At 43.1% G+C, this 279,136-nt stretch overlaps 4 protein-coding genes and 1 long non-coding RNA gene across 9 annotated transcripts; 4 read left to right on the top strand and 1 right to left on the bottom strand.

The window, feature by feature from the left end:
- Positions 1 to 61,220: 61,220 nt before the first annotated feature.
- On the top strand, positions 61,221 to 91,574 carry FOXN2 (forkhead box N2). Of its 4 annotated transcripts, none has more exons than XM_059840840.1 (6): positions 61,221 to 61,334; positions 72,823 to 73,373; positions 80,095 to 80,219; positions 83,734 to 83,798; positions 86,740 to 86,808; positions 87,727 to 91,574. In XM_059840840.1, the coding sequence occupies exons 2-6, from the start codon at positions 72,837 to 72,839 to the stop codon at positions 88,269 to 88,271; spliced, it is 1,341 nt and encodes a 446-aa protein (XP_059696823.1). In that variant the 5' UTR covers positions 61,221 to 61,334; positions 72,823 to 72,836; the 3' UTR covers positions 88,272 to 91,574. The 4 variants fall into 4 exon arrangements, with proteins under 4 accessions (XP_059696823.1, XP_059696825.1, XP_059696822.1 ...); XM_059840842.1 differs by having other exon boundaries at positions 61,292 to 61,437; positions 83,737 to 83,798; XM_059840839.1 differs by having other exon boundaries at positions 61,293 to 61,437.
- Positions 91,575 to 101,647: 10,073 nt separating this feature from the next.
- Positions 101,648 to 133,746, top strand: PPP1R21 (protein phosphatase 1 regulatory subunit 21). Of its 2 annotated transcripts, XM_059840836.1 has the most exons (23): positions 101,693 to 101,801; positions 103,632 to 103,717; positions 104,411 to 104,479; positions 104,894 to 105,040; positions 107,048 to 107,149; positions 107,812 to 107,976; positions 108,077 to 108,135; positions 110,489 to 110,583; positions 112,846 to 112,898; positions 114,891 to 115,040; positions 118,076 to 118,177; positions 118,254 to 118,342; positions 119,243 to 119,379; positions 120,036 to 120,128; positions 121,435 to 121,562; positions 121,925 to 122,077; positions 122,825 to 122,917; positions 124,022 to 124,255; positions 125,614 to 125,649; positions 127,359 to 127,475; positions 128,380 to 128,478; positions 130,506 to 130,634; positions 132,411 to 133,746. In XM_059840836.1, exons 2-23 carry the CDS (start codon positions 103,655 to 103,657, stop codon positions 132,438 to 132,440), a joined length of 2,343 nt encoding a protein of 780 aa, XP_059696819.1. In that variant the 5' UTR covers positions 101,693 to 101,801; positions 103,632 to 103,654; the 3' UTR covers positions 132,441 to 133,746. The 2 variants fall into 2 exon arrangements, with proteins under 2 accessions (XP_059696820.1, XP_059696819.1); XM_059840837.1 differs by lacking the exon at positions 103,632 to 103,717 and having other exon boundaries at positions 101,648 to 101,801.
- Positions 133,747 to 140,527: 6,781 nt separating this feature from the next.
- Positions 140,528 to 183,444, top strand: STON1 (stonin 1). Its single transcript, XM_059843450.1, has 13 exons — positions 140,528 to 140,789; positions 150,639 to 152,618; positions 159,235 to 159,437; positions 159,818 to 159,885; positions 171,714 to 171,768; positions 173,643 to 173,744; positions 174,045 to 174,168; positions 175,547 to 175,602; positions 176,594 to 176,687; positions 177,908 to 178,505; positions 179,989 to 180,277; positions 181,089 to 181,178; positions 183,045 to 183,444. Exons 2-13 carry the CDS (start codon positions 150,653 to 150,655, stop codon positions 183,150 to 183,152), a joined length of 3,753 nt encoding a protein of 1,250 aa, XP_059699433.1. The 5' UTR covers positions 140,528 to 140,789; positions 150,639 to 150,652; the 3' UTR covers positions 183,153 to 183,444.
- Positions 152,625 to 157,692, top strand: LOC132324583 (uncharacterized). Its single transcript, XR_009485673.1, has 2 exons — positions 152,625 to 156,433; positions 156,594 to 157,692. It is a non-coding gene; the product is annotated as an uncharacterized LOC132324583 (long non-coding RNA).
- A 3,969-nt stretch (positions 183,445 to 187,413) lies between the features above and the next one.
- On the bottom strand, positions 187,414 to 205,556 carry LHCGR (luteinizing hormone/choriogonadotropin receptor). Its single transcript, XM_059843449.1, has 10 exons — positions 205,459 to 205,556; positions 200,785 to 200,859; positions 199,071 to 199,145; positions 198,460 to 198,534; positions 198,296 to 198,373; positions 195,640 to 195,708; positions 194,935 to 195,009; positions 193,604 to 193,789; positions 191,039 to 191,119; positions 187,414 to 188,772 (listed from the first exon to the last, which is right to left on the bottom strand). Exons 1-10 carry the CDS (start codon positions 205,554 to 205,556, stop codon positions 187,491 to 187,493), a joined length of 2,094 nt encoding a protein of 697 aa, XP_059699432.1. The 3' UTR covers positions 187,414 to 187,490.
- Between the last annotated feature and the right edge of the window lie 73,580 nt (positions 205,557 to 279,136).

Below are 279,136 nucleotides of genomic sequence, written 5' to 3'. Positions count from 1 at the left end.
TGGAGTTAATATGACTTGCAAATTATTTTAACTGATTTGTTTATTGGGTAGCCCAGACTTAGTTCATTCTCCTTGACAAAATGCAATCAGTTGCTTTGCATCATTCCTCATAAGCTACAGTTAGAATCTTCTTTTGTTTTTCCAGAGAAGGATCTGAACCCTGACCCCAGCAGCGCTTTGAAGTCTTCCCTGACAGACAAAGATGAAGCTTGAGGTATCAAAATGTCCTGGGAGGGACGTGACCCTTCAGTGAGCAGGGACCTGATGGGGAGGGCTTGTTGCACAGGGCTGGAGATGGGGAGGAGGGTGACTCTGCGTGGAAGTGTGGCTGCCCTGGAGCCCCTGTAAGTGCAAATTGCAGCTGAAAACAGGGGAGAAGCCAGGAAGATGTAAGGAGCAGAGTATAATTTCCTAGTGTCATTGCAGAAGATTAAGAAATATGCTTTAATGGGGAAAGGGGTTTTATCTTTGGATAAATACATGTGTTTGCCCATGTGCTTCTTGAATCTAAAGAAAAGGAGTTGAAGATTTCCACTATGGTATTTTGATTCCAAGAGAGACAGTGGCCTTGATAAGAAGTAAAGAAACAAGGCTTACTGTGATTCTTGCTTCCTGTGAAACTCTCAGCAGAAGAAATAGAAAGCATGGAAAGGCAAATTAGAGGTTGTGATATAGGAGAAGATTAATTCAGATCACATAGCGCATAAGGGCGTTCCCAAAGTTCAGGACACTCTTTTAGGAACATCCCCACATAAAAAGGAAGCTTCAAATACCTTAACCAAATGAAATCAATCTTCATGACATGGCACGTCTGCGGGCATTTAACATCCTTGCTGCTGCAGCATTGTAACTGCACTCTCCTGTTGCATGGATGTGTCCCAGATAAACATTTAATCTTTATTGAAGGGCAGGCTGTAAGAAAGATGTTAAAAAAAGACCCTGGGATTTTTTTTTCTCAGAAAGCCAGTATACATGAGATAATGTCAGGTGTAAAGGAAAATTCTTATATTTGCAGTGAGAATATTTCAAGTGAAATGTTTCTATCTGAGCCCAGGAAAAAGACAGAGGAATGATAACAGCAGATTTCTTGTCAGAGATCAGCTGTCAGAATGAACAGATAATACTTACTTAATGGCATCCAAAATAGAAATCCTCCAGATCAATCTGCACAGTCCCTTTAAAAATAACAAAACCAGAAAAAAAATGAGTAATTAAATACTTGAGAGGTTTACAGTGACAAAATGCAAGATGAAATAAGGCTCTGAGAGATTAACTAACACAGAACAGTTATTTTGCCTTTTCTCTCTTTATTTTCCTTCCGCTCTTCTGCTTCTTCTTTTCATTTTTTTCCTAAGGCAAATGCTTAGAATGTTTCCAGTGAGTCACTTCTTACAGGTTAAGCAGATATCTAAGGAAGCAGCCTCTGGTAAATCAAGTGGGATCACACAGGTAGAACTGGAATTCAGTGGCCTGGGCTGAACATCCCTTTGTAACTGAAAGGCTTTGCTTGTTCAGTCCCACAGAGGCAGCATGGCAACAGGGATGTGACATATTGCTTATTTAGGGGCATGTGCCAGAAACTGTGAAGGGCACATCAAGCCTTCTGAAAGAAAATCAAACCAATTAGAATCTTGTCTCATGTTTAATTAACTTAAAACTCAGTCTCTTATTTCTCGGAAGGAGTGCTTGTGGGAATGGAAGTACTTGAATACCAAATCATCTTCCAAACCATTTGGAATTCACTCTGATAAGAGTGGTTTTTGACTGAGCTTTATTTTCAGCTAAATTCTAATGCAAGGTGCCAAACAACACAAACCTGTACGAGCTCAAAAGAAAGAGGAAAACCCTACTGTTTTTTTGATATTGAGCCAGTCAGTCCAGCTACTACAATATCTGAATGTCTTAATATTTAATGTGTGTCACTTCTAAACTTCTATATAACTAAAATTTCTTTTAAAGGTCAAAAATCACTTCTTAGAAGCCACTCAGAATGTGAGAATCCATTTCTAAGAAGATTTTGCATGCCTATAACAGGTGAAGCTATATTGCAATAGCTAAGTTTTTTTCTGATTTTTTTAATTTATAAAATGTGTTTTTCCCAGGCTTACAACCAGCACACAATCAAATATAATAAGCTGATAAAAAGCAGAACATCTTCCATGACACTTCAGTCTGCCAGTTCTTATATTTTTCACCCACTTACGCTGTTCTCAAGACATCTTTTTGCCTAGGGAAAAACACAAGATTTATAATATACCAGGAAAGAAAAAGTCTGGTTCTTACCACACTAAGGTGAAAGCTCCAAGTAAAAGGATCATCTCCCAACATATCCTTGTCCATGTTTATTTTAGTCTAATCTAAACCAGATTAGATTTTGTATATTTTTAGAGCATCTTCATCATCACAGTATTTGATCATTACCTCCTACAGACCACATATAAAAAGAAATACTCTGGTATATGGCTGGTAGATATTCAGGAACAAATGGGAGTCCAGGAGGAATAAGCCTGGGTGGCTAATGGCATCTTTAGTACTTACAAGTAACTATTAAGTTCTGATCTTGCTTCAGGAAGCCTGGGTGCTGCTGGATGATAAATGAGGAGCAGAATGCACCCACATTTTTTAGTTGCTCTAAAGCTGTAGTGGAAACTTGTAGCTTATCTTCTGAGCTGTCATGGGATGGGTGAGTAGGGCAGAGCCACAGAGGGCCATGGGTAGCTCAGGTGACACAAATCTCTCTGCTTTATGTGTTTAATAGAGGGAGCACAAGGAGCATCTGTACCTTGGCTGGGGGAGGGCCTGTGAAGCAGCTCTGAGAAGCTCAGTCCCACTGACAGAATGAGCTGCATGGAGCACTTGTGTCCAGTTAGGACAGGGAGAGAGAGGTGCAATGCAAATCCATAGGAACATCATGGAATAATTTTAGGCCTTGCACATTGTTGGCATGCAACTGCTGAGTGAATGTATCCTGCCTTTTCCATAGCTCTGAAGGTCTGGGAAAGAAACAGCCCTATCTAGTAATTTCCTTAATGAAACCTGAAAAAAGGATGAAGTTGGACTCTGTAATGCCATGCTGACAAGTGATATAATATTCTTATTCATCTTTTAATCCTGTTCTTTCAGGTGTCTAATTTGGTGCTTCCCCTATTAACTTTCTCATTTCTTCCTGTGCAGTACATCAGAGGTCACTGTGCCTCTTGTCATAATATTTCCAGTTTATAAGAGGGCAGAGGGAGCAGAAAGTAACTACAAGGTAGTTCTGAATCTTTCATCTTCATTTCTAAATCCTGTAATTTCTTTAAAGTACATACTCTTCTTCTTTCTTACCACCAGAAACAAGAACTTATTTGAATGTCAAACAGGGCTTTAATGAATCTCATAAGATAATCATAACAGCAGCTGTCCAAGTTAGTTTCTTTAAAAAATTCTGTATGATTTCACTTATGTTTTTAAGTGCTAACTCGAGAGCTTGCCTTTTTCTTCCTCTCACACATCCCTTTGAAAACAGGGATGTTAATTTACTAGTTAATGCCTTTTTAAGTGCTTCTTCACCCAAGATACTGAACACAGCTCCTCAAACGTGCCAGCTGAAATGGAGCACATACCATTGAGGAGAGAGGCACTCAAGTAGCTCATATTGCAGTCATGACATTGTTGATATAAATATTTAGAAATGTCTTGAAATAATGTTACCATTCAGCAAAGGTTGGCACCCCTAGGATGGTGATTACTAAATATTTTTATGCTTTTTTGGTTCAACAAGGCCTAAAGGGTTCATTTACCCTCCTCTGAGGGAGCACTGAACACATGCAGGGGTTTTTCCTGTGCTCTACCCTTTAAAATTCTCTCCTACAAAGAAGGGCAGGTGACAGTAAGCTGAAGTTTTCTTCTAACATCTGGGTGCCTTGTGCATCACTAGCAGATGCTTATGCCTTCCTTTGGGCATAGAAGAAGTCTGAGTGAGTTCTAAATTTGAGTCACTTAACTCGTACATACATCCCAGTCCTGAATTGAGGATGTACAGCCAACATCTGAGGCAGTTCCTTCATGTAGGAGTCCTAGCCCAACATCTCTGTCTGGTTCCCAAGTGACAGCTCCTAACAGCAGAATTACTTCAGTGAGAAGCAAGGCAGACAGCCAGGTTCCAGGCTGTTCACATTGCCTCCTCTTCTCCTGAGCCTGCCAAGGTACAAAGTCCTTGCATAACCCAAACACTGAGCAGCAACAGAGCAGGTTTGCAGGTTTCTCTGAGAGATGGAGACCTGCTTGCACACTTTAAAGGTAACATTAGAAGGCTTTGTAGTGGTGCTGCATGGGGATGCTTCCCATGGCAATGTCACTGCTTATCTGTTAACAGAAAATCTAATGGCAAAGCCTTAGCACTTCACTTCTGGCCAGCATTTCTGCAGGTGAGCTCTTATCCTATTTTTTTGTTTCTACAAAACAAGTAGGAATCAGTTTTTTCATAGTGCACTGATACTGTTATAATTTTTCTTTTAATTTCTTTCAATATATTTAGTGACAGGTTTGTTCTCAGAATTTTCACTCCCAGTGTGATCAGTTACACAAATGGGGACATTTTTACTTCATGGGGACATTTTGTACTTCAATTTGCTTCCATCAGTTACTGAGGCTTCATCCTGATGTCTTGTGGGGCATCCTTCAAGACTGCTGTGTTTCACACATGCTTTTCTCAGAGGACAAGAAGAATTTAGGGTTTTTGTAGTATCTCAAAGCTGGCTGTCTCTAGTGCTACTTCACCTTTTCCTTTCAATTGTTTCAGATTTGCAAGTAAGATGCCACTAGTAACATGGGAGGGCTGCAGTCACTTCCAGCCTGTTCTCAGCACTGCCTACAGACTGATGCAAATTGGCACATTTAAAGCCCAGGCAGACAGCAGCTGTGTAATCCAGTGGCATTTCCTTCTAAAATTTTCTGCACAGAAGAGGAGCTTGAAAGGAAGTAACAGTTTGGGGAGAAATCCAATTCCAGCCCCAGAGGCAATGCTACACTAAGCACTAAATCTTCTTGCCTGTGTCTACAGAGCAAATAAGGAGCTCCTGGCTTGCTGGCTCTGTCTCTGCAGCCAGGGAGGAGCCTGCAGACTTGCTGCCCCTCTCTTCTGTAGCAGAAACCTATTTGACCATGCTGCAATTCCCTGTCAGTGCACGCTCCAGGTTTTCCTTTCCACAGAAACTGGGATGCTGCCAGTGAAGGAGGATGGGAGAGATGCTGTGTACCTTATTTCAACCTGACATGGCTTTAGGACATGAGCAGAAAACAATACCAGAGCCAGACACTGCTATTTTTTTTTTATTTTTTATTTTTTCCCTTTCCCCAGCTTGCTAGGTATCCAATAGTTTCAGGCAATCAGACACTGTCGGATGTGAAAAACAAGCTTAAAAAATCTGGAAGCATCTAATTCATGCAGAAAAGTACCTACTAAACTGGGGGGAAATAGAGTTTTAAAGCTAGTCAGTGCTGTAAAGTCACAGACACACAGCTCCAAGGTAGCAATGCCTCCCATCTAATTCCAGCACAATCTGTCACTGGGCTTGGAAAAAGGCAGCAGGAGCAACAGTCATTCAGAAGAAGAAAACACCAGCATCTATTGTGCCTGCACATCAGTATTGGAAGGATGATTTCTGCATGATTTAATTCCTGAGATCCCACTGGGTTTTTTTGCTATTCCTTTTTTAGTAAGAATAGATCTGCTTCTAAATTTCCCATTAAAACCATGTTTTGGATCAAAAATGCAGTTTCTGCTACGTGAACAACTCTAAGGCACTTACAACTCTTTCATCAGGCCATGTAAAAAAAAGTCTTGTGTTTAGGGCTGCCCAACCTGAGTTTACCATCCTTCAGCCTGTTCAGCTAGAAGGTTAAAGGCTGAATTGCTCCCCTGCCATCCTTCAGTCTCCCCATTCCCAATGGCTGCTCCAACAGCAAAACATGCTGTTCTGCCTTGGCTGAGTCAAGGAGATTGCTGTAGGTGGTGTGTGGCAGTGACATTTTGGGAGAAGGAGTCCAATGTGGGAGGCCAGACCAGAGAGGAGACATAGAAACCCAGGCTACAGCTCTCAGGAGATGTGGTTTCCCTGTGCAGCAAGATGTAATTTAACTTTGAGCTGACTCAAAATAAAAGGCTGAAGGATTTTTCTCTCCCACCTCGCTTTTCCATCACATGGGTATTTTTCTCTTTAGCAGTATCTTCAGGCTTTCAGTTCCTCTACCCAGCTACAGCCTGTTCTGCTTCTGGGAAAATTTGGGGAAAGGAGCTGCAAATAGAAAATACGTCTCCTTGTTTCTATCCACCTCTTCCCTCACATGCTTTGGTAAAAGAAAAAAGTGTAGCTCTTATATATCTTTTTTCTAAAAAGTCCAGATTGCTTCCCTTAATGCTTTCTCTAGTGGTTTCAGCTAGACTTTTTTCTTCAAGAGGAAATAAACCACTTCACATTTAAAAGTCACAAATTGTGGCTTCCATTTTGTCAAAAAGGCTGAGCTCCTTCCAGGTTTAGAAATACACTTAAATCTGCCAAGTTTTGTCAAACATTACCTTTCTTCAACAAGAGATAGTCATACTTTTTGGATTAAAGAGAAAGAGGAGAAGCAGCCATTCAAGTGCCTTTTATAAGAGGGAACGTTCTGTATTTTCTTGGGTGCAGACATGGGGGAGGAGGAATATGGAAAGAAAAAAATAAAAAAGAAAAGAGCAGACAGAAATACCCAGCTGAGGGCCAATCTGAGTTTATAATTGGTATCAGACTCTGCCAGTCTTACTCATGTAGTGCAATTCCTATTGATTTCTGGAGGTTCCTCACAGGGTAAGCTAATGTTTAACATAAATAAGGGTTACTGAATCTTGCCCTTGAGAAGGAGGGGTCAGGAAGCTCTTATCAATTGAACTGCTCTATTCCTGACTGGCAAGCCTGTTCAATTCAGGGTTAATTAACTGATTCCTTAAAGTGGAAGTGTTGTGGAGGAGCATGATCATTACCATTTATATTCATTCTAATATGATGTACTCCAACTCCCTCTCCATCAGGTCTTACTGAGAGGGATCTGGTGAAGGAGATTGAAAAGTCTTTGCAAAATGATCTTGAATTCTGCTAGGTACTCTTAGTTTAAGTTGTCTGGTAGTGCAAGATCAGATAAAGTGTAAAAGGCAATAATACACACATTTTTTGTTCTAGCTTATTATTAAGCTTGTGTGATACAAACCCACATCATTGCTGCTTGTTCACTTTTTTACATCATCCTTTGCTACCTATCCCACTCCAATGTGCAGGAAATAAGCTTTGATTGGAATTGCACCAAGATGCCATGCATCTTAGTAATGCTCTGGAGTGATTGGCATGGAGTCTGGATTCCAGGGCTGGATGCAGGAATGCTGCCAGGAGGCACCACAGCCACTGCTGTGGTCTCTGAAGGGACCCAGCCACTCTGTCCATGTGTCCTTTCCCTGTGTCATGCAGTGCTTGAAGGTACTAGTTTGTTCACATTTTCCTCTGTTCATTAATTCATTCTGTCCTTAGAAACTGGGTTTTTTAAGACAGTCATGTGCACTGTCTAGTTGAAAGACTAATCACAAGGAGGTGCCTGAGGTGGGAAGGCTTTACTGGAGAGGTGCTACATGTAGCCAGCTAGTCACTCTTAATGGCAGTTTCCAGTAGGTCCCCTAGCTTTTGGAAGTGACATTCAGCCAGACATGTGCCAGCCATGCAATATTCCAAACCCTGCAAAGTGCAAATATCAACATAAGTGGATGTTAAGTTGCTGTGTGTTAGCTCTTAACTGAAACAGAGAGTGGGGCTTCCAGCAGAGGCAGACAAATAGCATTGATTTACACTGGCTTGAGGATTTGGCCCATCACCACCTCCTTATTCCCTTCTTGGAGGAGCTGCAAACTAGATAAAGGCTTTTCCTGTAACATGGCAAGTAACTGTCTGTTTAGGCTGACTGGTAGTAAAGCTGGGAAATCTTTCTCAAAAATCATTCTGCTGGATAGCTGATTCCTCAGGTAAGAGCTACTTATTTAGTTAAATCTCCATCCTAGTCCTGCCTCTCAGGTACATCTTCCTTCTCAGCAATCCCTTTGAAATGCAAGTGGATTTTGAAGAACATCTTTGATGATCCAGGATATCTGTGTGTCTGATCAGTCTCTCTTTTGGAGGAGCTCCTGGGCCAGCTGCACCCTCGCTGTGCTGAGCAGAGCTAGGGCCCTGGCAGCACCTCCCTCCCAGCCTGCCTCTATGGAGAAGGGGCAAAAGCCACTCCCAGCACTTTTTTCTGAAAAGCTCTAGTGTTACTGCACAAGTGCAAAACAAAGCAAAGCATGTGAAATAACATGGATGCTTCCAGAATATGTCACCCTTCCTGCTCAAAGGGGGTGTACCTGCTCTGTGCCCACAGTGTGCTGGGGTAGGGGCCATGTGCTGAGCCCCCTGCGTGCTATGGCCACCCCAGCAGCTCCCAAGTGTCTCCTGAAGTACTGCTGGTGGTTTTATCTGCTTTAAAAGCTGATTTTGTTTGTAGCATAATTTGATGGCAGTTTTCTTGGGCGTTTTTGCTGCTCTAATAAGTATGCTGTGAGTACATCTGCAAGCATTCATATGTTAAGATAAAATTACTGGTGGTGCTCATCTCCCCCTGTGCTACTGCTTCTACCTCCAGTAAATGCTCGTGTGCTTGCATGCCCATGTACAGCATGTGCACAGCACCTGATCCTGCTTCTTAATTATTTTTAGCCCAATTCCCAGAGTTGTTCTGCTTCCTGCTGATGAATGGGAAATTCTAGTAGTGCTGTTTCATTTCACCAGCCTCTCAAGTGTAGAAATTATGGTAAATTTGAGAACAAGTGAGATTAGATTGATAGTTACACCTCCTTCTTTAATTAGCCAACCATGTGATCTGTGGAGATAAGGGAGGGGAGCAAGAATTTACCATGGTGAGAGAGCTGGAGGTTCTTTCTTCTCTTGTCCTTCTGTTCTCACTGACTGTAGCCCCTTTTCTGATGTGGGGTTTATTTACAACTGCCCTGCCTGTGCTACATCAATGGTTTCCCTGACCTTGGCTCAATGATTATGCAACAGAGCGTTGTAAATTATCTTGTCACCAGAATCTCTATTTAGGCAAGCATAATCACTTCCTTGTAAGATCCCAGGCCTGGTGTACAGAGAAACAAAAAAATCTACTGCATAATAATGAGTGCAGCGCCCTGTTAGGGATGAAAAAGCCCCTCTGCCATCTGGAAAACTACCACACACTGGCTCTGGGAACCTGCACGTCAGGAATCGGTGCGGAGTGCTCAGCAATCTTTGGCAAAAAGGTGTAAATTAGTAAATTTACAAGGTGTCTGCGATGAATGCAGCGTGCCCGTCCTTCCTTTGGTGCAGCGCTGAGCCCCGGTGCGCGCCTGGCTGCAGTGACACCGGGCAGCGCCGCGGTCCCTCCCTGCAGTGCCGCCTTGGAAAAGCCAAGCCTTTCCCAAGGTCTCAGATCAAATCCTGTGTTTAATTGCTCCACATTGCAGGGTGCCTTCCTCGCCTTCTCTGAGCGATGGCATTGCAGCCTGGCTTTTCCCCAGCCATGGCACTGAGGAAGCACACAGGGGGTGCTGGCTCTCGCCGATGCGGCGGAGGGGCGGAGCGGAGCGCTCGGCTCGCTCCCTGCAAATGCCATTATGGAGATGAGGTATCGGTATCGAGTGGCCGCAGGTGGGAACGGGCACACGTGTGCACGCTGATTCCTGCGAGGATGTGTATCCTCGCTTGGCTTTGCCGGCTGGGCTGCAGGAGATGTCGGAGGGATGGGTTCTGAGAGAGTCGGCTGTGTCCGGCGAGCTCGAAGCAATCTCAGATGCAGCGTAGGTTTGTGATGCAAACCTGTTTGTGATGCATTTTTTTCAGATGCTCATGGCAGACCTGTTCCTCTGTCTGTTTCCCTTCAGCTGAGGATTACACCTTCCCTTCTTGTACCCCGGAGTGATGGAAAATGTCCCTCCCATGAAACATCCCTTCGGAAGATCTCTAGACCAACTCAGCAGCAGCTCCCTCCAAACCCTTGGATGTAAAACCTTGGGCTGCTGAATTATTATTACTGTATCTGAGGGAACCACATTGTCTTGTTCTTACTCCAAAGATTTTACAATTAGTCCTCCAGCACAATACCTTCTCCTCTCCCTCTCCATAGTAACAGGGGAACTGATATTTTTGTATATTTGTTAGGAATGTAGTTAGCATTCACTGAATAAACTCAGAAAGCAATATTTCACATAGAATAATTATGAATATGTATTTACTTGAATAAGCTGTTGATTTTGCATGAATTCTGAACACTGTTTCTTGGGCAAATATGCTAATGATTGATGTGTGAAAATTTACTTTATTTTGGGCTTGTCAGACTAACTAACACAGTGATCCAAATCCAGAAAATTGTTTCCTCACGCCTAAGGAACCATAACAATTACAGGAATATTCCAGAGCAGTTGATTACTAATGCATCAAACCCTTCTCTATGGATATGATGATTTTGCAGCAATATTTCCAAACAAAATTTACTTTGCTGCTTTCTCTTGGCATTGGTATTCAATCAAGTCCTCGTGGCTGTATCAGCTGTACCAGGAGACCAATGGCATTAGAATCCTTTCACATGGTCTCTGTGACAAAACCTGAGGACAACACCATGGGCAGAGATGCCAATGGGCACTGAAAGGGGCAGTGCCAGAGGGCCATGGCCATCTCAGCAGGCACGGGGGAGCAGTGGGTGTTGTTTACCTGAACTTCAACAAGGCTTTTGGCAGCTCCTGCAGTGTCCTGGGTGCTGAGCTGGAGACTCAGTGTGAGGATTTGTGAAGGAATTTTGGATGAGTTAGAGATGGGACCTCTGAGTTGCTTTAGATGATGTGATTTATTTTTATTATCTTCTACATATGCAGGAAGGGCAAGTTTGGCTCACAACTTCACCACATGGCTTAGAAGGCCACAAGACATCTAGTTACAAGATTTTTTAAAGATTTATTAATCAATAAAACACTGCCAACAAGGATATTGATGGTTTTGACCCAGTCCTTAAATTTTTTCTCTTATGGACTCATGCTACAGTGTAAACTTTCTTATCCAGTCATGTTATGACACACAAACCTACAGTACTGTACTCTAAAACTCTAAACTTTCTTCTACTTTGCTTAACATATCTGCTTTAAACTATAAATCCACATTCCTGCTTCTAGCACCTAAGTTTGGAAACCTTTTCCAAGGTCTCAGATCAAATCCTGTGTTTAATTCTAAGCTTTGGCTTACAGGCCCAAAGTTCTGGGAGTTCCCTGCATTTTGGATTCCAACACTGATCAGGAGGGTAAGATGAATGGAAAATTGATTGGACCACAGGGCTCCAGGTACTCCATGCAGCAGATCAGAGCTGAATAGTGACTGGTTACTGGTGGTGCTCCTCAGGGTTCACTGCAGGATCTGATGTTATTTAATGTCTTCATTAAAGCTGGACAATGGAGTGGGATGGAACCTCTCCAAGTTCACTGATGACCCAAAACTGGTGGAAGAGTCAATGCACTGATGGCCAGGACATTGAAGAGGGATGACAGCTGGCTGGGGAAATGGTTTGAGGGAAACTTCACAAAGTCCAATAAAGGCAAAGTCCTGCACCCAGTAAGGAATAATGTCCTGCAAGAACACAGGCAGGGCTTGCTAGAAAGCAGCTTTCAGGGCAAGACCCAGGGGTCCTGGTAGACAGCAAGTTTGGTGGTGAGGCACTGGCACAGGTTGCCCAGAGCCATTGTGGCTGCCCCATCCCTGAAAGTGTTCTAGGCCAGGTTGGGTGATGCTCTGAGCAGCCTGGTCTAATGGAAGATGTCCCTGCCCATGGTGGGGGGTTGGAATGATGTGATCTTTAAGGTCCCTTCCAACCCAAACCATTGTATGATTCTGTGCTGGGTCAAGCTCAGCAAAAACCACCAAGATGCTCAGGTTGCTGGGGTGTATGGAATGCAAGGGCAGGCTGAGAATGTTGGTTGTTCATCTGGAGAAGAGATGGCTCAGGGAGTATCTAATTTCTCCCTGTAACTACCTCATAAATGATTATAGACAAGATGGAGCCAGACTCCTCTTGGGGGTGCACCAGGAAAGGCAAGGGGCAGTGAACCCTTGCTGCAGCAAGGTGGATCCCAGTTAGATATGAGGAGAAAAACTTCATGGTAAAGAAGATTAGTGCTAGAATAAGTGCTCAGTGAGGTTGTAAGCTCTCCGTTCTTGGGTATACTCAAAACCTATCTGGATAAGGCCCTGAGTACCCCCATCTCACTTCAAAGCTGACCCTGATTTGAGCAGGAGTATGGACCAGACATGAAAGCTGCCTTCCAGCTTATTTTATGGGGAGTTTATAGCAAACACTTCTAGTGGATTTTGCACTTGGAAAACTACTCCTTTTATCTGTATTTTGGATATCTTTCATGTCACAGTAAATTTCACCAGAAAGGCATCCAGAGAATGGGAGTTTTGCCAAAGAAAATGAGTGCTGAGACTAATTTGTATCATGACAGTCTGGCTATGAATTTATAATTGTATCTCTCTAAGCCCTGACTGGTTCCATACCTACGGTTCTCTGTAGCCGAACATTAATCACCAGCTTCTAGGGATGAAAACCTTCCAGAGCTTTCATCCCCAGCTTGTGGGGGATGCAAGCTGTGCCCTTCAGTGGGCAGCCACAGTGCCTGGCTCTGTGTTTGCAGCCTGCCTGCCTGCACTGAGCAGCCCCCACGGAGGTCTGGAGATCTGTGACCACTCTTCAGAGCAAGTGTTGAGAGCCAAACGCGCAGCCCGAGTGTCTCCCACATCAGCTGCATGTGGAGAACTGTGCAGAGAACTTCCCAGCTGTCCTGAGTGTTAGTCATCAGGAATTTGTGCTGCTGACATAAATGACACCAAGATTTCACAGTTCCCTTCCCTTCAACATGCGCATTCTAATCCCAGAGGCAATGTTTAACGCAAAAACAGGTTAAATAAGCAGGTTTGCACAAAACCACTGGTTTTTTGTGGGGTTTTTTTGGTGCTTTTCTCTTTGAAATGTGAATGGGACTTTGCTTGCAAACTGAATTTAATTTTTCAGTCCTGATGATAAACCAGAAATAACTGTCTTGATGTGAGTTTGTATCTGGAGGAGCATGCTTTGCACTTTGGCCAGCCATTTCAGTGGCAGAGCACCTATTCTTCCAGTTCTCTGGCTGATGTGCTCAATGAAGCATACACAGAGAAGTGCTCCAAATTGTTTAAGAAGCTTTCTTAAGCCCACAAAAATCATTCTAATCTGTTTGTATGGCAAACAAATATGTAAGAGGGATTAAACTAGTGGGTAGCTGCATGTTACAAGATTTTTAGCAGTGCTCTATTAATGTGACTGATTGAGTACAAGATGTGTTGCTTGCCATTTCCTGGAATAAAAAAATGAGCTGTTGAGTCTTAACGTGCTATTCCAATTATGGTTATAAAATACTGAATCAAGTCTTTCTTAAAAAAAAAAAAAAAAGAGAGAGAACCATTTGGAATTAAACAGTTCAACAGAATTAATAATGATTCCAGATGGGCCTGTATTTGGCACTAAGAAGTGTGTGAAAGGAAACATTTTCAACCAGAAGCTTGAATGATTTATAAGAGTTCTTGAGAGATTTTTCACTAGTAAAGATGCCCTTTCAGCCTCTGCACATTTGGAGCTAACAAAGGAAGTGACACTCAGTGAGTGAAAACCTTGGCATTGGTGAAAAACACACATATGTTCACAAGCAGAAGTGCCTGAAATAGCACAATTAGCAAAGCCAGGTTCTTGACACACTTTCAGCTCCTTGTTTCCCTATGAGCAAAAGAGGAAGAGTAGCAGTTCCTCACCTTGAAAAGGTACTGAAAATAAGAAATCTTTTGTGACTGTGGGGTAAATAGATACCATGATACCGATACCTGTAGCAATATGGTGAGGATAAAAGCAACTTCTGCAAGTTAAACCTTTTCTTAGGTCTGGGAGAGACAAGACACTGGGCCAAAAAGAGAGAGCTCTGTGTTTGACAACAGTTATTTTAGTATCTAATGTTGAGCAGACTTGGGACTACTGAAAGCAGCACAAGGCAGAGTTACAAGATCTTACCCAAAAATGAACACTATCTAATGAACCGTCTCCCTCTTCCATAGCATTCCTGTAATAACCACAAAGTATTTAGCAGCCATTTAACTTTCTTAAATGCAAGTCAATAGTTGGAATTAGCAAAAAAACTTTGCATTGAGTGGTCAATCAGCCTCTTTACTGGTGACCACGATTCATGGATTATATTAAACAGAGAAACAAGGAAACAGATTACTCACACTTCATGAATTACATTAAATCAATTATTAATAGACAGCTGGGTATCTGACTGCCTTTTACTCTGTTGTGGACACGTGGGAATGATGAGCAGCAAAGTAGAAGTTAATAGACTGCCCCAAACCACTTTTTTACCAATTACAGTGTTAGCCTGGTGTCAGTTAATGGAAATTACTGAACTTTGCATCCTGCCTCTTCTGTGATTTACAGCCCATTCCTTGATCAAGACTTTAGGGAGGATGTCTTTTGCAGGGGGAGTGGAAATGACAACATATGGCTTCTCATATTACATCCATTTGTAACCTGCAGATTTAACTTCTTTTCTTCCTATACAGGAGACATCCCCTCCTCCCTCTGCCTTGTTGCAGCCAGATCCCAATGCCACAGAATCTGTCCTTGCCAAATTCCTCCCTTTTATTCCAATGTCCTTTTCCTTTATTTCACCACTTTAACACTTTCTGTCTGCTAATGCCAGTCTTTCTTTGCACATAAGACTGCCCAATTATTCACAATTTCTGGGCCCAGGTTCCACAAGTCTGTTTGAAGATGATAGTTGCTCTACACACACAACTTCCCTTCACATTGGTGGTCCTGAGGCTTGTATCAGGCACCTGAAAGTTTATCTTTTTTAATGAATAAATGACATTTTTCTTTACCTGGTTTGAAATGTTAAAAAAAATATTCCACACACAAGTGATTGGATTCCATCTCTTCCCAGAGCCATCATGTGCTGATAGTCCCATGGCTTTATCCTATGGGTGTCATGATCCTTGTTAAAATTTAAAGGCAGATGCGTTGTGATCAGCAATTTCACTCACTAATTTCAGTTGTTAAAAATAACCAAGAATTAACCTTTAATGTTTCCTTTTTAATTGCATCTTAGTGGTTAAGGAGTGTATCTCTACCTTCTATTAATTCTAAACTTAAGAAATATTGAAACTGGTGCTTTCACTTCCTGAATTTTCCAGGCCTTCAGTTCTTTCCCCTTTACAGCTGCATGGTCTTGGGAAAAAAAAACCCCAAAATAAACCCAAACCTTGCAGGCTGCATGTTGGATGTAGGAGACTTTCCATGTTCTCCATGTACTCTGTGCTCTGCAGGTTGTGCTCCCTTCTTTCTTCTGCTTCAGGTGCTGTGAGCACAGGCACAGCTTCTCCTTCACCCTTACCATGAATTTATCCTTCTAAAGGGGTTCACAAGGTTGCTGAGCTCCTTCTTGTTCTTGCTTGTTTTGTGCTTTTGCTAAAAAGACTGGTAGAGTATCTGATCATGTGCTTTTCCTTCTCTCTGCCTTATTCATCAGCCCCTGTGGAGTGAAATGTATCGTGTTGTCCCCAGCTCTGTAACTTTTCCAGTCATCCAGTATGTTCAGATGAATCTGACTTTCTAGTGTTTAAACCCAAACTCATCCAAGCAGATGGAAAAATTTCTAATTCCCTCAGTTTCTGGGCCTCATAAACTTGGCTTCTCTCTGCAAGTCCTTGCACCTTTTGTATAATTATTTATAACTTTGCAAAGTCATTAGAAAGTTTTCCAAATGTTGCCCAAATGAAATATCAGGGCTTCACACCCTCTCTGTGGAGCTGTAGATGAGCTAGAAAACTCAGATTATTTTTTTTTTCCTGCTGAATAAAATAATACTAAAGATTTGCAGTTAATGTTGGGCTTAGGCAGGCAGAGCAAAGCACCAGCAACTGCCTAGGAAATATAGGGAAAAAAGCCAAACCTCATAAACATTTCCTTTCAGTAAAAATAGGTTTAGAAATAATGTAAATAAAGACATTACCAAGACCATGTTTTTCTTCTAGGATAACACCATCCAGAAAGGATTTTTTTTCATTTAGGAAATAAAGAAATTGTGAAAAACTATCAAAATCAGTCAGAAACAAAGCAATCTGGACAAGAATAGGAACAATCAGATTAAAATTAACCTTTTGTTTTTTAGGATTGTAGGAGCTGTCTGTGGGGTTTTGTTTTGTTGGTTTTTTGGGGGTTTTTTGTTGTTTTTTTTTTTTCTTTGAAGGCCTTATTTTCTGCCAAAAGATCAACTTCAACAGAATTTTCAACCTATGCTTTTGAACACGTTTCCATAAAATAGCAGATGCTAATGCTAGCATTTATTCACAAAAACAACTTCAGATTTGAAGGAGCCACTAGGAAAAATCTAACCTTGCTCCTTGCTAAGAGCCTTCCTGCCTTTTTCCTGCCCCAGCCCACAATAAAGGTACAAGCTGGGACTTGAATCCTGCAAGACCCTGTGACAGGCTGGGTTATTCACCTACTGATTACTGTGTTGCAGCAGTGTGACACAAGCTTCAGGTCTGCACCTGCATAGCATTACTTCATTTTTGGGATATGTCCTCCTAGCCTTAACAACCCCTTTCAAAGCATGAGAGGCTTTTATCCATTCCCTGCTGATTGGGAAAGGAGAGGGCAGTTCCCAGCCCACTCCTTGGTCTCTAACATATCCTTGCTGCCCCAGTGGGAGGATCCCAGGGAGGAGAAATTAAAATGAGGGAAAAGGCTGTGCTTCTAATGTAGATCCTGGGTCATTAAATAACTACCTGGGCTTGCAGGCACACTACACCTGTTGGAAAGGAAAAGCTACAAACCCAAAGTGATTGTTTGTAGGTACGATTTTTCTTCTAAAACCGGAATTTTGCAGCAGAACCACCCGTGTTTCTGCTGTGCCGGAAAAAGGCGTTTGAATGAACTGGCAGATTCCAAAGCCCTCTAGAAAGGGAAGCTCACTTCTGCTTTCCCAGTTGCCTAGGTGATTAACATGAGACAAACACAGTTCTTCCTATGGCTCGTCTTAAATCCATAAGACAAAGAGCTTTTCGCCTTTGTGTTGCAAGATGTGAAGGTGTTTCAACAGCAGGATTTCGCAAGAGCTGTGCCCTGCTCCTGCCCCTTTGCTTGGATGGCATTTCTGCTGTGAAGGTCACCTTCGAGTCACCAGCTGAGCTCCCTCCAAGCTGTCTTGGGGCCAGGAGGGGACACTGTCCCTGGGGGCAACCAAGTTCAGGGGTATGTAAAGCTCCCGGTAGTTAAAAATACCGAGCTGCCCGCAATTATCTTTGGTGCCATTGACGCCCTGTGAGCGCCAGCGCGGCCAAGGCTGCTGGCCGTGAGCAAGAGCAGATTGCTGGGCTGGAAATCAGAACCCCAGGCTTCTGTCTCTCACCAAACCCTGCAGCTCTGGGCTCTTACTTCAGCTGATTCCTAATCCTCCTGCTATTCTTCCCCGGCCGCGTCTGTTTGAAGAGCAGGTCCTTTGTGGCAGGGGCGGCTCTCCCCGGGGGTTTGCTCAGTGTTTGCACAGTCGGCCCCGCTGCCCATGGATGGCTCCCAGGCACAGAGCCTCCCGAGCAGGCTGCTGGGGCACAAACCATCCTGAAAAGCCAGTTCACAGAATTTGTGATGGTTCAGAAAAACAGGGTTTCCTTCTCCTCTCCAAGGATTTCAGGCTGCTCCTAAAGCAGCATCGCCAGGAGACACGGAAATGCTGCTGCCTATCTGTGACAGATCAGGAAAGAGAACCCCAAAAATGTGGAACGAGCTTCTCCACCTTATGTAGCAAACAGGCTTTTTCTGCCCCTTTCTCCTCCCCCAGTTCAGCATCACAAAGAGACAAAACCTTTTGTAAGACAAAAAAATTCCCTACATGTCTTCAAGATTTTGCCTCCTGCTTCCTCTCCCTCTTGCTGGGCTGGCAGAAGCTGCCACATCTGCAGATCTGCGCTTCCTTTAACGTCTTCACTTTCTTCCATGATTGTCTGCTGACCTCTGGAAGCTCTCCAGGGATTACTGGAGCAAATTTTACCAGGGGAAAAATGGTTTCTTCTTTGCAGAGGCAGCCACTGCACGTGTGTTATGCCTTATCCATGTTGAGGTTATAAACACCTGCATCCACCTAGCCCTATTTACCCACAAATTAAAAATTTTTTGGTCAGACTTGAATATCCACACATTGATAGTAATCGGATTTTTTAAATTTTTTTTTTTTTTAATTGGGAAGCAAAAGAACATTATCACCCTTCATTTAACCTCTCAGCTCTAAGGTGGAAGAGACAAAATGGCACAGGATCTATGCTAAAAATGGGCAAATAGAGATGAGGGATTACAGTACAATTTGTCTGGCTCCTGGGGAAGTCAGACTTGAGGCTGGAGGCATTAAGCTGGTGATGCTTGGGCTAAAGTAGCCCATCACCTGCTCAGTATCCAGGAGGGAAAACCATTCTCCTTCGGGCCAAAAACTTTCTATTACACTGCAGAGCAAAATGGAGAGCTGCCTTTTCCATCCTCTGCGTTGTGCATGAATTTGAAGCTGCTTCAAAAAAGGAGGTTTAAAAAAAATAAAAGAAAAAAAAAGAAAGAAGACAGGAGAAGAAGTTATTTCAGACATGTTTCCTGGGTTGTTGTTTGTGTTTGATGTTTTCAGCTGACGCCAAGTGGAACGAAGCAAATACAGCCCTGGCTGTGGCGCTCTGTTTCCCTGGCTGGCAGGGACACCTAGTGGGTAGGACAACGCGTTCTGCTGAAGGCAGGGGAAAACACGCGGTCTTGACTTCCCACCAAGGGCAATATTTCATTTTCTGAGTCACGGTAGTGCCTAATTGATGCTCATGTTACCCTTCGGAATTAGCGTGGAGTCGGGAGGAGCTTACAGCCAAACCTCCTTCAAGGAACAGAGTGTAATGTGAGAAGGTGATGTGAGCAGTGTTACCCAAACTGCTGCTGACAGGAACCACTGCCAGCCTGGAATTTGTGCAATTGCCTCTTTTGAAGGCTGCCACAGGCACAATAACACCTACACGGGCTCTGCGTGAGAGCTGACTCGGGGCTGGCGTGATTCATCTCTGTCTGCACTCACGCCTTCCATGGGCTGTTGCACTGGGGCCACTTTTATTCTCTTGCAGACACCTACAAAATGACATTTACTGCTGCTCTCAGTGGGACAGCTCCAGCAGGGAAAACCAGCAGGAAGCTTAAAAAGAAGAGGAAGGCAGTGTGACCATCTGCCTCCCCCAAACCATCAGGGCTGTTCGCAGGCAGCGCCCAAATCCCTCCTGCCTCCTGCAGCACAGGTCAGGCTTTGCTGGCCCTGTCCCTCAAGCTGTTTACCAGATTGGATCCTTGATTGCATTCCCTTAACACTTGTTTTTATGGGAAGAGGTTGTTGAGTAATTTTTTTGTTTCCATTGTGGGGCTGTTTTTCCTGGCATCTTCCCAAGCACCTGTCTGAGAGGGGCTGGCATGCGGATGCTGCGTTCCAGATCAGTGGCATCCCTAAAATCCACCAGCCTGTGCCAGAAACAGAGACATTACATGTGAGAGATTTCTTGCAGGGAAAAAAACAAACCCCTTTATAAACCTTTATAAACCTTTACAGACATGGTAATTTTTCATTTGGTTGGTTTAGATACTTTTCCTCTGCAGAGGCTGGGAAGAAGCAGCCTCCTGCCCTGCCACCACTCTGGGGACATAGGGCCCCAAAAAATTCTTACACTTAAAAATAAAAGATGAACTGCAGCTTTTTATTCAGAAACAGATCATCTAAATAGCAAGAAGCAGTTATGCTCTGGACATTTTGAAATCATCTCCTTCTGATCTAATTATGTGCTAGCAGTAAAACTGACACAGTTATGGTTATTAAGCACTTTTCCTTTTTTCCTCCTTTTACCAGGAATCCTATCTTAGGATTAATAGGCACTTGCATCATTTCAGTCCTATGTGCTGTATTAAGTAGTATCTACATCACCAGCAAATATTTTTATTGTGCTGACACTGCACACAAAGTGAAATGCGAAGGTACAGAGCTTTATGATTTTTTTTTCCTCTGGACTCTCAACATAATTTGAATAGCTTATGCCTCATATGTTCCTTCATTAAAGAAGGAAACTTAATTCTCATTTAATGAAATTATTAACTTTGAAGGAAGGGGTAAAAATTACTTCTTTCCAACATAGCTGCACAGTTTTGCAGCAGGACCTGAATATTTGTATTCTAAATACTGATGATGGGGAGAAACAGTAGGAAATATATTTAATAAGACACTAATAACCTGAATTCATGCCTATAAGCAAGCAAAATGCAGTTTATATGAAATCATGATTATCAGTGTGTATACAAATAGATGAAAAAACTCTCAAAGCATTATTGCCAATGACTCAATGTCAAACTGGAAGGAAATTTCAAGAGAGCATTCCAAGCAGATGTGCAGAGATCTTCAGAACTGATTTTAGTCAATATTTTTATTAGTGATTTTCAGGATAAATATAGAGTACACTTATAAAATTTGCTCAGTCTGGCAGGCAGGATCAGAATGCCAAATGCTAAATTGAAGAGATGGTCTCAGATCAACAAGATGAAGTTCACTAATGACAAGTATGAAGTGCTACACTGCAGAGGGAGATATCAAATGCATAAATATGAATTGGAAAATAATCAGCTCAGCGTCAATATGAGAAAATTATACTCTGTGTATAGTGGTTCATAAATTAAATATGACTCAACAATGTGATTATGCTGCAAAATTTGCTAATACCACCTGGAGTTCTGTTAATGGAAGTGTTGTATGTGGAAGAGGAGAGATTATGTAGGCATCCTGCAGCTCCTTAATTACAATCTGGTCACCCAAGTCACCCGTGCTACCTGTCACCTCCCAGGCTCTCCCTGTGCTCCCTCTCCAGGCCCTGTCCTCAGCCACAGCCATTCTCTGCTGCCTTGCTCTGTGAAGGATCCTTGACCTCCTCTTCTCTTTGCAAACCTGCCCATACTCCTGCTGCCTCACGCTGCTTCTCCTTATGAAAATGAGTTACAGGTGATGCCAGGGGTGGTCTCCATGTGAATCCTGTAGGCACATCCTGTATGGATGCCAGATGGGGAATGTGTGCTGCTCAGAGGAAGCTCGCAGGGACTCTGGCAGGGAGGGCACAGGCTGCTCCTGCAGAGGGGCTGGCTCCTGGCAGCTCTGCTCAGGCACACGGGAGCATCCCCCAAAGCAGGGCAAGGCTGTCGCTTCCAGGTGCAGCTCCTCCAACGGGAAACACAACGCTTGAAGGAGACAAAGGAGACTGTCCCCTGAGAGTTAGCCCGGTCCAAGGCAAGAGAGGAACACGGAGGGAATTGGTTGCGTTTCAGTGCATCGTTTTTTCATCCCAGAGAAATTTTTTGGAGGTGTTTGGTCGTGGGAGTTTTTTTAAACTGCTCAGGGTTTAAAGCTACCCGGAGCCATCCCCCTTGCACGGCGTGATGACCGAGGGCGCTGCCCCAGTGCTGTGGCACTGTGTGACACTGTCACAGCAGCAGCGACAGCGCTCCGAGCTCCTTCCCTCGCTTCTGCAGGCACACCGGGATGGCGGGCAGGCTCAGACCGAGCTAGAAATCCTGTCTGGGTCAGAAACCATCAACAGATCGCCCTAAAACCTGCAGGGGCGTGCGCGGCTGCTCCCAGAAGACCGAGGCTGCCGCTAGATGGCAAACTTTAATTTTGGAATCCTGGAGCTGCCGGGGCTCCGGCTGGGGCCGTGTGCGGCCAGGGATGGAGATGTGGGATGGGGATGTGGGATGGGGATGGGGATGGAAGCCTTGTCCCAGCCCCGCACACACCCAGGTCTACCCAGGCTTTCCGACTGCCCCACTCCTTCTGGGCACCCTGCTCAAAGCTTTCCCTGGGAGCTTGTGCACAGCAAAGAGCCAGGAGATGCTTTGCCAGGTGTCTCTCCCTCCAAAGCAGGGAACCAGGGCTGTCTTGCACTGCTGTGTGGAGACTCCTGGTGATGCTCTGAGCAAGGCCACAGGGGTCAGAGGTCCAGGAGGTGGCTCAGTCAGGCTCGGGGCTCTGCAGGACAGGTCCCACCAGCAGCAGGACACTCTCCAAAGAGCCACTGCCCCTTCTCCTCCAGCTCCAGCTCTTCTCCTTCTCTTGGCCCCAGCTGGCACTGGGTGTTCTGTAGAACAGAGATGTTTTTCAAGGCTCAGGACATTGTATAGGATGGGAAAAAGCCTTTTCTGCACTTCCCTCCCTGATGGTTATCTCGGAAAGCATTACAAGGTAAGCTAAGAAAGCAGCTCTGCTGAACCTGGTCTTCTCCAGATCTTTATCAATCCCTGAGGAAATGGGCACAAACTGAAAATCAGAGTGGTGCCAGCATTGCAGCAACCTCAGGTCTTGCCCTATTGTGAGATGTACACAGAGCACATAAAGTCTTAGATATATTTTAGGAAAGCCTAAAAATTGTCTGAATCAACCTTAATTTTCCTATGAACTTAATGAAAATATTCATCTTCCCCATCAGCCACGTGAGTTGCCTTATTTTAATCAGTTAATTTATCTCAGTGTGAAGATCCTGGGAAGCTCCAACCCAAGTGTGAGACATGTGCTCCCCTGTACAGAAATAAACTGATTGTGTTTCTCGTAGCACAGATTTTAGACCAAGAGCTGACCTTATAAACAACAATGCTTAAAACATGGAAATGCCAAGATCCTTCCAGGGCATAAATCACATTTCCTCCACAAATACAGCTCACTATTCCCTGTCACACTGCCAGGAAAACCATTTCCTCACCACAGCAGATAGAGTTTTTGTGGCAAAGCACAGTGGTTAACAGGGCAGCTTCTGTGATCCTGAGGGCTGTGTAGGGCTCCACATGGTTTTCCTTGCATCTGCCACTGGTGGCAGTCCTTTTATATCTTTTAAAATGTTACTTACTAAGTCATTCAGTAGCCATCAGTTGTTCTCTACACGCTACAACTCTTGCAGACTTTTGCAATGTGTTATGAAAAATAGGGCTCACTTTTACTGACTCTTTTAAATTGCATGGCATGAGTGCCATTGAGCTGCATTCTTCATCATCTGTATTCTAATTATTTTTCAGTTGTCTGGCCCTACATCCAGTGTCATTAGCTGAAAGCAAAACCAGAGCCATTCCAGAGCCAACTGACGAGGAGCTGTCTCTTCCCCCTGGCATTCAGAGTCTCCATTTTGGTGCCCAAACTTCCCAAAGTGGGGAAGGATCTTCCCTGACTCCACGCAGCAGGGTTAATCACCTGATTTCAAAAGTGATGTCCTGACAAACCACAGGTTTTTTTTACCAATAAAAGCAAAATCTTCTGTCTACAATTTAGATATTGCAACCAAGTGAGGAGTTCAAAATACCCTTGGGCTGGATAAAGGATTTCTGCCTCCAGGCCTCTTGGTGGATCCTTTCCACTAAGGCATGGGCTGGTGCTCAGAAGGCAGCCCCTGCCTCCTATTTGCTTTCTCTGGGTTTGGGATATGTGGTTCCTTATCTTTTTCTGCAAATGCCCAAACTCATGTTTTCCAGATCACAAATTATGAGGTCAAACTGAGCCCAGGTACCTCCTTCTCCTTTTCCTTCTCCCTCCTCCCATCTTGGGAACCATAAACTTCTTCCTGAGTTTTTTCTTTCCTCTGCTGACATCTTGTCAGGACTGGGCAGCGATGTGATACCAATGATACTTATTAATGTTGAAGTTCAGTTTTAGCTAACACAGAGCTAAGGCAAATAATAAAGCATTTTTCAAAGTCTGGTTTCCCTGATGGATTCTTGCCTCAGTACCTTTCAGTAACAGGAATCACAGGCAGGTGAAAAGATCAATTTAGGGTCAAATAACAAATTAGTAATATATTGTTAGTTATTATTTCCTACAGGTGTAGGCTGAAAACTGTAAAGAAAGTTTTGTTATTAAAATGTGTGCTCATTTTTAACAGAGAAGAGCTAGCTCAGGGAAGGCTGAGGCTGTATATCCTTCGTTTTCTGAGTGGAGAAAACACCAGGCAGTTAAAAAAGGGCAGGGATTTGGTTTAATTTCCTTTATTAAGGTCTCATTCCATGCTCTTGCCTGTAGTCAGAATGGACACAAAGGAGTCACCACCTGCCTGCAGTAGCCCAGGACCTGCAGTAAACTGGGACATCAGGGGAAAAAATTGTATTGGGATGCTGTTAACACTCCTCTGGCATCAAAGAAGCATTCCCTGATCTCACCAACACGAGGGACATGCCCTGTGGCTCTGAGCAGTCAGAAATGCCAAAGGGGGGGAAACATTTCAGGCTGTCCTCTTACACTTGAGGAAGGAAAGCAGAGCACAAGCCAGTTTTCAAAACAACTCTCCTTTTCAAAGTTAGCTATGCTCCCCTCCTGTGAGAGGAGAAGGCAGCTGAAATGCAGTCTGGCCATGGGGAAGGGCAGCCTTGAAGAGAGCAGCTTGGACAGTGAAAAAGTGCCCAGGAAGGACTGGAGCAGTGGTGCCAGCAGCTGGATATCTGACAGCTCACTCATTACTGCTGAGAGCTGTCACTTGTGAGGGACAGGGAGCCTCACTGGGGCTCTGGAGGAGTTTCCAGGAATTCCAGAGCTTCTGTGCAGGGTGCTGGTTACAAACTGCTTCCCACTGGACAAACATGTGGGAGGCAGAATCTGCCACCAATGGCACCAAGAGGTGAGTTAGCCAAGGGCTCGGTCAGTCAGTAGTGCTCAATGGAACACTTGCATTCATAGCTTTGCAGAATTTTTTGAGTTCAGAATTCCATTGTTTACTCTTTTTTCTTGAGTTTCTGAAAAATAACTGTTGTCTTGTGTGCTGTGGTACTGCCTGGTTGCCTGTTGCCCTACATATTATGCAAAGAAGTACCTAGGGTGATATAAACCCAGACATATTAAAAAAAATAATTAATGAGTACTGGATGGAGAAAAGGGGAATAATTCTTTAAATTTTTCAAGTTTTTATTGTCCTTACTCAGAATAAAGCAATGTTTAAAGCCTGTAAAATTTGTTGTGAAAGGGATTTAATTTTTCCTTGTGTTTTTCCTGATGCATCTTAGACATGTTTTGATTTTCATTAACTATTTGATAGCAGATTCCTAAGGTAGTGGGGAAAATCAAGAAAACAAAAGAGTAATATTGGTAATTGCTTTTCAAAGGGTTCTATTAGCATTCCAACTGTTCCCTTTATGCAGCAGGGTAAATAAATAAAATGAATGAATGAAGAACTGGCTTTATTTAAAAGCATTAACTGCTGATGCAAAAGGTGGATAGAATTTAGTCTTAGCTGGGAAGGCAATAAAAATCCTTTATTGTTAATTTTTAACTTTCTATTTCCTCATCATGAGTCTGTAAAAATGCAACATCCTAATTTATTATTTTTCGTGTCCTAATACAATGGATTGCATTGAAGAAAATACAAAGGCTTTCTCTTTTTTCAGTAATATTGTCTAATTCTCCCTCTACCCCCAGGTAATAATTAAATATAGAGCATGCAACAGGGAAGGTCTGTTCATAGTCCCAGACTGGTATGAACTGGGAGCTAATCCGTGGTTGTGTGACAATGTGAGAAAATGGTTGGGAGATCAGAGTAAAGGCTACTGTTTCTAGGAAGACTCATTGAAAAGCATGTAGCTCTTTTCCTGGAGAGATGCTCTGGAGCCTTTCACATGCTTATTTTAATCATTTATGAAACATACACTGAATAGAAAAAAAAAAAAAAGTTGAAAAAAAAGAGATGTTTCTAATTCTAGTAATTCCAAGCGGTGTCTCAAGGTTGAGCACAAAACAAACCATACATAAATAGTAGAAAACAGTCTGCATCTTGTTGCCATGACAATGCCCTACTTATAGCACATTAAGCTGATTCATGTCTTTTCTCACCTCACTGTTAATAAATTATGGTGGCTGATGAGAATTAAGCCAGCTGGAAGAGCCAGTGAATGTAAGCAGCAAATTAATTTGCCACTTAAACGTGGTGTCCTTCAGGGGAATTGCCCTCTACATAGCAAATACTATCTTACTGTATATGTAAAGCAGTAGGAATAAGTTGAAACAGCTGATCTTTGCTTTGTGATATTGATGTCTCACAGCTTATTGCTGGACCAGCAAGAGCTGGTGCAGCCCCACTCCTGCCGCAGGCAGCAGCACCAACTGCATGTGGTGGCAGACGAGGCTCCTGCACTCCATCAGTGAAGATTACAGGAATAAATGTTTAAACCTTGATTCCCCAGGTCTGAGTCATGTTTTCTCACAGAAAGTGTGGGACATTTGGCCAGCAGCTGCTGAAGGATGTCACCTGCAGTGCAGCACCTTTGTGCTAAACTGGTGCAGGGTGCCTGCACGTGCAGGGTTACAATGGGGACAGTCATTACCCAGCTGATGTGCCAGTGGGGTTTATATGCAGGTCACAGTGCAAGAATGCAGCTGAGAGCAGGCATTCATCAGCTGTGAGCAGAATTTAGGCTTCTTGATTAACGTATATTCACACTGAAAAAGATTTTCTTCCTTTTCTTTAGGGAAAGGTTCAACAATGGTTATGGTAGAAGGGAATAATTTCTGTATAGCTCATAATGGCAGCCACACTTCATTCAAACCTTTGTCTCTACACTCACTTCAAGTCAAACTCTAACAGCTGGAGCTGGAGAACTGTATTGGAGGACTTTCCAAGTCACAAGTATAAATCCCCTTGAAAAATAGCAAATGCTTGCTCTTGGGGCCTGAAATCTGTGAAACGCTAACTGAATTCTAATAAATATTCTGCTAATAAATATTCTGTGATCTTCAAGCATTTGCTCAAGTGCAGGAGCACTTCCCTATATTTTCTCTTCACTGACTTTCTTCTTGAATGGTTTCACTTCTCTCTCAGCTGTAAATCAAATGCAAATTTCCTTTGGCATTGTGCTTCAGTTCGAGTTAACCAAAGAAACCTGATCAGATTCACCTGAGGAAGCCAAATTAAACAGTTGTTCTGTGTAGCTTGGCTAAGCTAAGCCCTCCTCCTTTTGATTCTTAATTTCAGCTGCGCCTTTCAATGAAAAATCACTGGAGGCTGGCACCTGCTCTCTTATCAAAAATGCCACAACGGTGTATTCCACTTTTGCTGCTCCTTGTCAGCCCCTTCTGCTTCTTCAGCCTCCCTTAGCAAGGCTCAGCCAAGAGGATGCCAAGCACTCCTACCCCTGCTCCTCCCCCACGACATTAATTCAGACTGGGAGTTAGGAACACCCCAGATCTTCTCAGCAAAATGATGTTTGGGAGCACTCTGTTTCTTTCCCCCACAGTGCCCAGAAGCAGAATCTCCCCTGCTCCATAAGCTCCTACACACAATCACAGAATCACAGAATAATGAGGTTGGAAGGGACCTCTAAGATCATTGAGTCCAACCTATGCCCTAGCACCTCAACTAAACCATAGCACCAAGGGCCATGTCCAGGGTTTTTTTAAACATATCCAGAGATGGTGATTCCACCACCTCCCTGGGAAGAGCATTCCAGTACTTTATTATTCTTTCAGTAAAAAACTTTTTCCTAATATCCAACTTGTACCTTCCCTGATGTAGCTTCAGGCTGTGTCCTCTGGTTCTGTCAGTGCTGCCCGGTGGAAGACACCAACCCCACCTGTTCACAACCGCCTGTCCTAGGGTGACGTTGTGATGCTTGTATCCCCATTCGTGTGTGCTATTTATGCTGGATATTATGGTCTGTGCCTTCAAGACTGGCTCTGCAGAGTGAAAGTTTGGTTTTGTTATCAGCCTGCTCCCCCACGGCTGGCGGGACACAGAGACGGGGCAGTAACTAGTCTGCTTTTGCTTTTGCCCTGCTTTTTGCTTTGCTCTTGCTCCTGCTTCTGCTTTGCTCTTGCTTTTTGCTTCTGCTCATTAGTTAATTTAGCTAAGCAGTCTGAATTTTTCCCTGGACTGTTTTTCCTTTCCCTTTTTCAGAACTACCTGAACCTGCTCCGGACTGGGACCTGGGAAACACCGAGAGAGAGTTTGCACCCCGTGGCTGCAGCAGCTGCCCCAGCGCCGGAGGGACTGATAACAGAGCAACCACCCCAGGAGAGACTTTCTGAATTTGTCATCTTTTTCAGAGTGGTGAAAGAGTGGTGTCATCTGGTATTGTTCATTGTGTGTGCTGGGGGGTGCTGTGCCTGTTAAATAAACAGGTTCTTTCCACTTCTCCCTGAGGAATCCTTCCTGAACTGGTTGGGAGGAGGGGCCATGTGGGTTTGCTTTCTGGAGGGGCCCCCTTTTGGAGGTTTTCTCCCAAATTTGCCTTAAACCAGGACACCTCCCTTCAGGAAGGTATATAGAGCAGTAAGGTCATCTCTAAGCCTCCTCTTCTCCAGGCTAAACAGCCCCAGCTCCTTCAAATGTCCCTCACAGGGTTTGTGTTCCAAGCCCCTCACCAGCCTTGCTGCCTCCTCTGGACGCGCCCAAGCATCTCATTCAAGGGGAACGATGTGTTTCCCACACATTTCCGAATATACTCCCCGGGAGGCTTTTGGAGAAGATCCGCTGCGTTGTGCTGGGGACCTGAAGAGGCGATTCCGCTCCGAAGAAGCTGAGTTCTCACCGCGATCTGCCAGCCCTGCTGAGTTTGGGCCAGCAGCAGCGCTGCCAGCGCAGCACAGCTGGAGAGCCGAGCCTGCAGCGGTGCAGCACAGCTGGAGAGCCGAGCCTGCAGCGGTGCAGCACAGCTGGAGAGCCGAGCCTGCAGCTGGATGGACCCGCTGGCAGCAGCAGCATCGGCCTCACAATGTCCCTACACTCCTGTCCATCCTTTCAGAGCCGAAGTGATTCCATGGATTTTGCACTTCAAAATTGGGTCTGTGCACCTCATCCAATGGGTTTCAAGCCATAAGACGCAGGCACACGTTGGGACTTGGTGCTTTATATTGCACGCAGCCCTAAAATCTCATTTCCTCCCATTCCTCTAGTGCTCATCAGCTCCATAGCAGTGTTGAGGTTTCTTTCTTTTTGTTTCCACACCAGCAGATTTGGATCTTGGTGAAGAAGATGGACTGTTCTCATGTCGCCACATTTCTCTTCACAAAGAAAAGCAAGGCACAATTCTTCCCAAGAATATTTCTGGGTTTCGCATTCTCTGAACCTCAGAGAAAGAAAACACAATTCTTATTTCATTTGCAGTGCCTGTGTTTGTGCAAAAGGAGAATGCAATCTGGAGATTGTTTACCCAGAGTGATGATGTTTTGTTTCCTTGGCCTATCAGGGCCAAGTGTGTGTGTGTGTCTGTGTGTGTGAGGACTGTTGGGTGACAGTCACGAGATTCTGTGCAGTGTGAGCAGAGCTGAGTGGTTGGCAGATTCAGTGCAATATAGTGTAATATAGTATAGAATAATATAGAGTAATAAAGTAATTAATTAGTTTTCTGATAAGATGGAGTCCTCCTCATCACTCTCTCCCCTTCGTTGGGGTTGCCTGCAAATACTATATTCTAAAATGCCTTTTTTTTTTTTTTGGTCTTTATAAGACAAGATGTGAGCACAGCTGTGAGAGATTTTCCTGCATGGATTCGCAAGTATCAGCAGCTTTAAATCCACAAAACTAAAATTCCTAGACTTCTTGTAATTTCAAGGCGCAACAAAAACTTTTATTTTACATGAGATGAATTTATTACCAATTAATTAAGATCCCTACTCTGAATTATGGAAAAATTATCCACATATTTGCTAAATTGGAAAAATTAGCTAATATGGAAAAATGAGCACATTTTAGAAAAATTAGCTGCAGGAATTGCGCATTGAAATCTGCTTAAACTTTCTGAAAATTGCAGCAACTGATGTGAAGCTGACTTCCAGCCTCTCAAACAATGATCCTTTGGGAAGCCATGAGTTAATCTGCACCCTACTTTGACTCTTCCCTCTCCTCTTTTCCCTTATGACCAAAGTATTAATGATCCAAAGTGGCATCACACATGAAACCAAACCCCAAATCACGGAAGACAATGAACATCACCTCCTCTCCTCACCTGCCATCACCCACCCTGTCCTGCCAGAACATCAGCTGCTGCACAATGGCTGGAAACCTCTCCCCTCCAGGGCAGCTGAGCAGATTTAAATCAGCTGACTGACCCTCTTTTGTAACTTGCTGTGTGTGGAGGCCTCTGGATTTCAGGGGCTGGAGCTACAGAAGGGTGACAAGCCATTCCCATGTTTCCTTTTGATTGTTTTCCCTACTGGAAAAAGTGAGAGAGAGGAGATTTGGTTACTTCTAAAGCAGGTACTGGGCAGCCATGGAGAAAGAGGATGTGCTTTTAGAGGATGTGCTTTTAGAGGATGTCCCTGCAGCTTCTGCTGGAGCCTTGTCATGGCTGGGTGCAAAAAGCAGTGGCAGAGAGGGCTTTGTAAAGAGAACAGTTGTGTTTCCTTCTGCATGTACTGAAAATACCAAAATCTCAAATCAGCCCTTGCATGTGAAGGATCACAGCCTCCAAAATCTGCCATTATCTCCCTGCCCTCACCAAGAATGTTGTTGATTTGAATTAAGATATGTCCCACTTAATGCATCTTGGATGCCTGGGAAGTTTTTCCTATTTTTCCTGCTTGTGCCTCTGAAAGAGGGAGACATGGGGTGGAGAGCCTTTATAGACCAGCTTGCAATCTTCTCCATCTGTTCCAGTAAATAGTAGAGAGAAATCATGAAAGGAAAGCAAAAAATCAATGCATTCCTTTGCATGACACTTAGCACAAGGATGTCTGACTTATAGAGCCTCATCCTAAAAACCACTTTATAGATGAAAGATTTTCTTTTTTTCTCTTCTCCCTGGGTTATTCTGGTTCATCTTCCTCATAACGATTCTCTCCTTCAGTTTCCATTGTGTGGCACATGATGAGATTCTTGGGGCTGCCCTGTGCAGGGCCGGGAGTTTTACTGTGATTCTGTGATTTTATGCATTGCTATTTTAAATTAAAGTGAAACAATTTTGTACAGTAAGATCACAGAAACAGATTTACAGCTGCTATATTTTGCCTTTTCCTCATTTCCTCCAGGACAGCTATGTACAGTGATAGCTTGGGGTCTGACTTCTTGTGTGGTTTTCTTAAAGCATGTTACATTTAAAAAAATAAAAAAATCCATCAATTGTAAGTCTAAACACAGCAGCAAATTGTTCATTGGGGGGTTTGGAGATAGGTAGCCTTCAACAAGCTATGCTATTAATACAACTTAGAATCACCTTTGAGTAGTTGTGTTGTCAATAAAATGCAGAAGGAAAACCAGCTTCCAGGCAACTTTTCATATGCAGAAACATCTGAGCTCAAAATTATGAAACTGTGTGATTCCATATATATAAATGCCAGTGGTTTTATCTGAAAGTGCCAATATTGCATGCTAATATCAGGATATAAATGATACTCTTACTTGCTAGCTTTGAAAGTATTAATGCTCCTGATAACTTTTTGTTTTCTGAGATACAGAATTGAGGGAGCTCAGCAGCAATTTCTCAGACATGAGCACTCTGGTTGAAGTTGATTAGTTCAGCACTTAGAACAAAAGGTCTTGACATTGCCCTAATTTTGTGTGCACCTTGTGTCAGAGGCAGATGTTGCTGATCAGCAAGTGATAATGCAGGCACCATATCAACGTGGCTGATCTTGCTTCCCCAGAAAATAAGTGGACATTTTTTTTTCAGTGGCTAGAAGCAGCCCAAATCTCCTGGCTTCCTACACTTCAATATCTTGTTCTGTGTGGTGGGGGAGAGAGGGGGAGAACCTCTTACCAGTGTGACTTTTATGCTCTGTATAGAGTGTCTGAGCCTTTGGTTTCTCTTATTTAGAGCCACATCTTGTATATGTGGCAATTACAGCCATGACTTATTCTGCAGAAAGCATGCTGGGGAAGTGTGTAATTTCTGACACTATAAATATGGGGAGAGCCATTACCAGATGATGATCAGCTCCTCGAGGGTTATGAGCCACCACAGGGTTCAACAATTTTGGATCCATGTCACTTTGCAATGCTTTTGCCTGGGGACTGTATGAAAGCCTTTCTTCATCTTCAAAGATTTTTTACTTTGAAGTTAGTTGCATTAAGATAGCCAATGTCAAAAGCTGTGCACAGTGAGCTGTGCCTTCACTTATTCCCTTCTTTTTTTTTGAGGGGGGTGGTGTCTTTCCCCCTGCAGAACAGGGGAGACTCAACAGGAGGCAGAACCCGGGGAGAAAGGCATGGCCAGAACAGCTGTAACTAATACCAAGCTTAGCATTTGGCCTCTGCTGAACAACCCCTCTCTCTCTCAGGCTTCCTAACCAGACCTTGCCTGTTGCTGAACCAGCAGCAGGGTTTGGACCCCTTGGACCCAAAGGAGAGTTTGAAGAGCAGTGGTACAGGGGGTGACAGCAGCAGGTGACAGCCCCATGTCCCAGCAGCTCCTTGCCTCTGTTGATTTCTGCTCCTCTGGCCAGCTCCCAAATGGGTCAACCCCAGCCCTGGGGTGGATTTCAATAGCACTGTTACCTAGAAACTGGGTCTGTCTCTTCCTTCCACTGCTCACTGACTGGAGGCTCGAGGGTGAAAGCTTTGCATGTATTAAAAAACCTCAAAAAAAAAAAAAAAAAAAAAGAGAGAGAGGAAGGGATCCAGCTTGGTTAGCATTTCTAGACTGCTGATAGTGCTGTCAACTGGTCTACAACCTGCAAGGGGCCCCAAAATCTCCACAGAGCAAACATGGGCTCTGCAAGACTCTGATAGCTAGTGTTTGAGTCAGCACTTCCCAGTGTGTCCTGCTTGTCCTCTCTTCCAATGAAACACATACTGAAATATGAGCCCTAAATGTCTCCCTCCCTGATCTGAAGCAGTGGCAGGATACTGTCATTGACTTGCTTCTGTGACAAAATCTGCGCGGTGGCTGACAGCCACGACACCAAATGCTATTTGCCTTTTTGTTGTTATCAGCAGTGTTAACTCTTAATGAGCAGAAAACAGACAAAAGTCTGTGTTCCTTCCAGTCCACACATCCCTCTGCCTCACTGCTGTGGGGTGAGCCGTGGTACCTATTGCTATGAGCAATCCTGGCTCTGCTCCAGCTGTTTTTCAGCAGCAAAACCTTTAACAGGAGGTTTTCTTTCAGGCTTAAGGTGTTTGCTGCACTTCTTTCATCTTGAAGGTAGATTAGGAGCAGTAGTGCCTGTGGTTACTTTAAACAGTGCCATTTATAGGTCAGGTCTGAGGTAGCATTGGTCACAGGCTGTCCTTTGGCAGCAATCTGATTTTGAAAAGTGGGATAGGGTCACACAAATATTTTTAAATGGCTGTTTACTAAACCCTGTGGTCCAAGGTGTGTGTGTGCATGTGTGTGTGTGTGTGTAAGAACTTTATTTCTAATAACCATGTCAGTTTATCTGTGCTTTCTGAACAGCTTGGTATGCTTGGCACAGTTTAACATGGCTTAAGTCTGTCTACAGCTGGCCTGTTGCTCAGTTTTTCCTTACATTAGAAAATACAAGGAAATTCTTTTCCTCTCTGTGGCAGTGCATGTCCTTAATTATCCAGAAATCATCTGAGAAATCTGAACTCAGAGAAACACAGTTTGATACCTGTGTGCTTGAAACAACAGAGCTTCTGCAGAGACACTTAGCATTTATGGAAAATCCATTATGGTCAATACATATCCTTCTAATGATATGATCAGGAGCCTGTGCAAAGGGAAAGTTCCCCATCTGGTTCAGTCAGAGATGCTTCTTCTATTTTTTTTTTTTTTTTTTAACCTTGCTGCTATTTAATTTTCTGTTGATTTTCTCCCCACTGGACTCCTGTTTCCCTCTGCTGTTCTGTTCCATGTCAGCTTGCTTCCCATCTTTTATTCCTTCCACAGTTACAAGAGGCTCTGTGCAGCAGGTCTTACTCTGGGTTCTGCCACGTGCTGACACCCATGTCTCTGTTCCAGGAGCTCTCCCTTTCCTGACCTTTTCCTGTGCCCATGCCCTCAGCTGGCCTGCCTTAAAAATTGCATATTGTTTTCCTGGGTTCATTTTTCCTTTTTTTTTTTGTTTTTTTGGGTTTTTTGTTTGTTTGTTTGTTTGTTTTTTGGTTTTTTTTTTTTTTTTTTTTTTTTTTTTTTTTTTTTTTTTTTTTTTGTTGACTCAGTGGTGATGGAGTAATGAGCAAAGCTAAAGGATGCAGCTCCAGAAGATGTTTCTTGATTTCTTAATTCTTGCGGGTTTTAAATTATTTTTTTCCCCATCCTTTGGATTTTATGCCTGACAACAGAATTGAAACAAATGGAGTGTTATAAATTTTGCTAAGCCCTCACAGCATTTTGAGAGTAGCTCAGGAATCATGAGACTGTTTTTAAGAGATTAGAGCTCTTTTTATTTTGTCTGGGTTTTTAAGAAGTCCTTTGGCTATATTTGGGTCACATTTTCAAGCTTTGCTCTGCAACCATGAAGGCTAAAACTTTATATTTTATAATAAAATTGGAATTAAAGGGGGCATCACTTCAGACAACCAAATACTGCAAGACACATAATTTGAGAGATTCCAGGTCTTCTGATCTCCCAAAATGTGTTTTTACAGTGACCCCTTCACCTCATTGGAGGTTTCTGGGTTTTTATTTATTCAAGCCATTGTTTTCTTCTTTGTTTTCATCCGTTGCTTTTGAACACAGCACATATGTGCAACCTGGGACAACTGTAAATTTCGTGATGAAATGGGAATAAATATTTCCATACTTAGCAAGAGCTGTTTCTTGCATTGACACTTCACCTCCCTTCTCTGGGGCTATAGGATCATTCCCAAATCCTCTCTGTGTGCAGCTGATCCAAACAGTACCCAACCCTTTTGATGCAGTTGGGTTCACTCTGAATCAGCAGAGAATTTTGTGTGCTCTTAACCTCCACACTGCAGCCACACCTGTAGGGGGGCTGCTAATCTAATTTTGATTCACGGTGGTGGCAACAAACAGGTCACTTAGGGAGTTAATGTCAGCTGCTCCTCTAATTACTGCAGGAAAGTGATCCCATCATCCCAGATGGAAATGTCCAACTCCAGCCTACAAAGCACTTTCAGGGCACTAATTCTCTTAATGCTCCATTACTGCTTCACTGGAGCTGTGTAGTCCATCTCCCAAAGTGAGGTAGGAAATCCCCAACCAATTCCAGAGCTGGGAAAATGTACAGACTGAAACATCATTGACATTATTGGGCATTGTTTTCTGTTGGGCTTGCTCTGTTTCTTGAAGTTTATCTGGACAGATCTTCCCTGCTAACTCCTAGCTTTAGTAGTTCTCATCCTCCACTTCACCTTGAAGGGAGTGGGATGCCAAAAAATACCCTGTGGATGTGGATCTGATATCTCTGCTCCTTAGATACTGAAACATAAAATGAGAATATAAAGCTACATAATTGCAATACCTGAAAGACTATCAGGGTCTCAGAAAACCTGACAGTGGCACGTTTAGATATACATCTATAAACCAGGTTTTATATATATATTATATATATATATATATATATATATATATATAGCAACCCCCTTAAACACAGAAGTCAAGAATGCCTTGAAACATCTGGGTGGGTATCCTTGGGCTTGAGATCTTGCTTCTCTTGGCATGAAAAGCTCCACAGCAGTCTCAGTCCATGAGAAATAACCTGGGCATTGCACAACAGCAATGTTATAAGAATAACAGAGACAGGATTCTATGCTGCCCTTCACCCGAAATCCCCACTAAAGACATAGCTATGTACAAAGGGTCTTATCTTCCTAAGTTTGGAAGGCTTTAATTTTCTTTTTTTTTTAAGTAAGTGGGGATCTTCACACTGGCATCTTTAGAGATTCCTTAGATCTCTTCCAATCATCCTCACTGTCATTCCTCCTGAAGCCCACTTGTATGTCTCCTTTGAGATGTACAAATTGCTTTGGAATTCGTTGTCAAGCAAAGTGCTCTTGAAGAGCAGAAGAAAACGTGTTGTGCTGGGAGCTGCTGGCTGGCTTGGTTTTGAAAGGAGCTCTAAATGAGGTGTGTTCACTGTGACAGATCAATAAATATGCCCAGATGCCTGAGCTGCCTCAAGGCATTCCCTGCTCGCTTCTCAGCTGAACTGCAAAGACTCTTGAAAACTTTCCTGGAAGTTGTAAGTGGAAGGCAAAGTGAAGCTGCTGAGCTCCTTGTAGCTCCTGGGATAGCAAGGGCTAGGTGATGGTGGCTCCTGCAGGCACTGCTTGTCTGATACTCCCTGCATGCCCCATGCCTGGGATCTCCGTTAGTCAAAATTCCCTTGCACTGAGTCTTATGGAGTTCATGCCTCAAAAGTAACTCCAAGCTGCTTTTATATTTCTGTTCCTCTTGTTTTAAATGTATGAGCTGCATAAAAGTGTTATAAATTGTGATATCATGACTTAACTGCGTTGCATGTCCTGCAGTGAGCAGAACCTAATGCTCAGAGCTCACTAATTCTGCCTATAGAAGGAAATGTTTCTTCAGCCCCTTTCAAGTTAAAACAAAAAAACCCTTATGGTTCTAAATAGAAGTCTAATGTTAAAAATTGCTGTCTGAGAGGAACTTTTCTGTCAATGTTTAGGAACCAGTGAAGTGAATGGTTATAGATGAGGCTGGAATGTAGCCGTAATGACCGGACATGCTGACGCTGTACATTATCCTGCTGTGAAGTGGCTTCATTTGTACAGACACAGCTGAAGCCCCTCACGTGAGAAGGTGAGGGAGTGTCAGAGTAAATCCTGGGATTTGGTCTGAGGGTGTGACTGCATCTGGTTGGGCAGTGCCTGATTATCCATAACACAAGGTGTTCACTGTCTCCCGGGACTCGGACTGCGATTAACGCCCCCTTGGAAAACTGCATCTGTTTCCCACAGGGAAGGACCACCCTGACACAGGGAAGCACCAGCCCAGCAGATGACACACACCTCCAAGGAGCCAAGGTTGGCACAGAGAGCGTGGCATGAAACTGTGCCCCCTCCTGCTGGACAAGGGCTTGTGCCTTTATTCCCCACTGCTTCCCAGGGCTCCTTGGCTCTGCTCTGCTGGCCAGGCTGCCAGCTCTGCCTTGGGAGATGGCTGATTTCCATAAGGAGGGGCTGATTTCCATAAGGAGGGGCTGGCTGCTGTGGCCCCCGTGTGACCACCCTGGAACCAGGCACAGGCAGCTGGAGCGGAGCAGGTGAGAGCCGCATTCGTCTTCCCACTGATGCCGGGTCTGACCTTTCCTGAGGAAAACTGGTGGTGTCACTTGGAGCAGATGGTCACAGGAGCTTGGTGAAACATCTGTGGTGTCATTTTTAAAGAGTCCTGTCAGGCTGTTCAAGGGCTGGGGCTGTGCAACCAGGAGATGGCTGCTTCTCCTCATTCCAGAGGTGAGCTGCTGCTGAGGGCAGCGTGCAGCTGATATGGGATGGAAAATGTGACTGTGCTTCCATGAAAGAAATTGCCAGCGTTCCTTTGTGACATCCTGAGCTAGGTGAAATATAGACTCTCATCTTCCACAGTGTTGGACCTGGCCAAATTATCCAGCAAAACATGTTCAAAGCCCAGTGGTCATGAGGGGTCTGTTGGACGCACTCAGGCAAGAGGCTGCACGTGTGGATTGCTCGCTGGCCATGGGACAGCTGCAGATGGAATTCTGACAAACCCACCCTTGTCAGCACTGCAGCCATTCTCAGGAGAGAAAATTAAAATCCTTTAAAATCCATTGTGTTGTATTCAACTGGATATTTAGCAAATTCAGCCTGACTGAAGAATCAGTGTTGGCTTTTCTGTTTCATCTCCCAGAGGCAGGAGGTGAGAATGTCTAAAGAGAAAATGGGCACCACTCTGTGATGGGCTGGGGAATTTGGGAATCACAGCTGATGGGGTATGACCCATTGCTGTGAAAACTGCTGTGTTAACCACTGTGTCACCCATACCTGTGCAAGAACATTTCTGTGCACATCTGAGGTGGGTCCTGGCTGTATCAAGGCTCACAAAAGTAATGGTGGCAAAGGCTGACCCAGGCAGGTAACGGGACCTTTCTCTGCTCCAAAGGGAAGGGGATGGGAGAGATCATTGCCTAGAGGAGCTGATGATGCCCTGTCTCTGGAGGTGTTCAAGGCAAGGATGGAGCTCTGAGCAATCTGGGCTAGTGAAAGGAGATCCTGCCCATCACAGGGGGGTTCAAATGAGATGTTCTTTAAGATTCCTTCCAATCCAAACCATTCTATGAAACTTTGAGCAGCAGGAGTGAGTGACTGAGGGGAATGTTTAGAAGGGTTATGGGGGAAGGCTGAAAGCAATGGGAAGTTTCCATCAGTGCAGAGTGCCTCATGTTGCTGGGATAACTGGGCAAGGTGAGAGAAAACAATCTCTGTGCTCAGCATCCCTAGACACTGTGAATTACCAGGGCCCACATGGACTTAGATTTAGGGTGTTTGTGCTTCTGCTAGTGCTTTCTGAGCCTGCACTGATTTCCCAGCTGTGTGGTCTGGTTTGTGTGCTGTTTGCACCTGACATACAGCTCCTGATGTGTCAAGCCTCTTTCAGGCAGCTCAGATGCTTTGGGTTATCACTTCTACCAATAATCTTATATCCTCCAATATTTCCTGGTAACCTGACGGATTCCTGGAAATCTTGGCTTCCAAAACAAGAGTGCCTCTTCATTTTGTGTGTGGTGAACCTGGCATGCTGAGGGTACAGGAGATGGGCAATGCCTCATAGATGTAGGAGGTTTCTGTGCACATCCAGTGGGCGCTGCTTTTTTGTGTGCAGATTTTAAGAGTTGTGCCATAGGTGGCTGCCTGGAAGAGACCCCATTTCAGCTGCAGAGAATACTTTGGGACTGAACTATGTCTGAGGGAAGTGGTGACAGGCTTGTCACTAGCAAGTGTCCTGACAGGGACAGTTTTGGCAAGGGAAGGTGCTCCTCCCAGCAAACCATGTGAACCATGTGAGAGGCTGAGGAGGAGCCAACAAAAAGCATGAGGTAGTTGCTATTCCTGTTAGCTGGTTTATTTCTCAGTGTAATCACCCCATGTTTGCCTGTGATATCTACACAGCATCTCTGTGTGTTTCATTGTGGCAACAAAAAAATGACACAGGGATGTGCCCCTTTTTCCCTTCCCCTGGGCATAAAGGGAAATCAAAGCTGGCAAACAGATCCCTAAGAGTATTCCTTCCCTTCAGTGGCTCCCTGGGACTAGCCCAGGTCGAATATACGCGTGGCTGTACAAATATGAATGAAAAGAAGTGAAACATGGTGACAGCAACTCAAACTTTGTGAAGAGTAGGATAAAGGATGACTGGCTGGTTTGTGTGCAGTGGCAGCTGTCTGCAGCAGTGGGAATGGGATTGTAATGCAGTTGGTTCACTGAATGAATCACACCTCCCCAGAGCCCTGGGTGGATCCCCCCAATGGATAGTGTGAGCATCCACCACAGTTTATTCTCTTTGGAATCACAGCAAAAGCTCCTTTCTCACACATTGGTGGTGCTTTGGCTGCCTTCCTCAGTGGGGACTGGTTTGGGTTCACCCAGAAACAGCAACATGTGCCAAGGGCTTTGCCCATGCCCGAGTTCACACATCGCAAAACCTGCACCCAAACTGCCGTGTTCCCTTTGCAGTGTCTGTCTGCCCCACATGTGCTTCTCTCTTCTCTGTCTGGTGCCTCTTGACTCCTCCACACTCAGGGGATGTCTGCCCCTTAAACACTGAGCCCTAAAAACCTGCTGGAACAGTTAAAATAAACACTAGAACACCATGCTCAGCAGACTCCCTGCTTTTGCCTGTTTTGTTCCTCATCACCGGTTCTGCTGTGTGCCTTCAGGACAGAGCTGTTTGTGCCCCCAGCACCAACTGTGGCTGTGCAACACCATCCCCACACTACTCAAATGACAAATTCTTGTCCTGAAGATGAGTTGGCCATAGCAGGGTCTGCCAGAGCCCAAACCCACCAGCAACAGGCACTGCTGGGAGCTGCTGCTGCTGCTCCGGGTGCTGCAGGTACTGGACTCCGCGGGCGACGCTTGGAAGCGATCACTTTTGTTATCAAATACGAGGCGTCCAGGCTGACTGTTAGGTTTCATCTGATCACAAGGCAGGCTTTTATTAATCCCTTATCAATGTAGTGCTTTTGATTGAAATCTGTCTCTCTCTTTCAGTCTCCTCCCCCCTTTTCCTTGCAGGACATAACAGACAATGGAAGGGATAGGGCCAAACTGCTCTTCTGCAGACAAGAAGCCAATTGTCTAAAAACAACACTTCATTCAAGACCACGGGAGACTGAGGACAGTGGCAGGAGCATGAATATACAAAAGTGCCTACTGTTAAGGCCACAGCTCTAAGTGTTTAAATTCAAATCACATTTCCATTTGAGGTTTGAATTTATGGCAAGAACGTACACACAAGGGTTTCAGTGTTCTAAATAAATCTCCTCTGACTTCTCAGGGTACTCCTCATGGCAACACATCAGAGCTGAGTGCAAGGGGGACTCGCTTTCCTTGCTCTAGGAAGGAAAAATATTGAAGTAGGTTATTTTGGTTTGGTTTGGGTTTGTGTGCTCTGTGTTAGTAAATAACACAGCCTGTCATATCTAGGCTCTGGTTTTCTGATTGTGAGGTTAGTCCTTTGCTTGGAACGCTGTTGTTCTTGGACCTTTGCCTTGAGCTGTAGGGCTTATATGTGTGGAGGAAGAGGAGGAACCAAGCTAAAAATAAAGTGGAACAAAACCCTGCTTATTGCCATGGAGTAGATAATGTTTTCCTAGATGTCTCAGCAGCCCTGTCCTTGCAGGCAGTGAGGACTGGCACAGTCTGCTTTCATCACATGCGAGGTGTGATTATCTGTGTCCCATATCGCCTTCCTCATATTTTGCTCTGCGCTCTATCTAATATTTTGCTCATGCTGGTCACAGCAACAGCAAGAGAAACAGGCTCCACTTTCCATTACACATCGAGCACGGAGCATTTGTATTGCAGATGTAAGAGGCAGGTCAGGTTCCTTTGCTCCTTGGCTCCTTCGTGTCCCTCAGCGTGACCCTGTGGTGTCTGCTCCTGCCACAGCCCTGAACTGATGGCAGATGCTGAGAGCTGCAGGGACTGCAGCACAAAAATACCTGTGTGTTCACAGAGCCTGGACCAAAAGCACCCTCTGTCTCTCTTTGTGGAGAAGCACTGAAGGCAGGGAAGGAGGGACTTCTTGCACGGCACACTCTGGGACAGGACTTGGTACACACAGGAGCTGAGCAGATGTTAGATTGCTTGTGGGAGCAATGAGAATATCCCCAATTACATCAGATCAGCTGCAAACTAGATGTGAGACAACTGCCCTTAGTCAGGATTTAGAAGAAAGCTTCTGTTGGACTGGACATTCCCTCCTAGCCTGTTTTCATGCTTTGAATGCATGACCCAAAACCTTCACCTGTGAAACCCTGTTGGTGCTGGGTGTTTGGCTAAAAGCACAGGATTGACTCAGTGCACAAATGGCCCTGTTAAGTATAGATGTCAGAGAGGCAGGTAAAATATTCAGATGTTCAAATATTTTCCATTAAAATCTCCCAGCTGAGGTTATCTTTGACCAGTATATCAACATCCACCATCACACAGATAAACAGTGACCAAGGAAAGATCACAGAGGCCACATCCTCTGCCTGCCCAGCCATGCTCCTCTTGCACTGATAAAACATTCCTGCAGCCTTACAAGTTCAAAGAAATGGAAAAAGGGCTTCTATCAGCAATGTGGTTTTAGTCAGATTGTTGTGAATAGTTTATGCACAGTGTCACAAGGTGCTCAGTTTCTGAAATATTGGTACAAGCAGAATATCATTTAGAGTTTGGGTTTAGTGTCTCAGTACTGAGGCAAGGTGTATTTTTAGATGTTTTAGAAACCAGACCATAATAATATTTCTCTGTGTGAGTAGAGCACAGAGCACTGCTGATGCCTCTGCTGTCCTTTCCCAACAGGTACTGCCTGTGCTCCCAGGGCCAGTGGCTATCTCCCTAGGATCAAACCAGGGTATCCTCACAGAAAATTCCCAGGTCTGGCAATCAAGTTTGGTTATATTATTAGCACACCCTGTTTCTTCTTTTAGGGCAGCTAATTGAGAAGCTGCAGCAGAGCTGTCTTTTCCTGAATCCCCAAAACCACAGAGGTCCCTTTTCCTTTGCAGTAGTAATTGAGAACATGTAGTCAGACTGCCTCTGGGAGTGGTGAGTTATTAAAAATCAAGCACTTTAGTACTAATTTTGTGAGCTGGAGTGATGGTAAAGGGCAGACAGGAAAATCCCTTGTGCAGAAATCTCAGGCAGGCCACGACCTCTTGCCAAATGCAGCTGTATGGTGCTTCAAGTGTCTTATACTAAAGTCCTCTTCATGCCTAGGAAAGGGGCTTGTGCACCCAAAGGGGTGAATAATTTTCTCCCTGTGTGGGCAGTTGCTTTAGTAAAAGATGTAATCTCTTCTTACAAACTTTGTGTCATTTAGTGGGGAACAGTAATTTTAGTGTCATGTGGGTTGTGAAGTGCAGGAATTGTCCATCTGCATCCCAGCCCTGTGTCTGTGCCTTACCTCTCTAGGAAATGGGTGGTGAAAAAGAGACCCTGAAGCACCTTCTACCATCATGTTTTTCAACAATTGAGGCATTGTCTTTTTTCTCTTCCTAGTGCCTTTAGTGCCTCACAGATTACTAACCCAGTAAATCACTTCCCTCCCCTTGGCTGCTGTGCATTTCATCTGTGCTGGCTGCAGTAGGAGTGGGGTGTCCAGGTGGAGTTCCCATGTCAGCTCCATCCCTGCCGCCACTGGAAATTCAGGTTGTGTAGACAGTGTCATAATAGAATTATGGAATGTCCTGAGCTGGAAGTGACCCACAAGGACCATTGACTCCAACTCTGGCCCTGCCCAGAACAAACCCCAAGGGTCACACACCGTGTGCCTGAGATTGTTGTCCAAATGCTTCTTCAACTCTGTCAGGCTTGGTGATGTGACCACTGCCCTGGGGAGCTGTTCCAGTGCCCAGCCACCCTCTGGGTGAAAAACTTTTCCCTGATATCCAAACTAAACCTTCCCTGACACAGCTTCAGGCCATTCTTGCTCACCAGAGAGAAGAGATCAGTGCCTGCCCCTCTGCTTCCCCTCATGAGGAGGTTGTGTTGTTCACACATGAGCTGGGACAACTCTCCAAAGACTCCTCTGGATGCAGGACAAGGATGAGGCTTGTGCCCGAGCCTTGCTCCCCACTGCAATGATGTTGAAGTGACTCACTCTTCCAACCCACCACTACAACAGAGCTGGGTTTTGGTTAGTCTTCACCTTGTCATTTGAGGGTTTTGGAATAAAAAAAGAGTACGAAAACAGCAGCAAGGCAGCCTGGCAGTGCCATCTGTGCTGAACACTTGCCACCCCTCACCAGCTGGGATCTGCACTACGATCTGCAGCCAGCATCTGCTGGGGAAGCTGGTGAGCTCCAGCTTCAGTATAAGGGGAGAAAATTACTATTGGAAGGGAAAAATCCTATACCAAAGCAACCTCAAAACCAAAACAGAAGGCAGGGTGCCACCTGGAAGCACATCCTGAGCCTGACTGGGCTGGACGTGAACCATCCAAGGGGAATGGGTGGAAGCTGGCAATGCTGCCTTTTGTGTGCCAGCTGAGGGTCTCGCCTTGCCTCCTGAAAATCCAAATACAGATCCCCCCAACTCAAAGTCTCCAAGATGTGACTCTTGAAAAATAAAGGCAGCAGGGTTTGTTCGTTCCATGAAGTAGCTCAGTGTCTTCATGGCACCTCGGGAGGTACAGCATGGGTGAAGTTGGCTCTTTTGTTTGAAGTCTTCACCTTGCCATTAAGATTGTTCTAAATCTCAGTGCTAAATTGTGTTGTGCTGCTCTTATTCTGATTTGGTCTCCTCCAATGGCTGCTTGTGAAAAAAAAAAGAAAAGGAAATGTGTTATAATTCTCCTTGCTCACCATTCTCACATGAAATCAAATCCAGCTCTTTCCTCTGGTTTATTACTGAGCACCACTACAGGAGGTGGTTAAGGGTTTCTTAACTGGCTGCTACAGAAGTATCACTTTAATTGCACAAAATGTGTGGTGGATATTGAGAACACTTTCAACCAGTTGTTTGCCTTGTTTGATTTGTGTGGCACCACTAATGTAATACCATCTTTACAAATTAGCTTAATTATGACTTCCCCTGTGTTATGGAAACAGAATGGAGAGCTTTTTCAAAATTTAGCAACCACACATTCTCATGTCCCATAATTTGCAATATTCAAACCAATTATCACATCAGTAAAAACATGAAAAACAGTTTCACTGTTACAGTCATTATTGAGAATACGCGCTTGTAGTTGTTGAAAATGTGCGATCTACATCTACATACATCTTAGTGAGTGCCAAAAGACTTTACTTAAAAGAATCTTGTATTTTTCAAGCAACCACAGTGGTGATAAACAAGTGCACTTGCTTCTGTGGTCGTGGCTCAAATTGTGCTTTCAAGATGAATGTCTAATATTATCAGATTGATACAGATTTTAAATCTCTGTTGTCATAAGTGTGAATAAGGTTTGCTTTAGCAGCTGGGAAAACATATTTAAAGCTGGGAATAAATGAATATGAATAAGAGGATGTGTGGGGAGCTGTTTAATACTGCTGGGAGCAGAAAGACCAGATTTTTTCAGTTAATACAAACAGAATATTTGCATCCACATCTCAAGATGTGCACCCAGGAGTGACTGAAGGCTGCTGTATAGATGTTTTTGTTGGTGGGATTTTGTCAGCAAAGACTGCAGTAGAGACAGCACTTGCAATGATAAAACTTACCTTCTTCCTAGAGAGATAAAAATCCCCCAATCAATGTGATTAATAAAGTAAAAAGACTCTACTGCTGCTGTTGGTTCTGCATGTGCTGGTGGCTTATCTTGCCACTGCTGCTTTGTCAGTGGGAGAGCATTTTTCTTGTCCTTGTGGTTCCACATTTGGTTTCAAAGTGACCATGGGTGGAAGCCTTCACCTGAGCAGCCTGGAGGTGGCTGTGTGGAGAGCATGTATGGTCACATAACTGGGAGGAAAATATCTCTTCCCTGAGTCTGCAATGTTATTTCAAATGCAATAAAGCATTAAGCCTTGATTTAGTTATAAAACTTAATGAAACACTGCTACAGAGGTGTTTCAGGAGCCCTGCTGGCTTCCCTTGCTCTTCAAAAAGTTGCTTAACAACCTTCTGCTGTGTTTTGATTTAATTCTCACGGGAAAAGTTTACCCTTTTGTTTCTTTGTAGCTCACTAGATGCTGACTGCCAGCACAACATTGTGCAAGACATAGGAAAAGGGAAAAAAAGGCAGAGAAAACTCAGAAGAAACACAAAAGAGGATGTACCCAGAAAAGGTAGCCAGACAGCAGCTCTAAGCAGCAAAACTGGGGGCCTTGCATCAGCCTGATGATCTGTGGATAAATAAAATGAAGCTGATTTACACTGATGACTCCATTGCATTTCTGCGGAGCCCAACTGCAAAGTTCCCATTTGCCATCGAGTTCAGCACCTTGGATTTGCCCATGTGGCACCCCCTGAAGAGAGAGACTCTCAGGGGTGAGGCACAGCAAGGTCAGCTCTGTGAGCTGCCAGCCTTTTGTTTCCCTCGCATTCCCAGCGCTGCTGCTGAGGCTGCGGTGGCTCGGGGGAGCTGAAAGCAGACCTGACACACGTCGATAGTGTCCATGTTATGCCTGCTTTGTCACACACAAGTGACTCTGCCTCAAAACAGTCACTTAGAGCAACACTCCAGGGCTCTTTTTCAGACCCCTTCATCCATGGAAGGAGTAAGCAAAGGAAGCTGGGAGACAGATGTTCAGCTGGTGCAAACACATATCCTCCTAAGGAGCTCAGGGGAGCTGAACCAGTTCCATCAGAAGAAGAAATTCCCCTCTTTTCCCTGGCCCACCCATGCCCAGCCTAAGCACTCTCACTTGCTCCCAGAAAGTTTCCTGTATTTTCAGGAAGGGATGGTGATGGCCCAAGGGAGGAGCTGAGGGCACAGAGCTGGAGCACCAGAGAAGTGTTGTTGGTTCACCACCTCGGTGGCTGCTGGGTTTCTTCTTGGGTGGCTCAGTTTGGCAGAGTGTGAGGCACTGAGCTGGTGTCCTTCTGTATGGCAAGGATGCGTTGTATCAGCCAGCAAAAGCCTGGATGTGTGTAATCCTTTACAGCTCATCCACCCTCTCCTTAACAGACTCTTTGCTTTTTTGTTATAGGGGGTAATAAATAAATAAATGTATATTTTTACATAATCAGCAACAACAAAGCTCTAGGGACTTCCTGAGAATCTGAAAATCTGATTGCAAAACCAAGCAAAAAGACTTTTCAAGAGTTAAAACTCGGGGCTATGCTTTGAACTTTCACCACGTTTTTTAAACAAAGTCATCAGCAGTGATTGTATCCAGTTTGGGATCATTGCCATAATTAATTTTAATTAAAGTATACTGAACTTAAACCTTGTGAAGGTTTCTTTTGTGTCCTTGTGTAGCACCGATTGTCAAGTATGATAGGACATCACTCACATGCAATTTTGCAGTTCAATGTTGACTCACACAGCACCTGCCAGCTTAGCCATGCTTTGAAAATTCAAAATATGCTCCTGAAAGCAGGTTGTCGTGAATGCCAATACAATGATTACATAAACAGAGGAATCTACAGTCATGTGTAAATGCAATTTTGTAAATACCACATCACACGTGTCCTTGCACGTGCCCATAGGTTTTTATAGCATTCAGGGGATTGATTTTGCTGTGTCCTCATCAATCTATTCCATGTGATGGTCTCAGTTTGAGGTGATGATGCACCGTGGACAGGGATCTGATCCACGCCTTCCAAATCTCTCTAACTCTGGCTGTTTGACGGACAAATTAATCTCCAGCTCCCCCAAACTGGAGCCAGCCCCAGCTGCTGTGTCGTTCACTTTTGGGAAGCTGTGAAAAACAAAGAGTGCAGCTACAACTGACTTGAGGGTGAGAAACATTTGGTATGGATGTAAAAGTGCTCCTGGCAGAGCAGGAGAGGCCATCTTAATACCTAATTGGCTTTATTCTCACTATACATTCCTTTGGCAACTGCCTGCAGGGTTGAAGCAAGTGATATTATTCCCTTCGGACCTCATATGAAGAGATTCTGACACAGAAATCAGAAAACCAGCAAGTATCTAAAGGTGTGATACTATTCATTTGCTTATGAGAATATAATTTGTATTTAGTAGAAAATTGAAGAGAAGTACTTCTTTCCTATATTTGAAACAAATGTGTGGAAAAAGTAAGTTATTTACCATACAAATCTCCATATAAGCAGGTCCCCATGTTAAGGTAAGGCTGGAAATAGTATTAATTGAAAAAATGTTGGTGGAAAAATGCTTGTCTTCCTGAAATTTACTGCCACCTTGAATTAGTATTCCTCATGGTAAGTACTTGTCAACTACATGGCCAGTAAATAACAAGGGTGGTGTAAACAAGAACTATGTGATCAGGAAGTTTAAAAAGGTTTGCTAATGCCTTTTGGGGGGTCTTCCTGTTTCCCAGATGAAGAGTTTTCCTGCCCAGAACACTCTCAGATATCTGTATGAGCCTATGTTGGCTCAGCCAACAGTTCACCTCTGTTCTGCAGATTTTAGCCACAGGATTTGTTTCCAGTTCCGCTTCCGTATTGCCTCCCATTCTCAAAGGGGAGCAGGCAATCAGGAGTGCCCAGTGTCACCATTGCCACTGCCAAACCAAATGAGAATAAAGTTGGAAAAGCTCTTGAATGGCCTCCTGGAAGCCAGTGTTTAACTCCTGGTGTTGGGATGAAAAACACAGGTTTTTCTCTGCCCTGGGAAGTGTCCAACACGAGTCTGCATCAGAATTGCTGAACAGACTGGACTTTGAGATTGAGCCAGGAGATTAATTCCTACTTTCCTGTCACAGCCTCCTTCCTCTTGAAGGAGGAAAACAAGCCAAAAACCCCTAGAGCAGTGTGTCTGGCCTTTGCTGTTGGCTGCCAGGGCCCTGAGAGCACCCGTTGCCTGGCTCCTGGGATCCCCAAACACCCCATTCCCACCCCTGGCTGCTCCTCGGGTGCCTGCTGGATGCCCCCATCTGGTCATGGACCCAGTGCTAGGTCACCTCACTGGCCACCAAGCTGCTCCCTGGCATGGCCACTTGCCTTCACCTCTTGGGCAGTTCATCCATCTATCCTAGCTCCCCTTTGTTAAAGGGCAAAAATTTGCTCTGGACCAAAATGCTTTACTGTCAGTATGCTTGGGGAGCTGGGCAGCCTTTGTCACACAGAGCTGGTCTTTACAAAGAGAAATGTTGGAATTTCCTACAGGGAACGGGGGCGACCTCTCCTTGACTGCTACAAAATTATAGGGAGGCAAAATAAGTAAACCAGGGCCAGGACAAAAGGAGGTGGTGCTCCATGGCAGCAGTGGTGGAGCTTCGGAGCTCAGGAAGTATTTTCCAAAGGGTGGTGTTTGGATGGTGTTTCATGAGTTCAAAGGCAAGATGGCAAAGTGCCAGGAGGAGAGGCCCTTTGATTACTGAATGACAAAGTGCAGCAGGGTCTGGGGGCCCCTGGGCTGAACATAAGGAGAGGCTGGGAGAATATTAGGGATAGAAGGATCATGTTACACTCGTGTTGCTCCTGCCCTCCCCTCGCTGTCCACCTCTGGCCATGGCTGGGCACAGAATGATGGGCCAGAAGGGTCCTTGTCTGGAGTGACCACCTTGTCACCTCGTCAGTGGCTTTCAGAAGCAAAACACAGCCTCTTGCTGTGGTCGTGCCTCTACACAATTAATGATTCAGTCTTCAGAACAGGAGGGTTTGGGGTAACCCTGCTGCCTTCTCGTGTGGATCCTTGGCAACATGTAGTGATTTTTTTGGTGATCAATTTGGATGGATTGCCCTATTGGTGTCTCAAACCTGTGGGCACAGGAACAGTGAATAACACCAAAAATAAGTTTTAACATTATTTGACTGACTTTTTTTCTTAAACATTAAGTAAATTCATCATCTTAATCAAGCAGATGTGATCTTTCAAAGTTAACAGAGTTAAGTTGCTTATTGCTGGAGGATTTAGTTATAGGCCTGTGACCAAAGTTCTACATGAAAGCCTAGCCCTACATTAATTTTAATTGTACTCGTGCAATGTTTCTCTAGGTTAGAAGTTATACAATATCAGCTTGGTTTGTCTAACTCACCTTTCATGAGTTCCTACAATAATCAAATGAGCCCTCAAATAAGGAGAAGCATTTTCTATGCTTCATTCTGATCCATTGAAGCTCCAAAATCCAAGCTGCAGTAAAGAGGAAAAACAACAGCATGGTTTCATACCACCTCAGACATACCAGTGGAATAATTAATTTGGTCTTCTTGATGGTCTTCTTCCATGTTTCCAAGTCAAAACTGATTTGAGCAAGATATCAGTTCGAAGAGAATTAAATGCAGTTTTTGTTCATTGTGATAATTTAAAAAATCTTGTTTTTTTCTCTCAGTCCCCTGAGTTTGTCTGATGTTTTTTTCTCAGACAAAGGGGTCAGTGCCAGAACGGATGTCAAATAACGTAACATGAAACGTTAATGATGATTTGCATTTTATTTTGTTTCTCATCAAGTTTCTCATCAGGTTCCCATCTCCCCACTGACTCTCTCAGGATGAGTGTGTGCTTTCCACGTGGGTTGGAGGCTTTCCTCCACCCCCAGGTTTTGGCCAAGGCACCTGCAATGTCTGGAGGCCTTGGGCTCTCTCAAGAAAGGCAAACAATGCAATTTTGTTAACACAAGATCCTTTGTGTAGATTAAACAGAAATAGATGGATCCTCAGCTATGGCAGAACCTATCCCCACGCAGATGCCAGAATGTAAGAGTCCACTGGACAGCTGTAATCAGGTCCAGGCAGTAATCCCTGCCAGCTGTTGCACAGATGTGCATGTCAGAAGCATTTCTATTTCAGGAAGGCTAACAGGCACCATCTAAGTCCTCCTCTCTTTGCCCACAGCACAGCCTCTCCAGTGGGATGTAGTATCAAAGTCTGTTGGTTTCTAAGTAACCCTCCAAATCATTTGAATCTAGAGATTTCTGGTGATAAAGTGTAATGGTCTATGGCAGTGAATAGCTGGTGCACTCCTTGGAGCCTAATTTTGATCTAAGTTACCCTGTCCAAGTCAGGCTGCTGTAAATCAGAAGTGGCTTTCAGAAGAGAGATACAACAGAGAAATGAGGCAGGAAACAATGCTTTGAGGAGGCAGAGCTTGCAGGTTTGCCAGCAGGATTGCCAGGAAGTGCAGGTGCTCTGCAGAGAGGGGTCACAGTGGCTGCTGCTTCTCTGCAGATGAGTTACAATGGGTTTCATAGCAACTGCTCCAGTCCCAGGGGAGAAAGTCCTCTAAAAGGTTCTCCAGTAACCATCCTGGGACCACAGGCTTAGGCTGACTGGGAGAAAAGGTGCTGTACCCTGAACTCTGGTCTCTTCTGCCTCCTTGGAAGGGGGCAGGGAAAGCCCCTCATGATGCATTGGCAGAGGCAGTCCCTATCAAACCTGGCAAATAGGTGTGCAGAAGGTGCTTTTGACTTTGTGCACTCAACTGGAGAGGTTCTCACAGACTCCAGAAAGGAAAGAAATTGCTCTGAGGCAGATTCTGTCATCCTAAACCAAGCAAGATGCCCAGGAAAATCCCAGGAAATTTACTGAAATGAGGATTACTGTGCTTGAGCCCAGCCTTTTGTCACTACTCTTCTTCACCTTGCTGTGACCTCAGATATTCCACCTTGAACATATTCCATTCTTTTGTTGAACTCACATGCACACCTATAACAAAGTGAATTTATATTGAATATTTAGTATAATCTTACAGTTCAATTATACATACAAAGTTAAATAATGTACATACAAAATACACATATATTCACACATATAAAGAAAAAACATATATACACACACATATATACAATAATCTCAGCTTCAAAAGACAAAGAAAATGTAGAGGTAGAATACAACCTGTAACTCATAGTGTTTCTGAAAGCCTTTTATGAGGGTAACCCTGAATAAGTGAAACAGTCCAGTTCAGGAACACCAGCTTGGAAATTTTCAGGGGCATATGGAGAAAATTCCTTGCAATGATTACAGAGCTGTAAACTGCTGCTGAGTGGTAACCAATGCTACATGCAAATGTGGAAATTGCTTGTTAAGTGTAATGCTCAGTGATAAGTGTTTTGATTACAGTCGCTTTAGGGAAATCTGATATATGGCAGCAGCGAGAGTGAAGGAATATTAATTCCACCTTGGATCATCTCAAGCCTTGGGACTGGCAGAAGACAGAGAAAACTTTTCTCTCCTGGATAGCTTTAAGTTATAGACAGTTCTGGATTATTTGGGATTTTACAGGTGAAAGAAAGAGCAGGACATCAAGGCTGTTACAGCCTGTCAAAGTCAGAATGCAGAACCCCCACCCCACCGGCATCCCCAGGTACAGAACACACACCACCAGCTCTCCAAAACTCAGCAGGCAGCTTCACTGGCCAAAACCTAATCTTGCACTGGAAAAAGAAAAGGAAATCTTGGTCATAAAACCACAACTTTTTCCCAAGGATGTAGGAACAATATTTGTCATGAAACTATTTTTTCCTGAAGACATTGGAAATAAGATGTGGAGAGATGCCTTCTGCTGAGGGGCTCCATAGCTCAGAGACCGAGCTCACTGAGACGTGGTGTTGGGTCTTCCTCCCCAGCACCAGCTCTGTGCAAAGTGGCCTCTTAAAACTGGCTCTGCTTACAGATTATGTTCTGGAGGACAGTACATGTATCTTCCCACCCTGTTCCCTCTTTCACCTTGAATTTGGGAGCCCCTCATCAGGCATATCTAAGTTATCAGATGCATTTGCATCTGAGCTCTAATTTTTTTATTTGCCTCTGATCTCTGATTCAATCCTCTTATTTTTTTCCCTGATGGATTCATACGAGGGCAAAACACTTCGTTTTTGAAAACTACAAATGAAAAGTAAGTAACAGAATGTGGGGAATATACACTGCTAATTCCTGACATTTTAATGAACTCTGTGGTCTCATTCTGGCACCGAGCACGTCTGGTCAAAGCAGACCCCTTAGGGCAATGACAGGCTCATAAATGAATCTCAGACAACATTTTTGTGGATTTTCCCCGTTGCATATTCAACACAGACTTGTGCTTGTTGAATAAAACAAAGGGTTTAAGGACTATCTTTAACTGGACACCAAAATTTTGTTTGTCCCAAAAGAGAGCCAACAACAATAATCTGGGGAAGGAGAAGGAAGATGACTGTCCTTTGGTTCCTGACTAAAACCAGGCTCAGATGGGGATCAGGACATTTTCTAGACATACATGTGCAGACACATGATTTTGCACAGAATTGCTTTTTGTCCTTCCAGCATTCAGTCCATCCCTTATTTTATCTGTTTTTTATCAGTTTGTAAATTCCCATTCACAAACGGAAACATCCCTGGGGAGCTTCCATCATCTGCTTGCAGCTGGATGCCATGGTGATATGAGTCTGAGAAGTGCTGTGCTGCACGTTCCTGGGCTGAGAGGGACCTGCCAGCCCTGCTTGGGCTATGGCAGCTGCCAAAGCCACCAGCTGAAGGGCTGGAGATGCCACTCGAGCATCTCAAGGGCCATTCCCCAGCAGGATGTGTCAGCTTGTGTAGAGGTCTACACCCCCAGTCATTATTGGCACAACTACCTCAGATAGCTGGCAGATCCATGATCCACAGGCTTAACACTGGCAAGCCAGATGTCGGCACTTTGATAGTGAAGTGGATTAAAACCTTGATAATCTGTGAGTGATGGGTATTGTGAAGGTGCCTAAAAGGACTGGCTCACAGAGAAAAGGCTTCCAACTCTCAGCCAGGACCATTAGTGGCATACGGTTTGCTGGCTGCAGTAAGCACATGAATATGTCAACCAAAAAAAATGCTGCATGATCATTATGCTGCCCTTAATCAACTGGAAGGCACCTTCCTGAATGCCACAGAGAAATGCACCAGCTGCTGTTGAATAGGCTTTCTTCCCTCCAAATATGACCACAACCAACAGGACATCTGAGTCCAGATTGTTTTCCATCACCTCATCCATCTCCTGCTCTGACTCATGAGATTGCACCCAGTATCAGCGCACTGAAGAGGACAAATCTTATTCCATAGCCAGTAGCTCCAACACAGTTGATCCTTCTGCCCAGCACATCCTGCCCAGACAATGAGAGAAGAAATACTATTTTTTGTCTCCAGAATAAAGAAGCTGTTTCAATCACCCTTCTCTCCCGTGCCTTTTATGTTCTGAGTGATGGCAATGTCACAGGTCAATATCCTTATCTACTTTGTATGCCTTCATTCCATTTCTCCAAGTCAGCCCCTCAGAAACAGCCAGCAGGAGCCATACCAGCCCCCAGCATGTGGGGATAAGGGATTCAGTGTTCATCCCCTGAAAAAAGAATGTTTAACAAAAGTGTAGTTTTGACTGTCAAAGACCGTGCAGCAACCAGGCTCAAGGTCCTTGACCATTATCTTTCTAACATTTCCAGACAGGGAGCCTGTCTGAAATCATTGACTGGAACAGGCTGTGACTTTTCACTTCATGATGGAATATCATCCATGTGAGAATGAATTTCTTAGCTTGCTTGAAAAATTCATTGGGAATTGGTTTGTACCAAACCAGCCATTGTTATTTGCCTCACACAAGGACCACATTTCCTGAGTTTCTCTTTTATGGAGAAATTATCGAGCAACTTCAGGAATGGAGGGAGATTCAGACAAAGGGTAAATTCCCTGCTGAACCAGGCTGCAAACCCACAACTTTCAATGTACCTGGAGTCTGAAACCATGTTGGCCATAGACAGGAAGGACCAGAACTCCACACTACTCTTCTTAGGAGCTCATATCACATCCTGAAGTCACTGGAACTGGTAGCTTGTACTGCCTGAGTCAACACTTAGATACCAGTGATGGCATAACTCTATAGTGATCTCTTGACATAAAAGCTTTGGTTGTGGATTAAGCCCAGCTGGACATTAAGCCACTCTCACACAGCTGCTCTCTCAACCCCCTTCTCTCCCCGCTTCCCACCCCGCTGGAATGGGAAGGAGAATCAAAGTAAACCTCATAGGTTAGAGAGCTAGAGAACAGTTTAATAGGTAGGAACAGTTTAATAATGGAAAATAAAGTAAAATTCAGTTATTATGGTGAATAATAATGATAATTAAGAGGGAAAAAACAAATGATGTGCTCAACACAATTGCTTCCCACCTGCTGACAGATGCCAGACCCTCCCCTTCCTGAGCCCAGATTGTCCCCTCTTCCAGGTAACTCCCCCCAGTTCATATACTGGGAATAATGTTCCCTGGTGTGGAATATCCCTTTGGTCAGTTCAGGTCACCTGTCCCAGCTGTGCTCCCTCTCAGGTTTTTTGGGTACCTCCTCACTGACAGAATGTGAGACAAGGAAAAAGTCCTTGCCTTAGGATGAAGGCGGCTTTGCAAAACCCAAAACATCAGTGTGCTATCAACACAATTCTTATTCCAAATCCAAAACACAGCGCTGCAACAGCTACTGAGAAGAAATTAACTCTGTCCTAGCTGAAACCATTGCACAAAGTACCCAGGAAGACAGAAGGAGTTGGTTAGGCTGATCATTGCCTTGCTCTGTCCTGTGCCAGGTGCTCCTTGGTTTGTAAGTGCCATGTGCAAAGGGGGCATTCAGAGAGCATGTCCCAAAACTGTCCTCCAAGCCCTGGAAAGCTTGTGCATTCCTCTTGCTGAACATGAGGATGGCATCACCTGGAACATGAGCCCAAAAACATCCAACAGCAGAGTGCTGTCCTAATTCAGCCAAAACACATCCTGATGGCAGGATGAAAGCAAATCTCTTTGGGGATTATTTCAGAGATGCTGAACCCCAGCCCACCATTGTAGAATGATGAGATGCTGTTCCCCCCCCCCAGACCCCCCTGCATGAACTCATCTGTTTTAGAGGAGATTATAATAACCAGCTGCCTCTGTTGGTGTTTTGAAGCTAAGCGCTTGTAAATGCTTGAAGATATTTGTATTAAAGATAGGCTAAGCAAAAGCTGGCATGAGAAGTAAAGCTTATAATGTGCAGAAAGACTGGGGGTAGCTTTCAGGTTTTTCATTGGGCTTTAAATCATAGTTTTTCTTTTGAATAATAATGTAAAACCATAAAACTTTGTCACTGAGAGGCACCATAATGAGTATTTTGCATTGAAATCAAAATAGTTTCTTTTAAAAGTACTCAAGCTCTCTTCAAGCTACCAAGTCCTTAGTCAGATATTTAACCTCAAATCAGAATTTGAACTACTGCCATTTGTCTTAAAATTTAAAGCATCAGCATAATAAAGAACCACAAGTAAATTCGTTTCAAGTACTGCCCGAATACTAGTTGAAAGCCAATTGTTAAACAAGCAACTACTCTCCTAATCACAACAAAAAGAGAGTGCCATAACACAAGGTGAAAATAAGCAGAAAGCAAACAGAACACACCATTGATTGAGTCCTTTATTATCTAGGATAGCTTTTAATGGAGGAACCTGCCTGTGTGTCACTGCTCTTATCTCTCCAAAGGCAGTATGCACACACTGTAAAAATCAGTCTCTTCATTTTCTGCTTGAAAAGATCATTGTGAAAAAAAGGTGTCAGGGACTGTAGGTCATGCTGATTTATTGGCAATTAAACCTGCAGGATTTCTGCACTCTTTTCAAAACAAAGTATCTCTGGGTAATTCAGCCTGGCACATTACATAGTGGGTTAGATACTAAAAGGCATGAATCTTTTTGTTTGTGCACAACAAAAACAATTGACTTGGTCTTATTTAGGAAATTGCTACTGTTTTCTGTCAGGTATTTGTATTACCCATAAAGAGAGGGAGGTAAGTTACCTCTCAACAGTGCATGATTCTTTCCAATAATAAAGATGCTGATTTTATTCCTCATCTTTTGTTGAGGATAGCAAGTCTACAGACAAACTCCTCCTGCTTAAGAGTAAATAGATGACAGTGCTAAATATATGATGTCTTGCTAGGGTAGACCCCATTGCTTTGCTCTATGATTAATTTGTCCATTCTTCAATGAGTTCTACTGCACAAGCTCTCAAACAAGACTGCATCTTGTCTGGTCTCCTTGTGTGTATTTTCCAGCTGTATTATTTAGAAGATAAAAACAACAAAAAAAAAAAGTCACCCTCAAGTTACACAGCTAAACTGGAAAAAAATTTCACTATTCTGTTTTTGCAAAACCATCTCATGCAGGTTTAGGCTTACATAATTTACTGAGCTAGCATAAGCTATACCACAAAATCAGATGCAATCAGGATTGATATTCCCAAAGTGTTTCCCAGAGTAGAAATATTCTCAGATTCTTTCTGATAAAGGTAACTTCTTAGCTCTGCAAACATTTTTGAAGATTTGATATTGAAAAGTCCTAATATTTTGATGGTAATTCAATAAATTTAATTCACTTCTTGGACATATGACATACTGCAACCAACACTGCACATTTTTCCAATCAGTGGTTGTATGGTTAAAAAAATCACCTAAATATTAGTTTTTACAGGTAACATTCCCCCTACAGCTTCTTTTATAGTTTTACCTGCTTGTCTGAGGTCTGGATTTACACTAGTGAGATGTTCATAGAAAGGTGGGTCTCAGTAGATGTTAACAGACCCTCAGTCCTAGGAGGAGCTGCTAAGGGGAAAAGGAAAAAGCTGAGGGCATATTCAGTCCCTAAAATGAGTGACTGTGGACCTGTCTGTATATAGCTACGACAAGAACAACAACCTCAGCACTGACTCCCATTCAGGACATAGAGTTGAGAGAGAGCAAACGTGGCAGGCAGCAGGGTGGTGGAAGAAGAAATGCTGTGAACCACAAACTGCGCAATGTCCCTTGTGGCTTTGCCTTGGGCCAGGGAAGAGATCAAATGCTAAACTAGGCTGGTGGTAGGAGACAGCAAAGCAGGAGCCCGATAGAAACCACATGCAGAAAGTTCCGGTGTGGGAGCTGAATAGGCAGACACACCAACCTGGAGTCACAGGAAGTCCCTTTGAAGTTATTTCTTCAAACAGGGCTGTCAATGCAAATCAGAGATGCCACTTGCAACAAGAATTCCTGGAAGAAGTAGGTGTCCAACCAGTGCTGGGCCAGCATTTCTCTCACAGCATCCCTGGGCAGAAAGAAAAGCTAGCCAGGGCTATGAACAGCAGCCTGGTTTGCTCCCGTGGAAGAGACAATGCTGCTCTCAGATGGATCAACCTGTTAACTCTTCTGCCAGCTTTTTACAGGGTGATACACCAGGTGTAGGTCACCAGGATCAAAGGGCTTGTGCTTTCATGAGGAGAAGTGCTGAGACGCTATGAAGCCTGGCTGACTGTTCACACGCGTGGCAGAAATCCCAGCACAGTAGCAGGGGCTCGCTGGCTCTCGGAGCACACACCCATGGCATTGCACCTCCAGCACTGCCCCTCTGCTTTGCAGCAGTCCCCTTCTTGCCCTTCCCCGCTCTCCACACTCTTGGGTGCAGCCTGGGAGCACTGAACATGCACTGAGCTTTAGATGACAGCTGGGGTGAGGAGGCGCTTCCATGGCGCTGGGTGGCACAGGTCAGCTAATGCATCCTTTGGATCCCTTGTATCCCCCTGCTGTGCCCTCTCCTCTCAGGAGAAGGAAATTGCAACTGCCAGGTTGGTGTTATCCTCTCAGTGGGCTTGTCCTCCACATGACAGTTTTGGATGGCTGTGCCCTGTGAAGGCTCAGAGAGCCTTCTCCCAGGACGCCCTTCTCCATCCATCTTGCATTGAAATGAGAGTGGAAATCTGAGAATATTGACCCTGACATGGGAGAGGTGTATGGCCCGACTTTCTGCCCATAGCAGAAAACAGCCCAAACAACGAAAACACTTCATGTTTTTCTCAGTTTCTTCCTGCATTCAATCACCTATGGTGATGGCAAATCACCCAGAACCATGGCTGTGCCCTGAAGGGGAGAGGACAGCCAGCCTCTGGTAGAAACCTGGCAGGAGGCAGGAAGGAGGGCTGCAGTGATGACAGCTGCCTTGGCAAAGCAGGCACGGCTGTCCTTCAGTGGGCAGGACATTCAAGGACAGCCTGGAGCTGGGCCAGGAGGCACCAGCAGCCTCTGTGAGTCTGTCTCGGCTCAGAGCAGGAGGTGACAAGGGCAGGGTGGAGGGCACCTCCTGCCACCTCCTCAGCACCTGCCCTGGCCTCTGCAGCCCATCTTCCCCACACCTCCTCCTTCGGGGGGGCTGCAGGAGGTGCTGCACGGACATCCTGGGGAACTGTGCAGGGACAAACACGGAGCACCATGACTAATGTCTGTCCCACCTATTTCGAAGGTCTGTGCTGGAAAATAGCACCACGTCCTCATCATATTTATTGGATGAGTTTTGCTTTGTGTGGTTGCTGCTCCCCTGCAGGTTTCCCTCTGTAGCTCTGAGTAGAAAACTAAGATGCTGCAAGAGGGAGACCAAGGTGGTGTGTGGACTCAGACTGCCAGCAGCCACCGGCCTCCATTCTGGGACAGGGGACACTGCAGGAAAAAATGAGTTAATGCCTTCAGGCTGAAATGTGGGAGCAAGCAGCTTTCAGCTTCTTGGAGGTGATCTAATGCACGGCAGGACAACACTGTGGCCTTGGCTCTGTACGATGCCCTCCATCCCCGGCTCCCTCCTGCTCTCACTAATCACATGCAGAATTCAGCAGGGAAAATGGTTCCTGGAGAGGAAGCAGGGATCAAATGTGGTGCAGACACTGAGCAGAGACAAACACACCTCCCTTGATCATCTGCCTGCTGCTTGGGCACTAACTGAGGCATCCTGATGCTGACTGAGGTTGCCAGTCAGCAAATCAGTACAGGCAGGGACAAATATCAGGAGAGGTGTGAGTGTAGCCCTGATGACCCAAAAATTCTCTGCACCCCACTAGGCCAGGCCAGCTACAGTTCCTCTAACCCTGCACAGACAGGCTGTTGCAGCACTGCAACTGTCCATGCATGGCTGGGAGGCTTAGCTCTGCCTGCTGAGCCTTATAGGGATGAGTAGGACATGATGCAGAAAATTTAAGCTTCTCTAAGAGGCTGGACTTTGTTTTGTCCCATATCAGATGCACTGCTGCAGCTACCAGTGAGTTCACAGGCTGCCAAAGAGTACAGGTGAATGTGGTTGGACCTGGAGATGAGGGGGAGATGCAGAAGGTGCTCCAGAAAACCTCAAATCTTGGCTACTGTCTTTACTGAGGAAAAACTGGTAGATTTGGAAAAATGTAGTACGGCTTAAAGCCAAAAAGACCTATCACGGGTATGTTGAGGAATAGAGAGGACTGAGGAAGATAAAGGTGACACTGTTTTTCAGGAGGTGTAGAAAAACTTTCTTTTATTTGAAGTGTTGTGCTCCAAGCTGGTTCCAATAAAATGCTGGTTCAGAGGCCAAGTTCCATTTTTGCTTCTTTGAGGGGGTGTCGACTTCAGGGCACTTACAGCTTTTATCTTTTTAATTCTTGTTTGGTTTTGTGGTGTTTTTTCCCACTAAATTCTAAAGGGGGAGAGAGCGTGCATTCCTACTGAACTGAGATTGCATTTTTAAGGGGTAAGTGGAAAGAACCTGTGAGCAGACCCACTTTAAAGCCCAGGGTGTAAATGCAATCAAAGGCTGAGAACAGACACCACCTTCGGTGGCCCAAACTCGACTTTCCCCATAATAAACAGAAGCTAGATGGATCCTGGAGTCAAACGTCTCTCTTTCAGGCTGCCGCCTAGCAGGGCAAAAGTCAGAGCAACACACCCTGATCCCAACAGGCAAACAGTGCTGGGCCCTGCTCCTGCCTCTGCCAAGGCAGCTGAGGTGTGCGGGGCACACAAGGCACGCTGATGTGCACCTTCAGAGGGACGGGAATTCAGGCAAAAGAGCCTCTTAGAAGCAAAGCATTGCTGGTATCAGCAGTGCTAGGTCTATTTTTTATGATTTGGGAATGGAGGATGCTTTCAGCAATACATAATTAATACAAGTGCACTTCTGTTGTCTGCTGAGAGGGTAGGAAAGCCCTGGTTACCTTCTGAGGCTGTGAAAGGAAAAAGGATAAAAGAATCATAATGCAATCAATCAGTGGAAATTAGGCAGGAGCTAAATGAAAGTTGCTGAGAATAATTTATTCTGATCAGAACTCTGTGGCTGGGCGCTGTTTCTGAAGGTGGCCATGCTTCACGGTGCTGTGGAAGGAGCCTCCCTGTCACTGTATTCGATCCTCTGCCCTTGGGAGAAGATTCTGCCTGCTATAACCCTGAGCCTGACATATCCTTACTCTTAAAAAAATCTAAGAGGTTGCTGTCTGAAACTGTTTCAAATAAAAAAAAGAAACAACCCTCCCTTAGGAGGAGTGGTTCCTCCTAAGGTGGAGTGGAGGAGTTTCCTTGAAATGCATTCCCATCCTTCCTTAGAAATAAAATTACCACAAGTCATCACGAGGCAAGCTTCAGAAGGTGAGGAAACCTTGGGAAAGTAATTAATTTTTTTTTTTTTTTTTGTAGTGGAATATCAGCTCTGAAACAAGACAAGGAACTTCCCAGGGTCCTTCCTCTTTATGATGTTGTAAAACTGCAAGTGCGTGCAGGGCTGTCCAAGCCCGGGGAGCAAACAGCAGAGCTGTTTGCCCTGGAAAGCCAAAACCGCAAGCGGTCGGCAATGCGCTGCGAGGCAGGGCAAACACGGCGGCGGCGGCTTAATTTTTGTCAAAATGATAAAAAAAAAAAAAAAGTATATATATGTATAAATAAAGAAGGTGAGAGAAGGGAAGTGAAACTAAAAGGAGGGTTTCTGCACTTCTGCACAAATTTCTATTTTGAAATTTTTAAAATTTAGAAAGTGCGCTATTTGTGGGGGTAAAAGGGAACTTTTCCGAGGCGGGACGCGGATCCCCTCAGCCGCTCGCAGCCCTCACGGCCCCGGCGGCGGCGGCGGTGCCAGAGGCGGTGCCGGCGGCGGGAGTGGGCGGGAGCGAGGGAAGGCGGCCGGGAAGGAGGAGGCGGCGGCGGCGGGGGGCCGTGCTTGCTCGCGGTTGCCATGGGGAGCGGGAGGGCGGTGCCGCCGCCGCTGCGCAGGGAGCAGCTGCTCCCTGACACATCCCCCCGCTGCCATATTGTGTCCGCCGCCGGCCGCGCGGCTTCATGACCGCGGTGAGTGCCGCCCGCGCCCGCCGCCCCCGCGGCCCCACGCCTGCCCGGGCTGCCCCCGCGCCTCCCTCGGGTTTAGCTCTCGGCTTTTCCCTGGGTTTGGGGGGTGAGTTTTTTTTGTTTCCGACCCTCCGCGAGGGTTTCGTGGGGGAAGGGGGAAAGCGCGGGGAGTGTGGCAGCGGGTCCCGCTGGTGCCGGGGGAGGGGGGGGGCGGTGTGGCCGGTGTCCCCTCATTCCCCGCGTGGGGACAGGGCGCGGAGGCGGCGCTTCCCCTCCAGCCGCTGCCGGTGGCGGTGCGTGGGAACGGGGGGGTCCCCGCGCACCCCCGCCCCGCGGGGCCGTGCACCCGCAGCTCCTCCTCCCGGCGCGGCCCCGCGGAGCTTCCGCCCGCCCGCCCGCGGGCTGTACGCGGGTGACCCCCCCCCTCCTTCACCGCTCCCCCGGCGGGGCGAGCCCGCGCTCCCTGCGCGCTTCCAGCTGCGGGCATGGAAAACGCGGCCGGCACCTGAGAGCGCGGCCCCGGCGTGCCCCTCGCCGCCGGGTCACCCCCGTCAGACTCAGGCGCTTCCTTCGGTGAAATAAGGACGCTTTCGGCCTCGTTCCGCCGCGCCCCGTTGTCCCCGGAGCGGTGGGAAGCCCCCAGGGATGTGCAGAGCTTGCAGAGCTGGGGGCACTGTGGGAGAGGCGCTCCGGGGTTCCCGCGTTTTGGGGTAAAATCCAGGAAACTGCTGGCGGTGGGCTCGAGGTCAGGTTGGGATCTGCACGTGGCCCTTCGGAGTTTTCCATCCTTTTCGGGATTTTTTGGTGAAGTTGGGCGATGAGTTGGTGGCGGCAGCGGAGCAGCATCCCGCTGCCTTCCTGCCTTGCTCCTGCTTGGACACGCCGGCGTGCTTGTGCTCAGGTTCTGTGGGAGCTGAAACTGGCTTTTGTTGGTAAGGGTTTGGATTATGACAAGGTCCAAACAAAGAGTAAAAGGAACAAAGAAATGAAATAAACCTTGAAGAGGTCCTGATAAACTCGTGTTCCCGCCGAGGTGCCTGCCTGTGGATGGATGCTGTGTTCTAAATGTGGAGTTGAACATGCTGAATTATGGTAGACTTAAATGCTGAGAAAGCAATTTGATTAGCTTTGTGCCTAATCTGTGAAATCAAGATAACTTTATGTATAATTTACCATGTGTACATATGCACACAGACACTCTCCAGATCTTGTTATTGGTGGGCTTACATTTAGACAAATTTAGTAATAGGTGGGTTGTAATATATTGACATATGAATCATTTAACTTCAGTTGTCTTTCTTGGATTGGGGTCTTTTTTCCCCTCCTTAAAGTCTGGCGTGATGCTATATCTATGCAAGAAAAATTCAGCTGGCATTATTTTATGTCAGGAAACTTGAAGTAGTTTGAAGGTTGCTGGTTTTTTGTTGTTTTTTTTTTTTTTTCCCTTGGCAGGTGCCTGCTCACATTTCCCAAGCTCTGCAGAAGGTAGTTGGACACGAGTCTGAACTGAAAGCTCTGTAGTAGCAATTAGTGCAGCACAGGGCTCAAGCTGATGAACTTAGCCGGGTGCCAGGGTGTGTTATGTCTGAGCTCAGCCATGCTGCTGCAGCAGATCAGCTACTCCTGGGGGCTCACTTGTGTCTAGCTGTGCCACTTAACTTTTGTAGAAATAGAGAGGCCGTGGTGATTCTCACTTCGTGTGTTTGAGTTGCCTGAAATACGTATAGGACTTTTCTGTGCTTTTGGTATTTTTTGTTTGTTATCAGATATGCCCATGAACTGAGCAGTGCTGCTGTGCACGGTGTCTACACTTGCAGACTGTGGTGGAGATGCTATGTTGGCTGACCTGCAGACCCTGAAGGGAGCTGGAGGCACTGGCCCTGTATCAATCCATGTGGCCCTGAGCGCTCTCAGGGACCTTGCTGGAATAAAACTTGGTTGATGTCTTTGTTGGGAGTGTCTAGACCAGAGGATGAAGTTGTGACCTGCTTTGGGTACTGCTGCTGGGGCTGTGCTGAAGGACCTCTTCAGGGATTTTTCAGCCCAGAAGTAAGATATTTTTTGTCTAAAAGGGGCACCAGTTAAGGAGTGTGCTGCCTCAACAGCTCCAGCCCCCACAGAATTTCTGCTTGAGGAGCCTTTCAATGTTCTCTAGAGAGCTCGGAATTGAAGGCACCATCATTGCCAGCAACTCTCTGTGTCAGGACGTGCCAGTCCAGTAAGTGATAGAGCAGATAGAGGTGTGTGTAATGGTCCTGCTGAAGGAGATGTACTGCCTAGCAAGTGAGTGGAGTGCCTTGGAAACAAGACAGAGGCTTAGGGGACATGTCAGGCGGATTTTTGCCATCTTTATTTACCACAGGCTCTGTTCCACTCAGTGCAATAGACTTGAAAACCTGACACATTGAGCAAAAGCAAATTCTCTTGGTGGATGAGATAGTTTTGAATCTGAAGATGATCCACACAGGTATGGTTCAAACTGGGAGAAAGCCATGGGGTTCTCATGCAGAGTTGTTGCTTCCCATAACAGCAGCAGAAGTTTTCATGTTGGTTTCACTGGGGTTGTAATTCCACCTTCCTGCTCTGTCATCTCTCCCTGCCTACTCATTGTTGGGGTTAAAAGGAGCTGGTATTTAGGAGAGGAAGTACCCCAGGCTCTCAGAAGACTTTTTCCATGTGCAGGTTTGTGATACCTTATCAGAAAGAGCTGCATAGAGGGATTATAGCCAGCAAGATGGCAGAAAGGATGGGCGTTGGGAGGAGTGATAGTGTGCCCACAGCGACTGCTGCCATGCATTCTTGATGCTGTTCCCTGCTCTGGGATAGTCCTGCTGCACTGCTGTGATGTAAAACAAGCTGTGTGAAACACAGCTTTCCTTGCCTGGATGGATGGAAATGGATGGAAAGCAGCCTCTACTTCCCATAAGTAAATGGCTGTCAGCAGTATCAATGAATGCTCACGACCTTTTAGCAAGAAGTGCAGCTTCTGGGTTATTCCCTTTCGCTCCTTGAGCATTTGCCGTTCCTCCTCTCCTGGTAAACAAGTGCATTTTGTGTAAGCTCATCTGTAGGATGAGCTACAGACATCCTACATCTGTAGGATGTCACTGCACTGATGGTAACTTTTCCTGAGGGAAGTGGACGGAGGCAGCCAGTGCCTCATCCCGGTGTGCATGTGCTGCTGCTCCACCACTGAAACAGTGTTGGGCAACTTCCTGCAGCTTGGGTGACTCACGGTGGAGCCCAGCTCTGCTCTTGACAAGTGCTTGCTTGCAAACCCTGTCCACATGGGGAGGCTCCCTGTGGCTGCATCTGGGGTGTCTCTTTCCTGATCCAATGGCTGCCTTGTCTTGCAGAGAGGACACAAGAGACCCCTGGGATGCTGCTTCACTTTTTTCCTGGCCCAATCTTTATGTGTCATAGATGTGTGTTTGTTCACTGTCACATTGTACCTGCTGATTTGGGGATTGTGCTGGGTGATGGTGAGCTCTCCATCTCATCCTCAGCACGCTGGGTAAAGCCACGCAGTGATGTTCCGTGGTGCTTCCAAAATATAATTTAGGTCAGCAAGAAGAGACAGCTCACAGTGCTTGGGTAATAAATTACATGGAATGGAAGAAGTACTGCCTGATGCCAGCCAGCATCTTTATGACCCCTGGTACTCTGCCTGCTCCCTGTAAAACATTATGGCTGTGGGAGCACGAGGGTTGGGTCACTCCAGTCACTCCAGGCTGGGAGGGTGCTGTTGAGTGCTCAGTGCTGGCCTGTATGGTCAGCAGCTGGGAAACATGACAGCTGTGTCTGGGGCAGGAATACCCATTTTATTGAGTGGTTGCTCAGGGGCACCAGGACCATTTTAAAAGAAGCCTGTAATTTGTGAAGATAGGAATACTTATACTGAAAATCAATGATGTGGATTTTGACTTTTTTTTTTTTTTTGCTGAGTGCGTTGAAAATGTTTTCCCATTATGTTCAGACTGGACTTAGTGCTCCCTACTTTTTCCTCAAGGGTTGGAGAATGTTAGGGACTCCATTAAATTGACTACTGCAAGCATCATCACCCACCCCTACTCTTCTGCACACTCGGTCTTTGGGTCTTCTCTCAGGTTATTTTCAGTGCATTCCTATCTTGCAGTTTGCCACTACTTTTAGTTTCCCAGTTTAAGTGTGGTCCAGTGCTTGCTTTCTTTTCATCAGTGTCACTGGGTTTTGTTGTGCTTAGATTTGGGGCAAGTACATGGTTGCCTAAAAGCTGAGTACTGGATATGAAGAGAGCTCAGCACCTGGAAAAGTTTCATGAAGTAGAGCTGAAGGAATGGCAGCTGGGAAGATGCCTGGAGAAGCTTCATGAAATAGAGCTGGAGGAGTGGGAACTGGGAAGCTTCCTGCTAAGCAGCATCCACTCATTATCCCTTGTCCTCTGGTGTGTGGGGATCGTCCCCAGACCAGTTATCAGCCAGTTTGGTTTGGTTTAGGGATGTTGAGTAGTCAAAAGTAGGAGGGTTTTTTGTTTGCTTTCTTCTTCATTTAAACAGAAAGCCAAATTCCACACTGATGGAATAAAATTAAAAGCAAGTTGGCCGGGGAAGTCAGCACAGTGAAGAGCATTGCTTTGCCTTCCCTGGGTTCTGGAGGAAGTCTTGCACTTTAGGAGCAGGAGCTGGGAAGCAGCAAGTGGGGACAGCTTTGCAGTCACCAAGTTGTACTGGTAGTGTGGTTTTGTGATACAGCTCCCGTGGTGTTTTCCAGTTAAATCTTGCAGAAGGGTCAATTGGGGTGAAGCTTCAAGTTGTTGGTTTTCCACTGGAAATCGGGAGTTTTGGTACTTTAAAGGCAGAAAAGCTGTGTGGAAAAGATAGCTTCATGTTTTCTAGCATTGGTAATTTGGTACTGACACCAGCTGAAATGTAGCTATGTTCACTTCTGTTTCAAGAGGATGGTAGAGAAACACACAGAAAGGTTACCCTGGAAAGGGAGTTAGCATCAGAATTATTTTGCAAGTCATTTGCTCAAATGGCTCACTTGTGAACATATCAGTGGTTTACATTTTTCTTTCATTTTAGTCCACTTAGCAAGCACAGTATTGAATTTGAGGAGAATGACCCATAAGCATCTCTTGAAAAGCTATTGCCTGTAAAGCATTTTTCTTGAAAGCACTTATTTCCCTCCCCTCCCCTTTTTGTGTCTTACCAAAGGTTTTTCTTAATAGTTAAATTTCACTGCTTGTTTGGGTTTCTTTTTTTTTTTTAATATTATTTTCCTGTCCCAATTTCTCTGTTAGATTGTCATTATGTGCATGTTTTAAATCTGAGGCACAGGGAGCCAGGTCCAACAGTGACTGCAGCCTTTGGAAAAGCTTCACATTTGCAAAGTCTCTGAAGGCAGCAGTGGAATAAATGTCCCAGAGGCTCTGGGTCGTGTACAGGGTATGGATTGGGGTCAGGGCAAGTCTGAGCTCACATATAATTTTCCTTTCAGATATTTGTTTCAAACACAAACCACTTATGTCTGTGCATATGTATGTATTTAATAAAAAAAATACAAACTTTTATGAAAAAAAGTTAGAAATCTTCCTCTTGCTCCCTGCCCTTTCCTGGACTATGATAATGGTTTGTTTAATCCCTTCCCTATTGCAGGACTTCTGAACTTTTCTTAATATTGGACCTCTGAGTTGGTTTTTGTTACTTTTTTTCCCCACCCTGACTTTAATTATATTACAGGGTGTGGGAGAACATTGACATGAGAGACTTGGAAATATTTCTGCAAATCCCTGGAAAACCTCTCTTGCCCTTTGAGCCCACCAATGCCAAGGCTCAAATGAAGCCCCTGAACTTCTGGCTTGTCCAGTTCTTTGGTTGATTTGTTTTATTTTCAGGCTGGATTTGAGAAGGTGATAAGTGCCTTTTTAATGTTTTTTAAACCCGTTATTTTTAATTTTCCTCAGCTTTGCAAGCCAAGAGGAGCAGGAAGGGCTCTGCCTGCTGCAGGTGCTGCCCCTGGGAGCATCTCTGTGTGTCCTTTGTCACCCAGGGGTTCATCTCTTCCACAGACACTGGGTCCCAGCTTGCTGAAATCTGTGGCTGAGAGGAGGTTTTATCCTCAGAAGACTGTAATGCCTTTAGTTGTCTTGGATACGTGACATCATATAGTGTTATAATCAAATATAGGCCTTTCTCAGGGCTGGGGGAGGGTCTCAGCTGACCTCCAGCAGGGCTGGGAGGTGTGCAGGGCATGGGCAGCCCCAGACAAGGGAGATGAGTGGGGGGGGAAAGGTTGAATTAGTAGGGGGGCAAAGTGGTTTGGTGTCATCCTTTTAATGCTTCTGGTCAGGCAGATTGGTGCTTTTTATTGATGGGTTTGCATTAGCCGTGCCAGGGGTTTTTTATTTGTTTGTTGGGGTTTGTTTGTTTTATTGGGTTTTTTGTTGCTCTTCCCTCCAACACGCAGAGACTTGTAGCTGGTCCTGTGCTATGTGCCTGATGACTTGGAAGTTTATCCTCAGCTTGGGTAGGTGAGCAATGCCAGTCATTTATTTGTCTAATTCTTGGGCTGTTTTGACAATACATATTGATGTATTTGAGTCAGGACAAGCCCTTACGCTTCTTGTAGATGCCAGGGAATATGAGAAATCAATAGAGGAGTTTGCTGTTGGTGTAGTTGTTTGCATGCAAAAGCAGGTACCAATTGTACAAATACTCTCACAGAGCCCTTTTGTGTCAGGACAGAAGTTGTGTGTAAAGCACAACCGTCTGGCTCTGTAACTAAGGGTGCACACCCTGAGCTTGGTGTGCAAAGAGTGGGTGCAGAGCTGCTGTCATGAAGTGTGATGTGGCTGAAAATCCTTTTTCCTGGATTAAAATTATGTTCCACTCCTCAGACTTAGGCAATGCATGGTAAGATTTTATTTTATTTTTATTTTTAAACCTGGAGGGAAATCACTGTCCTGTTGGCAGGCTCCAGGTCTTCCCGCTATTAGCTGAGGTGACCTAGTTGCTTGGCTGGTCCTGCAGAAACAAAAAGGTGCATTTAGTTGTGGAGAAGGTTGTCCTAACCTGGGGCACTGATGCTGTGCAGGTGCCAAAAGGGCACCTTTCATCTGATGCCACTGTAAAGGATCAAGCAGCAAGAGCAGCTCTGTTTTCATGCTAATTTGGTGTGGACAGGGCTGTGGCACCTTCTGACAAAAAAGCTGAATTCTTTCCTGCCAGTTCAGTGAGTCCAAGCGTGGTGGCCACTGAAATGATACCTGTAGTACACTTACACCTGCAATGCTGCTGAGTTTGAAGGAGGTCACCTTTGGTGGGATGGTGGCATCTGACAGCTTTGTCCTTTTGGTCTGGATTCTGCTGGAGCTGAGACTTCTTCCAAGAAGGGCTGCTGCAAAGTAAATGTGCTTTCCTGCTTTCCTGAGGATTTGCTCAAGTGGACTTCCAGTTTCATTAAATGGTTGGCCTTTTAATAAAGCAACTTTGTCTTCATTGAATGCTCACATATCAAAGCATTTGCTGCTGTGGCAGAACATAGCAGTGCTGAAGGTCTTCCATCAAAATTCACTCGTAGCTAGGGGACTTCGAGGGAGCGCACAAACCTGGTTTAAGCCAGGTGTGCTCTGCTAGGCTGAAGACCTTTCAGTGCTCATAACCTTCCCCAAACTTAGCTGTCCAGTGACTTTGAGAGAAAGCTGCAAAAATTATTACCTTGTCTTGAGGTATGGAGTCTCCTCTGATCTGTGTGTGCTTCTCTGGACTGCTGCCTTGGTACACTTGCAGCCTTAGTCAGCCCCTTCAGACCTGGGCTCTGCTGCTTGGGTTGTGAGTGCTCTGGAAGAGCAGGTCTTCACTGGGCTCTGGGTGCTGGACTGGCATGGATTAGCAAGGAGGTCTGCTCCTGGCTTTTATGAGATGCCAAAAATCAGACTGCTGAAAGAAGGTTGCATCTCTCACCTCTTTTCTGATGCATCGTAACTTTTATTTGAGCAGCCTCAGTTGACTTGGCAGCCTTTTAATCTTCTTACCCTGGAATCATAGTCCTCTGTCTGTAATTAGCAATACAAGATGATGTGCACCTCCATTGTGAGGAGCATTTGAGGGGGCAAATGTTTTGTTTGGCCTTTCTTTTGAAGGTACCAACAGGAGATGGTTCCTTGAGTTCCTTAGGGTTTGGATGCATGAGGCTCTGCTTCCAGCTGGAAGTGTTAACAGCAGTGGAGAGCAGCGTGCTGTGTCACTCTGTACTCATTGGTAGGGTAAAGCACATGGGCAGAGCACAAACTCTTCTATGTTTTTCAGAGGTGTGCTTAAATCATATTAATTTTGCATTTGCCTGGCTGAAGATTGCCTTCTTGGCTCTGCTTACAGGGCTGGGGCTGTCCCCATGGGAATTATCAAAACATCTGCACTGGAGAGCTGCTGCTGTGCTCTTTCCTTCTCACACTTTGCTCTCCATGCTCTTACTGTGGTTTTTCTGCTGGGTCATCCCTGAGCACAAAACCCTGCAACCCTGCCAGCTTACAGCAGAGATGGCTTTGGTGAATTCCATGACCCTTATCTAAAACATTAAACCCCAAATATTGGAAGTGGTAGTCTTGAAAATGGCATCTTGGTAGCTGTGTTCTCACAGTTGTGTCTGCTTATAGGCAATCAGAACACACATGGAGAAAAAAACTTGTGGATTTTGGATGTCTTTAAGAGTCTGTGTGAATGAAGAGGGGTTCTGGAGAACACACAAACTGGCCATTTGTGTGCCTTCAGATATGCTCCAATGGCACTTCTGTTGCTCCTGTGATTTTATTTTTTCTTATTTATTAGTTGATAATAGTCTAATATGGCCTTTATACCTTTCTAGAAAAAAATAAGTTAATTTCTGGTATGTTCTTGTAGAAGGTGTGTGAGGTGGTGAACTCGGAAAAAAAGATAATGAGATGTGGATTTTTTGTAATGCATCTAAGAAATGTGACATTAACCTATATTATTTACTTTTAATAATATTTATAACTTTATAATATTTAATAATGTTATTTATATTATTTATGTTACCTGCAAATAATTTTTATTTTCCTGTAGGGCATTAATATGCTAATGATTCTCTTTTGTAATGCAGTAGCATACAAACAAATAGTGCATTGACACCACAAAGTCTGCCTGATTATAAGTGCCAGCTTAATAAGTTGTTCTATTTTTTCCCTTATATTTTTGAGAAGACTTGAGTGTGCCCAGCACATTTTTGTGTTGAAAATTGCCTCCTTTCCCCTAAGAAAAGAATACAGTGACCTCAGACTTGCATGTGTGTGTCAGCATGTGCATGTTCTTGATCTGCCATGCTGACGGAAGAGTTGTAAAGGGAGATTTCGTGCAACATGAACCGGGAGCTAAAATTACCAAACACGGCTCTGAGGTGTAAGCTCCTGTGTAGCTGCCTAAAGAGGTGCTCAACCAGGGAGCAAAGTTAATCATTAGAAAGAGAACAGAGCAGCTCACATTGCAGCAGAGTTGGGGTTTGTCTCACTGTGTGAATTTTATCACTAGCTCTTTGTTTGTTTTTTTTTTTTTCCTTAATTTAAGAAAGGATTGAAGAAGTGACATGAGCATATGTATATATGGCTGTGTTTAAAGGCAGCCATTGCTGACTGCCAATATGAATCTGCTCTGGTGCCTTGGGGGAGAAGTAAATTGTAGGGAGAGCAAAGCTATTTTTGACCAGCTATTTGAGCAGCTCACTTTGCTTTAATTTTTTTTCTTTTTTTAATACTGACTGAGCTGGTAGCTAATCATACCCATCCCTGCACTTTATAGAAATAAGAAACAGAAGGTAAAAAATTTATGAATGTTTTCCAGCACTGCTGCTGGTAAGCATAAGTTCAGGTGCTGTTGTCACCACAGCTTTGCAATAGCTGGTGCAAGAGCATATGAGCAGATGAAGAGAGGAACAAAAACTGCTGGTGGGAAACACTGTGTGTTTCCTGGGGGAGGCACAAATTCTGCACCTCATGGCTGCCTGGCACCAGGCAGGGTCTGGCAGGGCTGGGGAGCATAGCATGGATTATCCTGTTGCCTTTCTGTGACACTCCTCCATTGCACCTATCGCTCCCTTTCTCCAAAATAAGGAGGCTGGGCCGTGTTCTGCCAGGGACACGGTGAGGCTGCCAGGCTAGAGCTGGCTGGGTCTGGGGGTTGCACAGCCAGGCAGTGGACCCTTGGTAGGAGGAGATGCAAGAGCAAGGAGACAAGTGTTTATTGCAAACTGGTGTAAGAAAACGTGCAGTAACTGTGTAGAGCTGTCTGGTGAGATGTGATATGGAAACTGTCCTCATCTTGAGCTCTGGCACTGGGACCAGGAGCATGAAACCAGAATGATAGTGCTTACTGGGACAGGAAACTGGAATGGGGTTTGGGGTTTTCTTTGGTTGTTTTGTTGGATCTTTTTACAGTTAATATGAACCTCAGCTTTGCTGTGTGCTATTTACAACTATGAGCTGCATCCATAGTTGGAGTGTCTTATGTCTGTAGGGTACATGTGTGTGTACAAGTACACCCCCTACATCTGTACAATGCTCACATCAGCAGGAAAAAACCAGCTGTTTACATAACACAGTTTGCTAGAAGACTCCTTTTGAAACTCTACAAGCAAGGTGGTGTCTGTTGGTGTAATGCCTCTAAAGCATGGGTAGCCTGTTAGACCTTGCATTGAGTGGCAGTGTTTTATAGATAATGATGTTATGATTAGGGTTTTAGTGTTTTGTTCTTTTGGGATTTTTTTATCTAAGTGGTGGGCCATTGTTCCTGCAGCTCTGAGCTGCCACCCCAGTGGTTGGTCCCTTCCTGTTGAGAACTGGTCCCAGCACTCTCTGCTCTGCAGGGAAGCCCAGGTTAGGGCAGCAAGCCCTTGCAGGAGGGGAAAAAGATCTTGTGGACCCAGGCAGCTCTGTGGGACACAGGTGATGAACAGATAGGCTGGCCAGATCTTCCCCTGGTAGAAACAGGCAGCAGCACTTGGGAATGACTGTGACTTGTAGGGGTTATAAGGATTTCATTTGCATTGAGACCACAAATAGGCTTCATGCTGATTTAAGTTTTGCAATTCCTTTTTCACTCTTTGGACACCAAAGGCAAACACTTCTAAACAGGGTCAATTTACAATATGAGTAACTTAAGAGTTAGTGTGAGATCTGAATGGATTAGATCCTACCTGTTAAGGTTTTCTCCAGGTTTCGGGTGTTGACATGAAAATAGCTATTATTTCTGTGTCTGAATTGGTGTTTCTAGATAGATACAGCAATTTCCAAGTGCTACCCATAAGCTCTGCTTATAAACCAAGGGGAGTTAATGCTCCTGAGTTTACTGGGAGGCTCCTATTGGACCCTGGCTCTCACCAGTGGCTTCAGTGTTAATGCACAGCATGGGGATGGTGCAGCCCTGTGCTCGGGTTTGGTGGGCTCCTGCTGAACATGACTGTGGTAGTTTGCAATGATTTCTGACCATGTCCTTTGTTGCAGACCAGTCAAGCTAAATGGGTCCAGTCACTGGGATGACTCCGGATAAGAAAGCTGAAACGCCGGGAGCAGAAAAAGCTGCGGGACTACGGCAGTGCCATGGCGTGGGCAGCCTGCCCGACGCGGGCCACGCCGGCAAGCCAAAGGCCACCGTGGTGGACAGGGATTCAGCGGATGATGAGCTCACAAATTTGAACTGGCTGCATGAAAGTACTAACCTGCTAACAAACTTCAGCCTCGGCAGCGAGGGCCTTCCCATTGTTAGCCCCTTGTATGACATCGAGGGTGACAGCGTGCCATCCTTCTCACCATCCTGCTACCAGAACCCTGAGAAAAAATCCTCCACTTCCAAACCCCCTTACTCTTTCAGCCTTCTCATTTACATGGCAATTGAGCAGTCCCCCAACAAGAGCTTGCCAGTCAAAGAAATCTACAGCTGGATCCTGGAGCGCTTCCCCTACTTCGCCACAGCCCCCACCGGCTGGAAGAACTCTGTCCGACACAACCTCTCCTTGAACAAGTGTTTCCGAAAGGTGGAGAAAAGCCATGGCAAGGTGAGACCTGGCAGGAGGGAGGTGGAGCAGGTCGGAAATTCAGGGAGAAATGGAGCAGGTTCTGTTGTTCTTAGGCATGTTTTGTTTGGGTCGTTTTCACCCCACCATGTCCTCCTAACACTTTATTTGCAAATGGAGGTGGTTTGGAAATGCTGCTTCTGTGAAATCACAGGATGACAAAAGTCACTGCGTTTTGTTATTTATTGTTGACCTAGGTACACCCAGCTGTGGTGCAACCTTTTAAAATCTGGCACACATGCAATTGCAAAGGACTTTTGTTTCCATTTACTTACAATTTTGTTAGCCTGCAATAACCAGCCTTAAATTTCAGATAACTCTCTGAGGATTTCTTCTTGATGAAGCCTCTTGAAAGTAGTGCTTTCTCTGTTTTCCAGTGTTGAAATTCTGGGGTATGTTCCTCCTTCCCTGCTTTTCCAGCATGGCAATAGCTGCAGTTGCACTGGCAAGCAGAGGAGATTATGGGATGCCAACCAGCTTCCCTGCTTGGCTAGCAGGGATGTTGCCCCTCTGGGTGCAGATGCGGGTCCCCTGCAAGGGGGGCACAGTGGGATGTGCGTGGTTGAGTGTTCCTCAGTCCAACAGCTTTCTCAGATATTAAACTGACTCTTCCATTTGTGATCTCCTGTTACTCTTAGCACAGCTCTAGCTTTCCAATAACTGTATGAATTCCTGCATTTAATGGACTGTAATGCTTTAACATCTGTCATAAGAGAAGATGTGCGTCTCTGTGTGGTGCAAACACACTTCCTAAAGTCAAGGATACTCTTTCTGTACAAGTTCTTTTTTCTGATTTATGTGATTTTACTAGTGACTTTTTTCCTTCCTCTCTCATTCCCCATCATGTTCCTCAAAGAGCTGGCTGTGACTTAAATAAACTAACAAACCACATACTGAAAGTCAACAAACAAGTCCTGTGCTTGGAGGTCAGACTCAGTGGTAGCAGGCTTGTTATCAGAAATGCCTGCAATGCTTGGAGTGCTTGACAGCTTCTCACTGTAGAAAGGGGTCCTGGAGCTGAGTGGCCATTGGGGAGGACTGCCTTGTACTGATAGGGCTGAACACCACTGCTTCTCAATATTCCTGCTTCTGCACTAAATTGTTAGGGTGTTGTCACAAGCAGCAGCTTCACTCTGAAGGAAAAAAAAAAAAAAGACTTTTTATTGCAGTGTGGCAAGTCCATTACCTACTCCATTGCTGAATCCTGCTGAGTGTTAGGATGGGCTCTTAACGTGGCTCTGGGTGCTGTGATGGGGTAGCTGAGATGCTCAAGTGTCCCTGTGTGTAGGACTGGATCTGAGCAGGGACCACACACTGCTTTAGCTGCCAGAAGTGTTGTTAAAGGCCTGGGTGGCTCTGTCCAAGGAAGGTGGCATGAGTTTCAGAAAAATTAGGGCAGGAAAGGGAAATCTAAACTGGTATGAGTTCCTTCTGTCTGTGGATCTGCCCTTAAATGCTCTGATGTTTTCCAGCCTCATGGGTTAGGAGCTACCAGTCAGACTTGTTGTCTTGGCACTTGGGTGACAGGAGCTTGACACTGCCTGGTCCCCTGCTTACCCTGGCATCTCCATGGGTACTGCTGGGCTCAGAGGATGGCTTGCTGCTCAATGTGACATCTCTAGTAGGAAGAGCAAAATGCAGAATATCTCCCACTGCTGCCAGCAAGGTGATGCTGTTGTGCTCTGTCAGTGGTTTCCCAGGGCTCCAGAAACTGCACAGCTCTGTAATTCTAAAGAACAGAAACTGTACTTACCAAAAAATACCACCCCAAAAAAGCCCCTCCTGAAACTTTGCTGAAGCTTCCTCATTTCCAACAAACAGCAGTTCAGTCTTTACCCTCTGCCCCCCTAGAAAAGGACCAGAGGAGGGTACTGCTCCAAATTCTTCCTGCAAAATAAGTCTGTGGCACACAGCAGCATGCCTGGACCCTGTGGGAGTTGATCTGGCAGATGATGGAAATGCTTCAGACCCCTTTGGATGAGCTCCTCAGGTGTCACTTCTTGGAGCAAGCAGCAGCTGCTCACAAGCTCATTTTGCTGATCCTGTTGCATGTAACCATGTGCTAGCCATGCCTGTGGGTGCTTCCCTGAAAGGGCAAGATAATTTTGTATTTTTCTTCCTTTTTTTTCTTTGTTGATCACATTTTGTACGTCAAAGGGAGCACGCAATCAGTTTTCTTCTATGCCAAGTGCCTGTGGAAGCGGAAAGGTCCATGGCATGTAGTATCAGAGGAGCCTGGTTTATTTGCTAACAACAGGGTATGAAGGGTTTTACCGCCTTTCAAATGAATCTGAGCTCTTGTGTTGGAAGAGTCTAAGATGTCTGACAGTAGGGGATGGATGGTCTGTGCCCCTGCATGCCAGGACAGGCTCTGCTCTCTGACACCTCCCTGGCTATTGCTGCTGGCTGTCAGCTGTGAAATCATCTCTTTGAGGTCAGGCAGCAAAAGAAGGAAGAGCCCATCCTCATCTTTGCCATAGTACTGATATTTTGTTTTGGATTGGAAGTGCGTGTTGAAAGAAAGCTGATTTTTCCCCACTTCCCCCCCTGAGCTGGCACTGCAGGGCAGTTTCAGGACTCTTGCACTGGACTCATTTTGGCTGGTGCTTAGCTGGAAGAGTTGCTGCAGGAGCATGCCTACTGTGCCCTGATGGCTCTGGGCATTGTCCACATGGCTGTGCTGGAGCAGATCTGAGCAGAACATCCAAGACTCAAAGAGGTGACCCCTCAGCACCAATTCCCTTATTCTGCAGAGCTGCTTCCACCAGACTGTGCCCCATCATGTTGCAGCTGTAGCTCTGGATGGTCGTAGCTGTGGCTGATTGTTCTGTGTGGATATTTGCATCAGCCAGCTAAATACCTGCAGGGGTTCAGGGGTCTAGGACAGCATCCAGCAGAGATTGGGGGAAGACTGTCCTTGCTTTTACCACTGGAAAAAAATTACATGTTGTGGTTTTCTTTTAATGAGTGGTGCTGAAGGGAAAGTAAGTGCCTTGAGATGCCTCACGAGCCAGCATTGCAGTCAAGAGGAGGAACTTCTTGTGCCATGGGATCAGGATGTATGGACATCATCACCCTGCTAAAATACCATTGCCTGCTCTGTGTACACATAGCACACTGCTGCTGTACCTAAGTGGTGTGTCAAGGTTTACCCCACAAGCTGAAACACCTTTTCTTTTAGAGCTGCGGTAGAGAACATGTGTGCAGTCAGCCAGGCAGATGAAATTCCCAGTGGGTCCTCTGGTAATGGTGGTGGTTAACATCAAGGGGATGATGCTGGAGCAGTCCCAGGGACACCTGCTTGCCTTCCAGTGTTCGTGCTGTGGCCCTGGTGCCCCTGAAGATGTGGAGGTGTGCTTGTGAGTCAGTGATCCTCAGAAGATACAGCTAAAGCTCCTTGCATCTTAAGCGCTGTCGTGCTGCCTTGGGCTTGGGGGGAGAGGTGCCTACGCTGTGACGTTGCTTTTTTTGAGGGAGCAACATCTGATCTACAGCACAGGAGGACCTCAAGTGAAAAGGGCTTTGGGGCTGAAAGCATAAAGAGTCTCCCTGCTCTTTGTTTAGATTTGTTTTTATGATTATGTCATTGGGAGTTATTAATTAATTGATGCTGAGGAGAAAAAGTTTGAGGAGGCAGGATCAGCATCCACATCAAACATTAATTTGGCAGGCCCCTGCTTGCATGGATGTGGCCCTGCCACTGTTTTCTTTAGAGGCTGGGGGTTACAAGGCTTGAATATCTTCAACAAATGTCCTTTTCTTGGTAGATATCTGGTTTAGGTGTTAGTGGCAGGTTATTTTTTTGTCAAGAGATGGTGATAAACAACGTGTAGCTTTTCAAGTATTTGGGCAAAGAGCAGGGCAAGTGCCATCCATAAGCCTGTGGAGATAGGAGAAAGATGCCTTTTCTGTGGTAAACCTTTTGGTGGATATATTTTAAACCTCCTTGCACACAGGAGGTTTTCCAGTGGTTCACCTTGCTCAGGTGGATGCAGCTGGTGAAGACTGTCTGTCCCTGATGGAGCCAGGACTGCTCCCAGATGTGAAGCTGATGGACAGCTCTCTGCAGCACAGGGACATGGGCCTGCAGGGAGCCCGAGCCACCAGCACCAGCTCAGCTGCTCTGCTTTGGTTGCTCCTCAGACTGGTGGGGGACTGTGGTGGGGTGGTGGTAAAGGATCAGGCTGGATCATGGGAGGCATGTTGTTTCCAGCCCACATTTCTGTAATCCAGCCCTGAAATGCTGGGGGCTGGAAACTTACTGTCCTTACAAAATAGCCCTTGTACATCAAAATGCAGGAATTCTTTTCTTTCCTTTATTTTTGCATAGATAAAATCCTGCAAGTCAAATTAGAAACATTAGAAAGATGCAGAAAAGGTGATAGACCAAAAACTAATCTCAGAATTATATGATTACCCCTGTTTTGAGTTGCAGAGTAAGAAGAGCCTGGTGTCCTCTTTTCACTGACTCTGAGGGATTTTTCTCTAGATCTTAAGTACAAGTTACACCTACATTTCATTCCAACACTTGCCTCACTGTTGAAGTGAAATACTAACCTCCAAAGGCAGTTTAGCATTTTAGAGTGTCCTAAATTAGTCCTTGCTAGGAGAAATGGCACAGTCTGTTCTGGCTTGTTTTAAAGCTGGATATTGGTTCTGTGGCATTTCCAGCTCCAGCTGTGGCAGGCTGTCCCCTGACACATGACACTTTATTTCAGACCTGGGCTGGACTTCTGCCCCTGTCTTTCCTAAGCAGAGGGTGCAAGCAAAGCACAGGAGCACCTCCATCATCTCTTCAGCCCCATGTCTACTTTTAGCATCTCCAAAGGTGGGTGGGAGTGTGGTTTCACATTACACATGACCCAAAGAAGAAGTCACCCTGTTTACTGCCTGTTGCATTGGATCTGTCAGTATCTGGATGGCTTCAGGGTGTGCCCAAGTTCAGCTTGCTGTTGCAATACCCACCCAAAATCCTTGTGTTATGTTGTCAGGGCAGCAAACTGGAGGAGTACCTTGCTGGGAAGATCAAAGAGGGAAACTAACCCCCAGCAGCTGAACTGAATGAGGCATGAAGCAAAAGTGCTCACCTAAAGTAGCAGATAAGGTAGCAGATAAACAATGTAGAGACGTGGTTTGCTGATCAGGGGACTTCCTGCTGCTCCCTGGGCGCCATAGCCTCCAAACTGTGAAAGGGAGAGGTAAAAAAAAAAAGCCAGTTGGGCATGGTTGGGGTACTGGGGAAAGGGGTCTGGGAGAAGTAAAGGATCAGGATGTAAGTCTGTCAGTGAGATGATGGATAGAGCCAGCTGGGAGGATGCCTCCTTTTAGTATCTAGGTGGTTAAATCATCCTGCCAGCCACCATGGCTATTTATTAATTAAAAGTAAGCTTCTTGATAAGCTGTGCTCAGCTTTAGCATGAAAAGGTAAGTATAAGGAAGATTCAGGTTAAAAAAAAATAACTTGGAGAGATGCAGCAGCTCAGAGATCTTTGTTAAAGGCAGTGGCTTTAGCTGCAATTGCAGCTGCATCTCTTTCTCAGCTGGGGCTCTCCCTGGCTTGATTTTTCTCTCATAGCAAGGTACTTTCTCTTAGAAAACCCCTGTGACTTAAATAGAACCACAGACTTGCATGCTTTTTAAGTCCTTTTTAGTCTGGGGTAAATCATGGGGCATCCATCCATAAATTGGAATTAATGCCCCCTGATATCCTTGCAGGAGGAAGCCAGCTGGCCACTGTGGGCTCACAGGAGCTTCCCCATGAAGTTTGGGTTTCTGCTCTGATATTTAGCCCCCAAAAATCCTTTAGAAGGATCTTACTGTTTAGGTGTACAGCTTCCCCGTCCTTCAGCCATGTACATTTCCATTTCTGTAGCATCTGTTTTCCCCTAAAAATCTGGTGTGGCAACGTGCAGAGCTTTTAGCTGATCTGTCAGGTGTTTCTAGAATTGCTGATATAGAATTAGAGAATTTCTGTTATAGAATAGAACTATTTAATTAAGTTGCAAGAAGTAGCAGGCTCAAAAAAAATTAGGTTCTTTATTTAGTAAATTCATGAAGAAAGCTTTGAGACAGGCAAGAGGTGCTTTATCTTCCTTAAGTTTCAATATACCAAATTTCATATCGAGAATGACTAGCACAGGGGTGCTTACATTGTGCATCAAAAATACATTCATTAGGTTTTCGGATTCTGAGAAAGTGGGAATAATCCATTTTGTAGCTGGACATTGAGCAAGATCCTTTTCCAGGGTGGTGTAAAGTTTAATGAATATGTGTCTATATCTAAACCAAGGGGAAGCTGCTTTGGTTTCTTACCTAGAACCCTGTTAAAGAAAAGATTTCCTATCAGTTTACTGATGCCTGGACAGGTCCCTAAAGTCACAGCTGTGTTTATTAATTGTCAAAATAAAGTTTACAGCATTTAGGGGACAAATGGGAATGGGGCTTTAGAGAAGGGGTTTTGGAGATGCCATCATGACCTGCAAGATGGGTGCTTCCATAGTGTATAATGAGGGTCTCAGGGCCATTTTCTCAATTTTGGGACCACCCAGGATGGAACTGCCTGTGGATGTTGTGTGTCAGCTGTGCAGTGGTGTGTGCCTTCATGCAGTCTTTGCACTGTGCCGCAGCTTGGGGATATTAAATCAGAAAGGACTGTACCAGCCTGGTCCTGGATTTTCTAATTTGCTGTGTTTCTTCATTGCAGGTGAATGGAAAAGGGTCCTTGTGGTGTGTTGACCCAAAATACAAACCTAATCTTGTCCAAGCACTGAAAAAGCAGCCTTTTTCCTCAGCACTTGCATTTTATACTCCACCAGCGTCGCCACCCAGGTAGGTGGAGCTCTCATCCAAGCAGGACACGTGTGGTGCCAGGTGGCACAGGGTGTTGAAGTGCTGTCATCTGCTGCCACCCGAGAGCAGAATTTGAGTGGGCCTTAGGTGGGACCAGCTGGGTGAGGTGGGGAGATGCAGTGAGCCCAGGCTTCCCAGCAGCACATCTGGGGTGTGGTTAAGTCTCTTATTAACTGTGGGAGAGTTTAAAAGAAGAAGGTCAGGGGTGTGCTGGCTGCTTTCTGGAGAGCCCAATTACTGCAAAGAGGGCAGGCAGTCCTGGGAACTGGAGCAAAATCCTCTTTCAAGCACAGTCCATCAGGACTCCTGTTGTGGAGACGGTGGGTGTCGTCTCCTGTAAGTCACTTGTCTGGACATAAAATGTATCTGTTCTGTGCTTTGGTGGAAAACAGTCAACTTTTCCACAGTCTGAAGGGCTGAGATGCTGCCCTGAGAGAGTTGTTTTTCTCTGAGGCTGTTTAGAAGCATTTTGCAGCAGGGATGGAAAAGACACCCTTTGCCATAAACAGTTTGAGGTGGGGCATACATGACTTCTGAAACCAGGACTTCCTAACCAACACAGTTTAAGATTAGGCACTAGATTTTGAAGAATTTGAAGTCACATTCAACTCATGTAGAGTTTGACTCAGAGTTCTGAGCGGAGGAAGAGGAGCAGCAGCTGGGTCAGCCTGTGGAGGCAGGAGGACGGAACGCAGCGCAGCACGTTGGGTGAGCTCAGTTCTGAGGAAGGCATGTGGCTGGTTTGTCAAGTGCAGGAAAGAATTTGGGTGAGATAAGAGGTCATTAAGGTGTTTGTACATTGCCTTATGCCTTAACCTTACTGCAAGGAGTTTCCTTAACAAGCAGGAGGAACTGGGATTCCTGGAGCAGGATGTAAGACTGATAGCACTGGGCAGATGTTTCTCAGGGTCTAACAGGACACTGACCCTGGGAGCTGGCACTCCTGTGCAAGCCTTAGGGGCTCAGGATTTTTGTGTGCCATGGGCTTGTCCAGTGGGGTTTGTAACCCACAAGATAGAACCAGTTGTCTCTAGTCTCTCTCCCACCCAGGGCCATCCTTGGCTGGAACAAGCCAGGCAGAAGTACCCTGTTTTCCAGCTTTCTCTTGGAATTGGGAGCACTACTAAAATAACCCTGAAACATTGAAGTATTAAGAAATAGATTAGAAGCAGTGAGATGACTGGTGGTATTGCTTGGGGTTTATGGGAATAAAGATTATTGAAATGTCTGTAATTGGGCTCTAGAGGAGAATGCTTTTACAGGCTGTAATGTTTCTGTGTAAGGGTACGGACCTCTGGTTTTGGGTACAACTCAAGTGAAGGTTTGGTCCTTGAAAGCTTGAATGTCTTTGTTAGTACAGTTTTAAAGTCTGTGTTAGTACAGCCAGACTTTAAAATGTAGACAATAATACAGATGGGAAGTTGTCTGTCCTGCCAGAGGTGCAGAGGATTGACAGACTCAGCCTGGGCAGGGTGTTTAGTGCCTTGTCCAGTTAAGCTTTTAAAATCTCCAGAGTCTCCAAGATCAGTGCAGCTAAAGTTGTGTTAAGTGTGGTTTACTTAGCTTGGATAAATGCAACATACCAAAATTAGGTGTGAGGAAGGAGACATTTCATCTGCCTGCTTAAGTACTTGGAAGAGCAGAACTTTAATTCGAAGCTGTTTTTGGTAAATTTTTTTTCCCCTTTATTGAAGAGCTAGTCACACTTGCCAACAATTACAAGGAAATCCTGGATCTAATGAAGGCACATGGCAAAATTCCCACTGACTTCAACACGGGAAGGGTTTTGCAGTGCTTGTATTTATGAGTACAAGAAAATAAGAAACAACATACTAAGATACCAAACTGCTCCCTGGTTTATTTTCCTTCAATAATAAAAAACATTTATGTGACTTTCTATCACACCCAAAAAAACAGATTTATTTTTTCCCCTTCCATGCTTAGATTTGATTTAAATTTTGGCCTAATTTTGGGGAAGGGCCCCCAAGGATCTGCCTTGTTGTAGAGAGGGAGGAAGCCCAGAGGTTCAGCTGGAGTGAGGCTGAAATACTGTCCAAATTTATCTTCACAGTGATCCTAAAATTCAGCTGTGGCAGTCTCTGAATTTTCCAGTGGGAAGACTGGAATTCATGATTATTTTACAATGTGTTTGTGGGGAGTCTGCCTATCATTCAGCACGATTTTAAAATAAAATTTAGGCTGTTGCTTTGAGCAGAAGCTTTCCAAAACTGTAATCTGTGTCTAGTGACACTGAAATTTGTATTATCATAGATGATTGGCATGCCTGATGCATTTTATTTCTGCACAGCTTGTTCAACAAGTCCTCGTGAAGCCCCTGGCTGCATTCTGGTTCTAGTGCTACATGAATGACAGCCCTGGGGACAGCCAAAGTCCTCATCTTGCTCATACCTTATGCATGGCTTGTCTTAATCAATACCAGGCATTAATTTACTTTGGGGAGCTCTATGTGGACATGATTTTTGAAGGGTCTGAGCTTAGACAAAGGGATGATGATGTTTAGCATCTCTTTGTACAATGGGTCTGAGGGCTGCAAAGCCAGCCTTTTTGGGTCAGACCATTGCTTTCCTTTATTTTTAATTTTCCCCCCCCCCCACCCATTTTTGGATCTGTTCCCTTTGTACTCTGTGCCTGCTACAAGAAAAGATACCAGACAGTGAACCCTATTTTTGCACATTTTTCCCATTCAGCTGAGGTTTCTCTTGAACGTTGGGCTTGAAAATTCTGTCATCAGCCTTCAGATGGTTCTAGCAGCACTATAAAAGATGCACATTGCTCCATTTCATGCAATTTTAATAGTGTGTACTATTTTTGTTGTAGTTTCTTCTAACTGCTCACTTATATATTTATAATAAACTGAATAATTAGGGCTTGGTGTGTAGCAGAAAAAAAAAACCCCATGTGAAAGCTTTAACTTACCCTTTATTTTGTGAGGGATTTGGGGCAAAGCTGGTCTGATGATGAAAAACCATCCTGGATGGCATCAGCTTTAAAATCAGCAGTTGTCTTGATTTGGTTTTTAATTTAGTATTACTTTTTGTTTTTGTTAATTTCCCACCACTGTTTGGAGAAGCAAATGATCACAACTGGTCCTTACCTGTCCCCTGAGCATCCCTGTATGAGCTAATGTTTTGTTCACGTGTAGGTTTTATGTACTAAAAAATCCATATCTTTGTTTAAAATCCAGCCTTTAGGCAGGTATAGAAGATCTGTAGAAGTCAGTGACTGTTGCCAACAGTATTTTTGCTTAGTGTGTGTATTTGGAGGTGTTCTCCACATGCTGGTGATGGCTTAAATCACTACGAACCAGTGCAGAGCTATCTACTGAGGGCAGCAGAATCGCTTGCCTTCCTGTGGTGAATAGGGTTGGTTTTGTTTTTAGCCTTCTGTGATCATCATATTGTGTCTGTTATACTTTGTACACATCATTTGCCTGATCAAGACTTGGCTTTGAGCTGTTGAATTTCTTTTTCAGTAGGTCGTCATCCCCTCACTACCTGACTTCAGTCCTTCAGCAGAATCACGGCCGAGCTCTCAAAGGTAAACTTGGAATTTCCTTTCACTCTCCACCCCTGGTTTTGGTGACAAGCATGGACTGCAGCCCAGCTGATGTTGTCTCTGTCTCTGCTCTGAAGGGTTTGCTAGATGACAAAAGAACCCAGATGTACTACAATGCATGTGTGTTATATTAGCTACTTGTGTGTTAATTTTAAATCCATGAGGTGAAGTTCAAGGTGTAATTGGGGCCGTCTTGTTCTGACAGCAAAATATTCAGCACATGCATCACTCCCAAGTATGACCTACTTAATGAATAGTTCAGTAGAAAATGAATCTGAAGAACTGAGAACCAAAGGTAGCAAATGTTAGTGTATAAAACCTGTGGTACCAAGAGGGAGCTAGAAAGTGTGCTGGGGCTTGCAGCATTTCTTATGAAGAAGCCAGTTGAGCACAGCTCTTGCACCTTGCTAATAAAGCTTAATTAGGCTTGTCCTAGACAAAAAAAAAATAATAATAATTTCAGTTTTTAAGTGCTGAAAAGTGAACAGTACTCAATTTTTAAAGGGTTGAGTCTAGCAAAATGTGTTGCAGACGAGTGTTGTTACAGCTCTTCCAGCAGGATAGTGCAAGGCACTGCCCAGGTGGGACATGAGCAGACACCCAGCTCCCTGATTTGCTGGCTCAGTAGGCTTAGAGGTGAGAAGGTTGCTTTTAGGTTTTGGCCACAAACCAGGAGCTTTGGTTAGGGAGCAAAGCCAAGGGTTTTTGGAGACCAAGCAGCTGCCTGGCCCACAGGTGATGATGGCCATGCACCCCAGAGGTGGCATCTGGGTGGCAAGGAAACATTCCTTGGCTGCTGCAGGGCTGTGGGATCTGGGGTTCTCAGGGCTTGTTGGAGAACACAAGAAATCCCTCTCCTCCTAAGGATTTTGCTGATGTGTCCTGTGACAGGTTTGGAGGTTGCCAGTCTGCTGTTGCCTCTTCCATTTAGCTACACCAGAGGTGCCAAAATAATGACGCTATCTGGTTATCTTAGTTTCTGCTTGTGGGGGAGCCTGTTCAGCATTTCTCTGGCATTAGAGGCAAGCCATTCATGTTCCTGGGGTCCCACAGGGCAGCTCTTGTGCAGATGAACAGAATTCCTTGTAATAAAGTGCTTCCTCAGCCATTCTGCTGGAGAAGTGTAAATTTCAGTGGGAAATACTGATTTTTGAGAAGAGCATTCACAAATGAAGCCAAAGCACATTATCAGTGACACGGAGCACTGCTAAGGAGCCACTGCAAAAGTGTCTCTCCTCATTCTTTGGGAGTGTTAAGGTGCAGAAATACTCTTTGTAGGTAGTAATCCTGCGTTGCATTAATGCCTCTGATTGCTTGTCATTTTAATAAGGTGGTGCTTATATACCAACATCAGATGATCAAATAAAATGTCTGGGACAGCAAGTAAGGAGTGGAAATATTTCACTTCCTGATTACACTAGTGGAACAAAGTAATTTTTCATGCTTTATTTTTCTACTTTTTTTTGTCAGTTGAATTCATATAACCTATGAATTCAGGGGCTCTGTTTCTGCCAAAGACAGCCAAAGCAGAAGGAAAAAAAAAATTTCTGTGAGTGCATTGGGGTAGAGCCTAAAGTATGCTGGATTTAAAATGAAGGGCATGGAAAACAAGGGGGGAAAATGTGTATGTTCTATAAACTTTGTTGGAAACAGCAGCTCAGTCCCCTTGCCATGTTGGTACAACATTTCCAAGATGTCATGTTCTTCAAATTTCTCCTTGACCAGGGGTGAAGTTAGGGAGAATTATCAAGATAAGGAAGCCACGCTGACAACTGCAGTCCCCCTCCCAGTACTACCTTCCCCTTAAATTCAGTAATACAGTTAATGCCTGTAAGGTGGGGAAGAAAGCAAATGCTATCAGAAATGACACTGCTGATGTTTTGCTTTAACAGTTCCCCCCACAGTTCCAGTTCAGCAGAACTGAGAGCCTGTTCTGCTTGCTGCTGGTCCCTTCCAGCCCTGTTCTCCACTTGCTGCTCATGCATATGTACATACCTACCTACACCTCAGATGTGATCTGCTCTCAGGCACCCAGGCTCTTGTGAGAGCTCACTGTCTCTGTGCTCCTGTTTTGCCTGGTTAGTCCCCCATACCTGTTTCTGTTCTGTATGAGGAGAATTCCTCCTCCATTGCAGAAGTGAGCCAAAGAATGGATTGGATTTCCTTTTCTTTAAAGGGCGTGAGCGTGTCCTGAAGTGAGTGGGAAAGGTGTGCTTGTTTCTTTTCCCTTTCACCTTGTTCTGGTTAGAAATGTCACTCTCTGCCCTGTTACCCTCGAGGTGCCTATCAGAAATGTAAGCAATCTACTCTGCAAAGGATGGCATTTTGCAGCAGTGCTTCTCACTGCAGCTGACAGTGCCACAATTCACCTCAACCTTTCCTACGTGCCCATTTATTATTTAGATCTCCCTGCTTTCTAGATTGAGCAGTTCAGTGGCCTTTCCCCCCATGTAGTCTCAATTTCTTCCGTTTGACTTATTAGTGTGGAAAATTCTGCTAGAGGAAGGAGGTGTGCTGAATTAGTGCTGCATTAATGGGCCCTGCACATTCACACAGCCAGGCTATGGAGCTGCCGAGGTGCTTTGCTGTGCCATGGGTCTAATCTTTCTCTCCCAACTGGTACAAACAAAAGGCACTTGTTAAGTATAGCAACAGCATTGTCACATGAAAGTCTAATTGTGTCACTGATTCTTGGCTTCAGTGAGTGCAACGTGAGAGCTCGGCCTTTGAATGTCATAGTTAAGGTATGAGGCTGATCTGGAACAGTATTGAGCTGTACAAGAGTTGTGCTTTGTCTGAGTTTGTACATTCCCCCACCCTTGCTCTTTGGTGTAGGCCAGTACAGGCAAAAATATATATATATATATTCTCTTTCTTGTCAGGCTTACCTGAGTTCTAACATTTTGCTGCTTCTGCTTTACAGAATCTGATATTGATGCTGCTACTGCAATGATGCTGTTAAATACTTCCATTCAGCAAGGGATGCTGGACTGTAAGCATAAGCCATTTTACCCTTGTTTTTCTTCTCTACTCACTACTAAATGCTTTCTCTATAAAACTTCAGGAAACAAGTATGGTCTAGTTTCCAAACAGTAAGAGTAGTCAAGATGCAATTTTGGTTTAATTATTCTTTCAGCTAGCATTGCAAGAGTTTTATTAGAAGCAGCCTTTTTTTTCTTTTCCCCATTAATTTTGATTTTTTTCTGCAAAGTTCTATCCCTGCCCTCTCTGTGCCAGATAGTAAGAAGAGTTTCTTGGCTACTTTAATGCCTTGTGAAGGCTGACCTAGAACAGAGGCTAGATGGAGTTAAATAATAAAGTATTTATTAGAAGGCCTCAATGGATACACCTTAGGCAGTACAAGAGTCCAGCCAGGGCAACCCCCCAGATGAACCCAAAATGGTCACAGAAATGGACAACCGGTCACGGGGTCTCACACTTCTATAAGTTTTGGTCCATTAACATATTGGAGTTAATTGTCCAATTACAGCTTTAGCCCATGAAGTCCCATCCTTCTTGTTTTCTCTCTTCAGTCCACCGTTGTTTATGCTCTTGGGCCTGAAATTTGGATCATTTGTCCTTGGTTCCCAGCTAGAGAAGGAATTGTTTTGTCTAAATACTTTGTGAAGAGAGCTTACTATCCCTTAATATAAGGCTCAGAACTACATACTAAAACAGCAGAGAATCTGAAAAGTATAAAAGCTAAGACCAGAGGTATCATTTCCCCCTCTGCTGCTCTAGCTCTTAGCTGAGATTAGGTGGTGACTGATGTCCTCTGTGGGTGACAGTAAATGGGCACGTTGTGACTTTAAGTGCTGGAATTCAGTTTCCCTTGCAGCCAGCCAGGCACAGCGTGCTCGTGGTGCAGGTGATCTCACCGGGGCCTACTGACACATCTCGTTTCTCACAGGTGAGAAACCTCAGCCGCTGAAGACACCCAAGAAGAGGAGCTACGGCAGCGCCTTCGACCCCCCCAGCTCCATAAACCTGCCCGAGAGCGATTCCGCGGCCGCCAACATCGACCCGAGCGAGGACCACAACTACAGCGCCAGCTCCGTGGGCTCCATGGGCTCCGTGGGCTCCATGGGCTCGCAGCGCTGCGCCTCCCGCTCCAGCGTGTCCTCCCTGTCCTCCCTGGACGAGGTCTACGAGTTCATCTCCAAGGCCAGCCACGAGGGCAGCGACGGCAGCGAGGGCTTCCACAGCGAGGTGGACACGGACGGCGACTACGAGGACGATCCCCTCGGGGACAGTGGCTATGCATCCCAGCCCTGTGGGGACAGCTCTAAGGAGAGCCAGCCCAGCCAGAAAGTACTCGAGGAGCTGTGTCAGGAGATCGATGAGGAGCTGAAGGAAGCAGCAGGGTCTCTGCTCCACCTTGCTGGCATCCAAACGTGCTTGAGTTCCTTAATAAGTACTGCAAAGACCCACTGTCACAAGCAGAGGAAAAAATAATATGTTTGTCATTGTTGAATATATACATATATTTTTTTTAATTGTGGCAATACTCTTCTACTTTTGCCCTTCACAAGGGAGATCAAAGCCATAAGAGGACTCACTGCTTTTTTTTTTTTTTTGGTGCAAACTATAATTTAGCCATTTATTTTTAAATCTCCACCTAAAAAGAAAATATTTAATCTTCTCAAATTAGAAGATATGCATGACTTGTGAAAACCCAAAAGCATACTTCTTAATGATCACTTCTTTTTTTTTTTTTTTTTTTCAATAGTTGACTTTATTTTCTTTCAGAGATGTGTTTGTTCAGATGCACACTGTGGATCATATTTACACCTCTTCTGGCCCCATCTGCAGAGGTGAATTTTGTTCTAAGGGCTCTGACTTCCATGTAAAGGATTCAAATTCATTTTGCAATAAGAGAATCTCTTTATAGTTCCTAGACATCCTTCAGCCAAAAAATGTTTTTTTTTGTGGTATGTTTAACTTTATCCCTATTTTTCTTTTAAAATCAGTGGTGATTACTTACATCTTCCTGTAGATTATACCTTTTTATTATTATTATTTTCTGTTCAAAAATGGGTAAGCAGTTCTGTTGGAGTGGGTTTTAACAGTACTGTACATACAAGGATGCCTTAAGTATGTTGCAGAATTGTATACAGCTATCCAAGGTCATCTTTCCTGTTGCTGAAAGGTAGCATAATGTGCCATAAATGTTCTCACCAACGTGAAGCTACTGCTTCCACCAGGTGTTGGGCAAGCTGGGTGAAAATTAGGAGCAGAGCCACTTAGAAAACCAATGTCCACTGTTGAAAACAGTGCTGGATTCAGCCAAAAGTTAACCTTTCCCTAAGGGAGTATTTTCCTGGCTATTTGAATGCCTTTCTTAGATTAGTGTGGGTTTTTTGCCCCTTTTTTCTTTCTTTATTTTTTTCTTATTTGTCAGTCTCTTCATGAATCCTGTCCTGAGCTGTCTACTTCCAATGCAAACACAGCCATGCTGCTGAAGGTCTGTTGCTCTGAGGGCCCATTCCAGTGCCTCTTGAAGACAACGGTGGTGCTCCTGCTGACTCAATGGCTGTTGGATCAAGCCTGAAATATTTGAGGTTCTTGGTGCTTTGGAATTTAAAGCACAAACACTAGGAGAGAAAAAAAGGTTTTTGCGGGTTTTTTTGGTTTTTTTTTTTTTTTCAATTCAGTTTTAAGAATGATTTGTTTTATTTCTTGAAAGGGAAGGAAAAACTCTGCTTCATTCCTGTTAGCCTACACCTGTAACAGGGCAATGTGTGTGCAGATGTGTGTGTGTGCTGGCTATCACAAGTGCTGCATTAGCCAATTAGATCTGATATTGGATGTAATACTGATGGGTAGTAGGGGTAAAACTCGCCATTTAAAGGAAAATTAAGTACCAATAGCAGTGGTTCTTATGATTTCAGGAGATGAAGATGTGAATGCTTGGTGGAACTGCTTCTTCTTGCTCATGGGTTGCTTTTGAACTCTCATGGAATACTGCAAAGGGCAGAGCTTGTGTCAATGTGAAAAGGAGGATTCAGATACACAGAAATACTGTGAGCAGCCTGAGGTTTTGCTCGGTGCCATGATTTCAGTGTCACGCTGTTGAAGAGGGGTGCTGCTGCCTGGCTCCTGCTGAAGTGGTTGCAGCTTTCTGTAGTTTCCAGTGAAAGCTGGACCAAGGTCCAGGTATTCTGGAAGCTGTGTTCATAGTCAGCTCCATGGTTTGATTTGGTTCTCAATTATTTTTTGCCTCAGATAAACTTGGAGGATGTTAGTACTTATTGGGAGTGTGGCTGTGCTGCTGTTAACCCTGAAGTTGGTGACAATGACTTCAGCATATCTGAAGGATTGGGATGCTAGATTTAATCACCATATGCAATGACCGGTGAGAACCAGTTCCTGATCAGCAGTTAGCAGCAGAAGCTGCGTCCTGTCCATCCTTACAGCTGGGAGAACTGGAATGGTGGAAAGGGGAAGCAGTGGCAGCCTTTCCCTGGGACACAGAGCTGTGCGGCGGGGCCGTGCTCTTCCTGCCCTTCCTGCTTTGCTGTCTTCCCTCTCTGCTTCCAAAGGGGAAGGCAGATGAGCTGTGCCCCTGCCCTGTCCCATGCCTTGTCCCAGGCCTCTGCCTGCACATTTGGCAGCAAAGGCCAACAGCTCAGCTGTGGATCACCTCTCTTGGCACTGGGAGAAGAGCTGCCCTTCCTTTCTCTTACATATCTGTTGGGTTCGGGTTTGTTTGCCACCTCAGTTAAAGACCCTGGTGTATATAGTATAAATGGAGTATAATTAAAAGTTATTTTGATTGTTGGGCTTTGGGTTTTTTTAGTGACATATGTAAAATGTTGATGCCAATGGTTGACTTGGATACATTTTGGCAAGAAAAGTATTAATGAGCCACATTCAGTTCTTTAAATGCAGTGAAGAAGTGTATGAGACCTGTGTTCGTGGGAGGTTGCTCTGTTCAGGGTAAATCTGATGTGATTACTGTACAAACCTATACTGGCTTTTTCAGACTCCAATCCTAAATTACTGATTTGCAGAAGTCACATCAAACGTTTTTAAATCCAACTGCAAAATGGAAGTTGTGTGGTTTGCAACTTTTCAACAACCTGAAAAGTACAAGCTTTAATTAAAGCAAAGTATACTCATACACGTTAATAATGGTGTGGTCAAAATATTTATTGAAAAGAAAAGGTAAAATATTTTAAATGTTGCACCTGCTATTTTATCTTAAAGCACATTCTTCACACCTAACTGCCAGTGCCATTATCAAGTCAGTTTTATAAATGTACATTTCTTCAAACTAAAAAGTGCATAATTAAAAGTATTATGTTACTGCCATATAGTGATATAAAACATTTTATAATTGCCAATTCATTGTAACTATTATTTATTTAAAAGTGAATTGTAAGAATGCTTTCTGATCAAATGAACCAGAGTTGTTTTAAAACCATTCCCGTTAGCTTGTTTCTAATGTAGCATAAGCAGTGTCCTTGGGTTTGTTTAGAATAATTTTGCCAGTAGGTGACCAATTCTAACCCTTTTTCCTCTGGTTTAGTCCTTTACCCGTTTTAAAAGACAATTTACAAAAGTTTAGTTTTTGTATGCTAATCTCTGTTAATTAAAATGTTTATAAATTTTATTTTTACCAAAGAGATGCAATTCATTATGACAAAATATTGCAGAATAAACTTTGTTTTATAACATTTGTGACTTTTCTGCCCACATTTTTCATTCAGATGATCAAAGGGGCTTTTCTAAAATAAACAGCATTGTAAACAGAAAGGCTGTGTTCTCTCTTTGTCTGCAGACCCTGCCTCTGGTCTCAGATGGTGCTGGACATTGCACCTTCCCATTTAAACTTCTTCCACGAGACTGGACTAGTGTGAAAAGCCCAATGTGTGATTCACTGTGGGTTGGTTAAGATGTTTGCATGTGTCTGGAAGTCGTCTGTGAAATACCTGTCAGTCCATAGCAGGACTTGCTTACAGCCACATTCATCCATAGCTGGCCCCTTACGTTTGAAGAGCATCTCATTAAGGTTTCACCCTTTAACCTGGAACCTAAGGAATGTTTTGACATCTTGGAAATTGCTGAAAGTACTACTGCCTAGCTTCTGCCCTCCTGTGCAAAGCACTGGTTAAAGCAGAAATAGCTTGAATCTTTTGCTGATGAACCATCTGTGATTATTTGCTGTTCTGTGCCTGTATTGCTGTGGCCAAGTTGCTTGGATGAGACTCAAACATCAACAGGTAATTTAAAAAATGAGTCCCTGGATAAAGCAGCATAGGTCTTGCTTGTTTTTTTTTTTTTTTCCAGTGTTTACTTTCTCTAGATAATGATTTATGATGTCTGTTGGTTCTTTATATAGAAGGCCTTATGGAAAGCACACAGGTGGGAAACACCCCTCTTACTAGCAGAAATAATATTCCCCATCCCATTTTATACCTCAGCTTGCTGCTCCTGGGCCAGCTTTTCTCTCAAATGCACACACATGGTGTGTGCCCTTCCAGTGCCCGAGAGGAAGGCTTCCACCAGAGGAGGAAAATGAGATGTGACACAATGTTTATCTCTGTTAAAAGCAGACAACGGTCCATCTCTTGTATTTTTATTTGTTTAACCCACTGGTATTGCTGACTTAAGCTTGCTCTCTAGGATCTGATGACAATAGAACCTTCTCAGTACTTCAGGTGATAACAGTAGATGATAACAGAGACTTGTTTTATTGCTGTATCTAACAAAATTTAAATCACACATTACAGAGTATATGTGCACTATTAATATATTTGATCTAGTGTTCATTTTAATAGACTAATAAGAGAACAACTGCACTAATTAGTTTGGACAAAATCACAGCAATGTATCATATGTTAATGATACCTTTCTAATTGTTATTTCACTATATTATTCTGAGAACCTTGAGCTTGTTAAATTTCCCAGGAGTGCTTTCCTCTGTTATGACTTCACTGGAGATTATCCTCTGTATGGAGCCACAACTCTCAAAATAAAGCATTAACTGCAGCAATTATGCACTTACACCATCTGTATTTTAAGGACAGTTGTTGAAGAAATACCTAATAGACTAGATATATTTGGAAAAAATTGGTTGTCTAAATTTGACACAGATTATGGTTATTCTTTCACATGTGTTGAGGTTACAGGTAGCTGTAAATATCCTTATTTTGAGTAGTCTGAGTGAATACATGTAGCTTAGAGGTAATTACATATTAGTCCAGCAGTGGTGTTGCTGTGAACTTTCCCAGCATATTTAGCCTTAAAAATCTTCCCTGTTTTTACCCATGAGGGTGGTTCTCCCATCTGGGAAGGTGAAGCAATATCACCTCTGCTTGAATTTTCAGTCTTCAGAACTGAAGTCTGTGGTTGGTGTTTTTTTCTCCCCTTTCCTCCAGAAGGCTCCACTGAAAGCTGCCTGCTCTTACTGTTGTAAACTCCTTAAAGCTGACATAAAATTACCACCTACCCTCTGCCAGGGTTCGTTTAAACAGCTCTTCGTTAAACAGTGGCTGTTTATTTTCCTATTGCATCAGTACAAAAGCAATCATTTCCCTCCTTAGACTCTTGACTTGTTAAACAAACCAGAATTATTTGTTTTCCCTTTGGAAGACATGATCTTCATTCCTCTTAACCACTTTTCTGTACCTCATTTCCAGACTGAAGTCAGCCTGCTGGCATGTGCATGAGAAGAAGAGTGAAAACCACTGTTCTAGAGTGCTTTTTTTCTGAAACCTGGCCTAAATATTTCCCTGCTTTTGCAGCACTCTTGCCTGCATGGCCTTCACCTGCTCACATGCAGTTGACTAATCCTATTATCAGCTAGTATGTCCCTATCTTTGTTCTCCTCCATCACTGCCAAATGGTGAGGCCCCAGTCAGCAGGAAATTTGGTAGTTCATGACCTGCAAGTTGATATCTGTCATGATCTTTGTGATCCCTCCTGGTGCCAGTCCTGCTCACCAGGAGCAACTTTTTGGCACAGCTTGCCCAAAAATAAAGAAAGAAGGATCTGTCTGTGCTCTTTCAATGTTCAGAGAAGGACATCCAGTGTCCTAAATCTAGGTATGTCTGCCTGTGTTGCTTTTATGCTGGTTTCCATAATCTCCATTTCTTTGAAATCTTGACTCTCCAGGCCCTAATGGGCAGTGTACTAGGTTGGACTGAATACCCAATTTCTGTATCCATTCCAGAGGTGCTGATAACAGTTCAGAATCTGGGTATTTTCATACTTAAAAATGCAAGATGGGTCCTATCAGACTAACCTCAGACGCTCTGATGTGCTTCTGTGCTTTAGAGTTGCCAGGCAGATGTTCAGAAAAATCTCTGTAGGTGCCTATACTGACCTTAACAAAGTATTGCTTTGAAAAACAGATTTTGTGACTCAAGGGCTTTTTTTAATTATTTAATTAACTCGGTATCTTGATTCCTCACTAAAATCCAGTAGGTTCCCAGTTGTTAGAAGTGCTAAAATTAGCTCAGCAAACTGAATTTTTGGTTATTTTCAGTAAGGGTACATTTTATTCTCTCTCACTGGCTTTGGAGGTTTCCATGCTCTGAACACAGACATCCACAAAGAGCAGGCATTTTGCTTTTCTTTTGGCTCTGAGTAATTTAAAAGATGAAAACTCCACCTCTTGGGTTTGGTTGTGATGTGCTGGCCGACACATCCCACTGTTCTGTGCAGGCTCTTCCTGGGGTCAGGTGAGGTGTGGGGAGAGCTGAGCCATTCCAAAAGACATGTTTCCTTAAATCTCTGGGTATTAACTCGAGTGCAATCGTGTTGGCTGCTGCCTTAAAATATGATGTCACCTTGCCCCAATCACAGCCCATTTTCTGTGAGCGTGATGTGAACTCCCCAGAGAAGCATCCTCTGAGTGACAGCAGCATCCCGTGCGGCCGTTGCTAAGCGACAAGATTCGGCTTTCAGCAGGATCTAATTTTAAAGTATTTAACCCTAGATCTGTCAAGGTTCATTATTTCCAGTGCGCTGGTTAATCCCTACTTGTTGGTGCCCAACTTCACCAATGTGCTGCTCCTCGTAGTGGTGCTGTTTTATTTGTCACAGATAATGTCTCAGAATGAGGAGAAGCAAAAACACCCTGGGTAGAGCTCGATACCAAATTTCATTTTAGCTCTGATCTATACACAGAAATATGGGACACAATTAGAGGTGAAAATCCTGCATTGCTGTTCTGGGAATCTTCTGTTCTTTGCTGGCTTGTGCAAGTGGCTCACCCCTGCTTTCCTTCTAAGGAATGCTGGATTTCAAGTGAATGAGGGCTGGTGGCAATAACAATTAATCTTCAATTTTTAGTAATATTATATGTACTCTTGTTTCTTGCTGTATTTCATCTAGGTTAAGAAGCTTGTCATCTTACCTAAAGGCATTTGAAAAAAAGGATGAAATTTTGAAATTTGAGGGGGTTTTAATACAGGAGAACTTTAGTTCTTTTAAATCATTACAGATAATTATGAAGATAATTAGAGATAATTCTACAGAGAATTTTTGTTGGTGTTTTTTGTGGGGGTTGTTTGGTGTGGCTTTTTTTTTTTTTATAGTTATCTTCATTTTAATTCTTTCTATAGTGTAGAGTCCTGGAATGCTACTCAGGTATTTTGCAAAAAAAAAAAAAAAAAAAAAAAAAAAAAAAAAAAAATTCTGACCAGCTGTGTCACTCTGATTGATTACTACACATCCGTGTAAGTGCACTCAAGTCCACTGCTACCTTCTTAATGTGGTATCTCATTCAGCTGAGATAATGCTGCTGTAACTGGTCAGTATCATAACAACAACAAAAGAAAAAACACTGAGACCTGCACAAGCCCTTCCTCCCCCCAAATGCAGTAAAATACAAAAAAATTTCTATTATTCATATTTTAAATGCTAATATAGCTAATATCAGCCTCATAATTCCACCTAGGCTTCTTCCTCCTCCTGTTGTTAGGGTTTGAAACCGACCCAACCTTGCTCCTTGTGCTGTATCTCCTTCCCAGTTCACACTAATGCACAAAGGCAAACCTGTCCCTGCCAAGGCACTTTTTCAGCAGTTGATTTGATCAGGATACTTTCTCCTGCTGCCTTTTAATCCTCCCTTGCACTGCTCCAAGTTCCCATTCCCATCTCTGGGCTCATGCTGCCCAAAAAACTGTTTGTGGCTTTCTCCTCCTGCGTGCTGCGTTGTGCCTTCTCCCTGTGCTGTCAGTGAGGAGCCCTGCCCCACATCTCCTCCATCCCCCTCTTCTTTTGCATCCTGGTCTTTACACATCAAAGACCTGGCTTGTTTCATTCCAAAAGTCCAAATTATTCCCAGAGGCACCACAGTCCTTTAAAAAATAATCACAAAAAATTCCTGATCAAAATGTTCCCTAAACTCCTGCTAGACCTCCCAGCTCTCTCCTTTCTCTGCTCATGTGTCTGTCTCTGGAGAGAAGACAAAGCCACGACATCCTTGCTGTGGTAACAGCTCCAGGTTTGTGGAAGTTCCTTGCCTGGGCAATACAGGACTTCTTCCCCAGGCTGCAGATCTATGTCACAACTGGGGTACACGAGAGAGCGTCCACTTCTCACTCCATTATCTTCACAATGCTCCTCCTCCATTATTTATATCTCTACGAAATCAGCAATTTCTCCCCTGGGATTCAATGTATATTGCTTTTATTTTTCTTTCACCAGCAAACGTGCAAGACTCTGGAATTTCAGCGTGGGCAGTTCTAGCCAGGCTGAGGTTTCTCAGCTATGGCCCCTGCAAGTGTGAAGAAAAGCAAAAAATGAGGCTGTAGAAGATGTACAGACCTTCAGCAAAAGATGGCAGAGCTAGGGAAGAGGTTTCACTTCCCTGGAGAGGGGGAATTCCACATTCAAACCCCAAACTTTTTTAGCTGTTACTAAGTTCTGCTGGTTTCTGGAGTGAGTATCAGTAAGGATTTGCTGTGGAGGGACAGCAGTTCCTGCTGTTGCACGCAGGGCTGGTATGTATTGTACCCACGTGGAATGTGAGATGCAAAGTTCAGCTCTGACTTATCACAGGCAGCTGCCTGCTCAGTTTTTCCATCTCCTCGTCCTCAGCAATTTCTTTCTGTACAAAGGCACCGCTCCCCTGGCCATGCACACACCCTATAGATGACTCAAGCTATTTAACCTATGGGCTGGGAAGGGACATGGGAGGGAGAGAGAGAGAGAGAGAGACTTGTTCTCATTTCTATTTTTAAATGCTGTGGAAACACTGAAATCACGATAATGAATAATAATTTAATAATTAAACTGGTCTGTGAGGTGCACTATCTGTACATACATATACCTTTTTTTAATTTTTTTTTTTTTACTACTTGCCTTTTTTATCAGAGCAATCAGGTTTTGACGAGGTGAAAGGTTATTCTTAACGAGCAGTCTGTTACAGTCACCATGAGAAATAACGAGCGTGCATTGTGAGCACACATCCTGCTGTTCAGACTTGCCGTTGCTACGATAACAGAAACAAAACACCAGTTTCGGGTGCTCGCAGCTTCCGAGGATGTGGTTTATTTGCTGCTTGTGATAGTCTGATGACTGAAGATGGCTCTCTTCCAATCATTTTTGAATTTTTCCTGTCTCTTAGAAACTCTTTTGTTGTGAGTACTTTTGAGGACATAAGTAATGACAATGAAGTTTATTTTCCCAAAGCACAGAAAACATCCTGGATAAGCTGAAATATGTTCTTCGTTTATTTCTTTACCTGCACCTATTCCCAGGGTCTGTGAGTAAAAGCTCTGACAAATAAGACAGAGGGGAAGACACGGTTTGAGCAGGGAGGAGAAATGAGCCTGCAAATAAGATAATTTTGAAACAATCACTGTAATTCTTAAATAAATTAGTTGTCTTGAGACAGCACCTAGAATTCAACACCCATTGTAGCAGCTGCGGAGCACAGGCACAAGGGAAGGACAGCCTCTGTTACACTGTCTATCCTTTGCTGTCTGTTCTCCCCATGGAAACAAAAATGCCATGAGTGTTGGGAGGGATTCCTTTGCTCCCCACGTCACCTTTGAGCTTGCATTAAGCCCTGCTGCCATAACCTGTATTTATTGCAGTGGGTGTGGCACAGAAGGCTGTATTTTGGGGGTCCTGTGCCAACCACCCCATGCCGCTCGGTATTCCACTCCCATGAGCTCTCTCACTCCAAACTTCTGCCAAGAGGAGCAGTCCCCTGCAATCACTGAGTCAGTGCTGTGGGAGCCTCAGGACACCGCGCTGCGCTGACACGTCCCTGGGCTGCAGTGCTGGGACAGCCTTGCTCTCCAGGGAGAGGTGAGAATTGAGGATGTGCTTGAGAGGAAACAGAACAAGGAAGACATTTTTTGCACAGCTGACTTTTGGGGAAGTAGCACTTGCAGATGCCACAGCGAATCAAATGGATGAATCTGAGAATTTCCTGCGAGAGAGGGAAAAAACCTCTCAACCAACAAACCAGCTAACTTTTGTCACCTGTGCTTTCAGGGAAATTTGCTGAAGCTGTTTGCCAAGAGCCACCGTGAGATAATTGATAAATTACAACGTTGTATGTTCCTGACATTATAGGGACTCTGGGATCTGTGAGAAACTGGGCAAGAGACAGTACCACTTTAAAACACAGGAGGCTGGCCTGATTCTTAAATACACTGCAGTAGGGCTGTTCTGATAAGCCTAAAAATCCTGCAGCCAGCTCTTAGCCTTAAAGCAGTAAAAGCACCCAGCTTTCATTTGCTCCTTTCACTTGTTCCAAGCAACTGGCATTGCCGCCTATGACGAATGCCCTATATGAAGTACACTTGGGTCTTGTTGCTCTGGGTGGATGCAGGAGAATAAATTCTGTGCTCTTCCACTCTGAGTGGTCTCTGCCCAGTCAGGAACAAGGCTGTTGTCAGTGGGGAAGCAATTCATTCTGCCACAACTAGGCACTGCAATTCCCTGAGCTCCTCTCCCAGCTTTCAGCTGTGAAACCTCTCTGCCAGCATTCACTGCACCAGAGACAGGGGAGAACTGCATCAGTTCAGAAAAGCAGCTCTGGAGGCAGCACAACCTCGGGAGTGCTTGCAAAGTGTGTTCAAAGTATTTCAGTGTAACATTTCAAAGAAGGACACATCCTAGAAAATGCAAACTTGGTTGGAGTCAAATGTAAAGGCTTTAAATAATTTTCCTATACAAAATTTACTGCACTGACACATAAGGATATACCATGGAAGGCATGCTGCTCTTAACCCCGATCTGTTTGCAGCAGTTGCTATTCCCATTTGCTTTGCTAGAAAACTTCTGTAGGGGATGCAAAATGGAGTGGAAAGAGAAGTGTATCTGCTGTAATAGTTCAAACTTAGAGCTTCCTTATTTCTTATTCCAGGATTGCTGTTTAAGCTCTTCTAGTCAAACAGAACAGCAGCAAGATGATTTGGATGAATGATGACAGTGTGTATTTTGCCTATCTCCCCTTTTACACTTCCTAAAAATGCACAGTGATGTTGTTGGCAATAGGGATCAGCAACGTGTCCTCCAACACTAAGGCTTCCTGTGGAGACACAAACATATTTACTAATCTGGCCTCTGTCTCATGTTTAGGGCTTGCCAACTTCACTACTGTGATAAGCAAAACAACAGCACACACCATCAAAGCCTCAAGACTAAGGAAAAAATTAGCTTCCATTATGGGCACCTTCTATCCACTCCTACTTCAGGGGAACAAAGACAAAAGGAGGTAACAAAACGATGAATTATCACCTCTAGCACTACCCACTACTGAGGAACAGCTATGAAGACACCGTGCTGAAATCAAGTGGAAAAAAATGATACCATGGAAACGGAACAAAAATAATAATTTGCTGCTACATCTCTGTCCTAGACCAGGAAGCCCTTAACCTGCAAATCACCAGAGGCTCAGCAAATACTGGTGAAGTCTCATCACATTTTTGCTTATTACTCTTTTTCTTACACATCTGTTTCCAGTCATGTTCAGAAACAAAATTCTGCATTGCCTGAGTACCGGGCAGTACCAAATATACCTTTTATGATGTTTTCAGTTTCTGCTTGAAGTGTGTTGATGGTGTACACACGTTTAAATGTTTGGCAGTCTGGGGATAAAGAAGCAAATGTGAGGAAAGTAGCAGAGCCTCAGCAGTCTCAGAAGGATGGCTGAGTGCTGGAGAAGCTCAAAGGTGGCTCTGAAACAGAGACCAACACACTGGAGAGAAGGGAGCAGAGAAGGGCCCCTCCAGGACAGCACTGGGTGCAGAAAGCCAGATTGGAAAGGATCTCAGGAGAACTTCCATTCCAACCCCTGCCAGGGCAGCGTCACCTGGAGCAGGTGACACAGGAGCGCGTCCAGGTGGGGTCTGAGTGTCTCCAGGGAGGGAGACTCCACAGCCCCCCTGGGCAGCTGTGCCAGTGCTCTGACACCCCCCGTGTAAAGAAATTCCTCCTCACGCTGAGGTGGAACTTCTCGTGTTTCAGTTTACAGACATTGCTCCTCGTCCTGCCACTGGGCACCACTGAAAAGAGCCTGGCACCATCCCCTTGGCACCTTGAGATATTTACATGCATTGATGAGATCCCCTCTCAGTGATGCCCAGACTGTGGAATTCGGGTTTCTGCGTTGCGAGGGCATTGCACAGCCCAGGATCTACCCGTGCTCTCCTTCACTGGAATATAAGGGATACGCTCACTATCTCCTTGTGAAAAATGCGTATTGTATGATTGGCTTTTCGCAAATATTAAAATGAATATTATATGTGTTATGTTAGAAAGTTAGGCTGTGTTAATTTTTTTAGTAGTGTGTTATATATAGTTTTAAGTCATAACATAATGTTATAATAGAAACTATGCTGTGTAAGATACTTTTTAAAGAAAGGAGTTGCACCAAGATAGCAGCAACAGGACAACTAAATCTTTCAGACAAAGAGACTTTATTGCCCCATTATTAGAAGAAATAACTTCTTCCTGCCTTGCTCAGCCATAAAGACGCCGTTAGGATTTAGAGGAAGAAGTTGACGAGGCCAGACAGAATCCTGTGTTTGAATGGAATTTATGCATCATCTATGAGGTGTATGAATATGCAACAGGCTATTGCTTTTAAGGGTCACTCCTCTGTTAATGTGTGTCTTTTTTCGGGCTTATTTTGCCCAGACAAAGGTACCCGGACGTCCATAACTCTTTGTTTTTATTGTCTCATATTGTCCTAATCCAAATTGTCCAAATTATTATTACCCTAACGATATTGCTATTTTTATAACCACTTTATTATCATTAAACTTTTAAAAGTATAAAAACAACTGACTGGCGTTTTTCACATCCTTCAGAGAGGGCTGGAGGCTGTGGGTAGGGCCAGGCCCGGGCACGGACACGCACGGGGCGCTGAGGGAAATGCCGGACCCGCCTTTTGTTCCACCGAGTCCGCCATGGGCCCGCCAGCACCCGCGGCTGCCTCAGCGGCTGTGCGAGTCTCGGGGCTCCCCCTGCCGACAGCGCTGCCCGGCCGGGGAGCCGCGGGACCGGCGGGGGCACGGTGCCAGGCAGGGATGGCGCCGGGGCACCGGAGCATCGCTCTCCGTCCCCCCTCCATCGCGATTGTCGCGACATTAACCTCCAGCCCCGTTCACGGGCGAACCTTTTTGGGCGGGGCGGCGCCCCGTAGCCGTCGCACGGCCCCACAGCTGTTGCCGAGGCAACGTTGCGAGAGCCCCGCCGGTATCACGTGACCAGGCCCGCCCCCGAAACCAGTCCCCCCTCCGGCCGCCATCTTGGAAGTTGCGTCAAGATGGCGGCGCCGCCGGCTTAAAGCTCCGCCCCCGCCGCCTCACGCACGGCGCGGTTGCGTCACCGCGTTCCCGCCGCCCTGAACCCGGAAGTGCGTCTTGCCATTCGCGGGCGTGCGGGGCCGGCGGGAGCGCCCGAGCCCGGCCGAACCCAGCCGAGTCCGGCCGAGCCGGCGGGGCAGAGATGGCGGCGGCGGCGGAGCTGCAGGGGAAGTACCAGAAGCTGGCCCAGGAGTACTCCAAGGTACCGGGCGCCGGCTCCCGTCCCCACGGGGCCCTCAGCCCCGGCGCCGCTCGGGGCTGCAGCGCTGCTTTCCGCGGTAGCGCGGAGTGCCGGGGGTGAGGCGGGAGGTGCGGGTTTGCAGGTGCCGAGGGAGCGCGGCAGAATGGCCTCGTGTGCAGGACGTGCTGGCATGCCCGCACCGGGCTCGGCTGTGCCGGGCGAGTGACGCTGGCAGTGTTCTCTCTCGCTCTCCGCTTCCAGGTGGGCGCGGGCCTTGGTTTTGCCCGCTTGGCGGTGAACATTTGCCCGGTGTCGGTCGTGCTCCCACCCGTGTGAACTCTCGGGTGCGGGAGCTGGGTGCTGGCAGTGTCTTGGAAGTGAGCAGGACACTTGCTTCCACGTTTGCCTCCTGTCTGTCCCCCTTCTTCTGCCCTAGCTACCTTTGCATCCCGTTTCTGGTGCTGCTTGGCACAGGGTTTGCAGAGATGGGTAGCCCGTAGTGGAGAATGCCTTTCCAAGGTGCCTGAGATGCCTTGTGAAATAGCGGAGCCTTGCTTAGCGCAGAGCCCTTTAGTCTTTCTTCTTCACTAAAAGGAAGAGGAGACTCTCAGTCTTGAGTGGCAGAGTCCTTCAACAGCCTTGGGAAGAAAGGCAGAGCTTTTTGTGCAGCCCCACATCAGCAACTGGCACAAAGCACTTGTCTGTGTTTGACACTTCTCCCAGCTTACAGAACCATGTCTCTAAATACTCTTCTTGGAACTGTTATAAAAACACCATGTGTAGCATGTAAATAGTTTACAGATAGATAGCCTTTTAATGCTGCCACAAAATAGCTTTAAGGACATTTAATTTGCTTTGCAGCTTTGTAGGTCATAGAATTCACATGCCTTGTTTTATACAGAGGCTCTGTTATTCCTTGGAGATCAGTAGTGGCTGAGGATGAGGTAATGGAGGGATTTTGCTGCTTGATTCCTGAATGAGCATTGGAAATGTGGACTTCTGACTCCAGCTTCCAAAAGTTCCTGCTGCTGGATCCTTTTTTTTAGTATCATGGTGCCCAGAAGCTTTCTTTGAGCTTCACCATGCACTTTTTAACTTGTGCCATTTCTCCTTTGCTGGAACTATTTTTTTCATCTCATCCCATTTCTCATGCAGCGCAGCATTGTTCGACTCCCCTTTGCAGAGCCCTCTTCTCTTTGTTGTTGGCTGCTTGTTGTGTGCAGGTGGAAATGGAGAGTAGCCCTGGAGTAGGCTGCTCACTTAAACATGCTTTGAAAGCCAAGGAGAGAGGTGGACAAGAGTCTGACAGACTCAAGCAGTGCTGGGGGAAGTCCCTGCCAAAGGATTGCCTTTCCTCTTGGTTCACAGACCAGTCCAGAAGAAGGATAAGGAGAAGAAGAGACTCTGAAAACACACAAGTTGCAGCTGCTGTCTCCTGAAGGAATATTCAAAGCAGCTTTGTAGCAGCCTGTGTGGGTCCCACTTCAGCTGGGGTCTGTGGGTGCAGCAGGACTGAGCTGCTTCATTCCCTGCTCCTGACATGTTACTGCAGTAGTAGCTGTGGCACAGAGTGGAAAACTTCTGCACTGCTCCTTCTTGCTAGGGAAACCCTGTGCTTGGAAGTTTTTCTGTGGTGCACTGGGAGGTTTGTTGTCTTGCCTTTGTGATGCCTGAGCAGCACACTGGGAATACTGCAGGGGAAACAGCTGTGCTTAGCAGTGACTTCTGACCTTTCAAACACACTCAGTCATCACACTGAAACAATGAGCCACTGCTGCTTTACACTGAATCTTGCCTTTTATGCACCTGCCAGATATCTGTACAAACCCTTCTAATTTGTATCTGCAACAGCTGGACTCACACATGTCAAATGAATGCAAACTGCCTTTGAAGAAACCAGGATTCAAGCAATTTTCAAGGAATGGGAAGATGGAACTGTCAGTATCCTCTTTGCTGCAGGGTAGAGGTACTCTGTGGAGTGACTGGGAAATAGATTTCTTGAGTATCACTTTTCACTGCAGTGACTTCAGCTCAGATTTTGGGTACTGTATAAGTAAGACTTATAGAGGGCTTTTCCTTGTATAGTTTTTATGCCTTTTTGTGTCAGTCTGTTCTCTCTGGATCATCTGCTGCCACTGGTAAGAAGTAATTTTGCATTAAACTCCTCTTGAATTGATACAGATATTGACTTTGAGTCCTGCTTGTGTTCCAGAATTGGTTATAAACAGTTTTGGGAAGAAGAGGGGAGAGATAACAATAGCCCTGAATATGACCAAGAACTTCATTAGTCAAGGAAGAGGTTGCAACTTTTCCATATTTGTTCCTAGTTCTTCAAATCTTAACTACATTTAAGTAACTGGTCTCCAAGGGTATTTATTGAGTAAGAATTCTGTTCTATTTGACCAAAATGTTCAGGTGGTAAAGTTACTTCTTGTTCTTTGGCAAGCCAGGATATGAATTGGATGCCTTTTCAACCTGATACCACTGCTATCTACCTGAAGAGAGTACTTGAAAAAGCATTCACTCCTGGCACTCTCCTGAGAGAATGTGATGCTTTCTGCATTTTCTCATGGATGGCTTTTGTTCATTCTGCTGCCTTGCATGGTTACTGGCATCTCTTTGTTTTTCAGCTTCGTGCTCAGAACCAAGTCCTGAAAAAAGGAGTTGTAGATGAGCAAGCAAACTCTGCCTCACTGAAGGTAATCTCTAAAAACTGCTCATGTCAGGTGTACTAAGCTGTGACAAAATAAATGTATAGGGGTACTTTTTACTAAAAAGTAATGTCAATAAAACAATGAAGAGGGAACTTGATTTTAGTACAAGAATTTCTGCTTTGCAGCTAGCCTGTTGTTCTCTGTAAGTGCTGAGTTTGTAAAAGGGGAAGGTTGATTCTTGATAATTATAGAATTAAATAGCTACTTGTGTAGGATCTGTGACCAGCTCAAGGAAGTGAAATACATTTTTTTTAGTTTAGAAATGATACTTTGTCTCTTCAGTGTTTCAAAAGTGTAGCAATTGTCTAACTTGTTCTTGTTTTTAATGCGTAAAAATAAATGTGAAGATTTAAATTTTTTTTTTTTTTTTTTTTTTTTTTTTTTTTTTTTGTCGTTCAGGAACAACTGAAGATGAAGGATCAGTCCCTGAGGAAACTGCAACAAGAAATGGACAGCTTGACCTTTCGAAATCAGCAACTTGCCAAGCGGGTGGAGCTACTTCAAGATGAACTTGCATTAAGTGAAGCTCGGGGCAAAAAGAACAAGGTAGGTGCTGAAGGCAAAGAAACTTGCTTAGCAGATGTCTGCTCCTCACCTGTCAAAGCCTTATCCTGAGTGTTAGCAGTAGGTATTTTGTGGCAAGGGTTGAGCTGTCTTGTCAGAACTTGTGTTATTTTACCTGATGTGAGTGAAAATACCCATAAAACACATATTGATATATATATATATATATATATATATATCTCTCTCTCTATATATATATATATATATATCTCAATATATATATATATTAAAAAAAATATAAATATATATATCAATATATATATATCTATATATATATATATATCTATATATATATATATAAAAAATATAATGCATGCTGTGTAGTTCTCTGCTCTTCTAGTCTGTCAGCTGACTGATGCTGAATTGCTTTCTTCTTTTATGGATGTTTATTAATATTAAAATGGTCAATATTGATATTAATATGAAATATTAATATTTAGTATTAGATATTAAACATTAATATTTATTAATATTTAAAAAACTGGGAAATATTTTTGAGCTCTGTGATTAGTCAGCTGCTATGCAGAAAGCTGATCACTCCTCTTTTCCCATCCCCACAACTTTATAATTTTGATGTTGGTAGTTAACTCTTCAGCCTGTGTTCATTGCTTTTCTATATGAACCTTGCCAAATGCTTTGAAATCTAAATTTTTAGCTCTTATTCTTTGTTATTTCAAAATGGCATAATGGTTTCATGTGTGATCTTTTTCTGCCAGAATACTTGCTGATTCAACCTAGTGATGTCATATTCTAAGACCAACTGTGCCTTCTGTAGGTAGCATCACAATACCAGGGGTGGTGTGCTTGGACTTCAGTAAATCTCAAGCATCTCTTGCTTTTTTCCTCATGATGAACCCCTTTTAATTACTGCTGTCTTTTCTTTTTGGTGCTGTCTTTTCTCAATGTGCTGTAGTTATCAAGACTGGCTTTAAATAAATCATTCAATTGATTAGTAATATGATCATCTTCCTTACTCTTCCCATAAACTCTTGCTCATTTTTCTGCTGTCCCATTCCTTGACAAGAACAGTGCTTCTGACTACATTATTCATGCACCACAATAGATTGTTCTTTCAAATGCAGTTTGACCCTTCTGTTCTTTTGTTTCAAACTGTGTAAGTTATTGTTTTGCTAGCTGTGTTTCCAAATTATCAAGGACATCAGCCTGTCTTTAGGAGCTTTGCAAACAATTGCCACTGGGTTTCTCTCCTGTTAAAATGCACAGCTGTAGTTCCCTGATCTGTGTTAGAGTGCAGTCCTTTTAGGAGGAGCAGAACATGTACCCATATCTCAGGTGGAGTTCATAGGTTGGCATCAAATACAGAGGTGACTTATCTGCCCTACATATCCCTAGTTCTTGAGGTTTGGTGTTGAGTTCAAATGCATAGAGTCTCCCCTGGGTTTGGTGATAATACCTTTCTTCAGCAGTGTGGTGTGTGGGATTCAGTGGTGCTCTGAGTCTTTGGGATTAAATGAGTAGAAAATGACGAGACAGGCCGAGGGATGTGTGTGGTTGATGGGCAGGGAAGACCTTGTGCTTCCATGGCACCTTGTGCAACAGCCTGCTGAGAGCAGCCTGCCTTACACCTGGCCCCTTGCTGGGCACAGATGTGCCTTACACACAGCTAGCAAACCAGCTGAGCCTGGGTATGGAGGGTTTTGGATTCCTGACTGCATGGGATCATGCAGGATTCCAGTGAATTCAGGTGGGCTGCTGCCCATCCAAGTGATTGATTCCCTGTGAGTGTGAATGGGACCCCTGAGTGGAGGCTTTGCTAGGCAGTGCTCTACCACTGCAGGGTCACAGGGGTGTGAAGGAAAGGAAAGTGTGCTGCCTTGGGGCTGGTGCTGGGTGCAATATTCACACCTTTGGATGTATCAGTCAGTGTCAGCAGGACTTGTGCTGGTGTGCCCCTTCTGGGAGTTACCTGTGGAGCTGTTTTCACAACCCTGGAACTTGGAGATAATGAGTGCATTTTGACTCTTGTAGAAAAGTGTAGAATCCTCATCTCAGCTGAGTCAAGAACAGAAAAGTGTCTTCAATGAAGATCTTCAGAAGAAAATAGAAGAAAATGAACGACTGCATATACTTGTGAGTGAAATTTTGTTTTGCCTTTATTGTTGGTTCAGAGAACTGGTGTTACAACCAAAGATATGGAAAGTAAAGTGCTGTCTGAAAACTGGTGGGTTTAGAAGCTTAGTTGTATGCAAAGCAGGAGATTAAATCAGATTATTTATAAGCATGTTCACTAGGCAAATAAAGTATTTTGACTTTGGATTCTTGAGACAGTGTGTGGAATCACATAATATGTGTTTTCTCATTTAGGTTTTTAACTTTTGGTGACAGCTGCCCTACTGAAAATAGCCTGGTACTGATAGGAAATTTCTTATTAGCTCATTTACTGTTTCAGAATTGCTTTAAAGTTTAAAATATTTTCTGCAAGTTGCCTTAACGAGGAGCTACTTCACCAAAGTGGAATGCATTTGACTTTAGAAAACTTGAGAAAAACCTTTTGGCTCAAGTTCAGTTTTTCGTGTGCCTGCTGTTAATCAGCAGTATATTTGAAGAATGATTACTACTGCAAAACTTTCCTGAATGTTTTATCTGTAAACAAAATAAATTTTCTCTTTGTCTGAGAACTGGTAATTGCTGTTAACCTGATCTGCCTGATGAAATTGGAGTAACTTAAAGGACTGGATTCAGTAGTAAAATGAAGCTTCTTGAAAGAGCTTTTCTTTTCTCTTTTCCTGTAGTTCTTTGAAGCAGATGAGCAGCACAAACGTTTAGAAGCAGAGCTGAGGAGCAGACTGGAGGTTTTGGAAACAGATGCTGCCCAGCACCAAGCTGTGGTGGACAGCTTAACAAAGAAATACACAGAGACCATAGAAAAGCTGCAGAGTGATAAAGCCAAACTAGAAGTAAGGAGTTTTTCCTCTTGCTTGCAAGTTTGAAAAGTTTTGAAATGTAATGTCTTGCTGTGTCAGCACTTACATTGTGAGATTATCTTCTTGCATAAAGATCAAGTCTCAGACACTAGAAAGAGAAGCTAAGGACTGTAGGCTTCGAACTGAAGAATGGTAAGTGGCTTTATTTCATTGATGTAAAGAAATTATTGCTGTGAAACATTAACTGGATTGTTTTTTAAGAATAATACTGTTTTAGAAAGGGATTTAATTGAAAGACTTTGATAAAACTCAGTTTGTATTATCATGAGGACAAATGTTGAGCAGTGCAGGTCAAGCCCCTCTTTCCTTTGCTGTGTTTGGAACCAGACAATTCCACTAGACAATTTCTGCTTTCAGTAAGAGCAGTTTTGTCTCCAAGCTTTTTCAATACCAGTGATGTTGATGAAAGTTTGAAGAATTTATTTATAATGCAAGACCATAGGAAGTAAAATTTTGTATGAAACAAAAATATGTGAGTTTGTAAAAACTGCTTCTAAGAACAAAGTTTGAGTAACATATGCTGAGACAACTGACTGAACAGAGTATCAGAAATCCCCCTTCACTGCAAAAGCTTCTTGAACAATTGTTTTTCTTCAGGTATAGTGTTCTCAGCTAGAATATTTGAAAGTTTTTATCAGAGAGTTACATTGTTAGTTTTGGAAAACTTTCATTGTCTTGAAGACAAGTTGTAGAAGTTGAGGACTGTGGCCCAAATCAAATTAGGGTGCATTTCTGTGAAGTTCATTAAGCTGCATTTTTTTAGAAGTTACATGTGCAGTATAGAGCTTTAATGTAATGAATAAGATGTATAGTAAATGATCAGATGCAGAGTTCCTTCTTTCACGTGGTTACCCTCAAGTGTGTATTTTAAGTATGTTGATAGATGTGAACATACTTGAATCCAATAACTCCATTGATACAAGTCATGCTTTCACTAAAAATGACTTACGAAAGAGGAGGAAAGCTGTGTTTGGCTGCTGCTTGCTTTTTTGAGGTGTTTGAAAAACTGTAGTTTTAATCTGCTGCTAGGCAGTTCAGGCTTTGTCTATCATGTTCTGTGGTAATTGGTGTCATTGTAACAAGTTATCCCTGCTATTTTAATTTATACTGTATTAAGTTTTTAAAAGTAATAAAGCCTGACACTTCATTTTAAACACTGAAATCACTGTCTGTTGAACACATGGCAGGATGTGTCCCTGAGAATACTGCCCTTGTTTCCCTGCTTTGTCAGGGGAAGGGGTCCATTTGCCTCTGACACCCACACTTTACTCAGGAAAGCCAGAGGATATGGAACTTGACAGCCTGCATGCTTTAAAAATTAAAGGGCAGAATGTAAGGCAAAACATGTCAAACTACTTGTTTGTCATTCCTGTAAGTCTGAAAAGGAAATATCAGTACATTTGCAGTTTTTCTTGGAATTAATTTTCTATCATGTTTAGTGCTACTGCAGTACCTGCTGTACAGTTTCTGTGCAATTATGGAGCTGCTCTCCAAGAAAAATATTTATTAATGTGCATGAACTACCTATTGGCCAGTTTCTTCATATCTTCCTTGTCTATTTTGGATTATTTTGCTTTGTTAGAGTTGCTAAGTTTCTGTGTATCAAATAGTGTAAGAAAAGAAAAAAAACCTGTCACTTTGACACTTTCCCCCCACCCTCCACTATATGTGCAGGAGTTCTAGATGTCAAATGGGAAGCAAAACATTGAAGAATTTGGGGGCCTAAGTTGGGTAAGGTGTGGAATTGGTCTGAATCAATAATGGAGTGTTCTTTGTAGATATATGTATATAGTGCTGGAATATGTTACTGTTCATCTCAGCAATCTATTCTCATTATATTAGTAATCCTAATTACTTAGGTTCACACAGTCAAATGCAAGTGAAGAAAATTTAGAGAAAAATCACTTGAGAATGCATCAGGAACATAATTGTCAAGTCTTGTCAGAACAGGCAGTATCATAGCAGTGTTTAAATATGAGTTTTGAAAAGCCTTTGTGGTATCTCAAGTAGATATGTGACATAGTTAATTGAATTATTGACAACTCATTACCTGCTTATTGGCATACTGCATTGGATGCATAGTAACTAATTTGGAGTAACTAACTTCTACCTTCCCATCCAAATTCTAGTAGAAAAAAATGCCTTCATATAGCTTATATAATAGTTGCACTATTGGAAAATAAGGTGAATTTTAACTCTGAAGTAAATGGAGCTTCTCAGGAATGAAATTTAGGATTTACAAGTTTATGGTAACTTTCACTGCTTTTGTTAGGGATTAGGATTCAATGAGGATTAAATGTGAGATAAAGGAGGACAAATGACTCCCACTGTATTTACTGTATTTATTCTATCTAACTTCTAGAAGGAGACAGATACCTATATACTCAGGGGATGCCTATAGTGAGATACGGTGATACAGATGAAATTTTAAAGGTTTACAATGTGTGTGTGTGTGTGGTTTTTTGTTTGTCTCTTTGTTATTTAGCCAGCAACAGCTAAAGAATCTTCAAGCAGCTTTGGGCAGTAGACTGGAAGAATCTCTATGCATAATTAATGAAAAAGTACCTTTTAATGACACAAGTACGTATTGCCTTGGTCCGGGTATCTTGTTTGATTTTTTTTTTTTTTTTGGGGGGGGGGGTATCCATCTGGAGGGAGTACTCCTTATGAATTAAAATGTATTAGCTGTAAGAAATGTTGGACATCTGAACAGACACTTGGAGGTAACTGTAGTAAGTATTCCTGATACTTGTCATGCTCTTCTTCAGTAATTCTAAAATTCCAAGTTTTTATATGTATAATGAAAATTGAAACTTTTGAAGGCTTTGAGTGATTAGCCACTTGTCTTATTTAGTGTTGACAGAATACTGTAAATGATGAAGGAATGCTGTCAATTTAATGGCTGCTCCATAAAGATTGGTTACTAATCTCAAGAGTATTATTTTTGGCAGGGTATATTCCAGAGGTGCAGTAAGTTAAGGTGGAAGAGAACTGGTGGCTGCAGAGATATTGCATCAGTAATGGTCTGCACTTATTACTCGTGGGGAATTTGTCAGGGTGTCTCATTGATCAGAAAACACACAGAGTAGTTCTTACCTGAAGGCTGTCTTAGACTTGTTTGTCCCTTCATGGGGAAAAAAGCCCTTTGGACCTGGGGACTTTTACCTGAAGCAGTGTTCTTCTGCTTCCTTTCCAACTGCTGCTAGATCAGCTGAAGTGCAGAGGATCCCCTGGAGTTAGGAGTGCTCAGCCTTTGCATGGCTTTGGTGCAAGCATGGGTTAGTATGTGCTGGTGTGCACTGTGTGCTTTCCTAAACAGCTGAACGCAAGGGTGGGCAGGCACTGCCTGGACTCTTCTGGACCCTTCTAGACCAGGAGGACCTGGAATAGTGAAGAAGGAGCAGAGAAGTGGAAACAGGCTTTTGAATTTCTTGCATATTTAATTAGTAGCTTTAGCATTTTTTATTCAGTTTAAAACCTGCTGACAATGTTTTAAGTAGCCTTAGGTTCTCTAAAAGTGTTGCAGGGGTGAGTGTGCCAAGCTCTCCACTGGTTTGGCAATGCAGTGAGTCTTGGCTTAGGAGCACCAGATCATCATCTCTTCAGGAAATGTTGACTCCATACAGCACATCATACTGAGGTGTTGGTGCCTGGAGTTGGTATCCTTTTCACTTCTCTCACTTTGCCTGGTATCTGCTGCCTATTTCTGCTTCTCTGGTTTCTTTAGCTTGCGTTTTTTAGGTGCTTATCATTGTAGCAAGAACTTTGATAAAGTAATTGATCTGCTCACTCAGCTGCCATAGCATAGTGCCTTTGCTTGTGTAGTAGAAAACACTGCAAATGGAGAACATCTCTTTAGTGATAGATCAGTGGAAGTCAGGAGATGTTTGTTTGCTGTGGATTCCTGCTGTCTTTCTATAGACCCTGTAGTTGGCTTCAAGTGTAACTAGCAGCTAATTTCAGTAACAATCTAATGACTGCTAAGCATGATTTACAGAGCAGGAAAAGGTTTTTAAAGCATTTCGTTAGAAGTAGGATTCAATAATTTTTCGACAAATTTATTTTCCTCTAAGTGTAACTATCTCTTCTCATGTGTTAATAGCCAAATGTGAATGGCACAAAAGGAATAAAAAACTATAATTTTCCGTTGTGAGCAAATTTTTAGCTAAGCTGGTTTTTGTTCAACTAAATTGAGAATGGATGTGACCCCTTTTAAATCTCTAAGACTTTGTAAGCTGTTCTCTAGGTACAAATAGCCCTCTGCCCCTCTAATTGTGGCTGCTTGTAACTGAATAATCATTCTAGTTACTTCATGACTAGAGAAGAATGCTGAAATACATGGAAAGTACATCTTAGTCTAAATTATCAACATATTAAATGTATACAGGAGCTTTAAAAAACATGGAAACCAATCAAAAATAATATTAGTCCTACTTGGCCCCTCCTTGGCATGTAATTGAAATTTGAAGATAATCTTAAATTCTTTAAGTGTGTTTTCTTTTGAAAGATTTTTTTCACTCTTGTTTATGATGAATATTGTTCTTTGGGCAAGAGGAGTCTGCTTTTATTTTTCAAATTCAGGGTCTTCAGATGATTAAATTTGACTTACAGTCTGAGGCAAGTATTGAACTGCTTTCCTTTCCACTTAATCACAGAAACCCTAAAGTGAGGATATTTAGGCCTGCTTTACTGGAGTCAGTTGTTTGTGTCTCTTTAGTTAATATTGCTTACATAACCTGTAATATCCCTGCAATGAATTTTCTTTTATTAATCAGTATTTACCAAAAAATATCTCTCCCCCACAATTTAACAAGTGCTTATAACTCAATTTTTGTCCTGTAGGATCTGCTCGATACAATGCTCTGAATGTACCATTGCACAACAGAAGGAATCAGGTAAGTTCTTGTTGTACTTTCATGTGACTCTGCACGACTTTCTACACAGATGCTGGAGTAAAACCAGTCATTTTAGTACCTCAAATGGCAGGAGATAGAATATTATGACAACAGTAAGACAGGCTGAGAGCATTTCTGCCCACAGAGCCTCTGCACTTTTCAAGAGCTTGTGTATATTGCTTTTACATCCAGGAGTCTTATTAAAGTTATATAAAATATTCTTTTATTGTGTCAACCTTCAGTAAGCTAGAAGGTGGAACATTTCATTTTTAAAGCTGATTAAAACTACAGTAGTTCAGAGGTCTTTTTTTGGAAAAAGGTAGGTTTGGTATCCTGAATTCCTTTTCCCTCAAACTGAGCTTCTTTCAGTCACATCACTTGAGCTTTAGGGAATGTATGCATTTGTAAACTGCACACTGGTGTGTGCACTAAAATGCTGTATTAGGTAACATTACTTGTCACCAGTCACAGCCCTTTCAAGGAATAAACCATGTCACTTTGAGATCTCTGCATGGTTCATTTACATTCTGTGGATACTTCTTGCCAAAGCACCTCTTTCTTGCAGCAGAATAACTCTTATATATTGAAATGGTTTTAGAAAACAGTTTCTATTCACTGCTGTAATTTAATGAGATTCCTTGTGAGTGTTGTTTATTCAGTATTCAAAAATGAGCATTGGCTTTTTGTGAGTGGCTGAATATTTTAAGGGTTTTTACAATAGCAAATCAGAAACCTTTATGCAGTCAAAATTTTCCTGTGTTGTTACCACTGAGGATGGACTCTACAGCACTGTGGGGTTTTTCTGTTTCCTTGTGTGTCTCAAGTCTTCAAGTTAGTGCATTCAGATGCTACAGCAGGAAGATTTAAAATAGTTGCTTTCTCCATTCTTCAGAAGAGCCTATAAAGAGACCTTTTTCCCAGTAATGTCTGCTGTAAGAACAGGTGACTTGCTGTTCAGTTTTGTGTTGGAAATAACCTTAAATTTCAGGTTGTTGCTGCTGAGTTCCAAGAAAAATCTGAATAATTGCATGGAAACTCTCTCCTTTTGTTGTTTTCTGCCAGCACTATGTCAGGCAGCCTCATGCTTCAAGATCTGCAGTCTTAAATACTCCAGGGCAGATTTTTATGACTGGCTTTGCCAGTGGAGGCAAAATGTTGTTGTATTTGCATAGGCTGTGGTGTAAAAGACAGGAAAACAGCAATATGTGTGTGTGTTTCCCTTCCTTGCATAGCTAATTAACATACACAAGCTGAGTATAATCACTGCTTTAATTACTTGCCACCATCCCAGATCCATAATCAAGACTGACCTGATTTAACAGTCCACTGAAGCATTAAGAGTACATCTCTGAAGGATAAGTTATTCTTGGCTGAAATGTCACTATAACATTATTTTCTTCTCATAAATCCCAACAGAGAATACTTTTCTTTTCTCTTGAATTTATGTTCCATTCTAGATTAATTTCTTTGATACCTTCCTGCTGTACTAAACCCACAGAACAGCCTTACTCATGAGCAGCATCTCAGCTCTGCCCAGGAGAATAAGAATTGAGTGTTCTTGGTTAGAGAAGCAGACACCTTTAATTCTGGGAGCAAACATCATTGTTTTTTACTAATTAAATTGAGGTTTCCTTGCAACCTGGTGTTGAGCTGTTGTCAGCAATTAGTCTGTTGTTCTTTGGAAATTTCAGACATGGTTTCTGTAATTGTGCTGACCTCTCAGTGTTTTTGTGGCTTGCAAGTTTGAAAAATGCAGCAGAGGCAAACCATCACCAGTTGTGTGAAATAAAAAGATACTTTGTTGTCAGAGAACAATGTGCCCTTCTGTAGTTTATGAATAAAAATTGTTAAAAATAATTGCTGTTATGTATTTTAGGCTGAAATAACAGGAAAGAAATTGCTGATAATGATTTTTTGTATCCAAACAGGGTTTTTTTCTCATATTTAAATAGATCCATGTCAAACACAATCATTTTATAACTGTCTTTACAGCTGAAGCTGCGAGACCTTGCTGGCCAGGCCCTGGCTTTTGTCCAAGAACTTGTAACAGCTCTCCTGAACTTCCACACATACACTGAGCAGAAGGTACAGATCTTCCCCATTGATTCTGCAACAGACACAATATCACCCTTGAATCAGAAGGTAAAGTTTGCACACTTGAGCTACAAATATATTCTGTTAGTTAGACTTTAGTGAGTGATTGATCTTAGTCAGGGAAAATTGCACCACCTTTACTGGAATGTTGTGTGTTCCTGAGAGCCAGCCCCTCCTGCATGAGGCATCTTTTCTGCTCCATGAATTCTCTGAATGTGGATGAGGTGTAGCTGCAGAGAACAGAGAATCCTTTTCCCCTGTGCCTCTGCTAGAAGAGAAATATGATAATCAAATCAAAGCTTTGCTTTTTTAATTGCTAAATTGAAGTGCATCTGTTGAAAGTTCAGCTGACTTGTTTTAAAATAATAATGCACAAATATTGCACTGCTGAGTAGAGCTTGTTTTAGTTAATGCACTGGGGCACAGGAGATGTTGAGACAGAATCTGGTCTTGTGTTTAAAGTGGTTAGCTGTAATATTAAATAAAGAATAAAAGGTAGACTTATGTGAGGGAGAGAATCTGGACTCTGTTCCCTTGTCAAAAAACAACTTTGTAGTCTGATTTTGGGCTGCTTGTGTGAAGATGTTTCCTGTAAGTGTTCTGAAGCTTCCAGTTGGTAAAGCATGTTGAAATTAATATGAGAAATCTGACTCATCTCTTTTGACACAATTCCATGGAAAAATTTTCTGAGAGTGTCATCCAGAGCTGTTGAGCTGCATGTTTTGACTTTGTTTTCCTATGCTGTGAACTATAGAAAATAACTGTGCACAAAGATTTATGTGGGGATGCATACATTATGCTTTGGAACAAATTGCATTAAGATCACAGTTGACTTCATAGTTTAAGGGGATCTGTGAGTATTTAAGTTGCAGGGAGGATTTGTGATTCAGTCTCTTCATTTCAGTTTAGTATTTGCTAGAGCTCAGACTTAAGGTTCTGAGGTGAGTTGTGGTTTGCATTGATCAAGTGGCTGCAGTGCATGTGGTGTCAATGTTAACTATGACAAAACTTTCCTGTTCTTTGGAAAACCTCCTACAAGCTCTCTTCAGGTAACAAATATGTTTATGAAGGTGGTTATTCACCCACTAGAGAAATCCCTCTCTGTTTGCTTTCTCGGTTGTTTCAACTGATTTAGTCAAGAAGACCCTTCTGCAGAGATTCAGCATAGTTTGAGAACATTTTCTTGCTCCTGCCAGCAAATGCACTCAGAGTGGCCTGTCCTTCCTGTGAAAATGATGTGGTTTAGTCATCTTTAAGATTTTTTGGGGCAGGAGTGGTGTCTTTTTTCTTTATGTGACTGCATTCTCAGATACTACTGCAGTTTACACTAAAGCAATAAAATCAGATTTCCTAGACATCTCTTCTCACAGATTTTTTTTCCCTGACGTCCTAGTTAACACTTCTTTATTGTTTTTCAGCACAGCTGAAATAGGCAACTTAATCAGAACCATAATTTCATTTTCCTTTTCTTATAATTGAGTCTGATTCAGTAGTTCAGGCTTTGTTTTCATAATTATGTCTCTTGTAGTCTGCCCCATTGTGCATTCATGGCCTAATTCCCTCAATGCATGCTACTTCTCAGGGCTTTTGCTGTGACTTTCCAGTACTGAAGCATCTTTTATTGCTCACTGAAGCTGTAGTTGCTTCTGTATTTTTGATTAATTTATCTATTTGCTTGGCAAGTGTTCTCAGTGTGATTTTTTTTTTTTAATTTTACTTTTAGCTACTCCACCAAGTTGGTCAAAAATGTCCCCTTAATATGGTAGAGAAGATGAAACAAGTGTCAGGTAGTGGCTTAGCAGACTTGCACTGATTTATTTTTCCCCAACTCCAGGTCTTGTCTGGTGCTTCCAAGCTATTTTCCCCACCAAACACTCAAAGTAGATGTGGACAATTCCCTGCCAGGTTCAAGTATTCCTTTTCTCTTTAAGGGTTGGATTGCTGGGTTCTGCTGGGTCTACAGCATCATGCTGGATAATTTAAGTCCTCTCTCTCGCAACACAAGCCAGGAGCATTCTGCATGTGTTATTTCTTCCTCCTTAGATTTAGGAATTTTCCCTAATTCCACCCAGGTTTGTGCATGCATGGATCAGAGCTTAGCATCTCACTCTTCTTGTTAACACTGTTACCACACTGTAATAATACAGGGAACAATTAAAATCTCTTGTACTCTCTGCCTGGGATCTTTAGCTGCTCTTGTGGTGTAAATAATCAAGGTGAAGGTATCTTTCTGTGGGGTAAAATAAAAGCCAGGATTGCTTTTGACCACCTGTATTAATTTGTTGAAGAAGCTTTTTGTGATACTGAGGTACCAAAATGGAAAGTTGATGGTGTTGTTACATTTGATTGTGTGTAAGAGTACACCTTATTTCTCAGCTCTGCTTTTTTGAAGGCAAAATTAACTGTAGGATTTAATTAAGCAATTTTTAGCAAAGTCAGGCAGGTCCATGGGGCCAAAGTCATAGTTTTAGAAATAAGAATTCTCCTGTGGTCAGTTGGAGCTCCATTCTTTGCATTAGCATAGGCATGCTTTGACTCATGTTGACAGCTGGGCTGGACACAGATGAAAAGACAAAAAAGCCACATCTCTTGCTCTCAGCTTGACTTGGGTTTAGTTCTTCAGTTCTTTGCACAGTACAGCTTTGCAAATGTTTGTGCTGATGGACAAGGCTGGGAGGCAAGCTCCTTTTGGGAAGAAGGTGGGATAGTTTATTCTGTGGCTAAATGGTGTATGGATCTAGCCTTAATTGGATGGAGTTGAGGAAGGAATGCAGGAATGTTTAAAACTAAAAGGCAAGGGTTTGGTGTGCTGTGCATGGCAGTTGAAATGAGACTGGATGCCCTGGCAAAGCCCTAGGTGTGGTTTTGCCTGGACTTCCAGTGCTTCTCACTTTCCTTCAAGGTGTGTTTTTGACTGTAGAAGAGGTTGCTGTACATCATTGGACTGTTGTGTCTCATTAGTAACATCTTGGGCATCGTTAAGGGGGAGAGGGTCTTGGCCAAAACGTCCCTTTCAGTTGTTACCTTGGCAGAGTTGACAGGAGCTGACTGCAAGCACCATTTCAAAACCTCTGTGTCCTCAGTTCTCACAGTATCTCCATGAAAACGCTTCCTATGTTCGCCCTCTGGAGGAAGGAATGCTGCACTTGTTTGAGAGCATCACCGAGGATACTGTGACAGTCCTGGTAAGATTTTCTCCTTTTAGTTCCCACAAAGATTTTTACAGAGCAAAAACACTTACCTGTTGTTTTTTCCTTTCAGGAAACAACTGTGAAATTGAAGGCCTTCTCAGAACATTTAGCTTCCTACTTAGGCTTTTTAAGAAAGATTCTTCCTTATCAGTTAAAAAGGTACCTTTCATTTGAAAGATCAAATTTAAAGGCACTGTGTCAGGCATGCAGCACCATCAGCACCTACTACTCAAATATTTAGTCAAACCTTAAAATACTCTGGCCTCTGCTGTCATAAAAGGCTGAACTCTTTTTTGTTTTCTTTTGTTTTTGCTTGGTTGGTTTTTTTTTTTTGCATGTTGTTTTCTAAACCTTGAGATTAGGCACAGTTTTTTTGAGGCATTAGGATTAAAACCATGTATTTTAAAGCTCCTCTACACACACCCTCCCTCACAGATGAGACTTTAAAAATAATGAAGCTTTTATTAAAGTTTCTTAATGTTATTTAATAGCATTGATACTATTCAGGTGTGATACACTGTAACTGTTAATGCCTTGAGCTTCTCTGAGTGTTATTCATCAATCAGTAAATGTAACAATGTAGTAAAACTTGGCTAGGTCTACATCCCTTTTGCTGGGAAAATCTTTGTTCCTGAGTTGATTGAAGGGAGATGAATTATAGGTACAAAGAACTGCTTTAAGAGAGGGCTTGGACTAAGGAAGGAAAAAAACTTGATTTATGCCTCCTTTTTATACCTGTTCTCGTGCTCCTTAGGAAGCAAAAGAGAATTTATGTAGTAGAGGCAAAAGTCTTCAAACTTAAATTGCTGCAATCAGTTCTTTGCTGTGAGAGTAAGTCATTCCTGGCTTGTGACAGAAACACCTGGGAGTGGCCATGCACACAGTAATTTTCATGTATTGCTCAGTTCCTCTGCTGTGTTGGCCTTTCTAAAATCAATTCCTGGTCTGCTGTTGCTTTGGTTTGGGGAGGTAGAGAACACCTATGTGCTCTAAAACTCATGAGCTTGTTATTTTTAAAACAATTGCTTGCTTTTAAAAAAATAATTCATATATTCCTAGTTTGGAAGAAGAGTGTGAGTCTTCTCTTTGCACAGCTGCTTTAAAAGCTAGAAATATGGAGCTGCACAGAGACATGGAAAGGCTGACTGCAGTCTTTGAGAAGCTCCACACTTATGTCAGTCTTCTGGCCTTACCAAGTAAGTGTCAGTCCTGGCTTGGTTGGTTACCCTGTGACTGGTTTTCTGTGGGTTTTTGTAGTATGATTGACAGTGTGCCTTTTGTCACCTCTTAGTTATGAAATGGTTAATAAACTATCTTTTCTTACTAATCATCACTTCCAGCCCCTTGTTTTCGTAAGGCTATTACAACTGTCATGTTAATAAATATAAAATAAAATTAATAAAATGAGGTAAAGCCTTTTTGTGTGTGTGTGTGGGGAAACTGTCTCCAAATACATCCTGTAAATAGCAGTAAGAAAATGGTTATTTTATAGCTTGAGGTTATTTCAGTCTTCATTCTTTAGAAAGGCCCAGATTGTCTTTCCTACAGATGTGAGCATGTCTTTCTGTATGTGTGGTTTTTGAGACCAACACAATTGATATTTATGAAATCTAATAAAGACTAGGGGACTTGAAAGGGACTAAAACTAGGGACTTCACCTGCCTGCTCTGCCAGAATTGGATATATGTATATTTGATATTGAAGGGGAAATTTAAGTAAATTAATCTATTGTGACTCATATTCCGTGCTAATGGTTCTAGGAGGTGGAAACTGAATTATTTTCAAAGCTAACTTTTTTCATTCATGTTCAAATCTTAGTTTTGTGGTTTTCCTTCTTATGTGTTACTCTTAGGTACAAGACCAGAAGGACTCCTTAGGACAAATTACAACTTTGTGTTTACAAACATTGCTGCAAGTCTTCATGGATTCCATGACATTTTAAAAGGTGAGAGTTGGGAATGTTGTCTTGTTTCGGCTGAGTTGGGAATGTTGTCTTGTTTCAGCTTTGCTGCTTTCTTGTTTAGCACAGCACACATGCACTCTATAACAGTGCTGAATGTATTGTATGTGATAAATCCCGTTTGTTTTACCTTTACAAGCTAAGAAACTAAACCTTCTGACCACTTGTTTTAGACATTCATGCATGGTTTTCATTCCTCCATTCTCTTACCTCTGTTCCTCAGAGCTGCTGGATTATTTAATTGTGGCTCTCCAGATTTTCCTGAGCAGCATCACTTTGCTTTCTGAGCTTCATTGCTCTCCTGAAACTAGCACACAGAATGCAATGCTGTGAAATGTACATATTTTCCCCTGCTTATGTAGCATTGACCTAGAACCTGCCTTCAAAGTGGAATTTTTCCTTTCTATTTTTAGGGTGATGACAATTTTTAACATGAATAAATAGCCAGAGGTTACAAAGAAGTCTGAGTTTGAAACTTGGCTTCTTCTGGAAAATGGTTTACCTTGCTCTTATCAGAACAACATGTATATGTTATGTTTTTAGTGAAGGGGTATTTGGTTAAAACTCAGAATTTTGAATCTGTTTCTGGGGAGAAAATAATCCATAGAGATGAACTGAATTTTTACTATTCAGCTGTTTAAACATTAAGCTTTCATAATTTTAAGCAAAATTGGGTTTTTTTCCTAATAGCATGAGAAGTTTGGCCCCATTTTGCAGAGTCCTTGTTTTAAAGAAAAAAAGAAGATATTGAAGATTGTACCTCACACCAAATGAGACCCTAAACCATGAGTTTTGTAGCATAGATAAGTTTAAAATACTTTCTACCTCTCAATCTGGTCACTATAATGTAAAGTCAATCCAATTTATACTTTAAAGGAAATACAGAAAATAGAAGTAGAATTCATTAGCTATCAACAGAAATGTTCTTTTTAATATCTCACACTCCCATACTCCAGAATATTTAATTTCTCTCTTCTTTCTCAATCCCAACTGATTTTGAACTTCTTAAGATTACTTCAGATTACAATTTGTGGTGGTGATGAGCTGGGATTTCTCTATTCTGTAGCAATAGTACTCTGTTTTAAAATAGGTGCACATATTCACTTGTCAGATAATTACTTCTTTTTTTAAATTAGGCCACATTGAGAATGTTCTTACATGATAAATACTTGATTCTTTTTAAATTTTGGTGTTGGTGAAATTAATATATTTATGCTTAGATGTTTTTGTGAGTGACTTTCAAAAAGTTTTTTATTCTTAATTTGGCATAAATGTGCTTTTCAATTTCCAGATATTTCCAAGCACTATAGTCAGAAAGCTGCTTTAGAACAGGAAGTTCCAACTGCCACACAGAAACTCATAACTACAAATGACTGCATTTTATCCTCTGTTGCTGCTTTAACAAATGGAGCGGGCAAGGTAATGGATAGTTTTGTTTCAAACAATGCTTTAACTTGTGCAGATTTTTAAGGAACAAAAATAAACTTAGCTGAATGATTTAGAAAATCTCTGTGTGCCTCTGCTATTAGTAATCTGTAGTGTCATATTGATTCTTGAGTTATTTTCAGGCTATGAGTTAAAAACAACTGAGTGATAAAAGTAGATCCTATGAAGAGGATGCTTCGTGTAAGGAAGGTCTCAGTTACATGGAAGAGCCTGCAGCTTGTTTCAAAGTCTTGTTAAGGCGTCCAGCTTCACTAAATACTTGTCTTTTCAAAGACTAACTGCTCCAATGACTCCTTCTGGTTAATTCAAAGAGCCACTTCTCTTGATGTGTCTAGATGGCCTCCTTCTTCAGCAACAACTTGGATCACTTCAGCACCTCGTTGAGCTACGGCCCTAAGGGAGGGGCAGAGTTCATCAGCCCTCTCTCAGCTGAGTGCATGCTGCAGTACAAGAAGAAGGCAGCTGCTTATGTGAAGTCCTTGAAGAAGGTTTGTTCAGGGACAGAGGGAACACAACTCTCTTGATGGTTATGCCAAGGAGAACACAAACTAAGGGTTTGCAGGGTTTGGGATGGAAAAGATTGAGTGCCGGGTTTTGGCTGAAGAAGTGGAACCCTCAGTGCAATAATGCTACTGAAACCTTTAGAGAGTGTAGTTGCCCTCACACCTGAGGGTATGTGCCACTTTGCCATTACCCATTTCCACTAATTATTTCTGTGCCAAGACTCCGAGGAGAAGAGGGTGGCTGCTTGTGTAAATTTCCTCCTGTATTCACCAGGAATATGGAGTGAATGAAAACATATTCTTACACTTGCATTCACTGGAAGACACAGGGGGGGGAAAAAAAAAGGAGGTACCCTGGAGAAAATGGGCTGAACCAAAGGATTGAATGCAGTCAGATCTCCCTGTTGCCTCCATTAAAATGAACAATTAAGTGATGTGCTTAGCAGTTGTTACTAAATCACTTTACTGCAGTGCTTGTAAAGAGTACCTTAAGATGCCTTAGATCATTAATTAACATTCAGAGTTTTCTGAGCACTTTTTAATCAACTGTACCTTTGGGGCAGTATTTCTTGAGAGCTCAAACCATGTTTTCCTACTACCCGTTAAGCACTTGGAACATGGGGTTTTTTCCCTTTACTAAAGTAAGGAAAGTAATAAGAAAATAGAAGCAGAACACATGTTCTGATCTAGTGTGTAACATGTTTTGAGAGGGGTTTTTTGATTCTTCTGCAGCCTTGTGCAGATTCAGTGCCTTATGAAGAGGCTTTAGCCAATCGCAGAGTTCTCCTGAGTTCTACAGAAAGCAGGGAAGGTCTTGCACAACAGGTATTGTACTAACATGTAAGGCAGTGTATTTTGTAAAGGTAAACTTGTATCAAAATCTCCAATTTATGTCTGGGGTCATTTGTAGGTGTATATGAATATGGTGAACTTTAAAATTAGACTGTAGATGTCTTGTAGAGTTTTGAAAGTAAAAACCTTGCCAGGCTGGGTTATCTGCAGAATGTACATGTAGGTAGATGTAGGAGCCAGGATTATGCCATTGATACCTTCATTTGGAAATACAAGAAGTCAGGTAATCTTTAATAATTAAAATAAATGCAAAATAAAGACAGGAATAAGGCATGCTGAAGTATTAATTTTTAATGTTGTGTACTGATTTGAGTCCTCTTTTACACTATGCAGAAATCATTTGCACAGGTTAAGAGCACTGATTATTTTTTCAGTTAGAGTAATAGATTAGAGTTTCTATCTTCCAGTATGCATATATATATTAATTTTTTTCTGGAAGGTGAAGCAGGATGGGTAACATGGTATTTAAAAGCCCTATACAGTTCGTCCATTGCTTCATGTGAATAACTAATTAATACTCACACTTTATTAGCTTGTATACTCAGCCTGTGCTTGACTCATTGTTATTGAACTGTTACAGAAACAAATACTTTGAATTTTTTTTGTAGTTACCAATATTCTAAGTGTATTAGTAGGAGTGAAATTAATTTCAGCAGAAATGTGCAGTGATTAGATGTGTTCTTTTCCATAGTTGTTTTCTTACCTGGACAAAGTGGGTGGTTCTGTCTGTGTGAGGTGGGACAGCTGGGAGGAGACAGTTTGTCTTTCTAGCATAGAAAAAGGCAGTGATAGTTCCGTCTTTCAAGTTTTTATAAAATTCTTCCCTGCTTTGGTTTTTCACCTAGTACAATGTTGCCAGTTTTATGAGCTGTGCGTGTTTCAAACTAAATTTTGTGGCCATTTTTGACAAAGAACCACAGCTAAGCACACAGCTCAGAACAGTGGTTGTTTACCTGCTGCACTTTGTTAGCTCACTTATGTAATGGTTTAAAATAATACTGTCCTCAAACGTTTCCTGTGTGGGGGTTTTTTCCTCCTGGGTTCAATAACCTGGACTGTAAACTTTCCCTCCTAAAGGTCCAGCAGAGTTTGGAGAAAATTGCAAAACTTGAACAAGAAAAAGAGCACTGGATGTTGGAGGCTCAGCTGGCTAAAATTAAGCTAGAGAAAGAAAACCAAAAACTTAAGAACTCTCTTAGTGGACATTTAACTGAAACTATCCAGGAGCATTCAGTTCTGCCAAATATAGCAGAACAAAAGAAGGAAACCACAGAAAAGAGTCTGAGGGAACCTATTAAGAGCACCAGTCTGGTAAGTGACCTTTTCCTTCAATAGAGAAAAATCCACTTTCTTTAGTAGCAGTGCTATTTGATCAGTGGAACACTAAAAATGAAAGTCTTTTGACTGTATTGAAAAGCATTCACTCTTGGGGTCCTTGTATTTGCAAAGCTGCTTGCAAATTCTTTCTGCAGAGTTGGACACTTTTTGGATTTTGAGACTTTGTTTGCTGTCTTTAGTATTGTGAAGATATTTTTGTAGTTCTGTCCATGTGTAACTGAGGGGGAAATGATAGGTGCTTAACCTCCTGATTTGCTTGTAGTTACACACCACTTGCAAAGTTTCCTATCTCGGGTTGGGCCTGTGTTTCCAATACTTTTATTTATCTCTAGGAATGTTAAAGCACATGGAAGTAGGTAGGTAATGTTTGTCGATGGGTCTGAAGACTTACTGGGGTCAATTTGGGTTCAGCAATTGCTTTTGGATGTAGCATGCATTCTTTCCTTGCTCTTCTTGTGCTGGTAAATGGCTTTTTCCTGTTTACTAACATATTTTAAATGAATTGGCCTTTCCCCTGAATTCCACCTCTGAAGTGGCATAGTGGTATTAACAGGAATGTCATCTGTAAGAAATAATAAATCCACTCAGCCTTCAATAGAATTTTTTTTTTTTGGTCCTCCCTGCTTTCCTGCTCCAAGATAAAAGTAACCAATGGATTGTTTTGAAAGCCCCAGTTCTGAGTACACTGGCATCTTAAGTTTTTGATCCTCTATTTGATTCCTTAGGAGTTTGATGAGAATGTTACTCATGGGTCAACATATTGTATGAATGTTTCCCATAAATGCAAATCTCTAGTGCTGTTGAGGTCAGGGGGGGAAAAGCCCCTTAGATTCTCTGGGAAGATATCCTTTCATGAAACCAGGTGTTGGCTTACACTGCTCCTGTAGAGTTTTGTCAGTGCTTACTAGTCAGAGGGGAAAGGAAGGAATTTGGAAGGTATTCAGGAAATCCAGGTTGACTTTCCTTCCTCTGAAACATGACAACTAATGTTTCAGTCTGCTAACGTGGCTCTGAATTAGTTTCATATGATCAAGCAGTTGCATAACCATAGGAGCCCAGCTGCATCTTGTTGCTTTTATTGCCTTTTCCCTGTGTTCCTCCTAAGACAAGAGATATATTTTTGAGAGTTGGTGTCAGGTTTAATTCTGTTCAAGGCCCTCATGCAACCATTCTTGTTTATGTTACAGGTGGAAGTACTTAAATTTCATTTCAGTTTGAATGGTTGCAAGATTGTTTAAGTTCAAAGTCCTTCTATGACTGAAACCAAAATGTAGCTATGGTATCTATTTCTTTTCAGTTTCTCATTAAGTGTATTTTCTTCCTTGTTCTAGATTGGAATGTTGACTGTAACTACTGATAATGAAAAGGTAATCTGTTTTAAACATTAGTAAAGTCCATCTGTTAAATACTTCAATTCTGATTCTGCTAAACTTGTTCCGCTGGTCTAATTACCAAGAATACTCCTTAATAATGGCAATGGTCAAATTTCTGAAATCCATGTGTTCTTTAATTTTCTTCTTCTGTTAGTGGACTGTTATTTGGCCCTTGTAAGCCTTTTGGAGCAGTGTGAACTGGAGTCAGGGTCTGCTCTCTGTAATTTGAGGAAGGCACTGGTCATTATGGGAATCTGTAAAATCAGAGGGTTGCAAAAGGCAGGCCTGAGAGACAGCAGAACTGTGATTAGAGCTAAGCAGTAGCCATAAGATTTGTCAGCAGAAAAATGGTGTAAAAAGTAGAAAAGCAAGGACAAGTAGAACAATGGTCTGTGTATTAACGCTTGTCTAGAATAACTCCCAAAGCTGCAGAAAAGTTTATCTAGTGAGATATTAGGAAGTTTGAAGCTTAATAATGGAGCTCTGTGCATTGTGTTTGAAGGCTTACAAGCAGGTACTGTGTTCAAAATAAGCAAACATTGTTTTAACCAAAGGTGCATGTGCTTATAGCAGTTGGATAGAACCACTGTCAATGTGCTTTTGCTTTGTGTGATTGGTCAAAAAAGTTATAAAGTAAGTTGTAACATTAAGTTCTTGGTCTGCTGCCTGGGATGTGAGCTGATGGCATCTTCCCATTGTCAGAACCATGTCATGAGGCTGATGCTGGAAAATAAAACAGCTCAAGGCACGTTCCACAGCAGTCCTGTCCTGTTTGTGATTTTTACAGAGCCCCTGGCCAGAGATAGTCTGGCTGTGCCTCAGGAGCCCAAACTGTATCCCAAGCCTCCATTCTTAACCCTGGAGGAAGGGCTCAAGCTGCATAAAAAACCCAGGCTGCAGTGCCTGGGCTACAAAGCAGAGATCACACTGAAACAAACCTTGAGCCAGCCCTCAGAATAAATGTTAGCTCTTCATTTAGCCCTGCTATAATGTAACACTTGCTCCAGCAGGTGTAAGAGTAAGGGTCACTGCTTTCCCTTTTCTGATGTCACAGGGAAGTGATGTGTAGTTTAGTTCACTCCTCCTTTTGAGAGTGTGATTAAAAAGGGGTAGAGGGCTAGATAATAACTCATGTGAGTCCTTAAAGGCTTCTGCACAGTGCTGAACTTGAAGGTAATGACAAATCACGTGAAAGCTGACTCCAGTGGGTTAGTCTGTAAACTACTGATTTGTTGGGTTTTTTAATTTTTTATTTTCTTTTTTAACTTCAAATGTCTAAAGAAATTTCTGAACGTGCAACATTAGTAATGTTTATGACTTTTGTATGCTTCTGAAATACAGTTATGTGAAGGAATTCTTCCTTGTTGGGAAGAGACAGTAAGATTTCATGTACGTGAAAGCTGTTCACTTCTGGATTTTTATCTTCATCAGATACTTGATATATTAAAGCAAGTTCAATTCTTACCTTTTCAGTCAGCTCTTTGTCCCATAAGGAAATCTGACATTGAGTCCCCATCAGAGTGACAAATTGCAGTGTGGCCTGCTGTAATTCATCTGTTGTATTTGGGGAATTTGATACTTTTTGATGGAGCTGCCAGGGCTCAGAAGGAAAGAAGAAGAAACTCTCTTTGGAGGCAATGTTGTGATTCGGTTATTCAGTCTACTAAACATAAATGTTGTCTGCTTAAACTTTTCTTTGCCAGGCTCCAGATGTTGAGTCTCGTGAAGACCTGATCAAAACTCACTACATGGCCAGGATAGCAGAGCTGACCTCTCACCTGCAGCTTGCTGACAGCAAATCAGTGCACTTCCATGCTGAGGTGAGCATGCAGGCAAGGACAGTAAATCTCTTTTTGAGCTTCCCACAGGCAAGTGCTATGAGAGTGAATTTCAATATATGGAGCATAATGTTTTATAAAAATCTGTTCCTGGAACATTTTTGATTGTGGTCTGGCATGCATAAAAACAGATACTGTAAAAGAGCTTTTTATGTTTAATAAATCCTTTGGTAGCCTTGTTTTGGCTGTATTAAGAAGTAAAATGTGTGTCATGTATAGGTTTGTTCACATAAGCTGAAGCAGCTGGCTTTAGTTACCAAGGAAGTTTTGACTTAATTTTATAGTGATGCTGATGTCATTCAAAAATATTTGAGTGTATTATGAAGTGATGGAAACAGCTCTCCTGAGAAAATTGGCTCTTAGGCATAAGTTATACTGCAAGAATGAACAAGATGATTCATTGTATCTATGGTTTCCTTTTCATTTCAAGTCATGAGGGAACTTTTCTTGAAAGTAGCGGCTGTTTTGATTTGTGTAATAAATGATGCGGAATACACTAAAGCTCCAGGTTAACAGAGCAAATCCTCTTACATATTTTTTTTTAATGGAAGATGACATACTATGGAGGAACCATCTTTTCTGTGATATTTTGAGCCTTGTATGAAGTGAGTTGTTTGTATGGCTTTTTACTTAAGAGAAGTTTTGTAGCAGTTGCCTGAAAAATACGATATTTAGAGGATTGGCAATATGGCAGCTCTGTAAAATGAAACATTTCATGTTAACTATTCCATTGCCTCTGCATTTCAAAATGTGCACAAGCTCTGAGTTTCTTGAAATCCAAGTATCACAGATGGAAAAGTCCAAAGCAAGCACTTAAGGATGCCAGCAGGCAATACTGAGGAAGTGACTTTTGTCCCTTGTACCCTCCCTGTCCTGTTCCTGGTAGTGTCGAGCACTTGCCAAAAGACTTTCTCTGGCAGAGAAGTCCAAGGAATCGCTCACGGAGGAGTTGAAGCTCGCCAGTCAAAACATCACCAGATTACAGGCAAGTAAATTGTTCTGTAATGGAATAGATGCATTTTGTAATCATGTGTAAGGGGGAGTTGGAACAGAAAAATGACAACCATCTAGCCTGGCCATGCCATTACTAGGTCCTGTGTTGTGGAATATAAAAGCTCCAGTGGTATGTGGAGAAGAGCCTTGAATAATACACTTTAAATCCCAGGGAGAAAGTTGAAGTAGAGCATGCTTCCAAGAGAAGGTTATATTGGCCAAACCTGTGTGTTTTAGGCCGTTTGATGTCAAGGATTTTCATGAAAATGAGAGAGTTGTAATGCCAAAAGGGGTGGCAGTTTGATTGCAGATGAAATAAGGAGTTGTTAATCCTTTCTTGCACCTGGGTCTGAAAGTTTTAAAAAATGCCAGGTTGATTTGTTTTTTTTTAATACAGATACCTTAATATTAAGCAGAGATAGTTTTGGGGTAATCTTTAAGAAACTGTTGTTAACAAAAATCAACTCTTATGCCGTACTGTTAATGTCCTGTCCCTTTGTCCTTCTCCTCCACACAGCTGAGAAAGAAGCCAGTAGTACAAAAAAGTATAAATAAATACACAATTCATAAATTCCTTAGTGTTTTCTTTACACTTAGTTCGTATCATTATTGCTCATCTGTCTGTGATGGTGGGTATCAAAATTGCTCCATACAGGCTGTGAATATAAAGTTAGAAGCTTTGAGCTGTTGTACCATGAACAATCCTATTTAAACACTTTTTTGATTTGCTCCTTTAAGAAATTCCACAATAGATGTTGAACTCGGCATGAGAGCTTAATTTCCAACTGCATTTTAAACTTCCTAGGAAAAGATAGCAGGCACACACCATTTGTATGTTTAGTAGTCTACGTAGTACTGACTAATAGACTAGTTGAGGTTGGAAGGGTCCTCTGAAGGTGATTTGTCCCCTCCTTTGGTCAGAGCAGAGAGTTCAGATCAAGCTGTGGAACTGGGTATTTCCTATACAGCCATCCTGGTCTTCTGCCACAGTCACTCCGTGTCTTAGGCATTGGATTGTTCCTTGTTCTGTCCTTGATCATTCAGCTTTCCTGGGCCCCTGTAACTTCCAGGGCAATTTTACCTGGTACCTTTCCAAGCAGACCTTGAAAGAAGCCAGAATCTACTCCTATTGAGTTTAGGGTTGCTGTAATTCTACTATTCATCTTGCTTCCCTCAGGATCCTGAATGCCACTAACTCATGGTAGCTGCAAGCCAAGGCTGCCATTGGCTTTCACATCCCTGACCAGCTTTTCCTTATTTGTGAGTAACAGGTCCAGCAGGGAGCATCACTTGGTCCCACTGATCACTGGTATCAAGAAGTTCTATGCAGCACTCAAGACAACTCCTCAGTTGCTTGTGTTCCACCTTGCTGCCCTTCCAGGACATGTCAGAGTAGTTAAAATCCCTAATGAGGGTCTGTGGTGGGAGATTTTTACCTGCTTGCAGCAGATGCCTTTCATATCACCCTGTTGTTCTCCTACTGATGAGATTTATTAGTCTTCAAGCCACTTCTTCACACAGAGCATGATTTCTTCCCTTCTGTCCTTCCTAAAGTGTGTTTATCCCTTCATTGCTGTGTTCTAGCCACACACACTATCCCCTCATGTCTCTGTAATCCCAGAGAGATCATAGCTCTCTCTAGCTGCATGTGGAGTGATGGTTCCTTCAGCTTTGGATGCCTTGTGTGTTCTTGTGCCGGCCATGCTTTAACCTCATAAACAGTACTTGTTTCCTGGCTGGAAGCACTGGTGGAAAACTTAGCTGTTACCCTTTTATGTAAGCCATAAAAGGTGGGGGAAAAAATCTAAAGGAAACACAAAAATAAAGGGAACAAACCATGCATGGGACTTCAGGTAAAAGTAGCTGCTGACTTCCTTTCATAAAACAGGGTTTTTTTTAGCTGAATTGCACACACTCAGCATCAAAAATGGAGCTGCCTAAGTGGAAGTGGAAGTGTGCTGCTTTGCCAGGTATCACTAATACTGAGCCAGGGCCTCTGGTTGTTTAATTTTCCCTTAGGATGAATTGATGACGACAAAGAGAAGCTACGAGGACCAGTTAAGCATGATGAGTGACCACCTGTGCAGCATGAATGAAACCTTGACTAAGCAAAGGGAAGAGATTGATACACTAAAGATGACCAGTAAGGTGAGCTGGCAGTGCTGGCACAGGGCCCTGGCTGCAGCTGGGGCTGGGAGGGTTACATTTGGTGTTCCTGCAGCGCTGCCCTTGGACAAACCAGCTCACAAGCTGCAATTCTTACTCTGAGCCAGTTGGAAAGAAAACTCCAACCTTGTTCCTTCGTGTTTCAGTGAAGAAAAAAATTCTTGCTAAACATACATGTGGGAAAGAACAAGCTCTTCACGTCACTGCTTCACACTAGGTTCTCAGAGTGTACCTTCTGATGGCAGATCACACCGTTTTTTTGTTTAAATATGGTGGAAATGGAGCTATTTGTAAACCCAGCTGTTGAGGCTGAGTGGTTATCATGAAATGTCCCTTCTGCACTCCTTTTGGTTGCAGCATACTCTGTCCTTGGCAGCTGGTCTCTGTTTTGTTTCCATATTCTAGAGGAATGAAAGTTGCCACTTGTATTCTTCTGTGAGCTTGAAATGCACACTTAAATTCTTTACCAGGCAAGGAGTCTACCCTTGTCAGAAACAGATTTTTTTACTTACCTAATGATGAAAAATACAGAAGTCTGCTTTTTTTGAGCAGCCAGTGATGAAACCATGGTATATCCTATTCTGATGCTTCTAAAAAGGAACAGATGTTGTGAAGGCCTTTGTTCTTCACTTGTCTGACTGTGAAACAAATAAATTATCATTATTCTCCTTATTTCTGGGATGCATGGAAGCAGGTGTCACTGAAGGATTAAAAAAGAAAAATAATAAATAAATTTGTGTTCTGATTAAAGATCCCATGATGGTGATTTTTATTTTTTAGAATAAACTCTTCCCCCTGCTTTTCTTCAGATTTCTGAGTGTTTTAACTTGGCATTGTATTCTTTAAAATTACTTTGTGGTGTTTAAGCCGTTGTGTTTCCAGAGGGAAGCTCTTGGCTGCATAGTGATCGTGGCACTTCATGTTTTTATAAAATGTTTTCTGGAATGTCTCACTTGCCATACTTGTAAGACTTGAATTGGTACTCTGTCTGTAAGGACCTCAGAACCTCACAACAGAAGCCACACAGGTTTTCAGATGTTACCAAATGTAGAAGGGGATTCGGTTGGAATCCAAGTGATGCAGTTAAAGCCCTTATCACTTGGAGAGAGTTGTTGGTTAGATTCAAAACAAATGTTATCTTCAGGAAATAGGAAGACTGAGAATTGCCAGCAAGTAACTATTGCACAAAACTTTATTTTAAGCTCACATTTCCTTTGTGGAATTACTGAAGGTCAAGTGTGAGTTGGCTGGCTGTGGAGCAAACTCTGTTGTGAACTAGGAATAATCTGTACAACCTGAATTGAAATAAAATTCATTTTGGGAAAAAACCCAGTATGGTGGGGGATTGGTTTTTAATTTGATAGAATTATTCTATAAGAAGTTATTTGGAGTAGTACATGAAGGTGGACTATGATTTCACTTGCCTTAACTGCCCTTACAATATTAGTGGTATTAATACAATTGAATGTCTTGGGATGTCCCTCAAATGTCTTTTGCAGGTTTCAGTTGTAGTAAGGCACTGTTGTGCTTATTTGAGATATCTGGTACTTGCCTTTCTTGGGCTTATAGAAATAGAGGAATTTTCAGAGCATATGGTTACAATCTGTCAAACTTAGAAGTCTGTGGAGTGTTTATTTTCAGTCTGACTGTAGCTTGTTTGCTGTAGGCATAAATTATTAGACGTCAGATTTTGTACGTTGCCTGTCTAGATTTCCTTGCCTGAATGATAATGTTCTCTTTGCTTGTTTCTTGTTGCAGGGAAATTCTAAAAAGAACAAAAATCGATAGTTTACAGCTGAGTCTTTGGAAGCTGCTGCTGCACAGGATGCAGATAGTGACCATTCATTATCCAGTTCCTGTTTGTTCCAGGAAGCTGAGGCTGGTTTTGGGTCTAGTAAAAACTGAATTGGGGCTGTAAATGGCTTGAAAATGTTTAGAACTTGTAAGAGATAAAACAGAACTTAATGTTGGCTCTAAACCAGGAGATACACACAATGTGGATAATTTATATAGTAATTACCTTCAGTTTTTACTGTGCACTTTTTAAAACCAGGTTTTGATTTCATGTAACAACTTCAGATTTTGTATATTTTCAAATATGTTTCTGCATTAACAAATTTGGATTGGTGCAGTAGGTGTCTGTTTTTGAGTTCTACATTTAATGGTCAGCACATGTACATTCCATTACTTGTTAATAACAGTTTAAAAATGAGTTTGGAGACTTTTTTTGGCCATGCAAGCTGTGCAGTTACTGTAAATGTATTACTCCTGTTCTCAGCCCTCTAGAATTAATTGGAATTGTGGCTTGAAATTATTTTTACAAATTCACCAAGTAAATGGGATCATTGTTAGACTACAACAGTGGAAACCTTTCCTGCTTGTATTTGGCACTTTGGAGTTGGAGGTGAAGAGCACAAATGGCTGAATTGGGCTACTTCAGTGAAATTGCTTTAAGGCATTTCTGTAACATTTTGTTTACACATGTATGTATATATATATATTGTTTGAAATAGCTGTTTAAGGCTAGAGGAAACTGTGATTGTCATTTGCCCCAAAAGAGTGAAAGAATGTGTGTAGAATAGATCAGCTTACTGTGCTCTCTTGCAGTAAAGAAGAATATGAAATATGTAGAAGATTTAAGCACTGAACTTGCAAAAGGTCTTCATGGAATTGAGTTGTGATGGATTCACTGGGGGGTGCACATGGCTTTTCCTGTGTTTTCAGAAGTTTGTGAACTTTGGGCCTCTCCTAAGTTGTTTTTTTTTTTTTTTATTTTTTCCCCAGTGAAGTTAAATATCGCAAGTTTTCACAGCATTGATTTGTTGTTGGGGATGGGGTTTGTTGGTTTTGGGTTGGATTTTTGTTTGGTTGGTTTTTTGGCTGTGGTTTTTTTTTTGTTTTTTTTGTAGGGTTTTTTTTGTTTGTTTTGTTTTGTATTAAATCAGATGCTGTGCTGCTCCACATTTTTTACACCATTCTTCTGTTCCATAATTTCCATTATGGCACTTATTTGTCCCACGGGGGTTTACTCTGATATCAGATGTGCTGAAATGTATTATCAGTATGTAATAATAAAATCAACCACATGAAAACAGCTGGACTTTTTCCTTCCTTCTGGCTGTGCCCAGGCTGCAGAGTGTGGCATTGTGGTGGGGGGTTCCAGCTGCTGCTGGTGGGATACTGACACCAGTCTAGGTGCTTTCCGTGCTCCTCTTTGTTCTGATAGTTTTTCCTTTCAGAAATGCAAAGTACAAGTGGTTGTAAAGGGGAGAGGAGATGGGGACAGCCTGCAGGGTTTCTTATTGATGTTGAATTAAGAACTATGGGCTGGTGCTAATGAGGGTGAGGAAATGTTGGCTTTCTCTCCAGCCATTTTATGGAAGCAGATACAGCTTCAACTGTTTCATTTAGGGTTGACAAGCTAATTGCTTTCTTCCAGTTCTTTTGAAGCTGCCTTTTCTGAGAACTTCTATCTTGTACTGAAGGTACTAATCCAGCTATTTTAATTCTCTGAATCAAATGACTGAACTGACACTACTTTTACTGATATTATTTTTCATAGGTTGCTGCCTTTAGAAAAAGATTTTGCTTAGGCCATTTTTTTACATGTCTGAATAAAAATAGTGTGTTTAGAATTTGCATTGAAAAATCAAATGCCTGTTCAGTGTATACCCCAATATCCAAGGTGGAATTCATGTACAGTGTACAGGCATTTAGGTACAATTCCAATGTACATCAGTTTGTCAGCATTTTTTCTTTGCAGTGTTGTTTGGGAATGTATTTGGGTGTCCCCCTCACCAAGCAATAACCATGCTAAAGAAGAGACAATTCTGATCACTTAAGCTGCCTTCAGTTTTTCAAGGAAATGTTTTGAGTAAGTTCTAGACAACTGTAAACTGTCAATACCCAAAAGTAAAATCTGGCAAAAGAAACTCAAATCAGTGTTTTGGATACTGCTGTAGTAGTGTTGTAAGGGGCCACAGGATATTACATTGAACTCAGTGGCATTAGAAACTGCATCAAGTGGAAACACCAACTCCTTGTGCTTATCTGCTAACTAGGTGATGCTGAATCTTCCTCAATGTCTCAAATGCTGTTAAATGCCAAAATCCTACTGCACAAGGCTTTGCTGTTAAAAAGCTGAAGACTTGTTTCAACACTGCAGCCAAAAATTCATCTTTGAGGCGAAGTTTTCCAGAAAAATTATTTTGAACTACTTTGTTTGCAATGGTATATGCAGAGTATCATGGAATGTGCAAAATCTGGGCAAGGAAATTTTACTAATGGAATTAATCTTCAGAAATGTAGTGTGAATGCCTTTGAGGTGGTTAACTGGGGAAACCAGTGAGAAAGTGTTGTAAAGTGTAAGAACCTTCAGCACAACACAGTGTAAAACCAGGGGTAAAGAAAAGCCTGAAAGTCAGTTATCTTTTTTAAGGACAGTTCACTATAACACACAAGTTTTAAAGCATTGTTTGAGTGCCTAATTAATTTCTCCATAATGTTGAGTGCCTCATGAATAATCTCTCATTCTCAGGCTTAAGTGGCTAATTCAGAAAATCACTATATTAATGGTTTAAATTGGATTTTCTAAAAATCTTTGACCTTTGTTTTAAAGCTATACTAACATGTTTAGGACTTTCAAAATGTTTAGCTGCCCTAGATTTCTGATAGCACATCCCCTGCAACTATTCTGGGTGTTCAAAATAAATATTTGCTGCAATCAGGCATTAATTTAACTTCAAGATTGCCCTCTTAAGAACCACTGTTCATCAGTTTGAAACTGCCCAAGAAGCACCAAATCCATTGTCTATTTTAAAAGGCCTTAAGCTCCTGGAGGTCAGAGGTTTCCCTGCCTGAAAACTTAACTCCTAAACCAGGAATCTTGGGCTGGTGTCATAAGCTGTGCTAGGGTGCTGCATCTCTTTGCTGTTTGAACAATGATTATTTTGAATTGCCACATCTCTGATTTAAACAGCAATCAGCTGAAGTGTTGGTTCAAAGTTGGTGGTGCTTGCCATGTCTCTTGTTAACCCCCTAAGCTTCATTCTGAACCAGTTCAGCATTTCATGGCATGATGAAATGTGCCAGATCTTCTCGATGCATGTGAAATATCCAGGCTGGAACAGTTTGTTTTCCTACCTTTGGCCATTTAGATGGTTATTTTCCCTTTTCCCCAAGCCAGTTTCATTTCTAATTTGTATTTATAATCCTGCTGCTCCACCTGCCCTCCCTTCCCTTGCTGGCAGATGAGGTTTTGGTGTGAAGGACTTCGGCCCAGCATGTTTCCTAGGTGCTGACTTCACTGTTCAACAGTGCTTCCTATGCTCCAAAAACCAGATTTGCTCCGACCTGCAAGGCATCACTTGCAAACTGGAAAGGAAATAACCTTTGTGTCCACATACTGCCTATCAGGACAAGAGAAGAGTTATTTATTGGCTTGGCTGAGCAGTGGCAAGGCTGTGGGGTTTTTTTAATAGTGTAAATCCTATGATATATTAAACTTTGGAGAACCATCTGGCCCTGTAAATTGGGCAAACCTGTTGTTTAATACAGTCTGTATGTAAGGTAATTTGAGAGCACTATCTTAGCAACAGTAGGGTCATAATAAAAACAAAGCTTAGTACAGTAAAAAATTGTAATTGCTGCCAGAGGTCTGATTACTTCCTCCCACGAAGGCTGGATGCTGCTCTAAGAATGCTTGTTGTGTCTTACTCTGCCTTTTCTGCCTCTGTCACTACCTGCAGTATTGCTTGGCTGTGAATTCAATCCACGTTGGTTTAGAGAGGGTATTTTTGCTCGAATTCCTGAATATTTCTTTTATTCACAGAGTTAAAAACTTCCTTTAAGTGCAGTTGTGCCTGCAGCGCTGCCAGCCTGGTTCCAGAGGGGGTCAGGAAGAGCTCTGGGGACCTCTGTAAGGCAGGGCTGGAGCTGTGAGCTGCAGCACATGGAAACTGGCCTGGGGCAGCTCTCATTGTCTGCTCTGCTCTGGTGCAGGCAGCTTCAGACACGTCAGTGCTCACTCAGAATCACCCAGCTCCTTACACAGGCAAATACTCGAATTGCTGCAATGCTGAGCTGCAAAAAAACCCCAAGTGTGTGATTCTCCTTGGGTTTAATTTGCAGGGCAAGACACCCCACTAACAGCCCTAAAAGAATTCTGGTTTTAAACCTCTTATATGGAAATTGCAGAGATAGCAATAGGAAGCACAATTCATCTGTTTTAGCACTGATTCACCCTGTGAGTCCAAAACTTTCTAAGCTGATGTGGTCTTAACTAATGAAGAAGCCTTTGAACCCCGGGCCTGGTGTCAAAGCTGTAGTTACAGTCTCCCCTAAACAGCACAGCTTTGTCCTGAGAAGAGTTAAACCCACAAAGCTTAAGAGTCCAGGTCATTTCCAGTTATTTTAGGCACTAGGGATTCTTTCATGAATTTTCTTGGCATCTAGTCAATGGTGGCATGTAGCTTGCTGCAGGCTCTGTGTCTGTCAAGTCCTTTGCTTCTGAAATGAGTGTGAGAATACCTAACCCTGCCACACACTCCCCTTTCTGCCCCTTCATCCTTGCCTGCTCTCCCTTAAAGCTTCAACTTTCTTTTCTCTTGGATTTAAAAGCCTTCCGTTTGGGCTTGGATAGTGAATGCAGAACACTGTGTCCAAGAAAGATTATTTTAATGGAGTTATGAGGTTGAAAAGGTCTCAACTGAGAATTCCAGTGCACTTTCATTAACTGCAGCTCTTGGCACAGGGAACAGCTGTAATCCTGGAACTGGTGCTGCTCCTCTTCCGTGCTTAGTGACATTCAAATTGTCTGTACCATGTGCAGGGTTGGACAGAAAATGTGAACCTGGAGAGGGGACAATCAACTTGACCAAAAGTTTCTTTTGAAATCTGGAAAGTCTGGTTTATTTTTAGTCCAAACAAGCAGGCAAGAACAAGTTTCTCTTAGGTTATTGTTCTAGCCCATGAGGTCAGGAACATTCAAAGGTAATTTCTCACAAAAAGGAATCAATATGCTAAATTTCTATAACCTATTTATATGTAATAAATGTACATCATTTAAACAGTGAATATACTAAACTTGAAAGTTTTTAATAGCAATTTTATTCAGTGAAAGATGGATTCCTTTAACCTGAGGAGAATTTGACTTTTCAAAACAAAATACATCTTTGTTAAAATGAACTTTTGCAGAAATTTCTTGCTAAAGTAAAAGCAAAGCAGCAGAGGAAAGAGTTAAAATAAGCCTAGAAACAAGTGGTTTTCTGTCTCTATTTACAAATATTTGGTTCTAGCCAGATATGAACTGACAGGTTTCACTTTTGATAAAATAGTCCTAGACAGTAAACATTTTATAAACAGGCAAAACACTTCAAGTCATGCTAAGATCAATTTAAATATTGTCAGCAATGTAAACTGAATTTGTTTGTGTTGTAAAATGTTGGATGAGTTTTATAACTGCCTCTAGCAATATATAATACTGTATCTTTATGTGAAATGCTCTTCAAATTGTATTTACAGTAGAAATAACTTTTAATAGTTGTAATTTGTTCTGCATATACTCTTCATCAAAGTCAAATTATTTTAAGGAACTTTAAATCTCTGTATCAGGGTTTTTTTTTTTTTCTCTGATGCTTGAGTTTATATTGCACTGAATTATTTTGGAGGAGAAAATGATAGCAGAATTTACTGGAGAAGAACAGTCTTGTCTTGAGAATGTATACACTTGCCTCAGCAAAGGAGAATCTGATCTATTTTTAGATATGCATGCTTTGATAAGGAGATATGAGACATTATTACCCTTCCCACTTGAAAACCATTAGGAAGAGCTAAAGTGGAAGCTAAACAGGAAAAAAGGCTTCATTGAATGTTGTGAGTCCATGAGAGTTTGAAGGACTCATTTTGGAGTATGTAGAAAATGTTAGCAATTATTTCCAGTTTTCTGGAATTCTGGCAAAACAGGAGGTATTGATCCACTGGTTCCCTCTGCTAAGAGGTTGAGTGTGTCCTGGGAGAAGGCAGAAGACTGAGTTGTTTATGAAAATACAATTTTTATGGAAATACAATTTTGACACCAGGCCTGGATTTCAAGGGCAGAAGACTTACAGAAGACAGAAATTCCTGAGGGAATTCCATCCCTGTAGAGGTTGGGACGAGGTTCTGGCACTTCCAGGGCTGCCCTGCTGGGATGAGGGAGGCAGGTGGAGCTGCCTAACCCTGTTCTGTTCTCTGAGCCTGGAGACCTCAGTCTGACAGTGCTCAGAAAAGGCTTTCAAGCAGAGAAGAATGTAACAATTCACTGGTTTGAAAGTCAATGCAATGCTAAATTAATGGTGAAAAAATTCCGTGCTAAATTTGGCACTGGATTTTTAAAGAAATTAAGAAAGCAAACGCAGAACTTTTTAAACCGCGAATGGCCAATGTTCATCCTAGTGCAATTTGTGTAGTGGTGTTAAGCTTACAGAAGAATTTATTTGTAGGGAAAATTGTACTGAACATTTCTATTGCAAATTCAGACAAAGCCTGAATAGTACTCCCCATGCCTAAAACAAAGAGGTAGAACTGCTTCATTTTCACAGAAAGCATAAGAAAACTTTACAGAGGAGATAAATGGGACAAAAGAAACCAGTTTGCAGAAGGAGGTCCTTCCTTATTAAAATACAAGGGAAATTGCAAAAACTGGAAAGCAGTGGAGCTGAAATGGATGTATAATGCTTCACAAAGAATTTTGGATGGATTACACAAGAAACTGGAGCTCGCTGCTCCAGGTGAGCTGTCCCTACTACTTGAATGCCTTTCAGATGGGCAATTTGGGTGTCTGCAGCCCCTGGCAGCTCTGCTCCATGTCCCTGGGAATGTTCTGGATGGTTTCATAGGTGGTTTCATCCTCCTCATTCTATCTGTGTGTGCTCTGGCCTTTCGGGAGCAGTCTTTTGCACCTCTGCTAGGTGCACGCAGAGGGGACTGGATGAGAAGGACATTTAAGGTACCACAGCCGTACAGTCCTGTTGGTTATTCAGACATTTCCCGAGCCTCGGAGGATCTCCAATCCCTGGAGGAGCTCTGCCCGCACTGGCTGCCTGGGATGCCCTGCCTTTCCCGCGGGATGCTCCGGCGGGATGCGCCGGGCGGGGCCTGTCCTGGCCGCCGCCCCCGGCCCGGCGCGGCCGCTGCTGCGCTCCCGGCGGCGGGCGGGCCCCGGCGGCGCCGCGGCGGGACCGGAGCGGGCGAGGAGCGGGTAAGGAGCGGGCAGGGACCGGCTCTGCCCCGGGGCAGCCGGGCCAGAGCAGCGGGGCACGGGGGGGGCTCCGGCCGAAGTGGAATTTTCCCGGTAGTTGAGGCGCAGCTGCGAAGTTCTGCCTTGGAACGGGCCGGCGGATGGGGCTCTTTTGTTTTGGTGTAAGAACATGATGCATTTAACAAAAATATTTGTCTCCTTTCTCTCTTTTTTTTTTTATTTCTTTTTTTTTCCTTTCCTTTCCTTTCCTTTCCTTTCCTTTCCTTTCCTTTCCTTTCCTTTCCTTTCCTTTCCTTTCCTTTCCTTTCCTTTCCTCTTTCCTCTTTCCTCTTTCCTCTTTCCTCTTTCCTCTTTCCTCTTTCCTCTTTCCTCTTTCCTCTTTCCTCTCCCTTCCTCTTTTCCCTTTGCCCCTCTTCCTTTGATCTTCTTTTCAAGTAGAAGTGCTGAAAGGGGGATGGTTTTGCCCAGGGGCTTTACATCACGGCGGAAATCGGGAGGGTTTGGGTGCCGGGCATCCTACGGGATTTCATTCCCATGACTTTTGCCTTGTTAGGGAGGAGGCTGGGGCAGGCGAGGAGTGTTTTTCTTTAATACTCGAAGTGAATTGAATTCCTGGAGCCTCTCTCATGTTTTCTTAGTGGTTCGGCTGATGATGTTAAAGTATGCCCGTAGGGTCAGGGTATTTGAGAGCGTGGCTGCAGAAATCTCTCCCACAGATCCAGCCGGGGCGCCGGGCTTTGGGAAAAGCCCCGGAGCGGATGCAGAGGATGTGCTGCACAGGGCTGGGATGTTTGAACTGCACTGACCACACATCCCCTTAGTGCATACCCCAGTGATGGAGCTTTAAGGATCGTGTAAATGAGAAAAAAAAAGTAGAAATATCCCCTTTTCGGCTTTAGGTAAGTCCTCACCGAAGAGTTTGGGTTTTTTTTAAGGTGTAGCTGTTCTGTTATTTGTGGGAAACAAGTGGGCTGAGAAAACTGCTGACTAAGCTGTTCTCCGGACCCAAGCGAAAGTTACCCAATTCTATTGCTTCCCCGGTGTTTTTTGCTGTGAGGTGGAGAAACCCTGACTGATTTCTCTGCAAACAGGACTTAGCTGCTTTTTTTTTTTTTTTGGGAGAGTGGTAACGACTGACTGGGGAGGAGGGAACAGAAGTTTTGGAGCCTGAGGCTTTTAAACATGAACTGTTCATTTTGGTGTTAACTTGCTTTGCCCCGTCTGGGGACTGAGACTCTTCTGTAGTGTGAGAGAAGAAAAAGCAGCAGCTGAAGAGAACACTTTATGTTGTCTGATTTGTGCAACGGGAGAAAATGGTGTGAGGAAAGATTAGCTGCCTCCTTGCCTCTGTGTGTGAGAGGAGGAGAACTGAGCCCCATGCTCTGTAACCAGCTGTGGCTGAGCTGAAGAGTCATTTGTTTCAACAGGCCAGAGATGGTATTTACCTGATGTTGGAGTTGTAAATTACACCCCTGGGAAAACCTGCCCCAAGGCAGGTATCAGGTCCTTGCTTCATGCTGGGCTTTGATTGTTTTCCTTCTCCCTCATGAATATGCAGTAAGTGTTTTTTTCTATCACTTCAAAAGGTATCAGGGTTTGTAAACTTAATGGCCCAGCTTGTTGCTGATCTCAGAATAGCAGGTTAATGTAGGTTTGTAAATTAATCTGTGTGTGGACATTAACTCCAGCATGAAGACAGAGATGCACTATCCTGGGCAGTGTTTGGCTTTGTGTTTGGGTAAACAAGATCCCTCTAGTCCACCACTCCTTTCCTTCTGGTTTTGATTGGTATAAATATAAGCTGACAGAAAAGCAGGCTGCCCACGTGTCTGTCTTAAAAGGCTTTTGGAGAGGAACCCAAATGAGGCTTTTTTTGGTGTCTGTGTTATGAATTACACTTTCTGACATGACTGTCACCAGCTGCTATTAACAGTACTTGTATCCACATAAACAGGGATTTAACCAGTACATCTTCCCCTTAGTGCTGGTATTCCTGTAGGGCCTTAAAGCAGAGAGAAGGGGAGTCTCCCATAGATCAGGTGAGAGCTGTTCTGTCAGAAAATGTTCCTGACAGCTGTCAGACAGTACTTTTCATGGCTACAAATCTTATGTCATGGGTTATACTCCAGGAAGGTATTGCCAGGGGTTTGTTGGGCACTAAGGCATGAGGCAGTTTTAAGGGCAGAAATAAAAACTGACTCAGAACTAAAACTAAAGTAAAAAAAAAAGGGGCTGTTATGCTGTTCAGTGATTTTCCTAAATACAGTATTTTTGTCAGCTTCCCTACCTTTTATTACTCACTCTGAGATTAGTGGCAAGTGTTTTGAAGTGTTCTTCTGTGCTGTGTATTCTTTGTGGCATTTCATCCCTCCCTTCCCTTGGACACTGCAAACACTAGCAGAGAACCAGACTTAAACTTCTTTCTGTCCACAGCCAGCTTAATATTTTGATATGTGATCTGTGTGCCAAAGTACTCAGGCTTTTTTTTATTTTTTCTTTTTTTCCCCAGAGAGCTGCTTAATCCTAAAAAAAAAAAAAAAAAAAAGAAAAGAAAAAGCTGTTGCTATTACAGAAGTGGGACAGCTACCCATAACTGCATTTCTGCTGCTTCTTAGTCCCTTATAAATCTCTGTCTCTGCCCAGGGGGAGAAGAGAGGGAGAGGTTTGGGATGTTGAAGTACTTGCCAGAGCCCTGTGCAGAGCTGCTGTGACCAGAGCACTTTTGTGGGATGTGCGTGCTTTCCTAATAATAACATGTTTCCTAAACACAGTTAAAAAAATTGCTTCAGTAGATGCAGTAACATTCCATTAACTTAGTGTCCTGCAGAAGTACTGCATATAAAAATAGATTTATTTTCCTGTCTCTTCTAGGCCAGAGCATTTTTTTTTTATTATTATTATTAAAACAACCCAACAAACCTGTACAGTAAAATGCCAGCTGGTGTCAATGAACAGTTTACATGCCTGCCTGCTGTCCCTTGGCTCTCCCAAATGTGCCTGTGGAGTGTAAGCTGTGCCATCACTGTGGTGCTGCTGAAGAGGAGTGTGATTCAGAGGATGAAGCAGGACTAGCCCAGGGAGCTAGATGTCAGTGGGAGCTGTGGGAACTGTGTTGTCCACGTGACAGGAACACAGGGGAGTGAATGAAATATGATTTACCTATCTTGTCTATGCAGATAATGGGAAGAAATTAAGTGCAACAGCACAGATCAAAAACCACCTTCCAGCTAAAAAACTTTTTAAGGGTCACAGGTTTGCAGTGAGCACTTTCTAACATTAAAAAAAAAAAAGAAGTTTTCACAATACACTGCTTTGTGTAAATGTTTTGCTTTGAGAAGATGCAATCACGTCTTGCATCACACTTTGCAGTCACCTCTTGCACACAAGTGATGTGTCTTAGGAGGCACTGTAATATCCAGAAAAGAAGAAAATAAAAACTCTGAGTAGGTAATACTGATTTCATCAGGCTTTTTCTTATTTCTTCTAGGAAAAACAAGCTTTTTCTATTAAAGATGTTCACTAAAACATAAAGAACCATTTTGTGGTTCTCAGGATTTAATCCAGTTCTAATTTGAGCTAGTAAAACTGTTCCTACTGTCTTGGATAGACAGTGTCTCCCTGACGGTTTTCCTGGCCATCCCATTTGCCAGCAAACTGGGCATGAGCAGGGGTCCCCCTGTCCTGCCTTCTCTGTTCCCAGCCTGGAGCCCAAAGATGCACAGAACCACGGGCCACTAGACCTGTGTTAGTGACACCTGGGGCAGTCTGTCACCTCCTGAGGTGGGGAGTCTGCCCAGAAAACAGGAAAATGCTGGGATGGAACTCTGCTGGGTGTCATCTGCAGGAACCGAGTGAGAACTTAGAACTGATGTACTCAAGAAAGATGCTCAGACTCGTGCTGAATACTGCTGTTTGCTATTCTTACAGATATGCCAGAGACAAATGTGGGTTTTATCACTTTGGTTATGTTAAAAGGAAAAACAAACAGGTTCTAAGTGTACCCGTGGCTCTTCTTTATCTACCAGAATGATGCAGTTTGTGGTGTGATCTAAGATGTTATTTCATCTCCCTGAAACAAAACAGTTACAAGTAGCTGTGGCCTGGGAAAACTGTTGGTTTTTTTTTTTTTTTTTTTTTTTTTTTTTTTTTTTTTTTTTTTTTTTTTTAATGTTAGAAAGTGCTTGTTGCAAGCCTGTGAGCCTTGGATGTTTCGTAGCTGGAGGCTGATTTTTGCCTGACTTCTGTCTCCATGCTGTTACATTCACTGGTTGGTATGTTCTGTAAGGTGTCTGGACATGGGCTGAGTCACAGCAGGTCATGCAGGACCTGCTGAAAGAAACCTTACAGCTCCCCTCAGGTGAGAGAGGTGGCCTGGGGGGCAGGAGGACCTCTGCTGCTTTTTGCAGCTTCAGGTCTGCATTCCAGGGTCTTTCCTGATGGGAAAGATATTTTAGTTTCTATTTTTTTTAATATATTTTTTAAAATTATTATTTTCAGTTTATTCTATTTAATTTATATTATCTCATTCTGAAAGTTGTGTTCCTGACAACAAGCTCTGCAAAAACTCCTTGAGAGGAATGAGGGTGCAGATCCCAGGTGGCTGTGTGGCCGTGATTTGTAAAAACCTCTCGATCTCTTTAGGAAATACCTTTGGTTTGTCTCCGTAACATCATACAGACACTTCCAGTAAATGTCTGTAGGCTTTTCTGCCTTGATTCCTGTTCCCCACTAGGAAAACAGGGAAGGACAAAGCTCCTGTGACTCACCCGTGGTGATGTGACTGCTGGAGCGGGGTGAGGGAGGGTGTGGGAATCACGACTCGCTGTGTATGGGAAGAGTGGCTGAAGCTGATGGAGTTACACACAAGACCAGTCATGCATGAGGTTTTGTTGTCTTTTCGAGGCAGCTTTGGAATGACTTCACATCTGAGTATTAGGGAAGGACTCCCAGAATGGATCTGCACATGAAAAGGAGTTTTTTTACAGTGCCAAACAGCTGATGTTTGAGTGATTATCCATGGCAAAGATGGGAATTGTTGTGAGTAGCTGTGCTAAATTTTCACATCCAGTGTAAGATCCTCACCATCCAACCTCCTCCTCTTGTCAGCAAGGAGAGCTACTTCTCTGGGGAGGATCCACTTCAGGCACAGCTGAGCAGAGGTTACCAGAGATGTGACTCGGGCTGCTTTTCTTTCATTCTCCATTTGGGAGCATCCCATAGGTTTTCCCTCTGGTGTGAATCTCATATCACAGCCTTATAAAGCATGAAGAGGCAGAGCAGCTGGAATTTCTTCAGGCCTCCATCATGCAGTGCCTGTGGGATCCCTCCCTGGCTGCATCCCAGATGCCCTCCCGGTGTGCTGTGACCTCGTGGTGGGGAGTCCCCACACCCCAAACCCTGTGACATCATCCTCACTAGAGAGTGTTTCAGCCTCTGCCCAACCCTTTTCTCTAGCAAAGAAAGTTGTCTCTGCTTGGGAATTGTGATGGGTTGTGCTGATACCCTTAAAAATATCAATTTTTTCAAACTTGTGCCTTCAGGCAGGAAGAAGCAACAGCGAGAGGTGTTTGCAGGAGCTGGGCCTGCCTTTGCTCTGGGGATGTGCACACTGTCAAAAGCTGAAAGCTTTAATTCCTCCAGCTCTCGGGGCCAAGAGTAAGGAATTCCAAATTAAACAGATTAGCTGCAAGCTCTGAACTTCTCCCAGCTGTGCCTGTGCCCCAGAGAGTGAGCAATGTAAATAAAAGGTCACATTGCACTTTGAAGTCGGTGTATTTTTGACTATTACACCAGTTCCTCATTTTCTAAAATGAGTAATGCAGTGGGAAGCTTAATTCAAATCCCAAATAGAACAAAATGCCAAGAAATTCCTATTTCCCATCAGCTGTGGCTTTTGTTTATGTTTATTTCAGATGTATAGACTGGATACATTTTTAATGTATATCTTAGGTAGAAAAAGCAGAGTTAAATAGAAGTGCAACCACATGTAGTATCAAAGTAAAATTTGAGGCAAATCATCATAAATCAAGCAGTATTTTATGTAGAAGCTGTGCTTCGAGTTTTTTTTTTTTCCAGAGTTAAGTAATAACCAAAACAGTGACTCAAAGAATACGGCTGTAAAACACAGAGATAAATCTGCCATGTTTTACTTGGATATCACAAGGGCTTAGAAACATTTAGGGTGTTTTATATACCATATGTGCTTTATTGCTTAAACTGCAGAGAATTTGTACCTCCCTGAGAGACTCTTGCACTCTGTGGCAAAATGCTTGAAGAATTGTCTGGGTGTTTGTAGAAAGAGCAGCAACAACTCATGGTGTGGTTGTGGGACAGCTTCACCACAGCATGCACAGGATGCAGAGCTGGGCATTAAATTTCTATATGGACTGTATGCAACAGACAACCTTGCTCCTGGAAGTAAAACTGACTTGTAGTAGTGAAAGAGGTCCATAGTTTTTCTGGAGGGGTGGAAATAAAAATGGCCAGGCACTGTCCACAAACAGAGCAGCTCCTGTGAAGAGCTCAGCTTGTTTGGAAGGGATTATTTCACTCTTCTGTCACACTGTATGTAGATGAATCTGGGGGTTTTTTTTGAGCTTGGAGCAAGTAATGAGGCTGGTGTTTACCCAGCTGAGCAAGGGGCACACATAAGGTTTGTGCTTGGGTGTTACAAAGGGAATTTGTTTACAGGATGTGTAGCTATACAGTTCTGGAGCTGCAATGGCCTCTGGAGCTAGAGAGGCAATAAGGGATGTATTTATAAAATTATGCTTTTCAGTGTGTTGGGAGTGTGAGTACTGTCAATTAAACACTGCATTTACTTGCTTTATGCTTTGCAGAAGGGAGGTGTTTCCCTGACATTCCTCTTTAGCCCATGCTCCTCCAATATTTTAAAAGAGGCCCTTTATGTTTGAACATAAGGGGACGTGCTTGAGGGTTTTAACTGGTGCCAAATTTTAGGGGAGACCCCTGAGAGTGAGATGTGCAGGGGGTCCAGCTGTGCACTGTGCTGTGAAGGAGGTGACAGGAGGCCGTGCTGTCACAGCGTGGTGGGGACATTGCTGATGACACCTCAGCAGCCTCAGCTCCCTGAGGAGCCAGGTGCATCTGGATTAAGAGTGCCAAAGCCAATACCTTGGGATGCACCTTAGGGTGAGCAGGGAGTTATTATTAGTGCTCAGTGTAGGAAGAGGTAACAATATCCCCCAGCAAGGCATGAAAGCTGAGCCGTGTTTTTGCTGCAGATTTGATCAGGGATTTCTGAAGCAACAAAGGAGCCAGTGATAGCTACAGCCTATGAAATCTCTCAATAATAGGATAGGATTTCTCTTCTTTCCATCCTCAAGGTGTTAAAATGAAGAAATTAAGCTGCAATGACTGCTCATTAAACACTGAGGGAGTTTGTTAATCTGATAAATGGGAAGATTGTTTTCAGGCAAAAGAGGATGAATTGGAATGAATTGCAACTTTTGGGTTCACTGGAATTAATGCACCTAGGATCAACTGTTATTTCAGCCAGCTTTTTTTTTTTTTACTGGCAGTTTCAATATTCTAAAAATGGTATTTCCTGCCTCCTATCTGAACAAGATACCACACGTGCTTGTAATTTAAGTGTCACAGGCCACATAACATGTGTGATCAATGCTTTCTTCTATCATTTTCCTTTTACCCAAAGCATTTGGGTTACATTTTTGTGGGTTCCATGGGGACCTTTGCTTTTTGGAGGCAAAACACATCTATCCTGAAGCCTGAATTTTAGTTTGGTTTCAGGGAAAAATGTCCCAGTTCATAGGAAGGAATTTGGAGCACGGTTTAGGACAAAATAGAAATTGAAAGCATTATTTTATTTCTTTGTGCAGATGTAAAAGAATCAGAGATCAAGTGATGTAAAGCAGCATAAGACTGGTTTTTTTTTTTTTTTTTAATACTAGATGAGTGGTGCTATCCTTAACACACAAGAGGTTGTATTTCCTTGTATTAGCATGACATTATCCAATTGGCTTGTAAAAATCCATTTGGGCTCTTTTTCTCCATTCCTAGTAGTCATTTTTGGGGATCAGTGAGCAACAGTAGGGGAACCACTATCTATTTCAACACTTGTTGCATGTGTGTTTTTGTTATCATCAGCATCTTTTTTTCTTTTAAAAAATTCCCATGTAACTGCAACAGCAACAAGATGTGAAAGCTGCAGCCTCTGACTGGTACACTGAGGGCATTGTGACTGCAGAGGAAAGTGGTTTTTTCCCCTTTTTTCCATCTGGGAAAGTGGTTTTCTTCATTGACACTTACTGACTGAAGTTAAATGTTTGGCAGGTGGAGTTCAAACACTTTTTGTTTTGTAATGGGAAAAAAACACCCTGCCAAATAATCTGCAACATCACATTTTAAAAAGGGAATAGTAACAGACCTTGGGGGGAAAAAAACCCCAAACATCTGGGAATAATAAAGGACACTGAAAAATTCCATTTCTAACAAGAAAGGGAAACAGTCTGCAAATGTGTTCTTTATTGTAAACACCCAATTTTATGATTTCTTTTCCATTGGTGCATCTCAGTGTAGTGTGATTTGCTCCTTGAGCATGGCTGTGGTCACACTGGAGGGTTGTGGCAGCATCCCCAGAGCCCCTCTGCAGGGAAAGGCTTCTCTTCCATCCCCATTGTGGTTTTTCTCTCTCTCTGGCCATCCCTTATCTCTTGTAAATGCCAGAGGAGTTTTTAATGGCAGCCTTTGAGGCTGTTTCCTTATGTTCTCTTGTCTACCAGGCTGCCCCAGCGTCCCAGCTGTTCCAGGAAAAAGCCACACCCCGAGTCAGCATCACATTAGCTGCTCTTAACAAATGAGGCTTTGAAAAAAGGGCTGAAAACTTTGAAACTTCAGCTCTAGAAATAATTAATGCTGAAAGAGCCATGGTGGCAACCAGAGGGAGAGGAGGAGAAGGGTGTGATATGGGAGGAAAAAATGATGACCAAGTCAGAGACCAAATAGCTGTGATTTTTCTTTCCATTGCTGCGCTTTATGATGAAGTGATTGTGTGGGTGAAGGACACACTGGTAGTTGTGTGTGTCTGAGCTATGATAGTAATTTGTACTTCTTTGCTCCTTTTCTCTCTCTCTCTTTCTGTAAGTGGCGATTAGAGTGCTTATAAAATAACTAGCATAGTGCAAATATTTTTCTGAACAAAAAGGTCGAGAGTTCAAAAACTAATGAAGGACCAGAGTTCCCCTCTGTTGAGAGCTCTCTGTTGGTCAGCCTCAGAGTAAGCAGATTGTGCCACAGTTGATGGCACTTTCTTACTGGCTACACACTGCCCCAGAAATAATGGAGTAATGATAAAAATAAAGACTTGTAGCACAAGTTTCACTTGGCTGAACCATAGTATGTCTAGAAGTGAGCTGTTCTGTACGGGTTACAGATAAAGAATGGCTTTTATGGTTATGTGATTCCGAAGTGCTGTGCAATTAAACAGCCTGACTGTGGCTCTGTGTGCATGAAGGGCAATAGCTCCGAGTCATCATTAGCTGCCCTTAATTAACGGAGTAATGTACATGCAGGTGGTTTTTGTCTGTGTGAACTCCGCCTTCCTTGTGCTTTCAGGCAGACGTGGATGTGTTCTGACAGAACAAGAGTAACTTTCTATCAAATGAGCCATGTTTATATGTGCCCCCCTGCTGTTTCAGTGTGCTCCATTCCTCCAAAGGCACTGTCAGTTTTTTGCTTGCTCCCTCATCATGCAGGAGCAGTGGGGAGGAAAAACTTAGGGGAGAACATGCCCTGCATAAGGATGCAACGAGCATTTAAATTTCAGCGCACAATTTAGAACCACGAAGGCAAGATTAATGATTTACTGCTGGCAGTCCTGCTCAGAGGACATCCAGCTGAGCCCTTTTACCAAAGACACTTTGTTTGATGAAGTGTAGTTTATTAATTGGTCTAAAGACCTGTCCTTTTTCCAGGCCACCAGCCAATTCAGGGCTTGGCAGATGTGAGTGCTGTTACTTGGCCTTGACTTGTGTTTCATCAGCGTTTTGTCTGCGGTGGAGGCTCGCAGTCTACTCCTCCACAGGAATGTACTGCTCATCCTTAGGGCTAATTTCTTGTTCAAGAGTTTAATGCCTTTCCAATGCTTCCTTATAACATGTCCAGTCTCCAAGAGTGTAAGCCTGGGTTGAAGGAACTGATGTAAAGGGATTCCTGCACAGGTTCTGGCATGCATCCAGGTTTTTGCCCTGATGACAGCAGCATGTGTACCTTTGCCATCAGCACTGAGTTGCTACAGCTTTTCAACAGAAAAATAATCCCTTCTCTCCCTCCTGATTCTATTTTTGGAAACAGCCACACCATTCTTAGTAAAATGCTGGGAAGGAGGGGAAACCTTACCCGGAGCAGATGCCCAGTACGGAAAAATCTCTGTCCATATTTGAAATTGTGCATAAGCTGTATAGTATTATGTTGTATATAATGAAGCTGAAAGCATTATTCAAGCAGTCCTGTACTGCTGTGGGGCATTCTGCTCTCTCTGACTGAGAGGCTCTGTACATCAGATGCTCTGAACAGCTGTAGAGCTTAGAACTCCCTTCAAACCCCAGCCTGGGAGAGCAGTGGGGATTCACGGGCATTTTATCAGTTTCTACACAGCTTTCTCAGATTATACATGTAACACAAAATACACTGGATTTGTGAACTGCTTGCAAATTTGAGCTTTGTGTGATTTGAATTTAATTTGAATCATGTTTGTTGTTTCTTCATAGATGGCTTGCGGGTGATGCATTGTGCAAGTGCCTCAAGGTTGTCCTACAGGATGTGTTCCCCAAATCCAGCAAACTGGGTCACCTTTGATGATGAGCCTCTCTTCCAGTCACCTCAGAAACTGGTTGACAATCAGAGTAGCTCCAAACCAAATGGCCTAAAGCTCAACCTGTGCAGTGTTCATGAGTCTTCTAGCAGGTCATCCTCTACAGGCAGCACTCCGCTCTCATCTCCTGTGGTTGATTTCTACCTAAGTCCTGGACCCCCCAGCAACTCTCCACTTACTACACCTACCAGAGACTACCCAGGAAACCCCTGCATTCCAAAGTCTGGGATTCACATGCTTTACCCCATCCCTGAATGGCCATCAAATGTTAACCCTTCTCCATCCCCTGAGATTTGCTCATCCCTGGCCTCACAGAAACCGAGCAGCCTTCCTTTGAGCCCCTCACCTAATGACCATCCAGGTAAGACTTTGGTCTCCAAATCAGCAGATGAAGAAAGTCCTAACCCACCAGGAAACTGCGAGGAGCTGGCTCCAGGACACTTCCCGTACTTCCACAGTGACTGTGCTTTTTCCAGTCCTTTTTGGAAGGAAGGGTGTTCCCTCAGCATGTCACCAGCTAATGCTAGCATGCACAGGAAGGACAAAGTGCTTGACAGGAGTGGGTGTCATCCTAGAGACAAAGAAATGTGTCATGATCAGAAAAGCCTTAACCAGGGCTCCTTCAGTTACATCTGTGAGAGGCTTGAACACCTACAAGCTGACAGCTGTGAGGCCGTGGAAAACCCACCCATTTCCAGCACCCACGCGTGGCACAAGCTCTCCCCCACCATCCCACGCAGCCTTTTCAGGAGCCAGAAATCAGATGGGTGGCCATTCATGCTGAGGATTCCTGAGAAGAAGAACATGATGTCATCTCGGCAGTGGGGCCCCATTTACCTGAGCGTCCTGGCTGGAGGGGTGTTGCAGATGTATTATGAAAAGGGCCTGGAGAAACCTTTCAAGGAATTCCAGCTGCAGCCGCAGTGCAAGCTGTCTGAACCCAAACTGGAGAGCTACAATGTCTCAGGAAAAATCCACACTGTGAAGATCGAGTGCGTGTCTTACACGGAGAAGAGGAGGTACCACCCCAAAGTAGAGGTGATCCATGAGCCAGAGGTGGAGCAGATGTTGAAGCTGGGCACCACCGATTATAACGACTTCACCGATTTCCTTGTGACGGTCGAGGAGGAGCTCATGAAGCTTCCTACTGTTTCCAGACAAAAGAGGAATTACGAGGAGCAAGAAATGACTCTGGAAATAGTGGATAACTTTTGGGGCAAAGTCACTAAGGCAGAAGGAAAACTCGTAGAAAGTGCGGTCATCACACACATTTACTGCCTGTGTTTTGTGAACGGCGGTGCCGAGTGTTTTCTAACCCTGAACGACCTGGAGCTCCAGAAGAGGGACGAGCGTTACTTTGAGAAGGAGCAGGACAAGAAGTGGATCGAGATTCTCGACTACCATTTCCATAACTGTGTCAAAGCACAGGAATTTGAGCAGTCACGGATTATTAAGTTCACACCCCCGGACGCCTGCAGGCTGGAACTGATGCGTTTCAGGACACGCTACAATGGACAAGACCTTCCCTTTTCTGTGAAGGCTGCAGTGGTGGTTCAGGGGGCATACATTGAACTTCAGGCTTTCATAAACATGGCTTCAACTGCTCAGATCCCCACACGGGTACCCTCTGTGAAATACTGTGAAAATGTTATGATACGCTTTCCTGTTCCCACACAGTGGATCAAAGCACTTTGGACCATGAACCTCCAAAGGCAGAAGTCCCTAAAAGCCAAAATGAATAGGAGAGCATGCCTTGGGGCTTTGCACGAGGTTGAATCTGATCCCGTAATCCAAGTCTCGGTTGGAACAGCAAAATACGAGAGTGCCTACAGGGCTGTGGTGTGGAAGATTGACAGGCTTCCAGATAAAAATTCAAGTAAATAACTTGTGCTATGGGCTTGGGTGTGTGTCTTCACTGGGTTTCTGCTTGTGTGTACCTCCATCAGCTGTCGTGGTTTGGGTTTTTATCTGTGGGATGCTGTTGGTAGAAACCAGAATAATCTTTTAGAAAAAAGAGAACACAGACATAACAATTTCTTTAAACCATGTTTTCATAATTTATTTGATGGAGGCAGGTGTACTGTCAGTCATTTCAAGTGCGTGGTATCATGGAAGCAGAGCTGATCATTCAGAGTAAACCTCAAGTCTGTAGTAGTAAGGCTGAGGGAAGGGTTTATGCTTCTGATGTACCAGCAATGGTGGGCAATGGGTGGGATGGGAAGCAGAAGTTGGTAAAATGATTTATTACCCAAATATCACACAGCTAATAGAAAAGGTGGTATTGTCACTGCTGGGTCTTGGCTTTCTAGCATCTTTCAAGAAATGGTAGGTATGATATAGAACTAGAAGGTGCTGTGGTTAAATTTGCTGTAGGAAGTGCTGTGCTTTTGCAAAGGCTGGTTTCTGTTACCTCTTTCATGGGTTTGTGCATTGAGATTGGACATTCATGGCAATAACTGCACTGACAAAAAATGCCTCACAATTTATTCTAAGTTCTTTCTGATGGTGGTACCTCACTGAAAACCTGTAGCAGTACAAACAGCTACGTTTTTAATTGCACAGATGGAAGTAGGTAATTTAATTTAAAGGTGAAAATATTACTTTTTGAAGAGAAAAAAAATATAAATATTTGGGTTTACAATTCCAATTTTTAGTCATTTCTAAAGACATATAGTACATTTCTAAAGGCATAAAAATTCTTGAGGAATATGGTATCCTGCTTCAAGTTCTGTAGAGTGAAGGCATTTGATCCTTTGCTTGATCCTTTGCATTAGGTGTACCTGAGGCTTTGGGGATCTGTGTAAGACAAGGGCACCTGTTAAAGCATTTAATGTAAAATATCTGTAAAATCTGTACTTTTGAAAAAGGGGGTAAGTGTATGTTACTAACAGATGGATTGTCCTAGTCTTGTATTACCCTGTCTAGGCTAACTGCCTCTTTAAAATGTCCAGAAAAGATTTTACCTTCTTAAGTCCCAGTTTCAGGCATTCTTCTACTAAGCCAGGACTAATGGTGGGGGAAGAGCAATGACAGAGGAAGTGAAGGGCATGGGCTGGGGAGACTGAAAAATGGCCAGGGAGGGCAGAGGAGTGGTGGAGAGATGGAGAATGAGAAGGCAGAAGATTCTTTGGGTCTTCAAAATCCCTGTCCTGTGCTCCAGGTTTCAGAGATTTGCAACATGTTGCTATGACCCATGTGTTCTCCCAAGGCTTACAGGACTGTTTAGGTAGCTTTTAGTATTCTTTGCTATTTAATGTAGGTTTGCTTCTGTGAAATCAAGTCAGCAGTTTAGGCAATTTTAAAGAAGATTCTAAGTCTATCGAATTTCCTGCAGTTCTTTCACCTGAAGATTTGGTGTGCACAATTAATTTCAGATTTAAGTTATTTGAAAGGAACAACTGGGGGTTTTCTGAGGCATTCCACAGCTCTACATTATTTTCCACCAGTAGCTTAAACTTCTGACATTTGAATAATTCCTCTAGCTGAGATCTGCAGAATCATTTGTCTCTGTGAAATGTTCGTGCGTTTGAAAGAAACATTTTGGTCGTAATACTGCCCAGTCAAATTTTAAACCTCTATATCAAGTGCTCTGTACACAGTTAAGAGTTTAAAAATAGAGTTGTCCCAAGGCTTGCCAAGAGTCTGGAGACAGTCAAACTAATAGAAATATGTAAACTTTCATAATGTGTTTACCGCAGGCGGAAAAATATGCTGAGGACTTTGCTTTCAAAAAGCCTTTGTCCAAGGGTTCTTAAAATAAAAAAAAAAAAAAAAGAAAGAAAAGGAGAGGTTGCTTACGGTTATATTGTGGCTCCATTTATAGACATTGAAATATGTTAATATCCACTGGATTCTACTGAAGTGTTTCTTGGAAAAGTGCTGGCCAAGTGAAGTCAGTAGGAGCTGCAAGAAACAGCAGACTTTTAAAAGCTGCCTGTGCCTATTCAGATATTGTATTTGGAGTCAGAATTTTGGTATTATTTTTTAAAAAATGGAAAAAAGGAAAATAGGTTTGAAGGGCTGATCCAGTGAAATTTCTGCAAATTGAGTCTATGTTTGTGAAACTGGGGCTTAGTGTGCGGAAATGCAGAACATGTTATGATTTTAGCACAGTACTGGGGCCAGTGCTGTGGAGAAGCTGTGTCAGCTGCTTCCCAGGGAGTTCCCAGGGAGCAAGGGAGAGACTAAACTGCAAAGCACAGTGCTTTAATCACTTGCTGTGTAAATTTGAGCCCTATGATTTTTCCTGCTAGGACAAATCCTCCATCCCTGAGCTGCTGTGTAAAGTAACAGTTCTTCAGCTGCTTGTTTCTTATTTCATTCTGCATTATGGAGCCACTGAGGAAGCAGGTGTTAAATAGGACAGCAAATTGGAGCTTGAGGAGGTTGTGGCTGCTGGCAGCCTTGTCACAGCATCTGTACATGAACTTTGCTGTGGGAGGTGATGTGGTTCCCAGGAACCACTAAGTGCTGCTCTTTTTGTCTTCTAAACTGCCCAGGTGGGAACTCAAAGCCATGGCTTTGTCAGGTGGGCTCCATCCTTGCCCAGCCACCTCCTTCTGGCACTGGCACCACAGTGAGATGGTGCTTGGTGGTGGTACTGTCCCACTCCTCTATTCCCTATGCACTTCTCCCAGCAGGTTGGAGAAATGCACCCATTTAGACATAGCTGCAGGAGTTACTGACTTCTAACAACCCTAATGTTTGTAAATCTGCCCTTAGTAATTGTTTATGTTTTTGTGTTCAAAGTAAGAGTTTTAGAACTGGACCTATTTTGGCAAAACTAGAATTGTTACATAACTAAGATAACCAGTGCATTGTTTTGGCTTAAATTGCTTTGCTTCATGAGCCTTTCTCAGATCAAGGTTGCTTGAATGCTACTTACACAGGCGAAAAAGGGCCAAATTGTGTTAATAAGTGCAAAGTTGTATTATTAATTGCTTTTGAAATGCTATATGAATTCTAAATGATATTTGGAATCTAGTTTCATTGTTCTACTATCTTTTGTTTGTTTGTTTTGGCTTTTTCATTGGTATTCCTTGGAGACAGAAAGCAAGAGTTTGGAATACTTTTAGGAAACAAGAGCCAGATTTTCAGATTAGGGCAGACTAAAATATCTCAATTCACAGAAATCTTAACAAGTTGCATAGACACCTAAACTGCAGGGTTTCTGTTTCATAAGTTAGATAGTAAAAGCTCAGTAATCTCCCCCAATTTTTCTGGTTGCCTCTCAGGAGTGGTTTGATTTCATCGGTCCAGGTGGACAGAGCCTGATGGGCCACATTTTGGATAGCTGGGCTTGAATATGTCATCTTGAATATGTCAGGGCTCTGAAAATGTCACCTTAGCACACTGTGCCTGCTCCACCCCACCAGTCTTTCTACAGCACCACCTTTTCTCTCCTTCTGGCCGACACCTGGCTTTTTCATCATTACAGTTTCTTTTGCAAAAGGATCTTCTACACGCAGCCTCTCTTTCTTATCCTAACTCCAGTGTGACACAAGGCCTGGGAAGCAGTGGCTTCATGGAGCAGAGATGAAAAGAACTTCTCAGTTTTAGGTGAAAACTGGGGGGATGTTCAGAGTCTTCCAAAATGCTGTTCAGTCACTTTGTCATCTGACAGCCGATGGGAAGAAGTTGATCTACGCTCCTAGCACAGCCCAGCAGTGGCAGAACTCTACAAGTGAAGGGGTGAGTACTTCCCTTTGACATTGTGTTGGCACAAGAGACAGATGGGCTGGGGGAACCCTGTGTTTTAGGAATAGGCAAAAAGGTCCAATGGAATCTGCTCCAGAGGACCCAAGGCATTATCCTTATCCAAATCCCAAACCCGTTGTCTCTGCCTTTGCAGGTTACCATCTAAGGAAAAGGAAGCATCCCAGAATTCACTGCATCCCAACACCAAGACCCACCTCATGGCTGTCAGTCAGCTGGAATATAAACCCAGAGGTTTCTTTGGATGGTCCTGAATCACAACTGTGCCATGTCTAGCATGGAAACCTTCTGCAACAGCCCAAGAGGTATGGCTCGTCTGTGCCTGGACTCCAGTGGACATCTGCTATCCAACATTTCCCATCCAATATCTGCCCAGGAAAATTCCAAGCAGTGTTTTTTTCTGGATTCCATTTCTCAGAAGACAAAACAATTTTCTAGACAAGTCCCACTGCTATTTGTTTCTTCATAAGTCTCCCCTCCAAAAACCCAAAGAAGATTCTGAATTTGCTCTCCAAAAGCTCTTAGATGTATGCTGGTTGCCTTCCACTACAAATTAACTACAAGCAGCAAACCCTTTTTCCTCAGATTAACCACTGCCCCAGAGGGCTTGGTCTTTTCCCTGGCCAAGACATGGCATGGCATCTTGGTGCTGCAATTCCTGCTGTCCTCCCCAGGATGCTTCACTTGTGGCTGGCACTGTGCAGTCTGTGCAGCCCAAGCCAGGAAACAGCACAAAGAACAGGTCAAATAAATGTGTTGCCAAGCTGCATCCTGGCACCACCATGGGAAAGGGGAGCAGGTCCTGGGAGCCAAAAGGAGCACAGTTCAGATGGGATGACATCTTGCAGTGTGGCTCTGGAACAGGATGTTCCTCATGGTGTCCTGTTGCTGGGATGATAGAGGAGTCAAGGATGGAGAGGTCCACATCAACAGAGGCTCATTCCACCATGTCCAGGCAGTCTGGAAGAGGGACTGAGGACCAAGAGAATCTTAGTGCAGCAGAAATGGCCTTGGACACAGCAAGAGGTGACCAGCAGCAGATCATGGACAAGGCTCACATCACAGAGGTGCAGAGATCTCCTGTGCCTGGCTACACAAGTGATGAACACCATCTCCTCCTGACACTTGTTCTGTGCTCCGGTTTCATTCCCAAGACATTGGCAGGTGGCTGTAATCCTTATTTCTGACTTTGTTCCCTCTATTTCCATAATAAAGTCCCTGATGTTTCAGTTGTACTTGTCTCTGTGTTTTGTGTTATTGTCCTGAGACTTCAGCCATATGCTGCCTGGCATGGCACTCCTTGCAAACTGGGGATCTTTGTGCTCCAGTGCCTTGCAGGACCCTCTCCTGAGGTGTGCCCAGAGGTCTGTGTAATGTTACAGGGAAAACCTGCAGCACAGACAGGCACCCAGCCCAAGGCTCCTAGGAGCAATGGAGATGCAGCTTTTTTATTTATTTTTGCCTTACAAAATGCCTGTGAGCCTGTGGATGTGGAATATTAGCATGATTTTCCCCAGGGGATGGATAAAGCTCAGTTAATGTTAACTCCATCTTCAGTATTTCCTTCATTCTGGTATGGAATTGATTCCTGTCACTGGGGGAAGTCAGTGCATAAAGAATGGGACATTTTCCCCTGAACTTCAAGATTCCATTCAGTGTAATGGATGAAAACCAAATATACACTGCCAGGCTTGCCTTTGACAAAATACAGGCAATCCTTTTTCTTCTTCTTTTTTAAATTTTTTTTCCCTGCCTGCAGCCAAAGCATAGTTAGTTGTCTATGCTGATGATTAAAATCCTGGAGAGGAGGAGAAATGCAGAATTGCTACGTTTTGCCCTGAAGAATTTGGAGAGGATTCTTTTCATTATATTAAATTGTATTATCCTGCTTTCACACACACAGTCAGTCTGCTGACTCCAGTTGCTTTGGGAAGCAGGCTTTCACCCTGTGTTCCTGTGTGCCAGGAAAAGTGCTTGCCCTTATCATTGCCACATGTAAGAAATGCTGAAGCAAGTGATCCTTAGGATCATCCCTAGGATGATTAAAGTAATTCAGAATATGCTGCACAAAGCCTTAATGACATTGTTTTATAACATCAGGGTTATTTTAGCAGGACTTTTTTTTTCCTTTTTTTGAAGAAATGGGGTATGTTCTTTTCCAAAGCAGACAGGGACTCCAGGTAGCCTTTATCCTGGCAGGTGGGATGTATCTTGTTTGAGCAGCACTCTGAGCTGCACCTTTATCTTCCTGCTGTGGACATAGTATAATAAATGATGGTACGCTAGATAGCTGTAGTACTTGAAATAAGCACTGCAGTAAAATTTCTGCAGCACAGAGCTCTGGAAAGAGGGTTATTGGCCACAGGGCAGCATCTCTGCCTTGACTACACTGGGACCTTCCTGTTTTTATTTTGCTGTCAGAGTAAGAAATGTATTTTTAAGGGAAAACTGAGATTCCATCAAATAGTTTGAATTTAGCAACAAAGCCCTACATTTGTAATATCCTCTCAATGAGAAGCTGAAAGGATCTGGTAAATCTTGTGTAAATTAATTTGTAAAATTGCAATGACCGTGACAAGTGTAATGAAGCAGACAGAAAATGAACAAGCGGCCACCTTATGCCCAGATAGCAAAAGATTATAGATAGAATAACCTTGTATCAAACAACAGCTCTGTGTTTATAAAAGGTAAAGCTGTGCTCTCTTGCTAGGAGATGAACCTAAACAAAGAAAAGATAATTCACTAATGGTGTGGTGGTTTTCTTTTTCTTTCCCAAGGTTTGGATCATCCACACAGCCTGTCTTACAAACTGGAACTGGGATCAGACCAGGAGATACCATCTGACTGGTACCCATTTGCTACTGTCCAGTTTGTTGTTCATGACACCTGTGCCTCAGGAACAGAAGTGAAGTCCCTGGGCATAGAGAGTGATCTGCAGCCCCAAAAACACGTGGTTCAGAAAGCTTTTTACAATTGTCAGGTATTCTCGGAGCTCTGCTTTCCATGTTTTCCTCCTCTTCTCCCTCCCTGCTCCCCCAAACAGTATTTGAAAAGCAAATATGCTTTGTATTCGAAACACATCTTGTGTGTACTTTTGATAATGACTTTGAGCAAAAGAATCATTAAATAATAATACCTTGTTTGATCAGAGATGAGACTGAAAAATAGAACTGTGAATGCAGCTTTTTTTTTTTTAACTCATTTGAGCTATTTTTGGGAGTAGTGGTTTTGAAATCTGTTGGGTCTGGAAATATTTTGATTTTGTGTCAAAGCTTTTTTTCATGCTCTTGCTGCAGTTCACACTTTCCATGTCCAATTATTTGCTAACTCTACCTGCTGTTTTTTGTTTTCTACCTGCAGGTTGAAATTGAAAAGAAGTGGATTAGGCTTGATGGAGAAGACCCAGATAAGGCTGGCAACTGCCTAATGCAATGAAAGAGGACAGGAGGCACTGTCACAGGATATTAGTAGGAATCAATTTCCATAGGAAATTCTATTGTTAGAAAAAGCGCAGTGACCTAGTTTAGGGTAAACATGGTCATTGAATTTTTTTTGTGCTTATGGGTTTGAGTCTGCAAATCAGCACTCACTGGACTGGCCTGCATTCAAGTAAACTTCCTGTCATGGGAGTCCTGGTATGAGTAAGGTCTCCTTGTCAGAGCAGCAGGATGTGAGCACTTCACGGACTGATTCTAATGTATTGTTTTCCTGTTGTGTATCTGTGACTGGGGAATGATCTCATACTCCCTGTTGATACCTAATGGCACTACTCAAAAGGTTCATGTCACTTGGACATGTAATATTTGGTAATAAAAACTTCCAGAGTGCTTATGATCTATCAGCACCTGTGTAAGGTCCAGAAGGACCAATTACAGTTTTTAGTGCTGTCTGAAAACTAAGGTCCCTCATGTTTTGGCTCCCCTTGATGTATGTGAGTAGAACAAGTCCAAATAATATTCTCAACAAGAGCCTTGATTAATGAGTGGGAAATTCAGTGATTTCATTGGGAAAAAGGGTCCTCTGCAATAATACTCTTTATTCTTCTGTGGCTGCAACTGTTCCCTCCTCAGCACTTTTTAGGTTCATTCAAAGTAAACTCCTGGGCAAAAAACCCCATATGGCAGATGTGATTGAAGTTTCTGTGCCAGCATTAGACAGTTCCTGTTCACTGCTGCAGCAAGTGAGATAAGGGGTGGATTCTCAGTGAGTGTAAATCAGTCCAGGGCCATTTCATCTGATGAGGCTTGGAGAATTTACACTAGAGGAGGCTTCCCCCCACAAGCTGGAGAAAAGACTGGTTGCTGCTCTGTGTCTCCTTTAGGATGCAAGTTCCAGATGTTGGTATGGAAACTGCAGGGAGCTGTGGCTTTGAGTAACTTTTAAGACCTGCATGGAAAGGGAGATGTTTTCATACTCCTGGCTCTAAAGGTGTTTTCCATGGGGAAGTGATGCAGGAATGGACTGTCACAAGAGACATGAAGCTGTGATGCTTCATCAGGCAGCCTGAGCTACTAATCACTAATGTCAATGTATTAATTGTATTGTCAACTAACAACTGGCCTTTAGGGAAAGGTTCTAATACTTTCCTTCAACCATTATCCCCTTTGCCATTTTCTGCAGGCTGTAATTCTATGTCTGAAACAATATGATAAATTTAAAATATGCTCATGATACCCTTTTTTTTAGGGAGAGGGGCTGCAGTTTTCTTAAAATTAGCCTTACTTCAAACTAAAATTAGTGGAGAACAAAAATATAGGAATGCACTGCCTCACTTTATATTTTGTTTAGCTTGTAACTGTTTATATAAACACTGTGTAAAAATACAGATAAATGGTATTCCCCAAAAGTAGAAATATGTGGGATATACACAGAGAAAATTACCAGTCTGAGGAAACAGAAGACCATAATATGAACCTAGTTCATCACAATAAACTTTTCCCCCCATCCAGAAGCTGAGAATGAAATGGGTAATAGAGTCTATAGTAAGTCCTGAGGGCAGGTTTTTTATGGGTATTGCATTGCCAAAGCCCCAAATAGACTATTATGGTATTTGGGCTTCTCTATATATCCCTTTTTATTAGCAGATTATATTGTTATAAATCTAAGAAAGCGTTGGACTATAGTAGTGATCCAAATATGTCTCAGCTGTTGCCTCCTCTGTGTTTTGACTTGAGAAGCCATTAGCACCTTCAAGTCATGTTTGGTGTGTTTTATTAATATTTAATTTTGGTTTATATTCTGCTCAGCTGAACTAAGGGGCACAGCGTTGCCACCAGGGCAAAGTGTTTATACTTGGCAGCATGGCAAGCTCTGCAGTTTGCTGAAGTCCATGGTTGTACTACAGCTACAATATTTATTAACCTCTTTGCTCAGTGAGGTAGAGGAAGCAAAAAATGCATTGCAATTACCTGCAGTTACCTTTGTCTGGGGCTGACTTGTTTTGATTGGCATTAAACAGCTAATTCAGTAAACCTATTAACAGCGGTTGCTCTCCAGAGCCTGTCTCACCCAGCTGGCCCCTATTTTTCTGTTTTTAAGAACAAGGAAGCTGAATATCTCCATTCCATCTCTCTTTCATCTTAGGATCTCCATTCACAGCACTCACCTCCTGGGCATTGGTTACCTGGTGATGTTACCGGGTACCCAGTGGTGGTGTTACAGGTCCTGCAGAAGCTGTGGCTGCTGCTGTGCTCTCAGGTGTCTGCTGTGTCTCAGGATGTGTTTAAGGACCCTGTATAGTGTTGACCCTTCAAGATACAAGCTACTGTTTGCAGTGAGTGGCTTAAATAATGAATGACCACCTTCCAAGTCACCATTCCTGCTAGAGAGTTGTATTAACTCTAGTTGTATAAAGGTGTTATGGTGCAAATGATCATTCAGACTTACCGAACTCAGTAACATAAAAAGGTCAAGCTACAGCTTTATCTGTGTCGCAAACCCCTGGATTTTCATTTGAGGCTTGCAAGACTCAAATTAACTTAAAGTTAACGTGATTAACTTTAATCAGAATAGGATCCGGATAACAGGGAATTAACTCCACAGAAATACTGCTGCACTGAAAGAAAGTTACTCTGTTTAATACATGGCTTTCAGTTTAAACTTGACAATTAATGCAGCCTAAGATTGAATAATTGCCCTGTTCAGTCTCACACTGATGTTCATATGCCTTGATGTCAGAATATTTAAAAATAGGCTGCAGTTTAATGAAGGAAAATTTGGGTTGTCTGACTTTTTTCCCTGCCATCAAATTCTAACTTCCTATTATATTGCAACATGCCAAACCAGAAATAACCAGGCTTCTCCTTTCTTCTGTGTTGGCTTGAGCATAACTTACTGACCAAATATTCTTAACTTTAAGACTCATTGCTAACATTTTACATGAATTTTAGCTGCAGTTTTTTTTAAATTAGCCTTACTACTGGTAGTATCAGCAGCTGATACTGAGTAAGCATACGGGCTCTGAATTCTTTAGAAATCACGGCTGCAAGTAGTCTAACTGTAATTTTGGGAAGGGCAATGGAGATGAGGAACAGTTGGTGTAAGCTGTTGCGATGCATAAGCAGTATCCAGCTAGCAGAAGGAGTGGAGCTTTAAATAACCCATGAGGTATTGGCATCCTGTGAGGAGCCAGGTTTCACACGTGTCTGATCTCTGCTTCCCGCAGCGAGCGCCTGCAGTCACTGAAATGCTTCCAACTGCTTGGGTCACTTAAGATGCTGACATTTCACTAACATTTACTTCAGGGCAGTGTTTAGATGTTATCTGAGTTTCCTTCACAAAGGACCAGCAGGGTTTAGGAGATTTTGTATTTAAAACAGAAATCAATGAGAACAACTATTTTTATAGTGTGTTTGCCTTACTTACAAAGTGTCGTATTTGCTGAGACCGACAAACTTTATCTTTGCATTCATCTTTCTCATGCTAATTGTATTACTCCAGGTAAATGGTACTTGATGTAATTTTGGATTCAAACACCCATTGAAGTCATTGGAAGTCTTTTAACTGATAAAATGGGATCTGCATCAAAGTCTCTAAGAATAAAAGAGGCAAAAAATAATAAGAAGAAAGGAATAGTGGTAATGGTCTGTAGATGATTTATGTCAGTAAGTAAGAAACCTCCAATGCCTGCTTATTCCAACCAGAAGAGAGCACAAAGGGTAAGAAAAGAGGTGTTACTGGATGCCACAGCTGAAGCTTTGCAGAGATTGGGAACAATGGTTCTGTTGCCCGTGGGTAGAAACTCTCAAGAAATGAGGATGATGGTGCACTCCATTGAGCTTGATACCAAGCTACTGTCATCCTTATGCTCCTTGCTTTGTTTTCCTCCAGATTCTGTATCAATTGTCCAAAAGCATTTTACATCTGAACACATGTTTTCACATGTTACTTTTGATTGTGTTTGTTTTACCTGGCAGACTTCTTTGCTGCGGTATTGGTGTCCATACTTCTATTTTGCATTTATTTGTCTTTTTGTTACTTAACACAGTAACTAACTGCTGCAGTTTGTAGTTCTTAGCAATAATTTTGATAACTCTGAAGCAGTGCTGTTACTCCTAATGGAAACTATAATTTTATTTGGGTCTTTTGTCAGTATAAGTGCAAAGAGATCATGCTGATAATCTTGTAATAACATTTTGTAGATTGCATATTGATTAAAAAAATAAAGCTGTATTTCAAACTAGCAGTTTCTTGTTGCCTTACTAGAAATGTATCAAGCTAGTTTTGCAATTACTGTAATTAACTGGTTGATCTTGATCATCATGTATTGCAGCTCATAAGAAAGAACAGTTCTAGTCTGTGAGTGGGGAATATCAGATAAAGCTGGTAGCAGAAAGCTCAGTGATGCACTACATCACATTTATCACAGAACAGTTTGGGGCGGAAGGGACCTTGCAGATCATCCAGTTCCAATCCCCCTGCCTTGCATAGGGACAATTTTCCCTAGATCAGGTTGTGCAATGTCCCAGCCGACCGTGAACACTTCCAGGGGTGGGGCATCCACAGCTTCTCTGGGCAACTCAGTGCCTCACCACCCTCCCAGTAAAGAATTTCTTCCTTACATCTAATCCATACCTGCCCTCTTTCAATTTGAAAGATTCTTCCTTATCTTAGCTAATTGCTCTTGTCACAGCTTTTTGTAGCCCCCTTTAGGTGCTGTAAGGTCTCCCTGGAACCTTTTTCTTCTCCAGGGGGAACAGCCCCAGCTCTCTCAGCCTGTCCTCACAGGAGAGCTTCTCCAGCCCTCTGAGCACCTCTGTGGCCACACTCTGAATTCGCTCCAGCAGCTCCGTGTCCGTCTTGTGTTGGGGCTCCCAGAGCTGGATGCAGCACTCTGGGGGATTCTCACAATGATTTATGGCAGACCCTTTTCTGCTTTATTTCCTAGCAGTACTAACCCAAAGAACAATGTAGTTTTTCCTGTTGAGTGCTCCCTCTGGTCTCTCTGGGGTATTTGAATATAATGTAGTGACAACTGTTTAAGACTTTCACAAATTTCAAAGCCTGTTCTGTTACTAGGGAAACAGTGAGACCTCTGTGGGGAAATATGGGAATGAGGCAAGAGGTTTATGAGGCAGCATTCAAAGAATGGGCTTAAAGAATAAAATAACCGTGCCACTTGTCCTGTGCTGCAGTGTCTGTAGCAAAGCAATCAGCTATTCTGGGAACCACAGGGAAATTGAGTTAACATCCATTTTCACTTCAGTGCTGTGCTATCCTTCAGTGAGCACCTGCAAATGGAAAGAAGGTATCTAGCAAAAGTATGGTTCCCTTAAAGAGCTTAAACATTGTGCAGTGTTTAAAAGTATCAGCAAACAACGTGATTCAGGGACATGAAAAAAACGAGATGGGAAATTGCTAGAATATAAGTAAAAACATGAAAGCATTTTTTTTTTGGGACACCTTCCTAGTATTTTCAATACCTTGTATGTGCTATTTTATAGGTCTATTCTTTCCTTAGCAAAAACAACCAGTAATTTTTTACAGTAACAAGCATAACATGTTGTAAGTGGTGCTCATGCTCCCTGCTGAAGCCTCACTAATAAAAAGAAAAGAAAAGCATTGGCTCAACATTCTGCTTTGCCATCCCAAATCCCCGTGTGATTAGGTATTTCTGTTGTGAGTGGGTACAATCTAGTATGACTTTGCACTGTGATGGCCTTTTCGGTTTAATTGAGAATAACTTTCACTTCCATTCCCAGCAATAAAAGTCCAAGGGGAAAACGTCGGAAGTAGGGATGTGCTGGGAGTAGAAGAGATGCGTGAGGAGTGACCAGCAGTGGGGGTAAGAGAGGAGGCAGGGAGTGAGCCGGGAGCTGGCAGGAGAGGGCAGCAAGCAGAGCGTGTTTGCACAGAGCTGTCTCTAAGGAGAACTGATGCCTCTCCAAGTCAAGTTGAAAAGTTTACCAAGGAAAGGGACTGGAACAGAAAAGTGCGGGGGAACCCATGCAGAGAAGCGCCTTCAAGGGAAGGTATTGAGAACAAAGTTGGGAATGGCTGCGGGTGGGGAAAGGAAGTGAATGATCTCCTGGGGTGGGGAGGAGGAGCTGAAGCAGCTGGAGAAGGAGCAGGGGAGCATGACAGAGCCACTGCAGGCATCGCAGGTGGCTGTGAGACTGATGGGGAGCACAGGGAAGGTTCCCCACCCGAGCAGGGCAGGGCCAGGCCAGGTAGGGGTCTGCTGGTTTTTGGCTTCCTTTTTCTACCTCTGTCGAGGTCGCGACTGAAGGCTCTTGAGACGATAGTTCATGTTCAGACTCAGGTGTTTATTATTCCTTATCAGTGTTACAGTCTCACTGCAGTGACTTCTGCAGTCTTTCATTAGCAAGGTACAAAATGCTTAACTATCTCTTGTTACAAGGTCTTTTAAGGCTAAATTATCCAATTAAGAAATGACACCTAAAGCATTTTCACTTTTAACCCAATAACTAATCCCTTGAACTCCACACTGCGAACTTTTCTGTCCAGTTACAAAATACCAACCAAATCTGTGAAGAAGAAGGAAGAAGGTAAAGAAGAACCTGTCTCTGCCCTAAAACCTCCATCCTGCTTCATATTTATTAGAATATTCTAAAACCCCAAACTTCAGAAAACTTGAAGTGCCTTCAAATTTTCCACCCTGTGATATTACACACTTCTAACCAACTACAAACCTGTAATCCCAGTGCTATCAATCAATTTTGGAAGCTTGTTCCATGGCCTCAGGTCAAATGCAGTGGTCTCCTGGGAGTCAGAGCCTGTCTGTACAGAAAGTCTAAAATTCTCAGTATCCAGAACTCCAAGAGTGGCCCTGCTTTGATACAGGTGCATCCTGCCATTGTGCACCAAGCAGAACTTGCAGGGGCTGGAGCATCCCTCTTTCACCTGCACCACTCTCAGCAGTGCTGACCTGTCCTCAGGACAATCTCGCTCATGCCATGGAAATGGCAAGGTCAGTGCTGTAAGGAATGCAATGAAAATATCAAACAAACCCAGCAGTGAAGAAGGGAGGATTTAAAGCAAGAATTTAGGCATTAGCCTGGTGATATCCAGAGGTGAGCTACCACTGTAACCTTCTTGGACTGCCATCTGGGAAGGGACCTTCATGTGTCATCTGTAGCATGGAGCAGGTGTCACTGTCTAAATGGAAGTAATGACACCGGGATTTAGATGAGACTTCATCTGAAATGGAGGCAACCAACCACTGCCTGCACAGAAACAGGAAAAGGCTGTTTTAGCTCCCTCCATGTAAATCCATTACTGAGTATCTTTGATGCTAATTATGTGATTATAATGTCAAAATGAGAGTGCAGAAAATCTGCTCTGGGTAGGTCTACTCAAAAGTGGAGCTGAAAAGAAAAAAACCAAAAATAGAATGGTGTGTACAGCTGTGTATTAGGACAGCAGGAGCCCCTCCTTGTTTTCTCAGAAAAGGAAGCTCAGGAATATGACCTTTAGCAAATACTGGGGTCCTCATATAAATGCTTCCCACAGCCAGTATGACAATGAAGGTTAGTCTCCATACATCTGAGTTATTCTTTAGCAGAGTTAAATTGGTATTAATGAGGCAGTAAGAAGGACAGCCTGACTGCTTAGCTGTGCTTCAGCCTGTCTCTCAAAGTCACTTGCTGGGTGATTTTAGTGGTTGCTTGGTGTTGCAAATTCCACTGCTGGTGCAAAGGCCTGATGCAGTCACTCAGCTTTATTCCTTTTGAAATTACCAAATGCAAAGTTAGGCAGAGCAAACTGGCCTTGACCAAAACATGCTGCTCTGCTCTTATTTAACTTCACACTAAAACTGCTGGACTTCTGCAAGCATCTGCTCAACAATGAACTTCCAGCAGCCAATTCAAATAAGCAGAACTGATGTTTCTGGCATTTATTCTCCCACTGCACCCTGCCTCTGTGTGGTTCTGCACCCCCTGTAAGATAATCCCTCCCCACTGGAGCCAGGAGCAGATGAGTGGCAATTACAGACAGGTGAGATTTCATCCACTGATGAAGAAGGGTAAAACCAGATGGCAGGCAAGGGACTTAAAGAGCCATGAAGGCAAAGACAGTGGACAAAAGAGGAGGGAGCTGGACTGTGGCTTTTCTTAGGATACAGGTGAGGAGGTTGGGGTCTCTCTGTGAAAAAATACACATCTGTACATCATATCCAGGGAAAGAAAGCAGATAGCAAAGGAGAGGCTATCAGCACAGGGGCTGAGCACTGAGCCTGACACCAGCAGGAGTGTGATGGAAAAGAAAAAGCCCAGTGAAATGACCCCGCCCCACCCCAGGTGGCTGCTGTTTCCCTTTGAGGCTTTCTGTCCACATAAGGCATATGTATAAGGGTGAGTATTTAGGAGAGGAAAGGCTTGTTTCATCCTTAGTTAGGCTTACTGATACTACACAACTGTTTGGGCTTATTGAGGAGTTGAGATATACAGTACTATTCAGTACATTCAATCCATCAGACTGCCATTTTTATATAGCAGTTTGTACAGGTCAGAGCCCTTCATAAACCACCCGATGTCCTGAAAATTTGTCATTACATTGAATTAAGGGAGAGCTCTTACTATAGTTCTGATAAAGTGGCTTAAATCAGGTAAAAAAAAAAGAGAGGCTCTTGAAGAAACAGGAGTCACACATGATAAATGAAAAAGGAAGAAATCACAGGTCGCAGTATTATCTGTCTCAGAACTCCGAGGGAAATGATGGAGCTTGTAACAAAATCACACTGTTAATAAAATTGATTATGAGGCTGGAGTGCCATATATCTATGAGTCAACAGCTGAAAACAAAGGGAACACATTAGAGGATATCTTTAAAATGAAATTACACCTCTGCTCATGTCATGTTATCTCCATGAGGACTGCCTGGATTCTGCAGCCAGTTCCTCCTAAGAATGATTGCCTTTACTTGGAAAGAAAAGGCAAGATGGTGTTTGTATAATATGCCTTGAGAAAGAATTTTGCAGCCCTGCAGTTGTGTGGCTGTGTTCCTCTCTAGCAGCAATGCTGGATTTAAACAGGAGAGGGCATTCATCACCAAGCATCTGAGGGTGCTGAGGGTTCTCCATTTCTTAGAGGGAAGACATTTGAAAATGGTAACTTTTTTTTTAATGATTAATAAAGGCTTATCATCCAAAAATAAATCTTCTCTAGACATCATGTACCAAAAGGAGTATAAATAATTACAAATTAAAACCTGTGTAGTAAACGAATGTTTGAGGTGCCCTTAAGCAGCACTATCCCAAAGGCAGATGAAACCCCTGAAAAATCAGGAGGGTTTGAACAGCATGCTAATATTTTCTTTTCTAAAACTCTGGTGAGCTCTTAAAGAGACTACAATGGGGACAGCTGGACTGAAAGCTGAACCAAGACTGATGAAACCCCAATGCTGCTCCTGGGTGCCATCTGTGAGCTTGGGCAAGATATTTGGTGGGTCTGTGCCTCAGTTTCTTCTCTTAAAAGTGGGGTTAAATGTTAAAAACTTCCATAAGCATGAAAATGACAACACTGCTGGCAGGACATGCATAGTAGTTTAAGCTCACCACATCAAAGCTAGCCAGCCAGTATGAGTAATGCTAGTCCCAGATATTTTATATTTTCCCCCTTGTTCAGAAATGACTGTGTTTTTTCTGTGCATACCAGGCTTTCTCACGCTGTTCAGCTGAGAGCGCTTGGATGAAAGACACCTTCCCTAGGAATTTGTAAAAGAAATTATATAAGATGTGTTGCTAGTCCACAGATGAAAACACAAGTGTCTTGGTTAGCAGGAAGTACCCTCTGCAACCTCCCTGTGCAGCTTGGAAAGCTGTATTCCCATTCCTATTTTATCCCCAGTGATTTCTGTGTACTATAAGCAGGTTTATCTTCTGTCCCAGCATGAAGGGAGCTGACATGACCTGGTGACAGGCCAGGACAATTATTCACAATCCAGAGGGTATCATTTACAACAGATGGGGGATGCCCACAGTGCCTTGTGGGAATGCAAATACAGACACATGCTTGTCCACCTCAAGTAAGGATAATTTGCTTTGGTCTGCAAATTTTCCTGTGGACATAGGCAAAGTCACCTGACCACCTTCTGAGACAGCTGAGCAGTCCTTTGGTACCAAACTCCCCAGCTCTCCTTCTTGCTGAAGTTAGGTGTACAAACTGCTCTGATTCTAAGGCAATTTGTAAACCCCAAGATAAACAGAGGGAGGTAGAAAACAGGGAGCTCATTTATGAATCTTCTCCCTGCACTTGCACCTTTCTAGAAGCCCTGTACAGGGTACAGGCAGGGCGATGGCTCTGGGCCAGGTCTGGCTGCCTGACGAGGAGGTGGCAGCCAGCTGCAGCATCCCCATCTGCGACCTTCAGGGCCCAGCAAGAGCCTCAAGGCTGCAGCTCCTTCCTGCTATCTCTGCTAACATGACAGGAAAAAAAGTCAGTAGAAGAATAAGGACACTTTTGGTATGCACTGGCCCAGGCAGTTTCAAATGAGCACTGTGCTTTAGGAAAAAATATGGTTTATTATTTAAGTTATTCTGTAAGCAAAGCAACATGGCTTGCCTTTTCCTCACAATGATGGAGGGCATACAGAACAGCTGAATATGCAACTGCTGTTTAATTCAAGACTTAAGCAGTGTCATTAAACATATTTTCTTGCAGAGAAAAATTACTTCAATAGCAAATTGCATTTGTCTCACTTGTGAAAACACAGCTTATTAAGGGTGTTGCTTCTTCTATTTTGTAGGTGTTAGTCTGGCTATTTAATTAAGGTCTGACAGTATTTTCATTAAAATATTTTCATTTTTCAGGATGTGTAAGCCTTAAAAATTAAAGCTTAATGGGTGAGTCTCCTTTTCACAAGCCAAGCAGCACTATAACGACATAGCTACCTAAAAAATGAAAAACAAAGGAAAATGAAACAAAAAAGAGATTATATTTCTAGGTTCTCAGAAGCCTCAGGGCAACACCGACCGAAGGTGCATAAAGACCTAAGTATATATTCTCCTGCACATATGACATTAATGAACATTTTTCCAGATTAGTAACTGCTAAATTAGTAGATCTCTGCATTAACATATGAACAGATTGCTGCAAATGTAAGCAATAATTGAGTAGTTGTACCAGATTGCTGCTGCTTAACTGCAACGCTTAGCTTCAGCTCTCCCTGTTTAGGAGGTAATCACGACTTCAGGGTTTATTAGAGCAAAAACGACACGCATTTGCAGCCAGCTCTCCTAGGTGCATTCCCAAACCAGGGAACACCTGCGGCTCTCCAGGTAAATCCTGTGCTCGCAGGCCGATGCTCCAGGCTGCACCTTGGAGCCCAGACCGCACAGTGGCGGCTCGCCCTGAGTTTTAGGGTCTGCCTTTAGCACGACGTGCCCCAGAACCGGCGGGTTGGGGCTGTGTGGGAGGACAGGAGCCCTGAGGGCCAGCGGGGTTTGGGGTGTGTGAGGGGACTGGAGCCCTGAGGGCCGGCGGGGTTTGGGCTGTGTGGGGGGACGGGAGCCCTGAGGGCCGGCGGGGTTTGGGGTGTGTGGGGGGACGGGAGCCCTGAGGGCCGGCGGGATTTGGGGTGTGTGAGGGGACGGGAGCCCTGAGGGCCGGCGGGATTTGGGGTGCGTGGAGGACGGGAGCCCTGAGGGCCGGCGGGGTTTGGGGTGTGTGGGGGGACGGGAGCCCTGAGGGCCGGCGGGATTTGGGGTGCGTGGAGGACAGGAGCCCTGAGGGCCGCCGGGGCTGGGGCAGGGCCCGGGCGGGGCCGGCCGCGTCCTCCTGGCAACGGCGCCTTAAAGGCGGGCGGGGGCTGAGGCGGCCGTTGGCGCTGCCATGGCTCACAGCAGCCCCGTGGTGAGTGCCTGGCTCGGCTCGGCTCGGCTCGGCTCGGCTCAGCTCAGCTCAGCTCAGCTCAGTTGGGCTAGGCTAGGCTAGGCTAGCGGGGTCTGGCCGCTCCTCCTTGCGGGACACTGGGGACAGGGATGAGCATGAGGAAGTCGCCTCCCGGCCCCGGCCTGGCCAGGAGCCGCTGCCCTTTCGCTGGCGCGGGAAGCGCCAAGGACCACGTCGAAAGCTTTTTTTTTTTTTTTAAATTTTAATTTTTTTTTTTTTTTTTTGTTGAAAATGTCCGTTTGTGGGCAAAAGCGTTGTGGCAGGGGTTGGCCCTGGTTAGCTGCGGGGTGCGAGGGACGCTGGGCAGGGAGGGTGGCGGAGGCCTTTATGCCGTGGCGGGGTTTGGCCGCTGCTGCCTCTCCCTTCCTGGGGCTCCCTCAAAGGATGGGAATCCCTTGGGGAGGGAGCCTTGGAAGCTTTGCTGGAATGGGATGTGGATGAGCCCCTCCTGCCACCCCACTGCACACGAGTGGAACTAGAGTTGGACAGTTCCCGCTATGGATGGCCTGGTTCTGGCGAAGGAGTGTAAAGGGATTAAGCTGGAGTACAATAGCGTCTGTGCTGTGACCATTTTTCTCTAATTTGCAAGCATGTGGTGTTTGAATTTTACAGTTGCTGTGTGCCGTTTTTATATAGCACAATAAATATTTGTACTCACTGTAGTTTGGCAATCCTGGGGAGAGGAATAGGCCCGTTGAAAGATTTACATTTAGATTCTCTTCTGGATTAGCAGTGAAGGCAGAGCATTTGACATATGGGCTGATCAGCAGCTTTTAGTGTAGAGGCGCAAGAGGAAATTTTTTTTTCCTCTTCATCTTTCTAGTATCCTGAAAAAGTGCTGGGGGACTCTTTGGAGGTTGATAACCTCTGATAAGAAATCACAGGAGTGTGGTTGTTGTAAAGCAGTTGTTTTTCCAGAAAGTGTAACATGTTACTTCTTTTATCTCTTCTTTTCTTTGAAAAGAAATTGTCATCTGCACTTTCAAACAACTTTTGAATAAGTAAAATATTAATTGATATTCTAAAAAAATATATTATTAATCCAGAATCTTGTAAGGTTTCCTAAAATATCTCAGCTTCATTTTTCACCTTGTGTAGGCTATTCTGGTGGTAATGAAAGTCAAGAGTAATAAGATTTAAATTGATAAAGGCTCATTATCTTACATTTGCATTGGAGTGTAGAAATCTTGAAGCTCATGTGTATCTGCTGTCCGGGTCTGACTGGAGGATTAGGATTTAATCACTGACATCGTGGGCAGAAGAAGGAATAAAATGTTCTGTTGGACTCCTATTGTAATGTAAGATGAATGATCTGTATTGATAAAAGTAGTATTCAAATTTCCAGTTAGGTTACTATGCAGCATCAGACTGTTTCCACAAAGGAAAAAAAAATCTATTACTTTGTGTGGGTTCTTCACATTCTGCTTCTAATGGAATTGGCAGGGTTCATTTTTAATAGCTGGTATTATTGGTTGGCCCTTAGATTAGGAGCAATGATTCTAGTCCGATACAATGGGGTTAGACAAGCTTGTTTGAAAATACAGAACAACAATGGTTTTTGAATGTTTCTAGGATTTTCTTAAGCATTTACCAAATTATTGGTAGCCTAAACAATAGTTTGAGGCTCAAATCCAGTACTTTTTTACAGTGCTAGATTTAAAAGAATGAGTGGATTTGCAGACCTTTGCATTTGTCATTCAGTTTGTGAAACCGATCTGTTCATGCTGTTCAGTTTGTACCAGCAATTTATGAAGTGAGATTACACTTTTTGCTATCTTTTCAAATGATTTAATGCTCATCTTAACTTGAAAACATTTATTTTTTTACTAATGTAGCCTGAACTTTACAAGTCCATCATTGAAGATGTGATTGAAGGTGTGCGGGAGCTCTTTGCAGAGGAGGGTGTAGAGGAGCAGGTTCTGAAAGACTTGAAGCAGGTTTGTTGGGTCCTCTTGCATTAATAGCAGTTGGATTTGTGTTTTTCTTTTGAGATGATGGACCTATCCATTTATTTGCCCTCCAAAACATGCAAACTTTTGCCCTGACTTAAGAGTTACAAGTGTCCTGTGAGTGGTGTGGGGGCTCCTGGGAGTTGAAATTGGTTAGTTTTTGCTGCCCTATTTGTTGGGTAGATACAGTCAATTTACTCTCGGAAAAGCTGGGAATACCTCATTATCTTTTTTGATGCAGTTTGTTTTTAAAGCTGATGTTTGTTGACCTTAATAATCTTCCTGCAGCTTTGGGAAACGAAGGTGACACAGTCTAGAGCAACAGAAGGCTTCTTCAAACACAGTCACTGTTCTCCACGGTTCAGTCTGCAGCTGCCACACAGTTCTCACAGCATTTTGCAGACTTCAGCAGGTCAGATGTCATTGGACACAGTGCATGCAATTTATGAATATCTCATTGATTTAGGGATATTTTTGGAAGACTTGAAATAATCTTGGTTTGTGTATGTATTTTATGCATATATCTAGCTTGATGTAGAACAGTTATTATTTGAAAGCCGAATTTGACCAGTAAATGATGAATTAAACTTTAATAAATTAATAGGATTCTCTCTACTTGCTTTTCATCAGCTGCTCATTTCCAGTGGCAAAACATGCAGAGATCTCTAGCCTCCTTGTCTGCAATCCAATAGTGTAGCACTTCAGTTGCAAATTTACCTATAGGGTTAAGCTCCTGCTTCCCCTTTTAATGTGTGTCCTGATGTGCAGAGGTTTTATGGCTCGTTTGTGCCATGCAGTTCTGCTGTCAGACTGGGGCTTAATCTCATTCTCAATTTGTTAAAATGTAATCCCTTGCTCAAACAGAAGAGGAAGCTTTTTAGTTACTTTTTCTAAAAGCAGCATTCCTGTTGCAGAGGAGTACTTGACTTTCACACAGTCTCTGACATCAGGACCTGTTCTTAATAAAGTCCAGCTGACCACTGTGGTATTGTTGTGGTAGAGTGTAGTACTCAGCTGAGACTTATCCCAAAGTAAGAGACTGTTAGGACCTTTGCCCATGAAGGACAAACCCCATATGAGATGATTTAATGAAAATCCGTGTTCTAGTGTATTTCAAGCTCGGGCAGGCATTCTTTATCAGTGAGGTTCTTTACTTTTTTTCCTTCCTTTTTTTTTTCTTCCTTTCTTGTGTTTGTTTGGTTTGTTTTTTTTTTTTTTTTTTTTTTTTTACGCTCTTCCTAGTTGAATGAACTGTTTTTGAAGGCAGGTGTTTTATTAGTTCCATGTGACTAAAGAGGATATACTTTTGTGTTTGCAGGCTATTGGAGGTTTTATATTTAATGAGCCTTTGCTTCTTACTCTTAAGTTTTTAAAGAGCAATACTAAGGCCAAGCAGTCTGGTTAAATCTATATGTTTCTAAAAAGGGTATTTGAATTGCCCCATGGCTAGAGATTTTCAAAGTAGTTAAGGCTACCTAAATTGCTTCTAAAAGCCCAGGAAAGTTTTCCCTTTGCCTTTTTTTTCTCTCATGGAATTCAGTATTGGGCACTGTTGAAAATCTTATCCTACTGTTCCTACTTTTCGCATCATTGGATTTGCTCTGCTGTGCTAAAACTACTTGCGTGTTTTCCTCAAGTTGACAAGGCAATACTTGTGCTCACTAATGAGGATGAACTGAAGTTAGATTGCTTTAGTTTCACCCATGTTTGCTGTAAATTTTTGAATGATAGCTGTATCCAAGAAATTAATGTTTTTTGTAAAGTGGCTTTTTTTTTTTATTTTTTTACAGCTTCTTATGTCATCCAAGCTGGCAGAGGTTTTCAGCATTTCACAGCAGCAAAACTGGTATGTAGCTGTAGTGATGTTTTACTTCGGTTTTGATTATGTTGGACTCCTAAATTTTTAAAATTGTTTTCCAGTTATTAATAGGCTTCAGGAGGGAGAGTTGTAACACTGCTACTTCTGTTGGAGCAGTGAAAAAGGATGGGCTGTAGCAGCTGGTTTTGCAAAAGTGAAGCCAGAAATGTTGGAAAGACACAGCTGCCTGTATTTAGCCCATAGGATGAAAGTGTAGTGGAAATGGCATAGCTACATATTCTTTTTAGAGAAAAAATTTATTACTGGTTGTTAAAATAGTGCATGGCTGGGAAATACTACCACTAGGGAAGCTGGGAGCTGCATTATCTGTGAGGTGTAGTAATCATCCAGAAGGAAAATGAGTGTTTTTATAGTTGACAAGTTCAGAACTCTGGGCATAGCAAAATTTCTTTGGGGAGCAGCCACTGATTGCCAGAGCTTGATGAACTTACTGAGTGCCTCCTGAGCCTCAAGCTAAGTAGCTTGTCAAGTTGAAATATAATATTGGGAAGATGTTTGTGCAATATGTGCGTTTCCTGATTTAAAAGTTGGATTTCCTCAGAAGAGCTAGATTGAAAGGGAGGTGTATATCCAACTCTGCTTCCCAGGAGGAAAAAAGACTATGAAGTGACTTCCTAGGCCTAGGCAAGAAGCCTGTGCTGTGTGGAGTAATGCATAAACTTAGGCAAAAGTGACTTTGAGTAGAAAAAGACCTTTCTGGATGGTGGGTACTTGAGGGGTTTATAGAAAAAAGTTGTCTTAACAAAAAGGGAATGTGATAGCTGGAAAGCAGGAAACACCTGGGGCGAGCCATTGCTCTGTCAGTGCAGAATACTCTTCATGTGTCTAAATCTCAGAAGCATGATGCAGCTTTCCAGTGAAGATGACCACAGAGAGGCGCTCACTCCTGTTTCCCATGGATACTCCAGGTGTGGCACTCAGTGCCCTCTCCTGCCTAAGCCCAGCTCTTGTGTTGCAGGGGCCCCCACGAGTGGGCGTGACTCTTGCTCTCCCTTCGTGTGTTGCTTATCCTTTACAGATGCCAGCTGGAGTGATGCTGCAGCCAGCACCAGGTAAGGGTAACTAGGGGATGTCAAACCTGGCAGTGCCCTGGGGATGTTGAAGGACAGTCCCAGGGACAGTAGATGAAACTGATGAGAAGTATAGGGTAGAGCCAGTTACCCTCCTCTTTGTACTTTGTTTTTGTAGTGGCCCCGTGGGGGAGGTAACTGCAGTGATTAGTTGGTGTGTCAGTTTTACAACTCCTAACAAGTGTTTTCCTTTGTCAGCCCAGATGCAGGTATTTCCTTCTCCCTGTCTCTCTGGGACAATCTTCTATGCTTTCAAAAAGCTAAAAGCACTGTGGCGCTTCAGAGACAAAATTGATTTCTTATTCAAATAAAATCCAACTATCTATTAACCTTTTTGATCCCTTTCTTTTGGTGATAACACTGCCTGTACTGCTTGTACAAGAACCACCTGTACTGCTTTGGTGTGATCAGTGGAAGGCTTAGTTCAGTCATTGACTCTTCTCTCAAACTGCTGTTCTTTGATGAAAACTGATGACTCTAGTTATCTGTTTCAGGTGTAATTCCTGATGTCGTGAGACCTGTAGACTAGTACCAGTAACTCTGTCTGTGTGAGCATGTGTGTGTGTCCCCAGAAGAAAAATCAAATGAAATTTGGAACTTTACTCTGGGATCTCAGTTCTAACACTGATAGTAATAACTTTAAGCATTCAGTATTTGGAGTGGTTTTCTTAAGAAAATATATATAAAATAGGGGTTGTTTGTTTTTTTTTTAGAACTAAAATTAGTTTTAGGTATTAGGTATTCTTTCTAAAAAAACGTAAAGTTTTTTAGAGAGAGTACCTAAATGTCCTTTAAAGGATGAACTCTCCCTGTAGCCATGGACTTGTTTAGTTTCATTCTGTATTCCTTAGTTTCTGGAATGACTTGGAAAAATTTAAAACCCAGGTTATTTATGTATTTATGCATTTAAAATCCAGTATGTAGTTAAATTATCAAACTTATTGTCACAGGGTACTGTGTAGGCCAAACCCAAAAAGAGGTACTAAACATGACGGACTGGAAGGAAGCCATGACTCAGAAAGCTTCTGAATGCCTGATTTTCAAAGGCTGAACTTGTGCTTTAGGAAAGTTTTGTTTTGCAAATGTCCTTTTTCTTATGGTTTGCCCTGGTGTTTGCTCTTGTTTTAGTGGGGACAGGTCAGTGGCCTGGATGATCCTGTAGTTTCACTTGCTGAAGCAGTTTTGAACTCTTCTTTCTGCAGGGCAACTTTACAAGCTGAATGTGCCTGTTGTGGTCACACAGGCCTCAGGAGATGGAAGCATTCTCCACTACCCTGTGCAGCAGATGTTTCATCCCCTTGGGCAAGCTTCAGTTCTGCAGGCCAGCCTTGCCAGTGTCACACAGCTGAATGCATCTGCTGCCCATGCAGCTGGTGAAACACAGCAGCCCCAGGAGACTGCCCTCCAACAGGCTGTGCTGTTTAAACCAAGCTATGTGGAAAAACAACACCCGGAGAACTCAGCTACCTTGGTCCAGCAGCCTTCTGTGAGTCTGCAGGAGTATGAAATTAATGCAGTGCTGAATCAATGCAGTGAATCCACAGAAAAATTCCAGCATGACAACCTTCACACAGCTGTGTTTACTCCAGAATGCTCTGAAGGACTTTTTATTGATGAATCCTTGGCAAGCAGCTCAAGCAGTGTCCTGCTGGATGTGGAGGGGCAGCTGGACATGGAGCATCCGGAGCTGCTGCAGCAGCAGGTGTCTGATGATATCATTGACCTGATTATTGCAGGGGAAAGTTTGGATGAAAATGCATTTCTAAAGGATCAGGGCAGCATGGCTTCCTCTGACAAGGTAAGGCCTTTTGTTTCTCCGCTAATGAAAATGTATCTGTTAGAGGGGGTTGTTTGAACACATTTCTGAGTGACAACTAGCACCTCTAAATGAGAAGAACAAAAGTTATTTTGCTTTTATGGTTCAGTCTTAAGCTTGTTTAGAATAGCAGTAGCTGACTGCTTTTTTTTACATTAAGAATTTTTCTAAACTTCTGTTAAAGTACTGTGATGAGAATATCAATTTAAAAATACTGAAAAATGTAATGGATAGATAGAATGTATTAGGCTTGTTGGTTACTTTTGAGAATCATGGGGGTTTTTTGTGACTATGCAGACATGAAAGACTCCTTGAGAGCTTCCATATCATTCTGGCACTGATCTGCATATGGATACTGGTCAATTGTGGGCAAAGTGCTTTTGCAGGATCAGCTGGGATTAATTTTATCTTGTAATGTGTGAAGAGCATTAAAGATGTATTGAGAATGCATTCAGGATGAAAAATCAAATTTGATAAGTGAAAATCTCCTTGAAGAAAATGTATTTCCTTGGGGAGAAAGTCCTGGATAAACTAGAACTCAGCTAGAGCTATGTGGGAAACTTGAGTGATTTTAATTAACAAGCCTCTTTCCTGACCTCATCTAATTTTAGTGCCAGAAATTATTTGCAGATGTTTGAAGTTCAGGCTGGCTTGGTGACTTTGAGTTGTAGTGCTCATATGTGATTGAGACAAATTTATTAAATGCAAATTTAATGACAGTAATGCCAAATGTCTGTAAATAGAAAGTGTAATGTTGCTTCTCTGAACTCTGATGGCAGCATGATGAAGACTGTCTGTAGTGAGAATGGGAGGTCAAAACAAAATGTTCCTTTCCTGAACTAGAAACAGTATGTGGATGGGAATTAAGTGCTACAATAAAGATTTAATGAGAAACTGAGGATAGCTGAAACCTTAAAGCCCTTTTATGCTCCTGTGAATGCTCTGTTTAGGAATTCTGTCACTTTTATGAACAGCAACTTGAAGTACTGAAATATTTTCTGTCTCTCCCAGCTTTTTATATCTTACTTAAACAAAGCATTTTGAATGAGTTGAGGGAGAGGGATCAGTTCCTCTTGACTTTTATTTCAAAAATGAAAAATGCTATTTTTGGGGGTGGAGGAGTAGCTTCCTTTTTTGTTTTTATGGGAGGGTTATTTTTTGCAATAGAAATTTTAAGTGTCCACTTGATTGCCTTTGTTTTAGAGTTGTTTGAGTACAAGGGTATTTAGAGAAAAGGGTAAGAAATTTTTTTTCTGTATTGCTGAGGAATCTTTGACCTGGGTTCTATTTAAGTTAGATTCAACACAATGTTTACAAATGTACTCAGGTTTTAAGCAGTAGGACCTGAAACTCCCATATTAGTGCCCCAGGCTTGTTGATACATTAAACCAAAGTGTCAGGCTTTGTGCTGAACATGGGTGGTGTTGATTCACAAGCTGTCCCTGGTCTCTCTCACTGCTGTCCCACGGAACCCGCGGAGCAGGCGGAATCCGATTTACCGCTGGGGAAAGATCTCTGCAGTGACATTGAAGGCATAAGTCAGCTCGATGGCACCGGGGATGTTTCTTCCAAGGAGCAAGTACCACATACAAAAGATAAAGAAGAGAGTGAATTCATTGGCTTTATTGATTCAGAGGATCTAAGAGTTCTGGATGATGAGGAAGATTATGATGAAGAATGTGACAGTTCTTCAAACATAGAGTCCAGTGGCAGTGATGGGGATAATGAAGACCTCCAGATAGACATAGTTGAGGAGGTAATTTACTTTTAAACCTTTAGAAGCACATAACAGTATTAGATCTCTCAGCTGTTGAATTGCTGGACCTAGAACAGTTCCTGGTTAGTTTGATCAGGGCATGCACAGTGAAGTTACAAACCTCTGGAGGTAGGAGGTACTGCAGAGAAATGACTTGCAAGCACATTATGAGGAGTATGGACAAATTAAAGAACCGTTGGAAAGTCATTTGTTTGTTGGATGAATTAAAATACTTAGCTATCAGAATTAAAGTTTTATTGTAAAACCCTGGCCGCAGTGGAATGGAGCATTTGACTTTAGTAAGATATTTAAATCTAATTCTTTAAATAATAAGATCAGAATACAAATCTAAGTTTCCTTTCCTTCGGAAGGACCACAGGGAATTAGACAGAGAACAATGTGATACAAGAACTTTGTTCTGTTTAATGCCCTGCATTTGTTTTAATGCCCTGTTAATGCCCTAGGTTTTCCTTTCTCTTAAATATATGCAATTTCGTATCCTATGGATTTGTTTACAAGAGCATCAACTTGTAGCATTTGGACTTCACATAAATACAACTTGATCAGTTTTTCAGTTACTGAGATCTGCTTTATCACTTAGCAGTTTTGCTTTTTTGACCTGTGTTTTTGTTCAGGGTGTTTTATGCAAACATGTAAAAGGTACATGTAAATGAGGTTGGTGCAATGTAGACTTCACAGCCCCCAGGTCTTCATTTTTGCAATGGTAACTTTATTGTTCTGGGAATGTTTAATTCCAAGTCTATTCAATGCTGTTCTGAAAGAGTGTATAAAACAGAATTTTAATCTCTAGGACCCCTTAAACTCTGGTGATGATGTCAGTGAGCAGGACATTGCAGACTTGTTTGACACCGACAATGTGATAGTTTGTCAGTATGAAAAGGTACAGTAACACACTTTTATCTTTGTTCTTTAATCATCCTCAATAATACCTGCAGCAAATCCATCTCTGCTCTCCTGTCAGTGCCTTTTGAAGAAACTCTAATGCTGTAATGGAGTGTTTAAATGATGTGTTTAGCTGACAATAGTCTGAAGACTTTCCTACTGTTTTCTGAAAAGAGGATAATCATAATGGGCTATTAAAGGAAAAAGGAACAACAAGTCTGGCAAAATTATGATTTGTAAAGATGCAAAAGCTTGTTTATTTCCTTAACTTTTAAGTAAGATCAACATCTCCGTGGATGTATGTGGGCATATTCAGCTGTGAATTAAGGCTTTTAAAAAGGATAAAGAAGGAGAGGTGTATGTACTTTCTTTTCCTTTTTTTATTTGTCTTTGTAGTGCTCACTGAGAGATTTTCCTACCAGAATTTTGTTGTGTCTGAGAAACAAAGTAGTTGTTAAGTGCCTTATTGTCCACCTTCATTTTAATGCTTAAAATTCAACCTTACTTTGAACTGGTGAAGATCAAATTAAATCCTTTTATCTATTGTATGGTTTTGGATGCTTACACATCAGTAATCCAAAAAAGAAAGGGCACATTTTAAAGGAAATATGGAAAAATGTCTCTGTAGTTTAAGAGTGTGCCTTGACTTTTTTTTTTAATATTCTTTCAAAAGAGCCAAGAGATAACTTCTTGTGTGTCTAACTAGGCCTGTCTTAATGGTTGTGGTTTAGGAAACAGAGAGGTGCTAAGAAAATTGCCTTTATAAAACTGTGACGGATTGACTGTTCCTGGGATCAGTTATTTGGGAAGTTATAGTGATATGTATAGAAAATGCCTCTGAAATGAAGTTATTGGTGTCTATATTGTATTGAAAGGTACACCAAGTTTTGCAGCTTCAGAACTCAGACATTACAGTTGCTGTAGGTAGTGCATACTGTTATCTAGAGCAGGTTTTGTCTTAAATAAGCTGAAAAATTGCCTGAAAATCTAAAAGAAACTACTAGGAAGGTCAGCACTGGCCATGCCTTATAGGAAATTTAATATCAGATGTTATTAGAAATTGAGAGTTACAGAAGCTGGGGAAAGATGTTGGCAGCTTTCCCCTTTGCAATACAGATTTAATAAAACATAGGCCCAGTAGAAAGTAGATAAAACCAGTTATGTCTTGAATTTCCTTGATACCTTTAAGACAGTGTTGGTGGTAAAATTGCTGTCCTGTTTCTTTTCTTTCTGGAATTGAAAACTGATGCTGGCAATTCAAGGAATTTTCTAGGGATAGTTAAAATTCCTTCTTTTAGTATTAAACAAAACTTTCTGGAGTATGGATGTCTTTGCAGACATTTAAAAAGAAACAGAATATGCAAATTATTTCTTTTTTTTTTAAATTTAAATAGCAGTATTTGCTTTCAAGCCAAGTTTTGGTGCTTTTAGCCTGTTCCTAGCACCTCTGTGCCGGCAACATTGCGCTTTGCCATGTGGCAAGGAACACATTGCATTTTAGTTAAGCTAGACTGGTTTGCAAGGTGTGCTGTGTTTTGGGATTGCCCTGTTACTGTTCTCTTGTCCTGGTGGTGTTGAGCTGTCATAGGTAACACTTTTTAGGGGGAAGTTGTGGGATGGGAGAGTGGGACAGGATGGGATAAGATTCAGGAGGTTTCTCTCTTGGGGGGCTGGGAGTTCTATATAAACGATTGAAGTAGGATGCTTCCATTGAGTATTCCATTGAATATTTTGGGTCATAATGATTTTAAAATAAAAACCAGGTGTGTAAAACAGGTTGTGCTTAAATCTTGTTGGTTTTTTTAAATGACTGGTCTAATTTATATTTGTGATTTCATTAATTTTGATTGTTATTTTTCATCAGATACATCGAACTAAGAACAAATGGAAGTTCTACTTAAAAGATGGAGTGATGTCCATTGAGGGTAAAGATCATGTTTTTGCAAAAGCCACTGGAGATGCAGAGTGGTGAAACTCCACTCCAGTATGTCCTTGAAGGCTGTGGCATTATTTCCTTATAAGCCTTCTGTTAAACATCGGGACTTTCTATTGTTGTGCCATTAAAAAAATCCAAAAAAAAACAAAACCAAAAAAACCCCCCAAAATCGAAAGAAAACCAAACCCCAAAACAACAAATCTGCGATGAAAAAATATGCAAAACCTGTGTTGTTAATTCCTGGTGTTAATCTGTTTAGTTTGCAAAGCAAACCACTGTGCTGTTAGCTACTCAGCTGTCTTTGCTGTTCTTTTCTCATTATTTCATTTTTTCCAATGAAGAAGCATCATTGGAATGAATAGCTTTAAAGTGTTATATCTGTTTGTAATTCAAGAAGGTAAAGAAATACTTAGTAATTAATAAAGAACTACTTATTGGTTATAATCAAATAAATTTTAGTTCTGTTATTTTTTCCCCAGCTCTTAAAAGCTGAGGTATGAGTTGAAATATAAAGTTACACTGTTATGTTATTCTTTTCAAAGACTTTTGAGTTGAAAAAAAAAGCAATATCTATGCAAGTCTGAAATCTGTGGCTGTTTCAGCTGCACATTTCTCTTGATTTTTTTTTTTTTTAAGTTGCTTTGTGTTTTTTGGACTTAGTTTAAAGACATGCACTCTAGATGTAGTAAGGGAAAGATCCTGGAGCTCTCAATATATGAGAATTATTATTGTTTATTCTATACTAGCTGTCTACTGAGATGCAATGAGGAGTGTGATGTAACATGAAAATGTGATTTATTTTCACTGTCAGTGCAAAGTCATTTTAGTTTGCTACTGTACATCTCCACTTTGTTCTAAGACTACAGACCAGTAAGCTGTGAATGATACAAATTGTGCATAATAATAAAAGTGTTGTATACAATTCTAGCACAGAGTTGTTTTTGTGTTCTCTCAGTATAAACTCTGCTTAGAGAAATGGGTACAAGCCATGCATGTGGCAGTAGCTCACCCTACCATGAGATCTGCATTCCTTCCAACATAACTTTTTGTTAGTTCTTCTAGAAATAAAGGTCCAGAAGAAGCTTTGGGTCCTTGTCTTTCAGAGCTGCAGCTTTTCCCTGGCTGGCTCCTGTTCCTTGTAGGGCAAGATGGGCAATTCCATGGTAAAGCTGCAGCCAGGCTGCCTCAGAACAGGATCATCCTGCTGGAAGGGTAGTGCTACACTAAGGCACACCTTCCCCTTGGCTGCTGCTCCCATGTCTGCTGGAATAAGACATTGTGAAGCATTTTGCTTATTTCTAATCCCTGAGAAGGGTGCAGAGGCTGGGAGAAGGGAAAGAAAAATCTGGGGGTTGGAGAGAATGAATGTATGGAAGAAGTGAAGGGAAAAAACCCAGCCCTTGTTCATAATTGTGCAAACCATTGTGCTAATGCCATAAGGCAGGAAGTAGTTCTTTAAAAATGGAGTCTATTATGTGCTTTTTTTGGATGCCTCTGCTACTTTTCCAGTGTCAAAGACAGGACACTGAACTAGAGCACTTGAACCAAGTGTGACATTCCTTTTGTCTTTTATAGATGCTGCTGCTGGAATGTGAAGAATTGTGTGTTCAGATGCAGTTAAAATATTGCAGTGTATGATTTCTTTTCCCCCATTCAGATGACTTGTAGCTGCACTGATGCTACGCTTCAGACCCATAAATGCACAAAAAATGCAGCTCTTACCACATGATAGATGCTTTTAGGTTTCAGTACTCTCTCACAGGCTCTGAGGTGCTCATGCTCTGTAAATGTGCACATTATGAACTGTGGGACCATTTGCAATGTCAGAAAAGACTGGGAACTGAGTGTGTGGCACAGGAATCCATGGCACAGGACTGGATATGCACCATTCACTAAGCACCACAAAGGCTCTGAATGGTGCTTCTGAATTTGACCTGTTTTTCCTGGTCTCTATAAAATAAAGGGGCTAATGAGTGCTTAGTTTTTAGCTAGTTTTACAGCTAACATTAGTAAAGAATTACAGCTTTGAACAAGACATTTGCAACTAAATACACCTGAAGTCAGGAATTTTTATAGTGGAAAAAAATGTTTCTTGTTAAAATGTAAACTCTAGCCTGTGACTTGAAAAGTAATCAGTGCTTTTGATCTGAATAGTTTATGAATTAATGTTTTTGATTGCTGCTACTTACAGTTTAGCAAACATATTGCTGCAGATGTGACAGGATGAGGTGTGTAATACCAGTTATGGCCTTCAAAGATACTTCAGTAAATGGCTGTCTAAAACTTTACATCAGAAAGAAGGTAAAGTAAAAATAATGAGATAGAATAACAAGAGTAACTTGTATGAGAAGCGCTGTCATGAATCTAAATCTCTTATTAAACTTTTACTTATTTGCTTACTTTTGTGCATAGACAAATTTTAAGTATATAAATTACATTTGATGTTTTGTCAGTGGTTTTTATTTTTTTAAAAAAAAGCAATTTTGTAAATGGTGGATTTCACTGCACTTACATCAGGTACAAAAAGAAAAATTCAGAGACTCTATTGCTGCTTCTCTGTTACCTCTGCAGCTCTGTAGGGCAGGTGCTATCAGTTGTTGTTAATTCTAACTCATCTCCTTTGCCTATGGTTTCCTGACCGTGTTGTGTGGTGGGGAGGGTGTGCTGGCAAGCTCTTGTCCTGTTGAAACATAATGCAAGTAAATCAGTTGTTGCTCACTTAAGATATTGTGCTGTCATGTCCTAAATCATGTTCAGGACTCTTCCATGGGATGTCAGAAGAAATGAGTCTCAAAAATCAGTTTTCAGATAGGTGACAGAGGAGTTTTATGCCCAGTAGCTATTTTTTTTTTTACACCAGTACCTCTGGCTGTATTATAGTTAGCTATCCTATCACAGTCCTTTTGGATCATTGGCTAAGCTCAGGGGCTGGTGTGTGTAAAGAGGTGCATCAAATGGAATTTGTATTGATTGCTAAACCACAGAGTTTTAAGAGTCTCCTCTCTTCTCAATCCTGCTTCATTCCCCACCTGTGGAACTGCTCATGAGCACAGCTGTGCTTACATCAAGAGCTTTTGCACTGATGGAAACCATGGCATTATGCTGAAGGTAAGAGTGGGTCAGAGATGTTATCTCTAATTATCACAATTATGAACTAATGATAGACCAGTCACTAGAACAAAGAATTGCTTTCATTAATGTGAAGCAAATTTAGCTGGTGGTGCAGTGTTTTGGCAACAAGAGGAGTGCTTTGGAACTCAGTTGCTGTCACAGACTTGAAAGCAAAGGACTTAGCTGAAAAGGAGAATGTAAAAGGTTTAAAGTGATTGCAATAGTACTGTTCTCTTATGTGTCAGACTCTGCACTTAAATTAGCAGTGCAGTCACAAATCTGGACCAAGCATTTAGCATGATCACTTAGCATCAGGCAACGCATAGTGAAAGAAAAGAGAGTATTTAATGGGAAAACAGTGTCACAAAAAGGTAATTATTTTGCTACTCTGCTTCAGCACCTGGGAATAGAGTTGGATTGTGTGTGCTGAAGAGGATATGATGCATTCCTGAATGCCACTGGCAATGTCAGAGAGTGGACAGGTGGAAATCATTCCAGAGACTGTCTCAGGAGGGAAAAGAAGGCAGCGCTTCTTTGCCTGTGCAGGAAGCAGCTCTCCTGCTGCTGAGAGGGAGCCTTTACAGTTTACCTGATTTGTGTGTGTGCACATGTGATAGCCTAAATTGAGTCAGGTGTGCAGCAGAGGGGGTTTTGCATCTCTTGTGATTTCCAGATCACACATGGCTGTGCATGGGTTAATAATTTAAGTAAACTACCCACCAGGTCAGACTGAGATTGAATGTAAACTGCAAAATTGCCCGTGACAAAGGTTCAGTAGATAAACTTTCCTTCTTGGTGACATCTTTACAGCCTATTGCTTGAATGCTCTTTAATTGTATGTAGGTGGCTGTGTAATTGGAAGTTTCTGTTGATGAAATGGAGGCATCTAGTTTAGTGCCTCTCTCTTTAAACCAACTATGCCAGCACAGCTGATAGGAATGAAAAAAAAAAGCCATGAAAGGTAGCAAACAGGCTTTAAATACTCCAGGGAAGCAGATCTGGAGAAAAAGAAGCCAGGCTGCAGTCACTGCAGTAACTGTTAGCTTCAAGAGCAACTTGACTACTCCTGGACTCTTCTGGTTCCCCACACAGAAAAGTTCTGCCTAATAGCCACCTTCCACACCTATCATCACAAAGGAAGAGAAGGGAAAACACCACTTTGAATGTCAGAACAGTTATGTTGCATAAGAATTACTGACTGGCATTTTTATTTATTATGAAATGTTCAAGACACTGTAAAACAATCCCTAGTCACTAAGATAATCACAACTGGCCTTGCAAAGGGTAACTTGGCACTCTGGGTAAATTTTCCTTGTGAGATGTCTTGTCCCGTGGTGCAGGATAAGGCTTCTCTAAGGCTGACAAGAGCAGGAATGTTTGGGAGGCTTTGGTGGGGGCTGTGGCTGCACCACCATTCTTGCAGTTGGAGTTATAGGCAGAGAAATAGTTCATCCTGTAGAGCTCTGCTCTGCTTTTGCAGCAACCAAGCTTGCTCATCAGCAGGAAGAAATCCCTCCGAAACGCTTTGGTGAAAATGGCGTAGAGGAAGGGGTTTGCGCAGGAGTTGACGGGGTAAAATAAAACCAGCAGGATCTTGGAGTTGGTCACTGTGATGAGAGGAACTTTGAAGGCAGCGGATATGGCAAAAAAGGAGATGGGGGCCATGCAGGTGAAATCCGTGAAGATCAGTATTGCCATTCTCTTGGCGACCTTGGTGTCTTTATTGGCGGCTACCAGCTCTGGGTTCTGCACAGCGATGTAAATCTTGATGTAGCAAGCACAAATGACAATGAAGGCGACAACATTGAGCACCAAGATCAGCAGGATGTAGGCTTGCGACAGGCCCGTTTCGATATCCATGGGCAAACAGATGCTGACCTTCATGTAGCTGCTGACCCCGAAGAGAGGCAGCAGGGCTATCCCGAGGGAGAAGAGCCAGCCCCCGAGCATGATGGGCACGGCGTGGCGCAGCCGCAGCTTGCGGTCCAGCTGCATGGCGTAGGTGATGGTGTGCCAGCGCTCCAGGGTGATCACCGTCAGCGTGTACACCGACAGCTCGCTGGCAAACACCGTGAAGAAGCCGGCCGTGCTGCAGCCGCCGCCCGTCTGCCAGTCGATGGCGTGGTTGTAGTACTGCCCGCTGGTCTGGGCATCCACGGAGGCGATGAGCAGCAGGTACAGCCCCATGCAGAAGTCGGCGAAGGAGAGGTTGCACATGAGGAAGCGAGGGACGGTGAGCTTGTAGTGGCTGGTCAGGAGAACGAGGAGCACGGTGAAATTGCCGACGATGGCAAGGATGTTTATGAACCAGATCAGCACCCTGAGGAAGCTGTAGCCCAAGATGTCTTCGCAGGGATTGAAGGCATCTGGTTCCGGAGTGCACCTGAGGACTTTAGGCTGACAGAAGTCATACTCAAAGTCAAAGCCGACCATTTCGCTGTCGTCGAAAATGGTTGAGTAGCTGTAGGGAGAACTCTCATAGTCTGTTGCAAAGGGGTGCGTATTCCTCTCCCCTGACCACAGCAGTGTGTTGTTGGAGTCATCGCTGTAACCATGAAAAAACCACCCCCCAAACAGAAGTGAGTTATTTGTTACATGCCACTCGCATTCTTTTGCAAAAGACAACAGATAACAGTTGTTCTAAAACAGTGACTTCCTCCATGTGTTTCTACAGGGTGTTTACAAATAATGAAGCCTTGTAAGGATGCTTTGTGTTTGGGAAGCAGCCTTGGAGAGCAGCGGGGGTCACAGTCCCATCCACAGAAATGCTCTCTTATTCAACTTGCTTTTTTGTAAGTACTTCACTTTTACTGCTCTGTGGAGGTGCCGTGGTTCTCATGCTGCTGGTTGGCTGCAGTCCATGCTACAGCAACACCTGGGCTGATGGATTACAGGTTTGATGCACAGAGGTTTCACAGGCAGTTGTTAGAAGCCATACTAAAATAACCTATGGATTTTAACTGGGCATATTTGCTCCCCTTAGGAAAGGTACTTAGCAAACAAATTCCTGAGACTACGTATGGCTTGGGAGGTGCTGAGGAATTTGCTGTTCGCAGTATTATAGGGCAAGGAGTAGAAGTGCTTGGTTAACTAAATCACACTGATAGCTAGGAATTTATTAAATTTAGGCTGAACCCAATGCCTGATAAAAAATGAAGGCTTTTAAGATAGACTTCTAAAATTTTTAGGTCATCAAGAGTGTGGTGATAAGCCTGCCAAAGAAGAAATGTGTTAAAAGCAAACCGTCTTTCTGGCACTTTCCTGCCTTAACAGGTGCCCATTTCCCAACTTCCCAATCATCATGACTGTGAGTGTTTGGTGGGTAAACACTCAGTCTGCAGTGTGAGACCTGGAAAATATCTCTATTGAGGACAACTCCTGAGAAAACTGGTAGCTTTAGGGTAATTTAAATACATGCTTAAGCTTCCACATCTACTGAAGCATGTCCATTAAATGATATTTCTGGAGCAGGGTCTTAACTGGCAGATGAAACTGAGCTGCTTTTCAGCTATTCCTGTGGGGCAAATAATGTCCCAAACTCATTATCCTTACTTCTCTGTGTATATGGAAAACTGCCCAATGTCTTGCATTTACTTGCCTGGCTCAAACTGGAAGAGCAGGGAACCCATTTGACTCTATTTACTTATAAAAATGATTGTGATTTTCTGAGAAGCTGTGTGAATGTGCTGCTATGTGGAAGCTGGATTTTTATGGGTTTATTTTTTTTTTTTTAACTATTAAGAATTCAGAACTTTCAGATGATTTCTGCTGTGGTTCTGCAGGCATTAAGCCTGTGAACCATAACCTAATTTTCACTTGCTTATTATAATTCCTGCTCATTGCTGGGAGAATTGCTGGGATTGGGATTTGCCAAAGCAAAAAGCTTCAGGAGCCAATAGGCTGGGCAGACTATTTAATGCACAGCAGGAGTGCAACAGATGCTAATCCAAAACAAGCAGACAGATAAAACCAAATGGCAAGTGTAGGAGGCCTCACCAACCAGCAAACAAGATAATGTCCAAGGAAGTAATTATCCCAATGAATCAATCACATTTCATCTGTATTTAGCCATTGGGATTTTGTGACCATAACCTTGTTTCTTCTAGACTTTAGAATGCTTTGACGCCACCTCAGGGCTGCTAAGAAGTCCCAAGGTCTCCCATGTAGCTGCAGAGGGATGAAGAATAGCAAATCTTTAAACTTCTCCCTTAAAAGCTGGGTTAGAGCCTGTGCCATCCAGCACAGCCAACACAACAGTTTTGGTATTAGCCTTTCTCCTTGTCACACTGAACACTGTCAAGAAAAACTGTGGTGATCTAAAAAGACATGTTTAGATGGAGTAAACCACTGGCATGGGGTCATCACACTTCTAGCTCAGGGACTCCATTCTACCATGGAAAGCTATTGATATGCAGAGTTTGAATTATTCTTCCTATAGGCAAAAAAGGAAAAAGTTAACAATAATAGCTCTTCTTTGAATCACACCAATAACAGCATTTATTTCAGGGAATGGAAAGTCTCCATGTAGGCTACTAACTTCTGTAAATATTAATCATAATTTTGAAATCCTTTCAGAATTCAGAAGACAAACTGGAATGAGAAAACTTGTGAAATCATGAGGGGTTTTTATTCCCCTTTCCTTTTGTAAATCCAAATCTTGGTTTAATGATAGTAAAATTACCGCTGTGCAACTTGTAGGGATGACTGAATTGGCAGGCAAAGACCTGCTTAGTAAAAAACATGTGAACAGCAGAAAGGGGAGGAGGCCTGTATTTGCTGCTTCCATCATCTCTATGCAGAGAGGTACTTACAGCAGTTCGCTAGTCGGTTTCCTCATGGTGCTTTCACACTCCTTGGAGAAGTTGTCAAAAATGGAAAACAACAAATTCTGTCTGCAAGAAGGATGAGAAGAAAGTTAAGTTTCAGGCTGGATTTTGGCCAAAGCCTTGTCTTCTCTGCGAGTGATCTTCAGAGACATGTAGGGTAAGCCAGCGCTGGCCTGAAGGCAGCACAAATGTTCCTGCAGACATCTGGAAGTGGGAAGGAGAAGACTTCAAATGCTGTGAAAATAGGCAGTGTCAGGATGTGTAAGGTGTGTAAGGATGGTCTTTCAGCTTGGTTATTGTATAAGATGTATTTTTTTTAATAGTAAAATAACTTGAATTAAATGGTGTGTTTTGAAATATTGTATTGAAGTGGGCCAGATTCTCCACCAGGATGAATGGAAGCAGTTAGGCTGGCTTTTGGAGAAGTGCCTGTTAACAGCTGCTGGGAAACTGGCCTGATACAGAACTCCAGAATGGGTCAGGTTGGAAGGGACCATGGTGGGCCATCTGGTCCAACCTCCCTGTGTCATCCTAGAGCACATTCCAGACAGTTCTGGAATATCCCCAGTGAGGGAGACTCCACACCCTCTCCATGCAACCTGTTCCAGTGCTTGGCTACCTGCACAGAAGGAAGTTCTTCCTCATATTCAGATGGAGCTTCCTGTGCATCAGTTCCTGCCCGTTGTCTCTTGTCCCATTGCCCAGCACCACTGAGCAGAACCTGGTCCATCCCCTTGACACCCTCCCTTCAGATACTGACAGACCTTGGTGAGGTTTCCTCAGTCCTCTCTCTTCTCAGGGCTGAACAGCCCCAGCTCCCTCAGCCTTTCCTCATAAGGGAGGTTCTCCAGACCCTTCACCACCTTAGTAGCCCTCCACTGGACCTGCTCCAGGAGCTCCAGGTCTCTCTCATCCTGAGGATCCCAGAACTGGACACAGCACTGCAGATGTGCCTCAGCAGGGCTGAGCTGAGGGGCAGGATCACCTCCCTGCCCTGCTGGCAGGGCAGTTCCTAATGCACCATTGGCCTTCTTGGACACAAGGACACACTGCTGGCTCAGGGACAGGTCCCTTGGTCCTCTGCAGAGCTGTTTTCCAGCAGCTCAGCCCCAAGCCCATGTTGGTGCTTGTGGTGAACCTTCCCCAGGTGACCATGTTTTAAAAGCTGTCTGGGATCCAGAGGGAGACTTTGCATGCTTAAGTAAAGCAGTTTGAGGAGTACAAGGTGAAAGCTGATATATTTGGCAAAAATCTCTGGGTTTGAGACTTTGAAAGTAGCAACCAGGTACTCAACCAGTGTGAATGGAAATGTCTTTGTCTCACCTCATTGCTGATGCCCGTGGTAGGGGAGCAGTAATTCCCTGACTTGCATGGGATTTCCTCCCCAGCAATTTACTAAGAAAACAGTCACTTAATATAAATATAAGAAAATGACTTACTAAGGCACGTCTGTTTTTATAGACCATGCCCATGCTTCAAATTCAAGAACCCCAAAAATAATAGAGCATCAGAAATGTAGTTATCTTTATCAGAATAAATACCTCTTTTTCTCTGCCAGAGTTGCTCCTGCATTTAATACACTCAAGAGATGTGATCTGTGACAGAATCAGTTCATTAGCAATGGAAATGCTTAACAGTAGAATCTTTGTTCTGCTCATGCAGAATCAAGAACTCCTTAGTAAAATGGGGTAGGCAGAGAAAGAACAGATTAACCCCCAATTTTACTCTAAAGAATTGGAAAGTACTCCTGCCTTTCCAAGACATCCCTGAAGTGAAGGCAGGGGGGTGACACTGATCAGGCCTCCCACAACTGCTTGCTCAGTCATTGCTGTGGCCTTCATTTGAGATGTATGAGAAACAAGGCACCTCCATGGCTCAAACTAAACCCATCTGGGGTGGCTTTGGCTGCCTGAAGCCAACTGGGGCTTGGTTTCTTTGAAACCTAAATGGTGAAGAATAAGCTTCAGTTGACTTGGGTTAACTGCCCCAGTTCTGTGTATGCAAAGCTCTCCCTGTGCCACGGTTTCCAGTTGTGGGGAGAACAATACTGTCTATTACTTGAAATGGTTGGAACTAAACCATGTAACCTCTCTGTAGGCTTGTGGCAGGCATGAAGTTTTGGTGGGTAATTGAAAGCTTGCCCTTTCTACTATGTCATCATATCACCTGTGTTAATTAAGCTAAAGGCTACAGGGGTTTCATTTTATTTTTAATTAGGGCAATGTGCTATTGATAAAAGTTTGTTTTCTGTATGCCAGTAGGCTTTTAATTGAGATACCAAGAAAAATGTAAGCTTTAAAGAAACTTAGAATAATGTTTCTGCTGGCAGATCCGGGGCACAGGATGGGATCCATTTCTGCTCTAAAATAAATGGACATAATTTTCCTGGCCTTAGCAGAGATTTGCTGTTTCCTGCAAGGCCTTGTGATGCACCACAGCTTCCCTGTAACTGTAATACAGATAATCAAACCATGTGAGCTGGATAAAGCAGAATTGGCATTTTGGAACTTCTGAAGCACTGCAGTACCATAATGTGCTATTTGGACTTACCTTTCTGTCCTTAGATTTCGAAAAGCACAGCAGTGGCTGGGATATGTTAGGACAGCTTCCAGAAGACTGCTGAATTTATCCAGTGGTGGCAGCCTCTTTAAGGAGTAAGATGAGGTTGCATTTAAGACCTGAATGGCCTCAAGCCCATAAGTAGGCAGAGACTCCAGCGCTGTTGAAGAAATATCCCTGCGAAACAAAGAGAGCATTCACTTTTCATCCCTACAAAAACACCACCAAAACATGACAGTAGGTAACAGCAACAGTTTTTTTCACAGAGGTTCAGATCTACAAAGCTGCTTCAGCACCTGATGCCCAGCTCAGAGACATGGTCTGTGAAACCACAGAGCAGAGGAGTAAGAGTCTCCCTGTGGCTCAGCAGCTCCAGCCAGGCAAGGAGCTCCCTTGGTCCTGGGGAAACTGAAACTCACCACTTCAGGAGCTGTGTCCTGACCTTTCCACTTGAAATTCATGTATGGAATGAGGGATGCCTCTTTAAGCCAGAGACATGGAGAGAAGAAGGTGGGCAATAGTGACTCTCCAGCCAGCTGACAGGTAGGACACCCTTCTCGCTCTCTGCTTGGTTCTGAAGGGCTGTTCTAGGTGCTTTAATTAAATCCTCAAAAGAATCTGTCATTCTTGCCAACACAAATGTAAGCAGTTTGGCTTACAGTAGCTTCAGAGGGGCTGTTTGTGTGAGGAAAGTCCATCAGTGACTAAGGATTTTCAGTCAGGACATTAAACAAAGGAAAAAAAGGCCCACAATTCTGAAAGTGATATCAGTAATGCCATGTTCCATAAAGCACTAATAAAGGCACAAAAAAGGCACGTGCAGCACAAAGTGCTATTTACAGAAGCACACTATGTTTTATTGCCAGGGCAGCCCTCCAGTAAGTCCTTGATTAATAAATCATGAGCATGATAATAACAAGCTTTATTCAGCACTTGCTTACAGCATGCAATCAACTGGTTCACTGTTATAAACAAGTTCTAAACCTACATATTGCCCAAACATGTCCATCCTACCAAAGGACAAGTTTACAATGTCAGAATATAAGATACAGGATCTGGAGGATCTGACACAAATAGAGCAAAACCCAAAATGTCTAAGAGGTGGAAATCAATGCCAACACTAGAACTGATATGTGTTGTGCAAACTCCTTTCACTCTCTGATTTCATGACATCTCCTTGCCATGTTTCCACTTTGTACACAGAGGGTAAGAGATCAAATCTCCTTCCAGACTGGAAGCCTGTGTTTGCTGTGGTGACACAGCCCTGGTGGTGCAGTGCAGATCCCATAGGACACTCAGGCCATGGAGCTGTGGATACTTACAGGACATCTGGCCCTGTGGCCCCTCTCAGGGCATCGTTGTGTATCCGCCTGAGGTTCTTGTTGTCCTTCAGGATTCTAGGGAACCAAAAGCGAAATCTCTTTATATCTGTGTTTTAAAAATCTCTTTTTTTGTTTCTTCACACTTGTTTCAATTCTTTCTCCCACCACAGCAGTGGTTGTTGCACTGCCTGGCTGGGGAGTGCTTGTATTTCCCATGTTACCTTTACTTCCTCTAATGCCATCAGATCATTATCATCTACACTTAAATGTGATAAATTCCAAATTATTCTGACTTGAACCAGGACAACCAGGCTGACTCTTTCACTACAGTAGCAAATATACATTTTGCCCAAACCAACACACTAGTCCCCCAGTGTGTGAGAGGGATTAAAAACTATTGATGTTTCCAGACATAAACTGTAGATTAGTCTGGGCTACTGTTTCAAGTTCTACACTAATTTATGAAATTTTCCTAAGAATTGTTAGTTTTTCTCACAAAAGCTGTACTGTTTCAAGGGATGTTGTTTCAGGAATAGCAGTGAGAGCTGCAGGATTAATGGCTGAGTCACAATGACACTGCAAGATGCAGTTTTCTCACGGGTATTGGAAAACAGAAGACACAGCCAGTTAAACTGAAGGAAGAGCCTCTGACTATTTAAATTCTTATTTACTGTGTAAATTACAGAGGAGGGATAGCATACTCACAATTGATTCAGCTTTGTCCCGTTGAAGGCATGGCTGTGGATATCTTCAAATCCATTTTTATACAACTTGCTGGAGATTGAATAAACATAAGGGAGAAATTTGGAAAAGGTGAGGTTAAGTTTTTTACTACAAGTTTCAAACCTCGCTGCTGCATTCATTTTAATGATCAGAGGCTCTGCTTATAGAAAGAATGAAGGTAACTATAGCTCTTAATTTAAGAAAGGTGCGGTTTAAATTCTCTAAGCTCCTTCCTGTTTAGCTGCTGAAGAGAACTTCTGCTGAGGTACAGATCCTCCCCCTGCTGAGGGGCTTGCCTGTGCCTACCTGGGGCTGAGATCCAGAAACAAGACATTAGTCCAGGTGAGCTCCTGGCACACAGACAACAACCTGGAGGCAGGAGACCTGGATTTGGTGGTGTCAGCAGGTGCAGATGGAAGGCTGCAAGGCTTAGAGAGGTGTCAGGTGGAAAGCAACTGTAAAGCCTGGAGGGAGCTCCTGGGTTGCAGATCCTCTGTGGATGGACAAATCTGCCAAGGGACAGATTTGCAGAGAGGCAGGGGTGAGCTGTGCATCATCCAGCAGGCAGTGAGTTATCAGCTTCTCCAAGGTGCTGCTGCCAGGCTTGATTGGTTCTGTGGGAGCCTTGCTGTCCCCTGCACTGCACAGGGACACTGGATGCCACCCTGCTTCCTGACCCCCCACTCTGGGGCCAGACACCTAAAGCCTGAGCTCTGCTACACCTGAGGTCCACCTCTTTTCCTTCAGTAGGAGATGTAACCTATGGGTCTATTAATGTCCATTTGTGATACTAAGTTAATGTATCCAATAGAAATTCAATACAGTCACTTGTATTTATTACTTTTCTTTAATATTAAGCCCTATTAGAAAAATTGAAACTGTTTATGAATTAAACAACATTTTTGTTGCTTTTCCACTTGCTTTTGGGATAGCACAAACTGGCCCTATGAAACCTGCTCCCAAGTGCTCAAGTGTGGGGAGCACCTGGCTCCACTTGATAGATGGTATCTACTTCAGCACAATGCTGAATTAGTGATAGCTTTAAAGACCATGACAATATGTAGGATCAATTTCCCAATCCACAAGAAACATTAACAGCTGGAAAGGCTAAATTAGCTATTTGCAGTGCAAAGTGTGACTGCAGGGTGACTTTACACCTCCATGGATTACTTGTATTTCACCAGACCATTCTGCAGCAGGAGGAATTACTCCACCTAATTACAGCTAACAACATGGGGTGGAGTTAACACGTATCTCTGCAATTAGGAAGCTGCTGATAAGATAATTCTTTTCTTCTTGTGGTGAGCTCCCAATCACAAAAGGATGGGAGAAAAATGACTGTTGGCTGTTTCCTGACTTAGACTCCCTCCCATTTAATACACTTTAGGGTTACAGTAAAGACTTTAAGCACCTTTCTCCATCTCTTTTATGTTCATTTTCTTGCACCATTAGCAGAATAATAATTTTTCTGGAGTTATTTTGAGAACTTGCTGGGAGGAAAGAGGCTCATAAGATGAAATGATGCACTAATCCAAGCAATTGCTCCTCTTTAGCATCGTGTAGGAGTAGCATTCAGTCACATTTATGCCCAGTTCCTTTCTCATTTCCAGAAGGTATTGGTCAATATATAAAATCTGGGTCAAAATTACTGTCATGCTGGCACTTCAGCCTGATGAAGAGCCCATCAGCTGCAGTTCTTGCTCATGTGCACAGCTCCTTTGCAGGTGCAAATACCTGAGGAGTTTTGGGCAGGGCTCCAGCTGGATGTGACCTGGAGCCCGGCCCCCAAGGGCTGGGCTTGTGGTTACCACACCAAGTGGGTGCCTGCTGCTGCTTCCTGTGGCTCAGAGGGTCCTTCTTTGGGAAACCCAAATTTTGGCCACATCCTGCCAAGAAGTTCAGCTTTGTGATTTCTCCTCTTCCAGCACTACTTTGTGGAAGTTTTCCTGAAGCCAAGTGAGCTGTGAAATTCACACAGAGTTCTTGCTGTTCTAGCAGAGGACATTACACCTCGGCTTTCTGCCTTCCTCAGGTGGGGCTTCTCATAGCATCAAACCCACCCACCTCGAAGGGGGCTGAAACAATGAACCCACTGCTGGCTAAAAGGAAAGTCTTGGGTGTGGAGACTTACAGGGATCTTATAGGAAAGTAAGCTGAGGCAAAAGAAATCAGGGTAAGAAGCAGCATCCGTAGTTTGTACCAATTTCTTCTCTGTCTTTATCCACCCTTTTCGGAGAAGCCCTGTGCAGCTGAAGCTCAGCTCCCTCAGACTGCTTGGTCCTGAAAGCACTGTTTAAGAAACCACATCCCTGAACTAAGAACAGAGACTTTGGCCTCCAGTGCAGTTTTTGTAGTTTATGTCCTGGTGATGGTATTTTTAAAAACAACATTACATGGAAGATGAAGATTTAGATCCCTGGTCCTATTTTCTTTCCTAAATGAAGTTATTTTTTGGATGAAACTCTGGTCTTCATCTTGAAGAACATCCCTATGTTTCTTAGGCATTTAAAATTCAACACACAATACATATTTTTTTTTATGGGGCTTAATGTCAAGATTTTCATGAAGTCAACCCACTTTCCTCAAGCAGAAGTGTTATGCTCACAGAAGGAGCTGGAGCTAGGACTATTTTACTCACAGTGTCAGTGATTCATTGTTCATCCCTTGGAAAGCATTTTGTGGTATAATTGTCATACGCAAGTTATCACAGAGCTCCCTTTGGAAGGAAAGAAAAAAGGAGATTTTGTCAGTCTCAGGAACAAGATGGAAAACACAGCTGGGTTAGCATGGGTCTCTACTTACAAGATAAAATGAGCTTCCATTGAGAAGATCTGTGTCAGGTCTGGAAATTGTCTTATTCCAGTGTTACAAATGCTCCTAGAGAAAGGCATAATTCCTATTTATAGAAGAAAATATTACCAGAGTGGATGCAACAAGAAGCTGACCTGGTAGGTGTAAGTTTAACAGTGCTTTAAAAAGTGACTGACAAATCTAATTTTTTAAGTAGGCTCCAAAGGTATTTGTAAGGTCTGTAAAAATCAAGTTTTCAGAATTCTCAAGCAGTGTCCTAGAGGAGCAGCATATGTTCTCACTACATTAAGCATGAGGAAGAGATTTTAGTTACATCTTTTGTTTTGTACTCTGTTAGTCTGCAAGCTTTATTCTAGAAATGAGCACTTATAAGAACTACTTTGCAGACTTCTGTTTTGTCCATCACTGCCCTGCCCTTGTACACTGAAAGGCCTCACTATTGGCTAACTCCAGGTTAAAGCTGTTATAAACAATATACAAACCTCTAGGATACTGTAATGCATGAAAAACCTTTTTCCTTACGCTCCTTAATTTGATTTGTCTACTCCTTTGGAGAAAAGAATAAATAGAGCAAAGAGAAAAGGAATAGAGCTCTTTCTTACAAGTATTTTAGCCTTGGAAGATTTCTGAATGCTCCGTCCTCAATGTGCAACAGATTTTTTGTGTTCAGGATTAATCTGCAGTGAGGGGAAAAATATTTCAGTATTACAATCAGTATAGATTTGGGAGGACCCTGAGTTTTGCTTGCAATTTACTTTCTCAGAAAAAAGCCTGCAAATGTGCTACTGGGTGCATTTTGAGGCACTGCTGGTAATAAAAACAGCCTGCAATTTTTAGGCAGCCAACAAAAGATATCACTGCCTGAATTCTCATGGTTCTCTGAGCTGGTCTGGCTTGGATATCCTGGTCACTGGTGGAGTTAGCATTTTGGGCTTAGATGTGGGGCCAAGCCTGGACCTGAGGGTGTGAGTGTGCCTGGTCCTTGCTCCACAATCAGATCCCTTCAAATCATCCCTCGTTTCCATTACATTACTGGTGCTCTTCCTAGCCAGGAAAGGCAGTTCTTCAGAGTTTAACTTCTTAGGAGCTCCATGGACTTCCTTAGAGCAGTGGTTGGTAGAAGTGGATCAGCAGAAACCGGGATAGAAATATGTAAGAAGTCCTGTTTGCTAGTGGTTCTCCAAAAATCGGACAGATCCCTTAATCAAGGAGCACTTCCAGCAGCTGAACTCTCTCTGCCCTAAAGGCCAATAACTGAAGCCCAGCTCCCTCCCAGCCCATGACTTTCCAAATACAAAGGCTTTAGCAAATGAAATGGTAGGAAAAGTTGAAATTCAAGGATGCCATTGAACTCATTACCTTGATCATCCATTGAATATGGACTTGAGTGCAGCTTGGGACTTCAAGCCCTTGCAATGTGAGCCCTGCACAGCTCTCAAGATTCAAGGAGGTTTTTTGCCAGCTTCCTATAGCTCTTCAATGGCCTTGCTTAGCTTTTGGGTTTTGGAAGACAGGCATAAGACAAGCTATCCATAAACTGTGGGTGAATGCATGGGGTCAAATCCTTTTCATTCCTTCCCTGAACACACCACTGATTCTAGAGGAAGTTGGACTCAGTCAGAGGTTGACTAATCTGTATCCCTTGCTTATGTGAGTGACTGGCTTCAGTGATGTTCACATATGAAAGAAAAAAGAGATGAATTTGTCCTCAGTTGCCCAATTTTCAGCCACTCACTGGTCATGCTGTGCGAAAAAGGCAGTAATGAGATATTGAATCAGATTTAGAGTTTCCAATTTCACTAAATATTTCAGAGCACTCGTTGCTTTTAACTCTCTCTCTCAGATGCCTGTGCTATGGAGGTCAAGTTTAAAATCAGTGCGTGTTCTGTTTGAGTAATATTTTAGTGCTCCACAGAAGAGCTCTGCATACTAAGCAGCTGCATTTAAATAATGTAGGGCTTTGAAAACGGCATCTTCAAAAAGAAAGATTTTTCTCATCTGTTGTCATCTCAAATTATTTCCCCACTTGGAAAACCTGACAGTGCCAGAGCTCCCCTCCTGCCACTGAGCTCACTGAAAGCAGTGGGACTCTGTGCAGGGATGTCTCTGCATGAGCTAGATCTCCTGGCCAGGCCTTACAGGGTGCTCACTGCTTTATACAGGACTTTGGAGAGAAATGGTTCTCAGCACAGGTCTCAATCTAAGCCAATCAAAGAAACAGAGACAGATTTAGTCCAGGAATACTTCTCTGCAGCCTGTTTACTTCTCAGTGATCCAAAACCACAACGTGGGTGCCTTTTTTGAACTGGTGCTCACATTTCAGACAAGGAGGGAAGGCTGTCAAAGGCACTCGCTTCTATTCTCTCCAGGGAGTCGCTCTGAGAGATTTCACTACAATGAAAGCAGCAGACACAAAGCAACACATTACCAGAAAAGACCCCCAGAAATTGGCTTTCCACTTTGTGTTTCCTTCTTTTGTGCACCCTTGTTCAACCCCTCCTGTCAGTACTGTCCGTGCCTCACCTCAGACCTCCTGGCAGGCCGTGCCCGTGGGGTTTGAGAGAGGACCAGCCTTTTTCTGTCTTGGCAAAAGGGAAAGCCAACCCTTAGGAGTAAGTGCCACTGTAAGAGCCAATTTCCATTTCCTCAGTAAATTGCAGGGCCAGAACTAATGTAAGCAGAGTGAGCCCAAGCCTCATGAGCCTTTTCCTCCCTCCCATCGTTGGTTCTGCTTAGTGAATTTATTTGTGGGGTGAGGACATGGATAACGCCCATGGTGCTTCCAATGTTATCATCAAGTCAGAACTATGTAGGGACACACAGATATGGACTCAGCACACTTCATGAGCAATGTTTGGATTTAAATGCCATTTTCATTACATGTATGCAGACTGAAAGGAAGTGGCTCTTTTCATCCTGACACAGACAAACGTGGCTGTATTTGGTGGCACTCTGGGATTGTGATGTACAGATGCTCCTGTTCCACATGGGTACTCAAGATTAATCAATATTGACACAGAAAAACAAAACCAATTTATTAGATGCTTGTTAAATGCTTGTTAGGTTAAGATCTAAGTGGCTATGCAAAACTGAGTCCTGAAAGTAAATAGTATACATTGATGCATATATAAGGGAAAGATCTTAAAAATTTTTCAACAAAATTGGCTAGAAGGGCACACAAACCCAAGATAATACACTCTCAATAAAAAAACATTTTCCAAACAACTGGAATGTGTTTACACCATCAGAGTCAGTATTGTCACAGTCCTGAATGTTATCTTATTTCAATTGCAATTATGAGAAGACAACTCTATAGGTGATACAAAATCCCTTAGACCAGAATAAATTCTGTATTTCATTTGTAGTGGCAAAGGGGGATGCACACTGGAAATCACACAGTTACTATGTGTGTCTTAAAGAATTATCAAAGATTTTTTCCATCATAATTCAGTGAGAATGTTATTTTTGGTATTGCATTGGTTACTTATAAATAAAAGATGAATGTAGAATAAATGGCTTGCTGGGCACCTAATCCTCAGAGATTCACAGGCTGGGAGGGATCAGTGCCTGCTCACAGAACTTTTTTGGGGTCTGAAACATGGTTCTTCCATGGGATCCTCCCTGTAAGCCACAGTTTTTCTATTTACATATGTTGCAATGACTTATGGCATGAGAATAACTTATCATCTTTCAGAGAGTGATGCATTGCCAAATAGCTTATTCAGAGATTTATAATTATAAAATATGCATTTTTCAAAGCAGCACTAAATATCAATAAAATGATGAAGTGCTCTACAAACTAACTTCAGAAAAAATACATTGATTCCCACACAGTAAATTTGGAGAGATTCATTAAAGGCACACAAAAAGATCAATTAAATTCCTGTTATGGAAGGGATGAAGTCCAAGAACAAAGCATTCTTTGTGGAGAATATGACATGTGTACAGTTTGAGAAAATGTAGTCTCTAGCATACAGGTAGGAGAAATTTTGTAGATTTAAGTTGGTCTCCAGTGTGAAAATGATTAAGCTCTCATTAAACATTCAGATGCAAGTGGATGCAAGAATACAGCACCACTGGATTCTGCTTTAATACTGTATTGCTGTTGGATATGTGCAGAAGAGAAGCACAAAAAGTGCACCTTGAAAAAGCAGCATCTTCTGTGCTGCTGCTTAAGTTCTGTGGGAGGTCATTCCCCTGCTCTTCACTGCACTGCTGGGTCTTCAACTTTGTCCTTTAGAGGCCACTCAATGCAGACAAAATAAAAAATAAAAAATAATGGAGACTCAAGCACTCCATTTCAGCTGGAATAACAGCAGAAATGAGGGCAGGAGGGGTGAGAAGAGCCTTGTGGTCTGAATCCTTGATGGAAAATGGGTACAATGCTGGGGGTCAAGAAGCAGCGCAGACCCTGTGAGCAGAATTACAGCACTTGCAAACTGACAGATCAAAGAAAGGGCTCAGTCCTACTGATGCCCTGCCAAGCTTATCTCTCACTGCAAAATGCTGAAGAAATGTCTTCCTTGGGTCTTCTTTAAATGCATAATGTGCCATGGCTGTCATTGCAGAGGTAATGTTTGATGATAGAAATCTATCTCCTCTGCTAATCAAACGCTCCTCTCATCAGTTACTAAGCTGTGTCCAGTTCTCTCTGACATGATTAATGTTTCATTGTTTGATCTCTAAACAGCTGTTAAAAATCACACATTTTCAAAGGATCTTTTGTGTACTGTTTACATGAAAAGGAATGCTATGTTTGTCCTTCCCCTGTGGTTTTATTTCATCAATAGAGTGCATTAGCATTTTTACATTATTATAAAAGGATGATTTTTGTAAGAAATTAAGGAAAAACCTATGGAAAATATTGACAACTTACATGATGAAGGCATCTTGAAGTCCTTCAAATGCATGTGATGGGATTACTTTTACAGGGAGATGAGTAAATGATCTGAAAAAAAAAAAAAAAGAAGAGAAGGAGGAAAGGGTTTTAAGGCATGGGGTTTCCTTATTTATAATTGTACCATTATGGTAGGGAGAAAACCAATAAAGCATAATACCACCTTATTTTTCCCACAGTTCTCTGTACCTCTGGGGCCTGATCCATTTGGCATTGATCTCAGTTAAATGGAATTCAAAAGATATTGGGTCAGTTCCTCAACAGCATAAATTTGAGAGTAATCACCACCAGATCAATAATAATCATAAACTATTAAGTAAATTTATAGCCTGATGAAAGTAGGCTGCTACATTCACTGTTAAAGGAAGCTACAGGCTATTTAAAGATAGATCCTCTGAAGAAGTGGCTTTCATATAAAGCTTTTTCTATTAAAACAGTGTCTTTGAGTTGGCTGCACCATGTTCTCCTCCCAGCAATATCCCTGTAATGCTGCAGTGTGGCATCATGAATGTGGCTGTGCACAAAGTGTAGAAGAACTTCAACCAGGCTGGTATAATGGAATTCTTTTTTAAAATAAATTGCATCAGGGTGGTTAGTTGATTCAAAGCAAGTGTGGATTTTAATTTTTAATTTTTCAGTTTCTCTGACTGAGAAATTAACAATGATGTGGGAGGCAGAGTCACATTTTACCATTCTGCACATCTGAACCACAGTACTTTTACCAGCCAATTTATCTATCCATGACCACACTCTCCCTGATAACAGCCATAGGAAAATATTTAACATATTTCAAAATGTTATCTCTGTGAAAACAGATAATTGCTCCATTTTGCTTTAGAATGACAAATATCAGAGACATTTGTTTCCCATCCCTAAACTCACCCCCTCAAGGCTTTTTGACTGAAATGTTTTTGTGCTATTCACATAAACCTGCTTTTTTTTTTCATTGTTATCATAATCCTTTATATGAAGAAATATGTTTATTATTGGCAATATTTATGTTAAATGTTCATAAAAGGCAGGCTGTCTTGCATACTGTGTCTAGGGGTTACAAATCTGGATGTACCAAGGAGCCTGCAAGTCACTTCCTAGCTATGTTCCAAAAAGTCTGTATGATTTGAGGCAAATAATTTAGTTCCCTTGGACCTTGTCTCCCTGTCAGTAAACTGGGAATAACAATGTTTCCCTACCTAACAAGGATATATGTGTTTGTCATTCCATTGTGATTGGGTCATACCTGTCTCCAGATTGATGCTGAAATGTTTTGCTCTGTGTGAAGTTTGGCTAAATCAGGAATGAAACTAAGTCATGCAGCTTGAAGCTTTTTTCCCTGAAGGGCAGAGACAGGTAGAAGTAATCTGCTGTAGGTTTTAACACTCTGAGCCAAAAAGATAAGAACTTCAGGAGGAAGCAAAAAGTAGAAGCTGAGAAATTCCTGCTCTATAACCCTATAACTGCACCATCAGCTCAAGAACAAAGGAAATGGAAATGTGACTGAAGGTGCAAAAAATAAAACCAAATCCTGACTTTCAAGTACATCAGGCCAGGAGCCTACTGCCTCCCTGTGACATGCTGGTTGTAATGGTGATGGCTTGGGGTGACAGGTGGTGATCTTCAAGGTTCTTTCCCACCCAAACCATTCTATGATTCTGTGAGTATTTATTGAACACCCCCACCTCTCTCAACCTGTCTCTTCAGGAGAGGTGATCCAGCCCACTGAGCATTTTTGTGGCCTCCTCTGGACTCGTTCCCGTGGGTCCACATCCTTCCTGTGCTGGAAGCCCTTGGGCTGGGTGCAGCTCTCCAGGTGGGTTCTCACAAGAGAGGAGTAAAGGGGAGAATCCCCTCCCCTGTCCATGCTGCCCATGCTGCTTTGGATGCAGCCCAAAATACCACTGGCTTTCTGGGCTGCCAGCACACATTGATGGCTCATGTCCAACCTCTCCTCCACCAGCAGCCCCAAATCCCTCCCAGGGCTGCTCTCAGCCTGTGTTTGCACTTGGGATTGCCCTGGCCCACAAGCAGGGCCTTGCACTTGGCCTTGCTGACCTCCATGAGGTTTGCAGTGCCTCAAGGTCTCCAGCCTCTCCCACCTCTCAAGGTCCCTCCTCCCCTCCAGCGTGCTGATCCCACCACACAGCTCAGGGCCATTCCCAAACCTGCTGACAATGAGTTCTGTCCCACCAACCATGCTGCCCACAAAGGTGTAAATCAGAGCTGGTCCCAGTATGACCCCTGAGAGTGTCACTTGTCACCTCTCCACTCAGCACTGAGCCATTGACCAGCTCTGAGTGCAACCACCCAGCCAACTCCTTAGCCACCAAGTGGCCCACCCATCAAACCCATCTCTCTCCAATTTTAACACAAGGATGCCATGCAGGCCAGTGTCAAATGCTTTGCACAAGTCCAGGTAGATGATGTCAGTAGTTTTTATCATCCACCACTGCAGTAACCCCATCCTAGAAGGCCACTCAATTTGCCAGGCATAAGACTTGCCCTTAATGAAGCCACATTGGCTGTCACCAATCACCTGCTAGCTTCCATGTGCCTTTGCATGACTTGCAGGAGGATCTGCTCCAGGATCTTGCCAGGCATGAAGGTGAGACTGAGTGGCATGTATTTCTTTGGGTATTCCTTATTTGCCTCTGTGAAAATGGGTGTTATGTTTCCTCTTTTCTTAATTCCATCAGGGTGTCAGCTTTCCTAACCTGATCCCATCTGCTTAATTTTTCTGTGCTCCTCCCAGGCTACCTGTACCTGCTTCCACCTTCTTCCCTCCTTTTTGTGTTTGAGTTTGTCCAGGAGTTCCTTGTTCATCCATGCAGGCCTCCTGGTGATTTGCCTGACTTCCTCTTTCTCGGGATGTATCACTCCTGAGCTTGGAGCTGATCTGGAGCTTTCTTGGGCCCCTTTTCCCTCCAGGGCTTTATCCCCTGGGGCTCTGCCAAGCAGGTGCCTGAAAAGACCAAAGGCTGCTGAAGTCAGGGGTGATGAGCTTGCTGTGTGCCCTCCTTGCTGTCCTGGGGTCCTCAAACTCATTTATGGTCCTGGCAGCCAAGGCTGCCCTTGGGCTGCACATTCCCCACCAGCCCCTCCTTGCTGGTGAGAGCAAGGCCCACACTGCACCTCTTCCCTTTGGCTCCTCTGTCACTTGGAGACAGAAGTTATCCTCAAAGGGTTCCAAGAACCTCTTGGATTGCTTATGTCCTGCTGTGGTTGAAGTCCCCCCTGAGGACCAGGAGTTGTGGATGTGAGGCTGTTGCTCTCTGTTTGTAGATGTCTCATCTGCTCTGTCTTTGGTGGGGTGGCCTGTTCAGATTTCTTTCTGACAGCACTCAGATTGTGAAACTCAGATATGGCCATTCAGCTTTTGACAAAAAATGTTTTTACAAAGCTTCTATACATCTAACATGCCCACACTGCTGGCCTGACTTCTGTAGCTCATGAAAGGAGGGAGGCACCCATCTTTAATACAAGTCACCTGCACTGTTTTGAAGACTTTTGTTAAAGGATAAATATTTGCACTTTTAAGAAAACCTGTAAAGCTTCTTTCATATCTAATGCATCATGACTTGTGTGCTTGTACTTATTGCTGTCATTCAGAGCTGATGATGCTGCAGCTCCACAGAATTGCAGGACTTCTCATCCTTGGAAAGAGACAGAAAGAAGTGGAGACAGACTTCCTGGCATTCAGCAGCCCTTGGCATTTCTATCTTACCAAGACTGGTTTTCAAGGAACGTAATTCTAGGCAATAAGGTTTGGAATGGCCAAGCTAAATGTATGTAAGGCTATCCAGGAGCATTTGGAAAGACTGGAACTGCCACCACATGGACTCGAGCTCCAAGAAAAGCTTTTGAGAGCTCTGGATGCCCCAAGAGCTCAGGACCACTTGCAGTCAGCTGAGAAGGAGTCAAAGCCCACTCACACCACGGGAGGAAATTGCTGTTACAGAAGTGACCTTTTGCAAAAAGTGTTTAGTTAAACTTATTATTAATATTAATAATAACAATAATAAACAAATTACAACATAAAAAAACACAGGCTCAATAGCAAGAGGTGTGAGTGAGTTATTGTAGCTGGATTGGTTGTTATATTTTAATATGTCTATTTTATAGCATTACTTGTATTTTTAATGCCAAAAGGTGAATGCATAAGGTAGACTCTTGGCAAGCATATGAATCTGTAGCATCCTTAAACTTGGGAGGATTAGGAATATTGACTGAAACTATGGGTGAAAACCCACTATTTTCCTAGGATTTGTATCAGCTTCTGGGGGGCAGTGTAAAGGGTTGGCATTGATTTTTAAAGCCCTGCATACTGGGAATTACCTACCTGAAATGTGGACTGTGTTATCACACAAACATCCAAACAGCATTTTTCACTAGGTGATGATAGGTCATATAATCTCCTGTGGAAGACACTTTGTCCCTGAAACTGAATTCTTTCGACAATCCCAAAGAGGCAAATATGCCCCCAATGAAGACATGATAGAACTGTCTACTTCTTCAGGCTTTTGCCACAAAGTTTTGTATTTGATATTTTGTAATTTGTTACAAATGTGTCACTCACCCAGCTGCAGAAGCTCTTCACACAGGGGCACACATTCAGGTACGGCAAAGTGAACCTCACCATGAAATGAAGTTTTTGAAGGGGCAAAAAGGTCTTAAGTTATTCAGTGCCCATTGCTGCACAGTTGGAGTTGGGTGCCTAAGAAACTAGACTTTGCATAAGACCCCAAAAGTACGTATGAGATTTCAAAAGAAGAAAAATAATGTTTTGTTTCAAAATGTAATAGTGTATTAAAGATTGTTTTCCTTCTGAGACTAAGAGGACATGTAGCTACTGTAGCCAAAGGGCATTCAAAAGTGTCTGAATAATGGAGGTTCTATAGTGTTTGTGTAATGTCCAAACTAACAACAGGAACTTGAGAAAAAATATGGTCAATTCAGGACTGTACAAACCCCATAACTCTGCAACCTGTCAGAAGCCAAATAATTTTGAAAAAGTTTTTTAGCAATAATGTCACATGGCAAGGATAACTCGGGTAAAGAAAAATGGCTGAAATTTCCCTATGGGATATATACTAGGGATATAGCAAAGCATCAAAAATACATTTGGAAGCACAGACCATTACAGCATCAGATTTTACTCAGATCTAGCTGCAGTTACATACTGGAGCTTATTTTCTTGACTGACTATACAGTTAAGAAGGACTTTTCTGAGGTCTGGCACTGATGGAAGGACATTGGCACCCCAGGACATGTGCTGGAACAACCCTAAGCAGCACTTCACCCCCAAATTATTAATGCACCTGCAAGCACAAGGCTGCAATTCCCCTGGTGCACGTGGGTACAGATGTGGCTATGAGGGGACAAAATTAACATTCTCTCGCTTTCCCTCTCATGCACAGATCTGTGCAGGGCATGAAAAGAGCTAGGAGGACTGGGAGAGTATGGAAAGAGAGGCAGTCAGCACTAACAAAGCTCCAAAAATTGTATGAATAAGAGAGAAGGGAAAGAATAAGAGAGAGAGGGGAAGACAAGAGCTAAATGGGTAAGAAGAAACTTGTATGAAAACCAGAAGAAGAGATGAAAGAAAAGTAAAAGAGGTTGAATAACAACTAAACAAAAGAGTGAGTATACATGTACACCTGTGGGGTTAGCAACTACATTCATATGTACAGGTTTGTAATTGAATGATGAATGCAAGGTTTCTATTAAAAATACAAAGAAGTGGAAATTTTAATAGTATAGGTTCAGGTTCAATATAAATCAGGCTGGAGCAGAAGGAGCTGGATATGTCTGTGAAAGACAGGGATTTTTTTAACCTCTAACTGTAAATATTTTCTCTGTAGGAGTATCGACAAAATCTTGGTTGAACTCTTTTCTGACTGTAAAGTTGGTTTCTACAGCCAGCCTAATAGTGGGACTTCGTGTACAATCATCAGGATTAAATGTTATATTGAAGGTAGAAAGGAACTTTTTTTTCTTCTTTTTGTCCATTACCTAGCCCTGTTGCTCCCAGTGAGGCAGAAATGGCAGCAGCCATAAACCCATTATCTGTCCTAACGTGATCACTGAGGTTGAGATGTGGTTTCTTTTTTGGGGTGCTAGATGGAAAAAGGAGAAATAAAATATGAAACCAAAACAGAGAAAGAATAAAATCAGGTACATTTAGGGCTCTTGGTAACCTCTCTGGGCTGTGATGTGCATCATCCTAATAGACACACTTAATCCACTGTGCTCTGCATGTGCTATGAATACTGGGGAAGAAACATGATGGGAGAGTGTCCTGCTCCCATGGGCTCTGCTTTCTCTCACACTAAGGGAAATAGGGAGGGAACAAATCCAGGGCACAGATTTTTCTCACAGATTTTTCTAGAATCTCTGACTTTGGAGGAATGGTTCTCATGGCTCTAGATTAATACAAAATAGGTTTTCTTGCTCCTATCCATTCTTGAGCTAGGAAGAAAGGGAAGAGGAGATCAGGGTTAGTATCATCCCTAGGGAATTTCAAGAGCGAGTCAAATTTACAAACAAGTCAGATGAAAATGGAAAACACAGACTTTGTTACCAAAAGGGTCATAATATGAAAACCCCAGCTCAATTCATGCAGAGATAACCAAGGGATCCTGGAAATGGCAACCATCCTTTCGGCTGCTCCTCTAATCCCATATTTTGACGCCATGATTGTTTAGATCAGGACTGTAACTGAGCCCATAAACAACACAACACTTGTATAATTATGTATATCAATTATTTGGTCTGGTCTCCTAGACCATGAGCTTGGACTATGGCGTGTGAGTGGGGAAAGGGAATGCCCATGATGCCTTGTAATTTCAATTTAATCCTAATTCCCAGCAAAGCATTAGGCAGAAAGTTATGATGGACCACCCTGTAGAGATCTAAACAGCTGACAAAACTCACAGCAGCTTTTTTACTAAGAGAGGGGGAAAAGAAAGTAGTCAATGAGCTGAACCTCAAGAAAATGCAATGAGCCCAGAGAAGAGGATGTCGATGCTTCAGGATAGAGGGAAAATTAATCACACAAACTTTGGGAGAAGAGGTTACAATAAATCCAACAGCGTTGTGAAAGAAAAAACCAAACCCTAGAACTGACAGAACGCTTAAGGTGACTTCTCAAGATTTTAATCAGGTTTCTTTAAATCTAATCATGCCACTACAACGCGTTGGTTTTGGACAAGGAAAGGCAGTTTATGCCTCCTGCCACAGCGACGAAGCACAGAAAGCCCTGACACCTGCACCCCGTTCCTCTGTCACTGAGGCTGCTGGACGAGAAAAAGTCCCGAAAGGATGCTCGTCTCCTTCCCAAGGGGAAAACTCTGCGTCCGTTTCAAACTTTGAAAGTTTGAAAACTTCAGCCCTGCGTCCCGCACCTCCGCGCGGCCAGGGATGCTCCAAGCCCGCACGGCGGGCGGAAAGGCACCGCAGTCCCCCCGTCCTGGTCCCCCCAAACCCCGTCCCGGTCCCTGTGGGAGCAGCCCGCGGTACTTACGCGCGGGCGGGCGCGGGCAGCGCTCCGTGCGCTGGCGGCGGGCAGCGCAGCGCTCCGTGCGTGCAGGCGCAGCGCAGCGGGCAGCGCCCGCCCGCCGGCCCCGCCAGCAGCAGCGGCAGCGGCAGCAGCAGCAGCCAGGGCACCATGGCCGGCCCCGCTCGCCTCCCGCCGCCTCTCGCTCGCCTCCGCTCGCCCGCGGGACGCGGCCCCGCGCCCCCGCCTCCTCCGCCCGCCTCCCCCCGCCCCGGGGCGGGAGCGCCGCCCGCCACCCGCCGCGGGGATGGGGATGCCGCCCTCCGGCCCTCGGGGAACAGCCTTCCGAGGCTGCCCTGACTGGGAAAGTTGTCTGCAAAGCCTACAGGTGGCTGGCAGAAAGTTTCCATGGTTTTTCAGAAGTTCTGGTCCCCACGGTCCTGCCTAGGAGGGACCACGAGCGATGCTGCACGTTCCTAGCGGAAAGTTCCCAGTGCCCCCCTTCCTAGTGGGAAAGGTGTGAGAAGGTGTGAGCCCTGCAAGCGCCCATTTATCCGGCTGTAAACGTCTTTGAGAGTTCGTGCCTGGAGGAAAATGTGCCGCATTTCCCTTAAAGGGGTAAATGCTTTTAGTGCGGCTACAGCAGCCTCGTTGGAGGATAGAAGGGGGTGGGACACAAATGTCCTTGTCAAACGCTCTTTACGGCTCCACGCACCGTCGCTGTATCGCTGGTGAAGGATTGTAATTTGCCTGCTGGGTGATCGGAGAGACATCTCTGAGTGCGTGACTCGTTACTTTATGATCAATTATAGCCTTTGTGTGGAAGCAGCAATCATGTTCTCAGCACTACTTCTCTTCACAAAGGTCCATCCATTTTATAAAGGACTGTTTTCTACGTAACTATCATTATTGTTGTTGTTGTTATTATTGTTAATTGCTACAACTGAAGCTTTGAGAATCTAGAAAGCATCTAGTTAGAAGCTAGTTAGAAATCAGGACCTTATTTATGGCAAGTGATGGAGCAAGCCACCAAAAAGATAATTGTTCCCCAGAGCAGGCTTTGTAAAATAAAATAAGGGTATCCTATCCCTCTCTTCAAGTGTATCCAGGAAAAGTCAGAGTCAAGGAGAGAATGACCCAGCACCACATGGGATTTGCCTGACAACAATTCTTCCAACTCTAAAATCATGGAATCAAATAATAAGGCCTTATACATTTCAGGAATAAAATGTGATACAGGAAAGAGGTGTGAGACCTGTGTGGTTCCGGGCATCCCTGTGTTCTCAGCAGGGACTGAGTTGTGGGGGATAGTTAGGAACTGCTAAGAACTTCCCTGGACTGGCCTCAACAGCATGACCTGTGTCCATCTGGACCAGGAACTGGAACCAAATATTGCACAGAAGGGTAGGGTGGAAAAGCCCTGCTTTGCTGTCCCTTCCCAGGGTCCTACCTTCCACTCAGCCTCCTTCCTTCAGTGTCATCTGCTCCACTTGAGCTGATAGTGACATTAGCTTTTATCCTGACCTTGCAATTGTTAAGAGGTGGCTCCGTCACTTTATTCTGCTATGCTTGGCATACCCTTTTATCCAACACTACAGCAAGGTTATTCTGATGGATGGTCTACCTAATTCCAGCTAGCATGTGCCTTGGTATTGATCTCTCCTCCTCCTTCCCCCACCTCCCCATCATCTTTGAAATCAAAGAAAGTGATGGGCCCGTGAAATCAAGGGATCAACTGAACTGTGCCAGCTGGCAATTGTGGGATAATGCTGTGCCCTTGTGAGAACCTGCAATTGCCTTGGGATCTGTCTGTGTGGCACTGCTGACCCTTTCCTGATGCTCAGCTGCCAGTCTTGAACAGAAGCAGGTTTCTGGCTTCCTGCAGCTTGGTTTCCTATGGGAGGAATAATCAGTGAGGAAAAATCTGGTTATACTCTTGCATTATTTACATGTGCCCACTTACATTGATTTGGGGAGGAAATAGTCAGAGGGCAAGCAAGAAAGTCCCATCTCCAGAATTGTTCTGCCAAGTCACTGAGTCCCAGGGAGGAGCTTGGTTACTGCTTGACTGCATGCGCACTTGATGTGAAGAAGCAAACTTCCTTCTGCTGGACAGTTTGCCTGTCCACAGAATACCCAAAACCCCCCCAAAAATGAAAAAGAATTTGTTTGACAAGCCATCCTGGAAGAGCATGAGGCAGCAGCATGGCTGAATGACACCTGCTGTCCCTCTTTGCCTGTCAGGTGTCATTCCTTGTCCCCATTAACCCCAACATTTGATGGTTTGCAGGATTTCCCTGACGCTCAGATGCCTTTGAGGGTATTTTGAACGAGAGTGTTAGAACAGTGTGTGGTGTTTGAGGATGTGACTGCTTTTCTCAGCAGAGTCCCTGCCAGGAGAGGTGGCACTGCTCTGCCTGGGAGACAAGGCACTCTGAGTGACCTTTGGGGCTTGCTCTTGGGTTGTGATGGTGAATTGTAGGGACAGACTGGCCTTGCTGAGAGGGAACTATTTTGGGCAAGGTGGTTTTGTGTGCTGCAGCTGTAGGAGAGCTGCTTGGCTCAAGCTGGTTTGGGTATGAGCTGTACTCCCATCTTTGGCAGCAATGCCAACATAGCCCCGGCTGCAGGGGAATTTCTCTGTCCTTTCCTTCTTCTCTTTTGCCTTCTGCATTTTGACCTCCAAGTAAAGTACCAGTGGCTGTGAGGTTTGTAACTTAAGGCTCACTGAGGGCTGGGTTTGTGCTGGTATCAAGACATGTCAGATCTCTGAGCCTCCTCTTGCCACTTCATGAAGTTTGGCAGAGCACCACAATCAGCTGCATAGTTATAAATCTTGTATTTATAATATATGTGTCATTATGCTCATGTGTATAAGAGTATGTAGCTAGTGATCAAATGTAAAAGCCATTTAATAATCTGTAACAAACATAATTGCATTCAGCCCACTTTTACCCCCCTGAAAGTACCCCCTGAAACTGAGAAATGTTACCCATATATATCAAAATGTTTTGATGCCAGATTTTTTAAACATACCTAAATTATAAGTGTAAGCAAAAAAACCCTTTATTTCTGGTGGAAAGACATGATCATTAATCATGCTGTGTGCACATCTGTTGCAGAGTTAATATCTATTCAGGATGAAGCAGTAATTATCTGTAGTATGGGCATATATTCATGTAGAGGTGTTTAGGTGTTTAACCTAAACGGACAGATTCAGGAGTAGCAGTTTATACATGAAGGAGCCTTCTACAGCTCTGTAACTACTACAAAACTACTACAAAGAGCTTCACACCTACATTCTTACATGGCTATATCATCACAATGAATGGCAATGTATGTATTTTATAGTTCAAGGAACCATCTTTATTCTGGCAGTACTTCAGTGGGAGCTGGGGTTCGATGGGTTGAAGATTGACTGAAGTTACAGGGAATTAAAGATATGCCTGATGTTATTCTTCTGCTTGAGTGCTGGCAGAGGCAGGGATTGCTTTACACATGTTGGAGTGTTCTCCTGAATCCTTGCCTCAAGGCCACTGTGCAGAAGTGTACGTGAGCCCTTCTGCACAGAGGAATTGCAGGATTGGTAACAGCTGCCAGAGCTGCAGCTGTAGGTTGTAGGTTTGCTCTGCACAGGCAAAAAATGCAAACAGGAAAACCCCCCCAGTCCTTACTCCTTTGGATCTGCCACAGACCTGAAATGTGGGGTTGATGGAGTTAGGACTGGCAGATTGGGCTTGGAGGAGCTGGTACAAGGTTCTCACTCAGGGCTGCAACCTGTCAGCCCACTTTGTTCAAAAGCAACCCAGAACTTGCCGTCATTGCAGACCCACTTTAGGCCAGTTATTCTAATTTACTGTCTTTCCTTCTCTTTCCCCATTTATTAACCTTAACATGCCTTTTTGCAGCTCCTCAGAGAAGCGGTGCCAGTGGGATATTCCTGTGTAGAAAAAATTGCTTCTGAGATACAGCACACAGCTAATTACAGTGCTACGATTAGCTGAACGTCCTTAACAGAGTCCAAGGGGGGAAATCATAGTGCAGCATCTGCTGTAACATATGCTTTTCTAGTCTCCAGAAGATAACAGTGAGCATGTAGGCTGCCATGGACTCTGCTTTCTGCCTGAAAAGCAGAGCAGCCTGCAGATGCTCCAGTATTTTTTCTACCCGGACTCCGTTAGAGGCGTCTGATGCTGAGTCCATCTGTCAGCAGGAATTATGGGTTTTTTTGTCTTTAGTCTCCCACATCCAGACAGACTTATGGTGACTCAGATCCCATCGTTCCTGAGTGCACACTTCATCCTAAGGGCAGGTGTCACACCAAGAGCAGCAGAGAGGTGGCAGGCAGCATGGCACATCACAGGAGCTTGTGCTCACTGCTTTCTGTGTGAGGTTTTTTTCTTTCACGGTGGTACTGGAAAGATGAAGTGCTTTTCTGTGTATTGTTTAGTGAGCTAAACCTAAAGTGGCTCATTATTTTCTATCCTATAGATTAACTTGGCCAGAATAGTTGATATAGCCCTGCTAATATACTGCTCAATGTGCTGAGCTGTGTTAATTACTGATGAATTAGAGCTGACAATGATTGAGCCAGCTTACTCAAGTGCTGCTTCCCATTTAACACAAACCTTCAGCTCCTTTCCATTACTTGAATTTTTTTATCGCATTTTTAACATTTCACTGTCTTTTGCTTTAACCAGGTCCAAAACTACAAAAAGAAACACATCTTTGTAAAAATGTTGTTAAAAATATGTCACTACAGTCACAAAGCAGCAAGTGCTAAGTGACTTTGGACCACATCCATCCTCCTGAGCACTGATTAATAGGAGAGTTTATTTACAGAAAGTGGGTCTCTGTTATTTACCCAATTACTTAATGATCTACTCTTTCTTCCTAGTTTGTCTGGCAGCATTGAGCTATGATTTGTGGCAATTCCTGACCAAAAAGATATTAAATTTTTAGAAAGAGCTTTGGCCAGGTTATATAAATCAGTGATTTATCTGCAGTAAAGGCTGGAGGAAGGATGCTGAGAGAGAAAGATGTCAGTGGCTCGTCTGTAAGCAGCTGGAAAATAATCTGAATCTGGTCAGGTCTCTGTAGAATTGTTACTGTGCCTCAGGACTTCACTGTGTGTGCTTTCAGGGTAATGCCAGAGCTGTTGGCTCTTCATGAACATGGTGACAGGATGAGTGCTCATGTCTTTGTGAATTAGAGTTCTGTGACCCTTTTCTGGGTGTCCTGCATCCTGATGTGGAGGCTGTGAGTGCACTGGGGAGTTAACCCTGGGCTCTCAGCAGTGGGACCAGCTCTGCAGGGGAGGGTAAATTAGCGGAGTCAGGGGAGTGGGAGTTTTCCCACTTGGGCACTAGTATCAGTATTAGCTCTCTGACTGACCCAGTTAAGTCTGGCTTATCTGTGGCTGTGTGTGAGCTACACTTACAGGTGTTAAGTGAGGCCAGTGGGGCTCCTTGTCTGCACCAGCGTCTGAGTGCCTGAAAGGGGCACTGAACAGAAAAGGCAGGCTGTGAATTCCTACAGGCAGTTACACAGCAAAGCTGAAGGCTGGGTAAGCTTTGAAGTAGGATGAGTTGCGAGCTTTATTCACTAGATGACAAACCCCTGGTCTTTGATCCAGTAATCCGTGTGTCAGTTGGATGATAAATCCAATAATTAAGTGCAGTGTAGTCTTACAGTTCCTCTTCTTAAGACTTTCACCTTTTATTTATTTTTTTGTCTGTTATCTCAAAAAGTCAAAAGAGGGTGGTACAGCCTTTTGCAAAGAGGTCTGGGCTATTCACAATGAGGTCTGAGCCTGATTCCTCTGTCACTTTTAGCACATATTATGATTTAAAGACTATTTTAAAATAAATTAAAGCCATCATGAGAAATGAAGGGAGCCCTGCTCTCCTGGGTTGTGTTTGGTGCTTACCTTGTTGAATTCAGGAAGAAAGCATTATTAAAGACATAAAAGCTGTCTGTGTATCAGGAGCTTAAAAACACTCCAAGGGAAACAAAATCTGTTGTTTTTGCTTAGCTGCTGTAATTTAAAAGCCAAATTCTGCTCATGTTTGTAATGGCATAAATTTGAATTTGATTGAACTCTGGATTAACATTGCTGCAAATGAGACCAAAATGTGACTTCCAAAGTTCATGAGGTAAGAAGGAGTTTTACACCCAACCTTGTTAATCTTACACATGTAAGCTTTGTGCTGTGGGATACCACCTTGGACAAAAATACCTGTAGCACATTTGATCCCTTTTTAATGGTCCTAGTCAGAATGGGTATTTTTTATTCTATCAGCAGATGTGGCCAGATTGGTAAAATTCCACTAGGCTACACTTTACCATTCCCATGATATTTGTATACTGAGTGAAAAAAAATAATGGTATGCTGCCTGGATCCTGAGATTTTGGTTCAAGTATTTAATGGACTTTCAGGTTCAAAAGGGCTGCAGTTACATCGAGTTTCTATTGCTTCTTAAGGCAGGGCAGCTTGTGAGATTCTGACCGTGCAGAGATGGATATGAGACAGTCTAAAAAGACTGCAGTGATTTCCATAATTAAATATTGGTTTAATAGTCAATACAAGTTCATTAGATAAAAATGATAATTCACAAACTGTTGATAAAAATCAGAAATGCCTGTACTATATTGATTAATTTTTTTTTTTTTGCAATAATATAAAATGGTTTGGAAAGGAGTTAATATTCCTGTTTTTCCTGGGAGCTCATTAAAGTAGAAGTTCTCAAGTTAGACAAAGATATGTAAACTTAGAATGGAGAATAATTCCAAGTCTTGGTGTTCATTTCAAAAACTATTTGTGTTATCCAACTTCAGCTTGTTCACTTTCTCACCTCTTCCACTGACATCCAAGAGGGTTACATTATTTCAAGGTCAATATTTCCAAGGGTGATCCTCTCCAAGGGAGCAAGACCTTGAGTAATTGGCCATCAGTCAGAAAATGCATCAATAATGATAAAACATGGAATGATTTCTGCTTGCCCTTATATAACTTACAAAGCATACAGTTCTTTTTTCCCCATCTCAATGTCAAATTAATGGAGTCTGTCAGCTGTTTAGGTAATGAGCTAGAGCAGATATTATGTTTTTGGAGGAGATGTGTGTGTGAGTTGCATTGTCAGGCCAGAATCCAGAAAGATAAATGCTTTCAACCATCTTGACAATCAGATTATCTCCCTGAATATACAGTGCCCAGTAGCCCTAAAGAAAGACTATTTTGTAAAACCTTTTAATGATTACTGGCAGAAATTCAAGAAAAAGGCATTTTGATTTACACCAACATGAAGTGAGATTGGAATCAAGATCTAAATGACAGGCACTTTTGGTTAGCCTCATATGCCTCTTTTTTTTCTGTTAATTTATTTCTCTTTTTCTCTTCAGTAATGTTTCAGTGGTGTGGACAAGGAGCCGGTGCAATGCTTAGGAACAGCCCCAGGAGATGATTGACCCCAATTCTTTCATTTCCTACCTGGGCTTAGCTGTGTTGTGTTTTTGCAGAAGTCAATAGTATCACCTGAGGCTGAAAACCTAGGGCTGATACCAAAATTCCCTGCCTACCTATTGCCTATCCAACCACTGGAGCAGCAGCATCCATCTCCAAGGTGTGGTCTGTAGGCTTCTTGCAAAGTTCATGGAAGGAGTCAGACCCCTCCAAAAAAGTGATCTCAAGTCATGCAAAATGTATAAAGAGCCATCCAAGGTAAGCCAGGGAGCTCTGGGCAGAGGCATGAACATGGAGCCCAGCTCAGCCTGGAGCTGGGTTCCTGGAGGGAAACAGTTGCATCCATGCAGGATGCAGAGCTGCAAAGCACCACACCTATCATTTGTGAGGAGGAAACCCTTGCAACCTCATCCTTGGCTTTTAAAGAGCTTCCACAAAGGGAAGAAATGCTGCTGCCTGTAAGGGGAAGGGAGCCTGGGTTTGGTGCTTTTCCTGCTCAAAAGCAGCTTGGATTTGTGCCTCTCCCCTTTCAGATGGGTGGTGCAGCTCTTGGTTGGGGCTTGAGCACCTGCAAGCTGCTGCCTGGAGTAAAGGGAGGTAAGAGGTGGGTTTTCTTATATTTTATAGTTTGCTATAACTTTTGCTTGTTTTTCTTTTTTTCTCTCTACAACTTCTGATTCAGATTAGCTGAGAGATCTTTGCTGCTGTGGCTTTATGGTTTCTCTGTTGTGCACTGTTATTGCTAATGTCCTGAGATGTGTGCTCTACCAGCTGTCTCTGGAACACTTCTCCACTTGTTTTCTCCTCAGGACACACTCTGGTTCTCCCACTGAGCTTAGCCTAGTGTGGATGAAAGGAAGTGTTTTGTCAGGCTCACCAGGGCCAGTCTTGTTTGAGTCCCAGCCAAGGAGACTAAAATTGAATCCTCAGATGGTGGCCTGCGTCACCAAACCCAATGAAGTGGGGAAGGGCCACAGATGGCATCTTAGTGCAGTGCTTCTGATTACTTATCTGTTTGGATTTGGAGAAATTATCTACTTCTATATGTCAATTTGGGATGTCCCACTGCCCTTCTTGAGCTCTGTTCCCCCATGTACACCCTCTCAGCTGCACGTTCCCTGATGTGCTTCAGATCCCATCCCTTGGCCTCCTCTGAGCTTCCTGCTACCCCCAAAGGCATTTGGGCCAGCCAGCCTTGGCCCACTTCAGCTCTCTCCAGTGCCACCACTCCTGCTCTGGCCCTGCCAGCCTGAGGTTCCCAGAGGAGCAGGTCCTTGATGCCTCTGGTGCTCTCCCTGTATGTTCACTGCCTGGCTAGCAGGCACTGCTGCCCTGAGACATGTAGGGCACTTGAGTTTTCCTCCCTATTTCCAGCTCCCCCACAACATCCTTTCCTACTTATTTCAGTGCTGGTTTGCTCCGTTCACACTCTCCAGCATGCCCACACCAGCCCAAGAAGCCAAAGGTGTTGCCAGCTGTGGCTTTGGTGCTGCCCTGTCGTGCCTCTTGCTGGCTCCCCTGAGCACAGACGAAGCCTGTGTGTGAAGGGGAGCTGGGAAGAGCTCTGGCTCAGGCAGCCAGCAGCTGCTGCATGCCCAGATCACACAGCAAGCACCCTTTGGCTCAACTCTCCTGTCTCCACCTCGTTCCTTTTGGCTCACAGTAAGTGTGGGATTGTGTGCATGGCTGCCAGAGGAGAATGCTTTCCAGATAAAATGAAGCAGAAGAATATGGGTGGGATAAATATCAGAAAGATGTTTCATGGATCTGCCCCTCCTTTCCTTTTTCTCTTTTCTTCTCAGTGTGCTATGTGCCTTTCCCAAGGGCAGGCCAGCCACAAGATCCTAATTTTTTCTTGCTCTCTTTAGGACACTCCTTGGTGTAGCTGCTGAGAATGGGGCCAGGTTGTATCAGTGGGGGATGTCAGTTGCTTTAAGCCTCCACTTCAGCTGCTTTGGGGTCAAATAAATGGGAACAGGGTGCACTTCTTGTGAGTTCATATATAATTGCTGCAGCTCCATGGATGAAATTTGTTCAGCACATCTCTTGGCTGTGAAAAATGTAGAGGTCAAGATAGTCCCTTTTCACACCTTTCCTCATTACTTTTTGATGTTTGTCTTGTTTAGATGAGCAGCTGAGAAACTTAAAAAAGATAAGCAAATATTCTCTAAAAAAAAAGTTTTGTTGTTTTGACCTTTATTACATAAATATTTAATTGATTACCAAATCCTAAAAGATGGAGGGAGCTTCAATGCTCCTTATGTGTCTCTGAAACCTTTGTACAGATTTGTATTCTGCTAAGGAAGTAAGAGGCTCAGAATGGAAAATAAAGCAAGCATTTTAATTTGTGATAAATAAAAACTAAAGCAGATGAGCGATTTTTAATTCTATTCTTTTTAAATTTGTGAGCATGTGTGGAGAGTCAAGTGCCTGTAACAACCAGGAGTTATTTAAATTTGTCTCTGATGTCTGGAATGCCTTTCAGTTATTGAAATTGCATGGGTGTGAGCAATCTCATGGAAAGCAAGTTGAGCAAATTCATAGGACTGAAGTTAAGTGTATGCATCAATCTCACTGAGCTTGAGGGGATGAATGGTGAAGGTACAGCTACCCATGGATCCTCTTGTCCTGAAAAGGTCTTCTGAAGAGGTAAATACTTGCTGAAGCTGCCATGGGAAGCAGGTGTATAACCTATCCTCCATTCCTCTAGATGAAGCAGTGAAACTCAACTTTTATAACCCAGTCCATTGGTCTAAGTTCAATTACTCCAAGTTCATGCAGATGTGGCAGGTTGGAAATTGCCCCAGGGTGTAGTTGTACATCAGTCTTTAGATGTGACTTTACTTCTATATAAAAACTGTTGCAATGTAGGTGTGCAAAGGAAAACTGAATTATGGATGGTCCAGGAAACTGCCTTTTTGGGCAGACTGATTTTTTGAGAGAGCGCTGGTTTAATGAGCCAGCTTGGTGCCAACCCAGATCTAACCAGATTGTCCTCGTGCCAAAGTTGAGGCAGATGGCTTGTGAGAAATGGCTTGCAGAATGGAAAAGAACAGCAGGAAGTTTTCACCCGTGTGGAAAGGCTCAGTCTTGATTCAGAAATCGTGTTCCAGAAGGAAAGCACAAGCTGTTTGGGAAACCAAGATGAGGCTGAGGCTCTTCTGTCCCCTCTGCCCTGGTTTGGGATGTCATGGGAGAGGTGCAGCTCAGCACAGGGTGCTCAAATATGGCATTATTTCACTTGTTCCACATACCAAAAGTGCGAAGGGAAGATCCCTCTGTCACCTCCCAAATTAGGCAGACCCACCCTGATCCATTTCCCTAGGGACCCTTTCACGGAAGAGCACTGTTAGTGTGGGTGACAAGTCATTACAGAGGTGGCCAGGTCTGTGGGATGTCTGGAGTGTGGAGCTCCTCATGCATCCAGTCATGGTCTGGCTGAGTGGTGAGAGGCACAGCTCTTTGTCTCTGAAACCAAAAGCACTTGGTATCAGGCCAAGATGTATCTGAAATGGAAAAATCTTTTGAAATCCCATAACAGTTATAGTCCATCCAAATGAAAATTAGCTCTAAGTTCAATCTTTAATTATCCCTGCTCTTTCTTTGCTCATTAACACTAAGGCTGTACACAAATGTCCTTACTCAGTGTGGCTTGAGGCCAGCCTTTAGATATATGTAACATTGCAAAGAGTGAGAAATGCATAGGGCAGAAACATGAAGATGTGATGTAAAATGCAAATAACTACCAAGAGCTTGCACCATTCCCTGTCACCCTGCTGTCATTCAAATCAGCACTCACAAGACTGAGTAGGGATTCCATTTCCACAGCTTAAACACCCAGGTGCTCCTGGAAACAGGACTTCCCAGTGTGGATCTGCTATTTCCACCATGCTGTTGGGATTAATCCAACATCATCAATACCTAAATAGATGGGAAAACAACAGCAAAGTTTTGCATAGTGCTTTCATATTTAGCACTTTCCAGTCCTTCAAGCATCCCTCTTCACAGGCCAGTGTTGCTGAAAGTTAAGAGCTGAGGCATCTGGAAGCTGACTCTCTTATCAATGGCACATTGGGAGTTCAAGTTATATTTTAGTCCCTGGCCCTTCGTTATTTTTCAGGGGTAAATAGCAATTTCTGTGTGAGCTGGTACTTTGGGTTCTCAGCTCTGCTCCTGCAGGCTCAGATGTGATGCAACAAGGAGCACATCCTCAGCTGAATCTGCTGCAGCCCTTCCAAGTCTCCAGAGGAGCCCACTGATTCATCTGGCTCTCATATCCTCAATTTCCCTGATTGTTTGTTATATTAAGAACCTTTGTTCTTAATGTTTAATATTAAACATTAGATATCTCTAATAATTAGGTGTTCAGCTATCTCTAATCATCTCCTGCCCAGTAGGCCAGGTAATAAATCCCAACTCAAAGACATTGATATTTTTGTTTCTGCACAGGAGAAACATTCACTGATGCAAAGGAAACTTGCCCAAATGAATGAAAGGGCCAACCAACTCTGTTTGTCTCCAGTGCTAGTTGCTCACAAGCTCTCCTGTGTCTGTACATCTGCATTTTGTGTAGGGACTGATTCTGCACCTCAGCATCCCTGGTGAGTTTTCTTCATGCCTTCCACTGAAATACTTTGGAGTTAGAGCAGAAGTGAGATCACTCCTCTATGCTGTGAGGTCGTGTTACTGCTCTTGCAGTAAGAAAAACCCAACAGAGTGATCTTGAGAAAACATTTATGATGTACATAAGTTTAAATGCATCTAAATCCATTCTATTCTCTGTTATGAGGAAGATGTGATTCTTTTTGTCTCCTTGCCTTGATTTTTTTTCCATTTGTTTTCTGATCTTGTCACAATAGAGAAGTTGCAAATGAAGGCGCAAGTTTTACAGTTTTGTCTTTTCAGATTTTTTTTTTGCATAGAGACCCCACAGTGTAATGTGCCTTAATTAATGGAAAGCAAGAATGGATTGCATAAACTCCCAGTGAATATTGTCTTAGCAAATTAAATCTGATTTAATGCTTTAAGCCGAAGACATATTTGCATAGCTAATGAAACTGATTAACTTGGAATTAATTTGCAATGTTTAGTCATAAGGCTTAAAACTAAAGTGATGTTAGTAATGTGTTGATTATTATTAGTACTCAAGATAATCAGGCTTGCTGGATGATTAAATGTAAATACATAGTAAAAAAATTGGTTCAGGTTAATAAACAATTTCAAATAGGAAAATGCCCCATGATGATAAAGTGAAATGAAGGAGTGTTAATTGTACAAGCAGAAGTTAAGACAGCTCGAGTTCCCTCTTGCCTGCTGGAAGTGGGTGAAAAGCTTCTTTTCAGCTTCCCTGTGATTTGATAATGATTTCTTTGTGGTCTGTGTTACACTTGTGCCCGGGAACACTCAGTATGGGCCATGGACCTGGCGTACCCAAGGGCTGTACAAACAGATCTCGGGGAGTCAGGGAGGTGTGGGCAGGAGCTGATGGCTGCAGGAGATGGTTTGTGTGCATGGACAGCAGGGACCTTGGTTTGCCAGAAGCTTCATTGCAGCTGTGATTTTCTTTTTTATCCCCCTTACTTCTGCCAGCTTTGTAGGAAAGTTTTGCAAGGAGGACAATGTTGAGGCTTTTAGAGATGTGTAGGAAAATCCCCCTTAAGATAAAGTGTCTGTTGGACATAGCATGGAAGGGCATGCTTAAAAATGAAGTGGTGGTTGTGCTAAGAGGTGGTACTGCTGACTTGTAATGATGCAGAGGTTACTGGTCCCTTTGCATAAAATTGGCTATTTAAATAGGAGATTTTTTCTGTGCTTTGAATTTTCCTAGTGTGAGAGTCAGATCAGAGGCGACTAGACAATTTCTTCACTTGGTTACACTAATGTAAATACCAATTAAACGGATGTACAAATTTGTTTTCATACAGCTGTAAGCAGAATTTGACCCAGAGAATCATCCTTTGACCCCACATTAGCACATTCTTATGCTTTGTATATGAATTAGGTGGAAGAAGTGTAAATCAAATCAACTTTTGCTCATGAAGAAGAAGAGCTGCAATTCTGTTTGAGTTCTCTCAGATTCTCTCTCAGGCTGGAGTGTCCACAGAGCTTATAAAGAACAAAGACAACACTGGGGGATGGCAAATATCCTCCTCTGGGTCTGCTAAACATGCCAGTTTGGGCCAGCTGACTGTGTGGCCAGTGTGCTGGAGTCAGTGAGAAAGATCACATGAACTTTCCTCACCCACTTCCCTGGGAAGTCTGTAGTAAGCTTTACCTACATGTCCAAAGTAAAACTAATGGTTGTGGGACCATTTTGGTTTCAGAAGGTGCTGTGGAAACTTGCAGCAGAAGGGTAATAACAAGCATGTGGTGATGCACAGGTGGTGGTTGTTGGCAGCAGAGAAACAGATGGAAAGTGCAAAAAGACCTGTTCCATGTCCCATTGCATCTCCTCATCATGTCTCTTTTCACTTCCATGGCTGGGTCTCATCCTTCTCAGTGTCTGAAGATGTGTGTGGTATGAATTTTTTGTTTTCCTTTCTATTTTGCTCTCCTTCCTTCATACCACTAGATTTTGGTTCAGATCATTTTGACTCCTCAAGATGAAGTTTTGCAATGCCTGTGGCTTATAATCCTATCTCTGTTATGGCTGGTGGAGTCTTGATAGCCACAAGAAAAAAAGCTAAATTTAACTAAGCTGAGAAGCTCTTCCTGCACAGTATCACAGTGTGCTGCCACTCATTCTGTCATCTGGGGGGGCCTTCCCACTAGGATATCATCCCTAATTCCACAAAATTCTCTAGGATCCCCAGCTGTCAGTAGTTAAACAGCATAAACATGAGTTTTTTGGGCTGGGCAGTAATGTTGTGCATCTCTGTCATCTCTGTAACTTAGCAGGGGTCTGTTTACATTGACATCATACAGATCCACTTCTTTCTCCTTAAAACATCTTTTAGAGGTGACAGCTCTGTCCTTCTGGGTGATGTGAGTGCATTCATGGGATGTTTCAGGAACTGATGCTTGTGTTTGCTGTGGAATTTTATGTAAGTGAAGAGTGACTCGGAGCTGAATAAGGACAGGGAGACGTGTCCTGGTGTGAAGGCAGATGACCCAGATTGTCTGGGCACATCGTGTGGCTCTGCCAGAAGCTTCTGCGTGGTCATCTTGGAGTCTGGCAGCTGAATCCTTCCTCTCCATTAATGGTGGTGATGCCTCCTCCTTTGTGCCATCGACTTCAGGGGGTTTATGTTATGGTTTTAAAGAAGCTGCCACAATGATTCCCTGGCCTCTGGCTGGATGTTCTAGGTCTTGCTGTAATTAAATAACACGGCTTTCATACATCATTCACAAGTCCCACCAGCTTCTCTGTGTCCAGGGAGCCCTGGAGGGGTACCATGTGTGCTAACCTTGTTCCATGGAAAGGTATCAGGTTTGTAGTGTTGTCCAAATGCTGCTACAATATAACCCATGTGTGCACACATGTATGTAGCTCACAAGGGTCACACAGATTTTCTTGTTACAGCAAAAATTGGAAGGAATTGTAGTGAAAACCACTTAATTCAGGGCAGAATCAGACCCATTGTGAGGTTCAAGATGTTGTCATATTCAGGATAGCTCTGTACACTGATAATGTTATTAGAAAAAAATGCCTCTATTGCCTCCTTTACTGCATAAAATATCTAATTTTGCACTGTGTATAATGCATGAGAACAATGTTTATAACACAACTTTTCTGCTTATAATGTAATAGTGTTCTTGGTCAGCATCCCTTAATGTTTTACAACCAAACTGTAAGTCCATTTAAATGATTTAGTACACCACAGCCTGGTTAGTAAGCACAGGTAAACAAGTTCTCTGGGAAGATTTAAACTGTAAGGACAGTCACTATAAAGTCTATCAGAAATTCATTGCACTTCACAGATGGAACAGATAAAAAAAAGTCCTTAACTGCAGACAGCAGGGAAAGAAAATCCTAAATTATCAAGATGCAATGAAATCCTCTTGCAGGGTGCAAATTGTTAGAAAACAATTTTTATCGATTATTTAAAAGAGAAGATGAAAGCTGCTGGTGAGCTATTTTATAAATTTCCAGGTGACCTGCCCCCAGTGGGGGGTTATGTTTGGGTGGACAGTGAAGGGGAACTTATTGTAATGGCTTTTTGTGCTGCCAAAACCCGCCACCCATCTAGAGACTGAGAAGTGTCTGTTCTGATGGTCCCAAGCAGTTAAAAATCACATAGCTTTCATGCAAACCTGTCCACCGTGAAAAAGAGTAAATGTCAGGACTTTTAGTTTTGTTTCCTATTGTTTGGCTTGTAGGGGTTGCTTTTTTTCCTGCTCTCCCAACTTCTGTCTGTGACCTTGAGCGTCAGATACTTATTTTGTAGATGGTGAGGTGAAAAACAGATCAGCTATTGGAAGATTTGCCATTTAGTCAATCAGGATGACAACACTAAATTGAAAAGGAGCAACAACCACAGTTGCTGGCTGTGAGCATGGACTAGAAAATTTAGAGCTAGTGATAGTTTTCAGAGCTCTGAGGTGCCAACAAGGATAGAAAAGCAGGACAGAGCCAGCAGAGGCTCAGAGCTGGAGGGAAGGAGCATCTGTGAAATGGCTGTCAAAGACACAAGTCTGAAATTTTTGGAAGTCTGTAGAGCTTACAGTTAGTAAAGCTTTGCCAGTTAATGCTGGCTCAAGATCTTAGTTGTCCTCCTTCAATAGGAGTCTCTTTGCCTAATGAGGAGCTCTCCTTACAGACTGGCTAAACTGCAGCAGTGAACTTGCTCCTGGTGCAAATTTATTGTGGTGGCCCAGAGTGACTCTCTGGAGTCAATGAAGTTGGTGTCTGAAATCAGTGCTGTGTCTGATCCAGAGCTCTTGGCTTCATCCTCCAGTTTGGTTGCAAGCCAGATTTTGAGGGACAGGGAAATGGAATAACATGCTTCACATAATAAGATTTAGAGGAAAAAAAAGGAAAATATTTCTGTCCTTTAATCCTGAAGAATTTCTGGTTTTACTATTTTGCACGGAAGAATTTTAATTATAAAGAATTGAATAACCCCAATACCATTGATCTTGCAGGGAATTTTAATAGTCAGCCAAGTTGTACTATGGTTAAAGGAGAAACTTTGCTTTGCTGAATTTGTGGTCCTCCAACATCAATCTTGCTCTGGGAAAATGGGAACCAGCGTGCCACCTACTATCAGTTTTCCCTTATCCTTTATACAAGCACATATCAAGTCCTTTTTTTTGTAAAGAGACTTTCTTTAACTTAGTAACTGCTTATGCAGGGAGGAAATGAGAGGCTGAAATCTTTTTTTACTTCATGACCCCCATCCCTAGCCTGAAAAGAAAGCAAACCATTTTTCTCTCTGACTTTCATCTCTTTTCTGTAACACCCAGACAATAGATGAGCATGTTTTGTTGAGTTCTGGGCAGATTTTACCCACTATGAAAAATGTATATAATGCTCAGAAAGATCATGTAAACAACTCTGCTGGCAATGGGTGTTAAATGGTGTCTGAATTCTGACTGTTGGCTGGCTGGTATTGACTTAGTGCAAATTAACAGAAGGCTCTTCCCAAAATCTTCCTGTCACTCATTTCTAGTGCACCATTGCCTCTGCTGCAGGAGTGGACATCCTTTGCTCATGCCATGCAGGAATATTTGGACTGAATTCCTCCTGCAGTTTGCAGTAAAGTTGTTTCAGGATGGCAAATGGAGAGAGATCTTTGACTCTGTTAAGAGAACTGACAGTTTAGGTCTGTGTTTGTATGATACTTGCAAAAAAAAAAAAAAGGCCTTGAGCACAGGGAAGGTAACAGTGACTACTAATTAAATATGAAAATCTATAGGACTGTGTAATTTTCAGTTAAAACAAGTTGCATTTTCATTTCAAGTGTCTGTTATTGATGATGAAACGGATTTATGCCCTCACTAAAGATCCATCCACCAATCCTGACCTCCCTGCTAACACCCACTCCCTGAAAGCCATGGCAAATCAAAGCAGTGCATCTTTTTGAAGTCTGCAGTCAGGCATTTGCTTGGCTGTGCTTGCTTCCAAGGGACTGTGCTGCAGGGACAGTGGGAGGGCTCTGGTTTTGCTGCTGCAGACTAACACAGTTTGTGCAGGGCACGAAAATTGACTGGCTAAGCAAGCTGAGACTGTATTTCTTTCCCTACTGAAAGGAGGGATATAAAATTTCATGCATGCATTTGTAGGCTTTGTAAATGTGGAGGTTCTGTTGACTAAAATTTGATAAAGATAAGACAGTAGTAGACAGCTGATGTGGCTGGATCTTATTTCTACAAAGCTGTTGATTCTCTTAAGGCAGTAGAAGTTACGTTTCCATCTCATGTTAATTTGTTTTTGGTGGTCCAGATCTTTGCCACTGTGGAGTTTAGACAGTGTTCAGCAAGAGAAGGTGATGATTTCTGCAGTGACTGGTCCTTTACACAGGAATGTAAATTGTCGATAAAAATATTCCTCACCTGCTGAGCCTGTGCTGGATTCCCCGTGGCCCAGGGTCCTGCCCAAGGACCCTGAAACCCTCCTCTCCCTGCACTTGGCAGGCTGGGGGATGGCAGGGCTGTTTGCTGCCTCAGTGGTGCTTTTGGTAAAGACACAGACAGCGTCTGTTTCCAAGACATTTTCCTCCTTACTTTCACCATTCCCCTCCCATCCACGCCCCTTTTCTTCCAGGGTAGCATACAAGGAGTTGTACTTTGCCAAAAAGGTCTCACATGTGCACACTGACTTATTTTGTCCTTTTTGGTCAGCTGAAGCATGCAAAGGCATATTTGACTCACCACTTCTACAGAAAGCTTGTAGAACTGACTGCTGTAGGAATTGCCTAAAGTCAGATTTAAGGAAAAGAATAAATCCTGAATGTTTGATGCCCATAATGTGCTGGAATTGGATTGGGAGAGCAGCAGTTCATATTTCAATCTGTGAAGTGATGTGCTTTGGTGTCAAATCTAGGTGAGTGGAATTCATGGTTCGTGTATTAAATCAGGTTTATGCTTATGTCGTGCTGGCGTCCCTTTGGGGATAACCAGAGCACAGCTCTTGCTCAGTAATAAAGGTGTAGCAGGAAAATCTAGTCCCTTACAAGTAGTATTCATTTTGCTTTTGAACATTTTACCATTTCCACTGCTAAGGTTGGGATAGCAGATGAAAGAGTTCAGCAAACCTTATTTCTCCCTGATGTCTTTTCTAAGTAAGCACAGCATTTCAGTTTGATTTACTGCAATTTTTTTTTCTCCAATGGAAAGCTTATAAACTAGAGAGCATACTGACTGGAAGAAAATGGCTGCTAATCTTCTGAAACTAATGTTTAATCAGTGATGGAAAGAAAATAAGTAACTAAAAAGCTTCATCCAGCTAATTAAATAAAGCTGGTTATTCTGCTGGAAACAGTTAATGAACCTCAAGTAATAAAATTATTTTCAGAATATTAAAGCAGGAAAAAAGTGATTACTTATTTAAGACTAAATAATTACAATGTATTCTTCACTATAAGAGGTTATAGATGCCAAAGACTAAATAACCACTGTGCTTCTGATTCTCCATAAAAGGGTGTTTCTCAGGAATTATTACATCTTATGTTGAGCTTGCACTGAATTTTCTTCTCTTAAGATAATCTCCAATGATCTCTAAGGGAATTTGCTTCCCTTGGTGCTTGTTATTATTCTCCTTTTTAGGGACTGGCTGGATTTGATTGCCTTTAAAATGAGCTGAGATTGTGTTAACTGTGCAGAAGGGATGGGGTGCAGAGGTTCTGACTGCAGCAGGAACAGCTCTGAGTTGAGCCCTGGGTCCTGTTCTGCTGCTCAGACACTGCTGGGGCAGCCCAGTTTGGCCTCCAATCCTGCCTCAGCTGCAGCTCAGCTTGTCTCTGAAATGCTGCACGTCCCTTCTGTTCCCAGATTGCAGATAAGGGGGAATTTCTCTTAGAAAGGCAGCCTGTAGCCTAATTACCCCTGCAAGTGCTGCAAGCTTCCATTTTGGGACCAGCGTTTCCTTAATGCAGGGTGCTTTGGAAAAATCCTGCCTGGCTCTGTCCTAAAAATCACTGCCATTTTTTTCCTTTTAGCATCTGAGAGCCGGCACGTGAGGTGGTTAAAGAAACCAAACTGCAGAGCCCCCAAGCTGGGAGGGGGAAGCTCATGCAAAGCTGCCATCCCAGCCAGCTCCAGACAAATGACTTTTATTTATGAGGCACATCCCTGGGGCTGGGGCAGTTCAGAACAGCCTGTCCTGGGAGGCATCCCTGAAGGAAAGCATTCTGTGCCTGCTCTGCTGCCAGGCTGGCACTGGCTACTTCACCCTTCTGTGTCCTCCTGGCTGGTTCAAGAGCCCTGGGGCAGGCAGGTAAAGCCCAGCCCCTGTGCCCCATGAGTGATGGGTTTGTTTGGCTTGGAAGGGCTCTTTGCTGAGGTTCCCTGGTGCTCCAGCTCTCCCCTGCTCATCTCTGCAGGACTCAGGCTCAGTTTGGGGGTGTAGAAGGCCTGAAAGCTGTGTGGATTGGGAGGGAATGGGACTGGCTTTCCACCTGCCTCCCTGAGCCTGACTCAGCACCCTTTCCCATGCAGGGACATCAGATTAAACCCACAAAAGGCAGAACATGTCACTCCTTTCACTTGCCTGAGTGATACTCAGTGCCCCACACCACACATCCTTAGAGCCTGCTCCATCCCCTTTGCCAGAAGCAGCCACCCAAAATATGGATCCAGCTCATATGATCATGGAAATAAACATCTCAGCCATTTAAAATTATATCTTACACTTGAGAGAGACATGCTGAGGACATAGAGAAACAATAGATTTAATTAGGCTTTTAAAATGTGACACATCTATTATATGTTCTGTTACAGCTTTAAAAAAGTCTCAGTTTCTGTATAATAAATCTTGCTGGAGTACTACCATTTAATTAAATGGGAGTCAGCACTGGGAACAATTAAAATGAGTTTATGCACTTTCAGGGAAACCCTATAGCAAGATGTGCAAAATAGCATACAATAAAATGAAAAATTAAGCCCTTAGTGGGTTAGAGCTGCTGCACAGAAGAAATTTGATAAAAAGCATTTTAAGAAAGTAGGCAATTTTACAGTGTGGCAAGTATTCTGTTCTGCCTCAAAGGTACCAGCCCATGTCCCTTGGATTTTTGCCATTGGCAAAAGACTCCAGATGGACGTAGGCATCAATACTAATAAGTGAAATTCATCCCTGAGGAAAAAAAGTTTATTTGAAGCCCTGAATAGGAGTGGATGTCGTCTAGCAGAAAGTATGCATCAATAGGTGAAAAAATATCTCTGTTCTGAATAGTTTCTGAGCTGCTTCAATCAAGAGTTTCTCTGCTTATGGGGTTTAGTGAAGGCAAACTTAATTTTTAGGCTATCGTTTGTGCAGGAACATGTGTAAGCAAATAGTGATGCTGTCTTAACTAGAACATGATATATACATTTTATTGCATATTAAAATCCATTTCAACATTGCATTCAGCCCAGGGTTTTTAGTGTGTTTCCCCCTCTCTGCCTCAGTATAAACAAGCAGCCTTGAAATGAACATCAAAACTAAATGGCATTGAATATAATGAAGCAACATTGAGTCTAATGAAGCAGAATTGCTATGTAAACAGGGATGCTTTTATCTCATTGGAATTTTTATGTCCTTGCATGTCTCTCAGCTACATTTTTGTAACCTGATTCTTAGGAAATGTCTGATATCTCTTTATGATTGTTAGCAGAGACCAAGGCAGCACTGTAATGTGGGCTCAGCTGAGTGGTGTGAAAGTAGCACACCGAGTTTGCTGCTTTAGAGGCAAAATGGGCATGGCCCTCCTCTTGTTACAGGGGACTGGCTGTAAAACTTGGTAACCTCTAAGTGAGAAGAGGTCTGCTAAGAAGAATGAGTTGCAGACACTCAAGGATTGGGTGAAAGTGCCACTCGGAAGCTCCCTGCCTGTGAGCATTCCAGCCCTTTCCTTGTCTGTGAATGCCTTTGTGGAGGAGGCACAGGCAGTAATAAACACAAGCAATAACACCAAACCTGATAAATCTTTCTCTGGGCTGAGAACCATGCCTTCCACTGTCTTGCTGTTACATAAGCCTTAGCAGGGCACAAGCTGACCTTCCTCTGGCAGGGAAGAGTGAAACACCTGGGCACCTGCTCTTTGTCACCTTGGGCTGTTGGAGGAACTCTGAGAAAGTCTGGTTCTTCCATTGCAAATTAAAATACTAGTAAAGACCTCCTTTTAATATACTTTTTATTCCCACCTTCTTTGATTTTGTGCTTGGAAGTCATGCTCTTTAATAAGTATTGGCTTGCACCTGAACATCCCCCACTTCCTCCTAGATATGAGCTTTTAGCCCTTTTGGGCAGCAGCTCAAAATTCAGAGGTCAAGTTAATGTGCTGCAGCTCCTCATATAACAGTCGGGTTGAGCAGAAGCAGGTGAATAAATGCTGCTATTTGGCAGTGTTGGACATGGAAGAATTTGTCATAATACACTGATATATGATGCCCTTTCACATGCTCCACTTGAACTCTAAAAAGTAGGATTGCAAAGTAAATTAATGGAATCTTGTCTGCAATGTAGTCACTGGAAAAAAGAGAAGGAAGCCACTGTGATATCTATTGCTGTAAACTGTCCTGTTCTGTAATAGCTACTTCATCTAAAATACCATCAACACTGCCAAATCTTGCAGCTGTTCTTAAACCTCTTGCTCCTCAAAGTTTGTGTAGGGTTTTTGTGGCTTTTATTTGTTTGTTTGTTTACTTGCTTGATTTTTTTCCCTGAAAATTTCTGTTTCACTAAAAATCTTTTCCTGATCTTTGACCAGTTGCATTTCTCTGTCTGCTGCCTTTTAGTGGGCACAGTGCACAGAAGAGCTTTGGCATAAGGTTTCCCATATCTGTGCATTTATATAGGTTGAGAACTTGGGTCTTAAAATGTATTCCTCTCCACGGGTTGTTAAGTCTGTAGTCAGAAATTTAGGAGAATGGCTGGCTGGCCCAGCTTCCAAATATTGAAAAACCTCCAAGTAATGTAGCACATAGCTGAAATCACATAAAGTTTGGATATGGGGAAGGAAGCTTCTGGCACCTCATTTTCATTATGAAGATGGCAACAAGAATGGAAAATGTCACAAGAATAATTCACATGTGTTTGGTCTTTAGTGCTATAATTATCTAGACCTTCTTGCTTTGGGCTCCCCTTTTCCTACATAGCTTTTGGGAAAAGGTGGGTTTGGCTTTTAATGGCCTAATAAATACGAGTAATAGCTTGTGATTTGTTTAATATTTTGAACTGAAAGGTCAAGGGTAGGAAGATTAAAAAGTCACTGGGGGAAATGCTCTCAGTAAAAGCCATCTCTTGCTGGAAGTAATACAGCTTCTTAAGTAAGCATAAAATCAGTTTAAGGCAGCTCCAAGCCCAAATTAAAGCAGAAAGGAGAATAATGTTAGTGTATAGATACTACCTGCTATAGAAGGGTAAGTGAAATGAGAACCCAGACAGGAAAATCATCCTTAGTACCCCCACAGGGTCTCTGCAGCACTGGTTATAACATCTTTGCTGGATTTTTGAGCATGTGCATCTGTCTGAAAGCCTGGGAATCCAAAGTAATGACTGAAGTGTTCTTGAGTCTCTGCTTGCAAAGCCTCAGAAGAGACTGAGTCATGGAGCATTTTATAAAAAGCTACCTGCAGCCAAACAACTGTCTTAAATTCCAACATCTGCCCACATCCCGGCTCCTCTCCCAACTCTGAGCACTCCCCTTCCCTTCTCTTTTGAATGTGAGAGAGATGGAGGAGAAATTAAAGGACTCTTTTGCCAAAACTTTTTTCCCTGCTCAGAAGGTGCTCAGTTATGGAGGTTCTGCCTTGCCCCACTTCTCTCCTCAGCAGTGCTGCGGGGAGAGTGATGCAGTATTGCAGCTCTGATGATTCAAGGCTGCTTCTGCAAGTGTTATTGGTGCACTGTGAGAAACGGAGACCTGAGACAGATGGGTCCTTTTCTTCTCTCAAGGATACTCTGGGGGGTTCACACATTTTCCTGGGGCCCCAGGCAAGTGCATTGCTTGCTTTTCTCCAAAATAGGCTCCTTCCATCATAGAAAATGGGATTGTGCCTGCAAAGATCTTGAAATACACTATTAATTTTGCATATTTGTTCTGAGTGACAGTGTGGGAGCCTTTTCTCTAGAATAAATTTTCATTAAAGAGAACCGGCTGAGCAGACACATTATGGGGGTGTCTAGTTAGGTATTTGGTAGGTAGAAGGCAGGCTTTTTATCATTTTGGTGAAAAGAGGTGAGGGAATAGGATCTGGGGCATTGTTAGGAGCTCATTATGCATTTGAGGATATCTGCTGTTTTTGTAATATAACCCTCTTGTAGCTCTGGTGAACATGGAAGCACAACCCAGCTATACGAGGCTGAGAGCTCGGGTGAGAGCTGCCTTCAGCACTGCCACAGCTCTGCTGGGGGCCACACACACAACTGCTTGGTTGGAAGGTGTGATTAATACCAAGTGTGGTATTTTTTCTCAGCACTGGAGGTGGAAATGTACCTGTAATTATCATCCTCCAAGTTAAAAATGTTACCTCAACAGTGCTAGGTCATCCTGACCTTCCGTGGTGGAAAGAGAAAACACTGTTTAGTACTTCTTTTACAGTTTTTTAAGAGCACCTATTTTTCCCTGGGATGTTCTGAGCAGTTGAAGCCAGCCCTCCCACAGAGTAGGATCGTGCTCTTCTTATTTAGTTGCAGAAAACGTTTACCATATACAACGGCAAATCACACAATCAATCTTCATGTTAATCATTCTCTGCTGGAAGCTATTTACTACAAAAACTTCTGAAATTTTCTTACTAGCTGGAGAGCTGACTGTCACAGCCAAAAGAGTGATACATTTATGGGTTTTTTTTTTAATAAAACCAAAATTGAATGCTTTGAAATAGGCTTGAGTATTTCAGATTAGATGGGTAAAGGCTGAACAAAGAGACACCCAGAAATTGTCTTCTTCAGTAGGGTTTCTCTTTTAATCCTCCCAGATCTAATTCTAGCTAGTCACTTCCCTCAGCCTTTATTTGCTCCCATGTTGCCATTTCAATGACAGGCCTCTGGTGATTTGCATTCATCCTGTGGCAGTGGCTTCCTTAGTGTTAGCTCTGATTTGCACCAGCAGCTGTGGCTGTGCCTGGATGTGTGGTTCCCTTCGTGCCCAGAGCAGACTCCAGAGAAGATTTGGATATTGTACTGCCCATGAGCACTGTGACAAGTTTTGCCCCTCATGCACAGCTACAGAGCTGCCAGCTGGGTATGTGATTTAGAAATTAAAAGGTTCTGATGAGCCTTCAAAACCTGCTGTTTCTGGTTTTATTTTGTATGAAACAGGCTGTCGTATTCTCTTCTGTATGACTGAATTCAGCTCTGAGAAGCAAATGCTTAGATTGCTGCTTCTGATTCATAGAATCACAGAATGGTTTGGGTTGGAAAGGACCTTAAATATCATCTAGTCCAACCCCTCTACCATGGGCAGGGAAATCTTCCACTAAACCAGGTGGTCTAGTGCTCAAAGCCTCACTCATCCTGGCTTTATATACCTCCAGGGGCATCCACAACTTCGCTGGGCAACCTGTTCCAATGCCTCACCACCCTCAGAGTCAAGAATTGTGGCACATACTCTTCTAGAATATTTCTCCTCCTGATGAGAGCAGAGAGCTTTGGTCTGGTTACAAAATGTCTGGTGCCCGACTCTGATGTTCCACTGCTTTCCCACAACACTGCAGTTTGCAGATGGGGGAAAAAATTACATACCTCAAATTCTCTGCTAGGATCTAGCCTGGTTAATTGTGCTACAGATCTGCAAAGCCAATTGCTGCCAAAAAGAAAAATCATCGCTGTCTGCAACCTACCCTTTCACCTGCATGATATAACATGGCAGCAAAGGCACCAGTGGAGTGGGGTACATCAGTGTCCAGCTTGTAGAAACCCTGCTATATGTGCTCAAAACCTCACTTGGGCCCTGAGGCTTTGTGCTCTTTTTGCAGCACAGAGGAGGAACACCTCCATGCGTATGAAAGCTCAGAGCCCTTGCTGAGCTCTGTGGCCATTCTGGCTGTGCTTACATCTAGAAAGGACAAATACTCGTGCCAGTCTGGCTTTGAGGGAGTTGGAAGTGTCAGTGATTCACAAAGGTAAAAGAAAGAAAGAAAGAAATGGCAGGCATGTGAAGCTATTGGATGTCTGTGGTAGGTCCCTTCAGAAAAGAAATGTATGGATGCAACAGAACTGAACAGGGATTTGGGTTGTTCTGGAAGGGAAACAGAGAAATTTGCTTTTAAATATGTCTCTGGTACAGAGCTGTAGCACTCCTCACTCTCTGCTGCCCTGTATATTTGATTTGCTTTCCAAAATCAAACAGCTTAAGGTTTGAGTCACCCTCCATTAAGCTGAACAAAATGAAAATGCCAACACTTTTGGAACGTGTTGGCGTGGGCCTTAAACTGGAAAACAAACATAGCATAGAGCTGCCCTTCCTAATGTGAATGGAGAGAAAGAAACTATTTAGTGAAGTGTGGAATTTGGAGGACTGGGTCTTCTGCATTGCTCTGTGGGCTGGGGAGAAGCACTGGACAACAGAAAACTTCAGTCGTTGTTGAATGAGATTTGCTTCTCGACTGGTTTCTGATGTTACTGTTCTTGCCTGCCTCTTTTTTACCTTGTTTGCTACTCAAAAGCTGATTCACAGGAGGAGATCTGATAACTTAAAGCAGAATTATCTGGGACACCAGCGAGAACAGCTCAGCCCCCAGTGTGGGGGTGTGGGTTTCAGCCTCTCTCACCATCTGAGTGCAGCTTTTCTGGGAGGAGACGGAAGGAAGGTGGGAGAAGGTTTGTCCTAAAGAGTTAGAGAGTGCAGCACGGAGCAGAGGGTGTTTTGGCAGGTGCTACACCTGCAGGCTCACCATTGCCCATGATTGGATTCCCTCCTCCTCCTCACCACCTCTGCAGAACGTGCAGGCAGTGGGAGGTCTGCCCCTCCAAAGGCACCTGGGAGGCTACAGGAACACGATATTAAATTGTGAATCTGAAGGTGTCTGCTCAGAAAAGCACCAGAGGCTACAGGTGAGCCCCGAGCTATGTGGGGGAAGAGTGAGTGGGATGTCAGCAGAGGCATGCAGTGCTGGGTTTTCCAAGGGGCATGAGGTGCCTCACATAACCCTTAGTGCAAGCCAGGCTCAATTTCAGCAGGGTTGTGATTCCCAGCTTAATGAATTTAAGAGCCACAGTGATTGCCTCTGAAAGTAGCTATCAGTTCTCTCCTGTGCAAACAAGAGTGCAGGCAGTGCCTGAGCTGCAGTGTGGTCACTCTCAGTGCCCCTCTCTGAGTGACCCAGTGTGACCAGAGTCCCTCGTGGCTGTGACACGACCACGACAAGGCAGGGGCTGCCGGAGGCCTCAGGGGGATGCTAATGGGACAAGTGAGCCCTCCATGGGCTGAGACAGACCCCTTCTCAGGTGAGGTGGGCAAGCAGCCTGTACTTGGTCTTTTTTCTTGTGTCCCACCTTTCTTTCTGCAGCATAAAGAGGAAAAGTGGTGGAAAGTCACTGCAGCCTGATGGAGTCATGGACACAGGAGTAGATCTGTGCTCTGATTAATGACTTCTATCACTTAAAAAAGGGCATTTTAATGTTTTAACTACCCATTTCATAATGATCAGAGTTTTCACGTTGGACCACAGGGCTGATTAATGCTCACCTCAGGTGTGCCAGAGGCTCACGTTTATTACACAAGCTGCACAGCCATCAATCGGCAGCGCAGCGCGGGCTGTCGTCCCCGATTGCTTAATTACATTGTCTCCCCCTGCCCAGGGCTCATGTGTGTTGTGCAAAGCCATAAATACTCCAAGAGCCCCATTTCCACTGAAATCAATAGGAGTTTTGCCATTGTGCTGCCACGAGAGCTGTGAAAGTAAAATAATGCAGATAACTGTGACTTTCCAGTGGGAAGGGGGGCAGCAAAGGACACATGAATTATGGAAGATTGAACTTAGAGATGATCTGAAAAAAATTACAGGAGAAACTGGAAAGTGTTAAAGGAGCCATAAGAGTAGGAAAGATAGCAGGCAAAATGAAAATTGGACAAGAAGTAAAAATAAATAAGAGGGATTTCAAGTGGATAAAGAATAAGAAGTGAATGAGGCAGCAGGGATTCTGCAAAATGGAAAGGGTAATTTTGCAGCAGAAGCAGCAGACATTGTTGAATAAATAAATGAATTATGTGTCTCTTTTCACAGAGGAGAATGGGACAACTCAATGTGTCAAAAGCAGGGAGGTTCCAAGGCAAGGGACACCCATGTGGAGCAAGAGGTGAAGAGCAGCAGTAAGCCCTCCACTGAGACAAACACTGGGCACCATGGCTCCCTTACTGGTGCTCCTGGGAATTTCCTCTGTGCTGCAGAGCTGGTTTGATTGTCTCTCTGTACTTCATCCAAGGTGCTGCTCTTTTTGTCCAGTGTTTTGGTTGGAGCCAGGATCTGCCTGAGTGTATGTTCTGCTTCTGCAGCACTATAGTCGCTGCTGGCCACCAAGAAACTGCATTAGAATAACTGAATAACTTTTTCAATTTCGACTGAAAATTTAGGCAAAAGAAAATAATTTATTTTTTGGCAGCCCTACCTTTTGCTTTTATCTTCTAGAATAATTTGCTATGACAGATATTTGCCAGTGTTTGAGTCAGTCTAGCCCTGGATGTTTATCAGCTGTCCATCAGAGAAATCTGTTCGACTCTATAACAACAAAAGAAAAGTGATGAAAATTACTTTGATGGGTAAATTAGCATTTGGTCAGTTTACAAATATAGAGGCTGGCAGGATTTGGAAATATATTGGTCATTTGACTTTCTCTTGTCATAAATGTGTTTTAAGTGCAGCAGAATAAAGAAGGATCCATCAGATTTTAATGGGTATAAAAGTTTATCTTGAGGAGAGATAAATACGCCTAAACTTAAAGGTGTGTTATTTTGTATCAGTAAAGGGCTCCTCAATGTGGTCATAATTTTTGCCACCTAGTTAGAACCAGGAAGAACTGTGAAAACATGAGGAGGTATCCTTGAGGAATTTACCTGAGAACAAAATGCTGTAATAGCTGTAGAATTCAAAGTCCTATCTGGATTAAAGAAATGAAAATATCCTTAAGGATTATAGGTTAATATAGAAAGTTCAAAAAATTGACAATCATACTAGCTAAGTATCTCTGATTCCAGATAAATCAAAGGTCAGTAACTAGGCAGGCAACCCTGGAAAGGTTTCAAGAGAATAAATGAACATTTGTTGGGAGGGAATGAAAAGATACATGAAAAGAAAAGCAAGAACAACAACAATAAAGAAACAAAAAAGGAAAAATCCAAGTTTTACAGGCTGTTGCTTGTAACTGGAGCAAAACCACAGTGCAAGGATGGTAGTGGAAGATGAGCCCAGGAACTGTTCAGCTTTGGAGCCTTATTGCCAGGATATTTTAGGACCACGTTGCTCTCTCTTTTTAACCAGTGTTAAAATAATGTGAGAAGTTTGATGTGCAAGCCAACCCTGGACAGGGGCAGTTCTGGCTCCTGCCAGGGAAGGAACACAGGGTGAGGACAACGAGCCCGGGATCTGCAGGTCCTGCTGGACAGGGTGGGACTGAGCCCCTGGAGGATCTGGGCTGATTGCAGGGATGGGGACATTCCTGGTCAGAGACATTCAGCTCCAGAGATGGCAAAGAGCTCGATGTGAGGTAAAAGTGTGAAGTGAGCTGGTACAACACCATCCCTGCAGCCTGGAGAGACAAATTCAGGTGCTGTGGACACTTGGACATTGCATCCCTGGGACACTGATAAGGCTGTTTTCATTTTTCTCCACTGAGTTTTCCTTTCAGTGTGGATGAAGAAGTATTAAACCAAACCATGCTATTTATCTGTTTAAAAAAGCTGTTTTGACAAAGATCTGCTTACAGCACTGAGGATACATTTTCTTTTTCCTTTCCAATAATAAATCTTTCATAAAATTAAGGCATTGACATTACATCTCTGTTAGGGTAATTTACTCCCCACAGTAATTTTGACTTAGTTTGTTCTACATGGAGTGATATTTTAATCATCCTTTCAGTGCTTATTGATGAGGGTTTTCTGCAAAAGATGAGAAGATTAGTTTAAAATTATCCCTTGTGAATTTAAAACAATAACAAGGAAGTGAACACAGTCTAAAACAAATTAAGAAATGTAATAGACTTAATAAAAGGCCGATATTTTATTCAACATACAAAAAATGACTGCAAGACTTGCTGTGGTGGGGCTGCACATACTCTTATCAAACTATGTTCTTTTGTTTCTTTTTAATTGAACAGGCACAAATCTCCCTCTCTCTAAAGGTGAGTGATGAATGGAATAAATGGCTTATATTTTGTCCAGTAATAAAAAAGTATTCCCTTGACTTAGGCATCATATAAAACCTGTGCTTCATTCCTGTACCCATCATCTGGGAATAATTTGCATTTCCTCACCCAGCAGGAGGACCCTGGTTTCAAAGCCTTGTCCTCATCAACTCTTGGCTCTTCCTCAGTGTGTGAGGGGTTAGATTTCTTCAAAGATTAATTAGCTGCCAGGTCAGAGGGAGTGGAATATCTTCCTTGAACACCAGGATCCCTGCAATGCTGCAAGGATACCGAAGGGCATCCTTAAAGGCTGAAATTACAGCTTCAAACAAGGATTTGTCTTTTTTCTTTTACTTAACGTGACACAGCCTCCACAATCTCCACAGTCTCCAGCACTGATGTTAAGTGGCAATCAGCCAGATGAAAAAAGTCATGGTGCCAGAGTCCTTGGGTGGCTGAACTGTCTCAGAGGTTTGAGACTTTAGTGAGTCTCTACCCAGTGAGAAGTCTAGTAATCACAAGCTAAAAAAGAATATCACAGGGCAGTTTTTGCCAGTATTTCCCAGGCACTCAAGATAATGTGGATTAAAAAAAATATTTCAGCTTTTTCCCAAACTGAGTAGTTGTGTGGAACTGGTTCTTCAAGAGCATTGGTGACAGAGGAAGCTGAGATAAGAGTGTCTGCTCTAAGGAGCAGCAGAGTCAGGCATGGTGGCCAGATTCCTTCTTGCACTGTGCCCTAAATGCCTGGATGGGGATGGAGGTTTTGTGTGGGCTTTTTCTACCCTTTCTGTCTCAAATTGTGGCTGCATCTTGCAGTGTCTGGCTAAACCACAGCTGTCCATGTCTGCATGCACCTGTGCCTAGATAAATGTACACAAACTTGGCACAAACTGTTCTGGGTCTCCTGGGGTCACTCTGGCTTCGCCAAGTTACAAACCCTGTCACTTTGGCTCACTGTGTGATTTGTGAGTTTTGCTGAATTCTTCAGAGCTGCTTGGGATTTAAGGCCCTATTTGAGCGTAAAATGTGATTAGCTACAGTGAAGTGACTTTTTATCTGGCTGATACACCTTTCTTTCAATTTAGTTGATGAATGTGCAGTGTTAGGCTGGTCACAGGTGTTTCACTTGTGATCCTAGGGAAGCAGCTGGTGGGACTTTTGATGCTGATGTGAAATGACTTGCTCTTTCTGCTGGCTACTGACCATGTGGTTGCTGTTGTGAGATGAGCTAGGATGTGGAGAGGCATGATCTTTGGACAACGTGAGTGGTGAGAGGTCTCACTCCTCACACTCACTAAACCAGTTTAATGTTTTGGCTGGGGAAGGATGCTCATCAGTGGAGGAGTGGCAATATCTTCAGTGTGCCCCATTCAGCCTGCAGGAGAAAATATTTTGCTGTGCCCTTTGCATCTGAGTTAGGTAATGGAGTCTTGCACTGGTTTAATTACACCTATTTACTTTGTGTGGGCACTGTCAGGCTCAATTAAATGTTTATGTATTTGCTTTGAGAGCCTCCTATGGAAAACAATGGAAAATTGCCACATGTTAATCCTTCCATTGATTCACATTATCGTGCCCTGGTGTGCTGACTTTAATCATCCGAGGGCTCACTGGATTAAAAGAAAATACTGGTGGCTTGTCAGATGGCTAAACAGCACCCAAGTGTATTGTCCAGCAACCTGGGCCTCTGTGGGCTGCAAAGCACAATATTGTAGTTAGCCAAAGCTTTCCCTCCGTCTGCTTTTCCGGAGCAATGGATAGCAAGGAATTATTTATTCTGCGTGCTACTTCAATTTAATTATGTCTTCTCTGACTCGAACAGAAGGTGTATAAAGCGTGCCTGTGTACTTCTGAGGGAGCCTTGAACAGGAGGAATGGGTTTTGCCTGATTTGCACAGCCTGTCGGGGACGGACCTCGGTGTACATATGTTGACGGCAATAAGATGATCGTTATCCAGCCCATGCCTCCTCTGTAGGTAGAGAGGCAGGGATGCCCCCAGGGTTTAATTCCCAAACTTTCATTTCCTTCCTCTATTTTCAGCTGCTATTAACTTTAAAAGCTTTTTTTTTTTGCACAAGGAAGGATTAGGCACAGCACCGACACCTTATTACTCAGCTGGGTTCGCCGATTGGCTGAAACTCAAAAGTCTTTACTAGTTAGGCTAAAGCATTAAAAATGTCTTTTGATAAATGATCTGAAGGGAAAATCAAGCAGATGGCTTTTAGGCCCGTCTCACGATGCAACTTTGCAGGGAAATAATAGTTTCAGTAATGGGTTATAGAGCTTTATTTAAATCACTATACTATTTAGTGGAGAGGGGTGAATCATTTAGGCGTTTTTGGGGGTGGTTTTTTCCTTCCCTTCTGTTTTTTCAGATTTCTCTCCTTGAAATGAACTGAAGCACGCTTGCAAGTGCTGTGTGAAGTTATTCTTTCTTCACTTTTTGTAATTGGTCCATCGGTTTTCTGCTGTTGTCTCAGATTTTTTATGGGTGATATCCCCTGACTTTCCACAGCCTGCTTCCTGATGGATTCATTTACTGTGTGTGTTGCAGGGGCAGGATTTATGTGCCTCAACCTGCTGCCTACAGCTAGAGATCTCCTCTATTATACTGGGTTTATAGGGTGAATTACAGCTTCTGGGAGGCTTTGTGGAAAATTGTAGGAAAGTTCTAACCAGCTTGTTTGGCCTCCAGAAGGATTAGACTGATGCAGCTGGGATGGGCAGGTCTGCTGTGTGTGTGCTGGGAGGGCAGGGCTCCCTTCTGCAGAGCACCAAGGTGCCCAGCAATGATCTGCAAGCATAAATATCAACCCCATGGTTTAGCTCCGCAGGCAGAGGTGCAGTTGTGGTGTGACTGGGAATTTGTGGTTGTTCTGTGAGACACAAGGGCTGAGCTTTTGGAAGGGCAGGAGCTGCTTTATGCAGTGCAGAGGAAGAGACCTTGTGGAGGAGCTGTATTTTTACATGTATTTCATCACCCTGTCTCCAAGGAGCAAAGCCCTTTAACCTGTTTCCTACTGAGCATTGCAGAAATCAAACGTCAAAGATCCTTAGCTGCTTTTGAACTTCTGAGCCAAAATAATGCTGCACTTGCACAGAAAGGCATCATCCTGGGGGATAACACTTTCCTGTTTGAAACATCCACTCAGTCCAGCACTTTTCATTAGATGTTGGTGAAATCTTTGGAATAAATACTGGATGTAATTATTTCTGCTTTTAGCAGAAAATAATGACATATATAATATCGCCTCTTTTTTTTTTTTGAAGTAAAAAACTAAAGATATGTTTATTCCAGCATGATTCTGCTTCATTGTGAGCTGGAGGACAAATAATGGGTATGCTCCATACTCCAGCACACTAAATGCTTGAGATGATGTCTTTGTTACTGCCTTTTCATAGATCAATGCGACACCCTGTTGAGAATTGGATGTAGAAACATGAAAATGGCTTACTCTCGGTAAGGGAGCTGGAGGCCAGTAGTGTTTCAAAGAGTCTGAAATCAGAAAGACTAAAAACGGGCTCCAAGCTACCAGCAGTTTGTTGTCTTGGGGGCATTGGTTTTTTTGCAGACCCCTGTCTCAGCCAGGGCCACAGCTTCTTCTGTGAGCTGGTCCTGCATCTGCTGGACCACAGTGCCTCTCCCTGGCTGCCTCAGCAGAGCCAGAGGAATCAGTGCTAAATCAAATGTGGGGGAGAAAGAGAGAGCATGAAACCTGGAGGAATGTTCTATAGGGAAGGAATGTTTAGTAGGGGGTCAGTCAAAGCTGTCATAGTTGTCCAAATTGTGCTGACAGAAAGAGTAAAGATAAGAGGATTTTGTTAAGTCTTATAATATTACAGTGTAGAATGAAATGTAAGTTGCCTCTCATCTCTGCTCTGCCAGGAACTGAGAGAAAAATACTCCAGAAAAAGAAGTCCAGGTGACACAGTGAACATGACCTCCTATGCTAAAACATGGTCTAAACACGACTGTTAGTCATTATTGTCCTCAGTAAAAGGAGTTTTCTCCTGAGAGATGGGAGCTTAAAATATAAGGTCTTAATCTTTAAATGGAATCCCTGTGGGCAGACCTTTTCTGTCGGCCTGAACCCCTCTGATTTCAATTGCCCTTTGTGGTCCTGGGCACATCAGTCTAGCCAGAGGTTTAGAGTCCTACTACACACTGGTACAGTTGCTTTTCATACATTTTGATTAAAAACCCTGAAACTCTTAACCTCAAATGATATGGGTTCTTTATTTTGTTTTTTTCCCCCCATAGTCCACTCCTTTGTGTAGTCCTTGGTCCCAGTCTTTCTGGTCTTTCTCAGGTGATTGCAGGCACTGACATTTTATTTTTGGATCAGGTAACAGAGATAAATACAACAGGGTGGTAAATTAAACTTCACAGGTAATTTCAGACTGGAGACTCCAGTCAGCACCTCTTCTTTTGAGGGTACAGCTCCACTTGACCCCTGAGGGCATCTCATTTTGTGTCTGTAGAGGATGGCAGCTTGGCCAGGCGTAGAGCAACCCATGGCACTTAGCACCTGGAAAAGCCCTGTGCAATGGAGGGCTGGTTCTGTAGCACAATCACACGTTTTGCCATCCAAGACTGATAGAAAGTCCTTGGGAATGATAACTCTGGTGAGCAGCAAACTTTGGAGATAAATGGTACATTGACTTTGCCATTTGCATTTACTGTGCAGCTTGAGATGGCTTTTAATTATTCAAAAGAGGCAGAATGTTAGTCACATCTATCTTTGTTCCTCCCCCTAAAGCAAACCCACTCTGTACATTTTCCTGTGACCACTATACCAATATTTCCCTGGTACAGCTCCTCTGACTTTCACCTCATATTTTTTCCCTTTCCTTTGAATTTTTTTTTTTTGTTAGATGTTTCAGATGCAACAGAATTCAGCTACATTGAATTTTTTTCTTATCAGCTAACTCAGAGCAGATTGATCAAGTCTATTCATGCAGGGAACAAGGAGAGGAACATAAACACTCACCAGTGCTACAGGCACATATCTAGAAAAACAATGTAGCAGTGAAACAGCCTCATCAACTTGAACATTGGAAAAACTCCATCCTATTTATTCATGTTGGGAAGAAATGGGTGCTCAGTGTCAGCCCTGCAAGGGGGATGGGAGGGAAGGTAATTCCTCAGCCTGTTTAAGACACCATCTCTGTATCTCTTCCCTTTGGCATCCACTGCTGCCATCAGCATGGACCCCATCTTTCTCCTTTTCTTTGTAAGATAAGACATGTCAGTTATTGCAATATTAGCCAATGTTTTTGGATAATGCACTGTGAGAAATATGCAAAGCAGAAGGGAACTGAGTGCTTTTGATGTTGGGTTACAGATGTTTTTGGCCAGTCCATTTAAGCACAAAATGGCATTTGTTTGAGGAGCTTTGAAGGGAATAATGGAAACCATACAACCCTAAGAGAGAATTCAGATTTTAATGGCCCAGGAGTGAGGTATTTCATCCTGCACATGCTTCATGAAGGAAGTTGTTTCAAATAGTTCACGTGTGTGAAAAGCGTTCTCCCCACCAAAACCACCAACCAACCAAACAAAAGCAAAAATATAACAGAACAAATAAAAAAAGAGAAAAAAAAGAGAAGAAAGCAAAAAAAAAAAATTCTTATCAGGAGTTTTAAACACTGCAAACCATGTGGTGGTGCTAATGTTACAAAAGAAGAATCCTCGAGACACTCTCTGACAAAATGTGCAGAATGTGGCCAGATGAGATATGACAACAAGTACAAATTATAGCAGTGGCAAACCAGTAAACATGGAAATCTGAGTAAATCAGTCATTTCAAATCTATTTGCCAAACTGTGTTTATCCTCTGCAAAACCTCACCATCTCCACAGGAAGCACTTCAGAGCAATCTCTGCAGGGCATTTGCTGGGTGGAGTAAGGATCAGGATATTCCACAGCAGCCTTTTTGCAGACATTACAGCTGATCTTTCAGCCTAATTGAAATGAACAGGGAGGATAACTGCATCTTTTTTTTCAATTTGAGTACCCACGTCCTACTTTGAAATTGCTACACAAGAAGACATTGAATACTAGGGATAGACAGATTAAATACTCATGGTTTAAAAGTAAAAAACTGTATTATTTTGTTTGTTTGTTTGTTTATTCCTCATCCTAAGCTACATGGATATCTCAATATTTTGCAACAAAAAGAGTATTTTCAACAGATGTCAGGTTGGTTTTTTTCCCCTGTGACTTCACCAGTACAGTCTCATCAATTTCAATGGAGTCCCTCTTGCATGTGACAGTGCAGGATTTGTCCTGCAATCTTTTTCTGCTTATTCTTTCTGTCCCACACTTCTCAAACTGAGAGAGGACTTTGTTGAGAGGTTTGCCCTATGAAAGACCAAGACTAGAATTTGTAATTTCTTTCTTTCTTTCTTTCTTTCTTTCTTTTTCTTTCTTTCTTTCTTTCTTTCTTTCTTTCTTTCTTTCTTTCTTTCTTTCTTTCTTTCTTTCTTTCTTTCTTTCTTTCTTTCTTTCTTTTTCTTTCTTTCTTTCTTTCTCTCTCTCTCTCTCTTTCTCTCTTTCTCTCTTTCTCTCTCTCTTTCTCTCTTTCTCTCTTTCTCTTTCTCTTTCTCTTTCTCTCTCTCTCTCTCTCTCTTTCTTTCTCTCTCCTTCCCTCCTTCCCTCCTTCCTTCCCTCCTTCTCTCCTCTCCTTCTTTCTCTCTCCTTCTCTCTTGCTTTCTCTTTCTCTGTCTCTTTCTCTCTCTTTTTCTCTTTCTTTCTCTCTCTCTCTTCCTTTCTCTTTCTTCTCTCTCTTTCTTCTCTTTCTCCTCTTTCTCTCTCTCTTTTTTCTCTTTTTCTCTTTCTCTCTTTCTTCCTCCCTTCCCCTTTTCTTCCATTCCTCTCCTTCTTTCTCTTGCTCTCTTTCTTTTCTACTTTCCTTCCTGCTTTCTTCCTGCTCGTTTTAATCACCTAAGTGTAGCCCTGGATGTGTGAGCTGGGTACAGAGGTTCTCTCTCAGTGATGAGAGCTGATATGGGCCAGTTAGCCTTTTAAAACATATTCTGTGACTAGGGCAGAATAATTGCATTCAAAATCCATGTTTAACATTCACTTACAGGCTTACATTGAGGCACTCTGTGTGTGCCATGCCCTAATTTGTACCACTCTGGGAACATTTCCCTTGTCTCAACACTTCACGTTGGGTTCTGTAGACAGAAGTTGAAGATCTGAGCACAGACCTGTTCCTGCCTCAGACTTCCTGTGTAACCTTGGGCCAATTACTGAATCTCTGTGTATCAGTTTTTCCTTCTGTAAAGTGGTGACTACAAAACCTGTCACAAAGGTACCTCGGGCTGAGCAGCTTTCGACGTGGATGGAATATATCTTGGTGTTCACATGATATCCATTTCTCAGTTCCTTTTTTCTGTCCTTCTGCTTGTCTGGCTATGGACTTTTCCTACCAGATGGCCTAAAAATGTTTGTAGTGTTCAAGGTATAGCGGGGCCATGTTGGTTTTGATTGTATTCTTTCCTTATGATTTATATATTCTGAGTTACTTACCTACGTCTAACAAACATTGACCTCTATTTTCATCAGTTATCTGTGAGTGCACCCTCAGGAATTTGCTGATGACACCAGGCTGAGTGCTGTGGTTGACACATGAGAAGGATGGGGTGCCATGCAGAAGGACTGGACAAGTCAGAGAAGTGGGTCAGTGGGAATCTAGTGAGGTTCAACGAGGCAAAGTGCTGGGTCAGGGCAAACCCTGGTACCAGCACAGGCTGGGGGATGGGTGGATTGAGAGCAGCCCTGCCAAGAAGGACTGGGGGGTACTGTTGGATAAAAAGCTGGACATGAGCTGGCCACATGTGTGCTGTGCTCATAACCCAGGAAAACCACTGCAACCTGTGCTGCTTCAACTGCAGGGTGGCCAGCAGGGTGAGGGAGGGGATCTGGCCCCTCTGCCCTGTCCTGGTGAGACCTCACCTGCAGTGCTGCATCAGCTCTGGGGTCCCCAACAGACACAGGACAGGGACTGCCAGGGTGAATCCAGAGGAGGAGCACCTCTGCTGTGAGGAAAGGCTGAGACAAATTGGATTGTTTAGCCTGGAGGAGAGAAGTCTCCAGGGAGACCTTATTGCAGCTTGTTAGTGCTTAAAAGAGACTTACAAGAAAGATGAGGGCAAACATTTCAGTAGGGCCTGCTGTGATAGGACAAGGAGATGGTTTTAAACTAAAAGAGAGTATATTCAGACAGGATATAAGGATATAAGGAAGAAACTTTTGGTGATGAAGTTGCTGATCCGCTGGACCAGGGGTGGCAGATGCTCCACACCTGGGAATATTCAGGGTTGGACCAGGCTCTGAGCAACCTGCTCTGGTTGAAGGTGTCTCTGTTCCTTGCAGGCAGTTGGACGGTAAAGGTCCTTTCCAACCCAAACCATTCTATGCTCTACCATGAATTCAAGATTTTCCTCCTCATGGTAGTGGGGGTTAAGCTCAGCTCAGCAGCCATAATTTTATAAGTGAGGTTAGGATTCTGGGGCTCTTTCAGACATATATTTTGTCCCACACGTGCCTGCGCTGCCTTTCATCTGTTACTGGTTGGTCACTCAGTCTGGCAAGGTCTTCAGGAGATGCTCTTCATAGACAATTCACCCCTACTACACTGAATATTTTCTTTCATAACTTATCACTGAGTTTCATCAGAAATCTTTGCCACTCCATTGCCTTCCTTTGCCCTCCACCTCCACCCCACTTCTTCTTCCTTCACCCATTTCCCAGAGCACTTATGAATGTGCTGGACAGCACAGCCCAGCTTCCTGGAGAGCTCTCCTAGCGACTTCTCCCCCATGTGTGAGCTGACCATTTACTGCTACCTGTGCTTCCTGGCTCTTAATCAAGTAATAGTTCAAACAGGGGGGTTTGTCCTTATGCAACCACAACTTACTCTCCATAAAAGCCTGTGGAGTGGGACGTTGTTAAAAGTCATTAGGAAGGTAGACAGTGTCAGCCCTGTCCTGTTCCCTCCTTCAAATACTTCCAGCGGGAGCTTGAGAATTGATAGTAATGAGGCTTGGTGGTGAGGTCATCACTGGGTTGTGCTCCAAAACTGTGTTTCAGGTGCTGATCAGTCACTGGTGTTTCAGGAGGTGGTGCATGAAACCCATCTGTGTGCATAAATTCTGCCTGCTAACAACGTCTTCCTGGTACACACACCCAAGATGTTGCAATGATTTTACCTCAAGGCAGGCTCTGTCTGCAGGAGGAAGTGAAAAGGGGGACAGGACATTCTGAAACTGAAAGATACCCTGCTGAATCTTGATCCCAAGAGATAGGGAAATCTGGAAAAGAGGCACTTGCGACCTCGACAAATCCTCTAGGTCATGATGTCTGGTGGAAAATATTGGAATATTTGAATTTTTGTATCAAGCACATGGAAATGTCTTTATTGAAGAAAATGTGCTTATACATATTTTTTGTGCTCATACATGAGGTTGCTATCTATTCTTGCATATAAGAAGTTATGGGAAGTGCCTCTAATGTACCAAAGTGCTGATTTCTTAGAGAGCTTCTTTGTTCTGAGTTTCCCAGCTAACCTGCTGTGCTATGGGCAACACTGAGAAACCTATCTGTGGGGAATTTCTGAGTTAAAGAACTCATAAAAAGCTCAACTGAAAAGCCTAAACACGGTTTCATTTCTGTTTGATTCCTTTATTAAAAACCATATCCTGGATGCCCAGCTTCCTTACATTCCCCCTGATGTGCAGTAAAAATTTCTTTTATTTTCCTGGGGAGAAGTGAAATCATCACAGGAGCCAGATCAGACCTTTCAAAGGTCTTTATCAACATATTTCCAAGTTTCCTTTCAATTCATTTCCCTAAAGATAACATTAGAGATGTAGATTTCTGAAGACAATTCATACCATGCCCCAGTCGAGTGGGAGATTTAGGGAGGGGTGTGACTCACGGACATCATGCTCCAGGCTTACACTCCCTGGTTTCTGTGTGGTACCTACAGCCACCATTTTCCAACAGCAGAGACCCAACCTCCCCAGATCCCACTGTGAGCAGCCAGCAGCAGAAACATGCAATCACACAGCAGCACGCTGTCTCGCACAAAAACCTTCATATTCATAATGAGGGGTTTGTTGCAGAAAACATTTGTTTGTGGGTTTTACTCTTTCTAAAATGAGGATTCAATTACTGCTGGGTTTTTTTCCCCAGGAAGCAACTGTTTTCAGTGACAAGTTATTATTTCTCTCACCCTTGCTATGGGAATGCTTTGCTGACATGCACCTCGGTCTCGTGCCTCGCTCAGAGAGGCTCTTTAAAACCATGAGCTGCACGAGTAAGTAAAACAAATTGAAGTAATAAAATGGAGTCCATGTCTGGCTGGCGAGTGCCAGTCGTTGTATCAGCACCTGCTGTCTGCTCCAGTGCAGGTTTTTATTGCAAGCATTTGGCTTCTGTGGAATCGTCTTCCCAGTCCTGATCCCTGATGAACCTCCCTTGCTTCTCTGCACAGCTCGCTCCCAGCAGCCCCCAAAACCAGCTCTGCTTCTGTTGTATGGCTGACAGCAGCTCCATGATTTCTGCACTTCCTTGTGTATTCAAACCAGCACTGACCTGCAAGCCCACGGATTTCTTTTGCCACGCCACGAGTACGTGTTAATAAAGCGGAGTTTGACGCTGCAGAATATAGCAGTGACATTTGTCTCATGTTTGTCGCTTTGATTGGATAAAGCTCTGGCAAAGGCCTTTCTGAAATGCATCTCAGGCTGTGCTGAGTGAGATGTGAGCTGGGCTTTGTTGGCTCGGTGTGCTGGGGCACCGTGACAGACGAAAGAAACAATTATCCCACACTGCCACAGTAATAGCTTTTGCTTATTCCTCAGTGAAAGCATAAGGGCCAAGTCCCCGAACCACTGAAGTCAAGGGAAAGATTCCTGTTGTTTCACACAGCTTTGGATCAAAGCCACTCTGCAAAGGCACAATTTTTCAGTAGGTTAAAAAGAAATTTTTTTTTTTTTATATTTTTAAATCCAAAGAATGAGAGCATGGACATGCTATTTCTAACCCAGCTATGCTGAAATAACGAGAGTGGAGAAGTTTAGGGAAAATTCAGATGAAGACATTTGGAAAAATAATTTACTCATCAAAATCCACAGTTTTAGGGTGACTGAAACTATTTATGAATGTATGGTGAATTTGAAAACAGGGCTGGGCAAAGAAGCAGTGGGGGGCACTTATCTACAAAAAATTGTTAGAAAAATAGCATTTCATTTAGAAATGGTGCATGATGCAATTTAAAAATAATAAAGCAACACTGGCTTTACCCAAACACACTGCAGTAAACGATCCCCTTCTCCCAAATGATCCTTTTGCCTCCTTCTCCGGTTCCCCAGCTTAGCCATGAAAGGAAGGCAGGAGTCTGATTGCCCAGCTGTGATTGTAAGAAAACGACTCAAACTCCGCAGCCGCTGTCGCCTCGTTTGTGGCTGAGCCAGAGGAGTGAGCCATGAGCACTCCCATTAAATGGCAGGCTAATCATTTTTTGCTGCTTGTTATGGAGAGAAACGCACACAGGATGTCTCTGTTTAATTGGATGAAATTCTGAAAGTGCTTTTTGGTTCTCGTGGCTTTCATCTTTGGTGCCAGGGTTTTCAGCCCTCAGCAGGAAGAATTAAGGTGCTTTCTTTTCTGGCTCTCCCGAAAGGCAGATTGGTTATTACACCTGGATGCAAATTGAGCCGTCTGCCTTTGCTGAGACAAAGGAAATGAGGATGAGCTTCCCTGTAGGAACAAAGGCTCCCTGAGGTCGGCAGGGCTAGCTCTGGATGTGTGTGCAGGGTGTGAGTGTGTAAAAGCAGGCTGCCTTCTCACGGACTGAAGGGCTCTCAGCCATCTCTAGCCATGCCACAGCTCAGCCCTGCTCTGGAATACAGCCCTTGGCAGTAGTTCAGAAGTACCACCCCCACCAACAGGACCCTGGCTGTGCTGGGTGCACCCTGTCTCCAGGGCCTGCTTTCACTCCACATCTGCCCTTTTGGACACCTTCTGACCAGCTCACTCCAGTGCCCTTCCTCTATCAGTGACTACAGCAGATACTTAAGAAAACGTTTTGAGGAAAAATATATAAATAAATTACCTACCCAAATTTCAGCCATCAGCAAGGGAGAGGTATTCCTCTCAATCCTCCAGTGTAACACTCTCAGATAACCTTTCTACCGTGGAAATTTACACCTTCAGCTCTTTCAACATCCTGTGGTGACAAGGTCTATGCTTTGGTTCTACACTGTGTGAAGACAACACTTCCTTCTCTGTGTTTTAAACCCTCTGCCAAACAATTGTATCAGGTGCTCTCTAGTTCCTGGGTTATGAGCACTAGTTGTTTGTTCCAGATTGGCTTTACTGTGGTTGAACAAGACTGCCAAGCTGAACCTGCCACACGTGCCCTCTCTGCCACCCTTTGTCCAGGCAGAAGTGTGACCTGTTTCACTTTGCTCCTTTGCAGGGGCCGTTCCCTACTTGGCCACAGCCACGAGCTTTGATGTTCCCAGTGCTTCCTCTTTTGGGGAGAAAAAAGGGTAGAAGGACTGTATGATATCCAAGATATGGCCTGGGATGAAGGAATATGGTTTGGAAAAATGCTGGGATTTTAGTCCTCTCATTTCCTTTCCAAATATCACTGCCCTTTTGTTTCCTGATGGTAAATGAGTTGATATTTTTGGAGAACAATGCAGAACAGCCTTACATAGAACTAGCCAGTATCCTGTAGTTTTGCATTCATCCCTGGAGGTGTTTTCTCAATATCCATAGCTTCATGCATCTTATGACAATATTATCAGCCTGGTACAGCATTGGACTCAGAGATGGCTGCTGAGGTTCTTGTGATCAGTTTTCCCTCAGTGGTTTTGTCAGGAAGTCCAAAGCACACAGACTGGACAGAGGAGGAGGTGAACACACAAAGGTATCTGATTCCGTCACTCCCAGACCTGAGGGTGACAGGCACTCTCTGAAAGCTCACCACAATTAGCAGCTTGGTTCAATGTTTTTTTAATGGATTTTTAAGATTTTTTTGATAAATAAGCTTACTTTCTGTTCATTTTTTTAAACAGTGGAAGTGTATCAATTTTTCTACATAAAATAGCTATCTGTTCAGGAAAAAAAATCCTTTAATTTGGTGTTAAAGTGTTTATGCTAGCTTAAAATCACAATGAGAAGTTTCCTTTGGCTGATTAAATGTTTCCTTCAGGAACAGACATTAAAATGAAAATCAGTTTGTATTCACCCAGATTTAAATGTGATGCTGTGAGAGCAGAATACTGCAGAAACCATTTCTCCAGTGCTGTAGTCATCAGCTTCACTCCTGACCTCACAAAGCAGCTTGATCTGTGGGGCAGAACTAAGGAGGCCTTTAAACCAAAACTGTACAAAGTGTCAGGTGAACAAAAGGCCAAGATCACATTTTTACTTCTGTGCAAATCCACTGCCAGCGATGTCTGAAAGTCTGTTCTGGTGTGTTGTGTGTGGAGCAGGCAGAGGGCATCCATGGCACGTAGGGGAAATCACCTTTAGAAGTGTTTCCTTCTTTTCCTCTGGTAACTTGTGGGTAATTCTAGCTTGGACTGGTTTGAGCAACCTAAAATAACTAACCCAGGTTGAACTTAACAAGGCAACACTTTGAGGGGCAAACAGGCACCTGAATCTGATTGATGCTTTGGATAATTTCATCTCTGTGACTCTCTGCCCATCTTTGCCAAGAGAAATAATGTTCTTTCACCCTATGCAATCCATGAGAAAATTCAGCTGGAGAGAAGTGTCAGACCTAGATCCAGGGAAGGGTTTGCAGGTTTCAGTGCCTGGCACTGCCACTCCTGCTGGGGATGTCACAGGAAGACAGGCTGAAACTTGGTGCTGCTTGATTTCTGCCTTGCTATGTGTTGGATTAGACTCCACTAGAGTGAAATTGCTTCACCAGGTAAACACAGCAGCAGCAGCAGCAGGTTCCCTTTGTAATCTGCCTTGAGCATTGTTGTGAGGGGAGAGGGAAGGTCAAATGTTTTTGGGCAGAGAGAAGAGCTGCATGTGGACCTTGTGGACCTTGTGTGAGACCTCTGAGTCCTGAGCTCTTGTGGAAATGGGGAAATGCTCTTCTCTTCTGCTTCTCTTCTGTGAGGAGACCGACCCTGTAAATGTGCTTTAGCTACCTTCAGGGAAAGCAGGCAGGGGAATGATGAGTTTGCTCCCAGATCCCAGTGGGATTCCAGTGGTGTTTGGGAATGGAGATTCAAGATTCTCAAAGTTATCAGGACATACATCCCTCAGAGGGTGCCTCGAGGCCTTAAGGATATTTACTGACAGATGTGGAATAATTAAGTTCTGGGAACCTGGGACATCTCCCAGGCAAGGTGAAAGCAGTGGGGAGACTTTGATCCTGGTTTTGTGCTCTGTGAGCCTAACTCCCCTTGCAGATCAAGGCCTAACACACAAGTAGGAATGCCCTGCAGAAGACCCCTAAGGAGTTTAAATCCACTGGGAAATACAATGTGCAACTGGGTGCTTAAAGACTGTGTCACACACATCAAGGGCTGGGATGACATGGATAAATTTAAATTCAGGCCTGCCTATCTTTGAATAAAAAGTCATAAATTTTAGCTCAATTGAAAGTACTTTGTGTGATTGATGCTGGTTTAGAGGCAGTAGATAAAGAAGTGTTGCTGGTTTTGAACATAAGCAATATTTATTGTAGTGGCTTTCTATGAGTGGAGTCTTTTCAGGATAGGATCTGCTGGTTAAACAGCAAACATCATGTTCCCTCATGTTTTCATTAAATGTGAGAGCACGATTGTATCAGTGAGAATAAGGACTACACTGTACAACTCACCAAGTTAAGAGCCTTACAAAAGGCTTTAAAGATAGCAGTACACAGGGGGTGTGGGAATGTGCTTTCCTTTGCGTTGGGCTGAGAGGCTGCTCTCCAACACTTCCCAGTCCCCTGCTTGCCAGCAGGGACACTCCCAGGGCCACAACACATCTGCTGCTGTCGTGCTTCTGGAGGAGGGGACATTTCAAAGAGACAAAGGGTAAATATTCACCTTTTGCTGCTTGCAGAGAAAAGGCTCTTTCTGTTTTCAAATCTATCAGGCAAATAAGAAAAACTGCCAGAAAGATAATTTTCCTGGGAAACGGAGTGCTGGAGAAGGGATGCAACATTTTCAAGCACATCTACTACACCTGAGCTGAGTTGTGTCACCTCTGAATGCCTTGGAATAGCATCCTCTCACCCACCTCATCATCTAATGATGAGTATTAATGGGACTTTCCAGAGTGCATCCATGGGAAAATGCACTGCATCTTTGTTTGTTTCCTTCACCATGACACTGCCTGGGCACACTGTAGGCTTTATTGGCAACAGCTCTTCTTCATTTGAGATGTGTGAAGCTATATTTACAGTACAACAGTTTTAATTACCAATACAGAAGTGATAAAAGGGAAGGAAAGAAAGGGAATGATCCATAATTGCCTATTTTTGTCTCTGATCAGCAGGAATTCCATCAGTTCCCTCAGAATTGTTCCCCAAAGGAATGAAACGTATATAAATATGTAAGATGGGTTTTAATTACTGAAAATGCATCAAAAGCAGTGTATGTTTCCATGACTAAAACCTTTCCGGGAGTCATGATGAGCATTCTGCAGAAAAATGGGCCACTAATTAGCAAAGAAAGTAAATGATAATTATGCATGGTGATATCCACGATAATGGAGTTGGAGTGTTCCAGTATTAGTTTTGTAGGAAGGGGAATTTTAGGACTTGGGCTGCCACATGAACCTCGAATGAACAAGGATGTGCTCCAGGATGTCCTAAATCCTTTCTGCTGACCATTGCCCTCAGCACAGCAAAGGTAAATCCAGCCCTGTTGCTGTACTGGGAGACTTAGGACCAGGTCTTAAGGGATGTGAAGCACTTGCTGCTCCTGGTGAAGCTGGCATCCAATGTATCTGCTTTTCCGGTGGAAACTGGCAGTTCACTGAAGCCAAATCCCTTCCATCTGGAGCAGATGAGAAGTCTCCTGTAATTTTATACAGAAAGGGAAAAAAGCCCCTAATAGTCCAATCTTCCAATATCTTTGTAAGCTTTGGAGGTGTGTCTGCCCTATTTCAGAGCAGGAATGATTTCTTTAAGAGCACAAAATCATTTTAAGGTTGGAGAAATTGTTTCCCACACGTCTCTACTTATGATTTTATTTCCAGATATAAGGCAATGTTGTGTCTCTGGGTATTCTGGGAGTGTGAGCTCACTCTCAAAATGTTCCTTTTTTTAGCTTTGTTTGCATGAGTTTTCCTTGTATTTTGTAGTTGATTAGTTTAGATTGATGCAATTAGGGTAATTAAATGTAATTATGAATTTTGGTGCAAATTCATGTAATCATATATTTACAATGTGTAATTAGGTAATTACAATATGTAATTTGCAATATAAAATGTAATGTCATTACACAATGCTGATTAAATTTCATATGAAAAAAAGATGTCCTGGCACACGGAATGGACGATCTCAAAAGTTCATTCTTTTGGAATATCTTTAAGAAATCCTTTCCAAATCATCCAACCTCTTCTATTTCCCATATGGAACCAGAATCCTGCAAAAATCTGATTTTAAAAAGCAAACATATTTCCTCGTCTCACTGCAGCCAGCTGAAAAAAAAAATGCCCTCACCCTCCACCTACATTTTCCATCCTCTTTTCTATGTACAGACTTTAAAAGAAAAACAGACAAAAAAGAGCTCCAGTAAAACATGCCAACAATTTGCAGCAGCAGCAAAAGAGCAGTAACAAAGAGATTTATGTTTTGGAATTGTAATGATTTGTGCTCCGTTTTATTGAATCCATTTTTCTGTGTAATATTTAATCTCCAAGCAGGGCATTTAAAATGCAGCAATTAAATGCCTTTATATGTTGATGCATCTCTGAGGACCAAAGTTGAAGTAAATGGATTCTGCATGTGCATACTCTGAGGATGTCTTCTGGGAAATGAAATCTCCATTTCAGCAGTAAATATTACCTGAACACCTTCATAGTCCTCTGTGGTGTGCTCAGAGAGACTGCTCATCCCTGTGGATGAGGGCTAAAGGAATTCCTGGTGTGTGTGACACACATCTTCTCAAGATGTTGAGGTTGTTGGTCCATGCATGTGATGATAGAAGGAAGTCACTGCCATGACAGCAAACTGTCTGCAGGTCTCACCCTCCCAACTCCTGGGATTTGGCAATATCCCAGCAGGCATTGTCCTCCATCTGTAGGACCAAAAACCTCTTTAAAAACATCTCAACCTCACATTAAGGTGTCTTTAAGCCATTATACTCCAAAGTTGTGACAGAAATCACAATTATCTTAAGAAATTATTATTGTTTGTGCAGTGGCCACAAAACTACAAAGCTCAACATGCTGAAGCTGCTTGTTCTCTTGGAGAAAATGTGACTTAATGTTTATTTTGGTCAAAATACACATACCCCTTATTCATGGTAAATAAATGAAAAGACAACAAGGCACCATAAGATTGAATTTTAAGTTTGATGCTGCTGGCTAGAACAGGCACAAAGGGAGGTGGTTTCATCCATGCAATGAAACATCTTCCCCAAAACTGCAGAGGTTCTGTAGCGAAGGAGCAGAGGGTTTCATGAGCCCAAAAGGGGCCATGAGGTCCTGTTCAGAGTCTTGAGAGACTTTGGATGCCAGCCAGTTTCTGGTGCCAAGCCCTCAGTGTAAGCCAGGGTGTCTCAGGGAAACTTCACTGCATCCTTGCTAAAAGGGGATGTGATTCCAAGCAGGCACAAAGCCAGCAGCAGAGCCTGGAGAGGGGCCGTGTCATTTGCTGCTCCATGTTGACAGATTTCCACTGCAATCAACACCTTGGCACAGCCAGCACTTCCCTGAGCTCCAGAGGAGAGCACTGCATCTAACCTGACTACAAATCCTGCTCGACTTGCCAAGGAAAATAGGTCTCAAGTTTTCAATAGTTGCATTGTGAACCACTCTGAGGAAATTCCTTTCTCCACTGGTTTCCAAACAGTGTGGTCTCCTCCACCCTTGAAACAGAGGTTTGAGCAGAATCTAGCCTTGACTTTTATTAGGGCTGAAAGTGAAGTAAGAACAGAACCATCAGCAGAGAATAAGAACTGCTGAAAAGAGGGGGAAGATCATCAGCCGGGGCACTCTGCTCCTTGAAGCTCTCTGGGAAAACAAGATAATTCACAAAACTCTCACTGAAGCACAAGGAATTTGTGCCACTGGTTTCCATTAATGCCTGAGAAGATTACCCATGAAAATATCCACTGCACAGATGGGAGAGTAAATTGTGTAGCTCTGCTCTGAAATAAACGTGGATGTTACCGAATAAAGGACAGGTTTGTGCATAGATCCTGTAAAACCCATTCTGTGATGTCTGGCTGTGAAGCAAGTCAGTGGGTTAGGTGATGAGGGGATTTGGACTACAAATAAATGCATGTAATTGAAATAAAGAGGAAAAGCACATCTTTTGACAGCAGAAGTACATGCTAAGATAGGAACTAACCAAACCAGGAATTGCTTTTTCAAGATACAATAGAGTCCTTCAAAATGTCTGTCAAGAAAATAAGATTATCAGGATGGCTTTATCATTAGAAGAAGAGGAATATTAAAAGACCTCAGTAAGGTCTGAATAAAAAAGATAAATTTAAAGTAAACTGGCATGGAGTTTATCCACGGTTGGGTTTGCAGTAATAAAGTCAGTGAGGGTATAAGCTGTGTGATTTACAGGCAGTAAGCTTCTGTAAAATTTACAAACTGCTGTTATAAAATGTCACCTTTTATGATGCATTCCTCTCAGCCTGCATATATAAAGGGCACTGCAATAGAAAGAGTAGCAAAGGCAAAGCAGTTTTCTCTCCTACCTAGCCAGCTACCTTTTTTTTTGCTTTTCCAGCAGCAGCAGAGATCTATCATCTGATGACCCTGCACTTGGTTTTTTCTCATTAGTTTTTCTGTTTGTGTAGATAAACTGCTGGCCTTGCCATTGTTAGTAGAAAATTTAGGGTGGTTTAAATGAGAGATTTTTGTAATATGCTCATGGATGAATAGAGGAAGACTCCTCCCACACCCACCAGTGTTTATATAAAAGAAAGACTTAGGACAGAGTTAGGTAATTATCTGGTTTTTCTGCATTGATTTAATTGCTTGGTCTACAGCTCTGCAAAGCTTAGGTGTGATTGGCCAAAATTAGCCTTTTTCTTGATGCTCTGGGTTTCTCCAGAAGCTGACCTTGGGAACTCAGCATCCATTTCCAGCCTGGCTAGTTGAATCTAGAAAACCTCCAAGAATGCCCCCCAAGGTGCCAAGTCTGTTATAAGGCTTTGCTGGCAGGGTGACCAGGCATTTTCACCACCCCTTTTGGACAAGTTCAGGTGTCACAGGTAGGGATCATTTTGGATGGTAATATCAGGTTTCTGGTCAGCCTGGCCAGCAGGTGTCCAGGTGATCAGCTGGTGATCTGTGGTGCCTGAGCTCCTTTGGAGTCACAGCCCAGGCCGAAACACCCAACACATTCCTCTCATTTTCTGTGTCAACAAGGGCTTAATTCCTGCCCAGAGTTTCACCTCCAGGTGAAAGCCCAGATATTATTTTGTTGGGCTCTTTGCAGCCCAGTGTGAGTGACACAGTTACCTCTGACCTAAGGGGAAAGCCCTGATATTCTTTCAGTGCCAACAAAGAAGAAATACACTCTGAATTAAGATTTTAACAGGGCTGTATTCTGGAAGTTCAGGAAAATAAATCAATAATGGTGGTGATAAAACTGTAGTTTAATGGTAGCTGTTATAGTAAAACAATAGTCAGTGCACAGCCATTTTACAGTGGTTTCTACGGTTTACTCTGACAGATTTATGGTTACCTTCATTTAATAATTTACTTCTCTTTAGAACAACAACCACCATTATAAGTTTAAAATAAGCTCTTTTTAATTTTACTGAGCAAAACCCAATAGGGTGTATATCTACTGCTTTCCTAGGAAAATATTTGAATTTCAAACTGTTTGTAAGCAGAAAAACAAATAAATACCATTTAGGAACGACCTCTTTTGAAGGAAATTGAATGAGCCTCATCAAATTCAGCAGAGAAATGTGTCTGAGAGAATGCAGTATGGAGAGTCCTGTGTCTGTGAACCTGCCAGTAAACTCCAAGAGTGTGCTGTGCAATGAGTAACAACCAGTGAACTGGCTTAAATTTCTCATAAAGTTGTATTGCAGCAATTCAGATCTGGAAGTTAGGAGAGTTCTGGCACATGGGAGAATCTGGAGTGTCCTGGAAGGAGCAGTTTTATGTTAAGTCTACAAAGAAAACACAGACCAAGGGTCATGCCAGTACAACTCCACAGCTTCTGATGCAAGGGAGGACTGAGAGTGGGATCATTTTTCAGTACTGACTTTTGTGGAAATATTATGATTTGAAGTGGATTGAGTCACATATGAGTTAGAGAGTTACATGATCAGGACCTTGTATGCAAGAGGGACATGGAATAAATGTGGTAAAATTGAGTGGTATTAAAAAAAATTAAGAAAAATTAGAAAATCAAAATGGATAGGTGCTGTGGCTTTGAATGAGGACTTTTGAGAAGCTCTTTTGAATGAGAACTTTAGCATAGTGTGTTCCTCCTGTTGATATCAATACTAACTTTGCAGGCAGTGAAGCTGGTCTAAGGCTGGACCTTGCAGGCTCTCATGCACACAAAGTGCTTCTTCTCAGATCTTCTTTCTGGGTCTGTGCTGGTGCCTTGCTCTGCAGAGATGCAGTGGGGAAGAGATCACACTTGGTCAGGCTGTGCCTGACTGGGGCCAACAGGAATTTAATGGGAAAGGATGTGTCCTGTGGGGAAGGTGACAAAGTTTGGAGGCCTAAAGGTGCCAAAAAAGGAAAATTGTGTGCACCTCTTGGCATTACCACTTGGTGTTTCTTCCTTCACTATCCATATTTCCTTGGATTTTGAGCTTTTGTGATGTGTTTTGTTCCTGGCCTGTGGATTTGAGTGTGATCACTGAAAGCCAGAAACATGTTAAGTCTTCTAAAAGGGTTTACAGTAATTTGTGGCACAGCCAGGCAGAGCTTATAAAGCACAAGATTAATATTGCTGCACCACAGATTAGGTGACTTAAATCAGGATTGCAATGAGGCTCTGTGTCAGGACTAAAAATAGAGAATGGGCCTATGGGTCCCTTTTGCATAAAGCCATCCTTCCTCTATGAATGTGCTGGCTTGATCCTGTTGAAACAAATCCCAGCAATTCCACTGATTTTAATGACTCAGAACGGAACATGAGCACCTGCTCTTTCAGGTCTGTCTCCTGCACTAATATCTAGCTTGGATTTCCTTCTGCAGCATATGCTAAATGTTTGATAATAAAATATTTGAGCAAATCCAGCATTTTTTTTCAATGGAATAACATAAATTAATGATGCATAGATCAACAGAATTATATTATTTCATCAGCAAATACAGGAAGTTGGCACTTCAAAGCACAAAATATTCAGTACAAATACGTCTTGTACCCAGTTAAAAAGGCAAAGAAAAAATCTTGATGTATGTTGGAGCATTTCTTCTCTGTTTAGAGCAGCTTTACCAAAAGTCCTTGTACACTGGCTAACCTCCTTCAGCAACAAAGGATGTAAGACAAGTCTTTTTAGAACCAAGTCTCTTTCCTTGTTTCTGCTGTCTTGAGGACTAAATGATAATAATTTGCACCAGAAAACTGAACTTGAAGCAAAGTTATTTCTATACTATTGGGGACTGAAGTTCTTCAAAGCCATATTTGGGGGATGGATGGGCACAAACAGTTTTAGCTGTGATGAAAACACCTGTCTGATATAATGTCTTTCATTTCACCTGCTTACCCTACTATTTTAAGTCTCCTTCCTGTGAAAGGAGAAGTTAGAGAAATAGACTGCCTGCCCAAATCCAAATATTGAGTTTCTGTGCAATATGTACATGCCTGCACACTATTTATCCACAGGTTCTCCCTATCTTCAGTGGAGAGAAGAGGGGTGCTCAAAGAATGAGTGGATGTTTGCTAGTTCTGTTTTCCTCATTGCTCCCTGAGCAGCCCCATGAATTACTTGCACACACCATTCTAACCTTACTCAGCAATTGAAAATAACAATTGTTATTTTCCTCCTGGGCTCTCCTTTAATGTTCATTGCTACTGTACCTAAATGCTTCACAAATATTAAGGTACTTATTTTTATGCCACTCACCTGGACATGCAATAACTCCACTTTACTGATCATAAAATGCAATTCAGGGAAAGAGGTTAAAAATGTCCCCATCTGCATACCCAGATGGAGGCATGGGAGTTTGGTTTTCAGCACACCCAGACTATTGCTCTCAGCTGCACAAGCTCCAGCCTTCTGTCAGCACGGCTCCTGTGCCTTTCTGGGCACCTGGTGGCTCTGGCAATGAGCTCCTGTGCCTTTCTGCCACCTCATTGCCAGAGCCACTGGAATCTGCTTGGCAAAGGTGGGGAGGGGGTACAGTTTTCAAGGGGGCAGGTAGGCTCTAGCCCTTGTGGGTCTGAAAATTGGGTGTTGAGATGCCTTGAGCTGGTATCATGCAGCCATGATCCTCATCATGGAGGTGGGGCTCATCTCACAGCTCCATGAATCCCTGCTCCTCCTGACGGAGATGAGGAATAAACAATCTCTGGGGACCCTGGTTCCTTTTCCTTGGCACTACAGGAGTGTGTGGCTGCTCAGTTTCCATCTCAGTTTTGTGGCCCAGCTCCAGATAAAATTGGGATAATCCAGGAATTTTTGAGAGGAATTACAATTAATATATGAAGCTAATGGAGTGCCCGCATTTGGCCTGGATCAAGGTGCCTGAGTGTGACCTGGGAGATGGTGCAAATAGTTCCTACAGGCACATCTTGCAGATGGATCAGCTCTTGTCAAGCAGCACGCTGGAAGTTCAGAAGTGCCTCTTGCTATGTGTCTTCTTGTTATACAGTGTTCAGTGCTCAGGGAGGGTGTCCAGATGGCTGGCTCCCTCAAAACCACTGCAAAATCCTTTTCCAAATAAACAGCCCGGAGATGCTGCCGAAAGCATAAAGAAATCTGAAGGCTGACATGGTTTTGCATGTCTGTGGGCTGCAGAAAAGCCAGAAACAGAACTATTCAGAGTTGATACTGCTCTGGAAGAAACCTCCCCATCAGAGCTGTGGGTTAAAACTTAGCAAATAAAATTTGTAATGCATAAGATCCATTCTGCTTACAGGAGTTTCCTCAACAGCTGTTGTGCATCCACACTGACACATATTCCCAGCAGTTACCAACCCAACGAGGATTTTGGACTGCAAAATCAGGCAGAATCACAGCACCAGGTGGAATGGCCTCAGGCCAGTTTCTGCAGCCCAGTGAGCCTCACACAGGCTCTGAAGTAATTTCTGGGAGCCTTTGAATGACTTACACAGAGGATATATTAAATATGCCTAAGGGGAAGGAAGGCAAAAGACTGAATTATTCTAAGACCTGCAGAAGTAATATTCAAATGTCTAAGGTGTCCTGAATTGAACCAGAGGAGGGGATCAGTTTTATTATGGCTGATGGGTCTCCAGACATCAGCTAAACTTTCCCTCTTGCTCCTACAGAGGAAAACCATTTTCTTGGTTTAGTTGAGGGGGAACCTACCTGAATGGTAGCAATATTTGCACAGGGCAGCAAGAACACTTGCTAAAGGGATTAAAACCCCCCACTAAATTCTGTGACCACCTGCCCCCCAAAGAAATAAGATAGAAGCAGGATTAAGGCACTTTAGGAAATTGGCTGGTGGTTCTGAAGATATTATGAACACCTCTGTCCCCATAATCATCTGTTCAAGAGCTAAGCACTTTCCCACCCCCAGAATGGGCTTTTGCTCCTCTTGCATCCTAAGCAGTGAAAGGAACAGCTGTTTCTGGTGGTGCCAGAGGAATGAGTCAAATGGTTGGTTAGTTGCCTTCTGAAGAAGCCCCTGTAAATCATCAATGGTCACCCAAGAAACATTTAATTTTCATGGTTAGCAATGAGAATTTGGACCGAACTTGTGAAAACACACAGCTTTAAAAACCCACATGATTTTCTGATAAGTTAAAAGGATAGGGGAAATAGGCATTGGGATGACAACCAACCAGGATTTCTGACAAAAGGCACTTACTGCTAAGACAGGAATAAAAACCATCTAAACTCAATTTTAACATCCTGAGACTGTCAGCCTTTTTCCTGACTATAAAACCATTCTACATACAATTACTTGATTTCATTTTTCAGGGTTAGATGTAGTTTCTACCACAAAGGTTACTGTCACAGAGTTACACAGCAATGGCGTGTCTTCACTGTGGAGGATTTTCATCTGAAATTATTTATTTGGTGAGTTAGAAACCAAAAAATGGATCAGTTTAGGGAATGTGGAGGAGTACCAATGCAGATAACTCTGCCAGGTGGTTGAGTCTGGGATGAATTTGAGGGTCATCACCAAGAAAAATCCCTTGAGTTTCAGCCTTTGTGCAGCAAGATCCATTTTCTGCAGGACATGGAAAGTGGGATCATCCTGCAGAACAGATGTTAGTACAGATGTAGTACAGGCTGAGAAAATAAACCAACTCCCAGTGTGAGGAGTGCAGGCAGTGCCTGGATGTGTACCCATCTGGCAGCTCTTGGAGATAGGAGCAGATATGTGGTGGTTCCTGTGCAGTACTCACCCTTGAATGGTGAGTAGAGAAGTGGCTTCCCTTCAGCTGGGCTTGGCTAGTGGCTCCATTTCAAGTCACAGACAGTGTCAAGGAATATGCATGTGGAAACACAGGACTTGGTACCTTTGGCAAAGATAGGTGGAGAAATGTGTGTGTGTCAATCCTGTTTTTTCACCAGCACTGCAGAAAAATGTGTTGTGCCATATTGCAGTAATGACTTACATGGCATCAGCATTCCTGGATTTTTGCAGCCATGGCATTGCTGAAATGAGGAGGTTTTTCTGTCAATGTATTCTTAAATGTTTTTTTCCCAGTCTGAGCTAAGTGTCTAAAGATTTTATGTTGATTTCAGACAGTTCAGTATCACTGTCTCCTGTTACCTTTGTGTAACAGAACAGCCACCTTAAACTGAGTAGTTTCTGGCTTCTGGCTGGGTAATTTAAAATTCTCAAATGGGAAGACTGGGAGATAGCATTTGCTAAATAATTAATCACATATGATCTTGTTTGCAGGCTGAATTTTTTTCTTGTGGGGATAAACGTATGCTTGCATGAAGAACAATCCTTTTGCACTAATCTGTCCAGACAAAACTTTGTTGTAGCCAATATCAAACATCATGGGAAATCAACATGGCCGCAATGAATAGCTGTTAAGAATACAAATGAGGGTGCTTAAGGTTTTTTTGGGTTATCTGAAATCCAAGCTGAATGCAGCAGCAGCCCTCAAAGAATGATTTTTTTTTTTAATATATAAATAATTCACTGTGTGCACAATGCCTGCATTTTATTTCTATTTGGCTTTGGATTGCTCAAGTTTATTTTTCTGGTATTTGGGAGGTGTGGAAGCATAATATTGGCCCTATCATTGCAGGCAGAGATGTAATTCTGGGAGTGGTGGGAGAGCTTGACTCATGCTGTGATTTCTTCCAGAGAGCTTGAACCATGACAGCTTCTGGTCTCCTGTTCTCTCTGCTCACCCCTGAAAAGGCAGGAAGCAGGGAGAGTATTTTATGGACAGGGAAGGGAGGCCAAGGACCTTTTTGTGCCCTGTGATCCTGATGAGGGGAGGCAGCCATGGCTCAGAACAGCTCTGGGCAAGAGCTCAGGTTACACTCCTCCTTTCCTCCAGAATGTGTGGCACACCTTGCAGTGCAGCAAACAGGCAGACCCCAAAAAGGGAAACAATATGCTGCCCTTCCTCAAAGATCTTATCAGCTCATGCAAGGGATTTCAAATACCTTTGGGAGTTTTTACTGGTACTCCAACTTGCTATTCTCTTCACATACCCCTTCAGTCCCCAAATAGCATCTTAGAGATCTAAAATTCAGAGCCCCTGGCCCTCCTGCTAGCATAATAAGATTTGTTTCCTGTTTATTGGAGTGTGTCTGTGTGTGTTTAGAGCATTGAGGCCGGGAGCAGGGGCTGAAGGGAGCTGATGTCAGGCTGAAGGACCTGTTTTCTTCCTAAACTGCTGGGAACACATAATTATAATTGGCACCTTAAAATTTCAAAGCATCTTCCAGGATTGCTTCCACTCCATAGCAATAAGTGTTGCTGTACAGTCATGAGGAAACATCACATTCCAGAATGCTTGGTATAGTTCCCTTGATGAGGACATGTGTATTCAAAGACTAAAAGAACAATAAATGGAGTTATTCCTCTGAAGGCATTGAAATTCATTTGAGCTGATGGTCTCAAATGTGTGTTTGTCAAATGCAGGTAATGTTCAGTTATACTGTAAATCACAGACTACCAGAGCTGGTGCATACTGATGTTTCATGAAAAGGATGTGCTAATGCTGCTTTTGCTTGATTTTGTCAGCTCTACTTAGCCTTGTATTGGTGGTCTATCTAATAGTGGACTCAACCTGTATAATTAAATGTGTTTTTCCTTATTAAATGTAGATTTGGTTTGGCTGGTAGCAGAGGTGTCAGAACAGGTCAGGCAGGAATTTGTCTCAGAACCTGAAGGCTTAAGTTAATTTCACTTTTTCTTACCTTTTAGCAAAAAATTAAGCAGTCTATCCTTTCTGTCTGTTTTTATAGTCCTGAAAAGGTGGTGAGCTGAGCTAACATTACAGGTCAGGGTCTTAACCATCCCCTGAAATAATTGTGGTTTTGCTAACACATAAAGCATTTAATTAAAAGGTTGAAGGTTTATACAACCCTTCAAACCAGGAGTCTGCTTCCAGTTTTTATTCACATTTTTGAAGCTGAAATGGAAGAGTCTGTGGGAGTTTATTTTCAGTGTAATAAATATTTCTCCTGTGCGGTTGTTCTAGGGGCTCAGAAATTGAGTGGGCTTCTCTAGGGTCTTGGCACAGAGTTTGTGTGATCTTATGAGATCAATGGGATTAATAACTGGGCTTGAGCTTTGTTCCCCACCAGTAACCTCCAGCATTGGCTGAAGCCTCCTGCAGCCTCCAAAGGGAGTACTGGCCATGAAGAGGCAGTGTTTGACTACCTGAATCACTGGTGGAGCATTTGTTCCACTCCTTTTTGGCCTGTATTCAAATTCCATGTCTGCTGAAATGTCTTCTCCCAGTGTAAGCCAACTGCTGCTGGGGCTGGAACAAGCTGCCCCTTCCCAAATGAGCCCTGGGAGGTGTTTGGGTGAGCCCCAGCCAGAGCTGAAACACACAGAGGAGAGATCTGGTAGGCAATGCAAGGTGCTCAAACAATTATCATTTTCCAGGACACAAGCTGAAAAAGTGTCTCCATCCTTTTGGAAACAGCCTGGGAAGCTGGTGAAAGGAACTGGTAGTGCTAGAAAAGACCTAAATAACCTAGAAGTGCAGCTTTGGCTACCAAGGGAAATATTCAATTTTGATTTCTGAGAAAAGAATTGTTGCACAGCATCATTTTGCCTGACGTTTTCTCACACTGTTTCTGCTCTTGGAAGAGGGTATGTGGGAAAATTATGTTCTGTCCAAGGATATGAGTTTGCCTGAAGGCCATTCATGAAGTGCATGTCACTAAGAGAGCACTGGGTTCCCTTTATGGCCTTCTGCCTTTTACTACCACGAAGGAAAAGCATGAGATATGTTTATGTTTATTAGATATGTTTTGGGGTTTTCATATGTCAAAACTATGGAAAAAAGGGGGATGCAGAGAGGGATCAGACCATATTACCCTCTGCAAGTCCTGCAGAATTTTGCCTCCACAGACAAGGCTCCTTCACTCAGTTTCTTTGGTAACCTGCAGTAAGTTGAGGAATGTCAGTGAGGCGGTCTCCAAACTGTCAGAGACAAACAATTAGGGATAAAAATCTCGCTATTATTTTTTTGCTTTTTTCTTTTTTGGTCTATAATTGGCTTCTAATTTCAACATTTTAAAGCATTTTAAACATCCACCCTAATGTTAATTGACTCACAGTTGGGTAGCATGATGAGCAGATGCCACTTACCTGTTCCTTGGCACCCTGAGCAGATACCACCTGCCTTCTACAAGGCATCATAAACAGATTCAACCTGTTCATTGGCAATGTGAGACAAAAACACCTTCTGCATCCCCTGGAAAAATGAGGAGCTGCCACTTGCCCTCTGCTTATTGAGTTGAACAAAGAGCTGGCACATATTTTCTGCCTTGTGTCAGCAGGAGAGATCAGAGATTGCCATTTATCTCAGGTGCACTCTCACCTTTAGGTGCACGTGGTGTCTCATTTTTCAAGAACAGTTAGGTGTAGAAGAAATCATCCCAGCAGCTACAGTAGCGCTGTATTTGTGCCTGGAAGCCCAGCCTCAGATCTGTTCATGAGGCTGCTGGATTTTCCCATAAGTGAAAGTTCAGGAAAGGTGCCAGCTGAGGTTAAGTAGTTTGTCATCATTTAACTTGGCTTGTGAATTGAATTTATGGTGGTGTTGTACAAAGCTTGAAGGATCTCTGAGTGTTTTGGTCCGAGGTTCTTGATGGTTTTGAGATTTGCTTTCTCCCTCAACCCAGCTGATCAACTGGTGGCCAAAAAAGGAGTTCAGGTTGCAGTGAATACAAATGTTATCTGGAATGAGCCACTGGCAGCTCCTTTGCAGCAAATGGAACCTGGAGAATTTGCTCATGCTGGAATTAAAAGCTTGAACAGATATAACCCAAAAAGTCTGGAGAGCAAACCAGAGTGTCCTGCAGGCGTTCTAGCTGTTCTGTGAAATGATGTGAGAAGGGCAGAATTCATCAGGGATTGTTCTGAGTGAAAGACTCTCAGTTTCATTCTCATCCATGTAAGAAATGCAAAATGGGAAGGCACTGCCCGTTATTTACGTCCTGCAGGTATCAGTCCCTGGTGCTGTGGCAGAGAGAATTTTCTTAACCAATCCCTTAGGCTATGTATTTCATTTTGTCCTTCTCCACAGTTTTCCCTTTGCTGTCAGGCAGTAAATACACTTGTTATGTGTCCTCACTCCAGCAAATGACAGATCTTACCCTTAAGTATTATCTCTCATTAAGATGTCACTCCTGCCTCTCCTGCCCAAGGCAGCAACCTCCAATACCTTTGTCTTATTGGCTCTGCAAATGCTTCCCTGTCTCTTCCCATGCTGCCTTTGATTCCTGAATACACTTCCTGTAAAAATTCATAAACCCCCCCAAACCCAGTATTTTCCTTTAAATCCCTTTTAAAAGCTCTCCTAGGCCGTGTTACCCACAAGAAACTCCTTGATAACAGACCCCTGGCTGTAGAGACCACGGCTCCTTGCAACGACCTTGGCATTTTCTCCCAGCAGGTGACAGGGTTCTGTACTGCCTTCATTTCTTCTCCTGTGTGAATTGTGGAGTTTTAATATGACCCAGGCTGCACAGAGCTCCTGCAGACTTGGAGCAGATGCTGCAGAAGTGTTTGCCTCCTGGAGAGGCCAGAAGAAGCTCTCCTGGGCAACACCAGAGCCTAAACCAGAGTGGCAGCCCAGAGGGATAGCACGCGTATGCCTTGTTCGAGCCAGGACAAAACCATCTCAATTTGTTTTTTCCTGTTGCCAAGTTAAAGCTCAGTTCCAGCTTTGTACTTCTACACAGCTGTTACAATTAGAAGCTGGGCCCTCTAAACTACTGATGAAGCTTTATTTTAAACATTCATGGTGCTGGGAGAGCAATGTTAAGCTGTGCAGCCAGCGTCCAGCAAGCCATGTGGGCAACAAGATGCAGCTAATACAGAATTTCTGAGGATGCAGGCATCTATTTGAGCAAGCTCTTGGGCACATCAAACTGTCACATAAGATTTCTGTGACGAGCTGGCATGAAATTCAAATTATGGGCAACTCTTGCTTTCCAGTCTGCTGACAATTTATTGGGAATCGCTCTGAGTCTCTGCTGCAGGCCACTCCTTTAGCTTAACATGACCTGACAGACAGTGCCCAGTGTTGTGCTTCATGACACAAAACATCACACAGTGCCTCTGAAGAGAGAAGGGGGCAGTCCTGGGGGTAGAAATGCTTTTTAAAGCCTTTATAGGGAAAGAAGAGTCTTTATTCACAAATGCTCAGGATGGAGGCACTTGGCTTTAATTCCCCTCTGTATCCTCAGGAAACTGGTGATGTGCTTCTAATGAAAAAATTGCCACCAGAACCATCCTGCACCAGGGGTGATGCTTGGACAGGGGGATATTCAATGACCAAATCAATTGCTTGCCTTGTTGCAGCACAGTGACGCCCTCAGCCCAGGTGACAGCTCCTGGGGCATTACACACCAGGCATGCCCCAAGAGCAGCAATTCCCAGCCCAGGCTCACATGGCTCTCAAATGGAAACATGCCTCCAGCCCCTTCTTCTGCAATACAAATGTAAATTGCATTTAAACTCTTCTTCTTAATTTAATTAGGAAATAATTTAAATCTCAACTTTCTCTCCAGGTCAGAGCTGCATGTGCTGCGTCAGGAAAAGGCCGTGCCCAGAAGGGCAGTTTGGCACAACCATCTCCTTTGTGTATGAAATATCTAACTGCATTTCAGACTTCATTATAATTTATCTTGCTCTTCCCTTCTCTGCTTCTTTCCCCCCCACTCCATATATTAGGTCCTAAAAAGCCTGCAAACTCACACAGCTCAATATGTGATAAAACTTTTTGCTCCACTCTTTTACAAGCAAGTTTCAAATTAGATCAAATGAGAAACTTAGCTGACGCTGCCCAATATCTCAGCAAGCTTGGGTCCTCCCAGAAGGTCTGTACCTACAAATACCACATTTCTGCAAGCTCAGTAGCAAAGCATAGACATGCAAATGTGAGCTGGCCTCCCTGAACCTGGCAGTGGCAAGCACACCAGCTGCATTTGCAGGCAGTTGCAGTGCATAGCGAGCAGGCACTTTGGAGCAGCTCCACCTGAAATGATCTGGGAAAGCCACAGCCCTCTGCCTGACCACTGTGCCAGTAAAGATGTTGGTGGGTCCCTGGAAAGATTGAGTGTGCCTTTTCCAGTTTCACCACAGCTGTGGAAATAGGAAGGCACAGCACTGTTTTTGGCCAAGGGAGTGCCAGCAGTTCAGCAGGGAGGGATCAGGGGCTGCTGGTGTGATCAGAGCAAGGAAAGGGCAGTGTCAGTGGCCTTGCATGCAAAAGGCTGTGGGGCTGCAGGAGGGACAGAGTGCTCTGCATTCAGCACACTCTGCTTTCTGCTCTGTCTGTGCAGAAAGTGGCAGCCTGCAGGTCTGGGGATGTTGGCTCACGATCAGTTCAGTTCAAAAGCAGAGTCATGGTAAAGTGATAAGGGAGTCCTGAGGCATCATTCCAACTGAGTGGAATTAAGGTCTTATGTGGATTTACATTCATTTACCAATTTCTGACTTTCAAGACGTGTCTTTTCCTGAATTTAAAAGTTCTATCAACCAACATCAGCTCTTCTTCACTTTGCAAATCAATCCCTCCTTCTCTCTGGTGGGAATAAAGTCATTATTTGTAAGACTTAGGATAATACAGAGAGCTGTAATTACCATCCACATTTTCAGTTCATGCTACAGCAGGGTGAAAAGTCCGTGTGATTTTTGAGTGTTCTCCACCCTCTTCTGTTTATACTCTCCTGGTAGTGAAACACATGCCAGAATCCCCCACAGACCAGTTTCTCCATTTGAAAAGTCCTGCCTATTTTACTCAATGGAGGTGGTGATAACTCTCTGAGTACTTGATGCAGGTCCCTCTCTGCCTGCCTCTTGCAGTTCCTTCCACCCTGACCCTAAAAGCTGATCCCTGGCTGGTGAAGTTCAGCTGCTGCTGAGAGCAGCTCTTGTTTTTCCCTCCTGACAGAGATGTGTCTGAGCTAAGGTGAATGCTTGGGGATTGAGTCTCTAATTATAAACATGGTTTCAGTGTGCAGCTCAGTCTAGGACAGGTGGGAAAGGATTTTCCAGATCTAAGTCTGTGAGCTGCAAGGATGGGGCTCAGGGGCCTTCCAGGGGTGGGAACACAGCACACAGCAGATGCAGGACATGAGTGTAATGTCACATGGATGTTCTTTCCCAAGTCCAGCTCACAAGAGGGAACAGAAACCCTGTAGGATTGAGGGCCACCTAAGTCCAAGATCTTACAAGAAACCACCATCCTTTTGTTTGTCAGCTAGAGAAAAGTAGAGCGTGAAAGTCTCTGTGCTGTTATTCTTCCTATCTTGCTTGGCTCCCTACCCTCACATTGTTTTTAAGCTCTTCTTACCCTCATGTTCCCCTCTCTTCTACATGGGAGCTCTCTGAGTTTTTCAACCCATCTCGCATCCCATTTTCTCCTTGTGCCCATCCCATATTTTCTTCCCCTTCCCTAATCTCTCCCTGGAAGGATTTGTTTGTCACTTTCTCTTTGAAAATACTACTAAGCGTCTTCTGTTCTTCTCAGATCACATCTCCCCCAGATAAAATTCTGTAATAAAACCCCTTTTGACAGAGTCAGGCCGTTGCAACATTCATTTTTTTTTCCCAGGCTGTGAGCTGACCCTTACTGGGTGTATGTCAGATTTGGTGGCTACTGCACGTGCCCCCAGGCTACCCAGTGGCTGTGAAATCTGGCAGCTGGACAGCCTTTCAGCTATTTGGCCTACATTACACAATTTGTTTGGTCTATGAGCACCAGGCTCTATCTCTCCACAGAACTTATCTCTTTACTGGATGCTGTTGGAAATGGTGCTGTCCTCAGGTGTGTTGTAGATGCCATTAACTGAAGTAATTGTTATTTGACCCCATTGTGTGGAAAGTGTGAGAGTTCAAGGAAGCCTCTGAGGATGACTGGGCTGTCACAGTGACAGATGGAAAGGGTGAGATCTGACTGCCTGATCCTTGGGTGGGTATTAGAAGGACAGTGTGGTGCTCTCTCAGCCTGTCACTCCTTTCAGCTGTGCTCTAATGTCTCCAGGTGGAGCTCAAACCCTTTCTTGTACAGGCTCCCGGGTAAAATAAATTAGCACCTGAGTACTTTGAATACTGACTTTTAAACAGAAGAGGTTGTTCCACCTAAATTGCTTTGTGCATCTTTGCCTCTGTCTTATAACTGGTGTTTTCCTCTAGTGGTACCAGTCAGGATTAGCTGGGGAGCTGGGTCAGGAATTGTGAACTTCTGGGGATCTTCTCACAGTTTTGGCTGTGGCTCAAATAAAGGTGCTGACTTTGGGACAGATTTACCATGCCCATGGAAAGAGAGTATCTGATGATAAAGGTGACATTGGTGAGGTGGAGGGAAATGAGCAGGTGGCATTCGTCCATCAAAAGGGTCTCTAGGGCCACCTGTGATGGTGATAGAGCTCCTTCTTTAAATGGAGTGTTTGGGCAGGCACATCTGGGGCCCAAGGCAGAGCCTTGGGATAAACCACCAGCTTTACTGTTCTGGAAGTGAGATTTGGAGCCTACGTTTGGAGTCCTTTATCAATGTGGTAACTTAGTTAAAATTAAGTTAATTAACTCATGTGATAAAATCTGAGGTAGATGTACTCAGTCCTGACTGTTCATGAAAAGGGAATGAAATAAAAACCTAAATTATTCTAGCTCTTATAAGTTAAATGAAATAAATCCTATTTTATAGGTTTTTCAAACTAGATGATAGTAGACAATAAGAATGATGGGATAGTGGACTGGATAATAAAAGCCATCCTAAACACCCATAACAGTAGGCCAAAACCTCCTTCTCCTCTACATTTCAAAAGCATCAAGTTTTTCCTCAAACCTATTTGTGTGCAAGGGCTGTGCATAACTGAGGTGCGAGATAGTGGAGACAAAGAATTATATTCCTGAAATACTACTGATTCCTTAAAATGCTCTAAAATTAACTCCCTATGTATATGTATCAGCTTATATTTTCAGTTTCATAGCCTTGAGCTGAGTAATTATCAATAAATAAATAAATGTGTGATTCACTTACAGATCAAAATCTGTGAGTGAGGTATTGCTGCCAGTGGGGTCACAATTCCTTCCACAGCTGGCTGGAGCATCTGGCTTTGGAGTAAGCAATGGTACCTCATGTTCTTGTTCTTCACTATTTTCTTTCACTCTTCTTCTTTTTTTTTTTTTCTTTTTTCTTTTTCCCAATTTCACAGTTCTCTGACTATCACACACACTTGCACTGCCTTTGTCCCCTGTGGTTTAGTTCTAGGTCACCAGCTCCTTCCCACTCTTGCACATCTGCTCCCTTGTGATTCTCCACTTTCTCCTCCACAGAGCAGCAACAAACACAAGCAGTCAGCTTCCTCTCTTTCTGCCCGTGGAGGTCTCAAGCAAATGTCTTAGAAGAAAAAGGGGCAAACAAAAGAGCCTGGCATCCTCCTTTGCTTGCTGCTGAGTCCATGAGATGCTCTGGTGGGAAGGAGATGGGCAGGCAGAGTGACTGGGAAGAAGGCAGCTCAGTTATCCCTCCTTGAGGCATCCCTGGGGACTGGATTCAGTTCTTTCTGCTCCTCTGTGTTTCTGTGTTCTCCTGGAAGCCTTTGCTTTTGGTCACTGTCACAGACAATGAGCTGAAGAGCCCCCAGGGTGGCCCAGCAAGGCCAGCCCCGAGGCTGCCTGCAGTGAGCAATGAAACTCTGCTGCCCAGATCCCTCAGGCACTGGAGGGGACCCAGACTTTTGGTGAACCATGATATTTCTTCCTCAGAGGCACAAAGGGGCTCTCAAGTCAAGCTCTGACCTCCTGAGGGCTTGCACAAGCTTTTTCAGCCTCATCCAGGCAAAGTTTCACGTGGATGGCTGAGTCTTGCAGCTCTTTTCACGTCAGAGGGATGTTCTGCCTGGCCACAAAGAAGTGATAGAAGAGGGAGAGCTCTGTGAAATACTTGGCATCTTTGTTCAAGTTGTCTTCTCCTGGCCCTAGGAATCAGAGATGTGCCACTGGATACAGTGCAGTGTGTGGAACTGTGTTTTGTTTTAGGAATAGCCCATGGAGAGTGACCCTGCAGGGCAGAAATGCAAACATGTCAAGTATCAGCTGGTGGACCAGGGTGAAAAGAAAGCAGCAGCTGAAAAATTAGGAAATAAAATATCCTGGGGAATCTTTTAAAACAAGCCCATGGTGTATTAGAAGGAAAACATTAAATTTATCAAATTTGGGTTCTAATCCACTAAAGTCAGTCCTACCCTCACTTTAAATGCTGCTCAAAGCAAAATTCAGTGGATGCTGAACTTTCTGCAAAAGACACAAGCACACACTGATAGTTCAGAGCCATGGTCATCCTCACATGTTACCAACTTTTTAATATTGTACTGTGTTACCATGTTAACAAATAGATTACTGTGTTCTGTACAGATGCAGAAGCTGGACTTCACTGCAAAGGGAATTTTTTTCTTTTTCCCCAGCAATTTGCTGTAATCAGTAAATTCTGACCAGATATTTAGTCTACAGACTGAAACTGATTTTTCTTCCAGAAGTAAGGCAAAAAACTGGGTACTGAAAAATAAGCTTATAGGCATGGCTGTGATAATCTGATTTTAGAATAGCTCTCATCATTTTCTTTGCACTGAGAATGATAGACAGGTAAGAAAATATCTTGGCTGTAGCTCTCTATTCCAGCCGGCAGAAAGAATTCTCTTACCTTCCACCAGAATTTCCAATAAATCTATATTTAGTATCGTTCATAGTCTATCACTTGATGAAATTACTTTCCTTCGTGAATGTGCAATAAAGTCTGACAGTGAAATATGTAAGAACATTAAATTCTCAATGGCCATGTTATGAGCAAAGGTGATCCAACAAAAAATAATATACTTTAAGGAGCAGCCAGCAGGGCCCTGTCTCTGATCTCATTGACAAGGCTTAGCAGTGGTAGACCTCTCTTTACATTAGTAAAATCATTCATTTATGTGGATGTATGGGAGAGAAGTTCTTTTTTCCACAGATGTGCTTCTCCTCTCCCACACAAATATTTGATTTTACTTGGGTAAAGTGTTTTATTTTTTGTTAGACCACCTTTGTTCATGAGGTCTAGTTCAGTGTAAAGCCAGAGAGAAATTTATGAAAGAAGAGAACGAATGAATTGAGTGATACAGGCTGGAAAAAACCTATTATCACCCCACCCAGAAAAAATATTCCCCTCAGGCAGACTATGATTTCCCTATCCCATTCCCTGTTTATGTTTGGAAAGCTAAAATTCTGCTGTTTCTTATAGAGGGGAGAATTTTACTGTTGGTAGTCAAAATTCTCTGAGTCCCTGGTGGTTATTATCTACTCCTCTGACGTGGTTAAAGATCTGCTTCTATTTTAAGGGGTAAGAAAAAGACTAGAATTTACTTGAGGATTAGGGTTTAAAGTGATTGATGTGCTCATGTGTCTTTTCTTATAACTGGGTATTTTACATATTCTCTTATTACCTCCACTCTCCCTAGGAAAACTGTCCTTGCACAGCCTTCTGCTCTTCTCTCTCTTGATTCTGTGTGTTTATTGGATTTCATTTCTGGAGGACCCCTTACAGAAAGGCTTTTTTGTATCCTAGTTAAAAGGTGCTACCCTTTTATCACCCAGCTAAGGCTGAAATCCAATTTGAGCCCTCCCATGTGGTGCTCTTTATTTATGGTATCATTACAGTTTGTTTCAGAAGAGCAAACCCTCTGCAAAACTTCCAGGATACTTATCTAGCAAGCACTGCCACTTAGGAATGGCTGGGCTCCCCTCTGATGCCTTAAATACTAGCCTCCCATAAAGATAATACTTTTAATCAGAAAAGGGAGACAAGCTGTAAGAGCTTGTTCACAATATCTGTCAGCAGGGAGCAGTGGTGGAATCAGGACGAAATCAAAGTCTGTTTCCAGAGAGGTTTGGTCCTTGGGTTCCAAAAGTTTTTTGAACAGCAGGACCAGGTGACTGCCCAAGCTTCTCCTCAGTCCCTGCTCCCACCCCACAGAAAATGTCAGCCTGGGGCTGCTCACCTCTGGAGAGACAAGGGGGGCAGGGGTGAGGGCTGCAGAAGGGCTGGTGGGGTACAGATCTGCTCTCCAGCCCTGCTTGGGCTTTGGAAGTTTGCTGTGGCAGAGGTGGGAGCTGATGGGCCAACAGAGCTCTACTGCAAAGTGTCTGAGGTTCATCAGCTGCCGTGGGAATCGTGGGCCAGTTTGTTTTTCCTCTTCTTGTAGGCCAGCACTGGGTTTTCAGAGGAAAGGTGTTGGTTGAGAGAATTTAGAAATAGCTGATTAACCTGGTTTGCCTTTCAGTTGCAGCTGACATTTCTGATGTGATATTACAGGTTTAGTTTCAACATTTCCTCTTCTATAAGGGATCAGATAAGAACAGACAGAGTTTCTCGTTGCATTAGTGAAGGATTTACATATATGACTGTGAATTCCTGGCTGGTACATATCAGCCACTTTTGCATGGTGATAATTTCTACAAGCTTGGAGAGATATACTGCTGATGTTTGAAAAAAATTCTTAAAAATAAATAGCCAACCCAAATTTCTGAAGTAAACATAAAAGTATAATAACTTTCCTAAGATTGATGAAATTCTCCTGGAGTTAAACATTTCCTCACCATCTCTATATTTTCCCTATAAAGGAGTGTACAGGGAAGCACAACCCTTACAGTTTAAAAGAAGCAACTTTCTGTGACAAGGTAAGGGTAATTTTGTAAGTTATAGTTTTAAATAGGAAGAATTCATTCATCTTAAAACATAGCTTTAGCCTTCTATAAAACATAAATATTAATTGACTTTGAATGAAAGACAAATCAGAAAATTTTATCCTTAAAACCCAGTTAAGTTTAGGTATGTATTCAGCAACATGCATCTAAAATAACAATTCTTACATAAAATATCCATAATGTTTAAAATACAATCCCAAACCTGTATCAAAGGTTAAACTTAATACAATTGATTGTATTAAAATACAATCCCAAACTGCCTAAGTCTTCATGGGAGGTTTTAGTGATATGGAAAAACAGAAGTGCTGATGATCCGTACCTTATTTAGATACTCAATTTTTAAGAACATATGCATTCAAAATTTACAGTTTTATACCAACTGGAACTCTGCTGTATACCTACATCAAGTAAAAAAATCTCTGCAGAAAACAATATCAAGTCCAAATGAGAAAGGTGAGCACTTCCCACCTAATCACAGAAACAGGGGAAAATGCACCCCTCACAGCAGGACTGGTAAAAGATGTAATCAGCTAAGCAGGGCAGGAGTCACATGTACAGGTTTTAAAAAAACCCCATTTCTGGTCAAAGCGATGAGCCATTGAGTGGCCAGACCCCTCCTTGGGAGTTTGCACCAGTCTGAGCCTGCAAAGCAGTTCTATGG

Source organism: Haemorhous mexicanus, chromosome 3, assembly GCF_027477595.1.
Source record: "Haemorhous mexicanus isolate bHaeMex1 chromosome 3, bHaeMex1.pri, whole genome shotgun sequence".
Taxonomy (NCBI): Eukaryota; Metazoa; Chordata; class Aves; order Passeriformes; family Fringillidae; genus Haemorhous; species Haemorhous mexicanus.
This window is presented reverse-complemented; position numbering and strand designations above follow the sequence as displayed.

Bases quoted from the DNA above. Each gene is read 5' to 3' on its own strand.
- FOXN2 (XM_059840840.1), top strand. From the start codon at position 72,837: ATGGGTCCAGTCACTGGGATGACTCCGGATAAGAAAGCTGAAACGCCG. The intron at 80,220-83,733 runs GTAGGTGGAGCT...TTTCTTTTTCAG, and splicing joins CCACCAGCGTCGCCACCCAG to TAGGTCGTCATCCCCTCACT. The intron at 83,799-86,739 runs GTAAACTTGGAA...TCTGCTTTACAG, and splicing joins TCACGGCCGAGCTCTCAAAG to AATCTGATATTGATGCTGCT.
- PPP1R21 (XM_059840836.1), top strand. From the start codon at position 103,655: ATGCAAACTGCCTTTGAAGAAACCAGGATTCAAGCAATTTTCAAGGAA. The intron at 118,343-119,242 runs GTACCTTTCATT...ATATATTCCTAG, and splicing joins CTTCCTTATCAGTTAAAAAG to TTTGGAAGAAGAGTGTGAGT. The intron at 127,476-128,379 runs GTGAGCATGCAG...TGTTCCTGGTAG, and splicing joins CAGTGCACTTCCATGCTGAG to TGTCGAGCACTTGCCAAAAG.
- STON1 (XM_059843450.1), top strand. From the start codon at position 150,653: ATGCATTGTGCAAGTGCCTCAAGGTTGTCCTACAGGATGTGTTCCCCA. The intron at 159,438-159,817 runs GTATTCTCGGAG...TTCTACCTGCAG, and splicing joins AAGCTTTTTACAATTGTCAG to GTTGAAATTGAAAAGAAGTG. The intron at 176,688-177,907 runs GTAAGGGTAACT...TTCTTTCTGCAG, and splicing joins GATGCTGCAGCCAGCACCAG to GGCAACTTTACAAGCTGAAT.
- LHCGR (XM_059843449.1), bottom strand. From the start codon at position 205,556: ATGGTTGGTGGGACAGAACTCATTGTCAGCAGGTTTGGGAATGGCCCT. The intron at 198,374-198,459 runs GTAAGTAGAGAC...TTCCTTCCAAAG, and splicing joins ATGGAAGCTCATTTTATCTT to GGAGCTCTGTGATAACTTGC. The intron at 193,790-194,934 runs GTAAGTATCCAC...TTTGTTTCGCAG, and splicing joins GCCACAGGGCCAGATGTCCT to GGATATTTCTTCAACAGCGC.